General features: G+C 42.2%; 4 protein-coding genes across 7 annotated transcripts; 3 read left to right on the top strand and 1 right to left on the bottom strand.

Moving 5' to 3' along the window:
* Positions 1–939: 939 nt before the first annotated feature.
* On the top strand, positions 940–6398 carry vmn2r1 (vomeronasal 2, receptor 1). Its single transcript, XM_030108800.1, is given in 16 exon segments — positions 940–975; positions 1029–1057; positions 1125–1295; positions 1756–2047; positions 2876–3118; positions 3210–3401; positions 3500–3625; positions 3698–3882; positions 4201–4321; positions 4410–4688; positions 4732–4855; positions 4938–5098; positions 5184–5379; positions 5452–5690; positions 5771–5970; positions 6040–6398. Coding segments are annotated over 16 exon segments (2916 nt in total). The 3' UTR covers positions 6362–6398.
* Positions 6399–19491: 13093 nt separating this feature from the next.
* On the top strand, positions 19492–130149 carry kcnab1a (potassium voltage-gated channel subfamily A regulatory beta subunit 1a). Of its 2 annotated transcripts, none has more exons than XM_030108371.1 (14): positions 19492–19947; positions 95832–95875; positions 109869–109906; positions 116006–116085; positions 116932–116976; positions 119280–119324; positions 120895–120938; positions 121108–121194; positions 124628–124713; positions 126255–126375; positions 127076–127170; positions 129171–129291; positions 129639–129727; positions 129815–130149. In XM_030108371.1, exons 1-14 carry the CDS (start codon positions 19661–19663, stop codon positions 129902–129904), a joined length of 1272 nt encoding a protein of 423 aa, XP_029964231.1. In that variant the 5' UTR covers positions 19492–19660; the 3' UTR covers positions 129905–130149. The 2 variants fall into 2 exon arrangements, with proteins under 2 accessions (XP_029964231.1, XP_029964232.1); XM_030108372.1 differs by lacking the exon at positions 19492–19947 and adding an exon at positions 61963–62242.
* On the bottom strand, positions 114702–135738 carry ssr3 (signal sequence receptor, gamma). 3 transcript variants are annotated; one of them, XM_030108373.1, is made up of 6 exons: positions 135500–135738; positions 135141–135267; positions 134805–134903; positions 133776–133907; positions 133502–133587; positions 114702–114714 (listed from the first exon to the last, which is right to left on the bottom strand). In XM_030108373.1, the coding sequence occupies exons 1-5, from the start codon at positions 135630–135632 to the stop codon at positions 133521–133523; spliced, it is 558 nt and encodes a 185-aa protein (XP_029964233.1). In that variant the 5' UTR covers positions 135633–135738; the 3' UTR covers positions 114702–114714; positions 133502–133520. The 3 variants fall into 3 exon arrangements, with proteins under 3 accessions (XP_029964233.1, XP_029964234.1, XP_029964235.1); XM_030108374.1 differs by lacking the exon at positions 114702–114714 and adding an exon at positions 127729–127740; XM_030108375.1 differs by lacking the exon at positions 114702–114714 and adding an exon at positions 131887–131898.
* A 34977-nt stretch (positions 135739–170715) lies between these two features.
* On the top strand, positions 170716–188246 carry tiparp (TCDD-inducible poly(ADP-ribose) polymerase). The gene is made up of 7 exons (XM_030107993.1): positions 170716–170999; positions 171944–172990; positions 180380–180569; positions 181085–181272; positions 184267–184569; positions 186140–186397; positions 187608–188246. Exons 2-7 carry the CDS (start codon positions 171969–171971, stop codon positions 187795–187797), a joined length of 2151 nt encoding a protein of 716 aa, XP_029963853.1. The 5' UTR covers positions 170716–170999; positions 171944–171968; the 3' UTR covers positions 187798–188246.
* The last annotated feature ends 52617 nt before the right edge of the window (positions 188247–240863 follow it).

Here is a 240863-nt window from a genome sequence, read left to right as displayed (position 1 = left end):
ATTACAAGAAGAGAGCACAAGTTACCACATGCAGCCGCCAATTAACTGCTGGCCTGTGGCAGTTTGCCTTCAGTGCCAACTCAAACCGACTATTTACAGTACGAGGGGGACAGAGAAATTAAACAATGTGATATTTCCCTGTTTTTTTCTTTTGATTTTATCAGAAGGTTGTACATAGAATTCCAAAAGGGAAAAACAAAAAATCAGATGTGCAAAAACTACAAAGAAATAGAGTTTAAAAACAAATAATTAATGGATGGATGGCTTTCGAATAAGATGATTCCACTCTGTTCATAGAGGGATTGTTAGGGTGAAAGTCACACCATGAGGTCTGCAGGCTGCCGTTACTGCAAAGAAACACTGGAAACAGATATTTCACCACTTTGAGGAGGCTGCTAAAGTAAAAAGTTCGACTTGCAAAACTTTCTGGAGGCATCCTGGATCATAGCATGATGTTTAAATTTCACTTATTTGTGTCAGGAAATCTTCTGTTCTGCAGGTTTTGTGAAAACATTTTAATTTATGGGTCAAAATCAACATAAATTGCCTCATCAAACTCTGATATTTTATCATACATATACACGCACACTGGTATGATTTTAATCTTATTTTCACACTTTTCTTTGAGTGAGTTGAGATTATATCAGCATGCTGTTCTGAATGCTTGAAACACTTGAAACAGAAGTGGATGAATAGAATAAAGTAAAATAAATAAAATCAGCAAACATTCTACATCTTAATATCATGAAAATACATAAGTTAAACAGGTGTTAATGTTACAGAAGTGCACATTTGGAGGTTAGAATCTCATATCTGACCCCTGAACTTAATGGACTGAAGTGTCTTTTTGTGTTTGAGTCTCATGGTCATAAAAACACAGTATCTGACACAAAGTTAAAGAGAGAAGCTGCTGTTACAGTAGAGATGTGTGTGTTGTTGATGGCGCCCGGTGCAGCAGCTGCCCCCGGGGAGCAGGTGAGACACCTGTCACACAGTCGTTCTCTTCTCGTTGTCTTTCTGTGGCTCAGAGCTCTCGGACCGGCTCCTTCCCTCCGACGTCTCCCACTCAGCATGGACATCAGGCGCCTCTTGCTTGGATTATGTGTGTTTTTCCACATTTGCAGGTCTCTGTCAGCCGAGTCCACCTGCAAACTGAAGGCGAAGTTCAACCTGAGCGGCTACAAGGACGTAGAGAAGAAGAAGGTCGTGGTTGGGGGCATGTTTCCCGTCCACAAGCGGATCGCTTCCAGCGATGGGAACACCTCCAGGGTGCCCGTCTCCTCGGGGTGTGAGGGGTGAGTCAAGCATCCTCACAATGTGCTCAGTGTGTCCACTTTAATGATACTATTTTTCTATTTTAAAGCTAGTTCGAGTCTAGTTAATTCAGACTCATATAAAGTTGTTCATTTTTATTAAAGGGTCTCGTTTACATTTCAGCCCTTTATTGATTAAATTTTCACCTGAACTGTTTCATATGTTTCGACCACATAGTGTACTTTAATTCTCTCATAAAGTCATGAGACAAAGCAGCACAGCACCTCTGGGGCCAATTACTTCAAAAAGCAACATGAAGGCGCACACAGGCCTCTTACATAATAATCAGCTATTCTGTTAATTTCTAATTTCAGTATCAAGAATGAAACAGTCATTGAAATGTTGAGGTATTTTTGTTTTTATCGTGTACTGAATTTGCATCATTCTTTATTTTTATTGTTCACACAGCAGTGTAAATGTGCTCTGTCCTTCATTGCTCAGATTTAACTTCCGTACCTTCCGCTGGACGCAGACCATGCTGTTTGCCATTGACGAAATCAACAAGAGGACAGACCTGCTGCCCGACACCGACCTGGGCTACGTCATCTACGACTCCTGCTTCACCATCTCCAAGGCCGTGGAGGGCACGCTCACCTACCTGACGGGCCAGGACGAAGCCGTGCCCAACTACCGCTGTGGGTCAGGAGCCCCCCTGGCGGCCCTGGTGGGCGCCGGGGGCTCTGATCTGTCCATCGCCACTGCCAGGATTCTTGGTCTTTATCATTTCCCACAGGTAGGCCAGGAATTAATCCCAAAGGGGAGGGTTGTCAAACACGTGGCCCACGGGCCAAGATCATTTTTTAATATGAAAACTGTTGTTTTTAATTAGTTTGCTGTGATCACTTTTTTCAAGAACAGGACCACAAGTGGTGTTGTTACATCACATTTTTGCACAAAGAAAAGGAAAACATCAAGATTTATCATGTATCAGTTGATATGCTGTCATGCTGTCAGGGGTCTGACACCTTTATAAACTCAAACACCATTTTAAAAACTTATGCATTAAACAAAAATACATATTTAGCAAATTTCATGTATAGTTTTGGTATACACAGAAAAATGTGCATTCATTAAGTTTCAGTTACAGTTTAGTATGGTAAATATTTCATTACATTTTCAGCTGTTGTTGGACCTGGTCTTAGCGTTGCACCTTCTTTAAAAAAAAAAAAAAAAAAAAAAAAAAATTTAATGGTTTTGACATTTGAGCTTTTGAACCATTTTGGCTCTTTTGAGCAATTATGCATGCTTTTCTCTCATTTTTGAGATTTTTTTTCCTTTTAGTAAATCTAGTCTTTTTCCTCTTTTTGCAAGCTGTTTGGATTTTTTCTTTCCTTTTTTTCTTTTTTCTTGGATGTCTTTTTTGCGAAGACTCGAGTCCTTTAAAAATGACTGGTGTGAAAAAAAGCTGAAAATGAAATGAAATGTTTATTTACATATAATTTTTCTGAAAGCTCCAAGGAGCCGCTAAGGGCTAAAGGGCCACATGTGGCTCCAGAGGTGCAGGCTATAAGAATGACCAAAAAAAAACCAAACAAACATGGTCATATAATCTCCTCTTCAGGTCAGTTATTCTTCGACATCCTCTGCCCTGGAGAGCAAGTTCCAGTTCCCCACCTTCCTCAGGACCATCCCCAACGACAAGCACCAGTCCACAGCCATGGCCCAGATGGTTCTCCACTTCGGCTGGACCTGGGTGGGCACCATCGCCGCCGATGACGACTACGGCAAGTACGGCATCAAGGACTTCAAGGAGCAGGTGGAAGAGGCGGGCGTCTGCATCTCCTTCTCAGAGGTCCTGCCCAAAGTAAGCTGCTCACACCAGACTCCTCCAGTCCACCGTTACTCAGGCCACCTGAATCGTCTCGTCTTATCGTCTCCCTGTGGTCCAACCGAAGGTGAGTTCCCCAGAGGCCATCCAGCGTATCGTCCAAACCGTGGCCGAGTCCACGGCCAAGATCATCGTGGTTTTTTCTTCCGACGTGGACCTGAGTCCTTTGATCACCGAGCTGCTCAACCACAACGTGACCAACCGCACCTGGATCGCCAGCGAGGCCTGGATCACCTCGGCCCTCATCAACCAGCCCGGGGTGAGTGTGTTCAGCGGACTGAGGTGAACTTTTAGACTCGTCCCCGAGGCTCAAAGCGGTTGGAACAGCATGTCTTCCTCTGCGGTTTAAACATGCAGGTGAGCTCAGTCCTGGCTGGGACTCTGGGCTTTGGAGTGAAGAGGGCTGATATTCCTGGTCTCCAGCACCATCTCCTGGACATGGACCCCTATGCTGATCCTCTCACTGAGGAATTCTGGGAAACTGTGAGTTCACTAGCATGTCTGAACAACCTAATCAAACCGATTGTGCTGAACTGATCAGTGTTTGTTCCACAGTCTTTTAACTGCACTCTGGACTACGGCAAAGCACTGAGGCTGGCCAAGCAGAGGTCCAAAGAGGTGAACAGCACCACATCCAGGGCCGTGAGAGGCGTCCCAGATGGCCTGTGTTCCGGCAGAGAGTCTCTGGCTCAGCTCACCAATACTTACACTGATGTGTCCCAGCTACGAATCACTTACAGGTCAGTTCTTCCACCCTGATCAACAACAACACATCATTCTGGTTACCTACATTCATCTGATCTGCTGTTCTTCAGATCATTTAAATCAGTTTCAAACAAACCACTCCAGCTTATCCTTAACTGACTGTAACATCTTGTTTTTGTAATAGTTTACTTTTAGTTCTGGATTATGTTCATTTAGTTGCTGAAATTCCTGTATTGAACAACTTATTGCTTTGCTTTAAGATGTTGTACAACATGATTGTTTGTATAGAAAACAGATCATGATGTTCGGTCTGAACTGTGACTTTGGTGTGAGTGTGATACTTTAACCCACAGTGTGTACAAAGCCGTGTACGCTGTGGCCCACGCCTTGCACAACCTGGAGCACTGTGAAGATGGCAAGGGGCCGTTTGTCGGTAACAGCTGTGCCGACATCAAAAACTTTGAGCCGTGGCAGGTAAACCACAGAGGTCCCAGTGAGTTTGTTCCTATTGGTCTGATCTCTGTCAATTAAACTCTCATGTGTGTGTTTGTGTCTTCCTCAGCTGATGTACTACCTGAAGAATGTGCGTTTCAAAGTGCCGAACACGGATGAGGAGATCTACTTTGAGAACGGGGATGTGGAGGGCTTCTATGAGATCCTGAACTGGCAGGTCGACAGTAACGGGGAGATATCTTACATCACCGTGGGGAGATATAACGGCTCGGCTCCGGCGGAGGACAGGATGAGCATCATGAACGACTCCATCGTGTGGAATGACGACGGGCTGGAGGTCAGTAGCGGCTAGTCGCATATGGCCTTTTACAACCGGATAGGTCAGCTCGTGGACACACGCTCAGTCTGAGATATGTGTGTGTTGGATACAGCCCCCTCGGTCCGTATGCAGTGAGAACTGTCAGCCGGGCACCAGGAAGGGGATCCGGCAGGGGGAGCCCGTCTGCTGCTTCGACTGCATCCCGTGTGCCGACGGAGAGATCAGCAACACGACCAGTCAGTCACTTTCACACCACACCTGCATGAGAAGCTGCAGTTCATATGTAAACAGGTTGCTCCCCCTCCTCTCCTCTGACAGATGCTCGTGAGTGTATCCTGTGCAGTGGAGACGACTGGTCCAACGACGCTCATGATGCCTGCATACCAAAGATCATCGAGTTCTTGGCCTTTGGAGAACCGCTGGGAATCACTCTCATCGTCATCTCTGCCTTTGGGGCTTTAGTCACCATCGCCGTTGGGGTGAGAATCAGAACAATTAGATCATAGATAGTTGATCGCTTGTTTACTTGATCCGAGATGTTGTGGTCTCATCCTGGTTTTCCAGGTGGTGTTCATTGTGCACATCGGCACCCCTCTGGTGAAAGCCAACGATGCTCTGTTGAGCTTCTCGCTGCTCTTCTCGCTGGTGGTGACCTTCCTCTGCTCCATCGTCTTCCTCGGAGAGCCGCAGCACTGGAGCTGCATGACCAGCCAGGTCGCCCTGGCTCTGGGCTTCGCTCTTTGCCTTTCCTCCATAATGGGTGCGATGCCAGGATCAAGCTGAAGGAACCATCTAATCTCATCTCATCTAATCCGCTGTCTCGTACCTCCAGGTAAAGCAGCGGTGCTGATGCTGAGAGCTCAGGCCCTAAAAGCAGCTCGGCTCAGAGCGAAGGAAGCAGCCAAAGCGGCGAAGGCCGCGGCCGAAGCGGCGGCGAGCAGCGGCAGTCCAGACATTATCGTAACCAACACGGCCAACCTGAGCGACTGCAACGCCCCCGCCAACCCTGAAGTTGATGTTCTCAGCTGCGCCCACCAGAGGGCGATAGCTGCCATTGCGACATTAATACAGGTAAACGCAACCTGAAAAGCAAGGCCTCTAATCAGACGATCGTTCTGAAATCTTCCTGGTGTCACCGTCTTCGTACCCAGGCTATTGCTTGCACGGTTTGGCTCATCATCCTCCCGCCGTACCCGGTCAAGAACACCTCCGCCCAAAATATAAAGATCATCCTGGAGTGTGACGAAGGGTCTGTGGTCTTCATCTGCTGCATCTTCGCCTATGACATCCTGCTGGCTCTGCTGGCCTTCATCTTTGCCTTCATCGCCCGGAAACTGGAGGACCACTTCAGGTAGATACTTCAAAAGTTTCGCTCGAAATGGAAATATTTAATGTAATCCCCATTATTTTTACTTCCCAGTGAGGCAAAGTGCGTCACGTTCGGCATGCTGGTCTTCTTCATCGTGTGGATCTCCTTCGTCCCGGCGTACCTCAGCACGCGGGGCAAATTCATGGTGGCCGTCCAGATCTTCGCCATCCTGGCCTCCAGCTTCGGCCTGCTCACCTGCATCTTCCTGCCCAAGTGCTACGTCCTCCTGGTCAAACCCGAGCGCAACACAGAGGAGATGATGAGGCCCCGCGCCAAACTCAGGGACGGCATCTCCACCGGGACGTCGGCCTCTCTCGCCACAGCCGGCACTGAAGTCAACGCCACCATGGCCTCCACGTCCATCGATGATTAGAATAACGCTGACTGGAGCCATCCGCATATTGACAATAAAGTTGCACTACAGTACAGTGAAAAAATAAAATAAATGTAGATATAAAATTGGTTTAAAACTTACAGGATAATTAAGAGCACAGTTTATTTAGAATTAATGTCCTTTTGCTATTGCTTTGCTCTGCTGTCTGTAAATTATGCTCAAACTTGTTTATCATGGTCAGACGCTTACTGTCAAAGCTGCTGTTGCTTTTTTCTGACTGCTGCATCTTCCTTTCAAACAAATGTGCATTCTTCTCATTAAAGCAATAAATAATGTTTTTGTTTGAAATTGACGTACTTTCAGATTTATTTTCATTGGATTCACTCAACACTTGGCATTTAAATTGAAAAAACAATTAAACTGAGACATTTCTGGAGCTCAATCTGTTGCTGATATCTATAATTTTATATTATGTGAACCAATACAAAACCGTCAATATTTGTGATACTGAAATTTCCTCTTTATGTTTCCAAAAAAAAAGGAGCTTTCACTTTCACACTCTCAGATGCCAAAATTAAATTCATGGTATGAAGTTTATAACGCCTTATGTAATGTGTTCGCAGCACAACTCAATTCTGAAAACTTGTGCACGACGTACCTGAGCAACGAGTTTAACAAGTTAAATTAGCCTGATCTTGACGTGGATTTTCTTCTGTGCCTCTAACATGCGGCACAACACTAAAGAAATAAGTTCAGCTTGTCCTCGGTGTAAAATTTGTTCTAAATGAGGTCCTGCCGAGAAATGGAAATCCTGCAAATCCCCCCAGCAGAGGGAGCTGTAGGCAGGCGCTTGATTTTGTTGGATTCTCTGAAGTTTACCCTGTTTCCAAACATGAAATCCAGACCGAGTGAAGACTGAATGGTGATGTTCTGAAAAACATGCCATTTGTATAGAAATATGACATTCCCTGAAACTTTGCATCCTGTTTAGACCTTTTCCCCCCTAATTATCCAAGAAAACTTATGATGGATGTGTAAACGCTGCAAAGATGACAACACAAGAGGAGTTCGATGGAGCATGACTGCCTGCCGTCTCATAAATCTGGATCTGCTTTGATGACCTCTTTATCGCAAAAAGCAATGGGGTAATAACTTATGTTTTTGTTTTCAAGCTGCTCATCATCCTCCCATCATCCTGTTGCTCTCCTCCTCCCCAGCAGTCTGGAGTGTGTGGTCTGGTCATTGTGTGTGTGTGTGTGTGTGTGTGTCCGCTCACTCACCAGCACGTGACTTTCCAGGAATCTGGGAAGCTGTGAACTGCGTCCAATCAAAGCTGTCATGGTGGACTGTAATAAATTCTCCTGGTGACAGAGGAGTGAAGGAATGTGTTTAGAATTTATTGTCAGCTGGTGAGAGCAGGCAGGAACATGGGTGCTAAATCCAGACAAAATGTGTGCACGTGCGACTGCATATGCGCACGAGGGACATAATGTGAACGTGCAGGCCTTGTTTTCTGTCACTGGTACATTTATTGGTTCATAAAATAAGCTAAAATGTAAACAAATAAAAAAAAGTGTCTTAATGACAAGTGTGCAGTTTAAATAAGGAAACATAACCTCGTCTATTTTCAGTTGAACATTTATAGAAAGCATCACATGCGTCTTCCCCAGGAGCATGCACATTTGCCGTGACCTTTTATCGCTGCATTGTTTCCGGAGGTCATGGGGAGGCCAGAGCTTTACCTGCTCTGAGGTTTTAAAAATATAATCTAGAGTAGACCCAGAAACCCCCCCCCCTGACTTTTATTTTGAAGGTTCCTGCTTTGGCACAATTAAACGACTGGTTACCTCCAGAACTGTTTGGCTTCTCTGTAATGTTTTAGCCATCCAGGGCAGAGAGGGGGTCTGCATCCCTGAAGATGAACTGATGGCCAAGAACTAAGAGGCTGGTAGCCACAGGTTTAAAGGATACTGTCTGCTAGATTAGACAGCATAGCTACTCTTCTAGTGCTGAAGCTGTATGTGATTACTACAGCGCTAAAGAAGCGTGACACATTGCACAGGAGATAAACAGCTGGTGTCATTTGTCTGGTTTCGAACCGGCTGACAGACAGCAGAGCAGTGAGCTGTGTTTGCCGATCGCTGCTGACAGTCTCATAACAAGGAATTGATCAGTTTTCGGCAGAAACACTGAACAGATGCAGAACAGCTCACTAATCACAAAGGAAGCTCACCTTGTTTTGTGATGAATTAACGTAGTGTGCATGCAAAACTAAATCAGCTAATATTGCTGCATTAATGCTGCTGGAACAGTCATCTCCTGGAAATGTCCCATCACTCAATTTAAAGGATTTATTTGATAATCAACAAGTATAGCTGAACAAAATACTGCAGTTAAAAAGTGACAACGATCTTAACTATCATTTAGCTATAAAGCTGTAACTTTTACTTTAATTTGAACTGTTGTGGTTAATGCAGGCACAGTGTGGTGAGTGGCAGTGTTATTTATTTCTGCAAAGGGAAGATTGTGGCAATAAAGTTTATATATTTCATTTATAGTTAGAAATTTTGTTCAATTAAATTTCATGTAATAATAAATATTTAGGTTGGTATTGAAAATTGATCTGCAGCTACCTTTTCTCTGGTTTGCAAGTAAAAAATACACATTTCAGTGAATGTCTTCAATATAATTTACCTCTCAGAGCCTGATGAGTCACAGACTATCTAACTATTAATAATTACATTTTGACCGGTTGGTGTAACAGGTGTGACAGTTGCAGGCCTATAAAGCCCCACCCACTAGACACTTACTCTATGAATTGCCACTGATAATAAAATCTTTTGGAGGGAAATTCCTCAGGAAATTAGCCTAAATTTGCTCGCTCCAGACTGTCAGAGCAGTGAGTTTCACTCTCAGTTCTTGAGCAGTCGCAGGTCTGCTTTAATTGGATTTTATCATATAATTATTTGATGAATTTTTGCCCTGGTGAAGTAGCTTTAATCACTGTGAGAGGATTTTGGGAAGATAAATAATAAAGAGATGGAGTAAATCCCTCATTTCCTGATGGCAAATTGCCCCCAGACTAATTATACCCTTGCTACTGCTTTCCCATTGCTCTTTTGTTTTAATTGTTATTTTATATAGTGTATAATTTGCTGGATTTCAGCCTCATATTAATAATTACAGCTGATCATCTCAGAACAGATTAAAACAAAAAAAAAGTGATAGCTTTTCTTCCTCTGTGTGAGGAAGAGTTGGATGCACCGCCTCCACCCACTCCTCCCTGGGTGTGTGTGTGTGTGTGTGCATGCACAGTATACACTGTATCAGCTTGCGTCTCAGTGGGGGTTCAAGGAAAAGGACTTGAATGACAGATTTTGTTCATGCTAGAATTTCTCTCTTGGTGACGGCAACATTACAGAGAGGTCAGGTTAGATGCTCTTTGTGTGACCTTGAGGAGCTCAAGGTCATCCGGTAACAGCGCTATATGCGGGCCCTGTGGACAATACATAAATACACTACAAATGCTCTTCTATACACACTTATATCTATATTCAGTGCATGTAGAGGGTTCTGCAAGAACAGAGTCGTCTGTTTTTTAAAGGAGGAAGAACAGGAACAAATTTACATCCCGCTGGGATGTTTCTTCATCCTTCTCAAACCTCAACCTTTGTGAATGTGAAGATCTTTGTATTGTATTTCCGACTATAATTATGACAACTGTTGCTGCTGCTATTACTATTACAACTAACTGTACCACTACCGCCAAGACTGTTAAAACTGTCACTGTACTTACAGTGTTTATATTATTTGAAGCTACCTGTTAGTCCTGTGTAAACTGATTGAAATCTTGCGGTCTCTCACTACCCTTGTCACTAAGTTAACAGATTGATTTCTTTTGTTTGTTTGTTTTTTTTATGATAATAAGTTTGGTTTTATGTAACTATGTAACTTCATTGCAAGAAAAGAAAATTACAATTAAACTTCTCAGGCAATATTGTTTTAAATCTTTCAGGGTAATTTCTACATCACTGTAATAGTTTTTTGTCGGCGGCGGACTGCAGAATCACTGCAGACTGTCTGCTCACCGTGAGCTGCTGACAGCAGACACAAACGGAGGTTGGAGCTCTTTCCCCTCCCTCTGTGCAGTCAGCGCTGACCCTAACCTCTCCCCAGGGCCCCTTCAGACGTGTCCAGTGAGATACCAAGCTCTCATTACTTGGCTGAATAATTCAGGGCTGACACTCCATCACTGATCTACTCACTTGACCTCAGAGGACTGAAATCTCCGAGTGTCTGCTTGGATTGGGAGGATCCTCAAACTACACTGCACTGATGTGTTTAATGTGCGCTCACCCCTTAACTGTTTTTTTTTTTTTAGGACCTCCCTGACTGAGCTTGAAGTAACTAGTTTGTGTTTTTATACTTTATGTTCCCGACACTTTTTCTAACTTGCCGAGGGTTTTTGAGACGCTCACACTCGCAGCTCTTTCTTATCTTTCCGTTTGGACAGGTGAACCGGCGCCGTTCCCAGCCAGCTTTCATAATAAATTAACACCAGCCGGGTCCAGCTCCTCAGCTCTCCCTTACCTCCGTAATCCACCTCGTTTCTTTCTGTTTCTACCCGCCTGGCTCCTGTATGTGTTTCGCTGAGCTTGTGTTGAGTCGGGCACCGAAGGGCCACGTCGGCCCGCTGCTGCTCTCCTGCAGCAAATTCTACAGCTCATCAGCATGCAACCTCCCTCTGCTCTGCAAACAATGATGGAGCCAGTGCATCTCCTGGGTCCTTCAGCTCACCTTCGCTTTCTTTTCCCACAGTGCTGCTCAGCTTAGTTTACATGAGGCTGCAGTCTGAAACACAGGACAAGAATTGAAAGTCTGCAAGAAGGACAGCGGATGTACGAAATGGAAACGAAACATGTGTTTGGCATGCGAAAATATGGAATAATGCGTTCTAACGAAAGGCTACATAATCGGGTTTCCTTGTGTTTGTGTGCGTGCGTGTGTGTTCACATGACTCCCGTGACACTAATTAGGATAAAACTGTATGGAAAATGCAGGGCTGATGAGACGACACATCTTTTATTTGGGGAAAGATTGACGCCAAATAAATATGTAACATGCTGTCCGTCTGTCGTCATGTTTCCTCATGCGCACCGCAGCCAGATGTCTGCGTTTCCACACCGTTATGTCTGACAAAGGAGCAAATGTGAATTTCTCCCACTCTGGCCTGGAGTCTTATGACACAAAGAATGGTGTGAAGAGTCTGAGACTCCGAAATGGTGCGGCAGGTGTGTATATATAGAGCTGTCACTTGTTAAAACCCCAAAGACAGGAAAAATAAATAAAATAGAAATACAACATGTGCCTGCGTCTTTGCTTGTAGTCTGTGTGTTAATACTCAATACAGTAGCTGTGTTTCGAACCTTTTTCCTGTCTTGTTCATTGTCAAAATTTACACTTAATTTTCTTTTAATTTTTATTTAGCATACAATTAACTTTTTGTGTGTTTTTTTTATTTGCATGTAATTGTGTATTAAAGTGTGTGTGTCTTTGTGTACCTGGGTAAGCCTGTGTGAGTGCGTGTGCGTGTGCGTGTGTGTGTGTGTGTGTGTGTGTATGTGTGTGTGTGTGTGTGTGTGTGTGTGTGTGTGTGTGTGTGTGTGTGTGTGTGCGTGCGCGTGCATTTCCAGCACCCTGGCATGTTTGGCTCCCTCCTTTTAGGCCAGAGCACGCTGTGACGAGACAAGGAAACCAGGATCCTGTTTCAGACTGGACGAGGCTATAAGAGAAGAGAGAGAAGCGTGCAGAGAGGGAAAGACAGACAGTCACACAGAAAGAGGAGAAAAAGAACTTAAATCAAGCACGCAAGACAGATAACAAGCAGAAGATTCTAGGAAACAAAGGCAGGCAGTTTCAGGGTTGTGGGAGGCGAAGACAGCAGAAGACCTGCGGAGTTTTTGGACCCTGGATTAACTGGAACACACTCAGAAGGCTGCATCTGCTCACCTTGCTTCCTGGTCTCTGCCCCTGAGGGGGAGGGGGCGCCCTCCGGGGCCATGCTCGCCGCCCGGAGCAGCGGAGGGGGAGCCAGCGCGGGGCACCAGCCGCCCCACGTGCACCGGAGGCAGTCGGTGGCCTCTCTGAGCGGGGCGAAAGGCCACCGCAACTCCCAGGATGCCAAGCGCGGTCCCTCCTCCGGGAAGCAGGTGGCGCAGCACCGTCAGAAGGCGGCGCTCATCAGGGAGATGGAGACCAACTGGTACCTGAAAATGTTTGGACTTGGCAAAGAGGATACGGTCGCGCATAAGACCGGCATGCTCTACAGGTCAGTTGAGCCCTGTGTGAGTGTGAAAACCTGCCTAGAAACAGGCCGGCTGGACGCCCGGTTTGCTGCACAGTGCACAGAATCACACAGGGATGAATTCATTTGACAAGTGCTTTAGCAAACATAAACAGTTCTACAAACGCACACGCAAAACTATCAAATCCAACCGCAAGTACACTTGATAAACCATATGCATGCATGCCGAGTAAAGTATTTTGGAGCCGGGTCGTCAGCGCTATCTGATGACAAGTGGTTCCCCCGTCTGTTCTATAGTTTCATTTGTGTGTTGCTGGAGACGCGCCGCTCGTAACGGCCCCCGGCTTAGCGTTGTGTCACCTGATCGGGCTGTAATGCCAACAGCCAGCATCTGTCTTGTTGTGTTAGTCTGTGTTGACATCTTCCACCACCATGGTGACAAAACAGGGAAGCTGGAGGGAGCGCTCTGATTCCCGCCCGTGTGACTGACGCGCAGGAAGAACCTCCTCCCCTGATTTAAACCCGACTGAGCTCTCCTCTTTCGAATTTAACTGTTAATGTTATGTTCTCTCTTATGTCTCCCTCTGGCCAGTAAATCTTTTTTCTCACACTTGGCTATTTTCGGTATTAGATTCCCCTCGTCCGACCCCCATCGCCATGTCTTCAACTCTCAGTGCTCTCCTCCTCTTTCTTTTGCTAAATGCTTAATCCTCCTGTGCCCCATTCCAATCATGGAAGCCCAAAGCTCCGCATTCATCCGTCTGCAGTCCTGCCTTTTTTTTTTTTTTTTTTTTAAATTTCCCCTCTGTCTGCCATACTTCTTCCTCCTCTCTTCAGTTTCCAGCTTCCCTGCTGCTGTTCGGGCTTTGTTCGCGTTGGAGAAACAAAGTGAGGCAGAGACAAGAGAGCAATGAGATAAAGAAGCGAGGGCACAGTGTGGGGAGAAAATGAGAAAACGCTGAGGTTCTAACCCACATTTGTTTGTTCGCCACACATAGAAAAATAATTGGGAGACACACGGTACCCTTAGTTTGTGTCTAGGTTTTGGGTTTGTTTGTATGGAGTTTGCAGGTTCTCCCTGAGCATGTGTTTTAATTGATCTGTGTGTGTGTGAGTGTATGTGTGTTTGCTTTGTGGTTGAGACTTGTTGTAAACCCCGCCTCTGCTCATATGTAGACTCAGACGCAGTGGCCTAGAAATGATGCACTATATGACATGTAGTGAAAGCACTGTGCCAATCAATAGTGGTGTATTTTTTGGTCCCCATGTCACTGTAGCGTAGCACTAAGTTTGTTCCCACCAGATCACTGTCTATGAAAAGCTGAAGCAGGCTTTATGTACCAGTTTGTGCTCTTTTAACCATGTATCGGTCCGTATTCTGCACGCAACACAAAAGAAAATGCAACTGAAAAGTGATCGTCAACCAGCTCGTCATCGAAACTGACACTCATTGATGTAGTTGTTATTTCAAAAATGACTTTTACGTGCTCTTTAAAAGTCATCCCAGCGACATGCTGATAGCTGTTCACCTCACATCCATGCCGTTGACAGGCTTGTAAAAAATCTGACGAAAGCCTCTCACTCGTTCACTGATGGGGTGACAGGTGTGTGTGGAGAGTGTGTTTAGCAGGCATGTGTCTGTGGTGATGAACTCGGAGGAGCACCAGTAAAAACAGCACTGTGTGAATCACTGGCAGATTAGCGCAACCTTTAGAGATGCATGCACACACTTTCAAGAACTCAGAGAAAAAAACACTTCGTGGTCCCTCCCCTATCAAGAATCAATACTTATCATTTTGTCACATCGTTTCAGACTCTGTTATTACCATGTCAGAGCCAGTCCTCTGTGAAGGACTGGCTCTGACCTAGAAAAGCTGAACCCCTCAAAAAATCCCCTTCTTGCCAATAAATGGACTCGGGCCTGCCTGACACAGACATGCGTGCGCACACACACACACACACACACACACACACACACACACACACACACACACGCCCAGTCTCGTATTTCTATCCTCGTGGGGACCATCCATTGACTCCCATTCATGTCTAGCCCCTAACCCTGACCCTTACCCTAACCCTAACCCACACCACAACAAAGCCTAACCCTAAAGAAATGTTTTTGCACTTTTACTTTTTTCAGTAACAACAACATGGTCAAGAAAACACTGTTTCTCCTACTTAGGACCGGAAAAAGGTCCCCACAAGGCACGTCGTTCCACGTTTTGCTATCCTTGTGGGGACATTTGGCCCCGACAAGGATAGAAATACGAGAACACACACACACACACACACACACACACACACACACACACACACACACACACACACACACACGTCTGGCTCCTTTCCTCTCTGAGCCTCTGATGTGGAGGATGCCAAACAGCACACGATGGCTGGATATCCTCTTGCTCTTTTTTAAAATCAGAACAATTGCCTCAGTTTTCAGCTCTCAAGTGATTCTGCATAAAAACTGGGGCAAAATACAACCACGGAAATTCTGCTCCCAGACAAACTGTAACAGCTCTGAAAACATCGTGTTCTCCCACTTTAAAACTGGGTTTTGTTCTTTCCCCTATTAAATCAAATATAAACTGTTTGCAGATGAATACAGATAAGTATGATCCATCTCATGTCACAGGCTAACAATAAGATGAAGATGTACCTTTCGCTTATTTTTGCTTTGTGTTGTAAAAAAGAGACACCAGTCACTGTGACTTTTTAACCAAATCAGTTATTTTTCACTTTATCAACAGCCATAAGCATATCAATGCAGCCTCCAGCCCAAACTCATTGGAAAAACTTCTTTGAAGATGTCATCTCTAGCATCGTTTGACTTGCTTTTTTAAAAATATCTTAAATTAAAACGTACTCTTTTAAAACCTGGCACTTTCTGGAATTTTCCTGCATGTATCTATATGTGTACTCTTCAGACTTTTTCTATTGAGCACATTGAAAACCCTAGTGTACAAAATGTACGTACAAATGTATCTTTGTCTGCAATGAGCCTCAAAAATACAGTTTCCACTCCTCCTAAAAGTTTTGATTCAAAGAAATAGTCCTAAGCTGTAACACCAGGCCACTGAGCAACTGAAGGCATCAATCCTGCTGCCTTTAAATGGTAATGACAGCCAACAGTATCAGTGCCCTCCTCTGACCAGCGATTGGGGTTATATTTCTTCGTACCCTCGGCACCAGGTGTGACAAAGGCGTCGCAACACGACACTATTGTATGGAGAACAAAAACACATGTAGCAGAGAAGGCTGACGGATGAAGCCTGGACATGGTGCCAAAGTTAGCAGTTTGATTCTCACACCAGCCCGACCGTCGTGTTAAATGTATCCGTCCTTCAAATGATGAAATATATCTAAATACAAAAACCTACGATCAGCTCTGATTCTGACAAATTCCATGAAGTATTTTGTGTTTTCAAATGTACTTTACACAATGTAACCACATCTGCCTCACTCTACTCTCATTTCTCTGCATTAATCTAGATTTCCAATGGTATTAACAATGGGATTTGGCAGAGAATGTAGGCCAACATACTGGTGTTGAACAGGAGCAGGACAGTCCCTGAGGGCTGGGGACTGATCACTGGCATAATTATTACTTCCATGGAGTCAGATGACATAGAAAAAGCTTCCCCGTTTAAGCAAACAACGAGGAGATATGGTTTTATGCTCCGGAGGGTGTGTGAAGGTTAATTTGACCGTAAAAAGAGATGCAAAACATGGTGGCAAGCTGCGCTGCTGGACTGGTCCTGTTTCCATCACATGCTGGATGACTGCCAAACGTACTGTATGCAATCAGTATATCGTGATTCGCTCACTGTAGGGAGTACAAGAGGGGGTGGTGGGGGAAGAAAAAATGAAAGAGACAGGAAAAGACAGTTAATTAGTCTCTGGGAATAACAAAGAACAAGGGGCGGATTATTAAAGTTCAGAGTGAAAATTGATAAAACACGAAATTAGGTGAAATGAGAGATGAGAGGCGGAGGGTAAACAGATAAATTAACAGCGTGGCAAATTGTGAGACGGACAGATGGATGAGTTTTTCCTTTGATTCTCACATCATATGGCAGAGTTTCTGTGTTCCATGCACCCTCCTGAATCTATAGAGGAAAGAATGGGTAAAAATAACTTTAAAAATTACTATAAATAAGTCCTGTTTTGTTGTACTTTGATGATTTTTTTGTTGTTGGTTTACAATTTCACTCATCAGTCTGCCTTGTGTGGAACTCTTATGTACAGTCACACACATCCACATGAACACCGACAGGGGATTTATAAATAGCAGACACGAAACACATTTTAGGGCTGTGAACAGGAATTAAAGTACTCTGAGAAAATCTAAACATGCCCAAGAAAGAGGACTCACATGAAAATTACAGGAAGTATAAAACTTTTTCACTTTTAAAATCATAAGCCCACAACTCTTTGCAAATATTTATTTTTGTAACAGTTTTGTTCTTGAATAAACTTGTGCTTTATAGAAGACTATATTGTCTTTTTATACAAAAGTTACATTTTCAAATAATGAATGGTCAGTTTGATAAATCTACTTTAAACAAAAAATTGCTGATAATTGCAGCTTGAAAGAAGCTAATATTTTGAATAGATTTTGAGAAGTGTACTTTTACATGCAACTGCTCATAAGTGAAGTAATACAATGGTTGTTGTGCTTGAGTATACATAATTCAGTGCTCTTTCCACCTCTGAACTGAATGGTCCACTTCCTCTTCTCTACCTTCTCCTCTCTCTGCTCTTTTTTGGTTATTCGTCTCAGTGACTCACCTGCCGAGTTGCTGAGAGGCTCACAGGAGCAGATGACTCTTCTGAACAGCAGAGGACAAAACAGACGTGAGGAACTAACACCACGCAGAAGCTACTGAAAAACATCAAGCATGTCTTTAAATTACCTGATAATAAAATTGCCTGTATATATACAGTATATGCGTGTGTGTGCGTGCTCGTGTGGGCTCCATGTGTATAGATGTGTATATCCACTGACTATAAATACACTATAAACACACTCAGGCATTGCGTAAGCTCAGCTGACATTCCCTCTGCCAGGCAGGATCAGTTTTTCCATCAGCCCTGCTGGACAGTGGATACAGCTGCCTCTCCATCAAACGCTCCGTCTGGTTCTGCATGGAGGGGTGTGTGACTGTGTGCGTGATTGTTTTTGCAAAAATATTTATTTCCATTGTATGTTTTCAGATGCATGAAAATAGTCAGTCTGGGGGAAAAGACGATATCCCATACATCTAAAGTCAGTTGAAAGGAAAACAGCTGATTGGTGGCATTGTGTTTAAAGCTGTTAATCCATGAAGTGTCTTCCTGGAAGTCACCCGACCCATTTACCCAGAACAGTTAAGGGCTGCATATCAAAACTAACAGCTGTTTTTATTGGTTTAAGCCTGATTACCCTAGAAAAAAAAAACATTTAAAAAAGTGCTCTTGATGAAGAAAATAGTTTTACAGATAAACCATATTAATATGTGCACTTGCTGCATGTTTCCCACATGGCCAATAAACGTGTACGTGTGCGTGTGTGCGTGTATGTGTAAATGTGGAGAGTGGGAGACTGACAGAGTGTTTTCAAACCCAAATTTCCTGATATGGTAGAATGGCATTCCTCGTGATTCCCACAATCCACCGACTGACCAGACGTGATGTCACTGAAGGCTCTCATGAGAAGGCCAGAGTGTGTGTGTGTGTGTGTGTGTGTGTGTGTGTGTGTGTGTGTGTGTGTGTGTGTGTGTGTGTGTAAAACCACAAACAGAGGCTTCCCCATTTTTACTTTGTGGTTCACTCCGTCACAAAAACTCTGCAAGCAGACCGACCGTGCACAACTGTGCATAATGTGCTGTGTAGAGTGAGTGTGTGAGTGTGTGTGTGTGTGTGTGTGTGTGTGTTTACTTTAGGTGTTTGTTACGGGAAGAGCTCCAGAGTACACTTTGTTTGGAGAGAGTCAAAGTAAGAAATGGAAGGCAGATGCAATGAAATGTATTAAACTGAGATGTTTTTCGTAGTATTTTGGGTTCAGACAAGGAGTAAACATTAACAATGGACATTAAAGACGAGCCTCTTTGTGCCAAATGAAACAAACAAACAAAAAAAAAAAAGACAGGGTGAAGAAAAGCAAATTAGAGATGCAAATGCTGGAAAAAAGACAAGAGAAGAAATCAGGAGTATAAAGGGCTTTTGACTGAGGGAATACTGGGAGACAAAGGAAAGATGATGAGGAAGGAGAGAGAGGATGAGAGGGAAGACAAAACGGGAAGAAGAACGAGAGAGGGAGAGAGAGAGAGAGAAAGAGAGAGGGGTTAAAAGAGGGAGGGAGAGAAAAACGTCCCAGATTCCCAGGCCATTTAATAGGGAGCAAAACCAAACTGAGCTTATAATGTAGACTGGCTGAGCAGGGGGCAAAGTGACAGCGTGAGGGTGTGTTTGTGTGTGTGAGAGAGAGAGAGGGAGAGAGAGAGAGAGAGAGAGAGAGAGAGAGAGAGAGAGAGAGAGAGAGAGGAGAGGGGGAGTTATCACTCGCTCTCTCTCTCTGTCTCAGTGTGTGTCTCTCTCTCTCTTTCTGTCTGTGTGTGTGTGTGTACAGAGAACATATGTGGCACAGCTCATGAAGGAAGAAAACATGTGAGGACATTTTTTTTTAATTTGTTTTATTTTTTTTTTCCTTCCTAAGTGGACTTGCATCCTGCAGACAGACTGGACTAGAAGTTGAATGCTGAATACTTTCAAAATTCTTCTCTTCATGTTGGATTCTTAAGCAATTTGTCTTTTTTTTGTTCTCCCCCTGATAAATGGAATACTTTCCGTGGAGCTTGATCCAGGGGAGTGCTTCACATCAAACTTCAATCAGATGCTCAGACTCGCACTCCTCTGCTCAGTGTAGCGCCGCGTGGGCGAGGGCCCTACCTGGATTACCCTGAGCGTACATGTTTGTGGGACACACGAAAAGAGGGAAGGAGAGACTGAAAGAGAGAGTTAAGTGACGACAGAAGCTCCACTGGAAGATGTACTTGTACAAAGCGACGTGTCCAGAGATCCCCAACCCAAAGCAGAAGGGCGCCAGGGGTCAGGGCGGAGGTCAGGGTGGGATCCAGGCCCAGGGCCCGGCTCAGGGGAGGCTCGTCAGGCAGGCGTCCGTGGGCGCGGCGACGCGGCCGTACGCTCCTCTGATGCTGTGGACTCCCAACAAGACCAAGAGTGTGGTGGAGCTCAAACAGCTGGAGGAGTTTCTCAACTTCCACTCGCTGTCGCTGCAGGATACGGTGAAGAGTCAGACCGGAATGGTCTACAGGTAACCGCACCTGAGTTTACGTACTTATTATGCTCTGCTCCGTCAACAGGCTTTGTGATTTCTTTGGTTTTGTGTTGGGTTTACTTAGTGGATGAAATCAGATGTTTGTGCATGAGAGATCGGGATGAGTGAAAGATGTGAACTCTGAAACACTTGATGTTAACAGGAGAAGCCATCACATTTAGTGAGCCCAGCTGGCGTGCGACAAACTGTAGCTCGTTATCAGCAGCTTTAAGGTCACCGTCATTATATTATGCAAAGTTCACAGCTTCACAGGAGCGACTGATCTCCACATGAGATCCACCAGTTGATTGATCATGCTATGAAGGCATAAATCTGCCTGAATGTTGCAGGAGTAATGCTCACTTGATTTTGCTTGACGATTCCAGGAAAATTCTCTTTACATGATGTCTGATGTATTTGCTATTCATCATCCTGCATCAAGAATTTGTATCTGTATTTAAAGTATTTGATGCAGGCACATGCACACACCAACACATGGAATTAAGTTGTCTGAGAAGAAACAGTGATCAGCCAAAAACCTCCAGCGAAGCTCCCACAGCATCAGTGATTTTATACATCTTAGCTGTGAATGCACCTGTTTCTTCTTCACACTCAACTTGCATCTCATGTTAGCTACTTCAAACCGTACAACTAAAGCCCTTTTTAAAACACGTCAGTGGATTTGTTTGCAGTTTGAGCTCTGAATTCATCTACAGCCAAAACATGAACTTATAAAACACCAGATTTGGATCAAATCCAAAAATATTCCAAATGCCTCATGGGCAGTGCTTCAATTTTCTGATAAAGGATACAGTTCAAGTTCCTCAGGCACTTGAAGAAAGTACTGTCATGTGTTCGTTGTGTTTCCTGAAGTTTGTCATCTGTGACTAAGCATGGTGTTGGTGAGAGGATTGAGTGAGTGTGATTGGGACTTAATGGATCGCTGCTCAGCCCTCAGGCGAGAACACAGCGTGGAGCTGCTTTTGCTCTCTTTGTGTTGCAGGGAAACACAACAGAAATAAAAGATCCTGTTCTTCAATTGAGTTTCTCTTGTTAACTTCGGCTTGTTGAGCTTTCTGTTTTAATTTTTGCACTGGTTTCACATCACCGTTAGCCTCGACAAATATTGTGAGATGAAATAATCAGCTCATCATGAAGAGTGTCATTTTTGCAATTTGCAAAGTTTCTCAAAAGATTTTGTGTAACAGGTTGGACATTGTGGTTCAAAATGTGTGTCTGTGCATGATTTATATTTGGCCAGGCTGCCGGCTTAACATTTCCATGAGCTATATTTTGGTCAGCTGAACAGCCCGTTCGTTCCTCGGGGCTCTTTCATCAGTGATTCTGTGCTAAATTCTGCTGACATATTCAACTGTATTACAGTCCGTGTAATAATAAACAAGACCTAAACTTATTCTGCTGTTGCATGGGGAGACAGAAAATGGCAGCACGAAGTGTACCTTCTCCATCGTGAGGAAAACAGAGTGATTTTTTTTCTTCTTTTCATCCCTGTTGGATTAACCTGGATATGGGAGCTCATATGGCCATGCCCAGCCTGCATTTCGCCCTGGGAGACTGGCATATGCATGTCCATGGGTCCATGTGTGGCTAAAAGTTTATGGTCGTTGCCATGGTAACCTAATAAAACAGCTGGCTGCCCACGTCCTTTTCCAGGTCAGTGTGTTTCAGTGGTCAAGACCCGTGCTTGGGCAGTCCGTCCACGCTCATGCATGAACACAAACAAGGAACACACATTTATTTTAGCAGCAAAAATGTTTTGTTGGGTTTTCCATCTTGCTTGTACATTTTTTTGTCAATGCTTAAACTATAAAACACCTGAAGCCTGCCATGCCTTTGCTCAACTCAAAGACTCTCGTTTAAAATTTCTTTTATTTGCATATGAACATCCCAAAGGAACAAATGCAAATCAGCATGGTGCCCTCAGTGCCTTCAGAGTGTGTTGTCCTCTAAACCGCTGCTGGCTCTGTGGAGAGATGTGAATTGTGACATGATACATTCTGTGGAAGTCATTTTTGAGCAAACTCAACCTTAATTTGTCCCTGTGACCCTTTCCAACAACAACAACAAAAAAAGAAAAACTATGTTAGGTTGTTCCACCCAAACAATTGTTCTTTCATGCTGAATATTTCATGAGGGTCTGCAAAAGCAACTGCACACGCACATGCATGTAAACTTGATGTACTATCTCTGCAGGCCATAACCACCCTGACCCCATGACCCTAACTTCAATGTAATCTTTGTCCTAACATAACATGGTAACTCTCAGACCCTTGTCATTGGATGTGGGCTCCACTAGCTCGGCATTCAAGTTGTTTCAGAAAGTATAAATACATATCCATCTGTCAGTCATTAGAGTGACAGTTTTAAACAGAACAGTTTTACAGAATTAGCATAAGTAACTGATAATGCTTGTCTACCATTGATGTGACAGTTCAATGACAATTACCTCAATTCTTCATAAAGCTAAAGCTCAGTGAGCAGAATGGAGACAGACACCAGCTCCGGAGCTATTCTGCTGTTTTCATGAGTGAAAAACTGTTAGGAAAGTAAGAAAAGGTCTTTTAAAACATCCCTCATCTGATCATCTTTTCCAGTAATGATGTGTAGCATCTGTTAGAACACTACAGTGAGAACACACACACACACAAATGTAAACACAATAACCAACAGACAAATCCACTCCTCTTTGTAGACTTTTAATTCATTGAGCCAGATGGGAAAGAGAGGGAAACGACACAGAGATCTTCATAGTCTGGCCTCACGCAGCCTGTAGCGTATTATTCATGAGAGTGTGTGTCTCTTTGGGGCGTCGGTGTGTGTTTTCAGTTGTGAAGGAGCATCTGTGGCTGTTTGTGAGACAGCGAATGTGGCATCGTCTATGTGTATGTTCATTGTATCGTTAATGTGCATCTTGACCTACTGAGCAGCGGCGGCGTTGTTCAGATCAGAACATATGCATTCAGCATCTCCTCTGGGCTAATGTGGCGAAAGTTAACGCTAATTATCTAGTCGGATAGTCCGGGCAGTGCTGCTGTGTGACATTGTTAGTCAAGCATGTTACAGAAGCAGCGATCAGCCACTTTGTTGCAGATGGAGCCGAAGGATTTAAGGAACCTGGGGGAGCTGATGTTGACAGTCAGCCAATGCACATGTCGGTCCTGAGCACCTCTCCACCGGGAGAGCAGCCAAGCCGGGTTTCTTTGCTTCTGTCATGCTCCTGCTTCTCTATATTCCATCTTTCAATCTTCTCACTTTGCGTTAAAGAAGGTGCAGCTGTTCCAAAGTGTTATTACTCGAAGCCTCGACCATCTGTCTTTTCTGAATCACTTCAGTGTGAGAAAACAATCTTTCTGCTTCATTTGAAAACACTTTTGTGCAATGTAAAGTGCTGAGTGTCTTCTTCCTTGTAGGTTTTGTTAGAAAATCACCCTGAAAAAAAAGGTAAGGCTTAACTAAAGCTCCATTTTTTTTTAAACTCAGTGTCACGTTAAGTGTAACAAAGACAAATTCTAATAATGATAAAACCTGCTGTGTAACGTTAAACCATCTGTCTGAAGAGACACTGATGAGCCAACTCCTCCTGAGGCTCTGTTTCTTTTCCAGATCTCAACAGCTGGTAACAGGAACACCTTTCAATTTTGCCAGTCAGAACTACTTGCATTTGTAGCATAAGAATGTGAGTTTAGAGTTAATATGTGAATGTCATCCCTGAGTTTGCAGTCCTGCATGTCTCACATATTAAAATGATTTTATTTGATGTGCAAAGGAGACTTCCTTGTTCTCGTTTGGATGAAAAAGTGACCATTAAGCTGAAAAATTACTGTTGTATTCACCTAACCTTTGCAGTGAAAACAGGAAAACACAAATCTAGTACATCCCCTTTTAACCTAAATGCCAAAGTAGTTACAGAAACAAAACCAGCCGGCAGGGTTTTGATTACTCACACTGATTTGACGCAGACATCAATTTAATCAGCTGTGCAGGGAAATATATTAATCTGAAGGCCATGATATTATAGGACACAGAGCAAGCAGCCCTGCTGGCGAAGGGATTGACAGCGAAGAGCCATTTGGACCTCTGGGGGGGTTGAGGGTCACATTATGAAGCATATGTCATGTGCTGTTGGGGAAAACAGAGCGTGTCGTGCATGTTTGTTAATTTCCATTTTGTTGAGGCATGAGTGCGTTTTAACCCACAGATTTGAGGATCTCAAAATGTAAAACTATGAACACACGACTTACAAAAGATAGCTATGAATTGCAGTTATTGATGTCAGTGATGTTGGAGTCCAGGAAATAAAAGCGAGTCAGCGTGATGTCCTCTGAAGTTATGTGAACAGGGTGGTGTGTGTCTGAGTCGACTGTCTGGATGTTTGTCAGTCCATCTGATTAAATGTGCTGGTGCCTGCTGTGAGGCTTGGGTGTGAAGGTGACAGAGTGAGGCCGTGACCACAGCTGCTTTACTGCTCCTCTCTGTCACTCACTTTGTTCTGAGCATCTCTTTTCTGAGCCCACTCTTTCTCCGTCAGGTCTTCTGTACTGAACTCTAGCTCACCAAAAAGTTGCTTGTCTTTAACCCGTTAAAACAGACAATGAAACCGGAGTAGGTCAAATTCTGAAATTCAGAATCATAAAATGACTGTAAGGTGACTTTGTTTATTTGTTCGACCTTTAATAGTCACAGTGTTTTGCCTTTGTTCCCCTAAATGGCTCCATCTAAAACTAATAATAAGTACATTTTCTCTTGATTTTCTTCATTTAAATGTGCAAAAATTATCATTTTTTGTGGAACACCATCAACCCTGCAATCTTCATGAACTAATTACTCTGGTTCTAAGGTTGCATCAAGCAGTAACACATTAAGTGCACAATATGCAAGTTTTAACTTAAAATTTAAAAGAAAAAATAAAGTTATTGCGGAAAGAACATCTGGTGCAAAAACTGGGTAAGGCTACACTGAAAATGGTAATGACTGATTGACTACTGCCAATGGAATAGACACCTATGTTTAAAAATGTACTGATCCGCAGTGAGCTCTACCATCCAACAGAGCCTCAAAATAGAGATGCATAACTGAAGTAAATAAGATTCAATCATTTGGTTTGGATGCGTCCCAAATCACCTCTGAAAACGCCCAGGGTTGAACTGCTGGAGAGATCGTTTCTGGGGGAAACTTGAGGTCCCATCAGAGGAACTGGAAGAAGTTCTCTTTATTGGCATTGACCTCAATGACCTCAAGCAGAATAGCAGGAAAAAAGTTGACTGCAAAGCTACATAAGACGGTGCAAGTGTCGAGTCATTCTCGTTCCAGAGTGTCAGGCTCTGACTTTTGAACAACTACTAAAGTTGGTGTGAATGTCCCACAACTGTCTGCCACCTTCCAGTGCCCTTGAGTAGCATTACTCAAATCCTACATTCTGAACTTTAAAAAAACACATTAAAAATAATTATAGCCTTTTCATTTATGAAATGTGACTCTTATTGCAATGTAGATCTAATGCTTATGTTGATTATGTGGTCTTGATTTGTCGTTCAGATATTTTGTACTTTGTTGATTCGGATTGCAATAACAACCTCTGTTTAGTGGCGTTGATGCTTTGCTCAATACTTCACTGTAAGAAGAACACCAGAACAAATTATACATAATAAGACACAACAGAGCTGCAGCCTGTCCATTTTGTCGCTGTGGCGAGTCTCAGGCCTCTCCTTTGTGGACTGCAGTCTTGTGTTCACTGACAGTGTTTAGAGTCTACTCTCTGCCTATGTAAGGAGAAACTGTCCAGGCACGCTACTTTATTTATTACGTTGCTGAACGGACAGAAATGGCTGGAGTGAAAAACTGTCTGGGAGTGAGTAAAGATGGATGACACTAAAATACAAATAAAACATGGACTTGAGAATGAGAAAGGATCCTTTTCGCTCAATAGTTTAGAACCTTGCGGCTCACGAATTCAAGCACAAGAGGACGAGGCTTCTCTCCTGCATGTGTTGTCCTCTCCTGAGGTCTGTCTGTAGGCACGTGTTCCCGGGAAGCCTTTATTTGTAACCAAGAAGCAGCATGCAAAAATGTGCTTTCAACCGATGATTCACACACACACACACACACACACACACACACACACGCTCAGTCTTGTATTTCTATCCTTGTGGGGACCGTCCATTGACTCCCATTCATGTCTAGCCCCTAACCCTGACCCTTACCCTAACCCTAACCCACACCACAACAAAGCCTAACCCTAAAGAAATGTTTTTGCACTTTTACTTTTTTCAGTAACAACAACATGGTCAAGAAAACACTGTTTCTCCTACTTAGGACCGGAAAAAGGTCCCCACAAGGCACGTCGTTCCACGTTTTGCTATCCTTGTGGGGACGTTTGGCCCCGACAAGGATAGAAATACAAGAACACACACACACACACACACACACACACACACACACACACACACACACACACACACACACACACATAATCAAACATGCAGTCAGACACACAAACATACACTTGTGCATGCAGATAAATGCGTCAATTGCTCATTGTTTATTCATCTTGGAAAACAAGTGAATATTTAAAAGAAGAGCTGGTATCCTCTCTAAATACTTAATTGGGCAAGCCATCACAGTGCTGTGTGTGTGTGTGTGTGTGTGTGTGTGTGTGTGTGTGTGTGTGTGTGTGTGTGTTGTGTTTGTGTGCTCGGGCTTTACATAATTGTGCAACAAATTGTATTTGTTCCCAAAACATGAGCTGTTTGATATCAGTCTAGACATTACTATAGAGAAAACGAGTAACGATCAGTGTTGGGCAAGTTACCTTTAAAAAGTAATCAGTTATTGTTAATTGTTACTGTTACTGTTGCAACAGTGTATCTGTTTTAAATGATGTCATCATCTAATTTGACCTAGATATGCAACTTAGATGATGATGTCATTTTAGAACTTTCCTGACTGAGGAGTTGGCAACAATGCATCATTTTAAAGCAACATTGTTTCTTTTTTTTACAACACACAATACAATGCATCATAATTTGATTCTCAAGCATTTTATGTAAATATTATCGTTACTTCACTATAATGCACTTTCATTTAAGTTATTATGATATTGTAATATATATAAAACACATTTTGCATTCAGTTCAAATCAGCTTTATTTGCATAGTACAACACAATCATTTCTAGGCACTTTCACAGATAAGAACAGTTCCACATGAGTAAACAGAAGTGACTGTGGAAAGGAGAAACTCCCTTTGAAAAGGAAGAAACCTTCCTTTAAAAGGAAGGGGATTGGGGGGCACACAGACACGCAGACACAGACTAGAAGAGAGAGACATGATAGTGATGATAGGGACAAGAAGGAAATTCAACACTTAAATAGTATGTTCAGTCATTTGACTAATTTTAAATGTTTTATCACAAAATATCATAGCATAGAATTTTATCAAGGAAAGTAAAGTTATTTGTTGCTTTAAACACCTTTCAGACAGCTGTATCAGTACAAGGTTGAGAACATTTTCTATTATTAATGCCCTGTGTTGTGTTAAACTGCGAAGGGCTTTGCACAAGGAGTTACATTAACCACTATCCTGTAACATCTTTGGCTCAGAAGCAGTCATGTAATAAAGTACTTTGGTCTGAGAGACAGAGAGAGACAGAGAGCATCGAGTTTTGCACTGTAATTACAAGATGGTTTAGTGAGTGGATTATATGCCACAGTGAGACTAATTCAGCCATCAAATACAGGACTGTAGCTCAATAAATGTATCATGAATTGTTTTGTTTTTTTTAGTTGTGGGTCGAATGCTAACTTATATCTAAGGTGAATTTGGAGGTAGACTTCACTAACTTTCTTCACTATTGAGTATAATCTCTCAAAATATCCATGCATTCTCATAGCATACAAGTGCAGTACCCTTAATTTCAGTTGAACTATTTCCCTGATACCAGCAACAAGAAAAATTAAACAAGGGAAGAACTGCAAATCATCTGACTCCTCTAGTTGCCTCCAGTTGCAATATGTCACATTTTACATGTTGAGATTTAAAGGAATACTCCACCCAAAAAACGATTTGGCCTCATTTTCTACTCACCCTCATGCTGAGAAACACTCTGGAGCACTTTTTTGATGTTTCAAATGCAGTTGGAGATGTTTGGGGACTTTAGTTGTCAACAAACAGGGACCGACAGAGCCCGACAGAAGAAACGGTCCATAAAGTCCACAAAAACATTCCCATTTTCCTTCATACTGCTCGTCCGCTGTAATCCAAGTGTCCTGAGCGCGTAACGTCCATAATTAATTCTTAACGAGGTAATTTAGTATATTTTAAGAGCTCAAACAGTGCGCTTTCATACTGCTCCAGTGTATGTCTGCAAACGCACCCTGAACTACGGAAGCCGCGGCAGACCAAGCAACTCGATTGCGCGCATTCATGACTGCTTTCCTAAATAGTAAGCGTAGAAGAAGACGTTCCGCTGTTTATATTCTGCTGTGAGTGACCGAGCTGTGGACAATCACAAAAGTGAATGGCTACTGTTTTAAAGCTTTGAATTCGGTGTCCTGCTGAAAGGGCACAAGCGTGTTGCTTGGTCTGCCGCGGCTTCCGTAGTTAAGGGTGCTCGCGCAGACATGCACCTGAGCTGTACCAGAGCGCACTGTTTGGGCTCTTAAAATATACTAAATTACCTCGTTAAGAATTAATTATGGACGTTACGCGCTCAGGACACTTGGATTACAGCGGACGAGCAGTATGAAGGAAAATGGGCACGTTTTTGTGGACTTTATGGACGATTTTTTCTGTCGGGCTCTGTCGGTCCCTGTTTGTTGACAACCCCCAAACATCTCCAACTGCATTTGAAACATCAAAAAAGTGCTCCAGAGTGTTTCTCAGCATGAGGGTGAGTAGAAAATGAGGCCAAATCGTTTTTTGGGTGGAGTATTCCTTTAAGCGAAATCAGGATAGTGATCACACTGTATCACTTTGTCCAGTTCAGGGAAAAACCCACTTTATGAACACAGCCACTGCGTTTTAGGTAATTAATTGTACACATGAACTCATATTATTTCCTCAAATAAATTAATTCATCCAACAAGCATGTAAAGAATCATTTGAGGGTCAGAAGAGCCAATTATGGTGACTTGTGTCATAAAAAATGGCTGTCCCAAAAGAAGTAGATTCATCATTTCTGTTTGTAAAAAGAAAAAAGAAAGAAAGAAAAAAACCGTAACCCTTGGGGTTAATAAAGTATTTGCATGGTATTGTGAAGCCCCGCCCACTACGCATAGCAACCCGTGTAAAGTGCCACTTAATTTGATAACATGCTTCCAAACCAAATATTATGACTTTCAAATTAAAAATGATTATCATAATAATAGAACAGGACGCGAAACTTAAAAAAAATGAACATGTATGGTCAAAAGCAGTATGGAGGAATACAGAAATAACGCACTATACATCCGCGACCGAAACAAGTGCGGCGTTCACATGACATGGAGTGACCTCTGCTGAGAAAAGGGGTCTCGGCGAACAGGGTGAGTCTTTTTTCTGTCTGTGGTCAGTGTGTTTTCCTCTGAGGCTCTGCACTCTCTGGTGTTACAGACATTATGTTGTTAGATGTTTGTTTGTGGTTGAGCTGGACTCTGAAGCTGTGGTGTTAATCAGCCATCAAATCTTCTGTACTTCCGGGTTTTCACGTGAAGTTTTGCAGTTTTGAGGTCATGAGGTTTACTTCAAGATGTGGTTTGTTGTCTTTTTTTTTAAAGAAATACACGTGCATACGGAAAATACTGTACTCTGACAGTTCAACCATGAATCAGTACTGCACGTGTTTCATATAAAATTTTCAATTTATTGTGTGGTACACTTAAATCAACGCGAATCAAGGTTACTCTTGAAAGGTTTTAAATTCAGAACCAAAACACAAACCAAATTTGTTGTAGTATCTTTTTGAAATGCAGCACACATATTAAAGGAGCATCACATGAAAGGTGGAGTGGTGCTAGTAGTACTGTTATTTTTTTTTGTTTTTTTTCTTAGACCTCTTTGTTTATTTGCCACAGCTATTTATGATACATTTTCTAAAGAGAGAAAAAAAACCCTTTGGTATTCATTCTTTCCAGAGAAATTGCAAAGGAATACAATTTTCTTCCATTTTTTCTTGCAAACGGGGATTCCAATTGTCAATAATGAACTACTACAAAAAATACAAGACATGGAAAAATGCAAAGATTAATGAAGAAAAAAATACATCTATGTTTTGATGTCTGTAAAAAATTATATTTTTATTTATAAGTTTTGCACTCTGTCATATGGTGCATGTCAGAGAGTGAAGTGCGGGTACAGATCCCAGTGTGTACTCTGTCAAACTCTTCAATAACAGTAAATTTTTGGCATAGCCTACACTGTAAAATGTAAAAATGTACATTTTACTTTTCTGATAAACAATGATACGCAATGACATTTATTACAGGCATCATGACCTTTTTTTGGTGCAGAGTAGAGACACACACACACACACAGACACTAAAATAAAACTTGACTTCACTCTTCTGTGTTACTTACTGTTCCTTGTCCCTCCATCAACTGTTCAAAAGTCATCTTCATTACAGTATTTACCGGTAATCCCTCACAGCCTAACTGTAGGTTTTTTTTTTTTTTTTGCTGAAATTAAACCATGAAGGATAACACAAACTAATTAGACTGATGCAGTTTCACTGTATTTGGTGACTGTGAAGTGTAATTTTTTTAATTTAGTCTTGTACTGACGGTGGTATGGCACAATGTGCAGCACCCCACACACTCACAGGTCATTAGCTTTGTGGTGAGTGAGCTAATGTTCGTACCTAACATGACTTTCATCAATAAATCAGCTCTGCAGCTTCAAATATCCCTTCGCCGTTACTCCTCTCTTCTTTGTCTTGTCTTTATGTCTTTCAGTTAGCGTCACGCGCATGCACACAGACACACAGATCTCTGGTGTTTCACTTGTGTCAGCACTGGCCGTGTGTGTGAATCAATGAGGTTGCCCCATCGACATGCTCATTTACGAGAGTGCCAGACAGGAGCTGACTGCTGTCAGGGCGGGCCAAGTCGTCACCATAGATCACCATGCTTGGCTGACCAGTGTTTGAAACCCTCTCTGGGCTTTAAAAATAAAATGATGTCAGCATAACCGAGCTAATCTTTATTAATTGTGAGAAAGACATAACCTGAGACAGAAATTTGAAGATTTGCTGGCCAATAGAAGTGCTGAGCTTGGCTTTCTGAACCGTTTAAACTTTTACTGAGTAAAGACTTTGAAAGTATCAAAGTGTCAGCGATCCGTCGCTCTGGTTTTGGGTCTCCCGGTCGTTCTCCCTCTCCGCTGTGAGCTTCAGGTATCACTGTCTTGCTCCTCCTCTCTCTTGGTCTTTGTCTATTATTGATGAGGACTGATAAGCGCTTATTCACCAGGCAGGGTTCTTGTCGGGTCGTTTGAGGATAACGGCCCATCGCAGCTTCACCTGACTCTCCCGCTTTGCTCTGCCAAGTTTAATTTTGTTGCTCTCGCAGCAATATTCATCCTTTCACTTTGAATGTATTACCTGATGTCCAAGGTGACTCTGCAGACTTTAAAAAACAGCCAAAGTACCACATAACGATTGGTCTGAGCTCACCTTTGTGCAACTCAATTAGAAGTTCCCTGAAGAGACTCTCTGATGTGTGTGTGTGTTTGTATCAGGATGAGATATAAGACTGAAGCTATTCCTTTTTATTTTAAGATAAGAGTTTAATTTGTATGGTGGGTGCTGTGTGCAGGAGGGATGATGGAGGAGTAGGATGAACCACTCTGGGGGGATGGAGACACTTAAAAAGCATGTTCAGTGGTTACATGCCGCAGGTGGGTTGAGCACAGAGTGAAAATGCAGTATTGGGAGTCAGGGAATTAAATCATGGGAGGGTGGATGCGAGGGATAAAAGTGCACTCTAATTAGGATTATGGTGCTGTGTGGCTCCTGCACCACTAGGGGGAGCCGTGGACCTGCTGTCACTTTGGCAATGATCAGGAAAGTAATGGTACACCAGTGTGCTTGTGTGTGAATGCTTGCTTGTCAGCAGTGTGTGTCTGGAGTCACCTCACCTCATTTCTGTGGTTACCGGAGAGAAGCGCCACACGTCCAAATGTCTGACCAACCCAAACTAAGCTCATAATTTGAAAAGCAGTGTTTTGTTTCCACTTTGCTTTTTGCTTGCTGCAAACCAGCAGCAAAATCCATGTGCATAGCTTCCAGTCGTCCGTCAGCTAAAAGTCTCTGTTCAGAGGAAATGTTTGACCAAGTGAAATGTAGCTTTAAGAGGCGCTGCAGTGCTGATGCAGAGGTCGCCTGCTGTGGATTTCAGAAAAAAAAACAAAAAACTTTGAAACTCAACAAGCTCCAATGTCAGATCCGAAGGAGCTCTGCTGCCAAATGTACAATTTTCCCCCTCTCTATCTTTTTTCTTCTCTGTTTCCTTCAGCTTTAGCTCAGCACTGTTATCGCCCTGCTGCTCCACTAAGTGTTTGTACATGCTTTTCCTTCTTCAGTCATTTTTTTTCTTTGCTTTTTGTGTCTTTAACACTGTGTGGGTCCGGCCATTAGTTTTGTCTTCCTGGCTGTGTTTTTGCGCAGCCACACTTACAGTGGACACTCCGTTTTACTGTCGCCGTAGATCTCCTCTTTACAGCACTGAGACGATACAGTGACGCAGGGAAAGTTTAGACTCCACGGATCAGCACTTTTCTTGTCTTTTTTCTGTGTGTGTGTGCTTTGCCTTCCCTGGTAGTAATATAAAGTGGTGGAGCTTGGTTCCTTGCCAGTTTGTGTATGTGTGTGTACGTTTTAAGACTGGAGGTTGGAGGTTGGAGGTGTGTTTTTCTGATGCAGTGATGAGAGAGAAAAAGGTAATACAGTGTAGTCTCCCTCAAGGCCCATTATGAGATGATTGGTGAGAGAAAAAGGGACAAAGAGAGCAAAGAGAGGGATAGGAAAGTTTTCTGTCCGCAGTAAACCATTTTGTATTACACACACACACACACACACACACACACACACACACACACGACTCATGGACTTTACTGCAGTATCTGCCACTGTCGCACCGTGCTAGTGAAAGTAAACATTGCTTAAATCATTGTGTGCAAATACAGAAGAAGCAGCAGCTGCATGTTTCTAAATCCATAAATGACCAGTTCAATATTTCAGTGGCGTCAGTGCAGCAATGCAGCACGTATGCAGTAGTCTGGCTGGTGACTGCAGTCTCTTATTTCAGTGAATTTTCACTCGTCTTGCTGAATTGCTTCCCAGTTATGGTCTTGGTACGACCACTGTCCCACAAAGCAGGTATGGGACATAGAACACTATCATGTCATTGATAACAGCCAATATTTGATTGATAATCAAATGAAATTACATGAGTCATATCAAGTTGAAATGATAGCGCTTGAAAAACTATAGCAGAGACGTCATGGTTTCTACAAGTATACAGTGTGTCAATATCAGCATTAAAACATGATAAATGATGATCTGCTTCATTATGTGTTGTAGGTGATGAAAAGTGAGTAACAGTGGGCTGAGTGAAAGTGAAAAATCAATCACGTGATTAACTACTTTCAATGTCTATTTACTCAGGTAAACCTGATCTATATGATTGATTTGCTATCAGGCGTCTGCACAGCGTGATGACTTCTCAGTCGCTTTAAATAAGTGCTGGAGCAGAAAGACGGCTGAAACGTGCTGAATGAACAACTCGGACTTCCTCATTTTAACATCAGCATTACAGTGTTTCAGTTTTGTGCATCGTGGTCACTTGGTACTTGGTGTTTGTGACAGAATGAATGAAAATTAGTCTATTTTCAACTTTAATTCTCTTGTGTTGAATCCTCCCTTGTGTATCAAACTGTACACATGAATAACATTTGCCTTAATTCTCCTTTTCACGAACACAGCAGTGTTGGAATGTGTCCTGTCGCCATCCAAGTCCTTTACATATTCATATCTATATCTATTCACTTTTATTGGTACTTTTTTTTTCTGGCCACTGCTAGATATTACTTGACATCAGATAAAATGTTTTAATCTCCCTTGCAGGAACACATACTAATTGAAACAATTGGACGGACCTATTTCACACAACACGAGCAATAAATTCTACCTGATGAGTTGTGTGTCGCACACGGATGATAAACGCTGTGAGATGTGGTGCAGAAAATCCCTGTCAGCACACAGGAGTGATGTAGATCATACTGCAGCACACACACACACACACACACACACACACACACACACACACACACACACACACACACACACACACACACACACACACACACACAGTGGATTATTTTAATAACAACTTCTTATTTTGCAAATTTCAAGCATCGATTGTGTCTTAACTGGCAAAGTTCCTGTGCTTCATTAAATCCGAATGAGTTAGATACTTACTGCAGCCTGGAGCCGCAAGACATCTGACTGATGGCAAGATGTGTATTTAAAGTGCTACCACAAGTCTTTTGTTCTTCGTGTAGCAGTTGAAAACTCATTTTGTTTTATTGTGATAATCCACTACATTTATTGTGGCTGTAATTTTGATAAAACTTCCACGAAACAACTCATAAATGTGGGATCTTTCTTTTCCACCTGAAAGGCCAGTCTTCATTGTGAGACACTCACGAGTAACTCACATTGGTAATTAGCCATCAGAACAGGAGAGCCAAATGCTTTGGCAGGATGTGAGCACGTTGTTCACATGACAGCTTCACCTCCTCATTATCCTCAAGTGGATTCATTTCAACACTTGGTGTAATTTTGTTAATGACAAGAGATGGATTTCAGACTGTGGCGTGCTTTCATTTTACAAAACTCTGTATTCAACAGCCAGAGGAGATATTTTAGGGACGTAAGTAGAGCAAGTAAAGTTTAAATGCTCTCCCATAAGACAATGTAGTACTATTAAGTGTAAAACAAATGCATGAATGAAATGGAAATCATTTTAGAGCCAAGATGTGCTTGGGTGCTAAGTGAAGATGTCCTGTTTGGTCAACAGTTTCAAATCAGGGCGTATTTAACATCAACTGGTTATCGTGAAATTGCTGTGTTTTTACGACAGCTCTTGTGGGCTGAGTACCTCTGGCATCAGTCCTCGTCGTAAACAGTTGTGTAAGCCTCGACTTTGAGCTGAACATTTCTAGTCTACTATAAAAATGTTTAATCAGTATTCTGCTATTTAGACATTATATTTAAGACGACGCCTTATCTGAGCCACACAACAAAGTGACAACAAATGAAATCCTGTTAAAGAAAAAGTAGCCATTAGTTTTACTTCAGACATCCGGAGCTCCAGTGTTCAAGCCTCAGTGCACACTGTGTGATTGTGATTTATCTTTCAGTTAAATCAAGTAGTGATGCGCACACACCGGTACGTAGACAAAGCAGAGTACGTGAAAGAGGCCATTCATGGGCTGATGAACAATTAATTTCAGTTTGCCCCTCATAAACTCACTGTCATCATATCAGATCAGGACAGTACTGGGCTGAGACTACATTTTAAAACTTGGATGCTAAAAGTTCTGATCAGGACAGCCCTAATGTTGATATCTAGTCTGTTCTGCTCACAGGACAGTGAGGAAGGTGTGGACTCGGTCAATACAGCGCCACGCTCAGGCCTCAGTAGACGCTGTGGGTTCGTCCGTCACTCGATACAGTGATTAATCATGAGGTCTGAAGTATTTTAGCTGGGAAGGTTCCTTCACCCAGTTTACAGTGTTCGAATTAGAAAAGCAGACATCACGGCAGCCTCCAGCAGTCCCTCTATTGCGATAAAGAACTTCGCCATCAAATCCAACAAGATGCAGATAAAATGAAGCTCAGGAGGAAAAAATTAACTGTGCATTTCCAGTACAAATTATACTTTTTTCTGCTGCTGTCAAATCAAAGAATAGCCATTGTTGTAGCGGTTCATAGTACAAATGTCAAGTCTATATCATTTAATTAGCATGAGAGAGGGTCATAATGTAAGAGTATTTCCAAAAATAACCTCTTTGTCTAAAGAGCGATTAGATTTTTTTTTTTTTTTTTTACATTCTCTTAAACACCTGCTATGTTGGGTGACGTCAGTTTGTTTGATAGGACTGTATGTATTTTTGACACTGAGGTGATTATTTATCACAACATGAAATTAGAGCACAGGGAGGCCAAGCATAGGTGCTTGATGTAATCCAATTAACAAAACATTAAAGTCACCAGAGCGCCCATAAGCCGCATGCAATCTATCCCTCCTTCGCTGTTCTCCCTTCATCCTCCCTGCCTCTCTCCCTCCCAGATAAACACTGCAAGCACAAGCAGGCACACACACCATCTGTTTAATTACTGGGAAAAGTTATTACATGGAACTCAGAGTAATGCAAAGTACAGGATGAGCTAAGTGAGGACTCATTTTCATACTAATGAATTTATCATCTTACCCTTAGATTGGTTCAGTGGGGACATTAAGTGCAAAAACAATCAGTTCTCTTCTTTTTTTTTTTTTTTTTTTTTGGAAGTTCATTGCAGATTCTCAATTAAGGTGAACACAGCAACATGGCACTGAAATGTTCTCGGATTTATATTAAACATGATTTATGTCCACATCTAAAAGTTAATGTCAATTAGAAGTATTTATCTTTTGTCCTAAGCACCTGACACTTGATCTCAGGTCGCATTTGACGTTGATACAGATTATGTTCAGCCTGACTGGTTCTGGTCTCAAGGCTGCGAACCGGTCACAGCATTTTAGTCATCACTGGAAAGCATTTTTTTTTTTTTTTTTAAGTTCTACCTAATATCTAATATATTTAGTGTCAGCTTTGGACATTTAAACACTCTTGTCATGCAGCTGCTTGCTAATTGTTGTCCAGAAAAAATATCTAACTTGACACACAAGTTTCCCTTTGGAATAAAACCAATTTTTGCTGACTTTATTTGAAATTCTTTCATGCAGTTAGCCATTTTTTTTTAATCCAGTTTTTTTTATATCCCTGACTTGATGAATGACGACCAGGTAATTTTGCAGTGAAGTGGTATCTACGTATCTGCTTTCTATATCCTTTGCAGAGGACATTTTCTTCCAGCTCGATCTCTTTGCACTGTTGATGTGGTTTCCACAGTAAAGCATTAAGCCACTTCTGTTAATTATCTGAAACTTGTTGTGGTGTCGAAACACAAGCATGGTCTCGAATGGGTGCAGATCAAACCAAGTGTAGTGTTGATGGTGAAAACTGGTGGTCGCTGGTCAGTGGCGTAGCTGGGATGTATTCCACATGGGTTTTCATATGTGTCAAAGGGGCCTGCATGTTTGGCATGCCGCATTGCACACAAGAGTAGAGGACAGAAAAAAAGCCAAAAAAGTGCAGTAAATAATAATAATATTGCGCATGTTCTGTCCGCAAGGAATCAAGGTCTTTTGAGTACAGGAACTACTTGTGATACAGCTTAGCTGCTACGAAGTAAATAAAATGTGCGGAAACGATCGTTCACTTCTTCTCTTTTACTGAAAAAACAGTGCATCGCATCATTGAACATATTACCACTCTTACTCTTATTACTCTTGCCGCAGAGGCGGAGCGTGGGTCGCAGTACAAAGGGGGCGGAGCATTCTCTACTGGCCCTTATGATAGTAATTTCACCATTCAATCAATACCTCAAACTACCATCAAATAACACACTAATGCTCACTTGTATTGAGCCAAGCAAACCTATATGCCTCAGAAAGCAGAATAAAGTCACAAACCAGTTCACAAACTTGTTCTGAAGAACAAATACACATACGCACACACACACACACACACACACACACACACGCAAATGCAGTCTGACAGGTTTCAATCTCAGAGCGTCCGCTGTCCATGGTGCTGGAAACTCAGATAAAAACTCAAGGGCTAAATCTGTACCATCTTTGATACAGCTTAAATATAAAATGAACACAGCTGGTCTAAAATTACACAATCTATTCAGATAGATATAGACACAGCTATCTATATCTTTTGGAATTCACGTATATTAGAGAAAAAAATAGAGTCTGCGTTCTCTTATAGTTGAGAGCAACACAAGGCACATTCAAACAGGCAGGTGTTTAAGACCACGGCATTCTGATAAAGATAATATTTTTGAAGGTTTCACTGACTCACCAGTGGCTCCGATGTTAGGTTTTGGGTAGTACCGCTAGCGGCTAGCATAGTGTTTAGCATACTGTTTAACTTCCCTCCAAAGAGTTCAGATCAAGTGCAAAGACAAAACTCGTTCATGCCGCACAGCCAATCAGCGCTGGCTTACAGCTCTGATGCATTCATGGACAGTCGTAATGCAAGAATTGGCAAATTGGAGCCCACAATCATATGTGTATACCTTCTCGCACACACTGCACATTTTATTATAATAATTTATTTAAGAGTGAATATGAACACATGAAACGGGGCCCTAAGACCTTGTGGGCCCTGGGGCAACCGCCCCCTTGCCCCCACTCTGGCTCCGCTACAGTCCTGCCGGCTTTTTCTCACAAGAGAGAGTCTGCACTTCAGGGGCCCTTCTTCTTCTGTGGTGTCTGTGTAAAATAAGACTGAACATGCAAACAGCACACCTAGTGGCATGAAGTACAAATGCAGTCATGGCCCCATTAGGTAGGTTCCCGACGTGTCAGTGTAAATTATACAGGGGATTTCAAGTCGTGTTGCTGATATTCGCCATCTGCCGGGGCCCCCTACCAGCAACTAACCGGTGAGTACTCGGAAAGGGCCCCATGTGGGGGATTTTCAACACGATGTCGTTGCAGCGTCTAGTGTCGCGCCTTTAATTTGTCTTTGAAATTGACTGATGTCAGCCGTCCCTCGGGACCCCCTTCAGCTCGGGGCCCTATGTGTAGCGGCGCCTCTGGCCAGAGAGAAGCAGCTGCTGCGCTCATTCTGCCTCGGATTTAAATAAACAAACAAAAATCCTCGGCAGTGGATCTCACCACAAGAGGGCCCGTGGGTTTTCATAACCCACCAACCCTACGTAAATTACACCTCTGTCGCTGGTGCTTCAATTGTACTTTTGCCCCAACCTCAGAAATTCAATCTGCAATATACAGTCAAATACACAGACCTAGTACATATCTTTCTGTCAACTTTACTTTTATTGATGTTGTTGATCTTACTTGTGTTTCACAATTGGAACTGTGATTGCAATCGCAATGTTGTTGTAATCCAGTCGTGAAAGGGGTTTTAGGAAATCTCCACATATCTGAGTTTATTCCTCCTTGCGCTGAGAGGTCGGTGTCTAGCTGCTAAATTGGTGTCAGAAGTTGAACTACAGTTATATTTTGTGTGGTTGTTTTCGAGTAGTGCTGCACGATTATCGCAATCGCGATCGCAATCGCAATATCAGCATGTGCAATTACGTAATCGCAAAAGGGGTGCGATTGTGCAATTATTAAAAAAAGTGTAAAAAAAAAAAAAACACCTAATCCGGAGAGAGAGCAGATGTCTGCTGCAAGTTGTCTGCACTCGCTAACAGGACAGCCGGAGCGCAATTGTTTGGGTGTGTTTGTGCATTTCTACAGTGTGTCCCGACGTCGTGCGGGGTTTGTTCGCTGCGTTTCATTTGTTAGGTAAGCACAGGGTGCGCTCACGAACAACACCAGCGTATGCAGGAGAGGTGGTAGCCATAATGGCGGACGCAGAGACCAGCGGCTCCAAGAGTGACGCTAAAAACTCAGGTCTTTTTTTCTTTCATGTTGTGATTTTTTTTTTTTTTTTTAATAATTGAAGTTATATAAACTGGAGTTTAAAAATTAAAACGGGACAATGAGCAGATGTGACAGTTTGGTTATTTTTAAGCAATTATTTGAATTTACAGGGGAAAAATGCATACTGTGATATATACCGTTACCGTGATATGAAATTTCTGATTCCGTGAAATAAGATTTTGTTCATAGCGCCCAACCCTATCTGTGGTAAAGAATTGTGTTATCATTCCAGTGTATGTATCACACAGAAGATACTTCACTGTTTTCAGTTTACAGAAATGTGCCTTTTTAGTTTGTACAATGCTTAATTGTGCTATTTTGAATAAAAACAAAACAGTTCTGTTGTGCTGGACTCTGTACACTAAGTTTGGATATTTTGAGAATTATTACACAATTAAAATCCTCAGTTATCCATCTCTGCTTTTTCCTTGATTTATTCCCCGTGATAACCAAGCAAGTCTGTAGACTCATGATGAACCAACTTTTTTTTATTAAATCGCAAGCACAATCGCAATATTGTCCACCTAATCGCCAATCGCACCTTTTTCCAAAATCGTGCAGCACTATTTTCGAGGTTTTATGGTTTTTGTGTTTTTCAACAGTTCCTTTGATTAACAAAATAAAATGTACTTACAAGAAAGAAACCTAAATATTACAGGAATTCTTGAAACCTGTGTATAAAAATATCCATAATCTTTAGGTCACCATGTCCAACAGGAGGTTAATCTTAGGTTGCTCCTTGGTGTGATTGTGAGTGTGTGATTGTTTCTGCCTTTGAAATGTAGTTGGCTTTAGTCTCCTGGCAACCCGAGTTTGGAGAACATTTAATTAAGGATGAATGGACAACTCAGTCTAAGGAATTCCTCTTCAAGCATGAGAACCATTGTGTTGAATGTACAGAGTGGACGGTGATCTTTTAGCTTTATGTTCGTCATACGCTCCCTGAATTAATTTGTTTCAGTCCGATTTTTCAGTCAGCGTTCACCTTTCGTGTGCCTTCTCTGCCAGGTAACCACTGTGCATCCCTCATTCCTACAGATGCTGCCTGGTTGCCGTTTGGCATCTTTGTTCTTGCCTGGTGTTATTTTATTGCTGCTTTTTTCCCACACAAAACGCCTCCATACTGTTTCCATAGCAATGCTATTACTGAGATGACGGTTTTCTCTTGTTGTTACCGCTCTTGACTATCAAGTGTCCATATCTGGAGACTCTCTAACAGTCAGGAATGCTGCTCTTTGCAACAAATAGCTAATTGTGGTGCAGGTGGTGTAGGTGTGTGGGCTTATTGCACAGTGCACGTTGGAGAACAACCTCTTTATGTCATGCATTTAGGTTCTACCGACTAAACTTTGTGGAAAAAGTTGTGCTCTAGTTTTGCCGTCAGGAATTCTGCATTTTGTCACAAGCGTAAATGCTTGATGGTTTGTGGACATTGACCTCAAACAACAAATGGGAAGAAATTAAAAAAAAGGAAAATATCATTTTCCCTCTCTCCCATCTCTTCCTCTAATCAGATTCATGTTTCCCGTAGTGACCCTGGACGACGACATTTCAGCTGCAGTGGGATTATTTAACCTCTTCTCACACTGATTTAAATTCTGAACACAAACGCAGCACCGCTGATGATCACACAGCATCTACTGCTAATAATCTTTCTTTGAGTGAGTTCAAATATATGAGAAACGAATCAGGTTATTTGCATGGTGAACATGGATTGAGCAAGTAGGTTTAATTTCATCTTATTTATTTAATTTTTTTTACTGTGCTGGGATCACCGTCAGTGTGCTTCACGGTCTGAAGTACATTGGGCTGAACTTGAGTCCCTGCCAGACTTAAGCAAAGGTGTGTTTTTTTGTTTTTGGAATTTACTTTAGAATGAGAAATGGACTGGACCACCGACAGATCAATGTCTGGACTTCAAAAACATTCTGACCTGGCAGAGTGACCAAGGTGGCTCCATCTGCTGTGCATCAAATTGGAAATCTCTCTTTTCACTGTTGAATGTTTTCCTGCCCACCTGAACTGTGCGAAACAAATGATGGCAGCGATCACATCTGGACAATATTCTGTTGTAAACAATGCAATAAAGCAGAGGCTTCAGTTCAAACCAGTGTCTTCAGGGATGGTGGTGATTAAAAATAAACAAAACAAATACAAAAAAACAGAGAGAAGCAAATTTTAAATGATGTCTAGAATTTTCTATAAACTATGGTGAGGATAAAACTAACCACAGAAACAAGTAAAACAAGGCTGAAAACTTAGGCTTTATTGTTCTTCCTGGTCTGAAAATAAGGCTTTTTGTATCAAACAGTGGTGTCCAAAAGTGCTGTCTGTCATCACTGCAGGAGGACGAGAAGTCAAACTACAGGTTGGCAATAAAAGGATTACCAGATTGTGTTAAATCGTTCCTGTAGTATTGAATTATCTGTGTGACGTCTTTGTAGTGTTAAGCAGGTGGACTGCCCCAATGCTTGATGGTCACATTGCATGACAGGTTGCCTCATCTGCTCTGGAACTACGACTGCACTCTCCTTAATTAAATTCAGCCATGAACTGAGCCTGCTGAAGGCTTTAATTAAAAAATTTTGATAATTACAGCATGAAAGAAAACACACAGACATAGGATAACTGTGTCCCCATTCTCCATCATGTTTTATATTTTCAGTAAAACTGACCTGCCTGTTTTCTTTTTGCATGAAAAATCTAAAACCTGTTCTTGCTCTGATCTGATAGAACAGACAGAACACATGACACTGTCACCTGCCTTATCTTCACCAGATGTCTTTGGGCCAAATAATGAGCTGTAAACTGATGCTCTTCAGACAACAATGGCCCACATTAAATGGATAATCTTCGGATTGTGACCCAGAGGTGACCTGTTGGCCTGTGTTTGAGTGTCAGTCAATCTGAGACAAGTGGTAATTTAAAAAGGAGACAAATTGTCAAGTCATTTCCTGATTTCACTGAATGGTCGGCCGCTCTGCTGTAAAGCCCCAATAGGTTTAGGGTTGCAGTGATGGTCGAATTTCAAAGTCCAAGAGCATTGAAGACTTCTCAAATTCAAAACGTTGCTTCTGTTCAACCAGGTCTGAATGGTTTAGGCCCAAAACACACTTGTTTTTAGTTATGCTGTGAACTCATTCGACCTCAAGTCGTGTGGATCAAGTCTGCTTTCTGTTCCCAGAGTCAGCACCAAACATGGAGAAGAGCTTTTGTACACTCTGTATTCTTGCAACTCTGAGTTATTTAAGGATAAAGCTGAATTATTTTAAGAAAAAAAGTAAGATTTTTATCTTTTCAATTAGGTTTTTTCATTCATGCATCTGTTGCTGTACATGTTTTTGACTTTCAGCTCTTTGAATGGCCTTGTTATACTAAAATGTGCCATTCAAATAAAATTGGCTTTTCTCACACAAATCTTGCACTTGATAATCAGAAATGATTTCTCACTGACTGATGGAGAGATATCAGATTTTCTGTTGGCAATACTCTGTAAATAATAAGTTTCTAGCTTGATGGTACAAGGAACATTTATTGTGACTGTTAGTGGAGTGACACAGAAATCAGTCCTGACGCCCAAAAATACACAAATGATTTTTCAGTTTTAGTGGTTTGGATGTATGTTGGTTTGCTGACTTAAGTCTGTGTTCAGCTGTAATGAGATTACAGGACTGTCTCAGAAAATTAGAATGTTGTGATAAAGTTCTTTATTTTCTGAAATGCAATTAAAAAAACAAAAATGTCATACATTCTGGATTCATTACAAATCCACTGAAATATTTCAAGCCTTTTATTATTTTAATATTGCTGATTATGGCTTACAGCTTAAGAAAACTCAAAAATCCTATCTCAAAATATTAGAATATCATAAAAAAGTATACTAGTAGGCTATTTAACTAATCACTTGAATCGTCTAAATAACTCGAAACACCTGCAAGTGTTTCCTGAGCCTTGAAAAACACTCAGCTTGGTTCAGTAAACTAAATCACAAGTATGGGGAAGACTGCTGATCTGACTGCTGTCCAGAGGACCATCATTGACACCCTCCATCAGGAAGGTAAGACACAAAAAGAAATGTCTCAAAGAGCAGGCTGTTCACAGAGTGCAGTTTCAAAGCACATTCACAAAAAGTCTGTTGGAAGGGAGAAATGTGGCAGGAAACGCTGCACAACCAAGAGAGATGACCGCTTAACAGCATTGTGAAGAAGAGCTGCTTCCAGAATTTGGGGGAGCTTAAAAGACAGTGGACTGAAGCTGGAGTCCAGGTATCAAAAGCCACTGTTCACAGACGTGTCCGGGAAATGGGCTACAATAGCTGTATTCCCATGGTCAAGCCACTTCTGAACTCAAGACAACGGAAAAAGCGTCTGACTTGGGCTATGGAGAAGAAGCACTGGACAGTTGAAGAGTGGTCCAAAGTCCTCTTTTCAGACGAAAGCAAGTTTTGTATTTCATTTGGAAGTCAAGGCGCCAGAGTCTGGAGAAAGGCTGGAGAGGAGCATAATCCAAGTTGCTTGAAATCCAGTGTGAAGTTCCCACAGTCAGCGATGGTTTGGGGAGCCATGTCAGCTGCTGGTGTTGGTCCACTGTGTCTCATCAAGTCCAGAGTAAATGCAGCTGTGTACCAAGAGATTTTAGAGCACTACATGCTTCCTTCTGCTGAAAAGCTCTATGGAGATGATGATTTCATTTTCCAGCATGATCTGGCACCTGCCCACAGTGCCAAAACCACCAGTAACTGGTGTACTGACCATGGCATTACTGTCCTCGATTGGCCTGCCAATTCCCCTGACCTGAACCCCATTGAGAATTTGTGGGGTATTGTCAAGAAGAAGCTGAAAGATACCAGACCCAACAATGCAAATGAGCTAAAGGCCGCTATTGAAGCATCCTAGGCATCCATAACACCTCAGCAATGCCACAGGCTGATTGCCTCCATGCCACGCCGCATTGATGCAGTAATTCGTGCAAAAGGATTCCCAACCAAGTACTGAGTGCATTAATGGACATTTTCAAATGTTTGACTTTGTTTTGCTGTTATAATTTTGTTTTTTTACTTGGCCTGAGGAAATATTCTAATATTTTGAGATAGGATTTTTGAGTTTTCTTAAGCTGTAAGCCATAATCAGCAATATTAAAATAATAAAAGGCTTGAAATATCTCAGTTGATTTGTAATGAATCCAGAATGTATGACATTTTTGTTTTTTTAATTGCATTTCAGAAAATAAAGAACTTTATCACAATATTCTAATTTTCTGAGACAGTCCTGTATATCACGAGACTTACCAGAGTAATCCACTCTGTTCACATGCGTTCCTACTTGTCGAGTTCACGGTTTATTTTGGATGTTTGAGTAAGACCTTTTTTTGAAAGATTGTGTTGGTGATATCTGTCTTGTAATTGTGATTTCACCTTTTCCCTGATGTGATTTTATTCAGCCTTCAAAAATGGTGAAACTGGTTTTTATTTGTGTAGAAATCTTGCTCTATTCGCTGTAACATCGTCTTATGTTTTTCATAGATTGTTTTTCCTGGACAAATGGAAAAACCTTTACAAATATCCCCCCAGGGACAACTGCCAAATGTGTCTATAAAACATGTCATCCATGAAATGATGTCAACGCAGCATGTTTGCTACTGCTATATTGACGGGATGACAGTTTGTTTTTATTGGCTCTGTGAAGGCTTTTTATTTATTTATTTTGTTTTCCTGGTCACACACAAAGAGTACACGTATCTGAATTGTTTGGCATTCAGTTTAATTTCTGGTGATTGTGGATGCTATGTAGGGTTCTTATTGTGGACCCGTTGTGGTTGCATTTCCATAATGTTGATAACGTGACTGTAGGTGGCGGATGTGGAGCGTCTGGAATCTCTCCGCCTCCGAGTTCAGTGGATGACCGCTGAAAACTCTTTGATGGTTATTTTTTTTTCAACCTGATTCTTCCGCTGTTTTTCTGCTGTTGAAGACTGAACCGTCCTCGTTCATCCATCTAAAATTTCAATTTACCTGGCCCTTTAAGATGCAGACTACCAATCAAGGAAATATATAGGAGAGGACAGGCAATCAAAGGATAAAAGCTGCTGAGTTGTTTGTACTGGCTTTCATCTCCTGCATACTGCAAACTGGTTCAGCTGATGAATTTTAACTGGGAAGTTTCATCTCATGAGCCTTGGGATGCGTGGTGCAATGAAAAGGTTGTATTGGTTAAATATTTATTGACCAAAACAGAGCAGCTAATGTTAATAAATCACAATTAAACAGCTCAGTGGCTGCTCATTACAGTTGCATTACAATCCATCTTTAACTCAGTGTGTGTCCACATGCAGTACACACAGATCTGAGAGTGTGTGGAGATGGAGGAGGGGGATGAGTAATTTTTATTTGAGACCCAGCACAGACATATAGTATGAGCTGTGGATGACATGAAGGCGATCTTCAGGCCAAGACTCATCACTGTAATGAACTTATAGCTGTAGCATCCTTGACCTATGTGATCTCGCCCGAGCAGTAAAACCCATCCTTTAATGACACAAATGGCAAAGCTGTTAATCCCCATGAGTAATGTGTGACAAGTAGTTGGTATCAACGAGTTATTACCCATAATGCCCGGCCAATTCTCAAACAATTGCTCAAGAAATGAAATCATGCTCCACTGGTAGCGAAACACGGCCTCCCACCAAGGTTATTTGAAATCTTAATAACTGTAATACTCTGATGCGTGTGATAATTTTGCTCATATTTTAATAATGTAAGTCAGCAGAATAATTTATGTGCAATGATATTTGCAACACGAGAAAAACAAAGATGCAGCTAAAAACCAAATATAGTAATTATGACGTGAGTCATATCATGCTCCACATGCTTCTCTTTGTTCCTAAATGTTAGAGCTAAGAAAGTAGAATGGACCGTCCATTCCTGATTTAATGTGCTAACAAAATTGCACATGTAGTATCTTTGACATGTCTTGACACAGTACAGAATGAAACTGACTCGATCCACGACTAGACAGCTGGAAGTGAGGGAGGTGTGACGGCATCATGGAACCATCTGTACCGACAGCGGCATGAAATGCAGCTTTCATGGATTTTAACAGACAAGACTGACTAATGAAATGTTGAGGCGCTCCCTCCCTCCCTCCTCCTCCTCTGTCATTGTGCACTTTGACCCATGGCCCCAGTCGTTCCTGGAAGCAAAGCTTTAATGACCATGCAGCTGCACACGTGTGTGCATGTAGTCGTGCATGTGTGTTTGCTGAATGTCACTGTGAGATATCCAGCTGTGTGCTTTGCTGGAACATGCTTTAAAACAGAGGAGTCCCCATGCGTGGCCTGGTCTGAAGTTTGCATGTTCATCAGTGTCTCTCTTCAAATCAGCGATCAGAGGGAATTCCAGAGGACTTTTTGTGGAGTTTTCACATCACGCGACATTAAATTTGCCCTGTAATCACTCTGGAAGCGGCACTTTGTTTGACTTTCCTCTGTTTTCTTTTTTAATTCTGCGCATGCACACCTGTCCGTTCATTCATCAATCTCCTATGCCGCTCCGTTCAAGGTCGTGGTCCAGGTGACTATGAACGAAGGCAGTTTACATAATGAATAGGTCACCAGTCCATCAGTGGGAAAACACACACGCACATGCACACACACACACGCACGCTCACACGCACGCACGCACGGACACACACACACACACACACACACACACACACACACACACACACACACACACACTATTATTTTTTGGCTAGCTGAGTTAGAAACTATTATTGAAACACACAGATGCAGTATAACTGCAGCACACTGACCGTGATCTCAGATGTGGCAAAACAAAAGTACGAAAGCTGAGTTTATAGCCCAACATTCAGTAGTACAAGTAATACATTTGTTCATGTCTGAAACTGGGAATGAAGCTAAAACATTAAATGTTGTGAGTGGCGAAAGCAGTTTCTTCTAATGTGCCCAGGAAATCCCGCCTGATGAAATGATGAAAAATGATCCATTTGCAGAGTTCAGGGCTAAAATTACTGCAGTATTTTGCAGTAATTTCAGCAACAGTTTTCATAATAGAAAATATGATATGATTAATATTTTATCATTTTAAGTAATCAGAATGTCATTTAATGAGGAATGGGTCTAATGAGAAACTCACAAACTGTCTTGATCAGGAATTGAGTTAATTCTTTAAAACAATAGAAATTTACAGTATGTTTATATGTTCTCTGCTCAAACCTTCCTTTGCCTGCTCCAAACTGCTGTTGGGAAATTATTCACATTCAGCCTTAGTTATGAACATATTCATGCTTTAAATCCCTTTTCACTGATGGGACTTTTCTCTCCTTTTCTTTATTGCTTTTGCCATAGTTTCTTTAAATCCTGCATGCTCTGCATATACAGAGCTTCCATAAAGCTGCTTTATTCTGCTATGCAGTGATTTTCATCCTTCACTTAACTTGAAATATTTTCAACAGTGTTTTTGCTGTTGGGTTAAATATGCATGGGGAAACGCTTTTGCTTCAATTAAGGAAGTGTTGCATCAGTCAAGCTCCTCTTCATTTTTCAACTTATTTTCTGCAATTGTTGTGGAAAAAGGAACAGCGCTTCCAACCCAGTTGGAACACCTGGAGAAGCTTATTAAAGTACCTGACTCTCCAAGGAGGAGGACTTTGGAAAGTTGGAAGATGAAAATAAGTTTCTGAAACAAGCTTTAACCCCAATAGCAGCCATGTTGTTCAACTTTCCTTACGTCGTTTTCTCTTCTGCTTACCACGCAGTTCTGCTGCCAATACGAGGGCACAAACAGTTCAGACTGTACGGCACTGTCAGGCCTGACTAGTGTGACGGCTGCCCTACAGCTGTCACACTGGATGAGCACATGTTGGGAACGATTCAATCCTATGGGCAGGAGATGCAGAGCTTACAGTCATGAGGAGGGAAGACGTCCCCGACGCTGCCCTGTCAACTCCAATCAGGACGCCCGGCTGCAGACAAGGGCAGAAGAGTACAGTATGAACACTGGTTTTGCAGATTTTCTGAAGGAATAAAGCATTGAATGCTTGTCTTTTCAAGTAATTAACTTGATTTATAGGTCTATACAAAGTATAAGTAGTAAGATGTAAAAATTAGTTGAGCATGCTGTTTAATGGAGCTGTCGCAGCGTAAAGAAATTTCAATTGACCCATACATTCCTCACATCATTAAATTCATTGCTTTATTAACTTTGCAGGTTACTTTTTTTATTTTGTTGGTTTTTCACTTCCACCTAGCTCTCAATAACACAAAGTTTCAAATGAAAGATGTGACGCCTAGGTTGGGAAACTTCACAATTAGGAATATAGACAGTCGGAGAAAAACTTTCCTGGAGAGAAAATGTACAAATGAGACAACATGTCCTTCATGTAATGCACTTACAAGATGAACAGTGCACCTCATGGCTGAATGAATGCACAAAACGTGAATTAAAAAAGTACAATCCTACCATTCAGCTGCTTGGTGTGGCTACATAGTCTGAAATTAAGTTCTTTAGCACATCATGCTAACATGGATAAACACTCCTTCAACAGCAAATATATTCGTACTGACATGAGCAGAAATGTTTATTGGATATAATTGTTCCATGTATGACTAATGAATGATAAAAAATGCAGCATAGCTATAATAATTCCCCTGTTTTCTCTTCTCACCATGTGATTGTGTGCACAGTATGCATCTGTTAAAACAGCATGTGTGTTCGTGGATATTTCCTTGTTGACCTTGTAAACATGACTCACTTATCTTTACAATTACATGTCAGAGTACAGCCCTCAGTCTGTGTCTCATAAATATTTAATAAAATCTGTGTGGTTCATTCACCAACGTGGGTTTCTCCAGGAATAGTTGCGTGATAGTTTGAAACAATATTTTCATGAGGAAATGAAAAGACAGCAGCTTGTGTGTGTGTGTTTGTGTGTGTGTGTGTGTGTGTCATTAGCATGTTTAGCTCTGTACAGCACACAAACTGAGTCATGTTTGCGTGTGTGCTGTTTGTACACATTCTGTTACTCAGTGGAGGAAAACCTTCCTGTGGTTTGGCTGCACTTTGATATGTTGTATGTAGACCAGAACATTTTTTGTGTTTATACTGAGGAGAATGACAGGTAAACATGAGCTGCTTGACAAGTGGTAAGTGATGTACAATATCAGTGTACAGACTTTGTAAGAAAAAGAAATGCTCAATCATCTAAGGGATGTTGGACATTATTTGATTCACAATTCTGATTATTGTTCTCAACAACTCTTCAAGGACTATCTGACAAACTTCCATTGACAGTTGTAATTAAGTTAAACATATGCACGATTGTAGAGCACTGCATCGGTTCAGATTTTGACATTTTCTTTTTCCTCGCTTGAAAAAAAGTTAGGTTGTCATTACATCTGCTCATTTCCAGTGCGATGCTGAGTTTTGTATTGCAACAGCATGGGGCCTTGGAAACAAAATGCCACCTGTGAAATGGAAAGAAGGAAGCTGAAAAAAGTACTGTGACTTGGAGACAATAAATGGGGGAAATTAGAAGCTAGATGGTATGGCCTCTTTTACATGCTGCCTCAAGGTTTTAAATACTGCATCTCAAAGTGTTTTATTGTCCCATCGCTATGGGAGGAGCAGGCAGAACCAGATCATGGATGCAGGAAATCTGTGTGAGGAAGAGGCTGAAGACACTGGAGAGTGTATTTAAAACTTCGTACTGAAGCATGTGTTTTTCTCATCTTTAATGTTGACAATATAATGAAAAGACTTTGTCAGCAAAGTTAAAATGATATTAAAATGACTTCCCTTTTATAAGTCATCCCATATTAGTACAATTATAGTAATTTGATGAAAAAATAAATAAAAGATTATTTATTCTCTGAAAATATTGCAATGTCTTTGTTTTTTTTTTGTTTTTTGATGAACTGGTGAAAGTTTAATGGCCAAAGTGAAGTTAACAGTGATAGTACATGTTTTCAACATAATAACACCTTAAATATAGAACTTAGATCTCAAATGAAGCCTCCTCCTCACTTTTGTGGTTTTGGTTGTTCACCTCACTGTGAGGTTTTTGGTTGTTCAAGAAGCATTTATTTCTTTATTTTACCTTTACAAGGTAGTTTTTGTTGTCCTGGAAGCTTTGTATTCGGACTATTGAAGATTCTTTTTATTTTTTTATTTGTCTGAAATGAATCCCTCTTGAAAATACCAAAAAGGTGCACCGCTGATCCACACGCTCAGTCGGTGTGTGAGGTGTCTCATGGGGGTTTCAGTATGTAGTGTGTGGGTTTTTTTTGCTGACAAAGCTCATGATCCAGCACAAACACAACACACACATCTATACAGGTGCAAAAGTAGGACACGGAGGCTGCGTTGCACACAGAGTTATGAATGTGTCATCACTTAGTGCTTACGGGGCAGCTGCTGGGAAAACAAAAACAAACCCAGGATGATAATCAGAGAAATGGTGAAAGAGGCTAAAAATGCATGCAGTCTGACAAGTAGATGAAAGAATTGAGGGCATGTTTCAAACCAAGAATGATGACTTTTTTTTTTTTTTCAACCAACAGAAGCTATTGTAAGTCACTGTGATAGTTAGCTAATTATCCAGTTAGTTGGTTCATAAAATTTCCCCCAGATCTATGCTGGCTCCGCAGCTATGGGACACAGCTGCAAAACCTCTTCCAAGCCGACCGCCGTAATGGCGTGACTTCAACTCAACTGGAAGACCAGAGTCAGATCCCAGCCTTTAATAGTCATGAGTCAATTTAGTGGAACATGGCCCACCACAAACTCTGTGCTGATGTTCCAGCAGCATGTGCGCACACACACACACACACACACACACACACACGCACACACACCAGTAATTATTAATCAGAGCCACAGTGGTTGATATCCCTGCAAAAGGCAGTATTAATGGCATTTAAATGTTCACACAATCTCAACCAAGACTTTTTAGCCTTTACTATTAATGTCTCAGTGAATGAGTCATTTGCACAAGCTTTTTGTGCCAATCAGTTTGGTGACCACCCACTGCAAGTCTTTCAAGTTAAATGACAATAAAGGTGATTTTTCTCTGTGCTTCCTAACATGACTCATGTTGCAGGGGCGTCGCCAGCAGCAGGATTTATACACTTTAAGTCTTAGCATCAGGAAAAATCTGCTTCCATTTAGATAAACATCTGATTGAAATAACTCCTCTGTTTTGTTTGATGACCATTTTCCTCATACATACAGAAATAAACATGTTGTTAAAACTGTATAGCAATCATGGTGTTAAAAAAAAAGTGGTGTTCACTGATGGTTGTTGAAGTGGAAATCAGATGACAGCGTCCAATGTTGGAATTCACTATTTAGCTGTTTGCTGACCCAGCCACTCACCTTGAGCTTCTCAGTCATGGCATAGACAGAACAGGAACAGGCCTTTTCTGGAAGGTGTGATGGCCCCATGTTTTAGATTTAGGGTGCCTGCACTGGTTCTGGTTGTTGTATTTCTCTTGTTTCTTCAAAGAGAGGATTGATCAGACATCTAACGGCAGCTGGCTACTTCTACCAAGCCCATATAAGACCCACGTCTTCTGGGCAAGGTGTGTCTTACCTAATTGGCACCCTCTTTTTTACTTTGGGTGTGTGTGTGGGGTTTACTTGTGGCTACCTACGTATGTCTTTTGTATTGAATGTTTTCCCAGTCTATTTATCAGTTTTTGTTTGTTGTTACAATTGTCAGTTTTCCACTTGAGTCGGTGAAAGACAACAAGCAGCAATGAAATACTGCCTAATACCTGCTCACAGTACACAGCATTCTGAGCTGCAGAAAGCCCAGAATTGAGTTACAGTTTGAATATCGATTTACCACAGTAATAAAAGTATGATCACCTTCATTTGAGGACTTGGAGTGTTAAGATTCAAAATGAGTGCTCCCCTCTTTTGCAAGACATTTAAGCCAACAGCTTAGCCTCATCAGCTGCCTCAGTGTTTTGGCAGTGACTGATGGTGATGGATGATGGGATGCACTCAGTTCAACACACTTTGCAACCACAGTCTTTTTCCACTCAGCACTTTTCCGCTCCTCATTAGAGCGAAGCAACAGCATTTGAGCCGGCTCCAGTTCCGTATGTGGGAATTGGTTGGGAATCTGCTGTTCCCTCAAGGAGCTGTGACGTATTGATTTGGACCAGGCTGCTTTTCCATTCGATGCGACATTAATCTGAAGCTGTGTGCATCTTCTGGATTAGGTGAGAGATGAGAGATGAGGTAGAAATGAAGAGATGAACGGTTTGTTTTTTCAATAAATGACTGGAATGGCAACACACACACACAAGAACATAACACAATGTATACAATTAGAAGTACTTTCTCATATGGGAAGTTTTTTAATCTTCCATGATGCGTTTTACCATAAAGTTGTAGCACTTAAAAGACTGAGTGGTGCTGATTGCAGGATAAAACAATGACGAATTGTTCTTCTGAAATCCCATCAATGCAACACGGTTGTTCAAAAACAAAGCCCAGGGCCCAAATCTGTCATTGTCAGATAGAACTGAGTACCTCACCAATCAGCTCTCATCTTAATTTTAATCCACTTCGCCAGAAAAGACCTTCACTAAGTACTGTACTTCTGAAGCTCAATTTTGACAAGGTCAGTGGATCAGGATTAGCTCCACTGATGATGTTTAGATGGATAAATTGATCTGTCATGCTTACTTAATGAGACACTTCAGATTTACCTCTCAGAGTCGTTTGAGCTTCAGTAGTGTCTTGCCTGAAGATTAAAATAAAAGGACCAAACTACCTAATTTATCTTAGCAAATAACGACCTGAAGAGTCTGTGAAAAACTCAGTGTGTCAATAATGATACTTACAGACTATATAAAACTGAATTAGACTACATACAGTTTATGCATGAAAAGCATTTCACTACCATAAGAGTGCTGCTTTTTGTTGCCTGTGAATCACAAAAGCTTTTCTCAATAATATCTCATAATGTGCAGAATATTAGGTCTATCATTCATCTAGAAGTCACTATATTGTTGTCAAACATGTGGAGCATGAGAGTTCAGGGGCTCACGTGGTTTCTCCTTCCACATTTTCAAAACTCTTGGGTGACGTTACACAGCAGGAGTGTACTGGTCGCTGGTGGTTTTTGATGTGTGCTGCACAGACTGCGTTTTTTGAACACACTTTTAATCAGTCACCTCACTAGCCTCGTCACATTGAATCTGCCAATTGAACGCGGGAGAACATGTCTCTGACAAGAGGGTAAAGATTCTGAACCACAATCTCAAACACCTTAAAGCTCGTGTCCGGAGATTCCGTTCGTTTCCAATGTATGTATCATTTTTTAACAGAGCTTAAATGTGTCAGTCTGGTTCAATACTACAATATAATATTAGCATAAAGCAATATAAAAATTTATTTATGAGCCCCGCCTTCGTCTCATAGACCCCCATGTTATCCGAAAAAGCGCCGGTCAGTGTCAGCCAATAGATTACGAGCTTCCGCCTTGTCACGTTGTCAATCAAAGTGTGCACGCAGCCAGAGAGCACGCGCACTCGCCCAGGCAGAGGAGAGTTAGCTACGCAGCAGCCGCCGTGCTTACCTCGGATATATCCATTGTCTGCTGAACATCCACCGTAAACAGCTAAACATGTAGGATGCTGTAGGACTTGGAGGCTCTCATTTTCACCCGACAGATAATAGCGTGCACAATTAAGGGGGCGTGGCTTGGTCGCTCATAAAAGCAGAGGGAGGGCGAAACCTGAGACTTTGGTTTAAAAAAAAACCTCTCTTTCAAAACTCTGGACACGAGCTTTAAGTCTGCAGTCCAAGGTGAATGATGAAGAGTTTTAAATGAATTCAGACAGTGTCAGTAGAAATATATTTGGATTCATATGCTTTATTTGGACCACATAATTGCAGTGCTTTTAGTTTTTATTTCACTTCATAAAATTTAGCAGTCATGTTTGTGCACTTACAAATTGTAGTAATGAAACACCAAATGCTTTTTGCTTGAAAGTACATTCAAATGCACTGCTCTAGTTCATATTTTCACCACACTGTACCCCAGCTGTTTGATGGTACTGAATGGGCTCACTTTGGAGCTACTGACTGTCATTTTGCATGTGTCACTCACTAATCTATTGTGCTGCCTCCAGATGACTGCAGAGATTTAATGAAATGTTGGGAAGGTCTTCGTCCACTGTGCATGACATGAAAAAATTCACTGTTTAGTTTATTATGAACACTGAACAAAAAAGTATTGTAGTTTTCATTAAGTGCTGTTCTCTACAAAAACATCCTTTGTACATCTACATCTGAATGAAACCTCCATCCCGTTACCTCTCCTCCTACCAATAGTTTACTTCACAGCAATTTTTATGATTGGAACTCCACAGACTGTAGTTTTTCTGTTTGTGCATGTAATTGCGCAGCTGTGTGAGGACGTTGGGGTCAGTGTTCTGGATGAGGCGAGGCGATACTGTGATGAACGGTTAAGACTCACATGACCAGGAGTTGTGGTGAGATTGAAAGTGTAAACCACGTTGAGAGGACAACAAGGAAATAGATACATATATGACTGCTTTATCAATGGTATTCCTGATACTGATGGGAATCACATCAGACTTTTGATGATGGGCCCACAATAAATATCCCGTAGCAGTGTCTACCAATCCTGGTCCACAGTGACTTCCACCATGAATAATTCACATGCCTCTGCTTCAATGCGCGACATGGATAAATGAGAAACTGCTGCTTCAAAGTTTGAGCATGAGCTGTTTATTTGAGTCAGCTGTATTGGAGGAGAGAAACATCTAAAGCATTAGACGTCCCAGTGGCCCAAGACTTAGAAACAATGGCCTGAGGCATCGTCTTCATTGAATATTGGGACAATCTTTGTAGTAATCCTTACAACAGCTTGTTATATCCTTTTGTTTTGAAAACAATCTATCCAGAGCTGAATGATGGCAATGTTTGGTTTTAAGACTTGTTCCCCTCTGACCTGCCACCTTTAAGTGGTGGGGGAGTTTGAGTGCCCGTGTGATCCCAGGAGCTATGTTGTCGGAGGCTTTATGCCCCTGGTAGGGTCTCCCATGGCAAACAGGCCCTGGGTGATGGGCCAGACTAAGAGCAGGTCAATAACCCAACGAGACAGATTAAATCAAGGACCTTGACGTCGCCCGGTATGGCGCAGCCGGGGCCCCACCCTGGAGCCAGGCCTAGGGTTGGGGCTCGCACGGGGCCCGGCTGGGCTCAGCCTGAAGGGACGATGTGGGCCCACCCTCCGGTGGACCCACCATCCGCCGAGGGAACCGTAGGGGCCGGGTGGATTGTCGATTGGGTGGCAGCTGATGGCAGGGTGCCTGGCAACCCGATCCCTGGACACAGAGACTAGCTCTAGGGACATGAAATGTCACCTCGTTGGGAGGGAAGGAGCCTGAGCTTGTGAGGGAGGTTGAGAGGTACCGGCTAGATATTGTCGGTCTCACCTCCACACACAGCCTGGGCTCTTCAACCCAATCTCTCGGGAAGGGCTGGACTAGGGCTGCACGATTATGGCCAAAATGATAATCACGATTATTTTTGTCAATATTGTAATCACGATTATTCATCACGATTATTCATTACGTTATGTAAAACATACCTTTTTATTGCACTTTTTTTTTAAACAAACAAGTGTCAAATTGAAGACGTGCGTCTTCAGCACTTCAGCGAAGTCTGGTGTGCATGCGCACATAATTGAAGATGTTTTATTAGAATCTAAACAACTATTTAGAACCATGTCAATGTTGTGAACGATCGCTTTCCCTTAGAAACGAACATATAGACGCGCCGACTGTGAGTTTTTACAAACGTTTGACCAGACCTCTGTTCTGAAAAGAGCCGGATTATGACTTTGGAACCTGAACGCCTCACAGCTGAGCGACCGTCACTTGCTGCATTCTAACCCCTGAGAGCAACACGATGATCAGTGAACAACAAGATGAAGATAAAACAACAAGAGAACAGTAAACAGCCACGCTAAACCCAGAAATGAAACCTACCAGAACAATGATTCCCTCTTTCTCTCCAAGCCGCTGCTACGCCGCTCACATCCTGAACTGTCCGTCAATAACAGCTTTTCCCGTTCTGTCCGAGACGCTCAGCGTTTACATCTTCTTTCCACCGGTACAGAAGTTGAGATGCGTTCCATCGACTGATGTTTGAGCATGAAGGAATCGTTCAAAGCCAGCTAGTTCATCGGTGGCTAACAGCTAAGCTAACAGCTGACTGAGACACCGTAGTCCATCAGCAGCTACTTTTACGGAGTGTCCCTGAAGGCAGCAGGAGCTACACGGCTCAGGTCGCCCCCTGGTGGTTGGCTGATTGTTGGATTAAAAAAGTGCTTGATTTGACACGCAACAGAGCCCGTTTTTTAAATTAAAAAATCGCGACGATCATCTAAATTTAATCGCAGCAGCCAAAATCGTGATCATGATCAAAATTCGATTAATTGTGCAGCCCTAGGCTGGACTCTCCACTTCTCTGGCGTTTCCTGCGGTGAGAGGTGGCAGGCTGGTGTGGGCTTGCTTATAGCCCCACAGCTCATACAGTGGAAGGAATACTTCGAGGACCTCCTCAATCCCGTTGCCACGTCTTCTGTGGAAGAAGCAGAGACTGAGGTCTCAGAGGTGGACTCATGCATCCCACAAGCTGAAGTCATTGAGGTGGTTGGTAAGCTCCTTGGCGACAAGGCACCAGGGATGAGTACCTTAAGTCTCTGGATGTGCAGGGACTGTCTTGGTTGACACGTCTCTGCAACATCGTGTGGGGGTTGGGGACAGTGCCTCTGGATTGGCAGATCGGGGTGGTGGTTCCCTTTTTTAAAAAGGGGAATTGGAGGATGTGCTCCAACTATAGGGGGATCACGCTCGTCAGCCTCCCTAGGAAAGTCTAGTCCAGGGTACTGGAGAGGAGGATTTGACCTATAGTCGAACCTCGGATCCAGGAGGAACAATGCGGTTTCTCATCCTGGTCACGGAACACTGGACCAGCTCTATACCCTCCATAGGGTGCTCGAAGGTTCATGAGAGTTCGCTCTACCAGTTCACATGTGTTTTGTGGACTTGGAGAAGGCGTTCAACTGCATCATTCGTGGTGTCTTGTGGGGGGTGCTTCGAGAACACTGAGTCCGGGACCCCTGGCAGTAAGTTGGACCTGTTCCCAGTGCATGTTTGACTCCAGTAGGGCTGCCTTTTATCACCGGTTCTATTCATAATCTTTATGGACAGAATTTCTAGGAGCAGCCAGGGGCCGGAAGGGGTCTGGTTTGGGGACCTCAGGAATTCATCTTTGCTTTTTGCAGATGATGTTGTCCTGTTGGCTCCATCGAGCCAGGACCTGCAGCATGCACTGGGGCGGTTTGCAGCTGAGTGTGAAGCGTCAGGGATGAGGATCAGCACCTCCAAATTCGAGGCCATCGTCCTCGACCGGAAGAAGATGACCTGTCCTCTCCAGATTGGTGGAGAGACCCTGGCCTAAATGGAGAAGTTTAAGTATCTTGGGGTCTTGTTCATGAGTGAAGGGCCGGATGGAGCATGAAGTTGACAGGCGGATCGGTGCAGCAGCTGCAGTGATCCGGTCGCTGTATCGGTCCGTTCTGGTGATGAAAGAGCGGAGCCAAAATTCGAAGCTCTTGATTTACCGGTCAGTCTATGTCCCCACCCTCACCTATGGTCATGAGCTTTGGGTCATGACCGAAAGGACAAGATCCCAGATACAAGCGGCTGAAAGGAGGTTCCTCCGTAGGGTGGCTGGACGCTCTCTTGGAGACAGAGTGAGGAGCTCAGTCACCAGGGAGGAGCTCGGAGTAGAGCCGCTACTCCTCCACATCGAGAGGAGCCAGCTGTGGTGGCTCGGACACCTCTTTGGGATGCCTCCTGGACGCGTCCCTGGGGAGGTGTTTCGGGCATGGCCCACCGAGAGGAAACCCTGGGGAAGACCCAGGACACGCTGGAGAGACTATGTCTTGCGGCTGGCCTGGGAACGCCTTGGGATCCTTCTGGAACAGCTGGAGGAAGTGTCTGGAGACAGGGATGTCTGGAAATCCCTGCTAAGAGTGCTGCCCCTGCGACCTGATGCCGGATAAGTGGTAGAGGATGCATGGATGGTGTTGGTGTGTTCCCTCTGACAGTTCAAAAACACATGTTGAAGTGTAATTGGCCATTTCAATTGACCTGTGTGTTTGTGTTTGTGTGTGTGTGTGTGTGTGTGTGTGTGTGTGTGTGTGTGTGTGTGTGTGTGTGTGTGTGTGTGTGTGTGTGTGTGTGTGTGTGTGTGTGTGTGTGTGTGTGTTTAACTTGGGATCAACTAGCCACCGATCCCCCATTTCCCTGATAATCAGCTGGGATTGTTGTCCAGCCTGTAGCAACAGATCCACTTAACACTTAATAAAGCCTTGAGTGTATTTTCTGTAAAACATGGCTGCTAAACTATTACACTAAATCTCAATGGAGGATTCGGAACATTTTCAGTAAGTAAGTGTCATTCATTTACCACTTTAAATTAATATCTAAAGCTAAATTTTCAACACGGATGTGTCATGTATGTCAAGAATATTATTCTAACATTTTGTGAATGTGGTTCACAGTAAGTGAGCTCTTCAAAAAGAGCATATGGTTGCCTAGATTATGTCAATATGCTGTACAGTCAATTCTTTTCCCCTGGCTGTGTGCCTCACTCCTCCGGATGCCACTTTTGAAAGAAGAGCCTGTCTACTAATGCGGTTAACATAACATTTTTATGGCATATTAACAAACACATCCTCTGCAGTACAGTCATTTTACATGTGTGGTGTAACGTGACATTTATGTGCTCTGACTGTAACTGCAAAAAAATGCTTACAGAACATGAAGAAAACCACAGCAAGAAACAGCCGTGTTAAGCAAATTCAAAAACACTGATTTTATTCTGTGCATTTTAGAGCGTCTGATCTGTTCAAAAGGTTGTTTGTATAAACATACTGATACTGTATGTATGCATGATCTACTACCTTTCCCCTCATACACGCACACACAAACAAACACACAGAAGGTCTCAAGCAAAGAATAAGCAATGTTTGAAGCCCTGCAGCAAAATTCTCCATTTACCTCCGCTTGACACCCCTGATAGAATTACTGGAAAGTACACATTAACACCTCACATTACACTGTAAACACACACACACACACACACACACACACACACACACACACACACACCTCCAGAGACTTTGCTTTGACTGGCGTTGATTTCAAGCAGTTTTAGTTTGAATTCAGCGATGAGCGTCCTCCCGAACCTCCCTAACTCTAAACCTTCACCTAACCCCAGCTTCGGTTCAACCTCAAAACCTAATGTTATGACTGACTTTTTACCCTCACAAGAATGGCAATTCCCAAATAAGATTAATGTGTAAGGAGATTTAAGTCTCAACTATAGAAAAGAATTCCCTTATGGAGAGACACACACAGAAAAAAGTCAGATACACACTGTAATCAAACATGCAGAGATACAGTTATTCCCTCACTCCTCAGCTCGGGACTGCCTCTGCCTTTTTATATTCATTTCTTTTTCTTGATACCCATCACTTCACACCTCCCCCAACTCATCCATCTATCCTCCTCTCGCTGACTTTGATTTGTGGCTGCCTGTGGGGGGTGTGTGTACAGTGTGTTCGGGGATTTGGAGAAATATGATTGCCTTGTGTCAGCAAATGTATTTGTGTGCGTGCGCCGCCTGTGCAGAAAATGCACAAAACATGTTGGCTGCAGATAAATATTAATTTGGTTCAAATATCAACATGAGAGAATACATAAAGCTGCATTCCTATTTGTTTTGATGAGTTGCCAATAGACGGCATGTAAAAGTCATCGGGATTTCGCCTGTTGAATGTCACAGTCCAGTTATCACTTCGAAACGGGAAACAGGCGGAAGCCCTGAGAGAATATATGGCATTGAGGTGCTGTGGGAATAGTGAGCAACAGCTTTGTTGTACAGACCTTGAAGTTGGAAAGAGAGACGACGGACTCTTCAAAGATGTGTGACAGGTGAAAACTGAGTGAGAGGAGGAGGAGGAGGAGGAGGAGGAGGCAGGCAGAGAGCTAAAGACAGAGTGACGGTAAGCGAGTGGGAGTGAGTGAGTGAGGGAGTAAGAGAGAAAGCTAAGAGGAGCACCACATGCAGCTCAGTTCCCTGAAGGTGTACCGCCAGTGGAGGAGCTTCCCTGCCGAGAAAAACAAAAACACTGGGGAGAAAGCAAAGAAGTGATCCTCCAAATATCGGATCGAGAGCATATACCGGCGAGCGAGGGATCGCTGCAGGAGCAGAGGGGAGAAAAAAGAGAAAACTGGGGCATGGGCACATTAGTGACACATATTAACATCGGCAGGCAGGAGAACAGGAGCGCTGAGAGAGTGGAGAGGAGGGAGGAGAAGAAGTGACAAGACGGGGAAAAGTGCTGATGGCAGAAGTGCGATGGCGCACCTTGCTACAACGTGAGCGTCACCCCCCTTCCCTCCGTTGTTGCCTCCTCCTCCTCTGCCCTGTCTCCTTATCCGTTTTGTGACCCGGTCCCCTCCTCCTTCACCCTCCTCTCCCCTCTCTCTCTCCCACATGCTGCTGCTCGCTCGCTCGCTCGCTCTTCCCACAGTCAGACCGGAGAGAGCGCAGCGCCTGGGTTGCATCTCCGTCTCTCTCTGTTTGTCTTTCACTGCTCTGCCATCCCTCTGCCATCCCTCTGCACCCTCTCTCTCTCTCTCTCTCTGCCTTCTTTGAATTCTGCAGCGGAAACTCTTCAGAAAAGCAAAAAAGAGAAAAAGCCCTGCACATTGGAGGCAGGACACTGGAGAGGGCAAAAACCAGAGGGGGAATAAATTTGGGATCCCACAAAGAACTGAGGAGTCTTTGTTCTTTTCAGGCTTTTGATGATTGACCTGTTCTGCTGTGTCTCCTCCACAAGGAAAGACTTAAAGTGGAAGACTTGACGTGAGCACAGAAAAGAAGAAGAAAAGCTTCCACTGGTTCACTTCGGTGCGCGGAACAAAGTGATGCACATGGAGCTGCAGCACTTGGAAGTCAGCAGCTGAAGACTCAATCCCTTTACAAGAGGAGAAAGACACACTTCAAAAGAGAAGAGGAAAAGAGATTTGATTCAAAGGAGATTTAAAAAAAAAAAATACTTGAGCGCTCCGGCCGGGCTCTGTTCCTGCTCGCCCCGTCCCGTCTGTAGATTCCCTCTGCGTCTCGAGCTCCGCACCCTCCATCGAAGCACAGCCATGCAGGTGTCCATCGCCTGTACGGACCACAACCTGAAGAGAGGGAATGGGGACCACAGCAAGCAGAGCGCCACCAGCCCCAACGTGGTGAACCAAGCCAGGGCCAAGTTCCGCACGGTGGCCATCATCGCTCGCAGCTTCGGCTCCTTCACGCCACGTCACATCTCACTGAAGGAGTCGACGGGGAAGCACACCGGCATGAAGTACAGGTGTGTGCCAGAGTTTGGACAGTGTTTGAACTATTTGAAAAACAGCAACTTGGTTCTTCCTTTTTCATTCACTTCATTCTCATGTGAAGCGTCTTGATCATTCATCTGATGATTTCCATGTCTTCTTTATTTAACCGCAAATACAACTTTTTGCATTTTGAGGGCAAAAGTTTCAAGAGGGGTGAATAAAGAGAAGGAAACTTTGTTTGTAGGATTTTTAAACTAGTATATTTTTAATCTAAAATGTATTAGATATATCATGGTGACAAGATTTCGATCATTTATGTGTTTAATCAACTTTTAGGAACATGCATACATGACTCATCCATTCATCCTTCTTTGATAAACACACATTCCCTATGTTTGTGCTACAAGGGGACACTTGAGTTTATCACAGTTTACACTCACCAGAAGACAGGACAGATCCTGACCAGGTCAATGATACACCACAGGAATAACACGAGGAAACAGACATTTACCCACTCCCTTTCACACTGACAGTCAGGGGAACACACTAAATATTCTAAGCAGTACGATTGTGGTAACAAGCTCATGTTAGGAATCAGCAAACAACCCACAGCCATGGGTATGTGTCTGCATTTCATCTTTTTAGATAAGCAACTCATCTTAATCTAAATCAGAGTAAATATCAACATCTGGTAAACAGTTTTGCCACATGTTTAATCCCTAATCCAGTCCAGTCGTATAGTTGTACGGAAGCTACTCGCCCATCATCTAACCTGGTAGGATTTATGAATAAACACTGTCTGAGTGGTGAGAGAGTACTGACAGAATCCACAGGCCTTTCGTCTGCTCTCTCTGTCACTCCTTCTGTCTTTTCTCCCACAGTTCATTTACACCTACTTTGTTTCCCACGTACACTTACTGCCTCGAACAAATCTGAAGCCTCTCTCTTTTTCTGTCTTCCTCGCAGAAACTCAAATTCTAATGCGTCCAAATGCCATGAATGGAAGATCGCTCTTTTGCTTCTGCTAGTCTCCCACACACCTAAACACTATTTCTCTCTCACTCTGTCTCTGTCTCTCTCTCTCTCTCTCTTCTCTGTCTCTCTGTCTCTGGTTCGGTGAGACAGCTCTGCAGTGTGGGCTGAGTGTCTGAGTCGGATTTGACCTCAGCGGTGTTGCTGCTCAGCTGGCTTGTGCGTTTGACTCCGACAGCCCCAAGCTGGGATTCTTACGTAAAATAGCAGTGAAATCAGGTGTGTGTCAGAGAGTCTGTGAAAGCTTGTTTTGTCAGAGTTGATGACAGGCTGCAGTTTGAATGTAGTCCTAATGATTTATGATTAATGATTTCAGTTATTATTCTACCAAATAGCGCTCTGCAAAACTTTTCTATCTCCAGGCAGATCTCAGCTCTCTGTGTTTAAAGCAGTCGATACATTTTAGGGTTTGTTTGAGTGCTTGCATGCGTGGGAAATAATGCAATATCAGACATCTGTAAATGGTATCATGTGGTTATTTGACTTGCTCCTATTATGGTGAATGAAGGTATTGATCCAAAATTTGCTGGCAGATGCACAATCAAAACTGCTTGTTGACAGACTAATAGAGATGATTCATGTTGGATTTTTAACCTGGTTAAAAGGGGTGAGGCAGTGTTGAAACCATTCTATTCATTTTACAACACATAGTAGACGTAACCTGAACATGCTATCTGCAGTACATACATGCATAAAGTAAAAACATGCATTTCTCACAATGCACACAGTTGTTCTGCTTCTCTACTCCACCGCTTCATGTGCTTGCTGCTGTAAATGGAAGCAAATTGTGTTGGATTTGTTGAGTTAGACTAGGCTGCAGAGAAAATAGTACATAAAGTGAATATCAGTTAAATTTCCAGCATAAATACTTTCACCAAGAACTGCATCATGTAGATTTGCGTGATCTGATTTGATCCAGTTCAAAAAAATAATAATAATGGGTTGCAAGACTCTTGTGCCTGACAACTTTTTACCTTTGTATGCTAACATTTATAAAAAATATCCTGTCCTCAAACTGAAATCATTTACAATGTTGTGCAAAATGGAACTTTATCACCACTGTAAAAGCAGAAATTAATGGCTGAGCTGTTCACAATGATTTACTTTTTTTTCTCATAAGATGGCCAGGCAGGGCACTTTGACGAATACTATGTTAGGTCCGGTCAGCTCTGGACTTACGTTACATATCGTCTAGACAATGAGGCGGTCTAGACAATGTGTAATGTAAGTGATTGGTGATACTGCTTGAGGAGTAATGGGAGCAGCAAGACAGGTGAACAGTGTCCTCTGAAGTCCGCTGCCATATGACTCTCTGTTTTCAGCAAGAAGTAAAAAAGTCAGGTATCCAAAGTTGAAAAACTAAACTTTTCAAGACCTGAAAGGATCAGAAAGGTGGTCTATGGTTTTCCATTCATAGAGTTTTCCACAGTAGTGACGAGAGGCATATCTGGAACGTTTGCACTCAGCTCCAAGTTTACATTGCTGAATCTGTGTGTTTATACGTGGATGACCTTCCATTGGTGCTGTTTACCTGTGCTGATTTGTGAGCGCTGCTGGAATTGATCAGGATGTAGCTTCATGCGATAGCAGCTCAAAGTACCTTTGATGAGATCAGTGGTAGGCGGACTCATGTCAGTAAGAAAGACATCTCATGGATTGAATATCGACTGATCTGCCTTCAAAGTAGACTTGGCTGGTGGTGCTTCTGACAGTGAAAGTAATACCATTATTATTTTTGTGTGTTACTGTACTCCAACAAGTAGTAAACCGAGAAGTGTTATAAGCCTCACACAAGAACTGTGAAGTTCTTGTTAGCGACGAGGAACACAGTAAATGGGGCATCGTGCAGTCTTGATGGCACAAAGGTGCCATTGTGTTTGTCAGGATCCAACAGCATTCGTCATATGTTTGTACAAATATACCCAGATGTCGGCCAGAGTATTTATGGTGGGTATTCACAGTAAGCAGTACAAGGAAGTGTTGCTTTAATAATGAAGAGAAGCCTAAAGATGCACTTGTTTGACAGACTTTGGTTTTATAGTTCGTACAGGCATCAAGCTTTACAGCTACAAGAGTCAACCTGAACTCATGCAGCAAATCACATCTGTGTACACTCCCCGAGCAAAGGCTCCACCGCAAAAAATGCAAACCCCATGTAGGCTGCAGCTTCCCCTGTCAAGTCGTCATTAAATGTTCAGTAGGCAGCGGATGGTGAAAATGACTTCTGACAATAGATGCGAACGGGCTAGAGTTTCTACTCGCTGTTGTGTGGGAACAATGAGTGAGAGAGACAGAGAGAGGGGAAGAGAGAAATGGAAATGGAAAGAGACAGAGAGAAGAGGAGAGAAGATACCAGCACGTGCTAATCACTTGGAGCTGTATTGTCTTCTGCTGACAGTAATGCTTTGAGATGGACTGCATGGGACAAGAGAGCGAGTCTGTTCCACCATCCCTCTCTGTCTTTCTCTCTCCTCCTCTCTTGTTTTTTGCTCTCGGTTTCTTTTTGTTTCAGGAAGTGAACCCAGGGTTGCACACACCATCTGCTCTGGCGCTGCAGTGTAGGTGAAAGCGTGACAAGTGAGAATGTGCTGGCTTTTGAGCAGCTTTGGGAGTGTGTTTTTATACCTGTGTGTTTCACGCAGTACCTCGCATTTATCTAACAAAACACAGTTTTCATGTTGGCTCTGTCTCTTTAAGTATTCGAACATGTTAGAGAAATGGGTCAATATAGCACCTAGCCGGTCCCAAAACAACAATGAATATGGATTTTAAACAAAGCCTGAGTCTTCTAAAAAAAAAAGATAAATAAATAAATCTGTTGTTCTGTGTCAATAACAACTGTGAATGTTTTTATACAGCATACATTGAATCCTGTTTTAGTCACCTTGTATCGCTGATTGGCAATTGCTTGCCGGGCCCTATATAAGCTTTCCTTAAATTAAAATCAATTAAATTTCAACATTTTGATGCAACAGAGCAGCAGCAGGGGCGTTCAGGTCTGCTTTGTACGTGTTTGGATGGGTGGAGGTGGTACATGCATTGTTGTGTATCTGAATGCAGTGATGAGAGACTACATTTCCATCTTTAGAGCACAAAACCTGGGTCACCTGCTTTTTGAGTATATCGCAAGAATTGTTTCCCATCGCGCCGGTAATAACCACTGATCACTGTTTTCTCACAGTCAGCATTTGGTCAATCAGTTACATCGGTGACAGCAATGCACCGAATCGATAGAGGAATGGTATTATTATTATGGGACTCCTGAAAGGATTCAAATGTGTTTTTATACATCCTGAGCCACCAGGGTGCCGCTTGTTCCCTGCATGCCCTTTCCTGAGTCACCACGTGTTGCGAAGTCGTGCTGTGAATCAACTCCTGCATTGGCAGCAGCTTGACTTAGAGCAGCAGTAGGGTTTCTGTCGCCGTCTCTTGTTGGCTTTAGGTTTTTATGGTTGTATGAATGTAAGACAGGAAGAAGGAGGAGGAAATAAACTGAGACTTGAGATATAAAGTAGGAGAGGAGGATCCAGAGGTAGCTATAATAAATACCTTCAGAGGCCTGACTTGAGTTAATATAAAATCTATTAATAAATGATCAGACACGTCTGAGGCATTAAGACGCTGCGTTTAGTTTCATTACGTGTTCTGATCTCTTACAGGCCTCAGTGTCGGCTCCGTGATGGGACTCCACTGAGCTACTCATGTTTTTGCTGACATCCGATAGTATGAGGTGACATTATCACTTTTGTGACAGTGAATAACATTTGTTTGGTTCCTCCTCAGTGTTTCTACAGACATATGTGAGGTTTGAATCTGCTGCTTCAGTGGAAGAACAACATTTGGGCTTGGAGGGATGTCAAGAGCCAAATTCTGCACAGACAGATTGGCATTCATTACCGCAGCTGCTATTATAAACGGAAACCGTCACAAATTTAGCTTCCATGAATGTTTACAGACACCATCTTAACCTATTTTAATCCCTTATTCATAATATTTACAAGCACTTTCCAGTCATTTTTCATCTTTGGAGTTGTGTAAATATCGGAACACTGTTCAGTCCTCTGTGCCCATGATTTTATAGACATACAGATGGCAGCCTCTTTCTCTTTGACTTTATATATAAGCTGTTTGAATTCTGAGAATGGTTGGCAATATGAACTAATATGAGTTTTTTTTGTGTGTGTTTTTTTAGAAATAAAAGATACAAGTATACTAGATTCGTTTCAGTTTTCTGCAGTTCCTCAGCCCTCTTGATAAGAGTTTGCCTTTTCGCTGCTCTTCCACATAGAGAGGAGCCAGTTAAGGTGCCCTGGGCCTCTGACGACCCTTTTCATCCCTGCTCAACCCATGATCATCTGGAGCAATTATATCTCTTGTTTGGTCTCGGGGGTAGCTAGGGGTTTCCCCAGAGATGCTGGACGAGGTTGCAGGGGACGGGGATGGCTGGGCTTCTTTGTTGTCCGTATTACCAGCACATCCTTCTCAGTGGCCTGTCGCTGTCCGGGTGTGTGAATACCTGGCTGAGTGCTGAGTGTCTCAGGGCCTCTGCAGAGCTTCAGAGGAATGTCAAACTCACACTGGCTTTCTGATCTGAAGCTGAACCTCCGTGCATCTTCTGCTTCGGGAGATGAATGTAGAAAATGCACACATGGAGACATCAAAGTTTTGTGTCTCATTGTTTATTCTACTTTTGATATTCTTTTGATACTAGAAAGAATAAAAGGAAAATGGGGGCAGATGTGTTTGATGCCAGTGGTTTTCTGGGGAACTGCAGCCAATGTTGGGAGAGAGTCTTGTGAAAACATGACCAAAAGGAAATGCTGATGAAGCAAAATTCATAGACTGCAATGCATATTCAACACAGAAAAATAATTAATTCACCAAAAAAAAAACACCCCCTCTTGTTCAGACTGATTGCAATTCTGCAAGTGCAGCAGTACTTCTACACGAGACTGTCTACGACTGATTGAAACTCACGTTTGTTTACGGCGGCAGAAAGAAAGACAGTGGCATTTTCAGAAACGTTCATAGCTCATAGCTGAAGGAAGGAAAGAAGAGAGAAAGGAACTGGCAAGTAAAAAGCTAATTCCTGATGACGTTTCAACATGTGTTGTAATGAAAAACATGAAGGCTTTGCAAAAACTGGGCAAGCATTCGCATGAGGCAATTCACACACTGCTAATTTGGCAGAGGAGTGCTGGTGTCAGCTCAGTTACTGTACACTGCCTGCTGAGAGCTCACACAGCACAGCGGTGTGAAAGGCCAGATTAGCAGCTACTGTAAATGTGTGTGTGGAGCGCCCGTCTGCGTAAGAGCCTCAAAATGAGAGGGACGGAAATGAATAAAGGAAGAAATTCTCTGATTGCTGGCTGTGCTCCAAACCACCACACAGCAAATACTCCACGGCCCGAACCAACACTTTGTCGATGTGCGTTGCTATGGTAATTATGTCCCTGGCTCTGGAGTGCTGTCGTTCAATCTGGAATGCTTTAAAAAGACAAAGACACACACACACACAGACACACACACAAATATACTTAAGTAAGGCTTCAAGCTGGGGAGGGGAACCAAAAAGGCAACTAAACTGAAGCGTGACAGGTATAATTGGATCGTTAAAGGGAAGGTAATTTGATGTGATAAAAGCAGAATGAATAGGAAGTGCTGTCAGGTTTCCTTCCAGATGTGACATGTGGGTTCGTGAGGAGAAACAGCTGGAAGTGCTGATTCTCTCGTCAGATACCATCAAAACACAGCAGAAACTGAGGGAATGAAAACATGACGTCCCGGACAATCCTAAAATTGCAAATTGGAGCCTCAGTTGAAGGCTGTGTTTGAGTGGATTACAGTGAGAACTATATTTATTTGGCAGAATGAAGACAAAACGTATTTATCACATCTGGTGAAGCATAAGTGTTTTGCTCTGATTCATTAATGTGAAACAAGTAGATCCCTGTTGTAATTCACACGTGCTGTTTTCCTCTGCAACACGACGGCAACGGGTCAGCACCTCCTGGGAAATGACCCTTGCTTCTTTTTTTTTCAATGCTAAGTAGGTCAATGGCAGGTCGAACAAAGAACAGAATTAAAGTACGTCGTTACAGGATCATTTTTGAAACGTTAGTATTCATGCAACACTCAACACATGGTTGGATTTAATTGTTTCCATTGTTTTGATGTTTTACTTGCTGGTGGTAATTCAACTTCGAAAAACAAAACAGAAAAATAAAAAGAACAGGAAAACAAGCATTCTCTGAGTTTTATGAATCCTCTCGGCTCCCGTTTTTTTCGTCTCGCGGACCACAAGTAAATGAGTTGATTTAAAATGTAAAACATGCCGAGCATGTGGAGTCTTCCAGGGGGTTTCCGTGGGTTTAAACCCTCTTCAAAGCTGGTGAAGAAACGCAGCCTTCAGTTCAGCTCTACTCGTGGCGAAGCGTGGATGATTAAAGGAGTCCGAGAAACAGAACGAGGAAGAGAAGGACAGCAAAGAGAATGTGTCAAATCTGTGAATGATTATTCTAGTAAATCCCTGCGGAGAAGCTGCGTGTGCACTGCGGGCGGAATAACAAACTGTGCTGGTCGCTTTGCTGCCAGTAAACTGTGGCTGCGCCCTTGGGTGTCCTGTGAGCCGCTGATGCTATTATTTAGTATCCCAGTCTGCAGCTGAAACTTGCACTGAGGTTAAAGTTTTGTATTTTATGTGTGGGTAGAGTTAGTTCTGATATTGTCTCCATTGTGGCTGTGCGAAATGTTTTACACGTTCTGTGGCAGTGGAGCTGGAATTTACGGTCTGTTAGCTGAAATCGTTTATCACAGTTTCCTGCGCTGATCTGAACTCGAGTGCGCGCTGGACTCAGTTCGATGAGTAAAGTTTAATAAGGTCATCCTATTTAGATACTACACTCTCACTTTTATAATTGAAGTTCCCCACAATGCTTTTCCACTTAGTCTCATTGCTGTGCACATTCAGTGAAATAGGCAATACTCATTCCACGAAGGTAAAGTTTTTTTATTTACTGAGTTTAGCCGTGATAATTAGCAGTATGTTGATTCTTAGGAAGTTCAGTCCTTTCCCCTAAAAATGTCAGACAAAAGGAGATGTTCCCCCAAACAACCTTTGTACCTCCTGAAAGCTTCCTCCAGTTGGTAATTAATGCTTCATCACAGAAGCAGCATCGCTGTACAAACGTAGACCTCTCAGCTATTAGCCCAAACAACTTGTTCTCTTTCCAGTCACTGTCGAAAGAGTTTAATTTTGCTGGAAGCACTGAGGTAAATTTGCTGCTCTCCGCTAACTCAACAGCCAGCTGCTGGTTTGTCAGGAAACATTAAGCACCTGGAGAGGATGCTGACCCACCTCAGCTAACACAGAGACAGAGTCGGAGCGTTTTCCTTCAGGCTGTCCACCTGCTAAACCTCAAACAGTAGACTTGGATATATACTTCTTGAGCTATTTGGCACTTTGTAGAACATAAGAATGTTGTGTGTTTTTGTTTATTTTTTTTTATTCTTCATATTAAAATAGTTGTTTCATTGTGGAACAGTTGTTCAATTTCACAGCGCATTATACTGTGTATAATTCAGCTTGTGACTAATAAAAGACTTGGCTTTAAGTGAAAGTGTAAAACTTTCATTGTGTTTTCTGTGTCACTTAACGCTACAGCCGTGCTTGGAAGCACTGAAAATGCACCTTTTTTAAATGGGATCACGGGGTGGAATGTTTTCAGAATGCTCCGAATCTATCTCTGTGTAAATGGGGTAAAACACAACTTTTTAAAAGTTCTCCAAGTCTCTGTGAAAAGAAGCTACATTTTTTTTTAGACTTGCAGCCAACTGTGAGCCAGAAGGTGATAAATACATACATAAATTCATTGCATGCATGTGTGCACGTGCTCATAAATATCACCTCCAAGGAAAAGTACTAATCTCAATTCAAGTTGAAGTCAGAGTTTGCTCGTCCTGCTGCACAACTTCAGCAGGTGTCGCGAGAGCGTTTGACTTCATGAGCCACACTCACAAAAAATTGTGAATTTTTTAAATAAAGTGAATATAACGTACCATAATAATCTTTAAACCCTGATTAAAAATAAAAAATAAACAGCTATCGAGCCTCTGAGAAGTACCTGAGCTTTGGACAGAGAATCTCTTATAGAGTGTCCTCATCACGGATGTCCTGGGCAATTCTCTCCGCTGGCCTCTGGCAGGAGGAACCGCAGCCTGAGGTGCAGAACAGACAAACTCTGCAACAGCTTCATACCTCAGGCTGTAAAACGTCTGAACTGCAAACAGTTTGTAGGCTGTTGTCAGGTTGGAGGATGCAATATCCAGGACCTTATCAATTCATGTGCTGTCTATCTGTCTGTCTGTCTTCATTTCTCACTTGAACAGCAGTGGCAGACTCGTGTTTGTGGTGGACTGTGCTCGCTTCATTATATGTCCCCTTATTTTTCCCCTGTCTTTGTTCTTTTCCGCTGAAATACGTTTGGACTGTGATATTCAGAGATCCTAACAGTCTCTCGTTGAGCTTGATGAAGACGGTAGCTGATGTGTTTCTGTGCATCTTCTTTCTTGTTTATTTCACATCATAATTTAACGGGGCAGACGTTTTGCTGACAGGATGACAGTGGAATTACACTGAGTTACCGTCATATTGGGTTGGCGCTCCGCATTTAGCGAGAGGAGAAAACCAGATAAAGAGATAGAAGGTGAGAGAAGCTGTCAGAATCATTAGGACGAGAGTTTCAGCAAATTCACCAAACAGTGTGTGTCTGTGTGTGTGCACGGGAACACATGAACTTATCTCTATTTACTGTCAAAGTTACTCAGACTACTCACACACTGACAGTAACTGGAGATAAATTCATGCACGCACACACACACGCACACACATTAGATAATCATCTTTCTTCTCTTGTTGCCTCTTTTATTCTCATCTGTTCTTCTCCTGCTGTTTTCTTCTTCTCTTCTTTTTATCTGGAGTTGCAGCTCAGATTTGATGCCATAAGAAATAAGTGTTCTGGCGCGATGTTTGCTCAGCCTGATGTCTTTGAACCGCGTCGTAGAAAATCACCTAGCTGTGCCCCGAGGCTGGCGCCGTGTTTCCCGTGTGCGGCGCTGACATATCTCCATACTTAATATGATTCATTTGTTAAAGGCAGACACGGGAACACGTTTCACTTGTTGTTTTTACCACATTTTTACTGACGAACTGAGCGAACATGACAGGCTTCTGTCTCTCTCAATCAGTGCGAGTGCAGCAACACATTTTAATTCATTCATGCTGAACTACAGCAGGGCTGAAACAATCAGAATAAAAACGTCTGATGCAGCTGTTTTGATTGTCTGTTGAAAAAGCTTCCAGTTCTGCCGCCACTGTGGAGGATTTCTTTACTTTTTCTCCTGTATGACGGATTCAAACTAATCTGTTTTCAAACTGCAGACCGTCCGTCCGTCCGTCCATTGGACTGTGGGCGGTGACTGGAGCACCTGAAGATGGTTCATGCATGCACAGGGAGAACATGCAAACTCCCCACAAAAAAGCCCACCCCAAGCCCAAACTTTTGTATTGTTTTTATAATACACAGTAAAAAACTGAGAAAACATGTGTACATGGTGTGAATGTGGCAGTAGAGACAGTGAGTTCCTGACTGTCACACCAAGGTGAGTTGTTGTAGAGTTTAATGGCGTGTGAAATAAATATTTGCGGCACTGGTCTTTGTTACAGAGGTGCTGTTTGAGTGTGCTGGAGAATAAGCTCTGCTGTCCCTGTGTCATGGAGTGAATGTTTCATCTGTATTAACATGGAACTTTAACAGATATAATTTGTTTTTCCTGGATAATTTATTTTCTTTAGGTTTTCCGGTGTTTTCATGTTCGTTGTAGTAATTTTTCAGGAGTAGAGATCAAAACCTCGGTGTGTGTTTTGCATGAGTAATGTTGGAGTCAACAACCTGATCAAACAACAATCAATTCTTCCGTGCATGCTGATGAATGAGTTGCGTTAAACAACAGCAGCTCTTTCACTTCATTACAGCTGCATGTCTAATAGAGTTTGGGAAGTTGGACTTGGACTATAATTGACTTCTGTCTCCATGGAGATGCGAGCGACTGTGGGAGCTGCAGGAAGGGCCTCTGTTGTGTGGCTTCGTCGTATCGCGTGTGAGAGGTTTTACTTGGCTGAGGCTCCGCAGCTGCATTTGAAAGTGGATTTCGGCAGTTGCAGCCTCTGTGCGTGGTATCAATAATGCAAACATCGTGCGGTTGGATACTTTCCTTTTTATGTTTTAAAAATGTGGGCACTTGGTTGTAGGCAAACACAAATTTCAGCCCTCGGTCGGCAGGAATCCGCTGATTTTTCAACATTTTTCAGCACCACACCTTCAGCCATAAACCTACACACTTACTCCAGAGCAATCCATATCGTTTTTCTGTGCACTGCAGGCCACACACAGCCTGCGAAAATAACACAGCTTGTGCGGCACACACTGCTTCACAGGGAACATCAAGAGTGATAAGGGCAAGTCTCGAGGAGAGCATGTACAAATTAAAAGGGAGTGAGAAGAGCGGGTGTGTGGTGGTGGTGGGAGGTGTTAAAGACGGGGTCAGCGAGCACAGACAGGGTGTGATTAGCCAAACAGGATGAGATGAATGGAAGGGAGAGTGGACAGGTCTTCAATCACATGATGAGAAACTCCCTCAGCTAATTCTTTGATACGATGAAGATGGATTTTTTTCTCTCCTTTCTGCTCCTTCTTTTTCCACACCTAGTTTTGAACATGTCAGCATCAAAGCTGGCAGAATGAAGTCTTCCTGCAGAGAGGACTTGACCTCTTATGCTCACCGCACTCATCCTCATGCGGCAACTGAAATTTCAAACCTGAATAGTCTGCATCGCAGTGAAGTTTTAGAACCTGTCCATTAAACATAGCACTTGTGCTTTCAAAAATTAATGTTCTTCAAGATTCCAGACGAGTTTTGTAGATTGATATGACTCTGTAAAGTGATGACTGAAATATTAGGCTCATGTTTCACATCTCTGCTCACCTTTAGTTGGCTGCTTATTACAGTAATTGTCTTATTATTGACTCAGCTGCATCTACGAACTTTTCACCTCATACAGAGATCCTTCTCTTGATGTCAAGATGTGGGAAAGAGGATCTAACAACATACCAGGTTAGGATAAAAGACGATCTCTATCGATGAGGAGATACATGAGAACACTGTAACTAAACAGGAGTTCTAAAAGACACAAGTCAAAGTTCAAAGGAGGCACAGCAGGTTTAAAAACGGGTGACTGGACAGTTATTTGACATGAACTAAACAGATGGACCGGAAAGGACACAAGGACAGACAGAGACTTAAATATACAGGAAGAAAGGTGGACATTATGGGAAGCAATCAAGGTGAACAATCGGGTGAGACACTTGGGAAGAGAGCCAGAGATCAGAGAGAAACCACAGACATGATCCTTGAATCAATACAGGAATTTATACATAGATGTCATGAACAGCAGCAAGCAAGAAACATGATGCTGACTAGATACACATAACCAGATTTAACTTGGATAAAAGTTGCAAGCAACTAACTTCACTTTTCCAGGTATTTGAAGTGAAAAATGTATTCAAGTTTTAGCCTTCGTGAGATTTCAAAGCTTGTACTTTCTCCTACATAATTAAGGGAATTCAGTGTCTTTGTTGATTGAAGCTGTACAGCTATACATCTAGTTAGCTAATGAACGTGCATACAACATGACTAAAACAGCGGGAGGGCATTACCTGGCTGACTAAAACCAGGATGCTTAAACATCCACGCATGATATGACAATCAGTTCTTTCAAGGACAAAGAGGGAACAAACACAAAGACACAAACACACTGACATGGACACAAACACCCAACTTTAAAAAATATTGATAACAAAAAGACTGGACTCGGGGCAAAAAACAACAAAGCACTACAAGACAGGGGAACTGACAAGGTGGAAAACATTCGGGGGAAAAAGTACCTCGAGAGAATCAATCATTGGAGAAACACAGCAGGGAGTCGTAAACCATCAAGACACAAGAGAAGAGCCATCAATCTTCTTTCCCGCCTGCATCTCAGAGGCTATGTGGAGAGCAAAGAAGCTCAGACATCCTTATCCCCGACAGCTTCCTCCAGTTCTCTTTGGGGCTACTCTGAGCTGCTCTACCAGCCCAGAGATCTAAAGATGGATCCTGCCGGCTGGCTGAACTCTGTACACCTCCAAAGGGATCCAGCCATGGAATCAGACGTGTGGACCAGTTAATCAGAAATCAGAGGAGTAACCACTTAACTTTGAGTCTGTCCTGGATGGTCAAGGTCCTCGTTCTGTCTCGACAAGTGAGGCCCTGCAGAGAAAACCCATTTTCACCAGAACCATTCAGAAGTCAGCAAAACTAATGCTTTAGACTAGATGTTCATCAGATTGAGAAATAAACTGCTGATGAAATGTCAGGTCCTCAAAGGAAGGCATATTTCTCATATATTTTCAGTATTTGTTCTGTGTTGCTGTTTCTGTGTCTGCATCTGACCACCTTTCTCTCCTCCATCACGTCTTATTGTCAGCTGTCAGCGTGAGTCTTCAGTCCAGAGCATGTGGATCATGTTTCCCTCTGAGGAAACATGTGATTAGCTCTGCATACATCTGCATGGCAACACTCCTCATGCACTTTGCTAATTGTAGTGTTGCTTAATGCCCCCCTTCTCAGCTCATAGCTCCTCTGCAATTACTGTATGTGAATCCATCCCTCTGTTTTCCTGCTGCTTGTCTGCTGTCAGAACAGGGTGACAGTTCACACACATCGCTTTGATGATTACATGGATATTTTGCAGTGAGGCGTTGCTGAGATCTTTTTTTTTTTCTTTTCTTTCTTTTTCATATCATTCATATCTTTGTATGTAAATAGAAGAAACAGTAGGAAAATATGAGAATCCCAGTAGAAATTAGATTTTTAATGGTGTAATTTACCTCTTAAATTAAAGTTTTGGGGTTTCATTAGTGTTTATCCAGCTGGTACAGTCCTCCTTTGTTTATACTACTCAGCAAGCACTTCGTTTATGAAGCTCATTATGTGATGATTACTCCTTTAAAAATTTATTGATGATACAACATTTAGTCCCCGAGAATCTCTAAAATGCAATATGCATACGGTTGCCAATTTCTGTGTAATTAACCCGAACACTGAGTGTGCCACCCCGCGGTCACAGCGGGTGCGCTCAACTGCCCTGGGACAAGTTCAAATTATGATGCTTTAAGCAATAAAGTGCAAAGAAATAAACAAAACTGTTTTGGGATGCATGTTTGATGTCTGATATCCTGATGCAAGCCGAGGATTTTGGGGACTCATTGTGGTGACTTCTTGGCTCTAATAGTTCACACTCTCCCACTACTTCAATACTTTGATACGTTTTTAATGAGAGCAGTTTATATGCATGTGTGTTATATTGTAGAAAATCAATTAAATGTGTACATAAGAAAACACAGGGTGCAACCAAAACTGACTATAAAAAAATAAATGAAAAACAATCTTTAAATAGGTAGCTTCATCCAGCAAATAAACGGGCTTCAGAGTTTAATCTTCAAGAGGGATTGTTATTATTACTTAGCGGCCTGGTCACAATCAACATTGACTCCAGGTGGACAGCAGACAAAAAAATTCAGCCTCAACAAACTGTGCCAATTTTTATTTTCACTATACTACAGTTTTCGAGCAATCAGATGCAAAAAAATTCATCCAGTAATCTTATTTGGTAGTAAAATGGTGATCAGTTAAAGATGTCGAGGCAAAATGTGGTATGGACTCTACATTAGCATGACTTGGATAGCATAACAAGACTTAAAACAGATGAAGAGCATCACTACAACTTAATAAACTCAGTTGTTTGTTTAATTTAGTAAAATATATGAACAGAACTCTGCTTTATTGCCCATCAAATGACCACAAAAGACTCTATAACGTGCAAATGTGATGAAATATGTGGACAATAAATTATCTTTTCTGCAAACTTAATATAAATGTCTGCACATACAATTTGCACATTGCTGGATTGCTGTAATTTATGTTTCTTAACTGATTTGTATCAAATGAACAACAACAACTGCATTATTTCGGAAATCTTGACACTCAGAAGTTTGTAAAACGTCCTATCGGGCCGATGAATCGGCCAATCCGATGAATCGGTCGACCTCTAACTGGTAGTGCAGTGAAATAACATAAAGTCACTGAAATTGTTGTTTAAATTATCTGGCAATTACCATTACCAAATTTACCAAATGAGAATTTTCCCGTAGCATTATGCGAGTTATTCAAAAAGAGGAATTTTGGAATTCAGAGTCCTTGCTTCGATTCTCTGCGTTAGTTTTCTGTGGGTAAAAGATGTACTTTTAGGCAAATATGTTGTCTTGAGAGTTGTAGATAAATACACCCCTTTTCAACATGCTCACATGTTCCAATAATATCAAGAATTTCAACTTCTAAGTGGAATAACAAAATGCGAGGGTATGGACACTACATGGGGTACGGACACTACAATTGCAAACAACAGATCCCATTTGCAACTGTTGTAATATTAATTGTGTGCACTATATCCACAACATATCATCATTCAAATAGTGCTACCCAGGTATATAAAATAGAACATTCAGCTCAAGCCAAATACATAGTAGGAATGAGGAACTGGATAGGGGTACGGACACTACCGGAAATTCTGGACATCGAGATACTATATTAGTTCAGCCTTTGTAACTTCATAGATAGTATATTGCTGATGCTATTTTTGGTCAGAAACTGATCCAATACCATAATAGATATATTTTAGACATGGCCTTGGCTTATATTGTGCTTATTTAAAAAAATAAGTCTCCATTAAGTCAAAAATCAGCTGAAATAGAGAAATATATAACGAGTTGAGCTTCCAGCTTCGCGGAACACAGCTGGGCCCCCACAGCTCAAATTTGCACGAAACAACCTGCAAAATAAAAGTAATCACATCCATTATCAAAAAACATCACAGTATTTCAATATATTTCTGATTTCCTTTGAAAATGAAGCTCCTAAAATTCAAACAATCTTGTTTTGACCAGATATAACGCCCTTTTTCCTACAAAAAAACCTTACATCAAATCGTCTTGGCGAAGATGATCAATGAAACATGCAGAAATAAATGCATGTTGTTGTTTCAGTAAGCCATTGGCTGTCCAAACACACTCTCAAATGCATTCAAACACTAGCCTACACCACATTAGAAGACAATAACAACACACACAATACATTTCACAGGAAGATTGTGACCAGGCCGTTAGGGGTTATATTAGATCTCCATTTGAATAGAAATACATGAAATTGATCATTTCATTACCTAACCGCCAAGAGAACAATAATGTCAGAGGGAAAAAAAAAAAGTTGCAGATAGGATCGACAGGACAGTTTTCAAATAGGAACACTTCAGATAACCTGACAAGGAAACAGGCCACATCTTTAAACAAAAGAGCTTCAATCACTTGCTTTTTTTTCTTCTCGGAGATCTAATGCTAATAGAATGACGACAATAAATTGTATTGGAAACGAAATGCACAGTTTAATGTCAATTTGTTTTTGCTTTTCTTTATGTTCTGTTTTCTTCTTCTCTGTCTTCCAATAAAACAGATACTGAGAGGTGAAACTGATAGTAAAAGGAAAAGCGGTGAGAGGTGGACGGTTCTCCTGAGTTGACTGGATGTTGTTACCATACAGGTTCAGAATGCTGCAGTGTGGTGCACAGCAGAGCGATTTGATGGTGTGTTGTGAATAATGCAGAATAAAGCAAGTTTTTCTTTGTTAGTGTAGTCAGAATCTGTATGAACCAATTTACAACCTACATGATAGTCACACAAAATATAGAGTACACTGTAAATCCATCAGTAAAAAGCTTCAAGAAGAACGGAGATGTCCAAGAATTTATTTATTGTTTTTTTTTCCTTGTTGGCCGATAAAAATGGCCTGTTCCAACATTGTGAAAACATTTTGTCCGATTGGTTTTTTGCATATTATAGTGTTGTGTAAATTATTATACTCTCTCTGGTACTGGCATAGAGGTTAGGCCTATATGAGATTGTACGATGAACCCGATGCTGTCTGCTCATTTTGTTTCACCGATTTCACTTTGTTTTAACTTTGTAAAATATTGTAAATCAATCTGTTGTACATCACAGGTTACCTTGTTGCAATTAATTGAAGTTTTGCTTCATTTCATTAACCTTTCTTTATGCTAGAATTGAGTTAAAGAACGCAGGACATTTGTTGATCCTTGGGGGAGATTTATTGTCACGCTGCAGCAACTCGAGCTAAATTTGAATTCCTCCGTCAGCGATGCAGTTTAAATGTCAGCCAGTCAAATCGCTCATTGTTACACTGAGTTTTATGAATTATCGATTGTATCAAACTGCTGACTAAATGAAAACACATTAACTGAGTACATTCAGACTCACCATATTGCATCTTGGGAGTTTCATTGTTATGACGAGCTTGGTTTGTTTTCTCAGACTGGTTGAGATTACAGTCTCTCGGTAAATGATGTTAACTGCGTGCAGTCAGTGCCGCCAGCGTTGCTTGTTTCCAAATACTTGAACTGAATGCTGCAAACTGCTGTTGACGGCTCTCATGACGGTTAAGCGGCCTTGTGCACAAACATATCAATAATATTGTATATTGTAATATTTTTAGGTGTGGACTAAGTTCAGAGTACTCAAATACATATTTAATTTTCGGGGGCTTGATTTGTCTGTGAAAAGACATTTCAACAGCCTCTTTTATTACTTCATTGTGGGTTACAGTTACAGCAAAGGTACAGCTCATGTTAGATTTCATCAGCACAGTAAAATAAGAACCTTAAAACGGCAGTAAGCACTGATGAAATGTGTCTGGACTCTGCAGGGTCTTGACTCTTTTCTGCATGACTCCAGTTTGTCCTGATATATCATAGTTTTATGGCCCAGGGCAGTTTATTGGGACATTTATTAAACTCTGTATGCTTCTTTTTTTTTTTTTTTTATCTTGCATGCCGTTGCGTACCTGTATTTATGCTAGTGGTAGCTGTGTGTGTACGTGTGAGTGTGCAGTCAGGTCTCTAAAACGGTAATTTAGAGAAAATCCATCGGTGCGCTGTACTGTGGGATTTATTGATTGTGTTCCTCACACTACAGTTCCTCAACATAGACTCTGAGGGCCAGAAAATTTGCTGGCTTTGACTTTTTTTTTTCCACATCCCACGAGTAAATGTAATTCAATTTCAGCCCCCGGGTCTGAGAACATGTGTGTGTCAGTTGGAAGTGGGTGTGTTATATGTGTAAAAATATATGTTTGACTCACGAAAATCTGTCTGCAAAAGTGTGACTGTGTTCGTATTGAACACCTTTCAAGTAGTTAGTGTTTGTGCTTGACTTTCTGTGTGTGTGTGTCTGCAAATAGAAGCCTTTTCTTGTCTGTGTGTATTTAGATAATTTTCAAAGTGTGTCAAAGTTGAGCCACGCTTTTACTCAGTGTTAACTGAGTAAAACGCTGCCACAGCAGAGTGGATTTATTCTCCTTCAATTCGACGGATACCTTACTTGGTTGCTTCAACAGTAATAGTGTCAACGTGTCTTTGTTGAAAATGAGGTTACAATTTATTAAGAAGAGAGCAAACACTCAAATCTGCTTTTTTGTCGATGGGGGGTGAGGAGAATTGAGATCTAATTATCCACACTTTGTGTTTACCCCAAGATACAGCAATTATGTTTCCATCCTTGTAGTAAACAGTTGTCTCTGCTCTGGGTCAGGCATATTAAAGAGCCAGTTATATGGTTAAGGCGGACTCTCAACACACATTTGGTGCTTTTTACCCGCTGGATTACACACACTGGAGCACATTTGTGCAGGTTGGAGATGTAAGACACTTGAATGATAAACAGCACCTCCTTCAAAATGTGGGAGCGTCAGGCGTCTTCCCCAAAACCTACTGTGGTCTGTTAATATATGTAATGTGGTGCACTGCAAGAGGTTTTCAGGAATATGTTTTGCTTGACTGCCCATATATTTATGCAGCTCAGAAGAGATGTTAACATGCCATACAGCTTGTTCAGTAAGAAATTACACATAAGCGAGCTACATATTTGGCCGAAGAGGAATGAATAGAAAATTAATTTTGCATCAGCTCAGAAAAATCACTGTATGCACTGCTTCCTTCTACTGCAGCCATTCATAAAGTCCCATGTCCATTAACTCAACGGCTGCATGGTGCGGTATGTAGGAACTTGATCGTAATCACAATATCAACATTGGCAAAACACATATTGTGAAAGTCTGACTGAAGTGCAATAAATTATGTTTCCAATTTCGAGAAAAATGAAGTTAACTGCTGCTCCGCTTTGAAAATGCTACTGGTGGGAACTGCAGATGCACATGTGATTAAAGGAATGAAAGTAAAACAAACCCAGCACAGTTGCATCTAATTAAAGTTGAGTTCAAGAAGGAAAAAAAACACTTTTATTCAGAAGAGCTTCTTCCAATGACAGAGATATGAATATTAGATGGATACGAGATACTACTCCCCTCAACATCACTGCATAATATATGTATGATTTCTAAATATTTTAATAAATAACTCAGATGAACAAAAAGACTCAGACTTCATTCTCAAGTTATTAAAATCTTTTTTTTTTCTTGTCTTTTTTTCTAATTTCGATATATATTTGCCAGAAGGTCCTGTATTGAGAAGTTTTGGATAGTTTGAACATCAAATCTTCAAATTGTATATGAATAAAACTTAATTGAATTTTATTGAACTTAGAATCAATGTGCCTACAAACATTGAGAAAACAGAAAACATGCATTCAATTCTACAGATACAAAGAGCATTTATAACAGAAGTCAATATAGAAATGTTCTAGAATTTATTTTATCAGTGAGTTTTTAGTTCTCCACCTCCTAGGACTGCATGTCTCTGTGTGGCGTCAACACGGACGTGATTCCTTTAAGTTTTCAGTGAGCCGACTGGAACCTGGATGTGTGGGTGGAGTTTTACTAGTGCTGAATTTTCACCCTTTTCACATTTTAATTGTTGAGATCACTGAATTAATCGGCATAAAGGTTGGCTAGATCTTTTTTCTAGGATGGCTCGGTCTAAAAAAAAATAGAAGGAACTGGGATTAGTCTGTTTTATTAATTGTACAGCACAGTGTCGTCCACATGCAGTTGTAGTCCTTCATGTTTCTTACCATATGCCTCCTTTATACTTTTGCCATATATCTTCTTCTTGTTTAAAGTTGATTACTCAATGTCCCGCTAAGATATTCCTCATGGATTCCCCCCTCTGTTGATTTAGAGGAAGGCTAGTTCGAAACATTACGTCTGTAATCTGGCGACCACGACCTAGTAGATGAAAGAAGAAATACTTCTCTGTTTAAATGATTAATTGAAGATGTGGTCTCATTAAATCAACATTGTTTGTCTCCCATAGGCTGTGCATATGAGAGTTAATGCCATTTCTCAGTGACAGCAGTACAAATTGGCCACCAAACTACTGCACAAAGCAAATCCAGTTGGACTTGTATGCATTCAATGTGAACCATATTTGCAGCATATAAATTAGTCTTCACAGAACTCTTATTTCATGTTCCTTTGTGGGTAGTTTTTTTATGGTCACCTGAAGCTGTATGTACTGTATGGAATTCTCATTAAAGCGTCTGGTTCGAAATAAACTTACTTTGTGTAACGTAAGGTGGAAAACTAATGTGTAATTTATAGTCTGGAAAATGCTGGACTAATTTGGCTTGTGGATCGTAATACTCTGTGGGTTTTTTTCTAGATCACTCTTTGATATATTTAATCAATACACTTTATGTTTGTTCTTCTGTGTGGAATCATTTTGTTACTCTTTTTGTTACAGCAGTGTCTTTGGCATTAGAAACCTTCTTTTCCTGCTTCTTTCTGTTCACTGTGGTTCTATTTCATCCCTACTGATCGCCAGACTGGCATCATACAGCATCGCTGGGAGCCTTGCGACCATGTTGGTCGTAGCAGTAAAGTTCGCCTTCCAAAGACTGCGATGGCAGTTTTTTTCTCTTTCACATTTGTCTAAGGTGTGTTGGCACCGCTGTGGCATTTCTCTCGGGGTGAGGGATTCATTCATTAACTTCCTGGCAGACGGAAAGATTGCTAAATTTCTTGTTTTTGTGCTGGAATAAGTGTTGGTTGGGCGGCGCTTCCCTCTCCTTATTCATGTGCCGTCCGGGCTGTTACTAACGCGGTTGGTGTTAGCTTAGCTGATGCCGCAGAGGTGCCGTTCCGCTTAGCAACGTGGCTAGCGTTAACTCCGTTGCTTGCTGCCCGCACTGTGCTGTTTTACTGGTTGGGTCCCACCGTGGCCGTTACTACATGGTGGTTGTTTTGCCGTTGGTGGTGACGGCTGCTCTCATGCCTTCCTCCTGTTTATCGTCTCTCAAGAGGGCAAGGGAAGAGGGAGCCGCCATACAGCCATTCCCTCCCCTGAGCGCTGCCAACAAGGATGGCCCCTCCTCCCCCAGGGCGGCTGCCATCTTCTCAGCCGAGGTGCTCAAAGCTGAGGTGCTGCGATGGCCTGGCCCCCCCAGGAAGGGGACAAAGACTGAGCGGAAGCTTACCTTACGAGGTGGACCAACTGCATAGGGAGCGCCAGACCTGGTTCCTGAGCATGATGTAATGTCACTAGCAGCTTCTGCTTCTCACTTTCATGATGATGAGGGTGATCAGGTTTCAGTGGTGTCAGAGCTGGCATTCCTGTTGTCGACCTGGAGCTTGTAGAGTGAGGCGGGGGATGACTCAATGCATGCATACCGTGCATGCAACCTTGGAACGGCTGCAGCTGGAGGTGCCACAGCCAGCCCAGCCTGCACCCATGAGTGCCTCCAAACTCCATGGCTCACCTCTGCTTTACTGCAAGAGGACAATGTCGACACCTCTGCCGTTCGCTTTAGTGACGCGCCTTTACAGGCCTTTGCTCTGGTTTCAAGAGAGCTTAGGCAAATGATGTCCTTGTGGGTCCAGTCTCCCCTGATGGAGGACATTTAGAGTAGAGTAGAGTAGATCTTTACTTTATTAATCCAAAACTGGGAAATTCTAGTGTTGCAAAAACATCAGTAGAAAGCAAACAAAAAATAAAATATATATATAATTTACGCAGAAAATTCTGTACAGTTTACTCATGGGTGTGTCGGCGGAGCCAGGGCAGCTTTTTGATTCAGCTGCAGTGGAGGTGTTGGAGAGAACAGCTAGCGCTTGTGAGACTATGTCAGCTCTCAAGCAGGGGGCCCCCTGCTGTTCCACCTCCAGGCCCACCGTCTTGGCCTCGCACCGCCATGGGCTATGACCGGAACATAACACCTTCCTAGGGTCATCCAGGGGTCACAGGTGATGTTGTTGGTATGCATACTCGAACTGCAGTTGCACAAAGGAAATATTCAGTGCTTTCAGCACCACCTTCTGGATTCATAGAACCGTCGTTCCAGCCGTAACTTTCGTTTTCACTGGTTCAGAGGGTTTGGATGAACATCGCTCCGGGATATTATAGTGACACTGTTGTGGTGGTTGTGAGAGATTCAAGGTGAATGAAGGCTTCCTTTTCCCATTCCTGTTTTATTCTGGTATTCCTGAACAGGGTGTTCATGGCTGAAGAGTTTACGCAAAAACAACCAGACCACCATTTTTGATATATATACATTTATATTACATAAATTTCCCATAAATTTCCAATTTTATATAAATTTCCCACGGCTATGTTGTGGTTTTCTCAGAAGGAGAAAAACTATACAGCAGCATTCTCTGCTTAATCCTAGAATTTATTGTACTGGATGATTTAGATACCTTTTTGGCTCCAACACTGCTGCTGCTGAAATAACTCTTTGTTTGTTCTCAAGTACAGAAACATCTAAAACATTCAGGGGAATAACTCTGAAGGACCAGCAGTTGGAGGTCATTATTGTACTGTCACTCCAGGTCTTTTTTTTTTTTTTTTTTAATCGCTTTATGAATTTAAGCTGTTGTGAAGCTCACACACAGTCTTTTTTTGGCTCAGTTTGCCTGCATCCTTGGTCCTTGTCTGCCTCTCTGCAGTGCTGCAGCAAGTTTCAACACAGAGGAACGTTGTGTTCTCACACACAACAACAAACCTGCTGCACCAGTGGTCACGACAGACATGGTTTTCCAGTATCTGATAGAAAGTTGAGCTGAGTCTCATTTCGCAGTCTCCGGTCTGGCACCCGTTCCCGTCTCTTCCCCTCATTTGTAAATTTTAATAATGCACCATACAAACTCATCACTGTAAGTGGCTGCATTCCAGCCTGCTGGTGTTAGAGAGCGTTCCTCTTGCTGCCAGTAGCACTTTAATCTTCAGGCTCATCTGTTTGTCTTTTCTCTGGTGGAAGCACAAGATTCGTGTGTAAAGATTAAACTTCGAGATTGCTCTTTTCTGTCACAGTAGGATCAATAGTAGCCTATTTGTTGGTTTTTGCAACAATGTTAATTCTTTATTTAATTTTGATGAACTTCAAGCAGAAAGGTGTTTTACTCTGTTTTTCAACTTTATTTTTGTGTTTGATTTTTTTGTGATCGACAAGTAATGGGGTAAGCAGCTTCCTTAATTGTAATCTAACGCTGTTTTCACTGGTTGTATTTTGTTTTTAAAGCTTGAAAAGTAAAAACAAAAAACTCAAAGCAACTTTCATTATTGCAGCAAGGAGCAATTTACAGCTAATTTGGTCCGACATGCAAACTAACTCTACATTATGCGTTCGTCCTCCAGCAGATTGTCTGACCGGCTGTTCATGTAAGTGTGACCACAGATTAACACAATTCCCCAACAAGCCAGAGAGTTTCAGGCTGTACAGATGATCTGCTGGATTTAGACACATAGCATTACTCTACAGCTTCCTCCAAAAAAAAAAAAAAGGAAAAAAACCCAAAAAGGATTAGAGTGATAATAACTATTCTAAAAGAAAAGTGAGATGACTAATTGAAAAGGAGCGCTTGACGAGTGTGCATCATCCATTTGTGTGTGTGTGTTGTTGCTGTCATTAAAATGTGTTGTATTTTAGGTACAGGGTGTCATTGTTATACGAGCACTGGTGGCCCACAAGTTGAGTCTTGACCTTGATTGTAGGGGTCGGTGGTTCAGATTCATGTCACGGCCGCAGGGTGTAGAAACTCTCAGCCCCGGCGGTGACCGCTGTCAAAGTCAACAGTCCAATGCAATCTTTGAAACAGTCCGTCTTCGATGAATACGTTTACTATTTGGGAGATTGCAAGGTCACTGACAACATTTCCTGAGTATATACTCTTTTGGGTTCATGTTTTGAGGCTGCTGAAATGCATTTCTTTTGTTGCTACTGAAAGGTCGGTGGGTCAGTTTGTTGAGTTTTTGTTTCAGTTTTTCAATCTTTTGTGTGTGCGTGTGCATTCTGTCTTCGCTGAAGGTAAATCTGGGATCTTCTCAGACTCTCATTTGGTGTTTGTTTTGTTTTGCCTGCAGGCTCTGTGTCGTCCTAGTCCACAGCTGAGATTTTGGGGAAATCAACCACAACTGTCTTTCTCATATGCTGCTGTAAAAATTAGTTGATTTATTATTTTTCTGAGATGAAGAACACTGAGCAATACAGGAAAGTGGTGAAGCAGAGCTGTGGCGAGTGCCTGTGAGCCTGTGTGGTTTGATCCACTTGCTGCCGATGTCTTGAAGAATTAAGAAGTTCAGAAAAAAACCATCACACTTGGCTGCTCGAGACACCGCTCTGCTTTTCTTTTTTTAAACGCCTACCCCGAGGCTTCAGTTTACTGTTGTTTGAGTTCTCTGTCGCTAACGGCCAGACATTGGTGGCCAGAAACAAAGTCCTGAGTACTCACAGGGTGAGCTTAAGCTTTTTGAATACAGTTCGTGGAAAAAAAAAAAAAAAGATCTTTCCTAATCAACATTGCTCATCTCCATTTTGCCCATACTTTGCTCTTCAACACCAGCCAATCCCTGAAAAAATATCTTAATCTTTGACACAAGGACTGTCAAGTAGTGTTGACAGTGGCTCAAAATGTCTCTGAAGAGCAAACTTCAAAATTCAAAATAAAATTGATTTGTGTGCAACAGAAGCAGGAGAGGCAGTGTTTTGGGACGATGGATATCAGCTTAGTTCATTGGTTGCATCAGAGAGCAACAGGGAAAAAAAAAGAAATAGGACAACAAATGACCAAATTACCGGACTGTCTGCCAAGAGTGCTGTGATTGTTGGTTTGTGGAAATTGCTTTTCTTTTCAGAGATGCACTGGCTAATGCATGGCTTTGGAAGCGAGCCAGGCTCTGTTGCTGAACAGGAAGGCCACTTGACGACAAACAGATCAGAGAGTTTGGCAGAATGATTCAGTCCTGAAATGTGAGGATCCTTTGCCCACGCAGCCCCTCTGAGTCACTCTGAGCAGACACGAGTTTGTGCTCACTTGTGTCCTCCTGCAGCTGCACACACAGCTAATGGCCCTCGCATAATGAGATTGCGTTGGACTTGAAACACCCAGGCTCTTCTTACAGGTCCAGATTGGCTCAGAAAGCATGACGCGAATTGTGGGTAGTTTTCATTTTGAGAGTCAAACCTGATGCTTCCTGTCCTGAGTCCAGATATCAAAGGCGAGGTGTGCATTAATCATAACAAGAAGACCGTCATGATCTTAATCGTGTCCTAATAGAGCTGAGAAGATCAAAGTGGCTCTGTGATGATCTGTAATAGTTCCCACTGGTTTGTTTTTACCGTGGTGGCTGGAATTTCAGCACACAGAGCATCCTGTATTATTTACCAGTTCAGTGAACTGAAGTAAAAAAAAATCCAAGAACACAAGACAGGAGTTCAAAGCAAAGCATATATGGTTTATCTTTTTTTTTTGTTTTTTTGTTGAAAGAGCATTTTCTTATTGTTACAACTCAAAAAATAAAGGTATTTATTGCGTGCAACATTTAACAGTTTACCCGCTGCATTCAGACAAAGCAACACATGTTTTCATGCTCCAGAGACAAATCACATGTGTGCACGCTGACACTATATCAAATCTCTTCATACACAATTACTGCTCTCTCCTCGCAGTCTATGTTTCAGGTGCAGCTGTGAAGGTGTCAAGAGACTGATTGGCTGAGAGTGTGCCTTCCTGCCGGTCCCATTGGCACTGTTATCTCGCCCTGCTTGCGAGGTGACAGCTTTTATATTACTCTCATACTCTGGCTGCTGCATTGCTCTGCCTGCATGTAGGCTTTGAGAGTTACTCCCGTCCCTCATTCAGCCCCTCCAACGCTCTGCCCACACAGTGTTCAGGCTTTGATAGGCATGAAATAGCCCCACTGCTGAGATTGCTTTTTAGAAACAGTTTAGCTCCTGTGGACGCGCAGGTACAGCGGCATTTAGGCACAACATGCAAGCGGATGCAAATAGATGCATACAGCTGAGTTCATGCCTTCACATGGTGCATTCATGTATTTATGTTTGTGAGAATTAACTGTGTAAGTGCGTTTAACAGATTTTGTATTAAAGGGAGTTTTCAGGAAATGCATATTTCCAATTTTTTTTGTGAAACTCTGGTAAGCATGGTGCATAAAGCATTGGATTGAAGCTAAATGAATGTGCAGTGGGGCTGCAGCTCACGGAATGGTACAGGATATTAGTAAACATGGAGAGTCTGAGGTGTTTCTGTTTGCCATATCAAAACGAAAAATCAAAACAAAGCAGGCATCAGCAGATTTATCACTCTGTGGTTCGGACAAAAGTTTAGATTGTGTCTACATCCACAGAGGTGGGAAAGTATTTGTATCTGAACTGTGTTATTATTTCACAGATGTTTATTTTTACTCATTAAGCACAAATATTCTTACATTCTTGAAACTGCATTGCTTTCACCTTTAAATTCTGCGTATGATTATTCTGAGTCACAGTGAAAAGAGCAAAGCATCTGTCAGTAACAGTCACCATACCGAAGCATCAGAATTTATTGAATTAAAGAATGATCTACTAGCATCAAATCAATAGTCGCTGAATGCCAAGACTTCCTGCATCAATACAAAACATGTCAATCCATTTAGGAATGAATGTTTTTCACAGAATTCATAGTATTTTATGTGAATCCAGTAATGTTATTTAAATTTAGAAAATAGCTGAGATGGGTGATAATCTGTGGAACTGCTTATGACGAGTGTACCTACAATGCCAAACATAATACTGTTATAAAAAAAAAGCTGTGTGCCTTCATATCTGCTCACAAGAACATCTGAAACAATCAGAATATCATGTAAAAGTTCAATATTTTTTGTTACTCATTTCAGAAAGTGAAACCATTTTGTAAGTCGTGTTGGAAACACCCCCGTCTTTTCAGGGTTACTTTTAAAACTACTGTTAATAAATCCACATGTTCACTCATACACCAGTTAGAAGTTGCACAGTCATGCACAGTCGTGGCTTCTAATCTTTGTTTTCCTAGTTAAATTTTAAGGATATGGATCAATAATGTTTCTCGTACTTTATATGTCAGCAGATCAGTTTTACCTTTCTTTTTCAAATTGAATCGATCATTGTTGCCGCTGTGTTAATAACTCAGTCCATTATATATGACGAGATAATTAGTTCACGCACATAATTATCTACAGATGGCTCTCTTTTCCTCTCAAGTGAAGCCATTAGCATTGCAGCCTTTTTACCAATAGGAGATTTTATGGAAATATATCATTATAATCTACTCTCATTATGTAAGACACCAGTCTATAGGATGTGATTTCTTTCCACAGAATCCAACTCATTTGCGTCTTTTCATACATGAGCAGGCCTGGAAGAGGAGCTGGCCCAGTTCATCCTAATGCTGATGCCAAGTCAGCAGAGATGTGCTGAGAAAGTGAAATAATCTGAGGACCTAATAAAAGCAGCTCTCGTGCGAGGGTTTTATTTTTTTTATTTCGAAAGTGTTTTTTAGGGGGCAAATCCAAGCATAAATCAGGCAACTTGAACAACTCTCTGAGCTGAAAGTGTGATTGATGACGGAAGAAAAGATGCTGAGTTTTCCTGTTTAAAAGATGAGGATGGTGTTAAGTGGGAGGTGGAAGGAAAGTAAGACCACAGGGACAATGTGTGTAGAGGAGCAGAGAGAGATTCAACAATTCATTGTTGTAGCATTTTCGTTCAAGAGAAGTTTTATGTTTGAACTGCAACTTTTTGAAAACAATGTTCATTTACGCTGTGCATGGAGAGACGACAAAGTTGGACTGCTATACTGAGTATCTTTCAACTATAAAACTACCGAGTCCCAGCACAACATGGACTGGAGGTCATGAAAACTCTGCAGGCCGCCATTGTTGCTCTGTGAGTGTTTTAATGGATGCACCTCGCCTTGAGCCCGTTACACAGACTTCAGCGTAAAGCTTTCAAAATGTTGATGGACGAGAAATGCGATTCCAACACGGGATCCCACAGACTGAAGTGTCTTCACAGGAACTGGGTGATTACTATAATGTTGTAACCGACTTTATGTGGAGCTCAGGTGGCCTCAAGCGTGCATCCATCCTCCACCCCTCTCTCTTTCTCCCTCTCTCTCTCTCTCTCTCTCCCTCTCCTCAGACTGTTTCATAAAAGTGTGTCAGTCAGTCTCTGGTGGCTCGTAAATGTTTTTCTTCCTCAGACTGGGGACAGCAATTTGATTTTTTTCTTCGTAATGGTTATAAACGTAACAATAAAATGAGTCATTGATTTGAAGAAGGGTCACATACTGTTTCATTTCATTCTGATCTTTCATTGTGATAGAGTCCAGATCTTTATTACTTTACGGTTTAAACAAACACTTTATGTTATTCTCGCTGTAAAATGAGAAACTGTGACAGTAAGTCGGGGTTTAAAATATTTCAACAAAATGCCTTTATGCAATAATTTGCTTTTAGATGTGAAAACAAAGCGTTAAAGCTTTAATTTTGGTAAATATGTCCACTGGGAATAATGAACCAAATGACTTGCCATGGTAATGTAAACTTTTATTAACTGAGAAAGATTTTCGTCATGAAAACAGGAGGAGAAACACACTGTTGTTCATCTCGGCTGGTTACGCTGCGGCTTTCTGCTGCATTTAGAGGTTGTAGCTCAATACTTCTCAGCCAATTACACCCAACTGTCTAAGTAAAAACCAATCTTGTTAAAAATGCATACTCGAAGCACTTTCTTTTTCTGGATTCAGCTTCTTTTGTTTCGGTAATGGGGGGAGGTAAGCAGCGAATCACCAGCAGATCCATGGTGATGACTATTGACGACAGAGAGAGAGAATTTTGGCCGATGAGGAGGCAGGATAATATTGCCTCGGTGCCTGGGGTATTAGAGAAAGTCATTACTGTCCATCAACAGGCAAATGAAGACATGTTTAAGCAGAGATGAATAGACTCATTGATGAGGAAGGCTTGTTATGGTAGATCTGTTTGGAAAAGCGGCTATGGAGGGGGGCTCATATTTCAATAAATATTTGATGGGTGAGGGTGGTTGTGTTAGCTTGTGTGCATGCGTGCGTGTGTGTGTGTGTGCGCAGTAGTGGGGTTTGGGTTATTTATGTATGGCTATAAGCGTTTGCATAGCTATGAGGAGTCATTTAAAAGAAGAAGACGATCACCTTCTCACTTCATCTGCGAAGCGGGGAAATCTTATTTTCTTCTTCTTCCAGTCCTCCTTTCCATCTCATCAATTTTTCCCCCTTCTGCCTTTTCTCCATCCATCTCGCAATCTAAACCCTCTGAAAGCTGGAGGGGGACTGGTATTGTGTCAGAAACGGGCCAGTAGAGCTCACATGAGACCAGATTTTTGCTCCTTTATGACTTTAATTAGCTTGGCGGGTGAAGATGTGAGGGTGTAGCTTCAGAGAAAAGTCTCATATATTCAGTGAAATCACATTTAGTGTGGATGTAGAAATCTATTTTTTCATCCCTATGGTTCAGTATTATCTGTGTGGTTCTTTCCATTGTTCAGTACTTGGACGTTTTGTTTTCCTGTTGGGTTTTGTTGTTTAATATTTTGATGTGTTTTTAAATGAATCACCTGACATTTTATAAGTTATCTCATCGTCTGTGTGTCGCTTGTTCCTCTGTCGTTGTGCTTTTAACCCCTTTTACTTTCCATCTTCATCGATTAAGTTCACCAGATTTTTTGTCTCCCCCCCTTTTCAAAACCGTTTTTCTCCAGAGGGAACAAGCAGTCTCTTTCCATTTTTTTCTAATTTGAGAATCAATTGAATTATAACAAAAGAATGAGTGATTTAGTAGTTGGAACTGAAACTACAATTTGGCACTCAGAGAGCGCAGGCCTCCGCCACAGCTCAAAATCAGTCACCAACAACAATAAGAACACCATATATAATAAAAAAAAAACATTTTATTTCTCCCCAACACAAACAATGTATGGGAGAAAGCTGTTTGTTGCATGTTCATATCTCAATGTGTTGCCTCACAGTGACTGATACTCCGGAATCCCCCTATTTTTGTCTGTTCTGGATCCTGGTATCCGGAATACTTCCGTGATCTGGATCAGCAGCTGATATCTCTTACAGTCATTGAAGAACTTACACTGTAATTTTTTGCTAAGCCCCCTTGTCATTTATTGTTGAGTTATGCCCAACTATGTCAAAGACTGCCCTATCGCTCAATGATAAAGAATCCTTTAAAAAAATTCCTGTATCCAGACAGTGATCCGGATCATCACCAAAATTTAATGGATTCTAGGTTAGCCCAAGATCCCCCTTTCCACAAAGTTTCATTGCAATCCGTCCATAACTTTGTCCGTAATGTTGCTAACAAACCAACCAACCAACCAACCAACCAACAAACCAACAAACCGACATAATTACATAACCTCCTTGGCGGAGGTAATTGAACCATAAGTATCTAACGATTACAAAAGGTGCAGATTTTGATTCAGAACAGCCAATAATAACATTGTATGTAAATTCATTCAAGAATTATTGCCTTGTGTGAGACAGGAATGTGTGAAAAAAAAAATTCTGGCTCAAGTTCTATTAAAATTAGTTCTCCTTTTCCCACAATGTCAAACTCCCTGTTTATTGTTAATGTTTTAATCTATTGACATGACCCAAATCACGCTTTTGCATTGGAACAATGATTTTGAGTTGCAAACAATCATTTATAGTCAATGGTTTTTTTGTTTTTTTGTTTTTTTTTGTTTTTTGTTTTGTGACAGTGTTTTGGCCAGGCGACAATGGCTTCAGGTTATCATAAATACTGCAGTAATTTCAGGCATTGTGCCATAAATTTACCTTTAAAGAACTTCCCCGTTGCAAACATAATCCACCATGTTTCCACGTTCACTAGATGAATTACTGTTTGCCTCATTACTCATTACAGTCCTGACGTTTTTGCTTTGTTAAGGGATCTCTGTGCTCCCTTCGGTCTCGAGGAAGGCTTTTCTCCTCAGACCGGAGGTGGAGTGCACCTGTATTATCATCATTTATGGTCGTGGCCGGGGAACGGCTGCATCCTCATTAATTACCAGCGCCGGGGCGTTCGCTGCCTGACTCAGCACCTTCTCTTCTCAATGATCTCCGTTCAAACGAGCAGCCTGACTTTTTAGGCTTGCTGAAGGTCCTCTTTGTTTCTGGAAGAAAGAAGTTACTTTCTCTTTTCAATCTGCTCTTTTTCACCTGCTTGGGTCACCGGGGCAGCAGATGAAGTCCTCGATTCAACCTCCAGTAAATCACAACTGAAACAGTCAAAGTTTTACGTTTGCAGGCTTTGCAGTGTTCAGAAAACTTTTACAGCACCTATTGAGGTGGGCTGAGGAATTAACATGCACAAACAGTGGAAGAAATTTCACCAATGACACAATGCTACACAACGTTTTTCATGATTATAACCATGGAAATGACATACATTCATGATATACTTGTGATGATATAAGTTTTCTTACTTGCTGTACTTTTTTACTTTGGGGGTGTTGGTGGCGATTTGATTTTTATGCCAAATCACAGCAGCCCCATCAGCAATGAATGTCTTAAGTGATTTTTTTTTTTTTTTTAACAAGTGAGCAAGATGAGAAATGGCTGAGAGCTGTGAATAATGTGGCGTTCAATCAATAGTCAAATGGCAAGGCTCTCTGATTAAACTCTGGTGATTTACTCAGGTCGTGCACGTAATATAGTACAGAGCTGGAAATGTGATGATAAATTTCTCTGTTGCAAAGTTACTGTCAGTTTAAAATTGAGTAAATTTTGATTTTTGAACTGGAACTGTCTAATTAAACTGCCTCCATATCAGATTTTTTTTTCCATGATTATTGTGGGCAGCAAATGTCACAACAATGATATTATAATGACTATATTAACAGAAATGTAAACAATACACATTTTTATTTTATTATTTTATTCATTTTTTTCATAAACTGTATCTTACAGTCTGGTATGGTATGAGGTACCTTACGTTCATGAATCAAACTGCATCTGCATCGTGTGCTCCTCCTGTGAGCTGATGAATTGCTGCAGCAGTTTTGGGGTTGCACCTGCTTAAAATTCTGAAGTTTCTTTTATTAAGAGCGCGTGCAGTCCTCAGTCCAGAGGAAGCTGAGATGACAGGACAACAAATGTTCCCCAGGCTTAATTGGACGTGGCACGGATACAACGCGGCGCTGGAACAGACACAATGGACAACCTGTGTAATGTGAGAGAGGAGCTGCCGCTCCCCCCATTGTCAAGTCACCGCATTTCCACAGCCCTGTCACAAGCAAAGCTGTCCTGACTGTGATGCAGTAATCTGAAGATTATCTCACCTTTGGGTCTTTCTTATGTACATTATATTATTGTGAAGTAGTCACGTTGGTCATGACACCACTGGATAACTTATTTCTAAATCTGAAACTCCTAAAAATGTTCAGGGTTCAAGAATTAGTTGTAATATTCACTTATTTATATTGTGAGTGGGTTTTGGGTCGGGGTTAGGGTGATTCATTTCATTTCTTGCCGACTCACCCTGCGCCGTTCACTTACTGATGCTGTTCTCATTTCTTCCCTGCTGATTGACATCGAAAGGCTGATACCTATTTCAGTCAAGTCTGAGGAAAGATCCTGCCACGTACACACACACACACACACACACACACACACACACACACACACACACACACACACACACACACACACACGATCGAGACATAGTAGGAGGTTGATGGTGTCAGAGCACCTATCTGGTGGGCCGGGGAAGTGAAATTCAATTTCCTGTCATGGAGGAATCAGGCAGGGAGACGTGCTGTCAAGCTCTCATGTGATTATTTGAGGTAGCGCCACAGCCAGCCTCTTGTAAAAATGAAAGGCCAACTTGTTATTCTCTTCGCTGTCTTTCTTCGTCACGCTGCATACCACGATTAATCTATCACCGGTTGAAATTTCGTTTGAATTATACTTTTGGAGGTTATTCAAGCAGAGGTTGTGAGGGTTTAAAGCGTCACCCCCAGACATCGTCCAGAATATTCTTTTTTGAAAATGTGTGTGTTCAGGTTAGAGATCTGATATCGTTGTTTTTTTTTTGTTTCTTGTTTTTTGTAGGAACCTTGGAAAATCAGGACTGAGAGTGTCTTGCTTAGGACTGGGTGAGTAGACAGCACTGTGCTTCACAACCCACACAGCTTCACCTGCCTCCGTCAGCTCAGAGCAGGCGAGAGGCAGAGTCCAAAACAGCACTTTCCTGAAATACGGCAAAATAGATAGAGATCCGTAAAGTAAATGAGCCTTTTTTCCATTTTGCCAGTTATGAAACCTAATTGGGACATGAGATTAATTACAGAAAACCCAGCATAAACAGCATTAAAGTCAAAACTAGGTTGGGAATTGAATTAATGAGTTCACTCTGTGTTCCTGTTAAATCAACAAATCTGTGGGATTCTCTTTCCTCTTTTTACTGCTTCAAACACACACATACGCGCCAGGTGGTATTGAGTTGCGGTCTAAGTAGAGGACTTTGTGTGTGTGTGTGTGTGTGTGTGTGTGTGTGTGTGTGTGTGTGTGTGTGTGTGTGTGTGTGTGTGTGTGTGTGTGTGTGTGGTGTTCTGTTCAGAAAGGTTTTTCACTTCTCATACCAGAGAGTCAAACCGTCCCTCAACTCAGCTTCAATATTTAGTATGAGAGTGTGAAGCAGCACACACGCACACAAAGACACACACACACACACACACACACACACACACACACACACACACACACACACACACACACACACACACACAAGCAACCGCACACATTCACACAAACAACCCATGGCCAGTTTTTCTATTCCCGTCACCATGAAAAGCTCTTAAAACAACAACTGTGTTTGTGTGTGTGTGTGTGTGCGTGTGTGTGTGTTTCCTGCCTTTTAGTGGAAGAACTCTTTGTAGGACACTCAAGCTGAGATCAGAGTCAGGAGCTTAACAGCACACATCAACTACTAGGTAAACTGCAGAGTGACTGAACAGTCGACAGCCTGCAACACGGTAAAGCATCGTCAAGTGAGTGAGGGGGAAATGTAGCTGTGATCAAATTCAAATGATGTAGCTCTTATTGTGAAGTTTGTAAAATGCTGATGTGTCACAGAGTCTGTTTCAAAACTTAGCAGGTCGTTCTAAGTAAGACAATGACACAAACGGCTTGTTTTTCTTTAAAAACATTACGCAGCAGCTCAGTGGAGGAGTCAAAAGCCATTTGGGACTTGTGCGAATTGGTGCTTAAATTTTGCAGAAGAAATTGGAAATTCTTGACTTCCTCCAAGCAGAACATTTAGCAGTGCAGCTAACAGAGCGAGGCAGACCGCTGTGTGTGTTTGCACTGCAGCACGTCTTCTCCAGCGAAGTTGACAAAATAACCACTTGTCATCTGCAGCTCAGCTTACTACACTTATTTTTAATTTTTTCTGTCTATCTCCAAGGACTTCAGTGACTCTTCTGAAACATACACTGGGAAATGGGAAATGACACTCTGTAAAAAAGTGTTATTGATCATAATTGATTCACAAAAACAATCAATCAAACATAAAAATTTAATCAGTAGTCTTTTTTTTTTCTTTTTTGTTTTTGATTGACTGACGAGTCTTTACAGCCCGGCACAGTCACAGCATGTTGGAGAAACAGATGACCTTCATGTAATAATGTATTTCTTTGCAACAACAAAGTCTATTTTCCTCATGAAATGCCCAATGGTTCAGGGTTTTAGAAGGACTGGCTCTGTAATTTTTCTTGCTCGACTTTCAAATGACTAAAACATGCTCTGAGATGCGTGGTTAATTTATGCATGAAGTCAGATTTAGTCTTTGAAGCTTCAACGAAACTCAACGTCTTACCCAACTGATTGTCATTAAAATTGATTTTCTTTCTGTTATTGCTTCTGGAAATCAGCCTGAAACCACCGATCCATTCCTCTCTCACACACTCTGATATCACGTTTATGAAGAAATCATTTATGCTCTCAAGAGGCCTCCTACACCACTCAGGGCCAGCACATTAGGAAGACCAGGCATGTTGCCTATAATGAGTAAAATCAAGCTTTGCAGTTCAGTCAGTCGAGTAACCTGATGCTGTGAACTCTATTAGCACATTCACAACTATTGAATTAATGATAAAGTCATGGTAGTACTGCAGAGTGAGATCTGTGAGGATCTGGTAAAATGATTTTACTGATCTGACGTAAATCCACTCACGGATTTCATCTTGGCCAGATTTCTTCTTCTGGGTCTTATTTTCCAGTCGCTCCATTCCGTTTTGTTGCCGAGCTAAACTCAATCAGCACATTTGGCACAAGGCGCCGGCTATTTTTAGTGCGCTGGCGAACGCATCGTTTGTGATGCTTGACATTAAATATCGCTGAATCGTGCTGCGGTAAGTTTCTGGATGCGCTCCAGCTTCCACAGGCCTGACCTGGTTAAGTTTTTAAAGTGTGAGTGGACTCCGAAACGTGTTTCGATCTCTCCTAATAAACTCGGCTGTTGGATTTTGGAGAAGAAGAGAAGTTGAGAGGAGCTGGTTTAATGTGTGTTTGTTTATTAAATTACTGTACATACAGACTCTTCCTTTTCTGCGGTGCTCTCACCCGATCCAGCGGAGGCAGATGGCCGCCCACCCACCGTCTGGTTCTGTCGGAGGTTTCCTCCTGTTCTTCTTCCCCGCTGTCTTGAAGTGCTTGCAGAAAGAGGGGGTTGTTTCGTTTTTCTTCAGTGCTGTAAAGTTTCGACCTCACCATGTGAGATGTTGACACGTGACAGATGGTGTGAGCTGACACTATTCATACCACTTCAATCAAGCTTCTCAGCAAGAGCAGAATTGTTATTTACATTGTGAGAAAGTTGGTGAGCAAACTAGGGAAATATTGTTTTTATTTTTTTTCTGAAGGAATAAATTTCTGTTGTTTGTATTGTCGGAAGATAATTGAGACACCTTTTTCATTAGTTCTGGATTATGGTGGCAGCTGAAAGTATATTATGCATAACCTGCTATCATCACGCCTGTTCTCCTCAGAGTGTGCGCTAATAGAGTACTGAAACGAAACTTTAAGAATGAAATCACCATTCTCAGCGTTATTCTAAAAATGTTGACAGATCTGTGTTGTACGCCTATTAATTTACTCACATTTTTTTATTGCTGACACTTCAACATCCAGTGTGCTTTATACTGACTTCTGCAGTGAGTAAAATGAAGCATGATCCGTCCACATGAGATATTTAGTGTTATTTATCTGTTCAAATTTGACAGATTTACTGCACCTTTCATGGTTCTATTTCCTTTCTGGCTCAATCTACTTTGCTCAGCTTGGCACAGCTTCCATCAACAACAGTTGTGCATAATCAGCAGACCTGAGCTCCTCATGAAAACACGAGCTTTGTGTGAACTGGACGCACATCACACTGAGTGCATCCGAGTGCTGAGCCGGGAGTAAATCAGAGATTGTTGGCTTGGGTTTAGCATTCACTTAGCATGCATTCAATTACTTCATTGTTGACCTCCTTCGCCAACAGCTAATTTACAATCAGATCACGAATTTGCACAAAGCCAATGCAAATTTGCAGCTCATTTACCTTTTGGCTCTTTCAGATTGAGTTAATGAGCAGCTTTGAATATTATTGTATCGAAGCATCCGTATCAGTGCAACCTCACGTTGGAACATTCATCCCATCATGCATAGAGAGGTTGGCTGCTCCTCTTTCTCTGATGGGAAAGTCTCCTTCAGACATTGATTCTGTGATGGTTTGTTCCGCCGGTTCACATCCCATTAAAAGCTCAGTGGCTCTCATGCTCATATAGAGTCTTCTAGGAACTGTTTTTGGCTTCTTTGCAGTCTCAGCTGGAACCACTTTACAAAATACTTCAAAACGTTATTCACTGGCAGCTCTTGTTCATTTGAATTCACAAAATAAAATCCATTAAATTCTGGTCATACCTGTCTTTGAACTGAATTTGTTGTTTGAAGTAAAATTTTAAAGATTTTTCATTTTAATTAAATGCAAAAAAAAAGGGGAATTTATCAATATAGTGAACACAAAAAAACTGTAGCAATGTTTATTTTAAGGACAAAGAAAAGTACTTCAAAGACATAGTGATAAACTTTTCTAAACATTGTCTAATATCTCAACTTTTATTTAACATCTTGATATTCTATATGATAACATCTGTTGTTGTGACTTAGTAGTTACTTCGTAAGTGCTTAGCCCGCCTACGGGCTTCGCTAGTGGTACTCACCAAGGCGAAGGCCGTAGGTCGATGAATGTACTCCCAGCTGGCCTGCTGACGGGATTGGTGCGTAAGACGGAAGTAAACAAACCGTACGTCCAGAACAGCCGTAGAACTCCCAAAGGACAAGGCGGGCATCCAAGCGACGAAGCACAACCCACGACGTACAGAAGCATCGCTGCAGCGACACACATACACGCTGGCCGGAAAACACAGCGGCAGGCGGGGCGGGGGGGGGGGGGGGGGGGGGGGGGGGGGGGGGGATGGGTGGACCAACAAAGCGCAGAGATCCCCAACTCTCTTGGCAGATGCTAGCGCTAACAAGATGGCGGCCTTGAAGGAGAGAAAGCGGTCCTCCGCCTGCTCCAAAGGCTCAAAGGGAGGCCCTTAAGACCCTCCAACACCACGTGGAGGTCCCACGGAGAGACCACATGCCTGGGGGGTGGTCGCAGCCGACACGCCCCGTGCAGAAACCGCTTCACAAGCGGGTGGCTGCGTGCAGAGAAGCGGCCGAAGCCGTCGTGGCCCGCTGCGATGGCCGAAGCAAACAACGCCAGGGTGGATGCAACGCGACCACTGTCCAGCAGGGCCTGGAGGAACTCCAAAACTCCACCAACGGCGCAGGAGACCGGGTCCAAGCCCCTCTCCGAGCACCACGATGTGAATAGCTGCCACCGAGACCTGTAGGCTCAAAAAGAGAAGAGGTGGACAGAGGGAGTCCCAGGACGCTGGTCCTGTCAGACAAGGAAGACAGACCAAGCCACAGGTGCCTCATGGCGAGCTGTGTGTTGGCCATGACGCGGCCTCCACTGAGGGCAATGGCTCTGCACATGCGCATCAGGACTTCTGCCGTATTTTGGATTTCCACGATGTCTTCGGGGGAAAGCTGGGACTTCTCGTGGCAGATCTTGTCCTCCGAACCCAGGAGGAAAGTCATGTTATTGGCTAGGGCGAACGTCAGGTTGCCACTAGCGTAGCCACGATCCAGGAAGCTCGCCATGCGCCTGTCCCTTTCCAACGGCAGCACGGGCTTTCCGCCAGGCCAGGCGGAGGATCAGGGGAGGAGGCACAGCCGAACGGAGTCCTAAATGGCAGGCACTCCGGAGACCGGCGGCCATCCCTCCACACAGGAATATTCTCAATAGCCCTTCACTGCACCATGCGCGCTGGGGATTGGTGCGTCGAGCTTTGTATAGTCTCAGTGGATTGGACAGAGATGGAGGTGTGCCACTTGCGAAGCCCGTAGGCAGGCTAAGCACTTACGAAGTAGAAGCAGAAAATATTCTCATTTTATGAGGTTAAATATTCAATATTACAAATATCAACATGCTTGCTTCATGTTTTGTTTTATGTGTTTCAGCAGTGTAGAATATTCAGATATAATGTTAATTTTTACTGTGAAAAGGACTCTGAAGTGATTTAAGACTATACTTTTCTTATGCTGACTGCAGCTTTAAAGGGTAAATCTGACAGATATGCTGAATTGGAACTTTTGAATAAGGCCACATAATAATAACTTGTCATATTTCTATTCATGAGTGAAATTAAATTTTTTTTCCTCCCTTATATCAGTTTACTCTGTGTTTTTTGCCCTGTGTCTTATCTTTTGGGAGTTTATCTATCTGAATTTATTATTGAACAAAAAGCACTATAACACTGAAGTAGAAGGATTTTCCCTTGTGTGATTCTTAGATTGCATCCAAAGGAGCTTTGCTTTATTATTATTATTATTATTATTTTTATTTATTTATTTATTTATTTATTTTTTTTTTTAGGAGCCGTACAGAACTTTATTTTCTCGGGGTGTAACGTCTGGCTCCTGGGGTCACTGTGAGCGCCGCCGCCCCGGGTGGCTCATGCCAGACGGAGATGTCTGAGTCAGGCTGGCTGAGCTGTTTGGTGTTGGAAAGGTCAGCATAATGCCAGCTGCCCGCCACACGCTGCGCCCAGGGCAGACGTGATGCTGCCGGAAGAGACAAGGCAGGGAGCACAGTGCTAAACGCTCTTTCATCGCTTCACTCCAAGGAAGATAGGCGAGCGAGTCGTGTTTGTGCCCTTTGTACTGAAATTCTCACAGTTCTGCTGTACAAATTTCTCAGTGATGTTGAACTCAGGCTCAGTCTTTTCTTTATTTTTTTCCATTCGTCATACATTATTTGACGAGCCCATCTGCAGCTGCAGCAGGATGCCTGGAGAGGAAGAGTGGAATAGTCACCAGCCACAGCCTCATTTCAATAATTGTTTAGCTGTCTTTTCTACAGAAATTCACCGCTTCCCGTCATTCACAATAGCCAGCGTCTGTTTTCATACTTCATTCAAGCAGCCACTAATCCTGCGTGTGAGCCTCACTTTCAAGCCACAGCAAAAAAAAAAAAAAACATTTTCACATTAAAACATCACATTAAAACTGCTCAGGTTGAGGTGTGATTTATTAGCATTTCCTGAGGGGATTTTATCTTGGCTTCCTAAATTGTTATTGTTGTGGCACTGAAAACACCCAAAACTGCTTTTAGACACTTTGAAAATGTCAAATTCGGCTAACCTCAGTGTGTAATTGATATAAAACTTCAAAAAGTTACATAGCAGCAAAGGAGCAAGCTGACCTTTGCATGAACAAGTAACATTTGGAAAAACGATTGCTGCCATTTTTATTATTCACAACAGAATAGACTGAGGTAGGGTGACCAAGCGTCCTCTTTTACCCGGACATGTCCACTTTTTACGTCCTGTCCGGGGCGTCCGGGTGGGTTTTTTAAATTCAAGGAAATGTCCGGGGTTCACTGTTTCTTATAGCACGTGAACGTAAATTGACCAGCGCTTTGCACACAATACTATGATAATACTATGATGTGTGTGTGTGCCGCGCGCACGCACGCACGCACGCACGCACACACACACACACACACACACACACACACACACACACACACACACACACACACACACACAAACACAGACGGAGCAGAGCAGACGGGGCTGTTCAGACAGCGGAGCACGGAAAATGCCTAAGCTTAAGCGCACCTTCACAGATGAACTGCAAAAAAAATTTCCAACATACCGAGATGAAAAAGAATGTAGAAGAAAAGCAGGATTAAGACAAAAGATAAAGACTGAAGATTAAAAGTATATTTCCTTTTTGTTTGTTAAGTTAGTATTATGGTGAGACTCTTCCATTCTTCTATCTTTATTACAGTTATTAAAGGGATACTTCAACATTTTGGCAAATTGGCCCATTTAGCGCAATTCCTTAGTCATTTCGAACAGCGTACATTTCCAGAAAAGACCAATTATGCTCAAAGTTTCTTTTTCCTCTGCTGTAGTCACTGTAACGTTCTATTTTAGATAAAAAAAAAATCAAATTTGCTCAGCAAACTGAATGATTTTCAGTTGGTTGCATTGATTCATCCACATTGAACTCTGATGGTCTTTTACCCGCATCACATGTATATAGTGGAGGAAAGTGGTCATCATTCAGGATTTAGAGTCGTCTGCATCTAAGTATGCATTTTTTAAATGTTTTCTCTCACAATTCTCGAAGTATTCATCAACAAGTACTTGGTTTTCACCTCATAATGTTTGTGGTAATAGTTTGAATGTGCTTTGCCAACAAGTACTGCCACAGAATCTCTGAATCAGTGTAGTGGACAAAAGTTTGTGGCTACGACTAGTTTTCACATCATGATGAGGCATTGACATTTCTGTGTTTAAATGAAAGGCTGTTTATACATGACAGTGTTTGGATGTGTGTGCTCTTCAACTCTTCAGACTCTTCAATGTGTGGATTTTTAGCAGTGAGCACAGCGTTCAGTATTGACAGGAACAATCAACATGTGCAAAAATCTTCATTTCAAAAGCCCGTTATCTGGATTTGGCTATTCTCAATGTGTAGTTGTGACACAGGACTTCATTTTTCAGTTGTTGTTTTCCTCTTCAAGATTATTATTTGCCACGTTGCTGCTCATAAAACACGTCAAAAAATTTTGCTGATACGTCCGACTGGGTTTTATCACTGCTGCTGCTCTCACAAAGTGTGTCAGTTGGTCAAGATCAGGATTGCTTGAAAACATGCCTTCATGCACGCACTCGTGCATGCACGTACAAACATTAGAATCACAAAAGAATAATAACACTTTTAGATGGCACTGCAAACAAAAATCCCAGAAAGTAACAGTTTTTACACAGCAGCCGCACAGCTCAGTAATATTCCCTGTTTTCTTTGGCAATTCCTCTGAAAGAGAAGCATCTCGGCATTACTCTGAAACTGTCTGTGTACTTGTTAAAATCCCTTTTTTTTTTTTTTTTTTATTTATTACCATAAAGAAACAAATTGTGAATGTCAATTTAATATCCCTCATTTCCATTTCCCTCACTCATTCTGCATTCAAGCACATTGTGATTTAATGTAAGTGCAATTTAAATGCATTTCAAAATGTCACATGCGGTACAACAATTCTCTCTGCTAATGTGAAAAAACCTCTCACCAGTTAATGGAAATGAAATTGATTTTTCAAAAACATTGATTATTCTCAGAAAGAGAGGATGGGGGATCGTAATTGATTTGTGATCGGTGAAGTCATCACGTAAATCGTGTGCTGTGGCAGATTGCTGTCCCAGCCTGGTGGCTACGTGGGAGACGGCAGGGACTCCGCCTTGCTGTCACCACTCACCCCATCTCACTAATTGGTCAGAAAAAAAAAATATGGCAAGAACAGGTGCTGGTAACTGCAAAAGTGACTTCCAAATTGCTGATAAAACAAGAAAAACGATGCAGATGCAGGTTTTAGAGTCAACATTAGCTGAACCTTCGACACGCCGGTGTGCGGCCCAAAACTTTTTTCTTTGGCGGTCCTCTCAGAAGATCCTCTCTTCACGTGGTCCAGGAATGATTTCTTTTTCCTGGATGCTTGCTGCACTGATGCAGCACTATTGATTGATAGACTCTTAAAGTGGCCCGTCTATGAAGTCCTGCAGCGCTGTGGACCAACACGCTCTCTTCTCCCTCAGCTTCAGAAAAAAACTCGGTCCCTCTCATCTGTTTCCTCTTTAGGTTTGTTCTCCAGCCTAACCCTCAAAAAGTCTTTGTGGTCCAGCATGCTAATGATTCCTTCATACACTCTGAGTACAGAGGGCATCTTCACACATCAGCTGCCTTTGTTTCTCCTTTTTTCACATCGATACAATAAAAATTCAAACCCTTTTTCTGACCACTAACGAACAAATCCCTTTTTATCTTAGACTGAGATTAATTCTCTATCAACAATCTGACTGCAGTTTATTATCATAGAACTTCAAAATATGATGCAATTAAAGATAAAAAGATAAAACACTGTTTGACAACTATCTTTAAATAATGTGTTTGAAGCATTTTCAGTTATCAGTGTTTCTTGTACGTGAGTGAGAAACTTTTTTTTTTGTACTTTTCCGCAGTGTTCACTGCCTGCAAGGAGTCTAAAGAGTAGACAAGACAGAGGCAGACAAATATAACCAGAGACGGAGGGAGGAAATCAATAAGACTTGAAGTGAAGTACAGGAGACAAAGGCAAACTGAAAATAGGTGCAAAGGATGATGGTTAAGAAGAGGAGAGAGGCTGAAAGCCTGTATCTGTAATATAAAAATACAAACTGCCTTCAAGAGTACTCTTTAAACATGGAGGCCAACACAGCTGGAATAAATAGATTACATTCATAACTCAAACTTCATGTGATTTATCATCTGTACCACTTTCTCCAAATCAAGGTCGTGTGGGTTGGAGTTCGGCCATCACAGGGCAAACACGGAGAGACACAGAAAAATGTAACTATATGTTAAAAAAGCGTTAATAACTTCTCAGGTTGCCGATGCATTCAAACTATCATTTCTGTGTGTCTCTTCAGAGCATAGCCAGCTCAGAGCGACATCCTGTGTTTTTGTTGGAGCTGTAAATTAATCCCACAATGCAACAGAAAACAAACAAAAGAATCGTTATGACCAAGAAAACAAGTGAAAATGCTGAAAAAGGGAGTCGGGAGGTTGATTAAACTGAGACGCCACAGAAAAAAAAAGCGTCCAAATGTGTGCCATCTATCTGGCTGCCAGGCACCAGACGGCATTCAGCACTCTAGATTTAGGTTTAATAGGTTTGCACAAAGCTGGAAGAAAAAAAGCTACTCCTCTCATAAACTTGCTGTCCATGTAGTCTCATCATATTATTCACATTTTTCCCTTTCTTTCTTTCTTTCTTTGTATGTCTGACTTCCGTTTTCCCTGAATTCCTTTGACGCACCAGCTGAAGCACTTGATGTGTGAGGACATAGTGCCGAGATTATATCGAAACACGAAGGGATACAAGTAGAAAAATGCAGCTGCATAGGGAGTGAAGCGCCAGCCAAGGACACGGTGATATAATACTGCACCATTAATAGAGACGTTGCACAGGACTGTGCTGCTGCTTCACTAAGAGGCAGTTTGAGCTTGCTCATTGAACACTTTTCAGCTCCAGATGAAGGCGCTGCAAGGTTATCAGATTTACTATTGTTGCGTAGCAACATCAAGTGACTCTTTTTTCACTTTCTACCAGCTGCTGCCAATAAAAAAGAAAGAAAGAAAGAAAGAGCTGCTTGTCATTGGAAGGGCTTTAATTTCCATCAGGCAGAGAACTAAGCCGAGCCTGGAAGAGCAGTGGCCTTGACATTAGAGCTCTGCGGGGTTTTCATCCCTCGCTGAGCCTCCGGCTCAAACCAAACATCGTCATCTGCGATTCAGTATTCACCATGCTGGAGACGGTTTGGAGGTCAACTCCTGGGGAAAGGGGTTTCCCAACAATTATTAATTTAAAAGCTATAAAATCTTTTTTTTTTTTTTAATGAATGTAAACTTAAGTCACATTCTAATGGCACGGTGTCAACTTGTCAGTCAGCCTGTTCTGACTACTGATGGATTGAGGGATGGAGCAGCAGAAAACAGGACTCGTCACAGTACAGTTACTAAAGATGATGATGGACAAGTATTTTGTTTACAAGGGGGAATTTGCACCACTCGGTTTGGAGTGGGGTTCAGCCATGATTTGGCACCTCTGAAGGCAAAACACATTGATTTAAAAAAAAACAAAAAAAAAAAAACATGAAGAAATGCGCTCTCAGGTTTGGACAAACTGAATAACCTGTGATCCCTGCACTTCAGGTGGAGCTGAAGTTGCTGTGGTTACTGGTCTGAACAACATCTTTTATTCCTCCACTGAATCCCAGCACTCCTCCCAGAAGCCACCTCCCTGTTCGGTTAAAGTGATATATGGCTCTGTATACCATAATAATGCATGCTGTAGCATCTGGTTTGAAGTGAGCAGATGGCCAAGTGTTCATTCTCTGCCCCGTGTCTCTGCAGTTTATCAGCTATTTCAGTGGAAGAGAGTGTGGGCACATGGAGGAAGAGAGGAGCGCAGACAGTTTTCACATTCAACAGGTGGATACAAAGAGAAAACAGTGAAGAGAAGAGAAAATATGTACCATACATTTCTCAGTCCTGCTTTTCTTTGAGTACTCTGTTGTTTATTTACAGTTCAATCTGTATAATTTTTGCACCATTTTATAACAAAGCTGTGAAATAAACCTCGATATTTAACTATAAACGTGTTAAGTAGTAGAGTGACCCTCCACCTTTCCTTGAAAGCCAATTTAATTTTCTGTCTAGCAGATTGTCCGTTTGCTTCTCCCACGATGAAAACCACGTCAGCTTTAACCCTCCACATCTGTTCTCGCTGTTTATTCAACTCTTGGCTCTTAACTTTGTCAGTGGTTCTTCGGTTTGAATAGTGGTCTTAATGCTCGCTAACCTCCACTGCCAGGGCCGTCAGTTTTCATCCACATTGACCTGAAACATAACAATTTCTCTGGATCCATCTTCTCATCACATGATCTATAAATAAACTGTTTTCCACACTCATTTCGTGTGATAGAATAGATTTTAAAGTCCTCTGTTCAGCAGAAATGTGCTGAGAGTGCGCTCAGACCTGCTGCCAGATTCAAAATGTAAACTGCCTCATATCTTGTCTGGGAGGCCCAGATTTCCATGCAATTCCCATTGCGCACATAATCCTCACTGCATTAAAGGGTTAGCAGCAGGCAGGCTTCAGGTACAAAAACTTGTTTCACTTTCCCCCGCCTGTCTGGCAGAGCAGGACAGGTTTTAGATAGCTGAATCAGTTTTTGACACAATCAGAATTGGAAACATTTGCTGGCACAATAAAGCAGCATAAATAATTCTCTGAGGGAAGGTGGTGGAGATTTAGTGTCTCTTCTGGGCGGGTGGCTCAGTCTCTGTGTGGCTGATCAGCATTGTTTGCAATGAAGAGAGACATGCAGAAAAAGACACACACACACACAGACAACCCAGGAAAAAATAGTTACATTCAAAGTTAAAGCACACATTTCATTTTAGTGCCAATGAGGCTGATTTACTGAAATTCAAATAGATTAAAAGAAAAAAATATGAAACGGATAAAACAGATGAAATGGTGTAAATTGTTAAAAATAACTGCATCGTGCAAAAAAAAGGCTCAATTCTGTTGAGTCACTTCTACCTGATGTTGTTTCAGGACGCTGTTTTATCCCTTTTAAGTGCTGTAAATTGTGTTTGTGTGTTTGTGCATTATTTATGTTTTTTTATACTTTGCTGCAACACCAGTTGGCCTACAGGCAATACAAACTGAAATGAACTGAGCTGAATCTTTCCTCTGAACTTTCAACATGTTTTGTGGCTCCCGACAACTTTTATTTGTTGGGATATGGGAAGAAATGGTTTGTAGACCATGACCGCACTCAAACTAATAGTAACGCTTGCTGTAAAACTTATCCTTAGTAATAGGTCAGTTCCTGTTAAATCTTTTTTTTTCCTATAAAGCAGGCTGTATCCCACTACTGCTGTGTGTTCTATGGTTTTCATCAAAGCAATGAGGCAATCAAGAGACCTCACACTCCTTTCCTTTGACATAATGTGTTTCCTCACTCCTTACTCTAATCTCAGCGGAAAATTTTGTTTTATTATTTTTTTTTCCCCGTTCTTTAGTGATGGTTAATAATGGAGATTAATTAAAACATTGGGATTATTGCAGGACTGGTGGAGATGCAGATGAATGCATCAAATCGGAGTTTGAGTCTGAATCGAGGAAATACAGTTCATCCAGCGATAAAGTTATTGAGGAATAACCATCACTTTCTGCACGGCTGAGTTTAGGAGCTCTGGCTTTTCTGTTTCGCTGTCATGTATAGTGAATATATTTAACAGACATATATTCATGTCTCCAGCACTGACAGCTGAGAGGGGATTTTTTTAAGCAGCAGCACCTTGGTGAGACGGAGCTGCTCAGCCAATCAGGGAGCTCTATTCCGAGGGTGTGGACAGCTCTATTCGGAGCTGATCGGCGCCTCTCGGAGCACCACACACCACTGGATTTGCAATCGGAAATATTAAATATGTTCATTATCTTCGATCTCCCCTTCTGACGCCTCCTGAGCGGCTCCGACCGGAAAAAAATCTGTCGGAACACATTACACACTACACGAAGATCGGACCCGAGCTCATTTGCATACTCCCGACAATCGGCCCTTGTCGGCTTCGATTGGGAGGAGAAGATCAGGGCAAAATTCAGCCTGATCATCCTGTAGTGTGTGCTGGCCTTAACCCAGGGGTCTGCAGCCTGCAGCTGCCGGTTGAAGCGCTCACACAGGAGGATCCTTCAGTCCCGAGCTGCTGCCGGGCTGGTTCTGTCTCCGGGGAACTGGACAGCCTCCATCAACTGGTGTCACCACCGGAGGATCAGTCGTGTTTACTGGAGGACGTCAGACACACACATGCAGAGGACTGACAGGAAAGAAATTGCCCCTTAATGTTTGACTGACTGTTTTTTTTCCTTTGCAGGTACGTGGGTGACGTTTGGGGGACAGATAACAGATGAGGTACGAAACACGTTTCATTTATCTGATGTTTGCCACTTGTTTCGAATGATCACTGGTGATATTGTGTGCCTGATCTCAGGATTGACAACAAGCTCAGTGGAGTAGACAGAAACTTTATGCAGTTTAAACAGCCTGCTTCGTGCTTGTTATGGACACACTGATGAGGTTCATAACACGCATAAAATGATTAAACTTAAACAGAAAACAGTTGCTCCATACGTAACACTACTGATGAACATCGTGTTGGTTCTGTTTGATCATATAGTGATGATTACTTGAGAAAATGTTGCAGTCCTTATTTCTTAGGCTCTGAAATTTTGATAGTTTCGCCCTTCACCAAAACTTTTGCGATCTTCAAACGTGATTCAAGCTCAATACAAAGTCAAAAAGCCTGCAGGCCAAACAAACGTTTAGCATGCTGTGGATATGGAGTGGTCGTCATCAGTGACATTTCAGCTCCTCTGTTTTTCATCCATCAAAGGCGATGCAGCCTCTGTGTGTAAAAACCGTTTGTTACAGTTTAGATATTTTGATTATTCTACAAGCACCACAAAGGTGAAGACGACTGTCTTCTTTTATCTTCGAAATTTCCTGTTTTATTTTTCATCACCAGCTGCTTGAATGTGTCGTATAAACTTTGCATTATGGGGAAAAAAAAAAAAAGCTTGTCCAACTTTGGCATCTTGTCGGGACAGCGTGGCAGATGAACTGCAGCACTGTCAACACGACTGCCAGACATCTGTCACACCATTTCCTTCCAACTGAGCAGTGTCACAGTTAACCTTGTTCAGACCATTCAGTGAGCTCTCCGACAAAGCTTCAGTAACGACAGGCTCATTTAATGTCCGGCGTCACATATTATCTCTCCCTCGCGTTCATTTTACTGCAAGGAAACAGGAAAATCTAAGGAAAGAGTGTTTCAGAGTGCAACACTGTAACATCATTCTGGATGACTTCTCACATTCACCTGATGGATATGGTATTGGTAATCTGTCAGGATATCATTTTGTAACTTTTAATTTAATTAATTACAGACAAATATTCTGTTTTTGCAGTATCAGCCAGAGGACACTGCGAACAAAAGTGATGGTCATGGCGTTATGTGGTCACTGGGGTCATGGACGTGGTCATCGCATGCAGCCACACGCGCATATGCACCCGATTACAGTGACACGAAGGAGAACAGAGCCACCCTAAGGGACGCAGAAACACTGAGCTTATGTAACAGTATTATTTTCCTCACCTTAGGGCTTAGTGCCATCAAGTTACATGGAGCCCTGGAAGCTTAGCGCCCGTTTCCCTTCTTTTATTCTGGATGTCCCCAGTTCAATGTCAGCAGTATCTCTGACACTTCAGGCTGCGCTTTCAATGGCTGAATCATGTGGGAAATGCCGACCGGCTTGTGTACAATCACTCTATAATTCTACATTGTTGACTCTGTGGCAAATGCAACGCTTAATCTCTCAGCGCAGATGCACAATAGTTCATTCTCACTATGAGAAATACTGTACCTAGAGAGAAACTGGAGTGTCAGACTGAGGGTCTCCTTGGACGAAGTAGCGAGAGAACAACCATTAGAAAGTCTTCCAAAAGCTGCACAAATACAAAACATCCTGAACAAAGAAGTCTAATGTTGCATAATGCAAAAGTAATCAACTACTAATACTGATAAATCCTATAAAAGTTAGTGTGAACCACAGGTTTGGAAGCACTGTGTTCGGGCATATTGAATGAAAGGATCATTAAACAAAGTCAGTCATAATGAAACTGACAATTTCAAATGATGTTAGTTCCATGTCTCACCAAAGTCATAATAAAAAGCTGTAAAGTTTTCATGGCTCCTGGACTCAGTCTGATTCTAAAACTGTCGCACATTTTAAAACTGTCAAACGTTAGATAACTCTCATATTTTTAAAACTATCACATTCCCACACACAAAGTTCTCAACATCTTCTCATGTGGAGGTATGTAAGTTATTATCACTTACTTATTCAAAAAGGACAAAAGGTGATTCGTGAATCATGAAGCAGATTTTCAGAAAATGTCTCTCATTTCTTTCAACTTTGATGAAGTGAGACTGGCGAGAATGAGGCGGCGCTGCCATCAAGTCCTTTCTTTCTCAGGGCCGTTGTGTGGGCCGAGTGTGGGAGGCTGCTGTGGCCTTGAAACTGGGGTTGTGAGAAAGAGCAATGCTTTGTTTGTTTGTTGCTACGTCTCTTCCTAACATGGAAATCCCGTTCTCTTTTACACTTAATGCCCCAGGATTAAAAAACAATAAAGAAAGGAGAGAAAAAATGCCTAAAGCGTCTCTGTGTAGATGTGTTTCCACCTTCACAGTGACTCAGTTTTGTCTATATACGGGAGGACGGAGGTGTGTGTTCCTCGTGTCTCTACCAGTTTCTGCCGCTCGTGCTTCTCTTTTAGAAAAGTGTCCCACCATTTGAAGGACATCTGCCACATTCGGCTCATCTGTAATGTCCACAAGTCAGAAAGAGTCAGAAACGTGACGAAGCAGCAAAGCTCCGTCACCGCCTGAACTCGCAAAAGTCACTTTCAGCTCTTTGTAACAGCGACTGGCTTTTTAGTGTGGTGTGGGACTCATTTGGTATGAGTGATCATTGTAGAACAGCCATCTTTTTAAAAGTGACTCTTTTTCTCCATGATTAGTGACTGTTAATCTTCCTGTGTGAAACTTAATTCTGTGTGCTGCTTGGCTTCCCTCCTCTCCTCCTTGTTCTTCACTTGCTGCTTTTCATGTATTTGATCTACCGAACTGCATCTCACCTTCCTACTCTGCTTTAGAGAAAGTCACCCTCCCGTCACCCCAGCAGTTGTGACAGAAAATGTTTCCCATCTGCACTCGGCAGAGTCCAGTTAGGAGGAAGAACATGCTGTGCATTTCTCCATGTTGTCCTTCTCTCTCAGATCCCTCTACCCTCAGCGGACCTGCTCCTTTCTCTAAAATTTCCATTATCCAGCTCCATCTTTTTATTCTGCTCTGTTTGTTTTAATGGCAGTCCAGGGCTCACAGGCTGACTGAACTATTTTGAACTGTTCTCTCGTTTCCCCCCTGACTGGACAGAAGACTTCCTCTGAAAGCTGCAGCTTTCTACCTGATAGTGAAGCTTAAATAAACATGGATTTTAATTTAGTTTGTAAGTATATCTATTTCTTCTGTTCAAGCAGGTAGACTTTTTCCAGCATAAGCCTCTTTTATCACGTTCCTAGTGAATAAAAACATTAAGATTCCTCAGCACAGTTACTCAAATACAAACCTTAAAGAGCCGCAAAGATTTTTTTTCAGTGACTCAAAGGTTCATTTGTTGAGGTCGGTTAGGCCACATGCAGTAATACCATATTATTCAAAACAACAAAACTAAAGTCTAAAATAAAATGTATGTTCCATTTTGACATAAAATGAATACTTGAATAAAGCAAAACATGAGTTGTCATGTATCCAGAACAAATATACAGTATCTGGAAGGGGCTCAGGACACTTTTATTTCTAAATTTAAATCTGAAGAACCACAAGAAAGGAGGAAAAATGTATTTCTGTCGTAAGGTGAAACAATCATCTCAGGAATTCCAAGACAAACATTCATGTTAAAATCAAACCCAACGTCTTTTTCACAGTTTCACAAAAATCAACGATCTCTGGAATCAAAGTGGAATGACAATAATGTATCAGTGTGAAACTGCTCAATGAGAGAAACGGCATCCCGGGTGTGTTACCACTGCGTTGAACTTTGGCTCAGATGGTGTGAAGGCCAGACAGACACACTGACGCAAGTGTCCATCATAGCTGGAGCTCCATCAGTATCAACTGACACAATTTTTCCCACATTTGTTCATCTTGAGCGGAACGAGTGTTGCATTATAAATGTCTCCCCCACCCTTGTCTGTCCACAGAGGTTTGCCATGACCAGCACATTATCAACGGCGTTCCTTTTCAACTCGTCATAACACACCATTTTCATCCAATCTACGTTCCTACAGCTGACAAAATGTTAACATGTGAAACGCTCCTGTGGCGAGAGTGAAAGTTTAAAATCCTCTGACAGCAGTAGTAGAGTAACAGGCTGTCTGTTTATCACTGGGATGGAGACAAGCTCGGGAACAAAGTCCTGCATGATTCGGACGTCTGGAGGGACAAAAGTCGCGTGACTGTGGTTCTCCAGGACCAGGAGTGACTGCTTCTTACGTTAGTCCATCCCATCATAGCCACTACAAAGCTCTTATTCCTCCTGGAAACAATTGCACGCTTTGATTTTGTCCTTGTTCTCCAAACGGCCAAAGATCACTGTATTCCCTCCAGCTGAGTCAAAAGTCATTTGCAGCTGCAAGGAATATCATCACGAGTGCTTCACTGAAGTGAAAGAATAGGACAGAGGCATACCAGTCACCACTTTCATCAAGTTTTGACTTTATAAAAGAATTACCTTGTGTTGGTGGGATGTATGCTTGTTTTCTTGTGATGTGAAGGTTTTTTTGTTTTGTTTTGTTTTGTTTTGTTTTTTCCCCGAGCAGCAAATCAACCTCATCGATCGTCCTGATGTGCTGTGTTCTTGAGGGTAGCTGCTCGAACATATTACAATGCTTCACTCCAACACTTTCTTCAGGGGCTTCCTGTTAAGTGTCAAAGCAGATTTTGAAGATATCACTCATCATATCGAGATGTGACTCCAAGCAAGTGCCCACATGGGAATTATTTCCTGCCTGCAATAACTTTTTTAATCAGCTTTTATCACCCATTTTAGATTTCACTAGGTTTATTTCTGAAAATGTGAACTACTAATCCCCTTTTCTTCCTTTTTCTTCAGACCATAGTGGACGGTTTTAGTTTGTACTTCTCATAATTTAGGGCCCCCAGACCGACCTGGGACAGACTTGATTTGATGGATGCAGGAGTCTCATAATGACTCATTCATTTTAATTAGGTGTTCTGACACAGGGTGACACCTGAAACACGCAGGGCAGCGGGCCGTCAAGCACTCAGTCATTTAAAGCACCAAAAAAACTAATAATGGAATAAACTTTGTAGTAATTGTTGAAGGCTTCGGGTGCTTTGCAGTTTGTGCTGGTTGCAAAGATAAGGGTGAGGAAGGTTAAGACTGATTCTCAAAGGAAAAATGATCTAATTCTTCTCTAAATAACACCTCCAAACTGCCGTCTGCCACCACTGAAACAGCAACACACACACACACACACACACACAAGCGCGCACGCGCGCTCACACAGACAGCATGTGAATTCACAGGCATATATATATATATATACACACAGAGCCAGACAAACACATTTCACACACAGATGCAAGCAGCATGTGCGCAAACACACTGGCGCCGCGCGTCCTTCTGTCACCACAAAACTCCGCAGGGAAATGATGGCAAATTCACTTCAGTCCCCATGTGATGAGAGTCACCACAGGGAAATTGGATCTCGGTCTGATGATTTATGGTCATTATGTTTGCAAAAATATGAAAGAATGTCTTCATCATAAGGATATTACACACACACACACACACACACACACACACACACACACACACACACACACACACACACACACACACACACACACACACACACTCTGTATGAAGCATGATTGCCTGCCATATTAACCAAAGAGGTATGAGTTGTTGTACGTTTCTCCACAGGTAATTACACTGTGATCCCATTTCCTTAATAAGGTCTGCACATTAACGGCACTAAAGCCCCGTTTGGCTGCAGTTATGACCAATCACGATTCCGCTACGCCACAGTGTCAAATGTTTATCGTTGTGGTTAACAGGCACATCAGACGGTGGAAGGTGGAAGAGAGAAATGCCCGTGCGCGGCAGGAGGCCTGCAGCCGAATTGTGGCAGCAGCGATATTTAAATTAAAGATGAACCTGGACTACTTCGATAGTGAATCACGTTTTTTTCTGTTTCCGCTGAGGGTTTGGTGAATGTGAACAGAGCAACTGATAAATAACACTAAGAGAGTATTGATTTGTCAGAATGGGAAGTGACTAAAAACATGACTCGCTGTAATAAATTAAAAGTGGGTGTGAACACTGAGCTGTCTGCCTCTGGTGTTTGTGTGTGACCTCTCACCAGGTGGCAGAGCAGCTGATGACCATCGCCTATGAGAGCGGAGTCAACCTGTTCGACACAGCCGAGGTCTACGCAGGCGGCAGGTGGGTGTTGTGTGGCGCTTGACATGCAGCTGAGCTCAGGCGGACTTTACGGTGTGTGTGGCATGATGACATGCAGATGTGTTGTTCCACTGTTGCCCCAAAAGGTCATTTTATTGTTAGCATGAAGCAGGCCTGACTGGTTTGACTTTGGTCTATTTCATGTTTGCACTCGGTAAGCGTATGAGGATTGTTGTGCAACTTCAGGGCAGATACTAAATATGCATGTCGTTGTTTTTACCCGACATTCGGGACGTGCTCTGCATTTCAGACGGAAAAGATTAATGTCCACTCTGAATATTCAGATGGTTTTGACTGAAATGTCGACTGATCGGCGTGAAAACAACCACTTGGACTTCTCAGTGTGAGCATAAACGTGGACAGAACTATAAATCTGCTTCACTTATCGGGAAGCCACAAAAGAGCGACAGCCACTTCTGAAACAATCTATCAGAGTCGCTGTGGAGCAGGTCCCTTTGGCTCTTATGAAGTTAAACTTGAACTCAATATCCATTCATCCGTCTTTCATCCCAAGGCGGGACTGAAGCCAGCAGGAGAGACAGACACACACACTCAGTCCTGGTCCAAGTCACCATTCAGGCCCGGATCCAGAATCAAGCTGTTGTTGCACTGCTAAGAAGAAAAAGCTGTTTGTTTGACAAAGCCATTAAAAATTATAGAATACCTCTTCATTGGGCCATTTAAGTGCCCATTTATCAATCATCCAATTCACATTAGGGTCTGTTCTGTTTAGCAACATTGTGCCGCAGAGCTAAACAATGTGGGGAGAATGTCAATGAATTCAAAGTGCAGTTTTAATAACGGCGCCTCATTTGTTTTGCCTCGCAGGGCTGAAGTCATTCTGGGAAACATTATCAAGAAGAAGTGCTGGAGGTAACAGTGACACTATTGTTCCCCACCGCTTCACCACATCTGTGCAAGAGAGTCAAATGTAGACGAACGATGAGCGCGAAATCTTCTGGTGCATGTAACTGCAGACCGCCTGGCTTCATGGGGAAAATAAAATACGGTCATATGTGTGTGTGTGTGTGTGTGTGTGTGTGTGTGTGTGTGTGTGTGTGTGTGTGTGTGTCTGCTTAAGGGTCTTTTCCCTCTTCCACAAATTTTGAATATTCCTTTGATGGTGCTATTTATAAATTCTCAGTTTTTTTTATTAATGATCAGCTCTGTAGGAGACAGTGAGGAGAGACTTACAGTAACATCAAAAGAAGTTCAAATATATAAAGCATATTTACTGTGTGTGCGTGTGCGTGTGTGTGAAAAAGTCAGGAATACATTTACCCTACTTTAATGTAAATTAAAAGTAGCAGTATTATTAATGAAGATGTTGCTCCACAAACACTGCTCACCAGCATAATTTACTCAATAATTTTTAACTTGATATTTTTATATATAGATTTCATGCACATTTTTGACATTTAAAAATAGTATCTTTGACCCAGCCTCAGAGAACAAATGTTGGTGGATTTAACTAAACCGCCTGGTGATTTAGACAAAAGAACAGTTTACAGTTTGGAAAATAGCAGGACTATATTTAGAAAAAAGCTTTTTGGAGGTTTGTATGTTTCACAAGGCAGCACAATGATGTCCAGAAACACTTGTGTTTCTGCCTTCTTGAAAGGGGTTTTTGCCTCTCAAATGTGTGTGAGGGAAGTGAAGTTGGAATAAGCTTCTACACACCACTATACATTATGCAGGCATTGTGAAAGCGGATACACCCAGATAGCTGGAGCGGCTCATATCTCCAGTTGTTTGTATCAGGGGAAGCGTTTACCACGAACATATCACTTTCTTCTGTGAGGTTTCAAGTTTCTCCAGATAACCATGAAAGCTGCGGCGCTGCGGAACGTTACAGCAGCTTCAACCAGTTCAGGACGAACTGTGTGAAGGAAAACACCTAAAAAAAACTGTAATGCTGTCGTTTAAGTGTCTCGGATAAGCAGTGATCTCTTTTGTTAGTAAAAATAAAAGAGTAATTTACACCAGTGGAGACTTTTTGTTGCTCTGAGATTAGATTTTGAAATTAGATAAAAGTTTCTGTGATTAAAAACAGAATTAATTTGAAATAAACAATGAAATGTTTCCATTGGAAGCAATATTAATTGTTTAGAGGGTCAGCAGCTCAGATGTGCTGCGGTTCATCATTAACATGCAGCTCCGCGCCTCAACACACTGCTTCACACCTGACATTTCAGCCTCTGCTTGTTGAGTTCACACACAGGAGACTGATAAGTGGAGCAAAAGAGCTTTTGAGAGATAATAATCTGTTTTTCACCAGTTGATTGTATTCAGAAGGAAGTGATTGTGGGAAACGTGTTGTTGAATAAATAGCCAGGAAGAGGGTATTGATTTGAATTCTGTGACACTCCTCATCTCTTCTTTATATTTACCAACACTAAAGAACACTTGTTGAGTCTATCCTTTCACACAGAGGGTCTCAAAGTGTTTACGGTGAATACCACTTGAGAAAACTGTCGAGCTTTCAAACGCACCACAACTATAACTACCTTGTATTCAGCAATGGAGGCTGGGATATCAACAGTTCACACAACAGAGAGCAGGCCAGTACGAATGAATTACACCCACCCTCCATTCACTTCAATCGATCAAACAATCCTGGATCAAACACAAGGTCACCCTCCTTACAGTTCTCTTCCCTCAGGGCTCCACACTCTACACGGTCTCTTTTTTTTCCCGGACAGTCCAAACGCTTTCAGATGGTTTTTCAATCACCTTGATGGCAGAGTGAGTCGCTCACATGAAGTTATAACAACACTGGCTCTCAGCAGAAGCAATTTTTTGCAATCACTTTTGAATTACATAAAATCAGTGCAAAAGAATGTTTGGGATACGTGTTTGTCACAGCAGGATATTTCTGAACTTTAACTTCTTGTTTTGGAGGCCAAAATACAACAGAAGAGAGACAGTGAACAACACGGAAGTGGCAGAACTTAACCTGGCTTATTATGATCACTGTTTTCTTGCTCTCAGATGAATGATAATGAAATATAACCTTATAAATCTTGACATTCTAAGTTAGAGTAGCTTCAATTATCACACAGACAAGACTGTGGGGAGAGGCAAATGTCAGGCTGATGTTTTTCATTTAATGTCTGTCATTGAGAACGTCTGTCATTCCTTCCTGTCAACATTTTTGTCTGTCTGTTCCTCTGCAGGCGGTCCAGCTTGGTCATCACTACTAAACTCTATTGGGGAGGAAAGTGAGTAAGAAACTATGAACTCAAGGTGTTTTCGATTTACACGTTTACATGTTTATTATATTCACTTCAGGAAAAATAGTATTAAAGGTGCTGTAGGCAGGATTACCTTCGCAAGATGGCGATTTGACCCATCCAAGATGGCGATTTGAAACCCGGAGTCGTGCCCACCTCGGGGTGCCGAGCGGGGCCGGCAGTGTCGCTGCCGCCTGCGCCGGCGGGTTGATTCACCTGTGACCTTTTCACGGCGGGCCTGGGGTCAAAGCCTTTTTTTAAGAACTACAGTAGAAACAGACAGTGTCCTCCGGGGAGTTTTGATGATGTTATGTCCAATGAAGCAGGTAAATATGCGGGCCTGGACTTCCTCGTGTGCGTTTACGAGAAACAGAGCTTTAAAGAGGCGCCCCCTCAACCAATCAGGATAGAGCCTCAGGGGCTCTTCTGATTGGTCAAAGATACCTGGAGCGGTCGAGATTCTTCTTCAGCTCAGAACAGAGACAGATGGAAACGCTGCGCCCTCGCGGTAGTGCAATTATGCTACGCTCCTAAAGGATTATCAATGGATACTCTAACATTTAATCCAAAGAAAACACAGAAAAATTAGCATTGACTAGCAAAATCCTGCCTACAGCACCTTTAACTACCTTATTAAATACTGGCAAAGTTTGTTTTTTAGTGTTTTATGTCCCTTTTAGTTAGCAGGATGCTTGTTATGATTGTGAATATACACACAGTGTAAGTGTTTTACCAGCTATAAATCAGTGGAACAGTAGTTATCTTTTCATTTGTGTAAATAAGAGAGACTCTGTATTTAATCTTTTTCAAAAGGTAGAAAAGCAAAAAGGGCGAAGTACCAAAAAATACACATTATCTTCCCGGCAGCAAACAAAAAGAATTAAGTATTCACAATATTTATAATTTTTTGGATCCAAATGTCTTTCCTCAGTTACCATCAGCTGTAAGCATTAATATTTATGCAGAGAAGCTTAAAAATAGAAATCAAACCATGTTCTCCAATCAAGTGACAGAGGCCGTGGTGAAGGCTATTTTTTCTTCTGCACACACACACACACACGCCGAAACACACACACTCGCAGGCCGCATGGCTGAGGTGGTCCAACTGGTTCTGGTGATAAGGAGGAAGTTATTCTCTGGCTCTTTGACGCGTCTTCATCCTTCCAGAGAAGATTTTTCTGTCCATCTCTCTCCTACAGAGTTTGGATGCACAGTGTTGCTGACCCATTTAAGCAAAAAGGCTTAAAATATTCATTTGGATCTCACATTTTTTCGTGGTCCAGAAGTGTCCTAAAAATTACCTTCGCTCTGCTTTTTGAAAGCCACATGATGGACGGCGAGGATCAATCGAGTAACAGAAATTTCAGGAAATGTTGAAGTCAGTTTAATGTATATTTCTGCTTGATTATGTAAGATTAAAAAAAAAATTGAATGTGAGCATTTTATCCCTGTTTCTTTAAAGGCATGAGAGCTGAATAAATACTTTACAGGATCGAGGTTATGCATAAGAAAGCAAACATCAGATTTGTGAAACTGGCTTCATGTTTTATCCCACCAGAGCGGAAACAGAGCGAGGACTGTCGAGGAAACACATTATTGAAGGTGAGCCGTGCAAACACACACTCTCAAAACAATTTGCGGCCTGTTTACTTTGCTTGAAACGGTAATAAGAATAAATTTATAGCAGGATTTTTCCTTAACTGGATGTGCTTTATTTCCCTCCACTCAGTTTTTGTCGGTAGATCCTCACTCTCCTCTTTATGCACCTCAGGTCTGAAAGGCTCCCTACAGAGGATGCAGTTGGAGTATGTCGATGTAGTTTTTGCCAACCGACCAGACAGCAACACCCCCATGGAGGGTGAGTTCAATCGAGCTGGAGCCACGTCCAGTTAGGTCTCGCTGTTTCACTGTCAGATGTCTTCATGTTTACCTTGGATTCAGAAATATACTCACAGTTATTCTGCACTCATTCATCCATCTTTTGCACACGTTCATCCAACTTCTGCAGTTTGGACTTGGAGGCACAGCGGTCATAGCTTACCGTGCTGTCACAGGACTTCTTTAGACCAAATTATGTAATGATACAGTTTTGTTAGGTTATCAATCAGCACAGAGTTGATAGATTTTCAGATCTCATTCATTTCAAATATTTTAAAGCCCTCATTTGGTTGCTAATGCCTTTATTAAATAATGCAAAATTCTGTCTGATTCAATATATCAAATCTTTTCTTGTAGAAAAACTGTAAGTTTCAGATATGATTAACATGTTCAGTCTTATACTGCATCTAGATTTTCTACATGTTACAGCATTGTTCTGTAATTTATTTTATTCCTAAAAAAATTTACATAAAATTCTCCATAATGACGATCTGAATTTTTTTTTAATGTTTGTACTTTTGTTAAAAATAATAAAACTAAAGAGTGCTGCGAAAACTTTCAGGATCCCACTGTGTGTGTGTGTGTGTGTGTGTGTGTGTGTGTGTGTGTGTGTGTGTGTGTGTGTGTGTGTGTGTGTGCGGTTCACACAGGGTGTGAGCCGTGATGAAAGCAGAGATCTGGATGTTTTTGGTGGGTTTTCTCTGTAATTGACCAATACCAGGTTTAGTTTACTGAGATTTTCGTTCCTTCTGCTGATGAAGCAGCTTTGATCGCAGTGATTAAAATAATTCTGCAAAAAACATGAAGATGTAAATTGCTGCATAACAGAAACCTGCAAAACTACATCTGCTTTTCTGTGCAGGATGAGAGTTTCTCCTTGAATGGAGGATGAATAATTAAAAATTTGATACTGTTGTACAGGAAGAGAAAATAAGCCTGAATGTTGGCTGATGGATTTTAGAATTTATGTTTATGTGTATTTTATTTATTTATTTGTTTGTTTGTTTATTTATTTATTTATTTTTAATTTATTTTTAACTTATTTATTTTTTGGACACTGTTCATAGTTTTGATTGAGGAATCTAATGTTCAGCCACAAATTGCATCCGGGGGACTTTGAGATCCTTCTGGTCACATCTGGCACTGGCCTCTGATGTCAGCTGGAACCGAGGTCCACTTGCTCTGTTGGTCAGAACAGGGAGATGGTGTTCTTTAAAGTCGACACACTTTGAGATTTGGCTTTGGCTGCTATTGATTCGTCACTTTTATGAACAACGTATGAGGCGCGGGACACCAGATCGTGCTTGGTATCATCAAACCCCTGGAACAGGTTGAGGGTCACAGTTTATTCCACTGGGATTACAGCTTTCATGTCTGTTATCAGAACGAGAAACAGAACTTTACCTCAGCATTCTCTTTAAGATGTACAGAAAAGAAAGAAAGATGTTAACTAGTTAATTATCATAATGTAGTTTAACCTTTAATCCCCTTTTTTAACCCTCTTATGATGAAATGAAATTCAGTCCACTGGATTGAATTAGAATATAGCTGCAGAATTGTCACAAATGTGCAGTGAATGAGTGTTTTCTTTTTTCTTTATTCTTTTCATAATGATGACTGAAACTTATAATATCTGTTTGTTTGATATTGAAAATAGTCTAGAGATGGTGGGGCAGGGAGGTGATGCAGATTTGTGTTGAAAAGCTATTGAACTGTCTTATGAAAGAATGTTGGCTGTGCAGCAAAATAAAAATAAGATGATAAAAGTTTTGTTCGCCTGTAATTTACTGAAAGCTCCACAGAAGCAGTTGGAGCTGCAGCCTGGAGTTGCAGTCCTCTGGACCAGCAGTCACAGTGATGAGGAGATTTAGAGCACTAACTGTCCAAATTAAAGTCCCAACAGGAAAAAAAAGCCTCTATCAAAAACACAGTGATTACATCTTTCTTATCAGGACATGTTTATTGAACAGAGACAGCATTTAACACAATATTTTGCTATGTTTAGTTCATTGCTCAGTGTAGCTGAAAGGTGACATTCGTTTTGGGAGAACGTTGGCTCCCGCTGGTTCCTCATTAGTCACTGTTCATTACTGTCCATTGTAGTTTTTCTTTTATACCCTGTTAATTAGTACCGACCCTGTGATGGACTTCAGTCCTGTGCAGGGTCTCCCGAGCCTTCGTCCATATTCAGCAGGGATCGGCTTGAGCCCCCGACGACCTTGACTTGAATAAAGTGGGATTCGAGATGGATGATTAGCTCAACTAATTGTTCAGTAAGGTTTTCTTTTTTTTTTTCTACAATAAATGAGAATCTGGCAGATTTTACATTTAGTTACTTCATTAACCTTTTGACTTTCCAATTTTTTTTTTAATATCTAGGATTTTTTTTAGAATATCAAGGATAGACTGCCAGGTTTGGAGGTTTAAATACCTGAAAGCTTTGTTGGTTTTCAATTGAAAACTCCCTGAACTTTTTCCCACTGTCCATCCTCACTGATAAACTGTAAGCTCTGTTGTCCTGGTTTGTTACACTCTTTGTTCGAATGTGGAAGTTGAGGCAGGTTGTACTTAAGAGCCTGCAGACGGCAGAAATGTCACGGGGCAGAGACAGGATGAGACAGTAAATAGTTTGCTCGCTTTAATACTGTGTTATTTCAGATGGCAGGATGCTTTTGAATAAGACATTTGTGTTTCAGAAGTGTTTTGTAATTACCATTTCCCACAGTGAAGAGAAAATCCGAACCTGCTATCTCAAGTCCTTGTGGGTCTTCTTGATGATAAATTTAGTTTTAAACGTTGGCTTGTCAAAGATTTGCCTCTGACCTTTTCCTTGCAGTCTGTGTTTACTCGGACGTTCTGATGATGTGCCGCCCCGGCAGGATCCAGTTATGCAAAGTGAAACACAAGAGTCCTGCCACGGCGATGCGACTGCTCTATAATTGGAGCGAGGGCGATGCGATGATGAATAACCTTAATGACAGTCCTAATCTGAGTTTTTGTTGGCCTTGACTGCCGTTGGCTCGCACAGTCAGCAGTGTTGGAGCTAATTGCATCATTAAAAATGCAGCAGCTTGAGTGTGATCAGAGGGGCTTTAGTGTGTGAGCTTGTTAGTTCGTCCCCGAAGTGTGTTATAGGCGGCCGATGAGCCGTCAGCAGGTAAGAGAGACTCGAGGAGGCGGGTGGCCTCGGAGGGATTTTTTTCTCTCTTTCTCCTGTCAGTTCATCAGCGAAGCAGATCAAATTAAAGGGTATTTTTGATTCAAGGCCATCGTTTATCTCACATTTTTGACTTTTCATTATTTTCCTTTATTTTGTTTTATTTCAAGCGTTTTCTCCGTCACTACCACTGTATATGGAATCAGTCAACAAGTCGTTGGTGCGGTTGTCTGACATGCTTTGTGATTCTTCACAGAGATTGTTCGAGCTATGACCTACGTGATAAACCAAGGCATGGCGATGTACTGGGGGACGTCCCGATGGACCGCCATGGAGATTATGGTGAGCAGGAAAGAGTCTAGACGTGCTGGATCAAGTTATATTTTTACAGGCTTCAAGATTCTACGTTCTTCTGTGTTCAGCGTTTATGTGACACATTTTTTAAGGCTATGTGAGAAAACTGGAAACTCTTTGGAATTAATCTAGACATGTTTTTTAATTGCTGGAGGAGTGCACAGGGAGAACATGCAAACTTTCCACAGGATCCCCCTCAGCATTTTCAGTCCTGGAACTTTCTTAATGTTATGTAAAGGAATCTTTCAGAGAGTCAAGTGTTTGTTTGTTTTTTTCTATTTGACATAAGAAAGATCATTTCCACTTCGGTAGAAACTCCACTTCAAAAAAAATAAAAAATAAAAAAATCCTAGGGATAAACTTCAGGGTCTTATTTAATCTTAGATTCATCTGCTCATGCAGAAATAGAAAAATCTGAGGGAAACTCTAAGGATGAATGATTTCAGTCAGTGTTCAAGGAAAAGTAGCATCTTCTGTGCAGTGTTAATGTCAGAAGCGATTTCCTTGGCTCCGTTTCTGAGTATATGCAGAAGGCAGAGAGCTGTGAAATGAACACATGCCTGAAGTGACGTTGGAGGACCTATCACCCATCATCCTCTGCCTCGCTTATCGTTTGGTCTCTTTATCAGCCTCCCTCTCCCTCCGAGCACAGTGCGGCGTGTTGACATCCTCTCCCCGTGATTATGGTGAAAGGGAACAGATATCTTTAGAGAGCACAAGCTCAGATGAAAGCTGTGTAATTTAGATAGCATGGGTAATAAAGGGTAGAGATGTGTGTGTGTGTGCGCACGTGTGTGTGTGTGTGTGTGTGTGTGTTGGGGATAAACACAGCTTTTGACTGTGCAGTAAGACACACAGCTGCACATGTAACAGGTGGCGGTGCCGAGGGATTAGGGGTATTCCGCAAGTTGAGTGACTGTACTGCCATCAAGCTCGACTCAGTCCTCCCTCCACCACGCCTTCCTCCTGTCTCCTGCTCCACAACAGGAAACCCAGAAAACAAACGGGTGTTTAAAGATAAATAGCACTAACTTTGTGTGTTTGTGTGTGTGTGTGTGTGTGTGTGTGTGTGTGTGTATGTGTGTGTGTGTGTGTGTGCGCGCACACGTGTAGCCGGTGATCTTCAATAACATGTGGAAAGAACAGATAAGAGGACACACAGATATGTAAGGGAATTTGAATAAGATGCCTGGGAGAGTTGTGATATGGAATATTGATTGGGTGACTTACTGTGAGCTGTGCATTTGAATTTGTGCCACGCTTCCACAAGCTGATTACCATCAATCCCCCCTTCCTCATTTTTCTCCCTGAGCTTTGCCCATGACGATCCATCTCTCCTAACCTGTGGTCTTGTAACATCACCATCATTTTATTCATTCTCTGGCTTTTTTTTTCTCTCTTTGGTAATTAAATATTTGACGACTATACCATTTCCAATCATGAAAAAAAACAACCTTAAGAATTCAGTCAGTACGTTGTAATGACATTTCATGTCTAACCCCGCCGTTTCCCTTCTCTTTTATCTCCAGGAGGCTTATTCTGTGGCAAGACAGTTTAATCTGATCCCTCCAGTGTGTGAGCAAGCTGAGTATCATCTCTTCCAGAGGGAGAAAGTTGAGGTGCAACTGCCTGAACTTTACCATAAGATAGGCAAGTATGAGTGTTTTAGTGTGTGTGTGCATGTGTTTTTTCATGGGCTACAAGGTGCAGATCGGATCAACATTTTCACCTAAAGAGTGAGAATATTCCTGAGAAGCGGGGACCTGTCTTTATTTTCAATTAACTTCTCTCTGAAGCTGGACGGATTAAAATTTTTCCCGCGTGGGTTCTCCTGTGCCCTCGGCCTTCTCGTCTTCCTCAGCTGTCATGCTGGCTGACCTCAAACCACCACCAAATTAATTAGAAGTCAATCAGCAGGTAGCAGATGACTCGCTGGGGCTGCATGTGATTGGCCAGATGGTGTGTATACACAGCCTGTGTATCCATCTGAAGTCAAACATTTATCAATACGAGATTATATTGTATATTCAATTAAGAGAATTTTCTAGCTTTTTCCAGTACGTCAGGCTCAGTACGCTGGCGAGAGAAGTAGCAGCTGAGGTCTAGTGTGATTAACAATACAATACACTTTATCATCCAGCTTATTTGTTCAGGTCAAGTTTAGAAAGAATGGATAACGTCACCATTGGTTAATCATTACCACTGAGTTGTGACATTCTCTCCTCTGTCTTCGTCTCAGATTTTCTCGTCTTTTTGACACCGTTCTCACACATTTCTTTCTCACTTCTTCTTCTGGGACGTCTCACTGAAACTCATCTTGTTTAACTCTCTGCGGTCTCCATGGTGACAGGAGTTGGGGCCATGACGTGGTCGCCGCTGGCGTGCGGCATCATCACGGGAAAGTATGAAAATGGCATTCCTGAATCATCCCGAGCCTCCATGAAGGTGAGACAGATGAGAGGTGAAGATGCTTCAGAAATATTTCTGAAAGATGTTTGTTGTTATTTTCACATTTTAGATAAGATGTAACCAAACTGTTGTCATACTTTAAATTACTACAGGCATTCTCCTCTGAGCGACTTCTACTAAAATATTTTTACTGTCCTTCTCGATTTTTGAGTCCTCTTCTTCCAAAAGTAATGACCCAGAGAAAATCCTTCAATGCACGGAGAGAAAATGCAAACGTCAATAAAAGACTTGAACCACTGTAGAACCATTGGCCTTCTGCTGCCTTCTTCAGTAAATATTTCATTAGAGACTTGACAATTGAACAATTCTGAATTATTATACAGTCAATAAAGCCTAGACACAGGTATTCAGCACAGTTTAGGTGCACTTAGGATGTATTCAGGTTGGACTTTTGTTTTTGCACTGCTGTTGGTTATGTTGTGCACAGTTTTGTAACAGGAGTATATTACAGCGATGATGAAGTGCGACCTGATCACACCATGTAGCTGACAACAGCGTGTTATGAAATTTTCTGCGTCAGATCACTAACCTGTGTCTGTCTTCTTCCTTTCCACAGTCGCTTATGCTTGCTCATGTGGAACTGTTGGGTTTTTTTTATCTGTAAAAGAAAAATAAAGCAATATTGCTTTAAAACCGATGCATTGTTGCCAACTCCTCAGTCGGGAAAGTTCCAAATTATGTCATAATTTAATTTGCACATTTAATTGGCATTTAATTAGCTTCTCATTTGCATATACAGGTCAGATTATATGATGATGATGTCATTTAAAACCGATACATTGTTGTCAATGCCTCAGTCAGGAAAGTTCTAAATGACATCATCATACAGAACCGTATTGGTGCAAAGTGCGTCACATGACGTGGCAGAGACACAGGTGCAGAGAGACCGGATCATTCAAAGGCAGCTTTTAAATGGAACTACAGACATCAATTGACATATATACTGTGTTACTGTGTTATTCGTTTACAAATAAAGAAATGCTGTCTGTCCACAGTTACAAATCAGTTTTGATTGGTGTCTTGTCTCATCTGATCACACAGAATCATTTGAATAATTCTTTTAGATTAATATAGCATTTCCTCTTTTTAATTTATTTTGTCAAGTGTCCATTTATTTCATTAACCATAAATGCAGTTTTATAATAAATAATTGATCATGCATCTTAAAGTTTCATTAAGAGGGGGTCCAAATTATTTGACATATTTAAACATGCTTTTTAAAGTAATGTAATAGCTACTTTGCCGAGGATTTAGTTTTAAAGTATTATAAATAAGTTACTAAGTTACTTTTTTAAGAAGTAACTTGAAACTATAACCAATTACTTTTCAAAAGTAACTTGGCCAACACTACAGATGGGACAATGAATATGTGTTACCCTAAAAGTAAAGATTTGGTTATTATCAGCTCACTTTAACTTGCAAGAGGAAAATAGTGTGGAAACAACTTGGACCTTGGTGTAAATTTAGACTCAAATTTAAATTTTCGCTCCAACATCGTCACCAAAACAGCTTTTTTTTTAATCTCAGAAACATTTCACGAGTCCGACCTTTTCTGAACTTCTGAGATGCTGAAAAACTGATTGATGCTTTAAATACATTTGGATTACTGTCATGCTTCACTTGCTATCATACAAAATAATTAACTGATGACAATGGGTTAGAATGCCTACAGCTCACATATACAGAGCAGGAGGATGTATAACACACGTCTACATTGGCTGCCTGTCTCTTCTATGCTCCTTCAAACACTGGTCATGTTATTTCAGACAAATTTCTGTTTGTGCTTTTGTTGCACAACTTTAAAGCCAATTTGAAGCAATACCTACTGATTCCATTGATTTTTCTCCATATCTATCCATGCCCTCTTTTCCCCTTTTGCAATTGGATTACCTGAACATGTATATTTCTTGTCCGTTTCTTTGTTCCATCACTCTCACGATGTTCCTCCCCTCCTCTCTCCCTCCCTCTGCTGTCAGTCCTATCAGTGGTTGAAGGAGAAAATTGTAAGCGAGGACGGAAGGAAGCAACAAGCCAAGCTGAAAGAGCTCAACCACATTGCAGAGAAGCTGGGATGCACCCTGCCTCAGCTGGCTGTGGGTAAGGCTGCCCTGTCACATGAAAAATACAGGGGAAGCAGACTACAGCCCAGCTTTGAACCCACGGTCGCTTGAGGCTGCAGCACAGGAGCCCCTCCAGTGTTAGAGTTGAGGGGGAGATTGAGCTTTCAGCTGCTGTATAAAATAGCTGGTAATACTTAAAGGTTTATTGGTTAGAGTGAGTGAGAGAGAGAGAGAGAGAGAGAGAGAGAGAGAGAGAGAAAAGGAAACAGCAGTGAAGGGCAATTCAGGAAGTTCATTTATATTTCTAGTTTTCTGTAAGACAATAACAATCTGCAGCATGCCGCCAAGTGTTTCATGGTAGCTTCTGCCTGTATTGGTCTCCAGCGTGGTGTCTGAGAAATGAAGGCGTCAGCTCGGTCCTTCTGGGAACGTCCAACCCTGAGCAGCTAACGGAGAACCTCGGGGCCATACAGGTTGGAGCAAATGGAAGAACCCCATCCACGCCTGTCACAGACCTGTGTCCTCACCTCTCGCTTCTTCGGCCCATCTCTCCCTTGCAGGTCCTCCCCAAGATGACCTCTCATGTGGTGTCGGACATCGACCACATCCTGGGCAACAGGCCGTACAGTAAGAAGGACTACCGCTCTTAGGCCAGGCTGGCGGTGGACAGCCGTACCGACCGACCGTAACCATACCGCTACCTTGGACCCTCAGTTCAGTGTTCATGTCCACGGTTCTCTCCCTGGACCCCACACGGCTCCAGCCCACTTCAGCTTGGAGCAGACGGCCTCGCTAAGCGCAGCGTTTCAAAACTGTCCGTTTGAAACTCGTCTTGCTCAGATCAGCTCTCCCAGGTTCATCTCAGGTGCAGTCCAGCTCAGCCAAGAAACAGCTTGAAAAACAAAAAACAAAGCTAACAAAAACAACACTCAGATTTTTGCTGCCTCAAACACAGCCTAGTCTTCTGGAGTAGCTCAAAGCGTGCAGCCTCCCGAGCTCAGTGTTTCCCCCATTCAGCAGCAGTTCCCACAGGTGTTACTATGCAGCGCTGACTGACAGCAGTTAAAGCTAAGATTCAAACTCATTTAGAGCGCTTCATCACCAATATTGTGAAATACAACTACCTTAATACACAGCTTGTCTTGTGTTTGGTGACGAGGTGAGCAACAACCGCTCCTGAAACCTCCACATCAGCTGATGAAAAATGCACGTCGCAGTAGTCATAGTCAAGGTAAAAGTGCCTTGATGAAAGGCCTCCTGATAGTTGAAGCTTATAGAGAGATTTTTCAGCTAGTTCTTCATCTTTGCTACCTGTGTAATCGCAATTCAGCATATGGTGCAGACCTCTTAGACAGTCATCCACCTATAAAAAAAGCCAGACTTCTCCTCTCAAGTCATTTAATTTGTGCATAAAATTCACATCCGACACATATTTTATTTATGAGAACTACTGTACCACGGCTGAATACTTCGACGCAAGCCCCTCCTGCTCGGGAACTAGAGGTACCAGATGAAAGTGGACATGAGGTGGCGTCCGTTGCATGCTTAAGACCCATTCCCCACCACCCTCCCTTCCCAGATCTGCTGTAGTTTATCGCTATGCTGCAGCAAACAAATTGGCCATATGAGCTTAAAGCCAGCACCTCCTCCGTCTCACACACACACACACACACACACACACACACACACACACACACACACACACACACACACACACACACACTCAGGTCATTGAAGGTGAAATGGCTTCTTCCCTCTGTAATGTTTGGTTTAGGAACGACAAAATGACCTGCTCATATTTATTAAAAACTGAGCTTGATGAATATGAATGCGACCTCAACAAACTATGTCCTTATAAGCTTGAATTATCCTTCAAATACCTATCAGATATATTCAGTACACTAGTTAGATTAGTACAGAGTAGTGTAAGGTAGATCCTGTAGGCTGCAGATCCTGAGCGTATTAACCAACAGATGCATGTTCCCCAGCTATAGTGTGCCTCTTTCTTCTCTTTGACAAAGCACATATTTAAACAACAGGAAGGAGTCTGGTCAGTACTCTGCAAGCTCAGAGAACCCAGAGAATCAGGGGACGTGCGGGACTGTGAGGACTGTGAAGCATGTCGCCCTCGTGTGAGCGTGCCGAGGAACCGCAGCTTTGCTTCACAATATCACAGAGAGATGCTGCTTTGCAAAAAAAAAACAAAAAACAATGGACATTTCTCTCTCTGTGTTCATTTCTGCCTGTGAGCTGAACCCGATCGCTTCAAAGCATCTCAAGGATGAAGACATAAGCGTAAAAAGAACTGAAATGATGCGAGAGACTCTGTATTAATGGCACAGTGTGGTATAAAAAGACGCTACCTGAGACATGACATTGATTACAGTATTTATTCTAGAGTAGTTAATGAATATAAAACTTATTTTGACATTTTGAAATACAGTTTTTGTTTGAAATGTACATATACTGTTAAGGAAAAAACTTGTAACATAAAAATGCCTCACCTGTGTTTGAGGACTTCTCTGTACTGTATGGCTAGATTATAAATAAGATGTACATAGAGTTATTTTGTTGCTCCACTGCAGTACCACTGCATCGGTTGCAGTGTTTGTGTCATTCTTCATCCCTCGTCCTCCTCTTCCTCCTCCTCCAGCCTGACTTTACACTGTCACACAGTTCATGTTTTGCCTTCTCAGAGATTCATTTGCTTTGCATCTTGGACTCCGTGGTGTATTCTTTGGATTTGCCAGCTTCAAAAACAAAGGTGTGTAACGGGAGCAGTAATGAGCCCTAAGTGTGTTGCTGTGACTTCACCTTGAATTATTATCTCTGACCAGGTGACTCCACTCCCAAGGGTTCATGGTTTTTTTTGTTTTTTTTTTTTGCTGTCATGCAATACTTTTGCTCCGTTTCATGTGGAAAACAAGCCATCACTGAGATCAGCAGAAACGTTGGCCAGGTTCCAGCTCAGTCCTGCCGCTTGGGCTCGTTTGTTGACTTGTCACACAAAAGCTGTTTTATTCAAAGGAAGATTAAGTAAATTGCAACCACAGTCTCACAGTACTTATTAAAAGATCACTGGATTTGAATGATAATTGTAAAAATAGTCTTGCACTTTTACAAACAACTATGTTTATTTAAATAATTCCCTCTTTCTTAAAGAGCATTTTTGCTCTAATTCTTCATTTGTGGTAAAAACATGTTTTCCAACATGAACTTCAAGTTTGTGAGCAAGTCAACAAACTGCCCAACTGCGGGAAGCAGAGTTTGATCGTGGCCACCTGACAGAGTGCCTTGACTTGAGTCCTGCTACAAGAGTTCAGGGATGTCTTTCATTTGCAAGCTTGCAAAAGGTGTTTGGGTGATGCCTTAAAAATAACATAACAGAAGATCATATGCAGATTATAGTTTGCCAGGATTACCGTTTCTTGCATTAATACACACCTTCATTTAAAAAAGAAGGAATCTTGAAAAGGTTCTTGTTCTCTACGTGATCCATCTTGGCCTTTATTTCATTCAGCAACCAATCAAAATGGATTAAACACCCGAATTGCTCCTCGACTAAGACTTTGCTTGCATTATCGTTCAGGAGCATGCAGAAGCAAAGATCCTTTAGCTCCACAAAACAAGAGAAAATTAATTACCAGGAAATAAAACTTTTTGAACTGTCAGTGATCATTTGACTGAAATCTGTTGTCTAAAGGAACATGGATTCGTTCAAAATGTGTGTAAAAAAAAATAAAGGCTCACAAGTGAATGCATTTATCTGTAGCAGATTTTCAATCAGGTAACATGATTTAGGCTGGTTATGATTAAACCTAAATCAGAGGATTTATTGTCTTCAACATGGTTATGGGAAAAAAAAAACTTGAGAAACATTGAGCTGTGTTCCCTTTTTCTTTATGTGTAACCATCAGTGTATAGTTTCCTGTCCTGAACAGTGATTCATCTGTAAATAATCTATAGAAATGTGTGTTAGAAATAAATGCAATGTCAATGGAAATGTTGGTGAGTCACACAATCAATTATACAAGCATGCCTGCTCTTTTTGAACTTTATTTGTTACAAAAAACAGAGGACAGACCTGGAGGATCACCCTCCAGACACTTGATCATGAATTTCATGAAGATCAAATGTGATATCTCCATTCCCTCAACAAACCCTTCCCCTAACCTAAGTGAAAAACAATATAAAGTCTCAATTGTCTCAATTCATCCCCTCTTTTTTTCCCCCTCATCCACCCCCACCCCCCTTCATCCTCCTCCTTTACTTAGAGCCTGTCGATAGCAGAGCGATGAGTCCTGACGAGGCGCTGATCGACAGAATGTAGTTGCTGAGAAAAGGCGGGTTAAGGAGAAAACTAATTAAGAAGCGGGTGCATTCGATTTAAAGAACAGGCTATGATGAAGTAAAGTAGATTCCAGTGTACATTGAAATGTAGATTAGTAAAACAAGTTCTTTCTCTGCGGGCAACACGCTGTAAGAAGAGAGAATGTGTGAATCATTCGACTGAAAGGATACACGGTCGGGTTGAAGTTCTTGAGCAGGAAAAAGGAGGCGACGATGACGAGGACCAGGAAGAGAGTGTTGTTGTAGAAGATGGAGAAGGTGGTGGCCTCGTAGTCAGCGACTTCATTCTTCTTCCACAGGATCCTGTTGGCAGGAGAACAGTTCAATGTGAGTGTCGGCTTAATATCACTGTCACACACGCTCTTCGTGGAGAGACACTCCTGAGACAGCCCCCTCTGTGTGTGTGTGTGTGTGTGTGTGTGTGTGTGTGTGTGTGTGTGTGTGTGTGTGTGTGTGTGTGTGTGTGTGTGTGTGTGTGTGTGTGTGTGTGTGTGTGTGTGTGTGTGTGTGTGTGTGTGTGTGTGTGTGTTCTCGTATTTCTATCCTTGTTGGGGCCAAATGTCCCCACAAGGATAGCAAAACGTGAAACGACGTGCCTTGTGGGGACCTTTTTCTGGTCCTAAGTAGGAGAAACAGTGTTTTCTTGACCATGTTGTTGTTACTGAAAAAAGTAAAAGTGCAAAAACATTTCTTTAGGGTTAGGCTTTGTTGTGGTGTGGGTTAGGGTTAGGGTAAGGGTCAGGGTTAGGGGCTAGACATGAATGGGAGTCAATGGAAGGTCCCCACAAGGATAGAAATATGAGACTGTGTGTGTGTGTGTGTGTGTGTGTGTGTAAAATCAGTCAAAGTCCACTCTGAGCCTGTAGTATGATAGTAGTGTAGCGTCAATACTTTGCACGTTGCAGACAGGTGTGGGAAATAAAGCTTTAAAGAAAAGTATTGTAAACAGCTGAACTGTCAGTTTGTTTTAGTAAATTAAAATAAATCTAAAGTTAATAGTTGAGACCATCCTTGGTCTTCAAACAGCGCTTGTAGCATTTTTGACACAGTATTTCAATCAATATTGAAATTTGGTGCACATACAGCCAATGGGGGGGTTTCTCTTGTCTGAACATGATCCATTTTCATCACTTCCATATAGACATGGACATTTGATTGCTCTGCCACACGCAACTGACCTTTAGGTAAAACGTGCCTCACCTCTCGTCTTTCTCCTTTCGTGACATCTTGCGATTGTCGGCCTCAGACAGCTTCCTCGTCACCTCCTTGGACACAGCGTCCTCACGCTTCTGAGCGACTCTGGAAGATGAAGACATTCATATGAGTTAAGAGTAAGCCTGTGAATGGCTGCGAAGACAGAAACAAACTGAAGGACAAATGGTAAAAGCAAGTAGTTCAGATCCAGTTAAATTAGCACCTGAATTTAAACTTTCTTCAAACGAGGGATGGCTTTATAACAGTGTAATAACAGACTCGTAACAGCAGAGAGCAGCTTGTGTCCAGACCAGTGTCACAATCAGTGCATGTCCTCCTTACTTGTGTTTGAGCACAAATTTGACGTTCTTGTAGGCGAAAGCCACCAGGTATGTGCTGACCAGGGTCATCACAGCGTACAGGACAGCAGACTGCACCAGGTCCATGTGCCAGATCCTCCAGAACAGCCCTGCACGGACAGAGAGACACACAGAGCCCATCATGTGTTACTGATGTGTTACTGAGCAGTGACAGCCTCAGTCCTGCTACAAGCTCACCTTAACATAGACAACATACTGTTAATGTTATAATATGAGTCTTTGGAGAACTTTAATTGTGAAATTTTAAAAAGAAGTTAGTTATTTCAGCATAGATGAGAGAGGTGCTAGCTCACTTAGCTCTGCTAGCTCTCTGGTACTCACAGATCGGAATCGCGGACACGATGAGCGCGTTCCCGTAGAACAAGGCGGTGGATTTGGCGGAGAGGTTTCTGCTGAAGTCCTGCAGGAGCAGGTCCTCCTCCGACTGCTGCTTGCTGCTGCCTTTAGGTGCCATGTCTGCTCGGGTCCGGACAGAAGAGGACTGACACGTCGGTGGAGGAAGAAGAGGGACGCGTCAGCATTAACCCGGAGATACGAAGCGCCGGGTCTTCTTCGTGAGGCGGACGGAGCTCCTCGGCTCGTGGCTGCCCCCCGCGGACAGGCTGAAGTATTACACCTGCACGACGGCCACTTAAAAGGTAATAGTTCTGACCTTTTTTTAAATAACGATAAGTGTCATAAAACATGTGATATTTTATTTTAACAACATATTGCAAATTATTTAATGATTTAAATCGACATTGAAAAAATGTCATAACTGCAGCCAGTGATCTAATGGCGAATAAATAGGGCTGCAGTTCTTGGAAATGAAACCTTTTTTTCCAGGTGATGTGCAGATTGTTTTATAAAGATAGTGACAATGGATGGGAAAGTAGCCCTTTAGGCCTTAGAAAGCTTTTTTTTTAATTATTTTTCATCAGCTGTAGTTTCTACAATTTAACTTGTTTTTTGAATAGTTAAGTTTATTGTGATAATTGTGTTATTTTCAATATTTCAACTCATATTTTGACATTCTAACTTTATTTGTATTCAAAGTGTTTTGACTTCATATCTTTTACACCTCATTTCAACTAACATTTCAGATGTATCCCATTCACGTAATCTTTTTCCTCAATGTTTTGATATCTAATCAAGCAGATTTGACATTTTATTCTCAGTATTTTAAGTCTGCTTTATATTTCACTTTAATTCATAACACTTTAACTTATCAAATTAGAATCTTCCTCCTTGTGTTTTCTGAATGATCATATACTTTGCATCAGCTACAGACATTGTATTTTTTCACAATAATAAATTATATCCATTTATCATTTTGAGTGACAATTCACAGAAACTATCTGAAGTATTTGCCACCATATTTTTACTCCACCCTTTAAGTTTAACAGCAGTGTGCCGATGAGCTGCATGGACAGTTTGTGTTATTTATAGTGTTTAATCCAGCCTCCAAATCAGTCTTCTGTGGTGTTTTTCAGCTTAGTGGCCCCACGCAGAGGAGCCTGGGGGCTCGGGGCATCTCAGAGCCAGGACTTCTGCACGCCTGTAATTAACGTGGTTCTTATTTCTTGTCACTGTTCATTTTGTGACTGTGATTATTTTATTGCAGCTCCAAGAGAGGCTGTGAAATGAAATACTGTTATATTCTTATGCAAATGCTAAAGACCTGCTTCTTTTTTACAACTTCTTCTTCTAGTCACAGGGATTCACTGTTTATGTCACCAACAGAGAAACAGAAGTCCTGCTGCTGATGTGAACATTGCACTGTAAATACAGGTGAGACCTTTTTCCATCCCTCATTGTCACCCATTCATAAAGTCCTGAAGCATTGTTTTGATGAAAGTAAAAGGACAGCAGGCCACTGTGAATTTGGATGAGGTCAGCAATAAACCTTGTTTTCTTCTGAATACACATTATTATGAAAAGGAAACTTCTGGTATAGCTCTCAGTTACCTGCAGACAGGGCGTTTGACTTTGACACATCAGTGTGTCGTTGTCTATTCCAAATGTTTATCCTAGTTTCCACCATGTAGAATCCCCGCTGGTGCTTGTGTTATGATTGTTTGATGAATGAATCTGATTCCTGTATTTGAACATGATTCCAGCTGTATTTTCTGTTGTTTATTGGAGTCTTGCTCATCCTGTGCTGAAGCTGCCTCCCTTTCTGTAAACAATATTGACTTTCGGATCACTTCTGGTTTATTCTGAGAGAAACTTGAGGCAGAGCCATATTTTTAACCAGTGAAGAATCAGAATCAGTTGATTTCCATGAAGGAGCCTTTGATGAGCTGAACAGATCCACTCGTGTGTCGTCTGAACAGTTTCTTCTGCAGAAAGAAGTTTAGGAAGTCTGACATCTTGTTTATCTCGGCCTGATTGCTGACCGAGAATCTGAAATGTTTCCTTATTGCAACCTGATGCACTTTCAAGAGTTCATAAACCTTTAAACTCAGGTTTAAATGAAAATATGACTGGTTGCAGTGACGGGATAAAAATAAACTAGAAAACAAACAACTTCACATAAATGCACTTTTTAATCTTTAAATAGAATTCTATAACTGTCAAAGAAACATGTCAAATAGATTAATGTGTGAGACAGATTCACATTTGTCCATATCTGAATCTTTAAGGAATCTGCACAACAAATACATCTGTCATTGCAATATTCTTTGCAGTGTGTGTGTGAAGTTCTCATCATGCCCACTAGAGGTCAATGTCTACATGTCCATGTGTTAATTTAGCGTGCACGTGTCCAAGGACTGATGTGTCGCTGCAGATTTGGAGGCGTCAAATCAAGAATCAAGGAGAGAAAGTAAGGTGAAACTATGTTTAATTCATCTTTTATCTTTTATTAACAGCAGTTCCAGTATGTGAAGGAGGGTAAACTTGAATTACTCCATAACCTAAGAGAATGAAGTTTTATTCCTTAAGCGATTAATTTAATAACTCGTTTTGAAAGAATAACTGATAAATTCAAAATTATCCTTTTTGAAAAACACAACAAACCCCAAACTTCGCAAACACACCAGTGAATTAAAATCCTACTTTTCGCCCTCGTCCCTGCAGCTTGACCTGCGGCTGAACTCCTGCCTCCTTGGTTGTCCACACATTTTCAGCTTCCTATTTTAAACTCCTTCTCATGTGAAAAACATGCCCTGCTCCATCTGTGCACACAGATGCACATGCCATTCCCAGTTGATGAGCATGTTCAAAACCCCTTTCTCCTCCTCACCTTGTGATCCAAGTTCATCACAGGACTGCTGGATGGAGAAAAAAAAAACCTGCTGCTGCTCCAGCCACCACAGCGCTTTACCCCCTGCTGGGCCATGTTCCTTCATTCTCCCTGGTTGTAGGAGCAAAGCAGCAGGCGTGTGTGACAGAGCGGGGTCATGAGCTCCTGTGTGTGTGTGTGTGTGTGTGTGTGTGTGTGTGTGTGTGTGTGTGCTGGGATGCAATGCAGACAGGCAGGTTTGCGTGATGTGCCTTGTCTTTAAATGGGGATAGAGCTTTAGGGATTAAGCGTTCACTTCAGGGGTGCAGGAAGGAGGCAAAGAGGAGGAGCAGGAGGAGGGCGGAGAGATGCCAAAAGCTCTGCCAGAGCCAGACTAGGCTGCTGATCTTCCTCTCTCTCTCTCTCTCTCTCTCTCTCTCTCTCTCTCTCTCTCTCTCTCTCTCTCTCTCTCTCTCTCTCTCTCTCTCTCTCTGTCTCTCTCTCTCCTTCTCTGTCGCTCTCTGTTTCCACCTCATGTGTAAGTAGGTATGTTTTTGCCAGATTACTTTGGCTTTAGTGACACCGCAGACTGTGGGGCACACACACACTCACACACACATGTACACACGCACACAGGCAGCTGGTCTGGCAGGACTGTTGTATTTTTGCTCTGTGTGACTGTACCCTGCGGAGTATTTATGTCAGATCGCCGATCACAGTGACAAATTATTCCTGAGTTCTTTTCTTGTTTGCCTGCAGCTTCACTCTGGGAGCACCACATCTGTCACATCTGCACGCCACAAGGTCGTGTAGCAGCGACACTGTGGAAAAGTAGCAACATTATGTCATCAGCTTTCCAATGCAGCAAGATCAACATCCACTTCTGAGCATTTATTCTTTTCTGAATTCATACTAATGTGCGCTTCAAAAAGACATGATTTTTAATATGGAGGCACAAATGCAAACAGTTGCACGAAAAGGGAATAAAAAGTCCCATAAAAACCAGACACATGCTCACAAATGCTCAAATTTATTGAATATGCGCTTGAGGATTAAAACTGAAGTGGTCAAATAATTGAGTCATTTTCCACAGTTTCAGATATCATGGAAGTCCCCTGCCTGCGAAAATACTTTGTGAATGGTGTAAAGTATGACTGAGCTGGCGTGTGGTCAGACAACATCCTCCGTCTTCTGATGGATAAAAGAGGAACAACAATTATTAATCTTTTATCACAGACGGATGGCATTAGACTTCTGTGACTGGAGGTTTCATAGAGAGAGTTTATTGTTTTTTTCCTTTCTGTTCCCCTTTAAAGCTTGGTTTCCATTCTGAGATGGAGAGAAACATGCAGCTCGGTTTTATTTTAGAAAGTGCTTCATGAGCTGACATCTGATCTGAGCCTGTTTCTACATTGATTTTCTTTATAAACTCAAGTACTTCCGCTTTTTTTTTTAAGGGGTTGGTTCTTTTTAACTAACGATACCCCAGTTAAACTAAATATATTCGAGAAAACCCAGTACACTGCTAATTCAGTTTTGGTAAGTCATCATTATAAAAGCATGTATCAGCAAATGTGTTTTGCAGAGTTAGCAAGTAAAATACAACATGCTGGGGGAAAAGACTTACATGAAAACATGTCACAAAAACTCCACAGTCACAGAGGGAAATTCACGAACTGTTATTTCACAGAAAACCTGACTGAACAGAGAATATGTTAGGAGTTTGTGTAATGTCAGAAAAGACAGAAGATTTTCAGCGAATAAATGAGGAAATGAAGTCTGCAGGAACACAATCAGCTTGATAACGGTTCCAGTAAATGTTGCTGCTTGTGGAGACTGTAGTTAATGTAAATGTGATCAGTTGGTCATGTGACTGCATTTTGTTTTGTCGTGAAGAGAAGAAACAACTCGAATGTGTGGATCTCACACACACACATGACATAAACGAGTGGCAGATCCAGCAGGTATTACATCTCTCAGCATGTGTCCAAACCATTCGGTAACACCGTCACCTGTCACCACCTTCAGTCCACCAGCTGCAAGCGTTCATCACTTCACTTCGCTGCGACACTTTCTGCTCTGACAATGAGGAGATTTTTATTTGTTTCTGTCGTCTTAAACACAGCAGTCACTCTCCCACCCGTGCCCACACATCCGGCCCCTCCGCCCACCCCACCCATAACGTCTCTCCTCCTCAGAGGGTTGCGTGTGTTGCCCGAACTCCTATCTCCTCCATGTCCCGTGATTTATGTTTCCCCCTCGGCTCAAAGGCACGAAAGAGAATGTGATACGGTGGAGGTGGGCGAGGAAGGTGGAGGGGTGGAGGGCGGAGGTGAGGGGGTGTTCCCTCAGAGAGATGAAGGGAGGAAGAGGAGTGAAATATTTGTCTTTTCAAAGGATGCCAGACATGTGTTTACACTTTCTGCCCACTTTTGCCATAAATAGTTTCCTCACCCTCGGGGTTACGCACTTGCACGTGAAGCTGCATGCTTACTGTGTGTGTGTGTGTGTGTGTGTGAGAGAGAGAGAGAGAGAGAGAGAGAGAGAGAGAGAGAGAGAGAGAGAGAAAGAGATAAAAAAGCCACATAAAGTATAGAAAATTGTGACATTTGTTGTATGTTTAAAGACTTTCTTCTGAATTCTTTAGGATTGGTATTTTTCGCAGTGTGCAGATGGGGACACACAGTCAAACACAAATGTTCTCCACATGCCACCGATTACACGTTTACGAGAGCCTGCACTACAAAAATGACTGAATTACAGCCTGTTTGAAAGCTGTTTTTGGATCATGTGTCTTTTATTTGTTGTTGAAGCTTATTCCTTTTAGCTAGAAACTCCAATAGACGAAAGGCAGAGCCGAAGCTTTTTACCACGAACTGCAAGACCGATCTTCTTTGCTTTGTGTACATGTTTCTGAGTGGATAATGACAAACGATGGTGTGTGTGTGTGTGTGTGTGTGTGTGTGTTTGTGAGTCATACGTCATAGGTGTGGAGGTGTAGCTGCGGTCAGATAGACATTATTTATCAGGTCAGGCAGACCCCGGCGTCCAGATTCATAACTAACCAGATTGCGATGACACAGGCTGAGCTTCCCCGGGCAGAGTTATGGTGACCCTCCAGACAGAGCACAGTCCCAAAACAAACTCTCACATGGTCCCATTCCTCCACTGCAGTAAACCGCAGATTTTGCCATGTGCTCGCAGGGAAACAAACCGATAAGACCGCACCGCTCAGTTCTGAAGTGTGAATCCAGTAAGGGAGGGAGCGGTGAGGCCTGGCACTCCCCCGCTCGCAAAACTGTTTACTCTTGACTGAATTATGCCCGATTTCATATTCTTTAAACAAATCAAATAATGAGAACACTTTGCACAGGATGCTGTGTATGCCCGTGTGTTGGTGCTTGCGTGCGTGCGTGCGTGTGTGTTTGTGTGTGTTTGTGTTCGGCCGATGTGCAGAGACATAAAGGCTAACCTGCTGCCAACTCGCTTTTTCTTAGAAGCGGAGAGAGAGCAGAAGATGTTGACATTTTGGCAGAGGAGGGAAGCTGCTGTTCCATCTGCATCTGAAAGGTCACTGCGGTGGGTTCTTAGAGCACAGTGTGTGTATGTGTGTGTGTGTGTGTGTCCCTGTGCCTGTCAAAAGCAATGTGTTTAATGTGTGTCGTTCTCATCAGTTATGTGTGAAAAGAGCAGAGGAGGCATAAACAACGATGCTGGAAGTGTTGGGCACAGCACAAACAGAATAGTGGGAATCCAACCCCACTACTATCTGTCTGTCTCCCTCACACACACAACCACATGCACACACACACACATTCCTGCTTTGAAGTTGTTTATAGGAACTATGTGGGAACAGGCAAACAGAAGACATTTTTATTTTACTTTAAAAAAAAAAAGCAGACCTTCAAGTTCAGAAAAATGGAAGTTCTGCTCTCTACTTTTTCCAAGTAACAAAAATTTATTGATAGCTGATGTTGTGGTTGGCATAGATGATCATCACAAGTATTTCATCACAGCCTTCAGAGGAGCAGTGTCCAGGTCTCTCATGTGTTTGGTTGTTGGATCTCTCCAATGAAATACCACAGTGCTAGATCACAGTCTGCTCACTATCAAGGAGATTGGAAAAAAATCTGGGGGGAAATCTAGTGAGGAAATAAATCAAACATGGATGAATAAATAGAAAAGAATTGAATTAAAGGGATTAGTGATTGCCACCGTGTTAAAAAAAAAAGAAAACAGAACATCGAATATTCCGCTGAAATAATACCATGCCTTATGGAATTGAGGAAGACATCATTTCCTTGTTTTTCTAACATTATTCTGATCTCCATGAGCTAGAAATGGGAATATCCATGCATTTGGTTTTAAATTTCCAGTGTTCACCAGCAAAACTCCAACTCATATGTCTGCCTGTCTGCCTTCTGTTTTTTCATAGGCAGTGAAAAGCCAGTTCCAGCTCTCAGTGCAGCCTCTCAGTGAATATAGATGCCGACTGTAGCAGAAAAAGATCAATGAGTGCAGGAAGCATGAAACCAAACAGTAAAGCTGTGCTGCAGTACTAAAACAATGTGCTGGGAGATCATTAAAATGCTCGATGAAGCTAAAGGAAACTGCAGGCGTAAATGCTTGTCTGTGGTTGTCAGTGCAGCTGCTCTGAAATGGCATATGTAATCTATTACTAAAAAAGAGTCAGTTTACAGCTACTCACCAGCAATCAGATGTGCGTTTGCTCAAAAACAACTCAATTCATCCTTATTGATAGAGCACCTCTCTGACCATACAACACAAATGGTTGATTAAACAAAAAATAATAATTCCAGTTTTTATTCTTAAAAATACCACGTCCTTCTTTACCTCCATCTCAGACGTAAGTGGATCATTTTCCAGCTCTGAAAAGTTTCCCTTTTTTGTATAAAAACGTTATTTTAACTGATTGAAAAGGAAAACACGTTTTTTAAAATGTTTTATAACCATTCAGATTTACTTCACGTGCTAATACGCCGTCCCCTGGACCACTGGAAGGAGTATTTTGTCCACTTTCGTCAGTCCGGCTCTGTTTCCTCTTCACCTCCAGCAGCTGAGCTAAGCTAACTACGATGCTAACAGCTGGGATCCAGCCGCTGGATGCACAGACACAACAAAGGTATTTATGAGCTTATCTCACTTTGTAAATGATAGGGATAGGGTGTGGGTCCAAAATCTTCGGAGTATTCCTTTAACACCCAATCATTCGAACGCTGAGAACGGACGGATACGAACATTTCATAAATCTCACTCGGATCCTGTCATACGACAAATCCTACACTCAGATCTGTACTCGTTTATACGCAAGATTGATAAATGAGGGCCAACATGAGTATGGGTGCATATACACATGCAAATCTCCACAGTAATGACATGAATTAAATACTTTTCATCAGGATGACACCATGTTGCCCTTTGATTTTTAATTATTAAAAATTTCAATTGTTTTGCTTCCAGCTGTGCTAAAGTACAGACACTCTTCACTTTAGTGGTCGTACTGATTATAAATATGTGGCAGAACAACAAGAAAGAGAGAATATATCCTGCAAGTTCTGAAACGTGAACATCATATCCACAAAACTTGTTGCTATTTTTAGTTATTTTTGTTTCCCTAAACGATCGTGGTGCAGAGTTGGGAAAGATTCAGTATTTGCTTGGATTAAACAGTTTGTGATTCACTCTGACTCATGTTGCTACCAGTTGTTCTCGCAGACGTCTCATTCATTAGGGACAATTTCCTCACTGTCAAGTCTCCCCCTCCTTTCTTTACGGTCTGTTTCCTATTTTCCATTTCAGGTTAGGGTTGTGGAGCAAGATGAGAAGAGAAGACCATTTCTTTATGGTTTTGTCTCATCTAGTAAGGGAAATCGGAGTTGATGTTGTGAAGGAAAACGCTAATACAAAAGAGGTAAAACAGGCAGATATTTTGGATAAAAATGGAGGATGACGTGTTTAATCAGTGATAGTGAAACTTCATATCAGTCAGAACATGATTTCACTTGAGCTTGTTGCAGAAACAGTTTTCCAACTTGAACACGTTTGTGTTCGTTAATCTCACTGATCTCTGTCCTAATGAATTATCCGGATTCCCTTGTTCCCTTGTTTGAGACCAATTTGAACCTCCGTATTCTGTAGAGAGACATTTTCTGGATCTTACTGTTTATTATTCCCCTGATCTGACCGGACAAGCTCAGTAAATATTTCTTTTACCTACATCAGAGCAGACACACTGACAACAAAAAAGTTTGTGTCTGAAGTTTTCTGAAGGTTTTTTTTTTTTTTTTTTTTTTTTGCATTAATGGGTCAAATGTTATGATATGATCAACATGAAAGTCACAAGTCTAGACAAACAAAGTTGCTGAACACTGCACAAACAATTCCAACTGATGTCCTCAGTGAGCATTTAATCATTACCAGTGACTGTGAGAATGCTGATAGCCAATTAGCAGCAACAATGAAGAAGAGAAAATGTGGAAAACATGGCCACTGCTTTCATCTCCTCATACTTTGCACTTGATCCTTATAATGGAGACATTTGTGCTGGCAGCAGATAGCCAACACATTTGTGAGGGCAGCTGGTGGTGAACTGTATCAAATGACGGGACGAGTCGAGGCTCAGATGCTCGGGCCTGCTGCAAGGATGTGTTGGGAATGCTCACTTTGGAAATAATGTATTTGAACTGTCAGCTCGGAGATATTTTTCATGTGTGCCAGAGGAGGTTGTTGGAAAGGTTGGACAGTTGATCCGCTGTTGTGGAAGCAGCTGTGAGGAGCTTTTGCCAAAATATGTTGACTGGCTGTCGCGGTGGCGTCTGTCCGGGTATAAAGTCGATTGAGTACTTCACAGCCTGGTGGTCACAGCTCGCCTGTGATCCGCACCGAGCACAACCGCTCGTAGTTACGCGGCAGATTCCAACCCCAGACAGGCTTTGCACGGTGTCAGAGACGATACGTGAATAAGAAGAGCTTACGGTGTCGTACGGGTCTGGAAAAGGCAAATGTACCCTGAGGGAAGTGTGTGTGGAGTGTGAAAAGCCCCGAGTTTAGTCGGACTTAACACTTTTTGTGTGTGAGCTGATCTAACGTTCTTGGCTTTAATTCAAGCTCGATCAGGCTGGATGTCAAATGCGCTGTTTGCGATGCTCGAGGAGCGATGAGCAAGGTGCCAGAAGTGTCTGGATAGTGTCCACTTCACTGACATTATAATGGCATCTCTGCTGTTTGCAGACGATGTTAACCCTTCTGTGTCAGTCGTGCTACAGTGGAACATTATATTTCCTAGATTGTTACCATTATTTTCAGTGTGAAATGGGTTCGTGTCCTGCTTTTTTGCCCATCATGAGCTGTAATTTGCTCCGCCATCCCTTAAACAATGTAATATTGGATAAAGTAGCGTAGAAGATGAATGGTTGGATGAAATAGAATTGATCTGACTAATCTTTGTTTGGCTACAAGTAATTTATAAAGGGTACCTTTTTGCATTAACTTATAAAAGAGCAGTGACTACAACTCATTTGTTAAATTACGATTGAACACATGATATAAGCTCCTGTGAACATCGCCAGTGACTTTGAATTATGTGTCTGGGTGGGTACGACGCACCATATGGAGAGCATGAGCGATCAGGCTTGCGGCTGGAGAACATGTGCGAGATAACAAGAATTCCTCTTGGATACACTGTGTGTCTGAATGACTCCATATAAAAAACAGCATCAAAGCTGGAGGGCTGCCGCTGGAGACTGTCTGTCTGATTATGGCACGAATGTCATCAATTTCCGATTTTATGAAAGACCTACTTTGACGCAAAAATGTTATGAGAGTTGAGTTTTGAGTTTTAGGCACATTTCATAAAGTCATTGCACTGCAGACTTTTTGATGTATCCGATATTTAATTCAATGTAATAAATACGTAAACTGTTAACTTCCAATGGCAGAGAGCTGAGTAACATTTTCCCAGTGAAGCTGAAGGCTTGCAGGTCTTTGAGATGAGAAACGGTTTCTTCACCTCTGTTAAATCAAGTCCAAAGTTTTTAGATATGTCTTTTATCACACTGATGCAATTTTTGTTGCTGTTTTCGTGCATGAGTGTCACAACAGGTAAATACATTAAATACACATTACACACTAGATAAAGAGACATGTTTTCCTTAAAAAAAACACTGTAGGGTGCTTCAAACAGACAACAACAAAACATCGAACTTTCTGTCTGTCATCAACAAAAGCAGTGTGCTAGGGTTCACATTTTGTTTCTCATGCTCTGAGATTCTGACCGTTTCTCATTTCAGGTTCCTTGACTTCCACTCCTCATGTTTAATTGGGGTGTTTTTTTCTGCCTTGATGTGTTTCACCTGTGCCTGAGTGGGTAATAACCTTCACCTGATACCTGTGTATATATATGTGTATTTATATAGTGGGTGTTTTGTGTGTTCTGCTTGTTGGTCTGTCTGTGTTCATGTGACCTGCGTGGGTTGCTTTCTAGTGTTCGTTATTGGGGTCTCCAGGATTTTGTGTTCTTAGATTTTATGTTGTTAGTTGTTTGTGTTCCCATAAATTGAGCTCTTGTTCTGTCAATAGTGCTGTCAAGCATCTTTAATCCACCTTCTAGAAAACTATAACAGAGATTTCTTTCCAAATTGTCACAAAAGTGTGTAATCCTTTCTTCTGTTTGTCATTTGCCAAAAAAGTTGCGGTGAAGCCAACGTTGTTTTATACATTCAGTCTCACCAATGTGGAGAAGCAGGATCCGTCTGTATAAAAAGCAATGGGCAGTTTAACAGATCTGCTCTAGAAACATGAGACTACACGATCAGCGCTGCTCCTCTTTTTTAAAACTGACATGAATGAAAAAGGGCGAAAACGGTGTGAAAATTCACATTTATAATCCTTTTGAGCTCATACTTAGACTTTGTCTCATCTGCTCCATGTTTGTGTTTAAAGGAGTTCTGTGTCTCTTTTGAACAATACCATCAAATAGGTTTCTCGTCCTAGACATGCAACTGGCGAGCTTTGTTTGCATGTTTAACACCACCGGTAGCTAATGTGTGTGTGTCAAGATGGAATTGTGTGCCGATTCCACTAATGGCATGCTAATAGAAAACTGTATTTGCATGATATTCTGCAAACATGGATGCATGTTAGACTGAATATGGAAGTACTTTGTTTGCTGGTGTGCATGCCACTTTGATCATATGCTCAAGGTGCATGTGTGAATTGGAGTTAATGTCCAACTCCCCCGTGAGAGGTTGACGTATTTGCATGAGAGAGTGTGAATGCGTGTGTGTTTGTGTGCGGCGTTTTTGAGGCTGAGGTCTTACGAGGGTGCGTGTTTGCATGTGAACTTGTTGGAAAAAGAGAATGAACATGTTAGTAAATCGGATGTTAAATGAGGAGTGGACGAGCTCTCCACTAAGAGTGTGGAGGGTCGTGTATGTGTATGTGTGTGTGTGTACGTGTGTTTACATGTGTGAACTTCAGTCCTAATGAAATGTGAAAGCCCTCCAAGTCACCTCTGGCCCCCCTCCTGTACTGAATCGCATCTGCCGTGCTCCCCCTCTGTGTCTCCCTCTCATACAGACACACACACAAACACACACACACAAACACACACGAGTCCATTCTCTCTTATTTCCTCTTTCACACACACAGACAGACACGCAGGCACGACTCGTGTTAACATGAAAGCGTTAGCGTGGAAAGAGGTGGGTCAGAGCCCCTCTCTGTCTTCTCCATCCTGCGAGGCGAGGCTCTCCCTGGGCATGTTGATAGTGCAGCTGGCAGTCCGGGAGCCTCCAGACACACACACACACACACACACACACACACACACACACACACACACACACATGCAGACAGAGGCACGCTAGGCAGTAGGTCATGAAGCTGCTGGCGTGAAGGATAGACACCAGGGTCTGACACCAGAAAAGCAGACAGCCTTGCTGGCATGCACCGGGCAGCATTACCAGGATAACAATGGCATGCTTTACTATGACTGCGTGTGAGTCTGTGTGAGTGTGTGAGACTGTGTGTGTGCCGCATGCTCCACAGTTCACATGTGTGAAAGAACATTAAAAAAAACAAAAACTTAAAGCAGTTTGTTGGTGTTTTTGTCAGAAAATTCCTGAATAAATAAACCTAAAACCCTCCCTGAGACATAATTTATCCATGAAAACTTAACTAGACACGACAGCTGTCACTGAGCTCTGGATTGCTTGAGATGTTAGAGCAGTGTGTGTGAGTGATACTTGCCTTTAAAATCAGAATAGAAGAGCATCTGTGTGAGGGGTGTAAACAGCGTTGAAGCATGTTTGCCTATTAATCACACTGACTAATGCAGTAATGGAGCAATGCCTCCAAGGCCGGGAATGTCTGTTCATGTAATATAGAAACTGGATGTTGGACTTTCTCTTCTGAGTGATAAACATGTCCCAGGTTGGGTTTCATTCCTGTGTTGTGCAGCCAGTGCACATGTGCGCGATTCAATACCCTGACAAGCAAAGTCAAAATGAAAGTGGATATTTGTCTAGTTAGATAAATGCAGTTTCTATTTGAAATATCATGATGCACTCGATATTGGATACAATCATCTTACAAGTATGATTACAGTGGCACGTGTAATCTTAGTTTAAATGCTGAAACTGAAAACGGCAGATAGCTTTACGTTTTACAAGTATGCTTGACTCCAGGATGCAGGAACATTTTCAGTTAAAATGCTGATTTACCCAGTAACAGTTTGTCTTTCTGTGGTGCATCAGGCCCACATCTTCCTTTCTATGAATAAGAGCAGAAACAGACCTGGGCTGCTGTCGGAGATGCCGTGTCAACAGTTTCACAGATGTCTCTTTTGTGATGGTAGCCAAAGGGGAAAATGTTTTTTGGCTGCACCCAAAGTGGCCAGCATATGGTGTGGAAGCTGTGATGAGTGGCAGGACTTTATGCAGCTCTGCTAACTAACATCAATTTGTTTGGGAAAAAAAAAAGACTTCTGGCATACAGAATTGAAAGACTGTTTTATGCTGTCTTTGTTTAATTTATTTATTTTTAAAAAAGTGTTCCAGCTGTTAACCTGACACAAGTATCCAAGTGAACAGAAAAGCAGAACAGAGTGAGTCCCAAAAGTCTTGGCAGGCAGAATAGTTGTTTGGGATGAAAAATATCCTGGTAAATGTTCATTATTTGTTTTATGAGTATATATAGTCACCCAGGCTATTAATCCAACTCGGCAATGTATGAGAGGCACATTTCTAGAAGAACAGTACTGATCCTCATCGAGACGACATACAATGGTAAAACAGGACAATAATGAGATAAATGTTGAATTAAATCTTATTTTGCTCATCTTGAAGTCTCCATAAAACAACGGCTTTTCTTCCACAGTAACACAGTGTATTTCTGTTGAAGTGACCTATGTGGGAGGGTGGGGTGGAATAAACCCCGTCGTTCTCAAGAAAAACGTTTTGCACATGGTGGCTTTATCTCCCACACGTAGGCAGCGCAGACACTGATGTACACACACACTCACACACACACACACACTTGCAGCTGTGCTCCAGATGGGTCAGCGTTCCTCCAGTGAATCATACTATCTGTGTGACTTAACCATTGCACAAAGACAGTAGCACACAGCACATTTTCCATATTACCACCTCCTCCCTACTGCTGCACCAACTCCCACCCGTACTTGTGTTTCAGTTTCCCTCTCGCACGTTTACCTCCCTCTCTCTGCTCGACCGTTTAATGCTTTCTTTGTCTGCTTCCATATCTTGCGTTCTCTGGTTTATATTATCATCCATACAGTCATTTATTCCAGCTCACTGTGTCTATTGTTGTTTCTTTTTCCAGCAGTAGATCATCAGTTTACTTCAGCAGCAGGGCAAGCTGCGGGGTATTTTTAATCTACTTTCACCGTCACTTTCTACATAATATGTCTTCTTTTTTATCTTCCCGAAATACACTTCTGTTTTTGTCTTCTCAGTTTATTTCTTTGATGGCATTTTCTAGTTGTGCATCCATTTTTTAAACAGAGGAAATCAAATTGAAACCTAACATGTTGGATATTATTTATTTTCATAAATACGTTAAGTACTTAAAAAAGATGGAATTAACTCTCAAACTATGCTTTGGCCTAGATGAAACTGACGAGTAAAATACAGGAAGTAACCAAATCTGCTGTAATATGCTCCCAGCTGAAGGAGTAACATCACTCAAAATGATTTCAGACCAACAGCAAAACAAACATGCAGATCTTTTACATATATATATATATATATATATATATATATATATATATATATATATATATATATATATATATATATATATATATATTTTTTTTTTTTTTTATCATAAATTTTTATTATTCATCATTCAGCTGACTGGTTGTGATTCTATAACTTGAAAAGTTTGACTAGTTTGATGACTCATCTGTGCACCAGAGGTTGTTGGAGGTGGTTGATTCAGTATTGTTCCTCATGGGGAGCTACCACTCAGGACTGCATTGACAGTAGCAGGTAACTAGCATCTGAGTCAACTTATTCATTTTAGAGATGCTCATTCAAATTTGACATGAATGAACTCTCTCAGTTGTCCTTCAAATCATTCCTTGCGTTCATGAGTTACTGTGAGAATACAGCTGAGACTAATTTTTGAACATCCCGAATGTGGATGTTTGGAGTGCTGCAAAAAGCAACTTGCATGTCATGCATTTGCATCCACACAAGAAATGTTTGTGAAAATACCCTTTGCAGCAAACCAACTGTGACTTTGCAAGCATCATTTTATTTGCATGTAGGTTTATACTCGAGATTTCACCGTTCTTTGTCATCCAGCAGCAGATTTTTTCCCGAACAGACTTGTTGACCACATAACTTTGTCACGCGTCAACTTGCAAATCCTTGGTGGGAATTTTCCACTGGTTAACCTTCCAAGTTTCCTGTTCCATGAACATATAATACAAATTGCACATTCCTCTTTCTGTGGATTTAATCATAGGCTGCATTACTCAGCCATGTCTTTATGTGCTTTTCTGGCATGTGTCTGTTCCTTATCTTTCCCTTTGTTTTATTGAGGACGTTATCAACTCAGTCGTTATCGGTGCTGATGGATGCAGAGCTTGGGCTCCAGGAGATGGTGCTAGTTGACTAACAGGTATTGACCAGTACCTGGATTTCCTCTCATTCCTGTGCTGTAATGTCCAAAAGGGACAGAACATTTCTACCAACATTTCCCTTAATTAACTTGTCCGCCGGGTTGAGAAGAGCCTCACTAACTTTCATGATAGAATGTGTGAAAGGTTCACATATCAGACAGAAAAGACAGTTTGAGAGTTAAATGTAATAATTTTTTTAATCTGGAATGGCCACTGTTAAAGGTACTCGTATTGTGCTTTCAGCTCCGGTGGTCCAGCACTCATTCATACTACAGTCAGTCAGGTTGGCCATTACTACTTTCAGGGACGCATTCATCCAGCCGACTTTCAGTAGCTTTTATACGTTCTCCAAATGCGAAACTTACTTCAGCCCTTCAAAGAAAACCAGTTGAAATCCACTTTTTGATATATCATGATTTGGATGGCTCAGGATCTTCAAAGGCTCTATCGCTCATTAAAATCACACGAGTTCTTCAAATAAAAGGAAATACTTGTTTTGTCTATTAACAGCAGAACATGTATTAAAGCATGTCTTGGCTGCTTGTGATCTGTGTTTGACTCTGTTTTCTTCTTCAGTCATTGTTGTTATTGAGTGGATTTTTCAGTTTCTTGACCGTGTTTCAGGTTTGGCGTTGCCTCACCTCGGTGCTGATTACAGCTTCCATCCTTCCTCTCATTAAATCCCCACTCCCTTCTCCATTTAACTGCTATGCTCTCCGGAGAGTTACTAATTCACCTTGTTGCATCAGCCAAGCATGCTCGACCTCTTTCTCATACTATGAAGTTTGCAAAAATGCATTTCAGGTTTCGACTTTCTCAATTTCTTCCTGTGAACCAAGCCTTTCTCAAGATGGTTTCGGCTGATAAACTTGTTAAGTTTTCATCCTTCATATAAGCTGGGCTTTAATAGTTGTGACCTGATCTTGTCTTGCCAAAGCTTGTTGTCTTATTAAGCAAATGTGAATAATTTAATATTTAGTCTGAACAATACTTAAAAAGTTGCACATTTTCTCTTCTGAGGCAATACTGTCAGTCTGTGGAAACAGACCTTCTCAACAGTGTCAACATGTAATGAAATGGATCATCAAGTTGATTTTGCAGGCGCAACACGTCTATTTTAACTCTCTTTGATTGGTGGATCTGCTGCTAACAGTGTTAATAAGGTGTGAGATTCAACTCCATTCAACTGAATCATCTCTCAATGTCCAGTCTCTCCTCTCTGTTAAAATTTGTTCAAAGAATTTCATTGTTGCATTTTTTTTTTTTGACCACATTCAACAAACAGCTCAGAATATTGTACTGATCTTGATACTCAGAGACGACCTGTCTGTGGGAGAAAACTTTAGGCCTAGGATGTGTGAAGGACATTGTTCTCTGTATAGAAATGTGTAAAATGTTCTTATTGATGCCCTTTAGCTTCACAAGCATCATTTCTATGAAAGTCTCCAGTCTGAAGCGGCCGGGTGTGTGACCATCTGCAAATAGGATTTTCTCTGAGTGGCAGTTCACACTCCAGACTGTAATTCAGTGTGCTGGTGTGCTCACAGTGGAGAGTTCACAATATTTTGAGAAGACAGCTGAGCTTTCTTTGGTGCTCTCAGGAAACAGGCAGTCTTGTCTTGTGTTGATAATCCTTGACGAATAAATGTTTTCACAGATGAAGGTCCCCAGCGACAGCCGGCTCCTTCAGTCCTGTCGCTGCTCAGGTGTGGGTGTTTGTCTTTGGCTTGCTGTTGTCTGTGGTCATTGTGTTGTCATCTGCACAGTTGGTGGAGGAGTGTGTGTCATGCAGGAGGCAGTCGAGGAGTGGGCTCATGACGCTGCCCTGTGGGACGCCATGACTCGTCCACTGTGGCTTGATCCACATTCTCTACATTCCTGGCAGAATAAAATTACATTTCGGGTGAGTTTGATTAGCATTAATGACTACAGAGTAACAAATAAAGCATCTATTAAGTGACTTGCTTTTTTTTTTTCCATCCAGTAATTCTTGACATATGTCTTAAAAATCAGTCAAACTCTCAGCAAGCAAGGTTTAGAGCTGAGCAAAGCCTACTGGGAGGCCTTTGTCACACAAAGTAAAAGTAAATGTTCAGGTGCGGTCAGAGAAAATAATGTTACACCCTAAAAATGAATGAGGAACAAGCAGGACAAGAACAGAGTGCAACAGGAACAGAAAAGTCTGAACTGACAAACGGAACACAATCTGACGAAACAAAGGAAAATACACATGAATAAGGAGGTGTGTGTGGGACACATCAGGCCAGGTCTGTCTGTCACAGAGAGGAAAACCGCTTGGAAACAAAGATGCAACAAAACACTTTACAATCTTATTTTTTTTCTTCTCAGATGCCGTCAAACCTTTTTAAATGTATAGAAAATGCAATTTTACACATTTTAGAAAGATTCACTTTATTCCATGATTCAACATCCATCTGAGCATTTCATGTTGACGTTGGTTTTATGTAACATTATTACATTAAAACCATAAATGTCTCCGTTATCACAAATTGAATCAGGATCGGCCTTGAATCAGCCTGAACAATACGACACGGCGGCACACCCCTCAGCAGTACAGACTGTGAGGAATGGAGGTGTGGTATCTTTCCTGCTAACGTTCAAACAGCAACAACTGGGCTGTGTTGGTATTACGTGTAGTTTCTGGTGTCACACCCCGTTTAAAACATGTGTAACAAACGAGGGATACCACATTTTATTTGAAAAAACACACGAAAGTCTGAAAGTGAGCATGTAACTCGAACCTGAGTTAAAAAGTGAGGTCAGTCCGCAGGCCGAGAGCAACGACCGACAGGATCTTACTTGTCTGCTTTATAGAGTTCTGAAAGAAGCCAGTCGAGAGCACGGCCAGCGGCCCCGAGGCCAACGCTGTGGAAAACACTGACAAGCCTCAGTGCCACAACTTTAAACCTTCCAGTGCACAGCAGCGTGGGAGCATTCTGCATGCCAAACTGTTCTACATACTCACCCTTACTTCTGTCTTTTTCCCCCTGAAGCAACCAGTCCTCTTCCTCTTCACATGCAGCGACCAACCAGGAGGGGGAGCTAAAGGTCTCACGTTTCTCTGTCAAGACCCAGCTCAGTCACAGCAGAATCAGTCTGATAGCCAGTGAGTGTTTTTAGAGAAATTGTCATTTGATGTGGAAACGTCAGACGTCAGAAGCAAATTCACGGCTTTAGAGATCTGGCGATCATTGAAATCGCTGCCCAACCCTGCTTTCAGCAAAGGAGTGCGTTTATCTTCAGGAGTGAGCAATAGAAGGGAACGTCTTCATGATATTGCCCTCCTGAAAAGAATTTATTATCCCACTTATCATCTTTTACATTCCTTTCTTCTCCTGTCTTTGCACGCAAAAAAGAAGTGTGACTCCAGGAAAGGTGAGGAACTCTGTACTTTGACGCTGACCTCTTGAGAGAGGAGCAACCTGACAGGGAGAGAGGCTGATCCAGGCTGCCAGCAGTCCCGCTTGGGTGGGATTCCTCCATCTTCAGGAGAGGATGAACAGATGATTGTGAATTTGTAATTGAAGAAACACGCTTGTGCTTCTGACGGCCTTTTTTATTGTTTGCTTATCAGGCGTTATATTTTCAGAACTTCTCTTCTCCCCTCTCATGCCATTCTGCCCTCCTGCTAGGAAACGCCATGATTGATTCTGCTTCGAACCCAGTCGCAAAACAAAGGCGGCTGCTGTGGACACGCTTCCTGAGGAGAATGCTCAGTGGATAAAGTTCAGGCTCTGTGTGGGTTTTTTGTCCTACAACCCACACAGAAACACACCAGTGGACACACATGTGCAGGGTACACACACTCCTTTAGAAAAAAAAAATCAAAAATCAAAACACAAACATACACCAACCTTCTACCTTTAACTCTGTTCCCCGTGGCTCATCTCTGACACTCAGTGCTGCTTTATTGCATAACTTTTGTTCGTTGCCATGCAGGCAAGAACACGTGGAGAACAATGTACAGAACAAAGTGTGTGTGTTTGTGTGTGTGTGCGGTGCCCTATGGTGCCTGCTCAGTGACAGAGGGGAAGCAATAAATGAATGCTCCATCCTGGAAACAAGCTGTTTTCTTGTCAACACTGCAGTATCACTGCGTTTGTGCGTGTGTGTGTGTGTGTGTGTGCGCGTGTGTGTGTGTGTGCTAGCGTGTATCTGTGTGGGTGTGTTTTGTATCTGACCGCTTTGTCAAACTGTTTTTCCAGTCAGGAAATAGTGAAGTGTCGTTACTTCTATCATCCTCCAGCACTCCTTCAGTCAGAGCAACTGAAATCTTAACTCTAGCCGACGGCTCTGCAGCTTTCTCATTCTTTTTTTTTTTTTTTTTCCCCTCCCTGTGTGCTTCTCTTCACTTCCTTCTGATGTCTTTGTATACGTGTCATTCGCAGTGATGGATGGTCAGTGAGGGGACGTGGACAAGGAAACATAATACGGCAGGATAAGTAGAAGAAAGGAGGATCACAGATCTGTCGGAGAGAGACGAAAGACAGGAGAGGAGATGATAACAGACAGAGAGGTCAGGATCAGGGCGCAGATAAATGTGTTTGGTAATAAAAAACCAGATAGTGGAGACAACTATTTATTTGATTAGTGCGTGGAAGTGCTGAACACTATAGCACTGCTGGCACGCTGATATTTTTGAGTATATGGATGGTGAGCATCAATACATTATTATTAAGTTGTATAAGAGACTGAAGATGTGTTCAATAGAGCTCTGTGCAGCACATGATATGTTGTGATGAGCTGATGTTCTGGTCTTTGTTTTGGCGCAAAAAAGAAACTTAAACAAATAAATGTAGCTCAATAGAAACATGTGAGATTTGTCCATGGAGGACGAAGAGTGCTCACTTTAACTGTTATGGCCACTGGAACATCACTTCCCATCAATGCTGCACACAAACCAAACATTGATCAGAGCAGCTGAAAGGTCAGCGGGTCAGCCAAGCCAAGTGAGTGCATGAACTGTGAGCTGTTTATGAACATTGCAGTCGAACTTATAGTTTTATTAATCTGCAGAATATTGCTGATTGAGCATAAGAAAACATGAAGCAAATGATTTGACGGTGTCAAACTGATGTCTTCTGGCTGTTTAATAACATAACCATAGTTTCTTCTTTCTTTTTTGGGGGGGATATATATACTGTGTATGTACATATATATACAAATCACTAATTTTCTGTCAGTAACAATGACTATTCTGGTTGGGATGCCAAACGAGTTTTCATTACTCTGGGCAATAGTTTAGAATCCTAATCCTAATTGTGTCTTTTACATAAGATGTCTGCTGGGACACGTGAGTTGAGCCGTCTGCACTGAGTGGGTCATCAGTCTAATGAGTGATCCACTCACTAAGTTATCAGCCATTATCCGAGTCTGGTGCTTTCAGCTGCAGCCACACGCTGCACATGTGCCCTCAGGGGGGATGCATGCAATTTTCAGCAGTCATGCAAACCTCGAAGTCATGTTTAGTTAAAGAAAATGACTGACGGATGAATTAATGCAACACCGTGCAGGAACGAAACGGCTGAAATCGACAAAATGCACTTTTTACAAATACCAATGGAAGGGTAACTGTGATAATTTAGTCAGCTGTCTATTTTTGGCAGTGTAACTGTCTCACATGATTATTTATACCATCAGTCCCAATACTGTAAACCACAGTCATGTTTGCGACAGAAATGCGGGCATGTTGGTTATTTTTAACGTCACGACTGATACGTCCCACAGTCAACCCACGCTTCCACATGCAGCGTCTGACGACGGGCATGTTAAATATAATATTGCTGAATTCATAGCTGAACAGACGATCTGCATCCAGTCAGACGCCGCTATGTAAACTGTTTGAGAAGATGCAAGCAAAGCAGCCTTTCCCACTTCCTGAAAATGCATTTTCGATGTCCTCTTTTTTTTTCCTCCTTTTTTTTGAGTTTAAAGTCAAGTTTCTGTGAGGAAGCTTTTCCCGGCAGATGCTGATGTCGGTGGCCACGGTGGCAGCAGCAGCAGCATCCCTCGGCGGAGTTCACTCCCCGGTCAACAGGTGTAGCGGCGTCTGAGACGCAGCTGTGTGGAGAGATTTCAGGAATGAAAAAGACTCAGAAACTGCCAGTGAGACTGAGACCAGTGTTGGCCAAAGTTAGCATTAGTGGAGCAGATGGAGGCAGCCAGATGAAACATAAGCTTTTGTTCGTACCCATGCAACAAAAACATTTTCTCATTTAATGTTTCTTAATTGTGTGAGTAATTGATTTTTGTGCCAGAGGTTTAATTTTAAGAAATTAAAATGACATTATTATAAAAGACTGAAAAACTACTGAATAAATAAATGTATTTACACTTAGAGCTGTTTTTGTTTTACGTCACATTCCTGAGTATGTAGTTTTCATACTGATATGATTCTCCAGAAGTGTGTTTTAAATTGAAATTATAATTTAAATGTGTTGTTATGATTTATTTTACAGTGCAACAACAAAATATGTTTCATTCTTATCTGACTTAAAATCCAAAGCTACTGAAACACGTAGGTATTGCTTCATTTTTATGTGATACAAACAGCGTATGAGCAGGATGGAGGGAGTTGATACACTGATCTCTACATAAAGATAAACTAAGTTTTCAAGTAAAAAAAATTGTAGAGCTCAGTATAAAAACGATATGATTATGTGCTGCTAAACAAATGAGCAAAATATTCTGTTTTGATGACAAAGTGAAGCAAATAATCTATAAATAAAAAGCCATTGTACGGTAAGCTTGTGTGATTTGTAAGAGGGAAGCTCAGGACCAAAACAGAGAGTGAGAATGGAAACTAAAACTTCCCTCACACACACACACACACACACACACACACACACACACGCTCACACAGAGTCATGTGCAATACCTGAAAATCTAAAGTAAGACGGTAATCAGCAGCAAGCATGTGGATGAATAAATGTGAGAAAATGAGTCGGATCTCTGGGGCTTGACTGAGCGAAACACAATGTCGAGTTTGACCGGAAAGGAAAGCAGCCGAGTCAGAGTGAGACACAGTCATATCACTCACAGGTTAAACGTTGGGTAATCAGCTGTGTAGGGAAAAGGAAAGACAGCCCACGATCGCTCGCAACAACAGACCTGAATGAATCATGACCCGTTTAATACAAAAACCAAAAACAGAACAATGGGACGCAGACACAAGGAGCTGCGTTAAAGACACAGAAACAAAAAGCAACAACGAGTGGGGAGGTATAAAGGTGTGTGAGATAATGATGCCCCACATAAAAGATATTGTTGCTTTTTAACTTAACAAGGGGAGAGAGGGTGGTCTCTGTCTCTGTCTCCAATGTGCAGTTTCAGATTTTGAAGAGGAGGACAAGGGAGGTATCTGTGGCATTCCAGCCCTCCAGACCTGCTGGGCTGGTTTCTGGGTCATTAAAATTCCTCCTTTCGTCTCCTCACTTCTCCACTCTGAAGCTCCGATGCCACAGTTTCTTCCCCAAGCGACAAGTTGGCTCATGTCCACCTGCTCGGCCTTGCCTCCTCGCCCCCTGCTTTCCCTCTCTCTCTCTCTCTCTCTCTCTCTCTCTCTCTCTCTCTCTCTCTCTCTCTCTCTCTCTCTCTCTCTCTCTCTTATCTCTCAAAAGCAGAGCACACTGCATTTTCTGTGCGTCACAAAGACAAATTTCTCCGGGAGCTCGCTCGCTCTGGGTTTTTCTCAGTTGTGTTTCTGCCGCTGTTGCCCCCTCCTCCATCCTTTCCTTTCTGCGTCCAGATGTGATCACAGCAGCTCCTCGTCGACAGCACAGATCTGGAAAGTCATCCCTCATCTCTGGCAGCTTTCACCTTTTTGAAACGCTCCATTTTCCCCCTCCTTTAACTCACCTTCCTCGTCTCTGTATCTACTCCCTCTCTCCAGTGAAGCGTGTGTGACGGACGGTATTCTCTGGAGTGTCACTCCTGTTCAAATCTGAGATGACGAGGCGAACGAAGTAAACGTTGAACTTGCCCAGAGTCCCTACCACTTGTTTACGTGTCTCCTGCCAGCAACAGCAGCCACCACAACAAAAACAGCCGTGACCCCACTGAAACATGTGCTGGCAACCCGAGCTTCCCAGCACTTCTGAATGTCACTTACACAACAACAAAGAAAACAACATGCGCTGCCACTGAGGTTTTTACGTGTTTGAACTGACGTGGTAAACACTTCAGTATCTGATGCATCATGGATTTGTTGTAGCATAGAAACACTGACTACATATGTCGGTTTTTAATCACTCACCAAAGTCTTTGAGTCACTTCCATTATCATTATAGACATGGGTTTGATGGTGTGAATGTCCCATCACGTGGGTGAATAGATTCCGTTGTCACTTCAACATATCTGGAGGCCGACACATAATTCTGAAGCTGAATGCGGTGGACAGAGGATCCTTAGATCCTCTATGGCAAATTATGTATCATAATGATTTAGTAGAATTTAAGGTGTTTGCCCTATGATTACCCTATTAATAGTCTTATGAGATTACATTATGGGATATCATTAACTGCTGGACTGTTTAAAATGGAGCTTATAAATTTGTGTATGACTGTAAGTTTGGCCACTCAGTCTCACTCTCCACTGAATATGCAAATAAAAGTTTCTGTTGTCAACATACAACCTGGTTGCCTTCAGGGAATTAAAAATAAATCTAGAAGTGAATCAGGCTGTGGTCGTATTAAAGATCATGTACAGGAATCTGCAAAGTGGCGTTTTGGTGCAGCGCTTATTGATTTTCGTATCGTTCTTTTTTTCTGTATTAGTATAATTGTAGTAGTTATAGCTTGGTCATCTGCTTCACTGTCTGACACCAGACCGCTGATTGTTAACCACCATCTGAGATATTGTCAGAATTGTCCTATACACACACGTTGCATCGCGATGTCCTTCCTGAGCATTTCAGGTTGACATAGTTAACAGTTCATTGTACTCTGCAGATTGTTTTTCTGTCTGTCTCCTCATGGCTGATGTGATATTTACGTAAAACTCAATCACTTTATCGAGTTCATGCAAAGGTTAAAGAATGAAGCGATCAGCCGCTCATCAGCCAGCGATTACTCAAAATGGAAGAAAACTTTGTTAACATGTAGACAAGACACAATAATATTGATCGCACAAAGATCATTTTGGATTTTTTTTTTTAAATATATATTTACATAAACCAATAAGTCAAACAGCACAAAGATGTCACATCCAGTGCAATCTGGCAGTAGCATGTTTGTTATATCGTCTTGCATAATGCAGCATTGTACCATGTTTTTAATTTCACTGATATACATCTTTAATTAATATATATGCATCTGAGTGTTTTTCCTTCAGATCTCATTTTAAGCAATCATAATTTAAGTCAAGTAACTGTTTTTTTCCTGAGTTATGAATAACAATGGATTTCGATGTGGGAGCGCATAACACCAGGGTTAGTTTTTTAGTTATCCTCAAACAAAAACAACAAATCTGAAACTTGGTGTGACGTTTGGAAAAAAAAAAAATGCTTTCTGACATGTAAACACGTGAAATCGTGAAAACCTGCTTACTCCTGTAGAAGTTGATGAATGGAAGACCTGCTGACCCCACACACACACACAGTCACACACACACACACACACACACACACTCACAGAACTCCCTCCCGAGCTAATCTCCTCTACTGCTCCCCCACCTTCGACCCCGTCCCCATGAGGCAGAGCTGCCTTTGATCCACATACATTGTCAAGGCACACTGGGTGACCTGTGGTGTGTGTGTGTGTGTGTGTGTGTGTGTGTGTGTGTGTGTGTGTGTGTGTGTGTGTGTGTGTGTGTGTGTGTGTGTGTGTCTGAGAGAGAGGGACAGACTGAGTCTGGTGGGGGTAGGAGGTCCTAACCTGAAGTGCCGGATATTGTTCCGCTACTTCCTGCCCTCTAAGCCGTGACCCGGGGAACCAACAGCCAAAGAGCCTTTTGTTTAACTGACCCTCACAACCTCTGCTCCGTCCCACCCCATCTCCTTTTCCTCTTCTGTCTTTCTTCTTGTCCCCCCCACCCGACTCTCCTTGAACCTCAAACATACACTGATGCCCTGCTCTTGGAATTGATCATCAAAGAGACCACCAGAGGACATGAACACACACACACATACACACACATTCCTGGTATGTTGCCATAGCAGCAGCAATCCCAATATCATGCTTTGAACCAGTGTGCAAGTAGGCCATTGTCACCTTTAGGGTCTGTTCTCAGACAGATGAGATGTGACACTGAGACGGTCTCCTCTAAAGGCTGATGTATGGTCCGGAGCATCAGAAGTCTCTGGACAGGATCAAATGCATCACGCATCCTAATGAGCAGCACCATATGGATGCTTCTGGAGCTTCGGGGATTGCAAATTAGGTCTGTCAGTGTGTTTTCCACAGCTCTGGCCATCTATTACATGTTTTTTCTTCCTATTTATTACAGCATTAGTGACAGAATTGAAATTAGGTCAAGTCTTATGGTTATGAATTTACTAAGCCTAAGTTTTATAGTTTCAATACATTAGCCTGCCAAATATCTTGATGCTACAGCTTTGAAAATGTCCACATTGTTTTTTTTGCGCCCGTCCATCTGCTCTTTTCACTATATTCATTTCTTTTAAGGCCCCAGTTAAATAACTCGTCTCTGTACGAGTTGAACCTTAATCATCTCAGCAGTTTTCACGTGTATCTGCTCTTCCTGTGATCGTACAATCGTACGTCAGGTCAAACTAGTTCAACCCACCCCCAGGAACTGAATCAGCAGCATGCTGACACAGATTAACACTTCAGAATATACAAGCAATGACACCAGTGCATCAAAGGAGCCAAACAAGTTAAGTGATGTTTAAAACTGATGAGGCCGACCCGTCACTGGAGACTGAACAGATGATGCTCTCTACTGGAAAACGATGTGTTGGACCCTGTAAAACCGAAGGGAAATGCTGAAATTTACACTGCTTTCTCTTTTCAAAGCGAGAAACAGTTTAGTATAGACTGAGGGCTGACCCGGGGTCACATTCAGAACTTTAATTAGTTGAATCCATTGGGCTTCATGATTGACCTGGGAGGGGCACTATTGATATGCTGTTGGAGGGTTTCACTTTTGAGTTGTCTGAGTCATTAGTAGTCACACTGGGGAGTCTGCGTTTTCATGTAACAGTAAAACATGCATTTCATTTTAAATGACATCATTTTATGACAGGAGTGCTTCTTTTTGCTTTATCTTCCTTTAAAAAGAGGGGCAAAGCCCCCACTTTTGAAGAGCTACAATTGAAGACAAACAATTCCCAAAAGGCACCTTAAGTATGAAATGCATGTAAAACAGAGGCACTACAAAAAGCTCTGCTGTTTAACTAGATGACATTATATTTGAATTACAGAACAATGAACTTCTAGACAATGATATCATAAATGTTTGTAACGAGCTTCAGGGAAGGAAGTCAAAGTCAATCCCTCTATTAAAAAAGATGAAAGTTCTGGTGATTTTACCCTCCACTGAATCACAAGAATTAAGTCCTCATCCCCACAGCAAATGAAGCACTTATACACATGCTGCTGCATGTGACTGAGCTCTAAAAACGTCTGAGGGCACGTAGCTCCCTGTGCAAAGAAAAAAAAAAGAAAAATCCAGGTCTTTAGTATGAAGAACTGGCATGTTTGCAAACAACGCATGCAGGAATGTATGTGCAAACCCAATTACGCACTAGCACACACAGAAATGTAGACATTAGAGCTGGCTGGTATTTTAGGATTCCACTCAGGCCACTTTAACAGGCATGCTCGTCATAGCCGCACCAGTTATTTTAGGTAACGCTGCTCTCAGAAACAGGAAGATAGAGAGAAGGAGAGGGAGAGAGAAGCACGTTCACAGGTAGCCTGACTTGTTAGATCACAAAGCGAATGATGTCTGTGTGCTTTGTTCTTCGGCGTGAAGGGATAACGAGAGTGTGTGTAACAAAATTAGGGTGCAAACAGATCCTGAGCTGTGCCGAAGGAGACTTCAATAGATGAGAGAAATTCTTTGTGCCACCATGCTTCAGCGGGGACAGGAAACCTTTTAATGGCCCACACCACTGCAGTATTCCCTCAAGCACCTTTGGGCCATTAACAGCTCATCTCATGGTTTCAGTTACTTGGTTACGTCATCGGTTTTCCAGTCGGTCTTTCAGTTTTCTTCAGATTTTTCTACCTACAAAAATGCACTAAGCTATTTATTGTGCAATTTGATAGAATTGCACAAGGAGAAGACAACAAACCATGAATATTTCTTGCAAAAAACATTGTTTCAGTGCTTGATTTGAACACAGGCTGAATATTATCAAGTGATACTTGGAAATAATTGGGACGGGGAGGGGTTTTTTTTTTTTTTCACGGTGCAAAAGCACAATGAGGGTACATGCTGGCTGCAGGTAGCTCTCCATTGATGTCTCCCTTATCTCATACAGGCCCTTTGCTTCTAAAAGTAATTTATTCCCATTGTTTGACAGGTTGTTGACTATGGAAAAGCAGATACAATTCAAGTACGAGTTCATGCAACACAAAGCAGGTGCTATCGTTTGTCCTCAGATCGTATGAGAAGCAACCAGTGTAGGATACTTTCAGACATGTTAAGCCAAAATGACTCTTACAAGCCATGTCTATTCTTGCTCTCACACACACACACACACACACACACACACACACACACACACACACACACACACACACACTTTTCCATCTGTTATATTGTGTCATCGGGGTAAATATATTGCCACCCGTTAATTTGCGTTATTATGTGGATTTTCCCAGCATTCATGTGGCTGTTCGAACAGCCCACTTGTGCCTTTATTTGTGTCATTTAATCTGACACGAGAAAACAATTAGTCACAAAAAAAGAAAAAGATCTTGGCAGAGCTCAGTGGTAGAATAAGACACACACAGAACCAGTTTTGTTCTGAAACACTGGCACAAGCTGAGTCACTGACTCAAAAACAAGACACCTGCTATGGGCGTTGAAAATGACGCATATCTAGAACTTTAGTCACAGAAAACAAACAGACTCGGGTCACTCACACTCCTTTCTGTCATATGAGGGAAGCCGAGCGGCGGGGGAGGAAAATATTCTGATCCTTTGCTCACAGCAGTCTTACAATCCCAAAACTGTTAAGTCGCTTCAGAAAAAGTTATCCCAACAAGCAACACAAGTAGGCTGACTCATCATGAGAATTCACATGAAGTATATATCTGCCACACGCTCTTCCTTGTTGATCGAAATCCAATGATTCACCCATTATGATCAACTTAAAAGAGACAAAATTGCTGGCCGTAATGACAGTAATTTCACAGAGAGACTTTCATTGTTTAAGGTACCCATGGGTTCCACTGCCGGTCCAACGCCAATTACCTCAATCAGGGTATTTTTATGTTTCCATGTGGTGGAATGGTTTAGTGTGCAAAGCAGGCGTGTCGAGGCTGAAAGCCTGTCACCGGTGTTAACTGATCTGCCTGCAGTAATTGCGCTGTGCGCAGGCATGTGAGCAGATAAGCGTCAGAGGGTGGAGGCTGAAACGCTTCACCTTTACCCTGTTTGTTTGGACGATCGCTTCGCTGTCCGATTGATTTGGGACCGAGTGTGGGCACGGCTGGTCAGAGAACAGACCGGAGATCGCGGCCCTGCTCCTGTCAGCATCCATCTGGTTTCTCTGACCTTTCACCTCCTTTTCAGAGAGGGACGAATACAGACGTTTATCCACAAAGATGGCGTTTGCGTGCTTCTACTCCAAATCTACGAATGATCCTGTACATGTGCCTGTACATATATTTCATTAAATAGCTTTTTAATCAAAATGTGTGGGATACATTATGTGAAACTCTGTCGTGTCTTAATAATGTGGTGATGTTCCTTTAAGTCGTTACCTTTCACCTATTATTATAAGAGCACTCCTTCCCAGATGTATTAAAGGATCATCACAGTACTTGTTGTTTCATGCATTAAAATCACTCACTGACCTTTGTGAGACAACAACCGAGCTTCAGTTGGCAGGCAGGTATCCTTTATAGGGCGTCCTCTTAGACAAGTCAGAACTTGAACAATGGGACGTCGTTATGCGTGTCAGCCGAGGAGGAATGTTCAGGATCCGTCGGTATGCAACCAAGCAATTATTCTCATATACGTCAGCAGTGTCCTCACCAGCAAGCCTGTAATTTCCCAATTACTAACCCACACCAGTGCTGCTTTGACAGATCAGTGGTAGCTGTGAACATGGTTGTTCACGTCTCTCTTGATCTTCGATGGCTTTGGCTGCAGCCGGTGGCAGGTACAGGGATCCTCACAAAGAAATAAATCAGCTGGAAAAATTATTTCTCAAATGAGTTGTCACCGAAACTCAGGAGATTATCTCAGGAGATATTTAAACTCATGTGTCCTTAATCACTGTTGCTGGGGTTAATATAGGCAATAACTCTATGAAATCATCTATTCATGCTTTTGTGTATTTTTGTGCGTCTGATTCATTTGCCGGTATTTTATATAACGAATATGAAGAAAAACAAAAAAAAAGTAATCAAACTGCCTGATTCAAGCACTTGTTAAAGGTGTACATTGCTCTCTATGTGAGGTATGTTACATAAAAGACACAAATCCTTTCCCTTCGTTACAGCTTGGTGTGTTTGCTTGGTTTCCCTTCTGTGAAATCCGCCCTTTAGAAACGGTTTGGCTCAGCAGGCTCCTCTGCAAACGGCGAAACTGATGCCGGAAGGCAGCACAGCACAGTAAGTTCCTAAAAAAACCACTTCTGGTAAAACAGGCAAGAGGAGGAAGCTGACTCAACACCCAGTCAGTAAACATTACACTCCCTTATGGTAATGTGACAGATCAGCTGCACGGGACAGGGTTCGCTTTCCTAAATATTGGAAAAAACACTCAGACAAGCATAAAGAAAATGACTCAGATCTCTTTTATGGCTGGTTGAAAAAAAGTCCTGTCCCAACATGCTCCACGTTCATGTGAAATATAATATATTTTCAGCCATGAATCACTACTGGGTGTAGCACATTACCTCTGAGATTGTATAATGTTAAAGACAATCAACCACCCTCAGCAAATACACATCAGTCACAAAATGTACTACACAACTTAAAGGTAATCCTTTAATCATTGAAGCAAAGCAGATACACAACAAACTTGATACATAGTGAAGACAATGTGCTGAAACAAAGTTTAAGCAAAGAACGATGCATTATATATTACATCAGTCATATTTAGAGCAGATGGGTCATTTACCAGATCGATATAAAGATGTTTTTTCCCCATGATTAATGAAGAGAGCACTGTCTCATTAAAACAGACTATTTAGACTTTACAAATTACTGATATAAGACACAAAATCTGAAAAAGTTTCTAAAGTCGTAGTTTCTTTTCACAGTCTTGATTACTTCAGTACTTCTTTTGAAATCAGTCTCTAAACTTTCCTATTCCATGAAACTTACAGGCCTGACTCGGGTCACACCGGAACATTTTCTCATGGAGCTGCTCCAAGTTAAACTGCTGGGAGATATTTTCTGATAAAAACCAGCTTCTCTCCTTTTCTCACTCCATACATCTGTACATCACTGTTGAATGTCACTAACTTTATATGTTTCTCTCTTGGAGATTTTGCTTTGACCTGTCTTTCTTCAGTCGAAGTTGTTTCTTCCAGCAGTGCCTGCTCACACGGGATGGTGGGAATTTAACGTGTTATCTTAATAATAAAAATTACATCAACAGTTACATCACGGCAGCAATTAAAGATAAATATGTAATACATATATAATCCAAACAAGGGATTCAGTCATAAATTTAATAAGCAATTAAAATATCAAAGAAATAGGTGAGGTGGCACAGCTCGCTAAAAGTTGCACACAAATATGTCACCAGTTGTCATAAGAATCTCCTGAAACTTTCAGTCCTGCAGCACATTTGGATGAGCTTCTCGCTGCATCTGCTTTTTTGTCCCACCAGGACACTGTGCAGAGGATGCTGAGCATCTTCCATAACAGCCTTTAATCTGACCCTTAACCTGGTGACCCTCTACCACAGTTACCACAGAGCCCAGACGCTTTCCCAACTTTTATCTACATTCAGGAAAAATATTGTGATATTGTCATGGAGCTGCTTTTAGCTATTCTTGCTGCTATTGTATCAACACTGTTTTTTAACATTATGTCAAAATTATGAACAATATGACTTTAACCACCGCTAATCCTAAAAGGATGCTTTGTGCCTCAGCTTATGACAGACACATGATGATCCACCATTCCTGAAAGGGAACCGAAAATAAGCTTGAGGCTTAAAGTTGTTGAATAGTCCTTGATCAATACAATTTACATGTGACCAAACATGCAAACATCCCCACTCTCCACAGCTCAAGCTAAAAGACAAACAAAAAAAATATCCCAAGCGCAAACTATGCATAATCCTGAAAAGTCTAAACAGCACAGAACACCTTCTGCTGTGCTCCTGTGTGCGGAACAAACGAATCTGCAGTTGAGCATGTGTCCTTTATCAGATGACACTTTTGACCCCAGATCTCTTTTTTACATTGCAAACAGTTATGCCTCCAGGTCAAGAAGGGCCACGCCCCCGCCCCTGAACCTGGCTGTAAAGAGGGTTGTTATGAAGCTTTCTGCATCATAACATTTTCATCAAATTAAAGTAGGCCTGTTGTTGTTAGCTGTTCCTGGACAGTCCCCTATTTTAATCATGATTAAAATGACTGGTATGAAAAATATATACAATCCTATAGAATATTTGTGCAATTGTAAGTTGTGCACTTTTTAGTTTTGTTGATTCGTATGTCTATGGAGGTGTCACTGTTTGATCTGCGGGGACAGAAGAGCTTCCGCACACAGACCTACCTGGAGGCATTCAAGACAAAGTAATCGTTTGAATAATGTTTAACTCTACGGTACATTTTTTTTCATTCTTTTATTCGCTCATTGTAAATTTAGGAAAGTCAGAGATAGCCCTGGATCACAGAGGTAACAGCCGAGAAGCAAAACATAAATTAACACAATATAGATTATAGTTTGTCTTGGCCTGCTTCTTACACAACACGTATTCTTCTACCCTGGTCTCAGAAGCTTCATGCGGGTGTCTTTTGTTTAAAAGTCAAAATGATTAATTGTGATCATTCCCGATGCGTAAACGTTGGACTATTTCGGAGTCCCCTCCAGCACGTGGTGCCTGTGTAAAGGGCGATTGTGTCAGCAGGGCTGACAATACCGTTTTTTTAAGCACTTTGCACAGCTGCTCTCACCAAAATGTCATCAGCGCAATCCTGCTATATCACATCACATTTAAACAGTTGACAAGAAGTCGTCAAGCAACAAAAAGTGGAATCAAACAGATGTTAAAGTGACGATGTCACTGTGCCTTGTGTGAATGAGTGAAGCAGTGGGTTGCAGGTGATGATTGATGTCCACAGACCTCTGTGTCGGTGTGGCCCAAAGCACATTGCAGGACAACTGCAAACATGTCTGTGTGGAAGAGAGTGAAAGGGATTTGTGAAAAAAAGGAAATAGATGGACTTGTCCTACTGTATTTTCCTTCTGGATTCTAGTGCCCATGCTTCGGTGAATGTTCAAATATCCATGGATGCCAGGCAGGGAAATTGGGATTATCAGGAAGCTACAGGCATTTTCAGAAGCATGTTTTTTTGTTGTTGTTTTTTTTTTGTTTTTTTTTGTTTGTTTTTTTTTTATCGCAGATCCTGCTAAATACATCATTGACTAGACTGGAGCAAAAGACCAAGAAATGTGTTTACCCTGTGAAAATCACATCAACAACAAGAGAAAAGGTGTAAAATGTATTTTAATGATCACCTTCCAACAGTTTTTAACATTACTTTTTGGATTTTTATTAAGTCATTGTTAAAACATTTCAAATTGAGGTGCAGGACACTAAACAATAGTTTTTCATACAATTGTTGCACTTGTTTTCGATATTATTTGAGCAATGGTTGACCTAAAATATGACTTTTTTGGTTAATGTATTCTTTAGTAGAAAATCTCAGTGCAAATTCTGCAGGTCAGCTAATTTGTAAAGTGAGTAGCACTTTAGTAAAGACTGAAATTCACAAAAGCACTTAAAAAAAAGCCTTATTTTAAACTTTTACATGTCAAATAATACAAAATGGAAATGGGACAATAACAAAAGCAAATTTAAACTGTTTGATATCTGGCTGTAAGAAAAGACCTGTCAAGATATAAAACCTGTTGCCATGACAATGACCTTTTCACCATCTTTAGTTTATTTTAAACAAAAACAAGGAATGGGAAGCAAAAACCTTCCACATTTGTGATTTTATAAAGAAAGCCAGTTTTTGGAGCAGACACATGACAGATTATATTTGTGGTCTGGTGAGTTAATTCTTTCATGAAGAGAGTCAGCTCAGCAACAAACCCCTTTTACTCTCACACTTGTTTGCAGGGTCACTGCACACACTGCAGCTCCAGTGTCCCGCAAGTCTGAATGAGATAGAGTAGCATTGATAATGAAAATCCCAAGTGTTTCAAAATGTGAGTGTTTTTTTAATAATAAAATACATTATAGTGGGCTACAAGTGAGGCAATGGTTTGACCTCTCATGTCACAGAACATAATAGGTTCAAATACTGGCCTCGCCGCTTGTGTTGAGTTTGCATGTTCTTCAAACATGTGTGTCGGTTTTCTTCATGTGGCCTGGTGATCCGTCCAGACAGCATAAAGCAGACGGATGGAAAAACAACAGTGGCTCAACCAGAAAGTTACAAATGCACAGAAACATTTTGTACTGTGAGAGGAATCTCCCCGATGTTTAATTCATAACCATAATGCATCACGGCCTTTTGCAGAAACTGCTGGCTTTGCTGCAGTTTAGAGGAAAAAAAACTCTGCCTCACGCTTCCTTTCCTGGTTGTAGTTTACTTTCTCGGTCACATGCTATGCTGTAATGATTTGCTTTTATTAAGGCTTCTTCCGGGGCCGGCCCCTCGGGGTCTCCGCACACCCCCATGCAGCTTCTCCGGATCACCAGCAGACGCCTCTCGCCCCGCTCCGCGAGGGCGGGAGGCGGGCCGGCGGGCAGGCCCCGCCCCCGCGGCGGGACGGTGGGCGGGGCCTGCTTGCGCGGAGCCGGGAGGCAGCAGGCTCTCCGCACAGCTGTGCTCCGCTCTTTGTCGTCCCGCACTCCGCTTCCACTCTGTCCGGCAGACGGATACAAAGAGAGGAGACGCGCAGGGCAGCGCGGGGACATGAGAGCGGCGGGGGGACGACAGCAGCAGCAGCAGCCTCCCCGGCCGTCGGTCTAGTCCCGCACGCGGACACTTAACGTCTCCAGGCTGGACGCGGAGCTTCGCCCGATGCGCGCACTGGATATTACCCACCGAAGAGAGTCGAGACCCGGGCAGAGGGCTGGACGTTGTCGCGCAGGTAGGCTCTATTTGGCTGTGGAGATTGTTTTCACCGACATGGGGTGTTTAGGAGAAAGCTGCGCCGGGATGAATCCTCCGCAGAACCCCGGGCTTTGTTTATTACAAAGCTTTTTATTATTACTATTATTTCTGGAGTGTCTCTTCAGGCTGGAGTAGCGGCGTGATGAATTAGAGCTGCGGGCTCTCTTTTGTCGGTGCTCCGCTGCAGTGCTGCTGCTGTGTGTGTGTGTGGGTTTCTCTCCGTGTGTGTTTGTGTGTGTGTGTGTGTGTGTGTGTGTGTGTGTGTGTGTGTGTGTGTGTGTGTGTGTGTGTACTGTAGCCTACGTGCAAACTTGCTCGGGCAGCCATGTGTGAGCGGCACGTAGACGGCAGGGGCTGCGTATCGGACTCCCGTGATCAAAATATATAGTCCCGGGAGAGAGCAGGAGAGCAGGGGGGGAGAGGTTTTGTTACACTGATGATTTTATCGCTCCTGTTCGGATACGCAGCTGTAATTGCGGGCATGACGTTAGCGGCCAAACAGCAAAAAAAGAAAAAAAAGACGGAAAGCTGTAAGGACACGGCTGTGTAATCTTATTTCTTATTTATCAGAGCACGGTTGCAGTAGGGTTGGGTAATGTGTTTTGCAGCTCCAGTCACTCGTCTTGTGAGAGTCAGTCCGTCCCCTTCAGCAGACAGTCTGTGATCCTGCTGTAATGTATCCGCAGATCGCTGTGCTGGCTGTGGGTAAATGTGCAGGGTCATCCTGGGATCACAGACGGTTTCGTTTCAGCACAGACAGGCTGAATGTTTTTCTGTTTTTTTTTTTTCCCAGAAAAGACATTCATATTTGTCCCATTAGCTGGCATCCTGTTAATCATTGCTGCCAGGATGACTTCAGATGATATGACTGTAGGTGTTATCTTTGATGACTACCTCTTTCTGTTCTCTTTCTCCTCCCAGGACTGTCGGTTTCTAGGAGGGCATAATGGATAAAACTTTGCACATCCTCCAGAAATCCACAGACGGTGTGCCGACTGGGATCTCGCTGGATATGAGTTTAAATGTGGATGAAGGTGAAGATTTCACGGAACAGCAGATCGTGGGGATCCCGGACAAAATACCTCTGGTGAAACCTTATTTCAAGAAGAAACAGAGGAAATTAGATGCCAAATGCCTCCACCGCGCCCTGGAGGATCCTATCCTAACCACCTTGCTGAGTACGGACGCGCTGGTCTCTGGAGATGGGGTGTTTGTGCCTCGCAGCCAGTCAGGTCGGACTCCGGGAAATATGTGTGCGGCAGCAGTGGCGAAGCAAAACTGTATGGGCCAGGTGTGTCTCAAAGACTCGGGGGCTTCAGAAGGTGCCTCATCCGGGGCTGGAGTACCGGGGTTGATGCCCCGGGATGTGGACGTGGAGATAGCCGATACTACTGCAGAGCTGGAGGAGACGGAACGACGAGGGGAGCGACCCAAGATCGCCAAGTCTAACCCTGATTGCTTTCAGCTGAAGCCTGGCATCAGGTCAGCGGGGAGCACAGTGACAATAGCGTCCCCCAGCAGGGACATACCTCCCATTGTTGCACCCCAGACTGCCCACCAAGAGCAGGGCAACAAAAACAATGACCTCTTAACCTCTGGGGTTAAAAATCTTCCAGCCAAAGACTGCACTGGAATCCAGGACCCCCACCCTCTGCTCCTGCAGTCAGACAAAGCAGCACTATTTCAGGATAAAAGTGAAGAGGTCTCCCTGGACCTGGTTTTTGAGCTGCTCACCCAGCTCCAGTATCACACGCACCAGTTGGACTCCATAGACATCTGTGTGGATTTCCTTCAAGGACTCTGTGTTTACGGGAACGACTGTGCCCATCACCACACCGTGCTGCCGTACCACTGGCAGATCCGCAAGAGCAGCAGTCAGGCATGGCAGAGCATAGCAGACGATTCCCAGGAACAGCTGGAGAGACTCTACTGCAACCCAGACAATGAGCAGGTCACACTCAAGTTTCAGTGAGTATCTCACTTCAGTGTTTTTTGCAACCTGTCGGTGGTTTAAGTGTATACTGAGCGGGCTACTTGCCCCCTGGTTAGATACAGGATCCCACTGTGGAGGGGAAGTAATAGCAGAGCGTGTCTGTGTTTGTAAAGTGAATCTGTGTCTTCCGGACCAGTAGATAGTGACACAACCCTCTTTCAATTCAATGGATTCAAATTAGGAAGTGAAACCACAGTGTATTCACTTATAGAAGAGTGAAAATCAGCATATTTTCTGTTTCGTGTGGATGTTTTTTGTTTTTTTTTCCACATTCATACTCGGCACAAGTAGATGACACAGCAGTACAGCAGGGCAGTTTTCCAGAATTTTGATGAAAGGCGTCTCTCTTGAGAGTACGTTACACTGCACTTTATAGTTGTGTTGTAAGTACTGCAAAAAAAGACCACTGTGTGGTAAATGGATAGGTATTTGTGACACTGTGACAATGGTGCAGTAAGCCGATCGGCTGCTCTTGAATGATAAGCCACTTCTCGTTGGGCGTGTTGGAAACAGTAGACTTCAGCCCGAGTTTCCCCTTTGGTTTCACCGTCAGTGATAAACTGAGAGGTCTGCCTCTACAGCTGCTCTGAGCATGTGTGGCTGATGGACTGAAGCCAAGTGAATGCGCCTGTACAAGTGTTACATTCACAGAGCTTTAATGCAGTAAATAGGATTTATTTCTGCAAGTGTGAAAGTACATATCAGTTCTTTTGGCCTTCGTATCTCTTCCAGTTAATGTGTACCCTACGCGGATCTCTTTATTTGAACAGCTATCGTGTCTGGCTTGACACGCCACCTCGTGCGGCTTTGATATTGGTTATCAATTTCCTGTGTTTCCCCGTTTCCAAAAGCCAGCGCCGCGATTGGCTGGAGCTCCGCTCAACGCAGACTTTACAGCACTCATGGCAGAAAGCGGTGAACTTCCGTGACCCTCCGCTGCCTTGTGTGGTCAGTGACACAGACGCACTTGGCAGCTTCTCTCCTTCCCTCAGTCATAGACATGCACATGTGCATTCACACACACCCACACTCACACAAGCACACACAAACACGGCTTGGCATGCAGACGCTCGCACGAATCGGCTGCACAGGGAAGCTAAGTGGCTTGCTGTGCTCACACGCACGCCTTTTAGCAGACAGAGATAAACCTCTCTTTCACTCTCACACACCCAGTAGATACACACATGCAAGTACTTGGCAAGCCTCTGCGGGGTGACATCAAGAAGCAAGCGCCGCTTCCTGTGAAGCCTGGTTGTATAAAAGCACATTTCATGAACACTTTATTGTCCTGATATTACCACCTAAAAAATAGTACATGTCCCCTGAACACATTTCTAGGCCATAATACGCTCAACACTCTCTGACACATCTTGAGGCTTTTAAACAGTCTTTGTTTATGCTTGTGCAGATGGTACAAACACACGTATATTCTATTAGACACACTCGGATTATATTTACACAGACTTGTGTGCGACACTTTGTTTCACTGGTTGGCTCGTGTTTTCAACTGAAACACTGCGCAGAGAGCATATTGTTCCACAAACAGGATATGCACCTGGAGGTGTCAACCCAGATTCTTCAGAGGCCTTTTGAGTGCGTTACACTCGCGTATAGTCAGACAGGACCATCTGGCTCACTCAACTGAAACTCCAAAGGAAAACTAGAAAAGCCTGAATTATTTTAGCGTTTGAATTGCGTGTACCCGTGGTCATTACAAAGCTAGTGGTGATTATTAGCTTTTAATGTTGTGCAAAGGCCACTGCTGATTCATCTGTATTGTGGGCCGATTATGTCAACACAGGTATGAACTTCTTTCAGTTCTCATTGCCACAAAAAAAGTGTTCTTGGTGGCATATTCAGTGGATTCATTTCAGAGTGACTCACACATTTCTGTGTCTCATAAAGTGAATTATCAGAGAAGACTTCATGTTCTTATGTAATTACTTTTTCATACTGTTTCAGATATTGTTGAAGCACGACACCCTAATTATTGAATTCACACTTGTTTTATTTCATTATGCCATTCAGGGCTCCGTCAGTGCAATAAACCCTCTCATCATCACTTTTGTTGATTTTTCTCAGATTTTTTTTTGTGCAGTTTTTCAATGAGCTCAGGTATAAAACTCTCATTAACATGACTCTAATTGAGCATTTTGTAACCCTGACCTTAAAGACACATTTGGCAATGAATGGTGAAGTGAAACACAACATCAAACATTTAACACGATGCACTCGATTGTGAAACACGTGACTGTCCTGACAGGGGATGCCTCAGCCTTCGTGTCTTTTCACGGTTCACATCTGCTGTTAGGACTGTACAAAGGTGGCTGGCCTGCCTGTGAGGGATCCTGATGTTATTTAAACAGTACGTTTTTGTGATATATTGAGAAAAGATAAATTCAGTCGGTATTGGTTTCAGGACTGTTTGTGTTCGGAGTGTTTGTAGAATGATGGTAAACTCTGCTGTGTTCTGATCATTCGGCACTCAGTTAAGTAATTCACTCAAAGCTTGATGTTGCTTTGGGCGTGTGTGAGTGCTCCTTTGAGGCTTTTCTTTAGAAACACAACCTTGCTTGTATTTTCAGACACGCACACGGCGCAGGCATCACCGTGGTTACTGCAGTCTAATGACGGCATCGTTAGTGATATAAAGAGCTGCAGATTTAACAAGCTCTGCAGGTATGGCAAGATAAACCTATTTTGTGTGTGTGTGTGTGTGTGTGTGTGTGTAAGCCTATCATGGTTTTTGAGTAACTGCATCTGATTATGTGCTGAGCGGCCTGTAGTCGAGTGTGTGTTCTGTGCTGAGCTGTTCCCATGTGTGTATGATCCATAGCACAGGTTAATCCCATCCATATGATAAGCAGGAATGGAAGTCTGGCTAATCCGCCTTCGTCATGAACTCAGCAGTAAGGAGGAATGTCTCAGTCATCGCTTCTAAAAGTTGTACTGTAATCGTCATCTGTACACTTTCCTGTTAACAGATTCTCGCTTTGCTGTAGTGTGTGTCATGAATGGATAAAAGGAAATACCATCCACCTGGATTATTCGCGGACTTTACTTAAAAATAAATATTTTGTGACGTCTTTATGCATACAGAGAGACTCCCGCAGATCTTGTTATTGAGCCAATTTCCTGTAACATCTACGTAAGGGGAAGATTTATGAACTTGATAAAATATTGTGCTGCTTTTTACATAACTGCCATGAAGCACGCATATTCACTTCCGTGTGTGTGTGCGTCTGTGCGTGCGTGTGTGTGTGTGAGATAGAGACAGACTCTTTGTCAGCCAGGTGATAAAAGCCTTGCTTGTCATTAACTGACATAAAGAGTCACTGAGCACCAAGGGCAGAGCGACCTGACACCACGGTGCATTTGGGTGTGTGTGTGTGTGTGTGTGTGTGTGTGTGTGCGTGTGTGTCTTTGTGTTTATATAGCCGAGGATTCCGTGTTACCTTGTTGTGTCACGAATCAAACAAAACCGAGGATGGTTGTGTCTAAGCGAGCCTGTTTGTGCGTGTGAAAAGAGGCTACGTCAAGATAATCAGGCTGCGTGTGTGTGTGTGTGTGTAACGTGTCAGCCGGTACATGGCATGAATCACAGGGGCGAGGTCTAGGTCGCTGTGCCTCTTATTACTCAAGTCTGCCTTTATACCTCCCATCTTTCCCCTCTTTTCCTGTTCCCTCCTTTATATCTACTCATCTTTTTTTATTTCTCCATACTACGAACTCGTACATTCCTCTTTTTAACCACTTCTCGATCTTCTTCGTTAAGTGTTTTTGTTTTTTTCCAAACTCATTTGCATGCCACCTCCACGTTTTAATCACAGGTTTGTGCCTCGTGATTTATACACTAAGTAGCTGTTGAGGTTTTTAAAGGAGTGGGTTACGGGACGGGGAGAGGACGCCCTGATCTGTGAGCTAATGATGCGGATTGCTCCTTTAACAGGAACAATCTGGGACACAAAGTTGACGGCAGCATACAGTTTTTCCTGTTCTGTGTGTGTGTGTTTGCCTCTGTGTTACATTCACAACCCTCGAAGCTTGGAGAAAAAAAAAAGAGCCAAATGAATCGCATTCAAATAGATAGCAAGAAAGAGAGTAAAGTGGAAATAGCTCAAACCCGTGACATCAAGTTATTGTGTATGTGAAAGAAGCCCTCGTCAGCAGATTTGGTTGACTGACTGACTTATCTAGGCGTGACTGCATGAAGTTTGCATGTGCGTACACGAATCTGTCGAAAGAATGCCTGTGCGCACACAAGAGTGTGTGCTCCTTTTTAGAAAAGGAAAAAAAAAATCTCCCCTTGCACTTGGTGACGTTCACAATGGCATGACTGATGCTGGTATGCGGGTCCTTGTACTTGTAGCCGTGAGAAAGTTAGAAAGTGTGTGTGCTGAAGGCAGTGTGGAGGGGATTAGGAGTCATTTTGACCGTGCACCGAGTTTTCTTAACCTTTATTTATCCCAGGAATTGTTTCGCTCCACTCTCTCTCTCTATATATTTTTTTGTCCTCAGTCACCTTGCTCACAGGTTGATCAATGATCCCATGAAACAATCACAACTGCGTACAAACACACACGTTCTCGTATGAAACTATACCCGAGGAAAGCTTGGTTGATTGTGGTTGTTTGACCTCAGTTCGTTCTCATAGGCCCCCTTGCCAGCCCGGCTTTGATTCCAGGTACAGCTCGTTCACTGGCCTGGAGGGGTTGTTCTCACACTGAGCACCCCATGCACAATATTAAAGAGGCCTGACATCTCGAGCACGGCCCTCAACCTTGCCAGAGTGGGCGTGTCCTGCGTCTCCTCTCGACTTTTTGATTGGCCCTTGCATTGAAAACACAAAATCTCAGTGCACTTAATTTAACGGGTGGAATTTTATTTTTAGAACAGTACAAACTAGTCTGGAAGCGAGGGAGGGCAGGACGACGCTGTGAAAGGCTTTTAAAAAAAGAAGAAGAAGAAGCATTGAATGACCCCTCGGGATGTTCTTCGTCTGTGTGAGCGTCGGGACGGCGGAGGAGTGTGAGAGGTTAGGTGTGAGAAGTGGAAACAGAAGTAATCGGTGAGATGAGGAGGCTGCCTGTAAACACAGCAAAGATCACTTCCTCCTTATAAAACCTGACTGTTTATGCATCAGTCTCTTTTGCACACACGCCTCGCTTGTCATCGCAGCGCTCTGTTACAGGCAGAAACTGTTCTGCACTGTTAGAGCCAAAGAGCAAGAAAGAGGATGAGGCAGGTGCACGTTCCCTTTCAGACCAAATAAGAAGAAGAAAAAAAAAAAAAAAAGACAGAAGAGAGACATGCAGATTGTCGGAAAGAAGCAGTGAAACAGGGAAGAGTGCGGACATCACAGAACAAAGTGAGAGAACTAAAGAAGGGAACGAGCTCGCCAGAGGTGAAACTGAAAACGTCCCGTTTTCATAGCCAATGTGTCGGCTCTACATCGTGTTTCAAACCATTCTATTCAATGTCACGCCTAGTTCCAGCACCCTTTCATTTCCATTTCTTCAGTTACTCCCTTTCATATTCATTTAAAAAAAAAAAAAATCCAAACCTGAAACTGGAAAAGTTTTCATAAAAACAGAAAATCTTTTGAGCATCGCTGTACATTTGCCTGTTTTTTTTTTCCCTTTTCTTTCTGCTAATCTCTTCATCTCCTAATCAGTGACTCACTCAGCTGTTACTGTTTTGTTTCTGCATGTGCTCAGTGGATGAACTCCCGTTTCACTTCCTCTCACGGGGATGCAGTCACACTATGACTTAGCAGAAACACAGACTGGAAATGCAGCCCATAAAAATCGTTTGTGCCAGCTTATATGCACGTCTTTGTATAATGACTCAGGGCTCCCTATTGTCACCTACGTGACAGAAACTGTGCATGTGTGTGTGTGTCAACTTGTAAACTCGGTGACCTGTAATTGCACTTACAGCAGATGAAACTGAAGGCTTGCTTACTGTGTACCCATTACTATAATGTGAGGTTTTGCTGCTTCCGTCTGTTGAATTAATGAGCAAGTTTTTGCACACCCGTTCAGCTCATCTGTTTTTCAGATGGGAAATGTGCAACACACTGCAATGGGCTTTATGTAACACAAAATGTGTACACACAGACACACGCATATCCTCTTTTTTTTTTAAACACATTTCCAGACAGACTTGCCCTCCACTTAAATTCCCAACGAAAATCAATGATCGTGTTAACACCATCGGCCTGTGTTCTCATCGCTGGGTGTGAGTGTTTTGTGAAGTTTGCATGGCTTTCTGCGAATGTGCGCAGGACACGCATATGGATGTGTGTGAGTGTGTGTCTGTCTGCCTTCCTTAGCATAGCGTGCCAGCGTGTGATGCCCACGTTTATGTAAGTGGTATGTCTGACCCAGAAAGGATTTGCCAGAGGCCCTATGGAGAGCTAATGTAGGGAGACTGATGCGCGCACACACACAAACACACACACACACACACACACATATATACACACATAATGGGGTTTTGACCCGCGCTCGTCGAGACAGAGGGAGGTTAAGGGAGGTTGTGTGCACATGATAACATCATGTGTTCCTGCTGTTTCTTTGCTGAGTAGATTGTAATACTGCTGTGCGTTTTGTGACCAGTGAGATGAGGTTTGAGGGCTGGTTCAGAATATAGACCTACGTTTGGAAAAAAATGGTCATAAGTTCAGCTGTATGTCTGCACAAAATGTTTGAGTGTAATTATGTTATGTATTTCTTTTTTTAACTTATTAGTTGGTGCCGCTGATTTTACATGCAGCCTTTAGTGATTTCTCTGTGTCTCTGTAATTTCATATCACCGTGACAGGCGATATAGTGCAATTCATTTATATAGAGGGTTTAGTCCAGCGTGTTTCTTTGTACTGCTGTATGGCATGATTTCTTTTTGAAGCCACTTCAGCCAGAGCTTCCCATTTTAGTCATCTATCTCTAGAGAATTGTGGCATGTTTGTCTATATAAGCTTTTGAAGCGCCCCTAATGAGAGATCCATATTTTCAGCATGTGTAAATATAAATGTTCCTTCAAACATGCTTTTATGTGTGGTATAAAAAAAAAAAAAAAGAGTGTTTTGGTGCAGTCATCCTGTTTGACTCACTCCCAGCAACCATTTGGTTTGGTCGTCCTGCTCCAGGGCACTTGGCTTAAATTAAAGTTCCTACAACCCCATGTTTGGTCACACGGCTGTTGATGGAAGTATAAACTGTGACAATTGAACAGCGAGGTGACCACACCACGGCCCACATGCTCGCTTGCCATGTGAATGTATGTTGTTGTTGTTGTTCTTCCTCGCCGATTGCAGCAGTTCGCTCATCATATGCTGTAATGATCTAAATCATGTGTTTCAGGGGTCGCGTGTTCGCCCTGGACTTTGGGACGATGCGAGTGTGTGACCTCGAGTTTGACTGCGTCCGACGACTGACCACTCCTCCCAGCCCCCTGCCCGTGCTGACGACAAACCCCAACCCCACCCCCAGCTGCCACACGGTGTGGAAATACTACTGCAGAGACAACTTTGGCTGGAGGGAGTACTCCGAGGTGAGTGCGCCGGCGCACGCGTTGCTGTCTTGCACGCGCAAATCCCGTGAGCTTCAGGCCCGACACATTAACGGCGTCAACAGCAATCAATGGTCCAGCCGCTGTGGTGGGATCGATTCAGATACACACTCCTTTGTACTGAATAATCGCTCTTTGCGACACAGCTGTCCCCCAACAGTTGCAATTCACCCAACCGGCCATTCATTTTCTGTTCTGGCTTTATCCAGAGAAGTGCTGAAATCACACGGATCGACACACAAAGAAAGATTCATTTTGGATTGTGAGACATGTAGGGAAAAAATGCAAACAACACGCAGAATGGCCTTCATTTTGACATGCTCTCAGGTCCTCTTAGTGTGAGGTAGCTGTTCTACCAACCACCAAATCATGCTTTGTGTGGATGTGTGAACATTTTACTCGTTTTTTTTTCTTTTCTATTCTTTCTTTATGTAATTGACTCTAACAGTCCCCACTGGTTCGTCTCTAAATTTCTTCTCCCTTCTTTCACTTGGCAGCCGGTGGTCAAGCTCATAGAGGAGGCGAGTTCGAGGGGTCTCAAGGAAGTGCGATTCATTACGCTCCAGAACCAGTATATCCTCAATATCCGGGAGGGCTTCCAGCAGAACGCCGTCTTTGGGTTCAGACGTCAGATCAAGAAGAGGCCAATGTTCATGTCCTCCGTGATGCTCACGCCTCATCTACAGTAAGGAAACACAGTCGTCTCTGTATTCAACTTTGACTGCATTGTTTGGTTCATGAAGTGAGCTCTGATTACATCCTAATGTGGCAATCTGATTCTGTAGTCTTTGGCAAAACCATGCCAATTGTCTGTTTACCCTGATATTGATATTGACATTGTCGGGAGAAATTCAATATTTTAAACAAGAAGCAGCGCTGACTATAAGAGCGAAGTCCTCGTTTTGTTTTTTAAGATACGTGGCTAGCAGCACGTTCACATTGGATGCACAATAGGTGACACATAGTCTCCTCCAGGCTCTCCATGTTCTCTGAGTGTACCTAGTTCCTGTTTAGAGACACACAGGCACACAGAGGTTCCCACACCATACTAATGTCACACTCAGAGTTAAATAGTCCAAAGCTTACAAATGCCACATCCCTCTTTTCATTCCATTCTAGTTCCGTTCTGCTTTGGTGGGCCGAGATGAACTGGAAGTCCATATTAACACTTGTTACACCACAGATTTTTGGCAAGTCAGCCGGCATCACGGGGACACGGGGGGTTGTCCTGTGTAGAATCCAGGAGGCCCAGAGCAGACGTTTAGAAAATGAGATAATGAGGCAAACATGAACAGATGAGGCAGAGGACAAGAGAAGGGTAGAGCCAAAAAGTGAAGACGGGGTGAAAAGAAACAAATGAGGATCAGAGCTGTGAACGCCGCACAGCTTCGAAATGCGTCTCACAGGAATTTCATTTCTCCTTTAATCTTCTGTTCCTCAATCTCCCTCCACCTCATGTTATCATGACAGCGAAGTGCCTTGCAGCACTCGCCCTGGTCTTATTTTTGAAACATGTGATACCAGATTGGAAACAAGCGGAGCCATTTCACCCCCGTTTGCAGAATTTTTCACTTCCTGTGCTGAGCAGACTGCCATAGCGGTGTCCTGCCAGTTTACCACACAGGACGCCAGAACGAGCTGTTCCTCCCAGGCCCCGACAGACAGAAGACGAGAGCAGGGGACTGGGAAGGGAGCGAGAGAATTAGGAGAGAGCGAGGGTGAGGAAGTGGGAACGGTCTAAATGCTTTCCAGACGGGTGGTGCAGTGGAGTGGAGCTGGTGAGTGAAGGATTGTGGAGTGTCAGTGCGGGGAGCTGGAATCTGGATCGAGGGATTTGCTCATGAGACTTGTCCTCCGTTTGCTTTGTGTGCGCTTTAATTCATCACGTAGCGAGAACAAGAGTCCAGTCGCAGTCACAGTACGGTGACAAGCAGCTGGCTCCAGAAGAGCAACCCACTTTGCATTAACACTTGGGTTTTGGTTGGAATTAAACCCGTGTCGCCGTTTGTTCCATGTGACTCAGACGGTTTGTGTATGTGTGTGTCTATCAGGAACAATCCGTGCAAGGCTTAGAGGTTTAGGTCATTAACTTGATTGGCACTCTCCTTCACTCCTTCCCCCCACCTCTCCCCCCCTTTCCTTTTGTCATCGTCGCTCTCTCTTATGATGATGCTGTTTTCTGCCGGCCCCCCCCCCCCCCTCGTTATCCATCCTAATCTCCCCTCTTTTTCACTCTTTCTCTCTCCAACTCCATCATTCCCTTGTTATCTGTCCCTTTTCATTTCACACTTGTTTTCTGCAGCAGGCTGTCTGTGATCTCTTCAAACCACACGGGGAATAGAGACATCGATCGGGGGGGGGATCGAGACCGGGCAGATAACAGAGAAGAGATGAGAAAAACTGTCGCACTTAGTTAGTCGTGCTGATCACAGCCTCCTGACAACATACACATGCACACACACACACACACACACACACACACATACACACACACACACTCACATAGCAGATAGAGCTAACAGCATTTACACTTTGAGAGCGAGAACTTGACAGCCAAACCACTGTTATTGACTGAAATGCCAGACGTAATAGTTTTTTTGTCACTTCCATGACAGCTCCACAATTGGCATTTCATCCCCTCCTCCCTCCACCCGCTCTCTCTTGTTCTCACTCCTGTCTCTGCCTCGCTTTGCCTCCCTGTTGTCTTGTTTGGTGTCTGGGTTTCATTTTTCGCGCGGTGCCGTCGCTCCACTCGGCCCGTGACGGCTGACGGCTGCGGCGGAGCCGCTCGGTTGTGTACCGCTCAAGCAAGAGATGCCACTGTTGACAGCTGAGCGCGATTCTGAGCGTGCAGACGTGTTGGTTCAGGGGCTTTGTTGTGCGCTGGCCCAGATTGGAAGCGCATGGGAACGTAGCTGCAGGAAGGTGTGGAGAAAGGTAGCGCGCTGCAGTCGACGCTTTTGATGCTATAAATGAAACAGGCCTGCAAGGACGCCTCCACTGACCCTCGGCAGGGTTGGACAGTTGTAAATGAGAAAGATGACATCTGGAGCATTTTAATAAGGAGCAGCAGCTTACATTTCAAGATGAAGCAAAGTCTAATTAAAGTAATCTCATTACTCCTGATCCAGCTCAGTTCTTCTGTGCAGGTTAATGCAAAAAAGTGTTGTCTTCATGTGTTAATGTGCCACGGTGGCCTGTAATGAAGAACAGGTCATCTAATATAAAAATCTGATTAGTTTTTTTCTCCCCACTTTTTACAATTAAAATAGTTCCCCAGTGCTTTATTAAAACATTTTTAGAATTCTCTCCTAATAAAATGTATATCATTAACTGTGATTAGAGCTGTGGCATACCAAATTAACTAGACAGTTTTCAAGCACAAGCACAGCTTTCCACTGTCAAAAGCTCATGTGAATTAATGGTTTTGTTTTAGATGACATGCCAGTATTTTTACAGAAAGCAAAGAAGAAGCAGTATTTTTTTTTTCAGTTAGAGAAACCGAAACAAGCTAATACATCACTTTTTTGCTTCCTGAAATGATTTCTGATTGTTGAATCTTTTCAGCTGTATCTTTCAGACTGAAGGCAGATATGGTCTCTGTGTAAAAACCTGATTTAATACAGGCTCATTTTAAAGCTTGCAGTAATTATTCCTCTTTGTTTCCTTTGTTTTTCAGGACTTTGGGGGGCCTCGCTTTATCTCCTCTCCCCTGTCCGTCGTCGTCCTCCTCCTCCCCGTCTATGGACGTGTCTCCGTCACTTCCCCTCTCGCCGACGCTCACCAACCCCCCCAGCCTTTTCCCCGAGACGTGGCTGCCGATGGGGATGAACCAGGACTTCCTGCGGGTGCCTGTGTCCCGTGAAGACCGCAGCTACAGGACGGTGTACAGCCTGTTCCACAAGACTGTGTCGGAGACCAAGTTCCGGATCATCAAGATCCTGCGTGTGCAGAACCCGTTTCTTTGGGAGAAGTACAAGAGGTGAGAGCTGAGGCACTTCTCTCTTTGTTCTGGAGGCGTTATCTGCTGATCCCGCCTCAGATTCCCGAACGGCTCCCATCAATCTTCCAGCCATTGAATGCGCCGCCATCTCAGATGGAAACAGGAAACATTTGTGTCACTGAGTTGTCCGCTGACAGGTTGGCGTGTGTTCCTTTGCACGCAGTGTTTCATTTGAATGCTGTCTGATGAAATTGTGGCGTCTGAGTTTGACGCACTTGTGGTTATGTTATTAAATGTTGCTCTGCTGGAAAGATCACCGGCTATGGTGTCTAATTTCAGAAATGTACTGTTACAGTCAAAAGATATCGCCCCGCGTTATGGTGGCTATAAGCAGACATTAGTTTGTGATATTATGAGTCTGCTGCGGCGTCAGATGAATGCAAAAATAGTGTGCAAGCTGTCCTCGACTCATATCCTGTGCTGTTTTAGTACTAAACAAACAGCCAGGCTCTTCTATGCAGTTATCTGTTGCTGAACTCAAGAATAATTCAGACCCAGCTGTGTATGTTCCTGCAGACAGAAACAAGAATAAAAAGTTCTTCACTAATAAACAGACTGAATGATAAACAGAGCAAGAGAAGAAAAAAATAAAGGAGACAAAAAAAAAAAAATAGGGCAAATAGGACCAGCTGTGTGGGACTTCGTGAGAATGAGTCGGCCGTGGTGTGTGAACGCAGCAGATGGAGGGATGTTTGGTGACGGTGATGTTCCTGTCGTGAAGGCAGTGGGCTAACCACGGTGGTTAGAGCAGGGCAGGTCCTATCAGCTGTGACAGTTAAACTCCTCGCTGACTGGTACCGCACGGTTTCACAATGACTGGCTGTGTGTGCGTGTGTGTGTGCGCGAGTGTCGATAAGCGAGTGTGTGCGTGCACATCACTGACAACGAAAGTGTTGTCAGTTGATTTCCTTTTCCCACACTCAGGTTGAGGCCAGGAAACTATAACCGGTCGCTTGCGTGTCTCTGTGTGTGTGTGTGTGTGTGTGTGTGTGTATGTGTTGGCGGGGGGGGGGTTTAATGCAAAGAGAAGTTGAGCAGCTTGGTTTTAAATCTGACTCGCAGTAGATGGAGTCTGTGTTTTCGAGCCTGTGTGTGTGTGTGTGTGTGTGTGTGTGTGTGTGTGTGTGTGTGTGTGTGTGTGTGCGTGCGTGTGCGCATACAGGGATGCGTGCAGCGGCAGTCTGAGTCAGGTCACAAGCTGCAGGATCATGCGAGGTCATGCCTGGGTCACGGCCTCACTGGCTCAAAACGCTTTCCCCGCCGCTGCATGCCTGATTGATCCGCTCGCATCAAACGGGCGGCGTGTTTGCACGTGCGTCCACGGTGCTCAAGAAACAGATTAGGCCAAATGTTTTCTCCCAGCTTTAGAACAAATGAAACTGTAATCACAAGTTTTTAGGATCTGTCACTGCGCACCATCCTGTTCAGCACACGCCCTTTAACATTACATGTTTATTCATTCTGCATGGATTTTAGACACGAACGCCGCTGATTTTGCTGCTGCACTGGTGATCTCACCCCGTTTCCTGTCTCGTGGCTGCCTCCGCAGGAAGAAGGAGTACATGTCGCGGCGGATGTCGGAGATGGACCGGCTGCTGAGCGAGCGCCACCTCTTCCACGGCACCTCGGCCGACGTGGTGGAGGGAATCTGCAAGCACAACTTTGACCCGCGGGTCTGCGGCAAGCACGCCACCATGTTCGGCCAGGGCTCCTACTTCGCCCGCAAGGCCGTCTACTCCCACAACTTCTCCAAGCGCTCGCCCAAAGGAGTCCACTGCATGTTCCTCGCCAAAGTGCTGACTGGCAGGTGTGTGTGTGTGTGTGTGTGTGGCTGCTGTTTTTCACAAGTCCTGTGAGACAAAATTGTTGGCATCCCCAAGTGGATGCATTTTTCTCTGTTTCCACCTTTCGAATGTTTTAGTTTAGTTGATCTTGAAGCTAAAATTCAATAATAGTCACATGGACTAAATTATAAAATCATCACTTTCTTATCATTGGGTGCATAAGTTGTTTAACTCTTCTATATTTAGGTTGTATATCTTAGCGACGCCACGATGCTTTCATTAGGAGGAGGATGGATGGAACTTAGTTTGGGAAAATGCTAAATCAAGGCCTTATGGATCCATGGTTTCATGGTCTGGTGTCCTTAATGAACAGTTGGATGTGTTTGACATGTATATCCCCTCTAGTCATACCTCTCCGTAAACAGCCTCCTTTTCAGAGCCTGTGTTCTCCCTCACACTCGGCGCTCTCAGATTAAATTTACAGAAGCCATCAGCATTAATTTGGATCATGGAAATGTCGAGGTTCTTTTCCATAAACCATCTTTCAGCCGTGCCATGCATCATGCTGCTCCCATTCCTTAAAGCGCGAGTCAAATCTAAGGGCACACATGTAAAAGAGCTGATTTGGCTGTACCCATCGTACATCACCGGGTTTGTTATGCTGCTGCAGCCAGCCTGTGGTGCACACAGAGGATTGTGTGGTGGTTTGGAAACACCCTATCCTTCACACACACACACACACACACACACACACACACACACACACACACACACACACACACACACACACAAAGTCCAGCTCTAAACCTGGGTTCAATCTGCTGCACAGCACAGGGAGAGGGATTGCTTCCAGACCTGAGCGGATCCAGACCCTCTGCTGCACATTTCACCCTTGTGTAGCTGAAAAATGTTCTTATTTTAATATGCTTTATTCATGATGCCTGAATAAGTGCTACAAAAACTGACGGATGACGGGCCTGCAGCGCTCAGCATGAATATTTAAAACACAATAAACAAACAGGTTACAGTGCACTGCCTCATTTCATATACTTACAGCGCGTGCATTCCATCTTCCAGTTGGTTTGTATTATTAAAGGTGGCCTGCATCGCACAAGAGCAGCCATGTTGTAATCATAAAACTTAGAAGAATACTCCATAAGCGAAGGAAGAAGGGTTATATGGCCAGTTATCCAAACAACCCATCTAATCATGTCCTCTGTTGTGCTTTCTCAGGTTTACTGTAGGTAATCCTTCCATGCGGCGGCCTCCACCCATCAATCCTCGCGATCCTTCCAGTGACCTTTACGACTCCTGCGTGGACAACTGGGTGGATCCCCAGATCTACGTCATCTTCAACGACGACCAGAGCTACCCGTACTTTATCATTCACTATGAGGAAGTACCCAGCACGGTCGCCGTCTGAGCCCAGAGCTCTGAAGTTGCTGTCTTTACTTGCAAACGCGTTGTTGTGCTCCGTTGAAGTGATGGATGGGTAAAGTTTGCAAAAAAAAAAAAAAAAAAAGTAAAAGAAAAATCAGTATAAAGATGAAAATAACTGATTGAAGAGATTGTCTGTATCACTTTGTTAAGTATAAACTTCACCCATCCGGTGCTGGAAAACAGGCTAAAACTAGTCGAGGAATGTTTGCAGTTGATTCAGATCTGGATCCAGCCGGACTGGACTGCATTAGGGAGCAACGGACCGGATAGAACTGGACGAAACTGGACCAGCAGAGAGGACAACACCTGTCTCATCTGGCGATCAGAGAGTGGATGACAACTGAAAACAGCTGGAACACACAAAGATGGATTCATGGGAGTTTAATACGAACAGGAGCTCAGTGACGTTAGCGCTGGACTAAAAGAGGATTTTTTTTTTGTTGTCTGTTCATTTGAAGTAAATGCAGGACACAAAAAAAAAACCAACCATACTACCCTGACCATCCTGACTTAGTCATACAGCTGAATACAAAAAGTTTCCACATGGGGACAAAAGCTGTCCTGAGCAGTGTCAGTCCTGCCAGTACTGTGAATGACCAACTGGTCGTATTACTAATCTGAGGAAGCGGCACCCGGTCGGAGGCTTCTGTAGAGAAACCGTGGAAACACTGACCTTCCCGTCATTCTCCAACACAAATCATAATGAGTGTTTACCCAGCCTCTGGCCCATACTTCTTTTTTTTTTTTCTCTCTCTCTCTCTCTCTCTCCAAAATCAATGTGCTGCGTGTGTGAATCTTTTAATTTAGTGGACATTAATCTTGTGGCCTCTTCAACCGGACAGTGGACATGAGTTTCAGAGGGACTTGACGAACGGACATCCACAAACTGAAAGCCTCCAGGCAGAGGACTTATTACACAAACGCCTGCGCCGCTGCTGGTGGCCGTTTTTTTTTTTTTTTTTTGCCTAACTTGCAGTCGCTGCTTCGGTTCCTCCTGAGGGGACTGAGGAGTTCTGACACTGCTGCTGCTGCTGCTGTAGCAACGGCGGCATGACTGTAGCGTTTTGTCAACAAAGCTCCCTGAAACTCATCTCTCTTAAAACGCTTTCTCGTTCGGAGACATTAGACTTGTTTCTTTTCTTTCTTTCTTTCTTTTTTTTTTTCTTTTTTGGAAACAAACTGTACAGGCGTTCTCTTTGTTTATATTTGAACTGTGTGCCTTTTGTTCATAAAAATGTTTATTTATGTTAGTTTATTGTAACATTGATTAAATAAAGAATTTCAAAAGAGGAAATTCCTGAATGGCTAATTTGTGCTTCACTGCTGTCGGATCAATATTTATTTCTGCTGTCGATGTGCCGGCGCTTCATTATGAAGAAGGACTTCTACTTCCTCCTGATGTAATATTACATGACATGATCTGAACCAGACAAAGGACTCCACCCAATTTACTAAGTACAATTTCAAAATGGCTTTGGTGTTGATTCCAGCTGTAGCTGTATCGTTGATCATTCTGAGTTCACAATTACACGAATAATAACTTTAAAATATTCACAAATATTGCTGTGACTCTTAATCATTAGTTGTCTTTTAGAGGATACATTCAATTGGAAAAAATGAGCAGATTTGCTATTTATTTTTTAGTAGTTCTCAGTGTTTCTGATGACACAATTATTTCATTAGAAATTGATGAAATAGAGTTACTGATAAAACTGAATCTGAAGGAAAGAATTTCTTAAAGTTGATCTATTTATATTTGTGCACGGTCACCGACTGGCCTGTGAGCAACATGTGATCCCTTGGCAACATGTCAAAGGTACAATGTGATTTCTGGTCATTTTTATCAACAGTTATGTTGAGCTTCTTCTCTAAGGAGGCAATTAAATTCAGGAAAATGTCTCAGTAGAGTGACAAGCATCAAAACAAAAATAAATGCACATATTCAAATGACGTGAGTCATTTTAGAAACATGATTGTTGATGATAGTTTTTCCTTTTATCGTCACACTTGACCTGCTGTAACTGCTTTCCAGTAAAGCCCTTCTCACCACTGCTCAGCGCTTCTCGGCGCCACCGCCCTGCATGCAGATGACCACTTACTCGAAGCAGCTGGTTAATGCAAAGACAATAAAGGAGCTGTGAATCTCTTTGCATTTTATAACACAGCCATAAATCTCCCTGGAGCTCCTCCCTTCACCTCGCCGGTGCTGTGCTTTCCTGACCGCACTATCAGTATGAGTCTGTTGACAGTCTTGCCGAGCCGTCTCCTGGCTCCAGCTCCGTATTTACTCAACAAATGTCAGAGTGATATCGGCCCTCTGATCAAGCTCTTGATAAGAAGAAGAAAAAGATGCAGAAATGTCAAACAGTTCCTGTTGGAAACTTTTTTGCCAACGTAGCAGAGAAGACGCTCAACTCTCACCATGATAACTCGTCTATTTATTTCTCCCCGCCGTGGTGCGGCGGTCTGAGAATCCGGACCGTTGCTCGTGGCTCGGTCTGCCTGTCTGCCGCCTCCCTGGACTGTCCTCTCCATTTCAGCCCAGGCATTGTATTATCTAAGCACCGTGCCTAATGTGGTCCAGAGGGAGACGGGGGGAGGCCGGAGATCTGTCCCGGCTCCCAGACAGCTCACCGGGGGCAAGAAGAAGAAGGAGGAGGAGAGGGGGGCTCGACACCCCCGTCTCTCCTCCCCTCACTCACTTCTCATCCGTCAAACTTCACCCTGCCGTCGTATCTTTCACCTCATCTGTTGTCTCCCTGTGACTAATCCTTTTTATCTTAACCGTCTTTTCTCTCAATCTGCCTGCTTGTTCTCCTTTGCAAGGGTTTTTTTTTCTTTCTTTTTCAGAGATATTTAGGACAGTAGGGTCACGTGCAGAATATTTATAGTTCAACACTCTGGAAAAAGCAATTTTTTTGTCCTCTTTGCAAGTTCAAATAAACACAGCTGCATTTTTTTGGCACTTTAAGAAGTTTTCACAGTGTGAAGCGATCGGTCATTTTTCCTGACTCTATTTTGACTTTTTTTCCCACCTGATTGTTTAAACTACAGATTTTCTGCGCACAAACACTTCAGCTCTTGTAATTGACATGCCCTTAATATCTACATCACGTCTTCAGTCAAGGGACCACAAAATGTTCCCTGGAGGTCACAAAGTGCTGCTAGAGAGTCATAAAATGATTTGGCAAAGTGTTTTTCAGTCGCAAACCATATTTGGCAGACTGCAGTGCACATTCTCGTCTGGCGTGTTACTTCCATTTATTCAAGTCTCGTCTCTGTTATTCAAAAATAAGCTGAAAGAGATTTGCTAGTGCCTGAACATGCACAGTTATTGTTGTCAATGTTTTGGCTTCCGTGCAAACTGAATGCATCGACGGCCGGCGATTGTTTTCCGTCTTCATCAGTGCATGTCATGCATGACAAACATAAAACGACTGAGACAATGCGACCAGAGAGGAAAGACGCACATTGAATGTGACATCGGGGACGAGCGGAGGAGGCAGCGGTGACCTCGGGGTTAGGGAAGCCGGCTTGGAGGCTGGAAAACTGCGTGTGCACGTTGAAACCAGCCTCGTTTGAAAGAGCCGAGATAAGATGACAAACAGCAGGGTTAACAGGAAACACTCAGCAAGATGGAAACAAAACCAGTGTAAATCAAAAATATTAGAAATCAACTTCCAAAATATTATTTGGTTAGAACAGATGCTGAAACCAGCTTTCAATGAAATCAGGCTTGATGCTGGACGGAGCATCAGAACGGTAGAAAACAGCCTGGGTCACCTGAGGACGGCCTTTAACCCCCCGACTGCTCGGGTTGCATCAGGAAATCCCATCTGGGAGAGAGCTTGTGCCAGATCGAGTATGCTTCTCACATGAACCAACCACCGCCCCACCATATCCCACCCCCCCTCTGTGACTTGGAGAGCTGGTGGCTGTAAGTCAGCCCGACTGCACGGTGAAGGTGGAGCAGATTCCTCCATCTACGTCGGTTAGAATTCACACTTTTAGGACTGGAGCGGAGAAGTCCTTTCAGGGCTGCTTTCACTTTTGAACATTCAGTACTTTTGCTTACTTTTTTGAATTCTAGTGCACTTTTTTGCAGGTGTTTTTAGCGCAACCATCTGTGCTTCTACCTGCGACGACCGGAATACTATAATTTATTTAATGTTCTGTATTGTCTCATCCTTTGTGTATCTTCAAGTCCGCCCTGCGTCCCCCCCCAACTCCCCCCATGTCTCCACCTCCCTCAGAGGCAGCCCTCTGCTCGGCCTGTCGTGTAAGACTGTCGTGCTGAGCTTTGCTTTTTGGCATTGGAGAGAGAGAGAGAGAGAGAGGAGGGGTTATTTTGCTCTCTTCGTGCCTCCTCCCTGAGCTGCGTGCCTGTCTGCTCCTCTCGTGTGCATGCAAGATCGCGCAGGTTGCCCTCTATTTGCCCTCATCCCTTTCTATCTCCCAGTCTGCCCCCTGCTCCATCCCCCCCCTCTCTCTCTCTCAGCTCGTCCCTCTGCCACTCTTAATCTCTCTCTCTCTATCTGACAGCCTTTCGTTCTCTTTCCACTTTTTTCAATCTTCTTTTCCAATCTGCCCCCTCTCATCAGCTCTTAACAGCTTAAAATCCTTTTGCCCTCTCATGTTAATGATTTTACCTTTCTCTCTCTCTCGCTCTCTCTCTCTCTCTCTCTCTCTCTCTCTCTCTCTCTCTCTCTCTCTCTCTCTCTCCCTCTCTCTCCCTCTCTCTCTCTCTGTGAGTCATGCAGCGGGCACTGGCTGGGTCTGTTTGCCTGACTGCCCTCCAGGAATTGATGCTGGCACACAGAAAGCACTACTTTGTCGACCTGCTGGCCGGGGTGAGCAGAGGAGAGACAGGAGAGCGGGACGAGCTGCAGATGAGACGACTACAGGCCAGAGGAGGAAGTACTGACGGGGGGAATGAGGATCGGAAGAGATGAGGCTGCAGAAACACACTTAGGAGTGTGTGTGAGGGAGAGATAAACTGCAGCCGTCATGAGAGCAACGACAGAACTTTGAATTATTCAAAGGGCGTGTTGTTTGAAGCAGATCCAGAACGTGTGTGTGCGTGCCTTTTTCCCCGACGCCGCTTGTTCATCTGAAGTAAGCCTCTGAATGAAGATTTGGCCTCTAAGTCAGATCCAGATCAGTTTGGATGGATTTATAATTCATAGAGGTCTCGTCTCAAATTAGTTTCAGCCGTGCACCTGAACACACAGGAGCAGAGCAGCCTGAATCTATCTTCCCAAACTTTCCAGGCTGAATTATTGAGGGCGTAAAGTGGGACGGGGGAGTGAGAACATTAAATACACCCACTCTGATTTGTAGCCTGCAGTCTTTTATTGATGTGTAAACTTGCCTTTATTCAACATGGCAGGCAGGGCCAAGGGGAGGTTTGGCTTGTGGGTCTGTTTTTTCCTCCTCGCTGACCTGCACCTGTGGTTTGTCTCCCTCCGGACTGGCCAGTTACAAACAATGGCTGACCTGCTGATCGCTCGTATTGGTAACAGAGGCTGTGGCGGAGCTTCAGCTCCTTGAGGATGAAGTTGTTGTGAACGATCAAGAAGGCCTATCTTGCTGATGTCCCAAAAAAGTCGACTCATGAATGCAAAGGTTTGTCTGTCATTTGTTTTCCTTGCAGAAGTTTAGAATTGAGGTGAACAGAGTCCCTTATATGATAGTTACATATTGTTGCAGGAGGGTAATCTGAATGTGCACATTAAACGACAAGGTGAAACCAGTGAGTGTGCGAAACCTGTAAGTGTGAGTGTGACTTGAAAGTTTCTCATCAACTATATTTATTATTATCAAAGATCAGATTTGGATGTAGATATGAAGGTACCATCGGTGCAAAGTTGATAAGCTGTTTCCACTGAGAAGAGATCATCTTCCTTTGGATATGGACGTTCTCAGAATGAGCATGAGTGACACTGTGAAGCGAATCACCTCCCCTGGATGACACTGGAACAGCCAAACACTGCATTTCAATGGTTTTGAGACAAGTACTTCACATTTTAATTTGATTTTTTTCACAAGGTGCGATTTGGTGGCGGTGGAAAGGGAATACACCTGACTGGTTGATGAGTCCTCTCTTCAGCAAAACTATTTTTAGATTATGGGGCTGCCAAATTCATTTTTTTTTTCCATAGAGATTAAATCTTCTAAAATAAATGTCCAGATAAAAGAAAAAATAAAGTATATGTGTTTTTAAAATCTAAATATAGCAACGCTGCCAACTAGTGAAAATCACATGCTGCATATTTTTGCTTTATAGTAATTGTATAGTATAGTAAATACAGTATAGTATAGTATAGTAAGAGTAATTGTTTCCTGAATGCTGGTGGATTGTAGAAAATCTCTTAAAGGTGTTTTTAAGTAAAGCTTTAGAAATTAATCCTTTTCAGCAAAACATTTTCTTTACATTGAAGTTTATATTATGTTTTCTGTTATTGGAATCAATATCATTAAAAAAAAGTTTCTCATTTCTGAAAAACTATGTATTCAGAACAATGATCTTCTTCTTTTTTTCTTTTTTTTTGGGGGGGGTGGGGGCGGGGGGCGGGTTAAAATCTGGAACTTTGAGTAAAACTTTTCCAAATGTTTCTAGTGTGAGAACCACCGAGGGGATCCTGTCAATTTCGGGGCAAGAAATTCAAATGATTTGCTCTCCAAAGTAAATTATTTTATTGTTCAGCGTTTTAAAATCTCAGCGTTACACCAGATTTGGTAAAGATTAGATTTGAGCAGCTTTCTCCTTTTCTCTTATTTCCCACCTCTCTCTCTCCCTCTCTCTCTGGCCTCCCGAGTCAAAAGTCTCCACACGGGTTTCCCGCTGTAGCCTCATACTTCCGGCTTAAGCTTTTTCATATTGCTCCAATATCTCAGTCATTCACACACATGCCGGTATGCATGAAGAGATGCACGCACGCAGAAGCTTGCACCCATGTGTTTGTTTTTTGCACACCATTCTCTCTCTCTCTCACACTCACACACACACACACACACACACACACACACACACACACACACACACACACACACACACACACACACACACACACACACACACACACACACATACAAACACAGTCACCAAGACACATGTATCTGGAAATGTCTGAGCTTTGGTCTGCATTAACCTAATATCTCATAACTCGTCCCTCACACGCATGCACCAATAAACACACTGACATGCATGCACACATGTACGCACATGAACCTACACGCACAGAGATACACAGACACACACACACTTCCTGTATTAAGCCCAGGTCCATATTGCTCCAACCATGCCCAGCTGCAACCAATGAACATTCCTCTTACTGTTTTTTTTTTCCTCTCCCTCCTTCTCTATCATTTCAAATTTCAGCTCTAAGCCTTTAAGAGAGCGAGCGGCCAAATATGGTCAAGCTTGTGTCATGAACTTTGCGCGACCTTCTAAAGCAGCAAAGAGATCGTGACCTTTCAGACCCCTGCCCGAGGCTGAGCTTTAGGCACCGTTTTTGCACGACCGAGGAAAGAAGTCAGATGTGCGTGCCCGTATGCACGCCGACACGGACACAAGTTCATGACCTGCATCTCACTAAATACTTCTGACTCTTTAGTGGCTCGTTTTATTGTTTCTGCATCTTTGTTTTATGGCCTCCTAATTATCTCCACTCCTTGTTTTGTGTGCTCATTTTCCTCCATTGTTATTTTATTGTTTCTACTCAGTGCAGTGAAAGATTGAGGGAATGGAGCTGCGCCGCGCAAAGAAGCAACCTGTGAGATCCGGTGGTGAAGGCTCATCACTGTGGAGCCTGCAGTGACGGCAACTGAACAAGTAAATATGGCACTTTGGAAAAAAAAAAAAGTTTATTTTCCCACCTGAAAAAGTAAAATATGAGTAGGACTAGTGCTTATGCCAAGTTGTGCTTGTGAATTAAGTGCAACAATGATCGAGGATTTATTCCTTTACTGATATTTGCTTCTTATATATTCCTCTTTTTCGCAAAAAAAGTAAAAATAAAAAAAGTGCTTTCACTGCCTTCGTGTTGACATACAGATTTCTTGATGCAGTTTCGTGGATGACAACATATTGTGAACTGAAATGTTTTGGACATGGTGCTAGAATCAGCCAATGAAAAATGCAAGTCTGCCCCGTGATACTCTGTCAGGACATTCAGCAGAATAGGTGGTCATGTTGCAAATATAGAGTAAATGAAACAGAAAAACATCTGATCCATCTTATCCAACAGCTGATTATACCTGTAAAATATTCCTGATACTATCACTGGTGAACAGCTGTGACTATTATTTTCAGCGCTTTGGGGAAAAGACATTTCAAACTAACTGTAAAATAACAATTTGGTTTATTGTGTCATTGTAATACACACAGAAGTTTCTCATCTTGCAGCTTTTTTTTGCATTTAGATAATGATTCTCCTGAAATAAACTGGAGTGGAAACCCAGCTTTTTGATTTCAGCTTTTCTCTCGGTTCTCCAGCAAAACACAAACTGACTTGGGGAAAAAAAAAAAAATCACCATATTTTGGAAATTAAACTAAAAAAAAACCCCTTGGTGAAACGTTGAGATGTGCTGGGTCTACAGAACACAAGCCACAGTTTGTCTCTCCTTCATTTGGATAAATGGTAACTGTAGAGTTTGAACGCCACAAATTGGCGCTGCCATCGTTCCTTCCATTACTGGAGCGGAAAGTCAAATAAGTTATTAGCACTAACATGTCAGCCTCGAATGGAAAAGACTCAATATGTGTCTGTTTACTTGTCTGATGCCGTGGGAAGAATTTTAGTATTATAATGACTCAGTCACACCGCGGATACATTTCAGCTCTAAAATCAATGAAACACAATTTAGACAGGGGAATAAATGGGACTTCTGTTGCGACTTCAGTGTGTAATTGCCTTTTTTTATACGTGACAGCTGGGGTTTGCTCGAATCCACACAGTAAAGCAAATATTCAAACTGAAATGTTTTTGATGTAATTAGACTGTGACGATTTCTGCGTACATATACAATGAAAGGCCCCAAATCCCTCAAAGATGTCCTGTTCGGCTTACCACCATTCTTTGAAGAGGTCATTCAAAGCACAGAAAATAGGTTTTTGCTGCTCCCAAGAACACACAGACCTTTCTGATGTATTCATCAGAGGTTTCCCAATGCGGGAGAGAAAGGTGGCTTCAGTCATGTAAAATTTGGCCTTTTGAGGAAAACAGGGAGGAAAGATGAGTTCTAATGTAGAAACTCATTGAGGAGAGCGCACGCTTGAGGTTGCGTGTCAACGTCCACGGGTGCTCATTAATGTGTGTGTTTCCATGTATGTTCATGTGCATCCGTCTGCCCGTGTCTGTTTGAAGTTCGAAAGGTTAATTGTGCCATATGGAGCGTGCGTGCATGCATGCAGGCACATGTATGCCAGCACGCATGCAAGCCCGGCTTGTCTGCGTGGAGTTCAAAAGGTCAGTCGTGCCACGCCGCTGTGGATCCTGCCTTAATAATTGAGGCTTAACAAGCACATGTTAAAACATCATGATCCCCTGCTCGCAGTCGGTCATGGCTCAGACATGAGAGCTGCTAAATGTTTGTCCAAACTCAATTATTCACCAGTTCTCGTGCCCAACGAAAATATTTCTCTCTTACCTGAAGCGTTTCATTTAAATGGGGACGACTGGGAACGTATGGGCCAATCCATTTAATCAGTAAAGCCTTTATTTGCTATAAATATTCATGTTTTTTTTTTAATTCACCAGGCTCAAACAGGGGACCTTTTCCCTCCCTTTGTGAAGAAAGAGTGTCGGCCACTGCACCGCTGGGCAGTCCTCCCCATCAAACATGCGAAAGACATAACGAGGCTGAATACCGATTTCCTGAAATGTTCTTCTGCTCCATTATCTCTTCGTATCGTCCTCTCTTTACTTCACAGAGATTGTAATAGTCAGGGAAACACCTGCCCACTCATCAATTAGTCACCAGCAAAAAAACACCCTGATCTCCTCACATCTCTCTTCAAAGGATTAGTGGTATTTATCCCAACTCTGCCGAGACACTGGGACACTGATATCGCCTTCACGGGATGATCGTCATGAGATTTTCATCTAAAAGTATTCCCATCTTGATGAAAATAGCAGTAATTTCTGTGAAGTCTGGTGACCCGTGAGTCACAACCCTGCAGGAGAAGTCCCAAAAATCAAAGGGATTTACAAATAAACGATGCCGGTAATCGCATTTCAAATCTGTCCGGTTCATCTTTTTGAAAATGCCAATTTTAGCCATGAACATCCACTTAGCATGCTGGTCAATATATAAAGCAGCAACATTTTGTGCTCACATGATTATACCTAATGGTTGCTATTGTGTAGAACCGGCTGTATTCAGACAGACTCGAAGCCTCATTTGTTGTGCATCATTTTATCCTGAAAAAGCAGCAATTTGATTCCTGTGATTGCTTTGTGGAAACTTTATTTTTAAAGGTAGAACGATTTAGTAGTAGATCCCAATAAAGCGTCGGATTCCGGAATTCTGGTTGTCTTATCTTAAATTACTGAGTAATCTGTGTGAATGTTAGCAGTATTTACAGCAGCAGCCTTGTGTAGAACCTATGTGGTGCTACGGACATCTCAAATAGTGCCTGGAGTTTTAAGACACCAAGCTTGGAGGATTTCAGGCTTTCAAGACCCCACAAAAGTCGAGGCTGGGACTGCAAAAACCTTAAGAATGAAACAACTGCTCAGCATCTGTGAAGTCACATAAAAACAAAACAAGGCTGTTTTCCTGGAATCTTCCCTCCCTCCGGTCCTCCATCACAGTCACTGCCAAGTGTAGGGGCAACAGTGATCGGGAGGCCAGAAATATTAGCCAGAAAGCACTAGCAGCATTAAAGCAGATGCAGATTCAGATCAATTAGTGAGTAAAACATCAAATCTCGATGGGTAGACATGAAGGGGAATGAAGTCCTGAACCAGTGGGGGATCTGCAGCCATACACACATGCATTAAGGACCTCCTATCATATTGTGTTGGATTCTTAAAGTAAAAGATACATGTGTCGTGTTTGTGAACCATAATCCATGAGAGATATCTTTGCTGACGTGCCATAATTAGAAACTCCTACTTTGGACTGAGTTCACCCACAGTTTAACACTACAGATTATTTTATAGCCAGAATGTATCTTAATTTTTTACCCTTTTTACCCCCTTTGAAACTAAAAACAGACTTTCACTCTCTTTCAATTTCAATAAGAAATACACAAAGACATGACAAAAAAAGTACACAAGCTGGAAAACGCCAGAATCAGCTTGGAGGTTGGTGCTAATTGTTAAACGTCGTCATTATTTATGTCTGTATGATTGAAAGAGACTTCATTTTATCAGATTACATTGGCAATTAGGTTAAACTGTGATGCTAAATATTTTTGGAATGACCTAGACAACGCTGGTTGTCACGTAAAACAGTCTGCAGCTGCATAATGGTGTGTGTGTGTGCGTGTGTGTGAGTGTGTGCATGTGCGTGTGTGCATGCAATTACACCCCACACGCACACACACACTCACACACACACACACACGAGCGATCCAAATGTTCGCAGCTGGCAACACCTCAGCTCTGCGCACCGTGCCAGCTTTCATTCCCATGGCAACATTATCAAAAGTTCAGCAGCCATGTGGCAGCTGTCGCATGTGTTCCAGCAAAATGGCCATTCAAACATTGATTTGAATAAATATGCTCATCCTGTCCATTCAAAGCGGGACGTGTGGCGCTGCGGCCGAGGACGCGGCGTGCAGCAGAGGAACGGCGTGCAGCAGGAGAGAGCGGTCTGGGCTCGCTGGGTGTTCTGTAAGCCGACATCTGGGGATTTAGGGAGGAGGCAGGAAGGGTGAGAGCCAGAGTGGGCTCATTCCAAGTGTATACAGGTGGAATTAATGCGAAGCAACAGGAAAAGGCTGAATGTGTGTGCACCTACCTAAGGCCTCAAGGATTAGAACTTGCGCGCACACACACACACACACACACACAAGCACGCACACAGGATTTTAGTTAATACTCTGTCTTGCACCTAATTTTTCACTCCATATCTCTTAGATGGGAAATCTCATCCTCTCACACTGGGAATGTAGTCAAAAGAAAAACCCACGCACTTACTCAGACCTGTGTACACCTTTAATAATTAACTAAATAGTTCCAGTAGTTACAAAACGACGTCTGGCAATGAATCAGCGCACCCATCCTGCTTTTCAGAATCCACGTAGCACAGCCTCATAGTTTCATGCGATGGGCTGGGCCTGTAAATGCGTCTGGCTGTCCCAGACATGATAAATGGCCTTGTGTATCTTGTTCATTAATTTCTGTCTCCAACTGCAAGTTTAATCCCCTTTTCACCTTTTGTCCAAATGAGACGACGGTTTTTCTGATTCTCACACAGATGAATGACTGTGTCCACGTTGACATTTGTGTTTATTGAGCTTATTTAATTTAATCTCGGCTCCTTAAATAAAGCCAACAGAAGCAAGTCACACATTATTGATACTTCAGTCTTTTAAAAAGTCCCTTTCTGTTTCGGGACAGAGCTTTTTTTTACTTTGAAACACAGTCACTGTGTGCTTCTGTTCCAATACACCATTCAAATAAAACAAAAGCAAAATGTATGCTCCTGATTACTGTTAATAACATGATGATATCCTGGTGACTAAGAATTTATTTTCCAAAATCACTGGTAGAGAACAGCCAAACCCTACTATTAGTGGAAATTATGCAAACAATGGTGATTATTATTAGCCTGCAGTTCATTTCACTTAAAAACCAGCTTCTCTCTATTAGAAGGTAACTCTGGCTATAATTTTTATTAGGTTGAAATAGCAGTTGTTAAAATACAAACTGAGGCCTCGTGATTTATACAGAACTTTCAGAAGTACAGCAAGACAAAGACAGGATTGCGTCCGTACACATGGTTCTGGCTTTATTTGGAAAAGTTAAAAAAAAAAAAAAAAACTGTTCTCACTACAATCTGATACACCGTCTTTACATTTAATCGGTTTTGTTCTTGTAAACACGTTTAGGATCACAGTCCTGCAATTTCTTATTTCACTATCAGAACTCAGATCTCGTAACCAAAAGGCCATGAAAGCGTTCTTTCTATTCATGTTAGCCAGAGCTAAACAAGGCGTGAGCTGCCGTGCACGCTCCGCTCATAGAGCAGGAGTGGAAAATCAATTTTCCCAAGTTAGCCTCATGAATAACTAGACGATTGTGTTTCCAGTCCTACCCAGCCATCCATCTTTTATGCTGCTTTATCCAGTTCAGGGTCCTGGCACGGTGGAGCCGATCCCAGCTATCAATGGCTGAAGGCAGGATGGATCCCGGACAGGTCAGCGGTCCATCGCAGAGCGCCCAATAACGTGTTCCTCCCGATCCTCCGACACTGTTTTGATGCAACAGTCAAGTCTTCAAGCTCCCATGAGTTTGCCTCAAATGGCATGAAGGTGCAAACATGTGGCTCTTTCAATATTTAAATAATTACAGAGTAGTACTTTGCAAGGAAATATAAATCAACATAGCATGATGTGGTGGTCTGTAATTTAGTTATAGCTAAAATCCATGAATAATAGCATGAATGTGCTGTTTATCTCTTCTCAGAGGAGCAAACAGGCTCAGCCGGATAGAAGTTTAAATGTTTTTAATTTCCTCATCTAAAAAAGGAACATATTATTATTGTTATTATTAGTGAATAATAATAATAATAATAATAATAATAATAATAATAATAATAATAATAATAATAACAATAATAATAACAATAACAATAAACAACTGTCTGTTCAATTCTGAACCCAGTTTCTGTATTTCCACTCAGTCTGGAGCTGATCCAGCGGACACAGGACAAAGTCACCAGCCCATCAAATAACTAACAATCACACTAAAGAGACAATCAGGGCACAAAATTAACACCGCCAAGTGCCAGTGGTGGATAAAGACACAGTTTGGCATGTAAGACAGAAAACACACACCCACTGGTGGCCGGTGGAAAATTTTGAATGTGATTTTTTGTTTTCATGCTTTCGATATTTCGACCAAACTTGAATTAAGTTTAAACTCCAATTATCTCTGTACATAATTAATCTAACCAGCATGTCTCTGAATAATTGGAGGAAAAAGTGCAAAGAACAAAGAAATGATTACTTTGTCAGGATTTGTCAGACAATAAAGCAGGTTATTCTTTAGCTCACTGACCTAAACTCCCCGATTCTGACAAGATTACGTCTACATTATGCATGAAATAAAAGATTATTGCTGTTTGTTTCTGTCCATCCATTCATCTTCTGTAGTGCTCAGGGTCGTGGGAGGCCAGAGCCAATCCTGGCTCAGGGCAGACAGAAAAACAGATGATCACACACTCTCACATACACACATACGGTGAAATTTACTGTCTCCAATTAACCTCAAAATAGAAAACTGAAGTACCTGAAGCAAATCCACACCGGAAAAGGGAGAACATGCAAACTCTACACAGAAAGTTCCAGAAGATCTAACCTTCAAAACAGGAATATTTTCAGCATTATGTTGCCCTCATCTGTTTCCTTTGTCCCCTCTCTCTCTCTCGCTCTCTCTCTCTCTCTCTGTCCCTGACTGCTGCTGAAGCCTGCGGCCAAATGACGCAATGATCGGTTAAAGTGGGGGAGAGAGATTAATGGCTGGAGAGACATGAAAGCCGGAGGAAGAGTGTAAACTCAGCTTATCAAAACCATTTTGTTTCCCCATCCTCTCTGGCTGGACTGCAGGTACAATGGAAAGCAGCTCTCCCCAGAGCTCCATGGAAAGCACCGCGGCTGCAGGAAGCAGAGAGGAGTGTGGGCACCGCTGTGGGAGGAGTGTGTTTGACTTTGTGCGGCGTGCGTACGTGCGGCGTTGTGTGTGAGCCGCGACGAAGGTGGGGACGAGAGAACAGGATGCACAGCCCTTGAGGAATGCGTTCGGCCTGTTGGCACGTCTGTGAAACTCATCCCTCCCTCCTTCTGCTGCTGCTTTTCTTCTCTCTCCCACTTGCCTTCCTCGCTCTTCCGTCCCTTCCCTCCTTCTTCACAGACGTCTTCACAGTGAGATTGTAAAGGAAAATTAAAGGGGAGACGAGGAGACTGAGAAACAGCGGTGACTGGCAGAGTGGAGGGGGGCTTTGGGATGTGGGAGACGATAGAAATAGGTCAAAGCGATTGTTTTCGAAAGAAAACTGATAGCTAGAGGAACAGATATGGAGGCAGAATGCACAATCGTGTTATTTTCCTTCACCTTGAAACCTCACGAGGCCTCTCGGAGCAGGTGAATCCACAGCTTAGCGCCGTGCATCACGTCTTACTGCTGCAAGATCTGAATAACCGCTCGGCTCACGACTTTATTGACTTTCTGTTGTCGCCTGCTGACACCTTAAATGCCTGTGCATATCTTTAGAAACGCCTGCAACCCAAGCGCACGACTCAAATAAATGATCTTGAAGCCATCTAGCTTCTAATAGTGTCCCTGACGTTACACCTGTGACTGGATATCGCCGGAGCTCCTACGTACCCGGCCGGATCTTGTTTTTCTTTTTAATGCCCTGGGCATGTTCTCTTCCCATTTCGTCCACATTCTTTTCCCATGTAGAAAGTCTGCCCTCTCTATTTCACACACCCCTTCCTCTTCCCTCTGTGTCTATTTTCCTCCCCAGCACCCCCCACCAAACCACCCCAATCCACAAAAAAAAAAGAAAAAAAAACAAAACAGCTGCTCTCCATTCGTCCTGATTATCTGGGAGACCAGAACAGAACACACCATGTAACAGAACGGCACAGGCTGCACTTTATTCACCGCGCCGCATGCTGCTAAGCCACGACTGGCTAACCAGCCACAGCAGGCCTGCATTCCTGCCTTCTGCAGTCAGTCTGCAAACTACACACACACACACACACACACACACACACACACACACACACACACGCTGCAGTTTGTGACTCCTGTGACTCACCTTTCCTGTATTGAAATTTCAAACTGACCGACAGAGCAAAAGGTTATCAACGATTGGAGGGAAGGTTGTTTTTATTTTGTTACTCCATCCAAATCTTCCATCACTGACCAGAAAATCGGTCCTGAGAGTATTTTTCCAGGCCAATCCAACACTGGTAACATGCACCGCCACAGACAGAGAGGTTATTTTTCGGTCATTTCTCTTACATGACTGAAAGGCGCACACCGTTCCTTGTTACTATTGTGTCACGTATTGCAAAATTACCTTTGTTACAGTTTTCAAAGCAAGCTAAAAAAAACCAAAAACAAAAACGAGCTTGGAATCTGCTGTCATCAACATGGATCTCAGCCTCTGAATTATTGATCTGACTGGATGAGACATTATTGATCTTGCTTGGATGAAACATTTATACAGTCATAGTTCACCTCACAATGACAGATACGTGACAAATAGGTTCTGCAAATGATGTGTTCTGTATAGAGAGAGGGGGAAAAAACAGTCTTATCGAAAACTACTTGGTATCTACAGGCTATCCTAAATCACACGTCTTATCAAATTATATTTTTTATTCAGCTTGAAAATTACTACAAGATATCAAAAATGTTATTATATTGGGTTATATCTGAGTTTATTATAAATCTATATATTTTTTAATAATTTCAATATCATATCAATAAATATTAGCCAAAACCTATGTTGTCTGTGTCTTCATATATTAAGTGACTTCCTTGCAAGTTTCAGACCATCCAGCAGATCCTAGAGCTATGTCTGACCTCACTCTGACTCAGTGGAATTTAATTCCTCTTCATTTACCTTGTGAAATGAGTTTTACCCAAGAATGTACTTTTTGTAGGTGATGACAACAATGATCAGAGATCAAACAGTGGTGTTAAATCTACCATCTTTTCTTTTGCTGCAGAAGGTTCACCTGCGTTTTTTTAATTTTTCCATGAGAGTCTTGAGTTTGGAAAGACGGGGAAATTTAATTCCAACCTAGTTCTCCAGAAATCATTACATACTGGACATGTCAGAGCCTACAAACTATAATTGCCACTTACTACTCACTGCATGACTCGTTTTCCATGTGACTCACGAACGGCTTGGTCACCACATTCAGTGTAAATGGGTCATCCTCTGATTGGTGTCGGAATGGGTGTCAGATACGGAGTAATGATCGCGAGCGAGCAGAGAAACTTCAGCTGTGTTCTCTTCATTCATGACTCAGACTTTAATGATATTTGATTAACTTTCACTGTTTGATGACACTCTTTGTTCCAAAGCAGGCGAGATGATGGAGTGTTATCTGGCCACTTTACAGTTTCTTGATTAATATGATTGATGTGAGAGGTCATTATGAACAGATGACAATATTAACAGTTTTTATAGAACTGACTCTCCTTGTTGTTTTAATTCAGCGATGGTCAACTATGTATTTATGTTTGAGTTTTTGACTCTTCACATAAACCAAGACATTTGAATCAAGTGCGTATATTTACTGTCTGCTTGCTAAATCGCATTTCTGTGTCATATATTCTCCTGGCAGCAAAGCATGGCAGACGTTTTCATCATTAAGTTCTGGCAACAGAACGATCAGCTTGTTTAGTACTGGAATAGTCAATAAATGGCTTAATGCATGAGGGAGTATGGAACATTTAAGCCCGTTAATCAAATCACTTAAACCCTTCAGTGAGTTAACAGCACATCTGGACATTTCTGATGTCACCCTCACTGGCTTTAAACCCAACTTTTCCCTCTAAGATCTCCAGAACAAAACACAAATATCACTGTGAAAGACATTCAGGATTTGTGTTTCCTGCTAAATGTATATGACATCATGTTTCATCGATGCTTTACAGGGGAAAAAAAGTGTATAACTGTCACTTTCAGACAAAGAAGGCCGGTAATTCACAGTCTGGATCTGTGGTTAGTCTGTTATGTGTTTGGTAAATGTTTGTTGTTATTTCCTTTCTCTGGTAACCCTGGCAACAAGCCTTGGGGGCGTCATGGTTCCCAATCATCTGATATTGTTTTGGCAGTCACGATGTCCCGCCCGATTGAACAGCACATATGTGCACACGTGCATGCCGCAGTCTGACAAGGTGCTAAGGAGGTAAGGAGCAGGGGGGGTCACAGGATATTGGTGTGTTCAGAGCTGCAGTGCCTGGTTCTCTGGTAAATATTCCACACACACCCTATAACAGGGGAGATTAAAAGAGAGAAAGACCAGACCTGGAGAAACAGATCCTCGTATTCACTCCGGCCCGGTTTACCTGTTCTGCTCTGTTTCTAGTCCAAACTCTCAGAGCTTTTCCGTGCTGCGGAGGACAGTGGGTGTTTCAGGTCATTTCCACTGACTCAGTCTTAAGCTGTTTGTATCTACTAGTCCGCTGGTGTTTACTGCCAAACACAGCTGCTCAGTGAGGTGGGAGTTTGTGGGGTACAGCAGAAAACAGGATGAATGACAGGTCAACCAACACAGCCTGTTAGTCTCTGATGTTTTGGATGGAAATATATCTCATGTTCATGCTGATGGTGCCTGGGCATCACATCCTCGCCACAGCCTTTATTAAGGCAACAAAACTAATATCAGCTTTTGAAGATTGCGCCTCTAAATATTTACTGTTCAGTTCTCTAAAATGCAACGGCTTTGTTCTGTTGTTTTTATGTTCTTGCATCTGCCCTGACATCTGGAGTAATAATCCATTCAGCCCTCTCAAATAAACACAACAAAAACAGGTTCCTCCCTGTCATCTGCAGGCAAACAGCATGACTTAGCATTGTTCCTGTTTTCCCCTGACTGCAGAAATCCTCATTCGATCAGGTGTGCTGCATTTAAGTCCCGTCGGCTTCACAGGAGTCGTGCTGTACCTGGTCTTCGCCTCTTTGAACGTCGGTGCAGTCGTTTAACGCTTTGGCACTTTGTTTTTCAGTTGAAATAAACAATTGATATCAGTGTCATTACTTGTTTAGTGAAGCTGTGTTATGGTTAGCTTGGCTCCGACTCCCAGGAACTCTGAAAAAATATTGGAGGGAAACTGAACGTTTTCTAAACAAGTGACTAAACAAGTAAAATCATCAAACACGCAAAAAAAAAAAAAAAAAAAATTCAATTGTACGCTTCAGATACTGCTAGTGTTGATAATATAAAAACAAGCATTTATATAATATTACAGAAATGAGAACAGAAAATGCCTTGCCTGTGTCAAATAGAGTTTTGAATTTGAGGATGGAGGAGACGTACCGCCTTCTGGTCTGGGACTCCTGAGGAGCGTTTAAAGCCTTTTCACCAACAGATTGAACAAATCAAAATGAGTAAAATCCAACAGAGCTTCACTTAGATTTCTATTACACCTCCTCAGTGAAACTCGCATGATTAACACTAAACTCACACTTTTATTATATTCATAGATTTGAAGGAGCTGTCGATTTTCTTTTATTGTTATAGATTCATGACAATTTGACACATGACAATGTTTTTATCCATCCCCTGTGAATCTACAGAAGTGTGCAGGCCTTTTTTTGGGGAAAAGCTAAACTATTTTAACATATTCAGTATGAGAGTTTCTGTAAAACCAGAAGCTAGGAGGAAACCAGATGAGCCATGCTTCCTCCATTCCTCCCGGGAGACATATCAGCACGATCAGCTTACATTTGCTGCTTGACAGGTGAGAGCAGGTGGGAGAGCCGTGGGTGTCGCTGATTCGAGAGGTGAAATAAAAAGCCGGGCCGGCGTCGTACTCCGTCCTCCCTCTGTTCCGATTCCTGCACCTGCGTTGGTGTGTGTCCACTTTCGGCTCCAAGGGCAAACAAACAACGAGAAAAACAAAAAGAAAAAAAAAAAGAAACTGAAACAGGTTGTCAAGGCAACACGGGAACCACACATACACACACACACACACACGCTCACAGACGTACAGGTGGAGTGTGTAGTGTGCGGTGGATGTACACATGCTCAGACATGTGTGGGAAATACATCACCGGTTTTTCTGTTTGCAGCGTGAGCGAGTGTTTGTAGGCTGGAGCCGAGGAACCTTTCACGACTCCAGCTGATGAGTGGGCAATAAAATTGGCAGCGTGTCACGAGCTTTATTTACACAGCGCCGTGTCTCGCAGCCACCGTCCTATTTTAACACAGACTTTAGAAGTGATGTATTTGTCCCAGTATTTCAAACACTACGCCCACGACGTCGAGTTTAAGTTGAGGTCATTTTGGTTTATCTTGGTGTTCCGAGCTGCAGATCCTTGCCCTTACAACAGTGCCCTTCTACTGAAATAACAAGACGTTCATCATTTGGTTACTCCTCCTCCTAACCGATCTCCAATCTGGCTTTAATAATCTGTGGACTTCTTTTCTCATGTGTCATTCATGTGTCGTTCTCCCCGAGAGCCCTGAGATAGTTTTAATGGCTGGGCGTGCCAGCGCTTCACATGCAAATGTGGGAAAATGTAACAACCAGACAAAATCAAGACAAAAAATTCAAAACAAATGCCTAATTAGTAGCTGGGGGATTCGAATGAAGCCTGAGGCACCACAGCCAATGCAGCTAACCATTTTGGTAGGGGGGAGTCGAGAGAGGGAGGGATGTAAATGTCAGGTTTTAAAGATGTGTTAATGTGCACTTTCTGGTACAGAGACAGCCTTCATGACCGGCTTAGGGGGCTTTGTATGGGCCTCTGTGTGTGAAAGCAGGCACTCACATCTGCGTTGGTGCGTGCATGTGATGTCAGCTCTTTCTTATGTGTGTCTAGCTGTATGTGTTAATTAAGTACGAAGTGCAGAGCACATTACCGAAGGGGAAATGGATCTGGGACAGCTGAAATAAGCAAACACCTTGCTTAGCCATGCAAAAGATCGGACTGACGGCGTCAAGTTCAGCCTTCACTGGCAGAATTAACGATCAAAGGATTATAATCTGACTTTTTGGATCACAGCCTGTGATGAATTAAAGATTAATTTGCCAGATGTTAACTCCGAGGGATGGATTAGGAACATATAGAAAGGGAAACGTACAGAAAAATGTACTATATCTTAACTGACGATGAACTTTTTTGCTTGTCATCCTGTTTCTACATTATTTATTATAGAATTAGGAGAGGAAATGCTTCTACTGCATGTTGGCTGTCCTACCAGACGGAATAACTGACAAAACAATATGAGCACCTAAATTAAAATGGATAACTTTGGAATGAGACCTTCCAAGAGCCGCAGTACCAAGAAACTTTCCCCTGGTTGTTGCCAAGTGTAATTTGTTTGGCTCTGCTTGTGTTTCTCAACAGGCTGATCTTGATTAAGACATGCACCCCTCCGAAGGGCCAGACCAACTTCTTATCTCACAGCAAGGAAGTGAGGAAGGAACCATCAGCACTGACACAAAGGGTGGACCGCGTGCGATGTGAGTCAGCCATGTTTGGGTTTGGAAAATTTTCCATTCACTGGAGTTTCTAAATTTGGACTTAGTGTTCTACCCAGTGTGATTTTAATTCAGCCGGTTGCTCAGTGTGAATTATCTGCACAAGAGATAGATACGCAGTGAAGCCAAATGCTGATGGGATCATCCGCTTTCACAAAGCAGGATCCTTTAAAATGAAAGCAACAAGCAATGTGTGTGGTTAGCGGCAGTCTAGAAAGTCTCTTTTTGACATGTGCAAATCTAATTATGACAATCTCTGAGCAGGCAAAGCCTCGGGCCCCTCTTGTGATCTCTGGCAACCCCCAGAAGGGTCCCTGATCCCAGGTTGGGAACCACTGTCTATGTGAAGTTTAGTAAATAATTTTTTTCTTTGTTTATTCATTCATTCATTCATCTTCTGTACTGCTGATCCTGTTCAGGGTCGCTGGACCGGTGGCGGAGCCATTCCCGGCTAACTTAAGGCCGAGGGCAGGGGTCGCCAGGCCATTCCAGGGTCTCTGTTTTTGTAGATGGAAATGAATGGAATTTTCTGCTTAAATATGCCACTATTGCTTGAAAACAATTCTTAGTCTGACTTAAAGTTACAATATCTCAGATCACAGCATTGCAGCGTTTGAGAAAACAATAGTTTTGTTGTGATGTAGAGGATATTTTGATAAATTGCCAAAGGAACGTGCACAACCGTCCACTTACATAATATTTGAAAACATGAGCTCACGTGGTGAGGAGCTGCAGTTCCTCCTGAGTTCTCAGTGTGACAAGAGAAGAGGAAGCAACAGGAGATAAAAGCATAAAGGTAAACACGACAGTTGTCAAAGCTTTAGGCGTCTTTAAACAGCAAACAGTTCAGTCTCTGAGAGCCAGACTGAGAGCAGCTCAACACCTCCACACAAACATTTTATTACCAAAGTCTTACATATTGCACCATTAAGACTGGTAATGATCCTGCTTTAATCAAAAGCAAACCAAATCCCGCCTTTAAGGACTTGGAAAGCAGGGGTAGGCGAGTTAGACCTCCACAGATTGTACTCAGGAGTATTGACGTATTCTTCAGCGTCTTCCTTCCAGCTTTTATCACATACATAAAAATAAAAACAATAAACTACTTCATCTTTTCTTGTCATGAGTTATGAGTGGAAAAAAAAATTGTAATGATATTCAACATGTAGCGTGGGAGGGGGAAAGAGGTTGTAATCCTGCTAAATCATATTTGTTGCATATCATGTGTAATGAGATATTTTGACTGGAAACATAATAGATTTTCTGCTGTGCACGCCGAACTCAAATCCTGTAGCTTCTTTTCTAAATGATGCATGAGAGGATGATGCATGTGCAATGTGCACATGACCGAAGAGCTGAGGAGAAAGGAGCAGGTGTTGCTGAATGATAAAAGGGGAAATTAAGGAAAGGAGGACGCTGGAAGGACAAAGTAAAATGCAAGTCGGGCGAGTGGCGGCTCCCGTGTTGCACCTCTCCTCCCTTCAGCAGGGGTGGTCCTCTAGATAGATAACCCCAGCCAGACAGCCGTGGGTGATAGAGATCAGATTGAGATGACAGGCTGGAGTGCTGCCCAGGCACACACACACACACACACACACACACACACACACACACACACACACACACACACACACACACACACACACACACACACACACACACACATACACAGGCATACACAGGCACACAAAGACATAAACATGCATTTGCACACATACACACAGACACACAGACACACACACACACAGACACACACACACACATGCACACAAAGTAATGAGGGGGAAATTAAAAAGCCATTCTGTAGCATGAAAAGAAAAAAAGTGTGTTTTTGTTGTTTGTCTTTCGCGGGGGGGGGGGGGGGGGGGCATAAGTGAAAACAGAAGGCTGGAAGCTCTTTTTACTGTCAAACAAACATGTCAGCCTATCCTGAGTGACTGTGCAACGGGAGAACTCATATACTTTGACTACACTCTGATCTACAACAGCCCTGAGATCAATTTACGAAGATACCATCGTTTCTTCGCTTTAATCTTCAACACAACATGTACAGGAGATAAAAACAATATACTGCAAATGTAAGTAAGATGCAAACAGCTCAAACTGAAACAGTGTTTCCAGCAGTAAAAAGTGGAATCTGGCTTGGTCATAACACTCATACAGAGACAACATGCAGATAATAATAGTGACTGCCGTTAGCCAGGTTGTAGCAGTCGGTCCTTCTGCCTGTGCTCAGCTGTGTATTTTTTACTTCTCACCATGTTTGCTGTATTTGCAAAGTTATAATTGTAAAAGGCTTTTTTGAATTGGTAATTATTGACAATTTGTGTGCGTTTCTCAAGCTGGAATGAGTTGACCTTGCCAATATTTGTTTGAATTTAATGTAATTGGTTTTTTTTGCATGTTTTTTGATATTCATCATCTTAAACTTTTGTTGCACTTTTTTCACACTCTAGTGATCTTTGTATTGTAATTAGCCAGTTGGGTGGTGATATTTTGAAAAGTTGCAATTTAGGAACAGTTAGTTTTGGTAGTTGTTTCATGTAACAATCTTTATTATGTCTGTTCATTGAGGATAAAGGCTTTTGTAGTGTGCCTCAGGGTTCTGTCCTGGGACCTCTATTTTCTTGCCTGTGCATGTTGTTACTAACAAATATGAACCACTGTAACATTTATTTCCATCATTTTGCAGATGATCCAACTATTTTATGCACATGTTACAACAGAGACTGATCATACTGACTCTCACATTAACTTTTTCATTCGGTACCAGGTGGAACAAAGTACAGTACAGCAACGCTTCAGATCATTAATACAAGACCAATCTTCAGATTGGACTGTAACATTGGCTTCATGTGTCCATTTTTTTGAGGTAAACCTATTGAAATTCTAACATATGTTTGATTTAAACTATGATGTTATCACCTGTTTGTTAATTTTGCTCATTTAATGTCAACATCGAATTGTGAAAATATGAAGCACAAGTTTATGACACGCTTGTGCATTCTGACATGCATTCATCTCATGTTAATTTAAATTTAATTAATCTAATAAGAAAAAGACTGAAGAGACTAATCAGTCACTGCCAGTGACTGAGTAGTGCATCTCAATTTACTATCTGTCCATAAGCCAGTGCTTTTGTGAAGCCAGCTCCAGATGTTCCGATTGGAAAACTGCAGACTTAATGACATATCTCTGCCTCAGCTCGTTTACGTGAGGTTGCATTTTCATTAAAGCAAACCAACTGTCGGGTCCAATTTACTGGAGATGCATCCACAAACCACATTTAATGACGAAACAGTCTTTCCACCATGTGCGCCATCGTATGTGCGCGTCTGTCTGACAGGTGCCTATTGTCTGATGATTCATCTGAGTGGCCTGATTTCCCGCTGTTGCTTCACTGATGGCGTTGGTGTATAGGAACTTTGCCGTACTTCAGGGATTCATGAACTGACGGGAGTGCTGACAGACTAAATATGTGCAGCGCTGACTGGAATTTACGAGCAAAGGGAGAAATTGTGTTGATTTGCAGTGGGGGTTTTTTTCCACACAGCTCCACCTTTCCATGAGGATCTCTCCAGGCTCCTGGGTGACATGTGAGCGCTTTCCCAGAGGTCATTGTCTCCGGGTCCAGACGGTTTCGACTCAGGTTCTCAGTGTGGCTTCTCTAATCTGCAGTAATTATGTCTCACAGCCAGCTCACTCACAGTCACACACATTCATTGAATCCTCGTCTCCTTGACTGTCTTTCCCTCCCCCCGCTCTCTTTCTTTTCCCTGCTTCCATTTTTCTGTTTTTCTCTCAGGAGACCAGAATTGTAGCTGCCTCAGGGCAGCTGGCTGCGGCTGGGTGTATATATGACGCTGTGTTACCAATGCAATGGGATCCACTACGCCGCCAACAAACAGCTCAAAGGACTCCCTTCACAGCTTGGGGGCGAAAGAAAATGCCTTCGTGACTCGCCATGTAGCGAAACGGTTTTCTGATGGAAGAGTCATCATGTCTCACTCGTCCTGCAACGGTGACGCAAACCTTCCCTTTGCTTGATCAGACGTCACGCCTCAGGTTGCGTGGTGACGCAGAATCTCAGTGGGAATCCTTAATCCTGAAGACCCGAGAGGACTTGTGGGAGTTGTGTTTCGGTGGATCACGACAAAATGAAAAAAAAAAAAAAAAACACTCTTCATCATTTCTTGTGTTCTGGAAACCCACGTTGGTTTGTGCTGCAGAGCCAATAACATTTTCAACGATACACACTGTAAAAACTGATGCAGAGACAGTTTCCTTGCCCCCCCCCCCCCCCCCCATTTTTTAAATGCCCCTTTTATCACTGGTTGTGATTTTAACTGTGTAAAGTTGTCACAGAATACTGTACCAAAAATATATAGTTAACGTCGCACCTGAAAGTAATTTCAACAGAAAGTCAGACTTGATTTGATTTGGACAATATTTCTATTTTTCATTGGGGGAAAAAAACCTTAACAAAAAACAGTGACTCTAAAACAATAATGACGTTACAGTCAAACCAGATTGAAATAGCATATTTAAAGTAAATTCAAATCAGACATTAAATTCTAGTCTACAAAAGTTTGACTTGTCAGTTGTCCAACTGCCCCCCTGGGCAATTTTAGAACACAACAAAAAAAAACAACTGTGTTAGATTAGTGACTCTGAAATGCCCACTGGGGAAAATATATGTCTGATCTGATTGATGTGATTGTGTTTCTCTGTCCATCGCCCAGTGTCAGCTCGGGGAGCTTCAATCCCCCATAGGCTCACCGTATCTCAGATAAAGCAGATTTTATACTTTTTCTTCCCTTAATCTTTCCATCCTCACAGTATACAAGAGACAATCCTTCATAATCCGATCATGAAAGTCTCATAAACACAGACATTCTCTTCATTTGACAGTCAATCTAAACACCACAACACTCACACGAAAGCCACAACTGGAAAATATTAAATTAAATATGATCGTTTTTTTCTCAGGCTACTGGAAATGTGGATATTCCAATTCAACTATATTAAATTAGAGACATCACATTAGAATGCATTCAGCTCACTGTCAATCACCTGACACGCACAGAAAGAAAGTAAAGTCCCCTCAAGAAATGATCCCTCAGAAACATGCCACTTTGTAAACTTGATTATCTTGTGCGTGACTTTTTTTTTTCTAAGCCTATAAAATGCATTTTCATCTCCGCTTCAAAAGGAAAGCAGAGAGCGTGTTAAGGTTTGATAGTCAGAGAAAAATGTACAGTAGCTATTGGGCATAAAGAGGAACATGAAAAGAGATGTCTATTCAAATGACAGAATGGGAGCGTGCAGATAAGGAAACAGGCATAGAATGAACTTTTGTTTAGGTAAACAATCTAAAAATAATTAACTTAATTAGTTCGGATGTTGAACTGACCCTTAGTGCAACTTCTGAGATAGGATATCTATTTAAACTCTCAGGCTCCGTGTCTATAACGGAGCAATGTAATTCATATTTACGGTTGTGCTCATTTATATTGCAGTGATGTATGTTGAAGTGAACTCTATTTAACCCCGTGACAGCTTTCATTTATTCAGCAGGCAGGTTGGCCTTACAGGATAAACCTGTTTCTTTAAAAAAAAAAAAAAAACCCTGTGTGTGTGCGTGTGTGTGTGTGTGCGTGCGTGTGTGCGTGCGAGTGTGTGTGAACCCGACTGAGCTCATTAAACTGTTAATATCGCTGTCTTCCTCCTCACAAAACCTCAAACCTCACAAGATATTGCATGCTGACTGGCTGAAACACACAATCCCGCGCACACAGACACTCAGTCACACACACGTACAAAGCCTCGCAAAGCTCCTCTGACTTAGTGCGTGCCTGGCCGCTTGCTTAAATACACACTCACACGCAGACGCACGCACACACACGCACACACACACGCGGCTGCAGCACAGCACTCTTATTTAAACTGATGTGAGTGCTGTCACGACATCCGACTAGTCCTATTTGTTCCACAGAAGCCTTGGCGTGAGAGAGCAGGGTCACCCCACTGGCTCTCATGCAAATCCATTCAACACACACGCGCACACACACACACACACACACACACACACACACACACACACACACAAGTACACACTTAATAGTCCTGCAGATAAGCAAAAAGACAGAGAGACAGACGGGCGAGCAACCAGAAAGCCATATAGAGATTCAAGCTGAGTGAGACTGGTGGAGAGGAAAGCCATTAGGATCCAAAAATAAAGAACAAAAGACACACACACACACACACACACACACACACAGAAAGAGAGAGAGAGAGGATAAATAGACCTGAATACACCCTGTTACACATAATGAAAGTGTCAGATATATAACTGGTCGAATCTCAAATCAACAATCCTCAAAGGTTGAGTTTGTTCACGAGCTTTTAAAGTTGCTTAAAACTCCTGCTTCCTCGCTCACGGGCGGCAGCAAGAGACCCTGCAACAGTTTATATTTAAAAAACATGTGGATGTTTACTCAACTGAAAACTAGAAGCACGAGGAGCCATGGCCGCTTGGGCTGCTTTTGAAGATTAGCCACGGATGGTAGGTCAATAGGTCAGGGCACGGTGATGCTCGGTCCGGCAACTCAGGAAGGAAAGAGTGTCTACAGGTGTTGTAAACGATCACATTCAATTCAATTACTTTTCTTTGACAAACCACAAGTTAAAAACAAAGAATATTAAAATTGTCAGTGAAAAAAATACATAAATCTTGTGATTTACGACAAATGTTTTAGGAAAAATCTATTGAAATAAATGATACAGTCATTTTTGCCTCAGAGTGTATCCATCTTTAAATACTGGCAACTTTCAAATGTTTCCCTTTCTGTTAGGAAAAAGAAGCACAAGTACATTTTGAAAAGTTTACATTTGAATAAATATCTTTTTCCAAAACCTGAACAAGTTCAATTGTAAAAAAAAAAACAAAAAACAATACATGTCAATTTTGTCATCCGCCAGTGTTTCTTTTTAGACTAATGTATGTTAAACCCTGTTGCTTGATGCTCCAGGTCTGCAAATACAACATGTATTTTCACAAGCTCACTCTCAGTTGATATGTTGATTTTGTTTCACTAGAAGCTGCATCACATATTTGTCAGCTCAGATCCTTCAGTTGTGTTATGTGCATCACTCTTAAAAAACACACAGTAACTGCAGTGAATGAATGACATTAAAAATGTCAAAAAAAAAAAAAAGAATAATTAAAGTCAGTGTTTTCCCTGTAAATCTCTCGCAGTGAGAATCGTGCTGTAAAGCCGATTGATCCATTTGGCTGTCCTTTTTTGGCCCGCAGGCCATACATTTGAAACCTTTGCTTTCAAATGCAACGAGACATGAAGATATTGCATTTGATCACGTGCAGTAGATCTGTTAACTTAATCTGTTGCCTTGTTGTCTTTTTTTGCTTGAAGTTTTTGCTGTACAGTTATTCTTCAGCCCTCATGGATCACTTGGAGTGTTCCTGCTCTTATGTGGGATTGTTTGGACATTTGCATAGTAACAACATGCCAGGCGTGTGTGGGTTTGAGCAAGTCAGCAGTCTGGATGCCTCTCATGAATCAGACGTGGGGGTTTTCTTATTTTACGCAAAAGGAAACAAGTGACCGAGCATTTGGCAAAACAGGATCGGGGTGCGACAGAAAATGACGCAACTTAACAAGAGGACAGTTTTTTTGTTTTTGGAGATGGAGATGACTACGCTCACAAAGAAGAAGCGTTGCGTGCTCAAGAGGACCATTTGGATGTTACTCACAGAAATACCAAGGAAATCTGTTCCCATCAGAGGCGCACAGTGAAAGCAGTGTGTGGGATGTGTTATTTGGGTTAAGTGAGAGAGCGAGTGTAAGGAAGCTGATGTCATGAAAGTTATATCATTCACAAACGGAAAAAAGAAAGATGTTTTCTGAGTGCCAGCCCGCAGTTTTCTACAATTCTCGTCTTTTGCTGTCAGCCACACTTTGTTGACCTCTGGTGAGGCTTTCATGTTACAGGGATTTTGGAGAATTCAACCTTTATATCTGGCCATTGGATTCGTCCTGCATAGACTAGCCTAAATATGTCAAGCGTGACAATATTAGTTATTTCATGCCAAAAAAAGAATAGTGGGTCATATTCGCCCCTCCTCCTCCCTCCTCTTAAATCTGAGCGCACACGCACACACACACACACACACACACACACACACACACACACACACACACACACACACACACACGCCTAGTTTTGCCTTTCACTCCCCCCACTACTTCCTCTCTCTCCCTCCCTCTCCCTCTACACACGCACGCAAGCACACACTCAGCATGCTTCATTATACACTTGCCCACACAGCATAGCGTGCCGGAAACAGACTCAATGGACGCCAGGCTCCCAGTCCCTGCAGGCTCAGTGCCCCTAAAACACTGGATGCACCTTCCCCAAATTAGGTTAATTTGCTTTTTGCCACAGAGACTGGCTCAAAACACTGTCTAGTTAGTTTGACAAACAATTATGATAGGGAAATAATTAGATTACGGTTTTGGGAAATTCCAGCCCTCATCAATTACTCTGGTCAGGTTCAATAATCACACCAGCTGAGCTGAAATGGATAGCTGTATTGGAAGGTAATGGCAGAAATTAAGACCTTTTTGCCAGCCTATTTTGGAAATAGGTTTGACTTTTGTGAATATGATCAACAGCTTTGCTTCTGTTGAACTCTATATTCTAGATTCTAGAGTGATTGAATGTCTGACAGTTGTGTTCCAGTTACACAGTGTTCCTTATTTTAATGCCCTTGCCACAGGGGCATTTCAGGACATGACCAGCTTCAGAGGGGGCAAGAGGGACTGAGACAGAAAGGGGAGGAGGGTGTTTTTTTTTTTCTTTGCTCTCTACGAAGGGCCAGCTGGGTGAGTGGGTTTTTGTCTCTGCCTAACTACATTCCCCCCTCCTCTTGTCACGTTCTCCAATTTTTCTTTCCTCTGCGGAGGCAGATAAACAAGCACGAAAGTGAAGGTAGGGTAGACTTGAGTGGGCGAGTGCAATTTACATCAGAGTGACTGAGCGTGCACGATTCATTGATGGCTCCATAAATAGCACGACATGCATCCCAAAAGAAATCATAGCCAGGATCTCACTCTCTTGTTCACGAGCAGAGGAGGTAACATTTATACTGAGATTGCTTTCGATAGCCACAGAAAAATTAGAGCAATAATATCACCTGAAAAGATAACAATGTCTGTCCAAAGACATTTGTTAACAGCCTATTACCATTAAATGATTGCTCCTGTAAAAAGCCCCTGCGGGAAGGTCTGGCCGCTATTTCACATTAGTTCTGAGGGAATGAATTAAACGCCCACAACCCAAACAGAGCATGGAATGTGACCTGTGCATGCATGTGTTGGGAGGTCAGAGAATGCCACTGCATGGCATTGTCTGTCTGCATTGAGAGCACAGTAACAGTATTTATTCTCTTTGAATTTATTCATTCGGGCACAGACAATTTGAATTTATAAATGCTGTTTTTTTCATCAAAGTATGAGGATACCTCATAAGATCACTATCAGCTTTATCTCCCTGTGTCTTGTATCCTGTGTCTTGTCTCCGTATCATCATCTATGACCTTTGTTGCTGTGGTCACATAAAGACCGGAATGCTTCATGTCAGCACAAGGTTGTTCTTCCAAGTGAAACCTCCAGCTGCTAACTTATGAAATTGCAGAGATAATGAATGTGATCAGCTGATGTTTGCTCCCCTGACACTGAAACAATAGTGGTAAATGGTTAACTGTTGCTCAACAGGATGAAAAGAGAAACTCCCACAACAGTGAGAAATGTTTTTCAGCTTAGTAACGTTTTTTTTTTCTTTTCTTTTCTTACCTTCTCTTTTCTCTTGATTTGACTCCAGGCACAACTACATACACTGTTTTCACAAATACATTTTTTCTGCGAAATGTTTTGGTCTAAAACATATTGCTAAAGTCTGCACCGTGCCTGGTACTCTCGTGACGAACGTGGTGCACTGCGTGCTTACGTATTCCTGTTACGTCGTTTCCGTAGCAACAGGGGGAGCGTGACACACACACGCACACTTCTTCAAACAGAGTGTTTTCTTGTCGTTTGAACCGTTTGAACCTTTCTTCAAAGCGAAACTAATGAAAATGGGTAGGTAAATCATCTTTGTTTTTGTTGTCAGCCTCGTTTTCAAAGCAAGGAGAGCGCACTTTCGTGTGACTGCATTGGTAAAGTGAAGCCATTCGCACTGATTTGTTGACGGAAGTGAATTGCTGCTGCTTGTTATCTGCACAATTAATCACTTATTTACTGATAAATATGAACGTCTCGATTAATCTACGTTTTTTTCTGACCTTCAGTGTCCTAAAATATTAGAGCATTTTAAATATTATCTGCTCAGGAGCGTGATTATATTATTCAATGTTCAGTTCGGTGTTGTTAGAAGTAACTATAATATGAAAACTAAGAGTGGTGGCTAGCAAGTAAAATTAGGATGCAGAAAATTGTCAAGTATAACTACAATATACTTGTCTCTAGAGCTACTCAAAGTATTAACTGTGTACTTTTTAATTGGATGCAGATATTTCATTTAATCAAGCTCCATTCAAAACATATGACTGTAAAGTATATAAAAGTGCAATGTAGCATTTTGTTTTGAAAACAAATGGAGTTCTAAAGCTGTTTGTTGTTGTTTCCCAAAAAAATGCAGGGCAAAAAGTTGGATTCAGTCCAGCGTTTATGCATACTGAGTATCAACTTTGCATAACTTAAAATCTAGCAATGTAGAGTAAACAGCATGTAAATGGACTAAAGAAACTCTTTTCTTCCTATTCATACTACATATTAATGCTACATTCTTAAAAAGCTTTCATAAGTTGTTCATAAAATATACTTTGCAATACCTAATATAGAAATGTTTAAAGTTGGCAGATTTGGAATCACAGCATTTGACTTCACCCATTCACCTTTATACCAGCTTGACATAGAACATTGGAACATTGTATTGATTTGACATTTTTTTCTCTCAATAATTTCATATTATGTCTTTTCTGAATGGGTATTTGTTTCATGTCTCTGTTTGCTCTATTCAAAGTAAGCCCTTGAATACAGATTTCAGTCTCCCATGCTGATGTGACTGGTGAGCTGTGCAGGATGTTTCTAGCCATAGATTGTTTTGTCTCAGATATTTTGTGAATAGCGGTAACTGCAGTAGGCAGCAGTTCAGTTGCCAATTGCTGCTGTGACCGTCTGACACTATTGTGTGAGTCTATTGTATAAGTCAGTAAGTTTCTCCTTATTCATGCGTGAAAGGCTTTATGAAGCGAAAAGCCTTTATGTTCTCTCCCTGTTCATCTCTCAGAATGAGGTTGGTTGAGGACATACCTTCTTGTTGGCTCCTCCCTTTCTGAGCCAAATGCTTCCCCCCCTCAGTGCTTGTGTTTGCACTCGAGCCAAATCATGGGCCCTCTGGATTTTACATGTTCGTGTATGTTCTTCAGTCACGATTCAGGCATGCGTCCATGCAGAATAGATGAGTTTATGAACAGCTTGCCTCTCTCACATTAGACTGATTAATAGTTCAATCAGGGCTAAAACGGACAAAATGTCACTGGGGAACAGTTGTCATGCAAAATCAGCCTGTTATATCTCTGTCCATCCAAAAGGATGGGCCTGCTTAATGCTGTCACAGGGCGTTACTAATTTATCTGTGTTGTGAGAGCCAGCGATTGAGGAGCTCTGCCGTGTTGTAAATGCAGAGCCTAGAGACAGTAGGGGGCAATCAGGCTATTAACGTGCGTGAGCATCAAGCCTGCCCTTTGATTGGGCAGGGTTTGTGTGTCTGCGCTGCCGTGCGAGTGTGAAAGAGGCAGAGGGAGTGCCCATACTTGTTTACATGCTAATACTTTTACAGTTTAGTGTGTGCATCACAATAGACCTGTGTATTTTTGCACAAGTTCCTCATTTTATATAGATTTGTGTGTATACCTACTATGTCTACTTTGAGTTGATGACCATGGCCTTGTGTGTCTGTGTACGATTTCCCATACGTCCTCTCGCTCTATTTCTGTCTGATGATCTGCAAGGACATTTAATGTGTGGCATGCAGTCGTGCACAGGAGGCCATCTGATAGGAGTGACCTCGGGCCCTAAGTTAGCAGAGGTATTTAATCAGAGGTCAAGTGTTGAGTTAGCGTGTTCCCTTCTCCTCGCTAATGGTGAGCTGATATAGATAAATGCCCTGGAAGCGTGCACACACAGACCGACAGAGGCCGTTAGGCTTGTATTACTCTTCTCCTCACACAACCTCCTGCACTCATGGCTATATTACTGACAGGACATTAGTAGCTATTCTCACACACATCCTTTGATTTATAGCAGCTACTACGACAGTGCACGTGCTTTCTTATGGGTACTTTGTACAGTTGTAATTGTACAACACTGTCACTTTTGATTAAAAGCAAAAAAAACCCAAACATTCAGTCTGTATTTTTGGTCAAGATTTACAACATTTAAGGATGACTTGACCCCTCGTTGCACTACAGTGGAGGCTAATGTATGGCTCTGAAGTCAAAATACCTTCCACTGTGAAATGCCATAATCTACAGCCTGTAAGCTTAATGCCATAAGCTTGACTGATTAATCTGTTGAATAGAGTGTTTGTGAAATGGGTTTAATATGGTGGACATCACGCTAAGGGATTTTCTTTCACGTTAATATTTGAGGCAATGTTCTGCTCATCGGTTTGAAAGTACCGACCGCTTTTGTCCTGAAAAGAGAAGTGAATTTTACTGGGTAAGACAGCATCTCGAGTCAGCGTGGCAGTGAATGAGAGATACTTTCAACATTTTGAATTTTAGATTTTGGCTTTGGTATATTTAAATTAAAAAAAAAAAAAAAAAAAAAAAAACTTTTACACACTTCAGTTCTGGAAGTTGCAACTGTTGTCAGAGCAATAGGAAGAAGAACAGCAGTCACATTCAAAAACAAAAAATATACACATTCAGTGTATTTGTAGAAGGGTAATCCTTGAATTATTGATCAGACGGAGGACATGCCAAATGTTGAATGGGTTTCAGATTTTCAGATGAAATCATCTGCTGTCCTATTCTGCACAATCCCATTGCCAATTGATAATTTAGGACTTTGATCAATGTAAGAACATTGAATGTTGACATTGCTTTTGGAAAATGTCACAGTTTCACCATCAGAAAGATGATGTAGTATGTGCTATTCACGTCAAGAATGAAACAACAATAAGTACCTCAGGACAGCAGCAGTAGTATTCAGCATCAAAGAAAATCTGCAATGTACATATATTTATAGTGAAGTAAAGTTCCAGTGTTGCTAATTCCCCTCCTTGTTTCTAGGAGACGAGGACAGGGAGGGATCTCTGGATGCGGAGCCAGTGGAGGAAGATGAAATGAAGGTGCTTCTTCACTGTCCTTCGATCTATTCACTGCCTGAGGAGATTAAAAAAGTAAGAACTTAAATAAAAAAAGACATTTCAGGAAAAACAGCTAGATTGCCTTTCTTTTTTCACATATAAAGTTTTTTAGAGAACTGATCACAAGAGTTTTTAACCCATATGCATTTAGTAATTTCAGGACTTATCAGTGTATCACTGCTTTCAGAGCAGTATGTAAATGAAAGGCCATATTGAAACAACATATGTCACTAACAAATGTGTTTATTTTTTTATGAACCAGAAATATGAATGGGTTGAGTGCACATTTGTTTCAAGCTGATGAGCGTTTCAACACTCTACCTTTTCCATATGCTCCAGTAATCCATATGATTTGAATAAGAAATGGGACGATGTCTTTTTCTTTATTCTTCCATCTGTTTCAGAATGAAACACACACAAAGTAGCATGGCAGCGATGCCGTGTTGATGATATCCACGACAATGTTAGGTGGTGGTTGCATTTTCCCATATGATATGCCATATGGCATGAATTAAACTTTCCAGGGACGATCGCTTGCTTTTTTCCGTTTAAGCGGGAATTACACGGAGTATTTAGTGCTACTTATAACTGTGTATTATCTGACAACAACAACAAAAAAAGATTAATCTGCAAAGTCCATGTTGTCTACCAGTTAATACTTCCTATTTTTATGCAGTAATACAAAGCAGAGTAATTACACTGAAAACAATGCTTCAGTAGTCTTGCAACACGCAGTTGTATTTTTTAATATATTCTGATTGTGAGCAAGTAAGGTGAGCAAACATTTTCGTCTTTAGTGAGACTTGGCAGAGTTTATTCCTCCTGCTAGTTAAATCCACAGCCAACTTGGCACAGTTTCCAATTACAAGTGTACCCGCTGTATAAATCATGTCTTCCACATTAGGGTTGCAGAATAGTCCAAGAACGGCAGTGAATCAGCAGGATCGCCACACGATCCACAAGGTTGATATGATCAAATCACTATCACAAAATCGTTATTTTTTTAAAGTAATACTCCCACAGTAGTATAATCCTCTGCATTTCACTTTGAACAGAGTTCCACACATGAATATTATTTAATGGCAAATTGTAGGATTATTGATAAGGTTTTCGGATTGGTTTGAAAAGTATAATAGATGTTAGTGCCAGTTCTGACAGAAAGCACTGCAGCAGAGCAGCAGAGTCTGGCCTGCTCTCAGGTCTGGAAGCTTCTGGTGGTGGTAGAGTTAGTGTATTATTGATGGTGGCTGCATGCGAGAGAAGCAAGAGGGTAATGAGAAAAAGCACTATTTTCTGAATAAGAGGAGGCAATGTACTGATTAGATAACTGAAATGAAGCTAGATGCATTAGGTATAAAGTAGTTGGACTAGTTGGAAAAACATTGATTCATTTAGGTCATCAGTAAATAAAGCCAGAATTCATTATGGCAGATTACCAAAATGTTACTTACCCAACTGAAATAACTCATCTCATCACTTATTATTTTAGATATTAAAGCTTATTTGTCATTTTGTGACTCATTGTACAAATGTTGATTAAGTGCAGCAAGCACATCGCAGAAGGATTACGGTACTCCATCAGGATGTTTTCTAGTCCGATACTCTGCTCTCTTTTCCTGTTTGATGTCTCGGTTCCTCTGTCTGGTGCTCTCTAGTAATTTCTGGAATTTCTCAATGAGGCCACTAGGTAGTGGTGAACAATGCTTGCCCTGGTATTGCACAAGGGTGGTCATTCCTGCCCGATGTGGACACAAACTGCCTCAGAGTCACCCCATATGTCTCCCCCCACCTTGACATAGTTGTAAAAAAACAAAAACATAAGCACACTTTATTCTCTCATCCATTGTTTTGTCCATCCATCTTTCCTCTTTCTGCTGACACACCATGACCAACACACTCAGATGGGAATCCATTCTATTTATTGATTTCTGAGGTAGGCATCCATCTCTGCCCTGTGCATGTGTGTTGATCTGGTATTGCAAATGTTGTGAGGACCCTAAATCTGTTGCAAGTATAAAAGCACATGCTTTCTTTATGGGTACTCGCAGAAAATGCCTTGAAAGTAAATCAGAAAATCCAAAGATGAAGCCATTTCTATGGTTAGGTTAATGCCAAAGGTTAAGTTACGGTCAGGGTTTAGCAAGTGGCTGTAAATGTATACTAATCCTCCAGGAAGCATAATTCTTTGCATTGCTGTAAAACGCTGCACTTGTGAGTCTGTCTGTTTTTGTCGTATTGTGCTTGTCATAAAGACGCGTGACAACTAGAAAAATGACCAATCTGCCTATCTGGTTCAACGTGAGATCCGCCCCCTATCCCTTTTTGTTTTCCTCCCTCTGACATGCCGTTGAATTCCAATAGGTCTGTAAAATAGAGGATGTTCTGGGCTTAGCCCCCCGCTGCGTGCACTTCAGCACCATTTATTGGAGGAGGCTTAGGTGGCCGGGCCGAGCGGGGAACAAAAACAACAGAGGCAGTGTGCGTTGCGAGCACAAAGCTGTGGGCAGCGCTGTGTGCACCAGTCGGCGTGGGAGGCATGGAGGAGGTGGTGTACTAACAGGCCCATTTAAGTGCTGTTAATCCTGGTGTGCTGGGAGTGGGCTGGCACCAAGGTTTAATGGTGGACTGCTGAGAAGGAGAGCGCTGCGGTTACTGCACACACACACATACACACACATTCATACCAATTATAAGTTTGTTGCTGTTCTATACTTGCATGTGCATTTCAAATACACATACAGGTACACACATAAACGTCTAACCATACCTTGCAAGATAATGGTTGAATGAGGTAGATGGGGCGTGACACCACAAAGTGCCTGCACATGTTTCTTATTTGTGTGGGATTTCTGTCATATTTCAGAACATGCAGGTGGACTGGGAGCTCTTAATTTTCTTGTGGTATGAATCCTTGAAAGCAATGCTGCGTTCAATCAGGCACCCTGTCTAAATCATTCTGAATGCACTCGATATATTAATAAACATTTTGAGAAAATCTGTAAAAATCCACTTTGAATTATTTTGTCATGATAGATTAAATTGGGGATTAAGAGACAAACACTGCAAAGCTGCTTTTGTTCAAACTGGAATCTTAAATTCTTCAAGGCGAGCCTGCAATTCAGTATTAATGGTTTGGTTCAGATACAGTATGCTGAAAGCACATAGTGTTTTTCAAGTTTCAGTGTTGGTCATGTGAACACAGTCACACTTGCCCTCAGTTCCTGTCATTGTCTCTCTCCAGGGCACATTTGCAATTACTATTTCTGGATTAGAGAACACTGCATGCTTTTGTTCACTGATGGCTTTAGAACTAAAAGTCAACTTGTTTTTAACAGGTGTGGAGACCACACTTTGATCCAGAGAGTCTGTGAGTAGATGTTACACAATCCCATTTCCAAAAGAGTTGGGAAGGTGTAATGTTATGGATAAATCTAAAAGGTTGTAATTATATCTGATGTCTTTTTTAGATTGCATTTTGAATTGCACTTACATGATTTCAGCAACTCAGAGCACCATGTTGCTTGACTGGATTGTCACAATTACTGAGCTGCTGAATGTAAATTGATTTAGTTTTCATACTTCTTTTCCATGGATCTTTTCCTGTTTGGAAAAAACATTCAAACTAATACACCTGAAAATCAGAAAGATTGAGGTTTATCAGCACAAGGTTGTAAAGGCTGCCTCTGTGTTGTCACATCATGACTCTGGCAGAATTCTGTGTCTCGTTTAAGCCATTTATTTGAACTTTAAATGTCATTTTAGGCCTACTATAGAAGCAGTCAGAGACTGTGGATGTTGCCATCATTTTACTTCCTTTGGAATCTGCGAGCTATGCTTTTGGTGCAGCGCCAGGGTTACTTTGATCATCATGACATTTTCTGCTATTTTGGTGATGTGTAGCGAGACGCAGGGTTGGACATTTCTGACATTGTTAGAGGTGATCTCAGGCTTTGAACCAAAGTGAGAAATAGTCACAGTTGCTCATCTTTCACCACGAACAGGCTAATATCACACAGTGTACCTTTGCCTTCAAAATCAAGTTTTTAACCAGTGTTCCAATCTAAAACTAAAAGGACTCAAATTTTTAGGAGAATATAAAAATGAGAATTATAAAAAGTATGACTTATACAGTTGAATAAACTAAACAGTTGGTCAAAAGAGGGATTTGTGATCTTTTATTGAGTTTTACAGCCACTATAAGGTTTTCTTGTCCAGCTGTAACAGAAGCATGAGGAGAGCAGGAGTCATTTCTTTGAATTCTGCACTGTCACTGAGAGATGCCGCCAATTCCTGCCTCTGGGTTCCTCGAAAACATGTTCCTGCGGCAGTTATCTTGTCCACCTGTGGCTGAATGATTTGGTGTTTTCAGTGCAACACCAAGCACAGGACAGCACAGCCTTTTTCGCAGCAGCTGAGCACCTCTTGTTCTCCACGAGGTGCTGATACGACTTATTCACTGCTCAAGTGTCACAGTCTGAGAGGAGCTCAAACACAGTGTAACAGGACAAGACGTTCACCTCCTGAAGTGTTGGAAGCACAGTGAGGGAGAGAAAGAGAGACGAAGCAAGAAAAGCAATTAAAAAAAAGGACAATACTCAGTGTCATCTTTTGAAATGCTGCGATATGTGAAGACCTCCAAAAACACAATGTAACAGGACGAGACGTTCACTTTTAAAGATAATTAGGATGGAGAGCAGCGCAGGCAGCGAAAGAATAGGGAGGATCCCATTCTGTGTGGAGGAAAAGATAAGTGAAGGATTTTTCTCCTTTGTTTTCTTCAGACAAAATCAATGGTGAGAGCATAAAACCAGAAAGAATGAAGATGTGAACGGTTGCTACAATACAGGCACACACTCACATGGAGACACACATGCAAGCAGACAAGCAGCCAGGTCTTTTCTTTATGCTACTTACCTTTTTTTTCCCCTGTTTGCTTTCATGATACCAGACACTTTACCAACATAACAAGTGATTATAGACAAAACATTAGTGCCTTAAAAAGTCTGTCCCCCCACACACTGACACACACACTCTACATGCCCCGGCATGTATTCATTATTTGTCTGAGTTTTATTCATAATCCATTGGGTGCTGAGTTGTGTGAGCAGCTTGGTTTACATTATATTGTGTTTGAGCCTGAGGCCGGTGTCTCAAATCAAGCGTCTGAAGTTCAGTCGTTTTCTTCATTTTCTCTCTCTGTCTCACAGTCTGTACTGGAAGTGGTCATCACACAAAGCAGAAACACTGCATGTGTTGTTATTGCATCTGTGACTGGTTCACCTTCCTGCCTCTGCTGCCTTATGAATGTGTCTGTATTCCTGCCCGGTGGTATTATTCCTTACATAAGTGTCAGGTCTCCTTCTGAGTCTTTGTAAAATCTGCACCTCTAACCTCTTTGTCCCTTCCTGTTTTAGTTTGACACTCACCTGTCTCATCTCCGTCTGTGTGTACTTGTCCTTCCTGTCAGTCTTTCCTCTTGATCTGTTACAGTAAAGGCCATTTAGAAATTGGAAAACAAGCTACCTTGTTATCACTTCAAAGAGTTCTTGTTAGGGTTAATGTTACACGAGTTCTACCCAGTCCAGATAGCAAAAACAAGACATTATCAGTCCAGTGGCAGCTTTCCCTGAAAGCAGAGACACAGGTAGTATTGCATAACAAGGCTTACTGGAGTACTCATGCAGACCTGTGATCAGCTGTGATCACAGTGTGTGCTGTGGCCACACTGCCCTCTGTGTGTTGTTAGGATTGGTACAAATAAGGCAGCATACCTTCATTGAACAACATTTCATCTTTTGTCTGAAATGAAATCTGTTTTGTTTTTTGTTTTTTTTGTGATGGACTTTTGACCAGTGTCGGTGTACCACATCTTCTTCCAGTCAGCAGTCCAGTCCACTGGGGTTACCGCCAGATTCCTGCAACCCTGAGTTGGAAATATCAGTGTAGAACGTGTCCTTGTGATGATAAGAGTACAGCCTCAAGTTGCGTCTAGGTGGTCATGAATATAGGTTTAATGCAACATGAATAGGCCACATCCTTTTTATCTGTATGGGGCATATTTGGAAGATATTTGGTCACCCATGTGTTTGTTTCAGGATTTGGGATGTTAAATGTTTGCCTGCGAATGTGCTTTAACATGATAATAAATACGGAAAGTTTGTGTACACTCGTGTGTACTCTTACTGCTCTGCTATTTGATTGATCCTCTAAAGCACTTGCATTTAATAATGCAAAACAAAAACCCTTTTTTGTGAGAACAATACAATCTGGGAAGGCCAGCAGAGCACTGACTGCATAGACGTTTTGATGTGATTTTAACTGGAGAGCACACTCCTTTGTGACTTGCTGGCCATCTGCTCGACAGTCCACATGTTATGGAGGATTTCAAGCCAGTTTTCAAAAATCAATCATGTTGTGCTTTCACAGTTATTGTGAAGGAGAAAGGCATATATATATATATATATATATATATATATATATATATATATATATATATATATATTATATATATATATATAGTGTGTGTGTGTGTGTATATATATATATATATATATATATATACACACACACACACACACATATAAAATTGTGGCAGAAATACTTGGATGATAAGCCATGTTTTTCCTGTGATGAACCAGCGACTGGTCCAGGCCTTGCCCTGCCTTTCACCCAGTGATATCTGCAATAAGCTCCCGACCCCCACAACCCTAAGCTGATTAATGTGGGCACTGAATGGATTCACTGACTGCTCTACATAAGCACGCACATTGTCACTTTCTCCATGTTTGTAACTGTTAAAGGTATAGTTGTAGATAAAACTACAAGCTAATAACGACGTCCCTTCTTTTAGTGCCACTTGCATCTGATTTTGCTCCCAACTCTTTCCCTCCATCCATTTTTAATGTGAGCATGGCACCACTTATAGAAGAAGGGAGGAGAGGAGACACGTGTTTTGTCTCAGTAAATTGCACCATGCTATCTTTCTCTCCTTTCTTTTTCCTTCATCCATCCCTGTTCTCTGATCTGATCAGTCCTCTCCATCTTCAAACCCTCTGTCAGTCACACTTGTGGTGGACACTGAGTAATGGCCACACATGTGTTGTCCATTCACTCTAATGAGCCTAACTCAGTCTTGCGCACTTCCTGTTCCTCCATCTTGATTATCATCCTCCTTTCTCTTACTGTCAAATTGTTTTTTCCTGTTCAGTCCTTACCTTTCCTGCCCTTTTTCAGGCTGTTTTCTTAATGCTGCCTAAGCGAGGGGGGGATTAAGAGCGAGAGGGAGGGAAGGTTTCATCAGGTGAATGCTGATCTGCTGTAATGACTGAGAGACAGCAGGGGGATTATTGTGCAATATTGTCACGGGTGTTGTCTGTGGCTGAGTAATACAAAGTGACAATATTGCATGATAATCCACAGGTCACTGGAAGGTCACTGTTGCTTCTATAAAACAGTTAGCCAAGCAAGAACAGCGGAAGTTGTTTTTGAGGGTTGCACACTAATTAGTTGTGCAGACAGTCCATGAATGTAAAAAAAAATAAATAATTACTTCATTTTTTTTATTTTCTTCTTGTGCACCAGCATCCATATTGCTGTATGAAGACTTGAGACTTCTTGCAGTTTGTCATTGCTGCATTTTCATTCATTTTGTTAAAGGTTTTACTATTTATATGTAAAATACTAGTACATATTTTTTAGATTTTCTATGATTGCTGGAAAAAGACAGGAAGTTTGCAAAATGTTAACCGAACTGATAGTGCAAACATTGTAGGGCAAGGGGAATATTTTGTCCAACTCTGCTTCTTATTGTGATTTTTGTCACTTCAGTACTTTCACATCCAAAAATGTGGATTTTTTTTTCTTTAATTTTGTTCAATAATTTTTAGCCTACTATAAATAGAGAAGGTCAACTTATGCATCAGCGACAGGATCAGTGGTACAATAAACAGTGAAATACTTCGGAACCCCGTTGATGTTCTTTTTGATTAAAGTGTGGAGTTTTTATTTTTGTTCTTCTCTACAACCTGTTATTAATTTCATATTTCTGCATCTTCCTAAATTTTGGGGATATTGGGATTGTATTTTGCTTGAAGGTCACAGGGTCAACCATATTTTTGTTGTTCCTCTCATACCAATTTTTTCAATGACAGCTTCTCAGTATGATTGTACAGCATAATCAGATTATTTTTTTCCTAACCAGCGTTTTTCAGGCTGTCACTTCAGATGTGGCATCTGCACAGACTCATGTGACAATAACAAAAATATAGTTTCTGACACACTACTTACCAGGTACTCGACATGTACAGAACTTTACACAGTTGCAATTATTGATGGCAACATTGGAAAATCCAAAGCTTTGCAGTCAACCTCAGATGTTCTCTCACTCATAAGCATGATGTTTTGTCATGTTTCATCATGGTTGAGGAGGTCAAACAAGGGTGCTCAACAGTGTCGAGGCAGACTGAGAGTCATATCACCTGCTTTGAACTGCAAATGAAGAGCGTGAAAGAGGGATAAGTAATCACTGGAGTCATGAACAAACTGCAGCAATGAAAAAAAATAGAAAAATGCCCACATAGGTGCGGGCAGACATGCAACGCGCTTAGCCAGTGTTACCTCCTGTAGCCTCTCGCAGCTCACTGTGCCATGCCGTGCCGTGCCGAGCCGTGTGTTGTGGTGCGTGCTGTAGTGCGGCTAACGGAAGCACATGTGTTGTCTGCTAACTCTGATTAATGTAACAGACTGTACTCCCCCCCCTACCGTCTCTCTGGCTCATTTTTTTCACTGACTGCCCCGCTGTCCTGCCTTCACCTCGTATGTCTGCACTCTATCTGTGCTTCACTTCAGAACCAGAGTAAAAAGGAGCGAAAGTTGTTCATTAATCAGGTTTTCTTGTTTATTGCAGAATTTCATACTCTGTTTGTAGTGGAACTTGGTCAGTAAATATTAATATTTAAAGGATTGTAATTGTGTGTGTGTGTGTCTGCAGCTTTGCGAATGTGACTTTATAAGTTTATGTATAAGCTATTATTATTATTACTAATGTTATTATTATTATTATTATTATTATTATTATTATTATTATTATTATTATATTAATTAGTTAATTAATAAACAATAATAAGCTCCAAAATAAGATGTGATTAATATTATATAATTGTTAATAATAGTATAAGAATTTTCTATCAAGCAGTGGATAGATATTTTCATCTTCTTCCCATGGCCATAAAACATGTGGAGAGGCCAAATGGCATTTTTTGCTTGGTTTTGGGGATATTTTTTTCTTCCTTTTTTTCTATTCTGTTTGTGGGTCTGTAATTTTTTTTGTCTTGTTTCACATGCCCTAAATAAATAAATAAATAAATAAATAAATAAATAAATAAATAAATAAATCATTTTGATTCCGCATTAAATATAAATCCTCTCCAAATACTCCAAACCAAGTGAAGTATGAACTCACAGCAGGGATAAATGGCTCCAGATTAAATATTCCGGCTTATTGAGGTGGTGTTAATGACTATTTGAGAGTTACTGCTTTCCAAGGTTAAATAAGGTGTCTCCATGCAGGAGGCCATATTTTGAGCACGAGCCTTCTACTCCGTTGCCTTGGATGCAGTCGGCATTCAGGTTTTGGGGCTTGGTTTACTTTTGGAAAAATACCTTAAGATAAGCATCCTGATTGGTCGACTCCTACACAAACAAAGAAAACAAAATGGTCGTGGCCAGATGACCGGATGCCGACTGCGCCTCAGGCTAGTTGTTTGTCGCTGTGTGTGCGTGCCCTGCCAGGCCATGCCGTGCTGTGCCTCACCCAATGTTTGTATGTGATGTGATGCGTGGCCGAGTGCCGGCCGAGGCAGCCATAGGTGATTCTTTCCCTGCCACTGCCCTTTCCCTGTTTTCACGCAAAAGGAGAAAGTGGGGTGGGGGCCCAGCAGACAGGGAAGGCAAAGCAGAAGGAGAAGCTATGTAAAAGGTGAGAGACAGTCAGGCACGCAACCGTCTTGTAACCCTGGATTATGTCCTTCAACATTTCTCTCATTTTATTGTGGTTTCCAATGTCTTTTTACTGCTTATTCCACTTTAAAACACATGCTCCTGTTCCTTCTCTCTTTCTTTTGCCTTAAGATGACTTTGCCCTGACTTTTTTTGTGACTTTTTATTATCTTTTTAGCTGGTGTTGTCTTCATGGACACTGTCCACACACATTAAGCATGTGAATAGTTGAATTTACACACGAATAATCAGCATTCTGTTTTTGCTTTTCAGAAAAAAAAAATTACCTACAAGATACTTCAAATGGAAGATTTTTATTTATTATAACAAGAGATATTCTGATATCATCTAAACAATTCAACCAAGTCTTATTATTTGATGTGAGATGCGTGTTGTAAGAGTTGGGGAGATTTGAGAGGAGGGAGAGATCTTTCAAACACTGTCCTGTTCACTCGGAGTCATCCACAGTTCAGCGTGGCTCTGCTGCCACTGGCCACTCCCTTCTCTCCTCTGTCTGCTGCTCACACACCTCTGTCCTCCTCCTTCTCCTTCACTTCTTTTCATCCCTTTTGACTGCTGCTGCCCCTCCCTTTTCACCTCCTACACGCGTTTTCAGAACTCGCATTCTCACAACCTCATTAACACACATATTCAATCACACACACACACACACACACACACACACACCACTGTGGTCAAGGAAGTTCCACTGACACAACCATTCAGGCATATAGCCACATTCATGCACACAGAGACCCACACAAACACACACACACACACACACACACACACACACGCGCGCACTTGTCATGTGATGTGTGATGCGCCACGGGGTCCAGATGAGTGGAATCTCCGTGTTGGCTCTGACTATGCTGGACACCACGGGGGGTCTTTATCATTGCAAAAATCAACAAAGCCACAGTCACGAAGTGCTGTCTTGATCAGACACGCAGTGATGAGCACGCACATGTGTATGGGCACAAAAGCAAGCATGCTCATAATGAAAAACAAAACAAGAGGGGGAAAAACGAGTCAAAATGCATGCAGATGCACATGAAGTGAGAAAGCTGTTTAAAAAAATAAAATCCCATTCTCATTTTAACAAGCAAAAAACACCTGCATAGCTGGGCAGTGTTTTGTAGGACAGGCGTGTGTACACCACACCAGCCTCACACTGACAAAAGTCCAAAAAAGAAAAGAATTTCAGGAATTTAGAAATGAAAAATATGGCTAAGTCCCTTAACTATTTAAGCTCTTCTGAAATGCTTGCGTGATCTATGGTGTCTGTGATTTCGCAGACAGAGGCAGCACTGGGATGTAGTACCAGATTAGCAGATAAAAAAGAGGAAGCATTTGTTAGATTGGGAGAGAGAGAGAGAGAGAGAGAGAGAGAGAGAGAGGTTTTACAAGGATACAGGTATGATGTGAGGCTGCAATCCAGCTTTTGTTTTTCCCCTCTCCAAATCCACCACCCATCATCATATCACTTGATTAAACCTAATCCTGATTCCCCTAATCCTCCAGGCACCCCCCAAAAAAAATGCCTGAGTGCCCCTTTGTACCCCTCCTTAACAAGCTCCAGCAGGTTTCATTCTACCCCAAGTGGCGCTTCTGTATGTCTGTGTTTATGAGCATAGGTTAGAATTATTCAAATGTCCCCACTTTCCAAAATTACACCAGAATATTCAGCTCAGTACAGTACTGAGATTAGAGGGAAATAAACAGTTTAGTGTGTTTGTGAAAATCTGCTGTGGCCTGCTGCTCTCTGTTTGAGCCCGCCATGTGCAGTCGGCTCCTCACATCAAAGGCCCCGACTGTCTACTTATTTGGCAAATACAATTAGAAGACAAATTGAATTAATTTGGCAGATTTTAGGCGTTATTAGCTTTTTAATTGACAAGAAGTTGTAGTTCAGAAGTCACATGTGAGATTTATGAAGAGCTCATGCCAACACTCATGCCGTTTCTGTTTAAAAATCTGCAATACAGAAAAATGAAAAAAATCAGGTCTGATTTTCTTCCACTAAAGTGTTGTGTGAAACATTTTAACCTGTTGTTTTCTTTCTGTAATTTGTGGGCTTTTTGTGCGGTGACTGATGTGCAGGTACGTTTGGAGTGGATGTGCGCAGTGCGCCCGTGCGTGTATAAGTGGCTGCATGCCTTTTGGGTCAGTTTTGGTCACGGAATGCATGTTTGGATGTGTTTATGGACATGGTGGGGGTTGGGGGTTCTAATTGTGTGTGTGTGTGTGTGTGTGTGTGTGTGTGTGTGTGTGTGTGTGTGTGTGTGTGTGTGTTGTGTATCTGTCTGTCTGGTGTCTACAGGCATGTGTATGTTCCATGAAGGGTCCGTGTTCGTGACAGTGACCCACTTCTGGTGTTTTGATGAGCCAGATGGGTCACGGCAGCTGTAGCTGAGGAGGCGGAGGTGGACGAGGGAGACGAGCAGGAAGATGAGGAAGAGCAGCAAGGAAGGATCTGTTGTTTAAAGGAGGAGGGCGGAAAGGAGGACAAAGGAAAGGAGAAATGTAGAGGAAGTTGAAAAGAGGGTAAAATAAGGGGGAAATTAGGAATAGAAGAGCTGAGAAAGAGAAAAGTCTTTTTTAAATGTTAAATATCTTGTCTGCACAACGGTCTATCTCCACCGTTGATACATGAGACAATGAGCCCAGACGTTTGCACACCAGCGCACATGCAGACAGTTATAAAAAAAAGTCACATAAATTAGTGATGCTCCTTATCCTGGCAAGACATCAGCCACCCACAGACTGCCCCCCACCCTTTTGCCCCACCTGCCCCTGTCCCTCCTAAATGCTTCATGTCAGGCGAGTGGTAATAGCCCCATGTTTAATTGATGGAGCGAGGAGGCATTGTGGCAATAACATGGACTGTGGAGGAGGTTCCAAGTCACAATACGCGGACACACACTGAGCCGTCTGGATACCTGTTAGCTGCAGGCGTGCAGGAGGTTCATTTATAGCAAGAGGCCGATGATTCAGTGCCCTGTGATTATTGACCGAAGGCAGAGACAGCTATTACGTCATGGACGTCTCCTGAGGCATCATACGTGTTTTGCATATACTGTCTTCACTTTAGAATAATCTCTTTCAATAAATGTTTATTAGCCCCAAAGAGTACAGCAGTAAATATCAGATTAACTGAACAAGTACGACAAAAAAAAAAAAAAAAAAATACAAGAGCTGTTCACTTCTTGAAATTTAATATCTTCAACAGCTTTTGGCAACAGTCCAGCATGTTAATGGAGTCAATCAACAGACAGAATGAAAGTGCGATAAGAGAGGCACAAAGAAAGCTGTGTTTTGCACGGCAGAGGACAAAGAGGATCGGTGTGTTGAAAAAGAGCACTGACTGCTGCTGACATGAAAAATTGAAAGGACAACGAAATCTCACCCCACCCCTCTTTCCCTCACTTTTGCTCCCATCACCTAACTGGTTGGCTATTTTCTTTCTTCCTCTACCCAGGTGATTTTTGTGATTGTGTGTCGTTGTGTGTTTGTGAGCGAGCGTGCGCGGGGGCTCACTTGGTGGCTTGAGTGCTAAGTGAACGTGTCAGTGCCCAGGGCAAGGGGTCTCCCCACGGGGCTGAACTCAGTCACGGGAGCATAGAGCCCACTGGTGGCACAGACATTCTGCCCTCGGGCTCTGTATACGTGTGTGCCTATTTGTGTGTGCGCGCGTACCATTTTGTGTTTGTGTGCATGTGGAGAACAAACGATTGTTGGAGTTTTCTGTCTGCAATGTTTAATGTGAGTTGCCTTTATAGCTGTCTGTGTCTGATTGTGGAGGTGTGTGTGTGTGTGTGTGTGTGTGTGTGTGTGTGTGTGTGTGTGTGTGTGTGTGTGTGTGTGTGTGTGTGTGTGTGTTCTTGTATTTCTATCCTTGTCGGGCCCAAATGTCCCCACAAGGATAGCAAAACGTGGAACGACGTGCCTTGTGGGGACCTTTTTCCGGTCCTAAGTAGGAGAAACAGTGTTTTCTTGACCATGTTGTTGTTACTGAAAAAAGTAAAAGTGCAAAAACATTTCTTTAGGGTTAGGCTTTGTTGTGGTGTGGGTTAGGGTTAGGGTAAGGGTCAGGGTTAGGGGCTAGACATGAATGGGAGTCAATGGACGGTCCCCACAAGGATAGAAATACAAGACTGTATGTGTGTGTGTGTGTGTGTGTGTGTGTGTGTGTGTGTGTGTGTGTGTTGCTGTTGGTGCCTTTCATCAGCCCCCGTGCATGCAAAATGTGCTTTTGACCGTTTGCGTTAGAAGTTGGATTGGCTGTTAGCCTTTGTGTGTGTGTGTGTGTGTGTGTGTGTGTGTGTGTGTGTGTGTGTGTGTGTGTGTGTGTGTGTGTGTGTGTGTGTGTGTGTGTGTGTGTGTGTGTGTGTGTGTGTGTGTGTGTGTGTCCATGCCGTAACTGTGGCACGATTCAGCTCCCCCAGGACAGTATAATGTTGCGTATTACCCCCTGGTTTTCTGCCTTCATGACTACATCCCTTGCATTTAGAACTCCCCCACCACACCCACACACTCATTTAAACAGACACAAATTTACATGCATAAGCATTTCTTTGACAAACCGTCCCCACAAACACAGCACACGGACACACACTTAGTATTTTTTGCTGTTTGAATGCCTGCAGGAGCCACGAGGACATCTGCACAGTAAACACTAAAACCCCCTGAGCCGCAGTCCCAAATATTGCTCACGCTTGCACGCACGCTCTCTATCTTCCTCTCCTTGCTCTCAGTCTCTCACAAACAGATAATAGCCCATACTCTCCTGAGAGCGTTCTGTGGCAAGACAATGTAATACGTTGTTATGTTGCAGAACATTTTTTTCCTCCCACACTAATAGACTTTCTCCTCTCTTTTTCTGTATTGTCTGTCTCATTCTATGTGGTTCTAAATCTAAAACCTTCCTTTGAGTAAAATCTTCATCAACAGGGAATCAGATTCTTACAGTGAGACCATTAAGAACACGCCATTCCGTTATTATATACGCATGCAAGTACACTGAGAGCAAGCTAAAGGCAAGAAAATAAAACTGAGCGGATTTATTTTTCAGGAAACAGAGCATGGAGAAGAGCAATAAACACAAAACATCAATCAATCACTGAGAAATCTCTGGATTTATTCAGATGCCGTCTCCAAACATATTTTTTCCTTGAAATGTTTGAGAAATCATGAAAAAAAATAAGTTTATGCTAATATCATTATTTGAATGAAAAATTTAATTTTTGTCTAAAGATAAATGTAACAGAGAAGAATTAAAATAAAAACCATATGTGTAAAAGTTATGACAGTTTCAGACTGCGTACAAAGACTTACTCGACAGTTCAAATTGGAAAACAATTAATTAGCAGGAAAAGATTCATGTATTTTATTCCCAGAAGATCCCAACAGCTTATTAAAAGTAATACACAGATGGAAAGCCGCCAAGGCTAAATCTGGTGTGAAGTGTCTTTAAATAATGTTTTTCACACACTGTCCCTGTGAATTAAACCAATAAACTACACTAAACCATACTTTACACTTTTCTCTTCCTGTCAGGTTCCATTCGGTGTTTGTGTAAAGTCTGTATCTCTTACCTATTTTTCAACCCTCCTGTTTTTTTCTCTCCTCACCTTTCACCATCATCTGCACCTTCACCTGAGGTTCTTTAAAGGGACTGTATCATGCTTTTTTAGCTTGTCCAAACCCCATTATTGGCATTAACATGGTAATAGTTTATTTTCGGCGCTAAGTATAAGTCATCTTGTGTTAAATAAAAGATTTTCGGGGGCTAATTCTGAATCCCGGAAGAGAAAATCCCGCCTCTCCCCCTGTGGACTTTGACTGACAGCGTATTTCAACTAGTCGGAGCTTCAAAACAAATACGTCATGTGTTAGCGTCTCTAAGGGTTAGCTTTAGCTCTTTAGCTCTAGCTTCTCTACACGCAAAGACACGCGAAAACGTCTTTTCCTGCTAGAAACTCACCAAGCGCAGACCCTTCAGACTCTTGCTCTTGCTTGATTGTTGCTTTCAGACGATGGTCAAGGTTTATCTCCGTAATCAGAGATACAAAAAGCCGCAACGCTGATTGCCGAGGGCCTGCGGGAGGGGGGGGTCTCCTCAGTGGAAAATGCGAATCAGCTGCGTGCTGGTCAGAGGAGAGTTGGCGTGTTGTCTGCGTGGGGGTGGGTTGGGAGAAGAGTGGTGGGGAGGAGTTCAACTTTGTGACATACTTAGGTTTGAAGAGTTTCAAACGAGCTGTTTTCTACCCGAAGGGAGGGGCTGCTGTAAGGAGCAGCAGACTGAAAGAGATTACTCAGACACGCGTGGATGAAGGCAAATAACATTTTGGGGGTGGTTTTAAAGGGAAATCAACTTTGTGGCTTACTAAAAACCTTAAAAAAGTGGATTTTTCATGATATAAGTCCTTTAATAAACCCTTTCCCTGAACTTTCTGTGTATTAGTCTGCTTTCGGGTTCACCACCAGCCATGACACTTAAGGGTCAAGCATGCAGACCCCATGATTGGTGCAGAAGTTTATAAAAGTTGTTGTGAATTTAAATATTGTAAATTTTATTTTCACTGGTGCTGAACACTTGAATTCTCTTTCAAGGTTTTAAGGCCAGAAGTATCTATTTTTCTATCTGTGATTTCTGAAAAAAAACAAACAAAAAAAAAAACCTAGATGTGTAAAGGCCTTTGGTATTGTGAAAGCAGAACTCCTTCAAAAAAAGTTCTCCTGGCTGTCTTTCTGCCTGTCATGGCTGCTGGACGACCGACTCCCGCTGTCCTGAAGACATGCAGCAGATGAAGTCTGCTTCCTCAGCGGACACAAATAGACAAGATGCCAACATGGAGCAGAGAGGTGTTGGGTGATTTTATCTTGATGAAGGCGCCGCCTTGAGTGAGCTTAATATCATTGTATTTCTGGACTTTGACCAGTGGCTGCTACTCTTTTTGGATACTGCTGCTGTACTTGACTGTCTCTTCATATTGAGAGCCTTCTCATTTGTTCTAACCTGGTGTTATTTGGGATCAACACAAAGCACAAGCTAATGAAAAGTTCCCACAACATTTGAAAGTCGTTCACGACCAGATTTTGTTTCGCTGTTATTCTCTTTTTGTAAATTAGGTTTCATTTTAATATCAAAAAGTGGCACCACATTTACATTTTCATTTGCATCTTCTTCATTCGGGAAATCTATTTGTTCTCTTGCTCGCAGCTGATGGATGCACATCTACTTTGCATTGTTATTGTTTCTCCAACCCCATTTACACACAGCTTTCTATTGAAATTCAGAGCTAATGAAAATATGCTGTTTTTTATGTCCGAATGAAATATGGGTACAGTACAGTAAATGTGCTTTTCACGCTGATGTACTGTTGTTCTCTTCGATGGGTACGTCGTGAAAAATCCAAAGCCTTTACTGTCATCAGTCTCCGGGGCTGTTGAACCTGGGGCAGAGGAGGAAGGGTCAAAACCCCCATCAAATGACTTGGCTTATTTCTGACGAAATCATTTCCCATAAATGCCTTCAAAGGAGATACGCTCATCAGAACGTGGTTTTAATATTTAATTGCATCACTGAGGTCAACTAAATGACATCAATAGACTTTAAAGTCTTGAGAGGAGACTTTACAAATCAAATTTCACAGCCATTGGTTTTGGAGATTCGGAATCAAACGAGCAGATGACTCAGTGGGCAGAAGTGGTTAATTGCCCTCTGCGTCTTCTATCAAATCATGTGTCCTTGCCGCTGTTGTCTTCTTGAGCACATCGGCTTTGTTCGCGACTTTGTTTCACCTTGTTTACATCATGTCTGTTGTGAGCTTTCTATCACGGGAAGCTGTCAGTGTGTCACCCCAAATATCAGCCGCCTCTCTGCCACATACCATCAAGAAGATGAAAGCTCGAGGGATGTGATCTTATCCCTCATAAGCTTGAAAGAAGTGACAGCAGCTTGGAGAGAGCGCACTGACACGCACAAAGAGGAAAAAATCATTTTAGAGAGAGAACAGACAGCGATGAAGACAATATCTAAAGGAGGGATTACAGTGTATGCGTTCGTCTGCTTTGAGCTGCTGCCAGATACAGTAAAATTATGTTTTTGACATGAAACGCTGTAGCGGATTTTGTTGGATAATGGGACTTGTAGTTTTCCAATCTTTGAACTTATGCACGATT

This window comes from Salarias fasciatus, chromosome 14 (genome assembly GCF_902148845.1).
Source record: "Salarias fasciatus chromosome 14, fSalaFa1.1, whole genome shotgun sequence".
Classification (NCBI taxonomy): Eukaryota; Metazoa; Chordata; class Actinopteri; order Blenniiformes; family Blenniidae; genus Salarias; species Salarias fasciatus.
This window is presented reverse-complemented; position numbering and strand designations above follow the sequence as displayed.

What these genes read in the sequence shown, in the direction of transcription:
- tiparp (XM_030107993.1), top strand. Translation starts at nt 171,969, where the DNA reads ATGGATAAAACTTTGCACATCCTCCAGAAATCCACAGACGGTGTGCCG. An exon ending in CAGGTCACACTCAAGTTTCA is followed by an intron (nt 172,991 to 180,379) that starts GTGAGTATCTCA and finishes CATGTGTTTCAG; the next exon opens with GGGTCGCGTGTTCGCCCTGG. An exon ending in CTTTGGGAGAAGTACAAGAG is followed by an intron (nt 184,570 to 186,139) that starts GTGAGAGCTGAG and finishes CTGCCTCCGCAG; the next exon opens with GAAGAAGGAGTACATGTCGC.
- ssr3 (XM_030108373.1), bottom strand. Translation starts at nt 135,632, where the DNA reads ATGGCACCTAAAGGCAGCAGCAAGCAGCAGTCGGAGGAGGACCTGCTC. An exon ending in AAATTTGTGCTCAAACACAA is followed by an intron (nt 134,904 to 135,140) that starts GTAAGGAGGACA and finishes TTCATCTTCCAG; the next exon opens with AGTCGCTCAGAAGCGTGAGG. An exon ending in AAGAACTTCAACCCGACCGT is followed by an intron (nt 133,588 to 133,775) that starts GTATCCTTTCAG and finishes GCCTTTTCTCAG; the next exon opens with CAACTACATTCTGTCGATCA.
- kcnab1a (XM_030108371.1), top strand. Translation starts at nt 19,661, where the DNA reads ATGTACTTGTACAAAGCGACGTGTCCAGAGATCCCCAACCCAAAGCAG. An exon ending in GGACCGCCATGGAGATTATG is followed by an intron (nt 124,714 to 126,254) that starts GTGAGCAGGAAA and finishes TTTTATCTCCAG; the next exon opens with GAGGCTTATTCTGTGGCAAG. An exon ending in AGAACCTCGGGGCCATACAG is followed by an intron (nt 129,728 to 129,814) that starts GTTGGAGCAAAT and finishes TCTCCCTTGCAG; the next exon opens with GTCCTCCCCAAGATGACCTC.